This window comes from Hippoglossus hippoglossus, chromosome 9 (assembly GCF_009819705.1).
Source record: "Hippoglossus hippoglossus isolate fHipHip1 chromosome 9, fHipHip1.pri, whole genome shotgun sequence".
NCBI classification, from domain to species: Eukaryota; Metazoa; Chordata; class Actinopteri; order Pleuronectiformes; family Pleuronectidae; genus Hippoglossus; species Hippoglossus hippoglossus.
The window spans coordinates 24,008,588-24,277,139 of NC_047159.1; the positions used below are offsets into that span (position 1 = coordinate 24,008,588).

The 268,552-nt window shown below is 42.4% G+C and overlaps 7 protein-coding genes and 1 long non-coding RNA gene across 34 annotated transcripts; 3 read left to right on the forward strand and 5 right to left on the reverse strand.

Moving 5' to 3' along the window:
* The first annotated feature begins 1,199 nt into the window (after nt 1-1,199).
* cux2b (cut-like homeobox 2b) lies at nt 1,200-84,798 on the forward strand. 10 transcript variants are annotated; one of them, XM_034596689.1, is made up of 22 exons: nt 1,200-1,604; nt 35,362-35,472; nt 37,599-37,646; nt 58,125-58,203; nt 67,296-67,436; nt 68,301-68,460; nt 69,003-69,088; nt 69,326-69,392; nt 72,562-72,610; nt 73,366-73,461; nt 74,797-74,988; nt 75,103-75,161; nt 75,262-75,310; nt 75,505-75,601; nt 75,832-76,461; nt 78,203-78,304; nt 78,494-79,332; nt 80,785-80,950; nt 81,082-81,387; nt 81,483-81,671; nt 81,767-82,064; nt 82,219-83,002. In XM_034596689.1, exons 1-22 carry the CDS (start codon nt 1,542-1,544, stop codon nt 83,000-83,002), a joined length of 4,611 nt encoding a protein of 1,536 aa, XP_034452580.1. In that variant the 5' UTR covers nt 1,200-1,541. The 10 variants fall into 10 exon arrangements, with proteins under 10 accessions (XP_034452580.1, XP_034452581.1, XP_034452582.1 ...); XM_034596690.1 differs by having other exon boundaries at nt 1,542-1,604; nt 81,788-82,064; XM_034596691.1 differs by lacking the exon at nt 1,200-1,604 and adding an exon at nt 1,627-2,335 and having other exon boundaries at nt 82,219-84,798.
* On the reverse strand, nt 82,824-112,176 carry LOC117768395. Its single transcript, XR_004615061.1, has 5 exons — nt 111,892-112,176; nt 110,529-111,823; nt 103,762-103,768; nt 97,937-97,947; nt 82,824-82,835 (listed from the first exon to the last, which is right to left on the reverse strand). It is a non-coding gene; the product is annotated as an uncharacterized LOC117768395 (long non-coding RNA).
* On the forward strand, nt 86,436-111,299 carry mtmr3 (myotubularin related protein 3). 6 transcript variants are annotated; one of them, XM_034596694.1, is made up of 22 exons: nt 86,445-86,645; nt 88,562-88,637; nt 89,489-89,545; nt 90,860-90,949; nt 91,698-91,814; nt 93,807-93,827; nt 95,324-95,406; nt 95,998-96,164; nt 96,259-96,355; nt 96,667-96,780; nt 97,703-97,887; nt 98,215-98,346; nt 98,499-98,610; nt 99,661-99,856; nt 100,133-100,318; nt 100,565-100,735; nt 101,188-101,333; nt 101,793-103,320; nt 103,422-103,532; nt 103,613-103,701; nt 105,551-105,577; nt 107,641-108,916. In XM_034596694.1, exons 3-22 carry the CDS (start codon nt 89,543-89,545, stop codon nt 107,810-107,812), a joined length of 3,747 nt encoding a protein of 1,248 aa, XP_034452585.1. In that variant the 5' UTR covers nt 86,445-86,645; nt 88,562-88,637; nt 89,489-89,542; the 3' UTR covers nt 107,813-108,916. The 6 variants fall into 6 exon arrangements, with proteins under 6 accessions (XP_034452590.1, XP_034452585.1, XP_034452591.1 ...); XM_034596700.1 differs by having other exon boundaries at nt 105,551-105,572; XM_034596698.1 differs by lacking the exon at nt 105,551-105,577.
* Nucleotides 112,177-112,309: 133 nt separating the features above from the next.
* LOC117768391 (citron Rho-interacting kinase) lies at nt 112,310-160,081 on the reverse strand. Of its 8 annotated transcripts, none has more exons than XM_034596677.1 (40): nt 159,714-160,080; nt 154,832-154,937; nt 152,849-152,992; nt 152,428-152,547; nt 143,347-143,526; nt 143,088-143,141; nt 142,903-142,956; nt 141,534-141,674; nt 140,450-140,575; nt 139,154-139,249; nt 138,821-138,937; nt 138,496-138,605; nt 138,051-138,225; nt 136,903-137,100; nt 136,748-136,801; nt 131,664-131,861; nt 129,161-129,354; nt 128,542-128,677; nt 128,351-128,455; nt 126,681-126,821; nt 126,246-126,353; nt 125,674-125,899; nt 125,370-125,528; nt 125,066-125,089; nt 123,895-124,065; nt 122,296-122,476; nt 121,243-121,331; nt 121,032-121,136; nt 120,337-120,506; nt 118,562-118,642; nt 118,205-118,340; nt 117,809-117,948; nt 117,498-117,590; nt 117,037-117,145; nt 116,583-116,711; nt 116,172-116,252; nt 115,806-115,884; nt 115,546-115,719; nt 114,983-115,271; nt 112,310-113,416 (listed from the first exon to the last, which is right to left on the reverse strand). In XM_034596677.1, the coding sequence occupies exons 2-40, from the start codon at nt 154,838-154,840 to the stop codon at nt 113,393-113,395; spliced, it is 4,920 nt and encodes a 1,639-aa protein (XP_034452568.1). In that variant the 5' UTR covers nt 154,841-154,937; nt 159,714-160,080; the 3' UTR covers nt 112,310-113,392. The 8 variants fall into 8 exon arrangements, with proteins under 8 accessions (XP_034452568.1, XP_034452573.1, XP_034452569.1 ...); XM_034596682.1 differs by having other exon boundaries at nt 115,604-115,719; nt 126,246-126,365; XM_034596678.1 differs by having other exon boundaries at nt 143,356-143,526; nt 159,714-160,079.
* A 5,534-nt stretch (nt 160,082-165,615) lies between these two features.
* Nucleotides 165,616-189,349, forward strand: bicdl1 (BICD family like cargo adaptor 1). Of its 5 annotated transcripts, none has more exons than XR_004615017.1 (12): nt 165,616-166,433; nt 167,646-167,861; nt 176,565-176,681; nt 177,117-177,128; nt 178,244-178,390; nt 178,568-178,747; nt 179,254-179,472; nt 180,398-180,541; nt 181,100-181,230; nt 184,221-184,341; nt 184,720-184,841; nt 186,468-186,543. XR_004615017.1 is itself a non-coding variant. In XM_034596361.1 (12 exons), the coding sequence occupies exons 1-11, from the start codon at nt 166,044-166,046 to the stop codon at nt 184,837-184,839; spliced, it is 1,746 nt and encodes a 581-aa protein (XP_034452252.1). In that variant the 5' UTR covers nt 165,616-166,043; the 3' UTR covers nt 184,840-184,841; nt 186,468-186,616. The 5 variants fall into 5 exon arrangements, 4 of the variants coding, with proteins under 4 accessions (XP_034452252.1, XP_034452250.1, XP_034452253.1 ...); XM_034596361.1 differs by having other exon boundaries at nt 184,771-184,841; nt 186,468-186,616; XM_034596359.1 differs by lacking the exon at nt 184,720-184,841 and having other exon boundaries at nt 186,468-189,349.
* Nucleotides 189,350-191,155: 1,806 nt separating this feature from the next.
* rab35b (RAB35, member RAS oncogene family b) lies at nt 191,156-202,934 on the reverse strand. 2 transcript variants are annotated; one of them, XM_034596067.1, is made up of 6 exons: nt 202,593-202,934; nt 200,171-200,221; nt 199,954-200,077; nt 194,735-194,859; nt 194,483-194,607; nt 191,156-193,555 (listed from the first exon to the last, which is right to left on the reverse strand). In XM_034596067.1, the coding sequence occupies exons 1-6, from the start codon at nt 202,642-202,644 to the stop codon at nt 193,427-193,429; spliced, it is 606 nt and encodes a 201-aa protein (XP_034451958.1). In that variant the 5' UTR covers nt 202,645-202,934; the 3' UTR covers nt 191,156-193,426. The 2 variants fall into 2 exon arrangements, with proteins under 2 accessions (XP_034451958.1, XP_034451959.1); XM_034596068.1 differs by lacking the exon at nt 194,483-194,607 and having other exon boundaries at nt 193,449-193,555; nt 202,593-202,923.
* A 544-nt stretch (nt 202,935-203,478) lies between these two features.
* gcn1 (GCN1 activator of EIF2AK4) lies at nt 203,479-237,847 on the reverse strand. The gene is made up of 57 exons (XM_034595131.1): nt 237,777-237,847; nt 235,844-235,946; nt 235,669-235,732; nt 234,708-234,839; nt 234,242-234,350; nt 233,996-234,094; nt 231,148-231,282; nt 230,884-231,061; nt 230,716-230,790; nt 230,286-230,414; nt 230,147-230,197; nt 229,962-230,060; nt 229,621-229,794; nt 229,366-229,518; nt 229,192-229,284; nt 229,008-229,083; nt 227,592-227,751; nt 227,218-227,407; nt 226,967-227,091; nt 226,567-226,745; nt 225,293-225,386; nt 225,097-225,210; nt 224,789-224,987; nt 224,550-224,699; nt 223,699-223,880; nt 223,267-223,347; nt 222,913-223,056; nt 221,501-221,625; nt 221,178-221,367; nt 220,994-221,064; nt 219,428-219,593; nt 219,147-219,341; nt 218,191-218,437; nt 217,400-217,521; nt 217,155-217,269; nt 215,532-215,711; nt 215,011-215,231; nt 214,807-214,875; nt 213,884-214,022; nt 213,595-213,791; nt 212,218-212,360; nt 212,007-212,124; nt 211,625-211,840; nt 211,336-211,500; nt 210,940-211,101; nt 210,761-210,853; nt 210,529-210,672; nt 210,143-210,412; nt 209,861-209,974; nt 208,723-208,953; nt 208,398-208,591; nt 206,872-206,986; nt 206,435-206,531; nt 205,931-206,079; nt 205,476-205,586; nt 204,246-204,467; nt 203,479-204,144 (listed from the first exon to the last, which is right to left on the reverse strand). Exons 1-57 carry the CDS (start codon nt 237,792-237,794, stop codon nt 204,019-204,021), a joined length of 8,013 nt encoding a protein of 2,670 aa, XP_034451022.1. The 5' UTR covers nt 237,795-237,847; the 3' UTR covers nt 203,479-204,018.
* A 3,742-nt stretch (nt 237,848-241,589) lies between these two features.
* On the reverse strand, nt 241,590-250,173 carry vamp5 (vesicle-associated membrane protein 5). Its single transcript, XM_034595132.1, has 3 exons — nt 249,891-250,173; nt 245,168-245,311; nt 241,590-242,825 (listed from the first exon to the last, which is right to left on the reverse strand). Exons 1-3 carry the CDS (start codon nt 249,891-249,893, stop codon nt 242,682-242,684), a joined length of 291 nt encoding a protein of 96 aa, XP_034451023.1. The 5' UTR covers nt 249,894-250,173; the 3' UTR covers nt 241,590-242,681.
* Between the last annotated feature and the right edge of the window lie 18,379 nt (nt 250,174-268,552).

Below are 268,552 nucleotides of genomic sequence, written 5' to 3' on the forward strand. Positions count from 1 at the left end.
TGGGACTGATTTTCATGAGGGATATCAGCTCCGAGCTACTGTACGCAGTGGGGCTGGTGCGCGGTGATCAGGAGGTGGAACGTGGACTAAAAGCATTGCTTGTGATGGATACCTTCCCTCACTGATAATGGAATAATGAATGGGGGAAATCACACAATGCTCATTTGCACATAACCTTGCTTCTGTGAGCGCGTGGTGTCAGCAGGGGGAGCACCTGGCACTGTGGCGTCGTGGCAGCACAGCAGCCTGCATGGGCTCCCTGACCAGAGGAATGACTTCTTTTAAAATGGATAAAGAGTAACATCACACGATGTCAAGTTACACTCAGAAAAATGTGTGACAGATTATATCTGCTTCGGATGCTGCTGCCATCATGTTTGGCTTCATTACGTAAAAACATCTTTTGTCCCATTTAAAAGAATATATTTATGATCTTATACCGCATACATGCATGATTTTACCTTCTTGAATGCACAATTAAACAAAATGATAACTATAGTCAAACAGGCTTTGACCATAAAATAATGGAGCCACAAAAAAACATATATAGTAATACTTTTTTGTTCTTATTTAAAACCATATTTCTATTATGCTATACTGAATACATTCATAATTGTAAATTCATATATGCTATTAATATGAATGTACAGTTAAACAAATTGATTAGTATGGCCACACAGGCTTGGACCATTCATCCTAATGGATAAAAATAATCCATGTAGTAAAAAATGCATAATCAAAACATATTCAATATTACCAAATGGGGCTTAAACTTAAAGGTGTTTTAATATTTATGATAAATAGGTTTTTAAAAATAATGTAAAAACAATATAACCTACTTCAATCGTGTTAACTTGTGCATAGCACGTGCATTGAAAGAACGAACCTTGCAGAACGTTGTTTTTCCTATACATGGTATCTATGTTAAATGTGATTTGAAGATATTGACACATATGTTTGATATGTATTTTGTCTAATCTGCAGTGTGGTGATAAAACCACATGCAGATGATCCGAAAAACAATTAGACTACATGTGTCAATAAAGTAAGCTGTTTTTAATTTCACGTCCCCATGAGCCCCTGCAATAAACAGGATTTTAAAAAAAAGAGAAAGAAAAGTAGGCTTGGCTAAATTCCCTGAACTCCGCTAATCTACACATCATCATCTCCTTCCCTTTTCCAGACGCTATCGATCAACCCGGGGCTTTACGTCAGTATTGATAACTTTGCCAAAGCAAAATCAAGTGCAATTGTCCAGTTAACGTTGAGGACGGAGGCGCGGACACACTTTGCTCTTTTGACTTTTTTTCCTCAAACCCGGGCTGTTCGCCAAAAAAAATGCACCGTCTACTTTTTTTTCCCTTCTTACTGAAAAAAACATGTTGTCAGACTTGTCAAACATTTCCGTGGACTCGCGTGTCGAGTGTGTTCGTGTGTTGTTTTTTTTAAAGTGGGACCAGTGATCGCTGTTTAACGAGGGGGGAATCCAGCCCACATATTTATTGCAGCCGCTGAAAAAAATCTCCTCAATATCCCCCAAGATGGCCGCCGATGTAGGATCGATGTTTCAATATTGGAAGAAATTTGATCTACGGCGGCTCCAGGTTAGTGCTATTCTCACCTTTCTCGGCTTATTTTCGCAGCGGTACGTCTCCTCGACGTGTCCCGCTGCCTGTCGACCCGTTTTCGGGGCGAATGAGCCGCGGAAGCCGGCGTTGCTCGCATTGATAGTTATTAGAAATTGATCCTGTTCTGCCTTTGTTCAGTTCAATCATTGATCAGCGGTGGAGGGACCGCGGAGCAGCAGCAGCAGCAGCAGCAGCCTGTGTGTTAGCCTCGCCGATCTGGGATCAGCACCGCGGACAGCACTGCCGTTTACACCCGCTGGCTTTTCTCCTGCTTTTCTGCCTTTTCCTCTCCGCTGTCCTCCAGCAGCACCGCCGCTCACACGCACGGAAACTTTTTAATGCGCAGGTTCCTGGACGTAGCCCGTAACTTTTTCACGCAGCTTAATGTTTTATGCGGTTTGTGTCGACGGACGCTGCGTTCAGCCGCCGCACCTCTCAGGCAGGATATAGTCCCACTTCGGGGCATGTCATCGTTTTTTTTTTGCGTGTTTTTGCGATCAGACAAATGCGCGTGTTGTGTGAAGTGAAATGAGAGATTTGTAAAGTTTATTCAGCGGACGTTGGCCGATGCTAGGGGATGTTTCCGTGTGTGTAGGCAGCGGGCTGGTTGTTCTCAGAGCAGCGGGAGGAAGCGGTTGTGAGTTAAAAACCCAGACTGTGTTGTGTCGCTGACATGTTTGTGTCTGCTAACGTGGAGGATGTGGCAGGTGAGCGGTTTGTTTGTATCACTGCCATAACACACACACACACACACACACACACACTGACACACACAGACAGACACACTCACACACACACTGTCCGGGTACATAGCATGTCCGCTCCGTGTGAGCCTCTAGCTTAACCCCGCTGAAAGTTGAATTTATGATCGCTCGCAAGGCTCCTGAGAGCGAAACGTTGAAATGAGGGGAAAAGCTAAACGCTATCTCCGGTGTCCACCCCGACCTCTTCCCCCTCTTCTTCCCCTCTCCTTCATCCTCTCCTCCTCTCCTCCTCCTCTCCTCCTCTCCTCCTGGAGCCGCAGAGGGCTGCTCGGCCCGGGGAGCAGAGCAGCGGAGGAGGGGGGCGGCGGTGTAATTGTATTCCCCGCTAATGTTTGTAAATCAGCCTCGGCCGGCGCAAGGGCACCGTCTCTGCCGTTTGACTGATGTCCTGTAACATGAGGGATGACAGGAGCATGGCAGCCCGGGCTCCTCGGAAAAGCACCGCCGGAGAGGGGGAGAGCTCGCATCTGCTGGTGCACGCACGGCTCTCGGTTGTCTCGCTTGTTTCTGACCGAGCGCTGCTCCGGCTCCCAGCCGCCGGACACCTCTCTCTCTCAGCCGGGCAGGGATCCAGAGAGAGAGGGGGTTGAGGTTGGAGCTATTGTTGTTGTTGTTGTTGTTGTTGTTGTGGCTTCATGTAGCGTCCTCTCCGCAGGCTCCCATCCTCTTCACCCCGGCTCCACTGGACCGTGTAACATTTCTGATAGATGCATGCGTTCAAGGTTTTTCCATTAAATGTGACGGACTAACCTGGGAGCTGCATCTGAACTGGCCCTTAAGGATGCCTGAGCTATTACCCAGTGTCATGAGCAGTGATCTAGTGGTTTATAATAATAATTATTCTAATTACAATAAAGGGCAGCCTCCAGTCTGTAATCAATATAAGACGTACAACCACTGATATTAAGAAATATAAATGATACCTGCAGAAAAGTGTTAACTGATGCTTGTGTTCCATTGGATGACTTTATCCTCATATCAAATAGACATGAACGATACACTTTGAAATCCCTTGACATAGAGGAAATCATGGATTGCCGTCTTATATAAAAAGGATAAATAATTCCACCAATGAGGGTGGATGGAAATCATCTATAGATTTACCTCCATTGCATAGACTCTCATACTTCTATAGTAGTTAAACCATAAGTAAAACACTTCGTGATCACCTGTTTAATCGTGCAAACAAGTTACTTTGTATAACTGTCTACTTGTGGATAGACACGTGTATTAGTCTCGGTTTTAAACTTAAACCGTAATGCACATTTTATAAACTGCGGTAGGGAGTATGCGTTCAGTTTAACCTCAGTGATTGGTTTTGAAAGGTGCTCTGTGTTCGATACTTTCTGAACCCGTTTGTTAGGGTTGGTCAGAGTGTTGGTGCTGATCACTTCACGTGCGTTACAGATGTGTTGTAGCACGCCACACACGTGTTGAAGAAACTCTGTATGTCTCCACTGAAACTGATTACTATTTCACACAGCTAGCACGGATCTGATCACATTATCTTATTGACAGCGGCTCTGGTAAATATTCTCACAAGCCGCTTGTTGCAAACATGCCTGTAGCTTAAATGTGACACCCTCTGCTACATGTGTCTGAAATCAATTAATTCACTTATTTCTCATTCAGTCATGGTCGGAGCCAGTTTCTGCCCGTGCAAAATCATTGCAGCTGTGTCACCATATATAATAATATTTGTACTATATCTGAGGACACCCACAAGCTATATATATTAGCAGCTCACACTGGAACGTTAAGGTTCTTATTACAAGTTATTGTATCAGAAGACTTGAGTTTGCAGTTTTTCTTTTGGTGTGTGTTTGTGCTGAAGATTTGTGCCTCCGAGTTGAACAGGATGAATAATTCACCTGCAGGCTGATGAAAAGAGGGCAGGGAAAGTGCGAAGCGCTGAGGTGGAGTGACCTTGGTTCCCGCTGGCTGCAGGTCACCTGGCCGTTGCTGTGGTAATCATTCACACCAGCCAGATGGCATTTCCGTGGGCGAGCATGAAAAGGACGGGTCAGGGTTTGTCCTGCCAGGTCCTGCCGGGCCCAAAAACAACTCTGGGCCAATACGGTACCTGGAGAGAGAGAGAGAGAGAGAAAGCGAGCATTGGGCTTGTAGGAAGACTTCGCAGAGCCAGGTGATGAGAAGGTGTGGACCAGGTGGAAGTGCAGCTTGATTACAGCCATGTATGTTATTAATCCTGTCAGCAGAAGCTTTTAAATATACCATCAATATATTACACTTATCACAACCTTTTAATTGGCCTTTATATACACAGAGAAAGGATTTGCATGGATGTTATCCAAGCAGAGCAAAAAGACTTGTCTTTGGAAAACTTTGGCACCGTGCCTTTTACTACGAGCTACTTTAATCCCTGTATTGTTTTTAGGGATGTCGCAATGCTGCGCTCATATGGCGAAATAATGCCCCGCTGATTTGTTGCCATTTCGATAGCCTTGTTTCCACTCTCTCTCTCCCTCTCTCTTCCATGCATCTAAAAAGGCAGTGGGCTTTTAGATCAGGAACAAAAGCTTGTGATTGTACTACATTTAGCATGACTCAGTTGCTCTGGTGTCAGCTCTAATCCACACACAGAGACAACAGTATTGCCAAACAGTGAAATTGCTTTGCAGCCTGCGAGCCTGGCTGCCTCCACTGCCAGCCTGCTCTGTGTGCTGTTTGCCAGTAGCTCCAGACTTCCCTCCACACCCCACAATCCCACACACACACACACACACACACACACACACACACACACACACACACACACACACACACACACAAACACTAACCCTGCAATCTCAAATTGCCTGTAAAGAATCCGTTGCTGTCTCCCTTTCATTCATGCTTTCATATGTTTGTCTGTTTGCCGATGCTGTTAATGTCACATGCAGCAGTATAATCTCATTGTAGCGGCGAGTAAGTCGGTCCAGAGCGCCTCGCGTCTCTTGTTCTTTCTCATAATGATTGTGTCATTTCATTCATATGCTGTGATAGATATAAAAGGCTTTGAGATTGACCTCCGCAGTTGCTGCTGTATGTGCTCATTATCTCATTTCTCTAAGATTTGTCTTTTTGTTGTCAGGCCTTTTCAAATCATCAGCAGATTTAAGTGCTATATGTTTAAATGGAAAAGCTACATCATCGTTATCAGCATTGGTTTGAGTCACGCGTTGCCTCTCATATAAACATTTCTTAACATGCTTTCATTATTACCACTTGTGTGAATAGATGGGTGGGACGTGTCTGTCACGGTCCCATATCCTTTGGGGTACCTCTCTCTTCCTTTGACAGTGACAACAAAGCAAATAAGAAAGACGGGAGCTTTTACAAGACTATCTGGGGCAAATTGAGATGTGAAATCCAGGAGCCATAACCCCGATACGTAAAACGCAGCGAACATTAGAGAGCGAGAGGAGTGAAACAGACTTCAGCATTAAGCTGTTTAACCTCTCTGTGTAGCATTAGTGGTAGAGACTTCAAAGCAGATGCTTCAGCGTTGGAAGCAGAATGACAAATGGGTTTAGAGACAGCTACGGTGAGCATTCTCACAGGAAGACTAGGCCTGTCATTAATGTCAGCTTAATCACTTTGACCTTCCTTCAAGCAGATTTCCATACCTATCCAATCATTTTGCTTTGGTTGTGCTCCTGTTTACAGACTCCTGTATGTGCTGCAGTTTGATAAGGGCGGATGTGATGATGTTTTTTGTCTGTGTCTGCGATTGTTACTTGAAATGTTGTGAAAGCTTTCATTTTAAGAACTCATGATGGTTTGCTTCTCGCAAAAACTACAGGAAAGATATATTTCCTACTTATCCTCTTGAGGTATCCTGTCACGCAGATAGATTTATTCTTATTTTCCCTTACCTCTACATTGATACAGTACTAGTTAATACAATTTCCTTTCCCATGTTCACATGTTTCAAAAAGCTGCAGCAAGAGTCTTTCAAGAAACATAACCTGTTCCAAGACCCTCAGGTCGTCTATCTCTGTATCCCTCTGAAATTAGACATTTCAGTCACTGATTGGCTCATTCAACTCGTTACGGGAGGAATGTAAAAAATACGCAATACTGTAACGAGGAAAAAAGGACCAAACGTGTGTCCAAAACAAGAAAAAACATGATTTACTCAAGAAGGTGTGGTAGATTAGACTATGTAAAATCAAGGGTGAACGTTCTATAAATAAAAGCACCATTTCATTCACTCTTTGAGTTGTATTGATTGTAGTTGAAGTAGTTGAAAAAGCTGTTCTCCAACTTCGTAGGTTGCTAAGAAAACGTTTCATCATCTCTCGAGTTTTTTTTTAAAGATTTCTTCCCATCTCAAATCATATGAGCCTCTAAATGACCGAAATGTCTGAGTTCTAGGAGATAGCCGTGTAGGGCTTTGATAACGTACAATGGTTGTGGATCAGGGATTAAAGTTCACAGACCTCCCGGTGAATAGTTTTCATTGAATTTAGTTTCTATGAAAACAATGTCCCCTCTGAAAACTGTTGCTGATGTTACAGGGACCTTGCTTATCTAGAAAAAAGCCATTGCTATTAAATGTGACAGCTTCAGATTTATTGGGATTGAGTGGATATCTCAAAAGATAATTTCACTAAATCTGATTAAATAAAACAGAATCTATCATCATGACAAGATACAGGAAGAATTATGTGAGAAAATGCTTTTGGAATTTGGGTAAACTGAACCCGAGCAGCTGTAATTTTTTCACATTACATGGTCATATGGTTGAACAGTTTTGATCAGGATTTGTTGTGGCTAATGAATGCTAAGCTGTCATTGTCCTGCGTTGGTCTGCAGCCCTAAACCTGCCTCAGTGTTTTTTCAAAGGCTCGCTCTTTTCACGTCTCCTCTTATGTAGCGCTGTGCCAAAAAAGCAGCACCTCCACTGTTTCAGCAGAAACGCCCCCTTGGTAGTTGACAGCGCTTCATATTTTTCATAGCAGCGCGTTCTCCGATCTGCTGCCCCTAGGCTGTAGCAATTGCTTTGTAGGAGTAAATAACCAGCTTTAACAAAACTTCAGGGACACATTAGTCTGCTGGAGGATGGCTCCATGGTGGTAGGGCAGCCTCCTCTTCCCTCACAGTGAGGCAGGCGGAAGCATCAGGAGGAGAGAGGTAATGGCTCATCGGCATGGGTATAAAGCTGTGTCCTCTCTCCCTGCTGACAGCGGGTCCCCTGCCCAGCGAGTTCATATTGAGCTGCGTTTCTCTGCCGTGGCCTTGGCTTTATTTGTTTTGACTGTCTGACGCCACTGCAGACGTATTGAGAACCAGTCCTTTCTTGTTCATTTTACCAGGCTTACAGTGACTCCCACTGCCCTGCCCCTCTTAGTCTCTGTCGCGCTGTCTCGCTCTCTCTCTCTCTCTCTCTCTCTCTCTCTCTCTATGCATGCTGTAGCAGTGTCAGGCTTTCAGTGATTGGGTTTCACTTGCTCTATTTTACTTCTTTATCGTTTCCACCTCTATGACTGAAAGTATTCCCTTTCTTCCTCCCCTACTGTGCGAGTACCTGTCTTTTGTATGGGTGCTCTAATGTCGGTTGTCATGGGTTAGCATGGTGTGAAGGGTGCTCCTGGGCCCGGCACGCTCGTGAGATCAATGCTTCACTAACCTTCTCCAGGTTGTCTTCGGGGATCTCAGCCGCTCTCATTATGTGCCACTGCTCACAGTGTGTTTACCAGACTGGGGGAATAGTAGTCCTGTGCATGCCACCCATATGTAAGACCCATTTGTCCTAATTTAAGTGGGAAGACAGGAGACCCAGGAACGACGGCCTCTTGGTGGTCTTTTGAGTATTAAACCAGCATTTGTTATTACTAAGCAGATGTGCTCTTATTTGTCAAAATATTATAAAAAGGTGTGTTATAGCAAAAAGCAGATGGATCAGGCTTGTTGTGTTCGCTGGTCTTGTCTTTGTGCAGCTGCTACCCCCACACAGTTAATTACTCTCTTATTCATCCCCAACAATGGGAGGGGATAGAATAAATCTGAGCCGCGCACTCTCGCTTCTTCACCATGGAAGGTGCAGACTGGGACCCTAAAGCGAGCGAGTGGCTTCAAGAGGTACAGTTTATCATTTTTAATGGAGAGGAACAGGAAGTGGAGACATGAAGCTGGGGCTCTGTGATTTATACGCCGCCTCAGTCGGGGGGGGGGGAGAAAAGAGCAAGTCTATCTCCCTGTCCACACCTCTGGTTCGCAGCCGCTTTCGCCCAAATCATAACCTCTTCAACAACACAGAAAATACACTCCCGGGGGAACAACACCAGAGGAAAATTTGCAGATCCGGCTATAAATTTTTTTGGGGAAAAATGCCCTATTAATTAATTATCCATTATTAATGTCAGCATTTATTTATGTTAACACACTCAGTCTAATGAGTTATTGCTGGTATGTAGGGAGGTACAGTATTAACCTAAAATCAGTCTGCATCTCTCCACTGCCTCCTGCCTCTCTCTTTATCTGGTTTTGTTGTTCCCTGAAAAGCCCTGTGATGTCATGCCTCCATTGTCACCTGTTCATTTACTTTCGTAGTGGAGGGCATCGGGGTATTGATTAGGGTTTGCAACTGTGTTAGGAGCTCTGCCGGTGTGTAATATAGGCCTTGAGGCTATTCTGTCTTTCCGCTCAGTCTCACGAGTGCTTTCCAGACCTTGTAATCTTAATTAAATATGCAACTTTTGATCGCAACAGGGTCACTATTTTTGCATTTAAATGTGGTCACAGACTCCCCCCGCCGCCTCCTCAGCAGAGAGAAAAAGCAGACATTTTGAATCTTAATGCAAAAAAAAGAGAGGAAAGAACAAAGAGCTGAATAGAGTCTCTCCTTTTTCAATTCCCCTTGTTAGCCTCCTGCTGCATTCCCCCTATAGTTTTTTTTTCAATTTTTTTTCCAGATGAATTTTATGATATTTTCCTCCCCTCCCCTCTCTATCTCTCTCCCTCTTTCTCGCTCTCTCTCACTCCCCGGCAGTTTTCCCCAGACAGGTTCCACAGTGTTTTAGAAGGGATGGATTTAATTGCTCTGTGGGGATTGGTTGGCTGTGCCGGGCTCGGCTGTTTAATTAGTGTACCCTGCCGGGATTGGTTTAATGCTTCATGATCTTGAAATTGTCTGATTGTTCAGCCCTCTGGGGACTCTCCCTGCCTACGTAGGCCAGCAGGTTTAGCTAAACATTGCTCCAGGCTTCTGCTGTATGCGGCATGAGGAGGAGTGTGCCTAAGGAACTAAAATTTGTTTGGGGTGGGGGGGTGGGGGGTCAAGTTGTATGACAAACCAGGGGATGTATACGTGAAGTGGACAGTCCTCTGGGTGCTCCTGAGTGCTTGACTGCAGGATATCTGTACAGACCTCACAGGAATGTTTATCCTTGCAATATTTCATCTCAGCCTGACGCTGTATGGAAATAATCCAGTTGACTATTAATGCAGTACCAATATTTAGTCTGTGATACAGTGTTTCTTTATGATAAGCAAGCATATGATTTGTAGCTGCAGCCAAGAAAAATACTTTGCCATGCATGTGGTTCTTCGCTTGGCCCACACATTTTTCCACATATTTGCTTGGCTGTATGAATGGAGGTCTTGTAGTTTTGCAGGAGCTCCTCATTCTGCGGGCTGTTTGCTGACTTGATCTGAATGTGTGAGGATCTTTGCTGCGATGAGGCCGTCTCGATCATCTCGCAGGGATCTCTGAATTATGTGCTTGGTCACCTTGAGTGAGAGGAGCTGGGGAAATTACATTTGTGTAAATGGGTGCAGGGTGTGTCTGCCCCCCCCTCTGTAGCCTTCCACAGGATGCCCTTGGTTTGGCTCAATCATGGCAGCGATGTTGACCTCAACAGTAAATGTGCTTGGCATCAGATCCTGGATAAGGGACGAGCGTGTGCGTTGTGGTGGTGCAGTCCAACACAGATAGTACCTATCGAAGGCTAAGCTCATTCCGCTTCATCAGACTTATCAAGCCCACTCAGTCAAAGACATAAATCTCTAGTGGATGATAATAAGAACACCTTCCTCTGCCTCTCTGCCTGGACTTTATTATGGGTTTGTCCTCTCAGTGAGTGATGCCTGGGTGTTCCGATGCAACAATGATTACTTTTTGTCTGAGAGCTTTCTCCATTACCAATCCTCCAGGTAGGTGCCAGGTTCATGTATTCGGCTGTTGTTGACTGGATCATCTGCGTGCACCCAGGGGGTCATTTTTTTTGCCTGTGTTTACTTCTGTGTTTACACCCTCACTGACACCAAGGGGATGCACGTGATCACCAAGGTGATAGACCACATGGCAACTGAGCTGCTCTAAAAATGAGAGTCGCACCCTGAGCTTCTTCCCCCGTCTCTCTGGGGGAGTTGCCCTGATTACTGAGTGACTTTGTGCTGGAGTTGAGGACACTCTCCAGCTGTTGGGGTTGTTTGTGCAATGATAAGGGGTTGTGTAATCAGAGTTGGGTTGTGTAGACAATCTGTTAATCTCTCTATTATGAATGTTGCTCAGCCACTTTATGTCGGTACATTTCATCCATCTGTTTCTGCACTTCCTTTTAATTTAGCCTTAAACAAAAGGAGGACTACCAGAATATAATGTGATATCTGAGTCTGGTCACAAATGTTGTTCTGGAGATATTCTTTGTGCTCTGTTATTTTTAAACGGGGAAGCTCAGGTCAATTGCGGATCACGGCTAAAGTCAACAATGTTGCTCTTTCATAAATAAGCCCCAAGACTTAATATTGCAGGGCTGGTTCTCCTTCAAAGATAAAAATATTATTGCATCCCATCCCCCACTGCCTTTTGGGCAGGGTGTGAGTCCAGCGTCCGTCTAGACGTGCGGCATCATTAACCTGCCGCGACCTCACCCCCTGATGAATTTGCTCCCACATCCCCTGCAGCCTAGCGTTAGCAGCCCTTCTCCAGTCCACTGGGAACTGGGGCTCCTCTGGACTGGCCATTAGAGTAACTAGCCTCTACTGGTATGCTTTAATAGGCCAAGTGGCCGGAGCCTCACTCAGACTGCTGAATAATTCAAACCGTCTGGGCCGTGTCTAGTCCCGGGGCGCAGGGGGATGTGAACTGGGGAGTAGGGTGCAGGGGGTTGCATGGAGGTGCAGGGGTTAATAACAGGTCTGCCTCTATGTCAGCAGCTGCTCAGCCCTCTCCACCCCCAGAAAAACGCACCCAACTCCACCCCACATATGAAAGAATCCTATTCAGTTGATTAGATTTTTCAAAATGGATCAATTTTTAATCAGCGGAGCATCTGACTACGGTCAATACCATTGTCGCCGGGAAGACAGTTGCTGGACAGCCGTCTTTATTTACAGGAATGTTTGTTTTTTACTGTATGCAGATGGAGGGGCAGGAAACGACAAGCCCAGATCACTGCACCACTGCAGTCCTTGGCCTGTCCAGGCAGGGGTCTGGCCTGTTCATGCAACAACAACAACACGGCCAGCCTCCATCAAGGCTGCAGCAAATTCAGCGCTCACTGATGGTGCCCTGTGGATCATCAGTCAAAATTATTTATTCACATCAGTGCAGAAAGGTGGATTAGTGTAATGTATTTTCCTGTGCTAACGTAGGTCTGTCCAAAGAGACTTCTCTTACCCATTCGCATCTGCATAAGTAGTGAGTAGGAGTGAGGAGCCAACAAACTAGCTGTAATACTGCCATCAAAATTTCATTGGGCTGTAGGGAGACCCTAACATGTTAAATAATGAGGAGCCCATAAACTTAATGTTCAGAACCTCTCTGGAACTGCTGACGACGTCTAGTTATGACTTGATACGAAGGCAGAATTATGAGGAGATAATCCCTCCTCAGTGTGGTCGTCATTTTAGCACATCTGGTTCTTAAATACTCAGCCACCAAGTGTTCTTTGTGTGATCACTTTCAAGATCCTGCTGCGTGAAAAGATGGGGATGAAGAACTTGTTCACGCCGGGCTGCGTTATTAATCTTTAGTTTACAGGTACCATTTTTAAGACAAATAAACACTGCTGTCAGTGTGGGACAATATGGAGAAGTCCTGGAAACTGTAAAACTGTACTGCAAAAAGAAAACAGTGATGCAGTATATTTCAGCGTGACTGCATATACAAATCAAATGCATGCATATACAAAAACACTTTGAAAATATATATATGTTCATAAAATAGAATTGCTAACGCTGCGTCCTTTCGAAAGAATGAAATGTTTAACTTGACAAACACAAATGTTGGGATATATATACTGTTCCGCCCTGATTGGGTTGCATAGATTTATTACAATCAAAAGGATTTATCAAATAAAATAAAAATATGAACCTACTTGTAAATATATAATCACTTTCTCCATGCTGCTTGAAAAATGTTTTCATGTCACCCACGTACCATAGTTGACAGTAAAAGCTAAACTATCATCTCATTTTTGTCGGCTTTAATGGTTCCTGTCTGCACATGCATAATAAAAATAACAGCAATAATAGTAACTACAAGCAGAAGTACATATGTGCTGGAGGGGTTGATTTTAAAATAACTATTATGGAGTTATAGATATTGATTTGTAGCTGCTTACATTTTGAATTTCACAGAAAGGAATTTGATATGAGATTGGTCTTTGCCCCTAAGACGATGAGGGGTCAAGTTTTAGAAAAAAAAAAAAAAATTGTGTACCGGATGGGCAATTTTTAAATTTGTTTTTATTTATGTCAGTACTGAATTCATTAACTCACATGCCACATCCAAAATGGATTGGCTTAGAGCAGATACATTACAGGCTGTACCAAAACCCATCTATAGTCTTGAGTCAGTGGAACATAAAGAAGATGTATGCAAATGTATCAACAGTTTAGAAGAGGGCTGGTGAAAATGCTTTTTGAGGAAGCATGGTGAAATTATTAATAATTGCCACCATGTGCAAAATGGTGATATCATGAGACATTAAAAATATATACACCAGCATGATGTTGTCTTTGCCTGACTTTGGCTTCATTGCAACAACCCATTTATAGTACACTCTCATAATGTCACATACTTACATATTGGCCTATTGACATATTGGCCTATTGACATATTGGCCTATTGACATATTGGCGTATTGACATATTGACATATCGGCGTGTTGACATATTGATTTATTGGAGTATTGACATATTGGAGTATTGACATTGATTTATTGGTTATTGACGTATTGATGTATTGACGTATTGACGTATTAATGTATTGACGTATTGATGTATTGATGTATTGATGTATTGACAAATTGGCAAATTGGCGTATATGTTTTGAGCTGACATGATTTATTGCTGTCCTGGCATATTGACTGCAGTGTTTGACATAATGACATATTGAGTGACACCTTTCCACATTGACATTATGTTGGCAAATTGCATTGACATACCATAATGACATTTTGACTCTGTAATATAATGTTATGCTTGCTTGCAACATGTTGACATTATTGTGACATAATGGCATCATGTTGGCATGATGCCATACAGGCAGAATAGCATATTGATATATAGATATAAAATTATGTGTTGGCATTCTGTTCTTTGATTCCACTGTGATTACGTTCCCTGGTCTCCTCTGTTTAAGGGCAACCCGAAGCATAAATAAACTAACATTTGTATCCTTTATAAGGTACGAGTAGAACTCATAATGATAATGTCCTTATTATCAGTGAAGAAGCAAACCAACAAAATGGAACTAAAATTGATGGATGAATGAAATTATATAAATACAATAATTATAATATTTTTCACATTACGTCACTAGTCTAATCTTCGGGTTGAATTACAATCTCAGCTTAATTACATTACACTGTCAAAAGTCTAATGTGTGAGTTAAATTACATTTATTTCGTGTAGCTTTACTTTTGATTTATATTTTTGGTGCTCCAGTTTTTCCAGAGTGACAATAGATGAAACACCATAATAATAAAAAGAAGAATCAGATGGTGTAACTTGTAAGAGAGGCTTTTATAGTGATCAGACATGACATAAACCCTGTTCTCTGTCTAATCTTCCCTCTTAAACATCAAACTTATGCAAAAAGCAGCAATGCTTTCACCAAGGAGTAATAATAAGAATTTGTTGAATCTTTTTTGCTGCAGTGCCATTGGGGTTGTTTTCCTTCTTTGCTCTCTGATTATAGAACTGTACAAACTGGGCGAGATTTTGAATTCTTAGCTGATTGCGTGCCTCTAGCCATGCACATTCTCTGCTTTCCTCCCCAGACCTCCCTCTCCTGATAGCCTCCTTTTCTCTGGTACAGAGGGATGCAGTGCACTTCATATACAGTTATGCTGAATAGGTGCTGATGTATGTTGAAAACAGTTACGCAGGTGCCTTGTCAAAATGTGCAGTGGATAGGCAGTAACACAATTCTGTTTAATATGCTATCAATCAGCCAGCGAATTCCCGTTTGTACATAAAGTATTATGAGCCTGCTCCTCCCAAGACTATCATGACAGTGCCGGTGTTTAGCTGCTCTCATGTCCTCCAACACTGTGTCCCTATTGTCTGTTTGTCTGTTTAATATGCAAAGGTGGTCATTCAGGGAGTCATTTTGGACCAGTGTAAACGAATCGGCAACAATGATTAGCTGGCGCTGCAGAGGAAGTGTCCATCATTGTGTTAGTGCATTTGGAGACCATCACTCCTCCCTCAGCTCATCTCGCCGCTGCTCTCTCAGCTTTGCGGAAGATGCCCTCTGAAAAACACCCAAACAGCACCAGAGTAAATATGCTGTAAGTGGAGTTACTTAATGGGGAGATTTTGCATGCTTAATTGCGAGTATGGATCGCAGGTCCATTAAAAGACATCAGTGTCGTGGAGTCCGGCATACAGTTTGAATATACTTGAGATGGATTGATCCATTGACTTCCTGGCTTCTATCTGAGAGTAGTAATTAAAACAACGAACGCAAAAACCATTTTGAAGATGATTTGAAAAACAAGAAATAAAACACGGTATGCAGACAGTCCTGTTCCTAATGCCGGACCTTTTTGTTTGTTCAGCGTATGCAAGCATGCTTCAGGGTGGCACCGTAGACATCCTGAGGGAAATATCAGGCTTATTTATTGGAGCCTTTTTAGCCCCAGCTCAATAGCAGAAGTCTGATGGCTGGGTTACAGAGGGACTATCTGGCAGAGAGGGAGGTGGAGGAGGAGCTGGGCCTGGCGTCAGCCCCTGACAAGCTCTTATTTACCGTCCAGATCTATGACTCATTTTATGTACCTAATCGTAAAGCACTGAGATTTATCGGAGGTAACGGGACAGTGGGGAATACCCCAGGAGACTGGCAGATCAGCTCCCCCCCCCCCGTCTGCTCCCCATGACGGGCCTCAGGTTCACTGTACCTGGTTCAATACGCCATCACCTTCTGGGAAGAGGGGAGTGTTGGAGCCCAGATGATAAAGTCCATATTTCTGCCAGATATGGACAGCTGATAGCTCATCTAATAAAGAAGATGGTCATAAAAATTGGATGGGCTAATGGATGACTCTGTGCGAATTAATAAGCGCTTATTGGTCAGGTTCAGTGACCTCTTACAATGCAGTGGCTGACTGGGCTCAGAGGTAGATGACCAAACCTAAAAATTGGGGGGGGGGGGGTGGTGACATGAAATTGCTCTTGTAGCTTTTTGGTATCTAATATATCCCTCTCTTTAGCTTACCGAATCCTTGTTTTTGAAGTGCAGTTGAATGTTGTTGGTTTATAAATAATGTATTAACTTCAGGGCGAAAAAATCCAAAGGTTGACATCCTCGCTTACCATCATTTTTCCCCATGTCTGCCACTCCAGTAATGGCAAAGGGGGAAGCAAAAACAAGAAGGTATTATAATAGTGCCTTTGTTCTGACAGGAGTGCTCTCAGAGCATGTTTTATATTCCTACTGAAAATTAAAATTAAACTTTCATTGTTGGGCATGCTGTTTAATCCAATAACGATCTGATGTTACAAACTGCTGTAATATCTCTCAGCATACTTAATCGGAGCGGACTTAGCCCTGTCACTTTACATTAACCTCTGCTGCAACAGGAGAAGGGCTTCACTAATCTGCCATTGTTGCGTTTGGCAGTCTGTAGCTAGTGCAAAACAGATTTGGCAGTCAGCGAGAAAGTAAAGGCTTTATAATGACAGCGAGGCCTCTCCGCTATTTGAGCTAATAATGTCAAAATCTAATAATGCGGTGGCCCTTGGAATTAAATGAGAGGTGCATGGGTGGGAATAGCTGTGATGTGGAAAGGGATTTCTTTGTGGGGGGTGGGGATGGGTGTGGGTGTGTGTGTGTGTGTGTGGGGGGGGTCAGCCATCCCACCCTCTCTCATTATGTCACTTACTTTTTAGACTGCAAATTGGTGAACAATTTATTCCCTAGTGACCTTTTAAATTCTCTGTGTGTGGGCGTTTATGTATGCCTACACACTCATTGAATGTTTGCCTTGTGTACCATTTAAATAAAAAATGCATAGTTGTGAGGAAGTTGTGTGAAGTAGTGTACCACACTGACGTCTGGAATCATAATTGGATGCCTTTGTGTTAACAGGATATTGGGTCCGCCAGGAAGCATCTGAACAAGGGACCTAAAGAGTTTGAGCTGACCGAGTGACCTCACACTGCTCAGCGAAGCAGCATCTGCAGCATCATCAATTGACTTGACTCCTGTGCCCCCCCCCCCCCCCTCTCCCCCTCTCGTGAACGCAGCCTTGTAACTTAAAACAAAAAGCTGATTGGTCGCCCTCTCAGCTTCCCCTCATCGCCTAGCTCCGCTGTGGATGAGGTCCCAGCCTGGGAGATAAAATAGCAGTTTTTCCTCATGTGCTATGCCATTTTGTCAGTTTGACTGTTCCACTTATTCAGTGTTTTGTGACTTGCTGAGCTTGAGGGGATGTGAGTGCCATTTCGCAGCCAGATCTGAGTTGTGTTGATTGAATTAGACAAAGTCGGAAGATAATTAAGAACCGCAAGGCGCTGCAAAACTGTCTGCTTCCAAACTGGTGAAAATGAGACGCTGCCACATCAATGAGCTAGCTGGCTCTGCTTGATGTCAGTGGTGGGTTATATCACTTGACACCCTTACCTCCTGGTGCTGGAGCCAGTTTCCTCCTTTCCCTTTAATGTTTCTCCAAATATGATTAATCACAAGCCGTAAAACCGTTGCTTCTGACAGTGCACCGCGTTTGCACAGCTTTGTTTGTTTCTTTCACAGTAGAAATATGATCCTCAGCTGCCAAGTATAGTTTATGGCATAAACACATCTCCGAAAAGGTGTGTCTTGGAGTCAAATGGGAATCATAGCATGGCCCACGACATCGTCTACTTCAATTCTACTTTAACTGTTTTTGCATTTCTGTCGTGTGAGTCTTCTCTGTGTTTTCAGTGTCGACTTCCTGATATACTTGAATATCTCCTTTTTTAACATCAGAGTTTTGTCTTAATTACATTCAGTTCTGCACATACATTTAAATCCCTTCCCACTACACCCAACATTCCTGTATTATTGAGACAAAAGGTGAGCTACTGCTAAGTGCCACTACTTTCCAGCAGTTAATTAAGTTTTTTCTTCGTTTAGGAGACACATAATTTTTCAAGTAAGACATTAATGAAATGTGAGAAGTAAAGGGCTCAGACTGTCTGATAATGTGCTGGCACCTGATGTGCATTCATGCACTTCTCAACCTTTCTCTTTCTATTCCACCCATTTTATTTTCTCTCTATTTTATGGACATTGGCGATGGTGGGGCTCCTCTCTCTTTTCCATTGCTGGATAGGTAATGTAGCTGTGAGGTTAATGTTGAGAATCGTATAGCTTAGGCACAATAAAATTGACACCGTGAGACATAGAGAGGTATGTTTATGGTAGCGCCTCGCTATGTGTCTGCCTTTGTGTTTGTGTGAGCCTGAATGTGAAAGAGGGGTTGGGATTGTTCGGAAGCCCCCCAAGGGGGCTGGACTGTAGGCTAGCAGGGTGGGAGCGTAGTGGAACATGGGGTGTCAAAGGCTAATTTTCAAAGCCACTCACGGGCGCTCATCTCTCACTGTGAAGTGGCAAGCGTGGCAAGTGGCTTGCATGTTGTCATGGATACCAAAGCATGGGACCCCAGAGGATGGGGAGCGGGGGACGAATGGCTGCCCTGTCTATAGGATTCCTGTCAGCCCTTGCCTGATAGATGGCATTGACGGATCATTTGTCATACTGTAATTGTTCTCAGCAAACACAGAATACCCACTAGTATAAACAGTAGTGTGCCGCTGGGCTAATAAAGCGGGAAAATGGAAAGGGATTCACTGATCCACTGCCTCTTTCACTTAAAGAGACAATGGCTCTGTTGTCCAGGCAAGGCGGTCTGATTAGAGCTGTGAGGGCTGAGAAAAAGCCTGGCTGAGAGAATAAAACAAGGCAATCATAAAGCAAACGGCAGTCACTTCTCTGTATCGATGTGGCTAGGCGGGGGTGAAGTCTGTGAGAAGTGTTGACAGCTGAGGGAACAACAGGAGTAGGTCTAGGAGTGATTCGTTTTCTCCCCCCTCTCTATTTGGCCAGGGAAACGGTGAGGGAGAATGCTTGTCCAAGATAACAAATACAGCAAGTGCAGATGCATAGCTGGGACTAGGAGCTCTATCTGCCAGGCTCTGAGATAGCCAAGCGCCTGAGCCGGGTACAAATGACTCTGGGTACAAAGGTACTATTTGTTCACCCTTGTTTTGGTATGGGCCCTGTGTCTCTGCTATTACTATTGGGATTGACCCGGTGCCATCTCTCTGCTCGGAATGCTCTCTCTCCACCGCGACTTTGTCCGAGTAGGGGCGCTCAGACATGCGTGACTGTCAAGGTATGTACAGGACATGACCTGGGATTTCTAATGTGAACTGGAATTAGCCAAGCTCCTACTTTCCACTTTCCTCAGTTGTGTTTCTGCGAAAACCTAGAAGAAAAAACAACCTTCAGGAGTTACAGATTAATGATAATGGCAGCGAGCCAGGGCACCAGCTGGACACAACAGTTCACAAGTTTATCAGTCATCCAAATCCTGGGACGTCATCAAATTAGATCAAACTCGTCAAGTGTCCACACTCTTCCTCACTTGTTTGCTCACTTCATCCTGGGAGCATGTGTCTCTGTAGTACAGTTGTAAGTGTTTTCATGCAGGAGGTGGTCGTGAGGTGTATGATGTGCTGTTGACTAATGCGTGTGTTGGAGGGAGGCCTGGGTCCTGCAGCCTGTTAATGTTGTGTGCCGAAACGAGCGGCCGTGGCACTCTTCGTGGAGCACTTCACCCCTCTGACTGTACCCTGACACACCGTGACACCTGGAGCACTTTAGGCTGACCCGGCTACTCACCTCCTGTCTGATGGACAGATTAAAGGACCATTAAGCATAATTACTGTTTCAGTTGGAGAGGCCAACTCATCCTGTCAGAAATGGTTACAAATTGCTGCAACTCTGCCCCCCTGTATGTATGAATTTCATTACATTTCTCTACTTTCTTACTTTCAGCAACTTTGGGAGTTGACAGTAAAAATGTGTTGGGAAGGAGACGTTTTTAGTTTTTGTTCGAAAACGGTATTTTCACAATGTTAAACACTGTGTTTTAGCTCAATATCAGTTTTAATTAAATACACCTGAAAAGCCTGTCACGTGACCACTCACATACACTGGGCATACATGTGCCCCTAGAATCGGAAATTATTGCAGATTGCTTGAATAATACCTCACGTCCTACACATGTAAACAGCTGTATCGTTGCAGAACTAAACAACAGCTGTTAGCAAAGACAACAGGGTCAACAACACTTGTAATTGATTACCTCTGTTGTGTTCTACACTGGGAGCTGAGGTGAAGGGCGCGGTCACATATGCAAATGTTTCAGTGGCAAATATTCACTTCCTTTGCTGAGGCAAATTGCAGCGTGGCTTCGTGTGGAGTTCAACTTTGGTGAACTTTGACGATATTTCCTTTACATGTGCGTATGTGTGACCGCGTCCTAATGCCGGTTGTTTTCTTCCAGAAGAGGGTCATGTAAAAGGAGCCTGATGAATCAGCGAGTGCTACATTGTGACCGAAAAGACCCAATCAGCAAGCAGTTGTGTCTACGTCATTATCGATTTGTCGGTTTGCCCATCCAGACGAAAGCTCTGCCCCCGAGTTTTCAAACTAAAACAGGGCCAGCAGGGTTTCTACACAGTTCTAAAACTCAATCCGTAGCAGATATGATACGTTTTCAAACGAAAACGTGTAGCGTGGAGCATAAGACTGAATTAGAATGAAGGAAAAGTAGCTCGCTTTGTAATATTTCCAGTAGCATGAATCGGCGGTTCTAAGCCAATCAAAGTGAGCCTGATGATTGTGGAGAGGAGTGTGACAGGTAGTTGATGTGATCTGGAGTGGAGCGGTGTGAGTGTGTGGTCTGCTGCGCTGTCTGTCTGATTATGTAAAATGTGGTGAGGTGGTGTAACACTGGCTGGCTGTTGCAGTGGTTTGCCAGCTCCAGAGGGCCTGTTGCCAGTTTTACATGTGAATGTGCAGCAGTGCCTTGTAATGTTCTCCTCTCTGTATCCATAAGAAAACCCACACTGCCGCCTCAGGGAAATCGGTCGATACCATCAACCCAGCTGGAGGCCACGGCGGCAGACTGAGTTTTCCCATTTTTACATCAACGCTGATGTTTATTATGAGATCTCCCTTTACTGTAACCTGTAACCTGCGCCCCCTCTCTTCTTCATTTGGCCAATTATTACACCCATGGTGAGAACAAACAGTTTCCCTACTTAATAATTCACATCACTTTCATCTGATACTCAGTTACCATGGGCAATTTAGTAGTTGAATAATTTTGTGAAAAATTCATTTATTATCGCTGTGCGTTATGAATCTGGAGAGACGGAGAGTGGAGTGGTGGAGGATTTTAAATTGCGTCTGTGGAGCGAGGGATCCAAGGGTAGGTAATGTGTTCTAATGTTCTCAGCCATATGCATTGTTTTCAGGGCTCATCGGTTTTACATCGATTCCCACTGAAGTGTTTAATTGCATCATGAATATGATCTAATTCTGTCCTTTTCACCGAAACTGGAGCACTCTCTGCAAATGATGTACGGCCTTGACAGCACCACATCAGGATGTATTTTATATGGAATGTAAATTATAGTGTTAAATTAGCCTGGAAAGATAACTAGCTGGCACGGGGGAATGGACTCAACAGTTTAATTTAGTGTCAAAAGGCCGTGAAGGGATAAATCACCTCTCTCTCCCCTCACTACTATGCCATATTAGGCTTTAATCATTCTCCTTTTCTTGTAATATCACTTGTTTCTCATCGCTGCCTAAGGAGCTCTTGAAAACTAAACCACATTTCTTACAGCATCAGTTGACTGCTTATAGTTTGAGCATATAGAGGACAATGTTTGTATCTCACTAACTTTTCTTCATGAAATACACTTAATATAACTTTCCCCAGAGATCCATAATGGCGCCTGAAGACCTGGAAATATGGAGATCGGGAATTTTTTTTTCAACAGCAGCAGCATTTCTTTTCATAGCTCTAAGAAAGAAGAAAAAACAGGTGAAGAAGTGCAAGGCTTCGTGGTAGAGTCTTTTAGGTGGAGTCTTCATGGAACACATGAAAGCCATTAGGTAGGCTTTGGTTTATAATAAGGATCTCTCCCCGTTTCCTGTCCTCGAGGCTGGAGGGTTCGTCTGAGTGGCCTTGCCATTATCTGGGGTTACCCTCCATGACCCTGACAGTTCTCTGTGCCTGGGAGCACCACTCTTGCAGCCTGGTCTATCTAACATGATTGTGTCCTTGACAACAACTAGAAGAGACCACCACCTGGCCAAGATCTGGGTTTTAATGTGAGAACTCACTTGGCTTTGTGTTCCCAGAGTTCTCGCTGTGAATTGACAATCATTTCAATTCACCTCTCATTCCTTTGGACGGCTGGACGGATGGGGGGGGGGAAGAGAATCATGGAAGAGCTAGAGGGGCCAGAGGAAACTCTCAGGTGACTGAACTACTGTGCAGCTTCACGGAGAGTAACAATGCTGCTCACATAGAAACCAACCACTCACCTCTGCACCGCCAGGGCACCTTCTTGCTCTCTGAGTTCCTCCCACTGTTCGGCTGATTTTGACAGCTCTCAAGAGAAAAGAGTCCTTAAATTATAAAGTGGGGCTGTAGTTGTTTTCCTTGTTGTTTTCATCCCCTAGTGGGGGTTAGGGTGAGTTTTGGTGAGGAATTGGTATGTTAAATGAGCTATGGGAGGTCTGCTGAGTTTTTTTCTATCCTTTTTTTTTTTTAGTAGGGGGGAGTTCAGTCAGACGAGAATTGCTGTGTTGGGCGTTTGAGGCAGCTGTGTGAAGTCATTTTCCGGGAGTGCAAGCGGGAGAGAGGTGCGGATTAGGCAGCGCCTCTGAGCCGGAACAAGTCTGTCTGGGAAGGGATGAAGGCTACAAACCATAGATCTAATTCCCACTCACGCTGCTAGACAGCAGAGACACTCTCACACAGCCAGTGTGAATTAGGCCCATTTGCTCCCCTCAGTCTGAAGCGAGCGAACACTGGAGCAGACAGGGAGAAGTTGACAGACTCCTCACATCCTGCCCTCTCTCCCCCGACTCCCCGCGCTGTTTCCAGCCCACCTCTAAAAGCTGTCTCCAGCTCGTGCTCATTTTTATTGTTTCTTGTGCTGCAGGTCTTTATTATTGCTGACATTAACATGAACACAGTGCAAAAACAGGTTCCACTGTAATCCTGCGAAGGGGGGGGTGGGGGATATTCCATTGGCTGTGGAGAAAATGTTTGCACCTGTGGCCCCATTGATTCTGTGCATGAAACTCCAATGCTGAAGTTCATGTCTTTTTAATGTGTGTAATGCTTTGCCTCGGGTCATGCGATTGCCCTGAGGTTAAGGAAGGTTCACGAGGGGCCTGAGCAGCGGCGGATTAGCCGATTTGCCGTCCTCCATATTCTCTTTACCTTCCAAACGCGGCTTCCCTTCTCTGTCTCCTTGTGCACCGAACTAAACCTAGTGCCCTCTTGTCAGTACACAAAAACCTGACCCCAGAGCCATGCAATGCAGGGCTGAGATCAATGTGGCTGACCCAGTTACACTGCCCCCCACCCTGCCTATTTGTGATTGGACACAAATTGGTTGTGGGTCAACCACAGTTCTGGGGCGGCAGGAGGGAAAGTTGAAATTCAGCGGTGGATTAACCTCTGAATGCTATCAGTCATGTAACTAATGACGTCCAGGGGCCTGCAGGATCTGTGACACTTTCCCCTGAAACGTAAACAGGCCTTTTCCCCCTCAATTCCACCACTTTTCAAACACTTGTTCCAGAGAACCTCCAAAAATCAATCGGATTGCTTTAGTTATTAAGGCTGGTTTTAGAGCTCCGCTAGTTGTGAGGAAAAATGGAGATGTTGGTGTGAGGGGGGCCCTCTGTTCTCCCCCCGCTGTGCTTGTCTCTCCCATCACAGCCCTCTGCACTCTGCGTGCCCAGTAATGACTTGTATTACATGCTCTGTGGTGGGCAGGTCTTGTGTTAGGAGGCTGTATTAAATTTTTTTGTGCTGTGAATGGAGGGGAAGGCTCTTTGTGTGTCTTTGAGAGGCACTGAATTGAAACGGTGTGCACCGAGTGAAGCTGATGAGGAGAGAGCGAGTCCTGGGAGGAACACGTGGATGCCTGGCAGGCAGCGAGACACTGTAGTGTGTTTGTGTGCACTTGTGCGTGGACACGTATCTAACAGTGTGTCTGCAAATGCTCAATGTGTGTTCACTGCAGAAGGATCTAAAGGAAGCGGGATTCTGAGTTGAATTAGCCATAGTTATTTGGCTTACTACTTATCCCACACTTCCGAACGGCCTGCCAAGAGATAGTTTATATTATATGAATGAAAATCTACCCTGGTCTCCTCATTCATCATTGAGACTCTCATTGTGACCCTTTATAAGAAGTGGCGAGGGTCCTAGCTATGGGCTAAGTGATTTTATGAGCAGCATCATGGGGCTCAGGTCTTATTCTTTTTGTAGGAATGCATTTTCTACTTAGATGGCAACAAACTGCATTTGCACTTAAAACATATTCTGTAATCTTCTGTTATTTTACATACAAATTGCATCCTGGGCGATGCATTCATCATTGCTCATATCCAGCCCACTCTTAAATGAAAAATGTATCTGAGATGAATAATGGATCCCTCCATAGTATAATTTTGTGTTTCTTGAATATAGTCGAGCGTTTCTCCTCTGCCTTATCCTCTAAATTTCCCCCCATTGCCTGGGTGGTGTTTTAAAGGAGGGAGATATGAAGAAAAATGACTTTTTTACCACGTTTATTGTTTACCTGAGAATCTTCACAATATGAAGCCCCTTCGACACAGACAATATGTGGAATATACTGTCCAAAAAAGTAAACTGCCATTGGGAATCATGGTGTAACGACTTCAGGACACTGCACATTTGAACGACAATCAATCATGATCATGTACCGTACCTTGTAGCATCGTATAAATTTAGTCCATGGAACAGTTGGTTTGGATAGGGTTTGTAAGTAGCTAGTGTGGCAGTGGCGTCGTGGCAGTGTTGCTGGTTCCTCTGGGGTCTATGGGTGGGCAGCCTTGTGTGAAGCCAGGAGAATTGAGGTTGAGTAGCCGAGCCCTCTGTCTTTATCTCTAATTACATGGTAGGGCTCGGGGAGATTGGGCAGAACTTTAAAGCCCCCACAGTTCCGTGGCCCCCCCTGGCTGTAGCACTGCGGGGTCTGAGGGTGTGAAGCAGAACCGCGTCTGGTGGGGCTCTAATCCCACCAAAGACATTCTCCCTGGGGAGCCTCCGGTGTTCTCTACTCTCCACGGCAGCTCCGCAGTCTGCCACATTCGAACCCGCCGCTGGGGGAGAATCACGGCAAGGCTCCGGCAGCCCACTCTGTCGTGCTCTACTTGCTCCTGTCGGTTTTTTGTCGTCCCCAAAGTTTCCCAGCCCGTCCTGGGAGACTTCCTGACACCGAGTTGCAGATGGGAAGCGTTGGACCGAGGCAGCTGGTGTCACAATGTGGATTGGAATTCACAGTTGGTATAAAATATGAAACAAATATGTCATTATACATATGTTTTCAACAGTTTGTTCATCCAGCTGTTTCCTTGCTCAGCCATCCCCACCCCTCCCATTGCGCCCCCTTTCCTTGCCTTATAAACCTGGTAAGGGTTGACTGATAATAATGCATGATTTGTCCTATTCCGCCTGTTTTTCTCAGAGCGGCTCCATTCACTTTATAATCATCTGTGGCTGTCACTTCACTCACTGGATCCCTCATACTAGTTCTGTGTTTTACAATTTGATGTTTACACTTTGTTGTTTTGATGATATGAGGCAGCACTATAAAAGACGAGCACAGAACATACTCCACTACAAATGAAGAAGGCAGAATTATTCCAAGTCAGTTAAGTGTCCTTTGATTCCTTTGCAAGTTTAATCTGCAGAAATCGATAAAAGGATGCATGTTGGGCTTGGGAGTCAACAGCAGCAGTGTTTGATGGGTAAACGGACAACCAAATGGATGATGTGGGGGAGCATTCATCTTTCTTTGCTAAATTGGGCTGCTAGGTCCCGGCTAATTGATTGATTGCATGACTTGCTGATACAATCAAAGCCTGGCCTGATTTATGGCGATAAATCAATTGATTAATAAAGTTTTCTGTGCCGGGGTTGGTCCGTGACGGTGGGGAGAAGTGGTGGTGGGGGGAGACACACCTCCAAGTCACACATCCGTCTTGGTGCCATCAGCCTTGTTGGTTTAGCGGGGTAATAAGAAAGGCCTGGATCTCCCTGCTGACATTTACAAAGAGCCGGCTGGCTATGACCCGCTCCTTAGATTAACCTCCACTTGTTCTCATAAGCACCACTGATATTAAAAGATGTGCACCGGCAGCGGCCGGGGGAAAAAAATGAAGTGTGACTTTTTCCGGCTCACCGTTTGCATACATCATTAGGGGGAACAACAAAAAATCTATTGCACATTCCAGAATAAATAAAAACAAATATCTTGAGCAGCATAATGCGAGGGCCTCTTGTTGACTCTTTCCAGATTACATTTAGCCGGGTGTTTAAATGCTGATTTACAGCAAGATGGAGTCCATTCCCTGCACTCGCCTGCCTGTCTGCCTGCCTGTTCAGAATATGAAATGGAAGTTAAACACTGTGAATCTCCAGTGTGGGGAGGAGGGCTCTGGACGTGTGGGCAGTGTAGCATCAAATAGATTGTGTTTCCTCCCGTGTAAACGCCTAATGTGTGCCGAGCGCTCTGACACAGATGAATGTAAGGAATTTGCTGTAAAGACTTTACGGCCCTTTTGAGAGACATGCCTGGGAACTGGTAGTGTGGAACCTGCTCCACGCCCCCCTGACCACATGTCCACACACACATACACGTACACACACGCTTGCACAAGTGCTTACACATGCACACTTGTCAAGGCACACAGCCCTCCAAGGAGAGCAGCTACATCAAACTGGTGAGGCTGGCGCGGACATCAGGGATACTCTTTATTTGCTTTGGGTCAGAAATGGCGGCCCTGATGAGGTGATGAGAATTATCTTGCAGACCTGCTCCACACTGTGTTCTATGTTATGGCAGCAAATAATCCTGCTGGTTCTCTTGACCAGGCTCATCATTTAATATGTAAGTCCTACCTTCTTCTGCAGAACAGGACGGGGAAAAAAAACGATTCATGTATAAACTGCCCTTTCAAGTGGTTGCTCCCATTCTGCGGCAGCGGAACTCGTCTACCAGATCTTCAAGCCTTTGTGACGGTGCTCAAAGCTCTCGGCTGCTTGTTGTCAGCGCCGGTTTTATTCCCACTCTCACCGCTCTATTTAGATCCATTTATTTTTGGTTCAAATGCTGTAAAATGAAAGTGCGATGGAGAGAAGGAGGGTAAAGGAGTGTTCATTCTCTCTCAGACAGGTGGCCCTGGTTCATGTCGCCTGGCCCCAGGGGCCCCGCTAACTGAGTCTGAGCGAGAGGAGGGACCTGTCTCTCAGTGCTACACAGGTGGTGTGAAACACAGGCTTCTCTCCACACCTGAAATATTCAGATTCTTCCAGCAGCGTCGCTTTGATCTTGCTGCAATCGACATGGGAAAACGGAGAGAGTAGGGGGGAGAAAACAACAAAAACAAGAGGAAGAGCAGCACACCTGAGAGTGAACAGATTGACATTTCTTAAGAGAGAATAAACAATCGCAGGTTAGCTGTGTTGCACCGCTGCAGCTCGTCGTTTCAGGGGAAAGTGGGCCATCGTGGTGATGGCTGCATCTGTGGAGCCTTCCTCCAACTCCCACTAACTGACCTCAATGGTTGAAGCTTCACAGAAATGAGTCCCCCACAGTGCAGTCTGCTTTTCCCACTTTGAAAGAAGAAAAAAAAACCAAAACCTTGTCCCCAATTTGATTGTTCAAGTTCCACACTGTCACTGCTCTGCTAATTTGTTATGCATCCCCTTCGAAAAACTTTGAAACACCGGCAGTTGCTGAGCTCTTGGCTACTGTGAGACCTCCCTGTTGCTCCTCCATGTTCCCATCCCCGCTTGAGTTGAACATTTGGCCGACTGAAGTTATCATGGCTTCTCTCAGGTTTCAACCCACTAGTCTGCTAATGAATCATAGGACTATGTAATTAGTCACCCTGCATGTACCACACAATGACAATAGACACCCTGATTGTAACCACAGAGTTTGAAAGGAGCAGAACAATGGTTGGCCTTAATGATGATAAATAAGGTGTTGTAATTGGCCTTCGTTTGGAGCATTCAGTCATGGATTGCAATTTGAAGTTTCTAATTGGAGGACATTTAAAGTTATTCATTGGATTCGGAGTGGGAACAGGATTGTGTGAAAGGGCTGTAGTATTATGCTGAAATGACACTTCTTGATACTATTTTTGAATAAGACTTGACGATAAATAGAATTAGAGCCTCCCTGATCATACTAAGATGTGCTATCAATGTATCAGTGAGGAATAGGAAATGTGTGTGTGCCTGTGTGTCCAAGTGTGAATGTTGGAATTACAGTGAGAGAAGTGTTGACAAGTAGGCTGTGCTGTGGTGCATCAGGCGCCAAAAACTCTCTAAATGAAGCAGGGTATGACGAATAATGGCTGACAACACCAGTCACACCTTTTGCTGATGGTTGTAATGCTCACACGCTTCTCCTTCCTTTTGTAAGATTTAGCATGCTGTTTGAAGACAGCCTGACTGACTGGGGATTAATTATTTTGGATGATTTATCAGACTTACCAGTCCAGAGTTTAGAGAGGTGTCAAAATGAAATGTGATTTTCCTCGTCGGTAAGTCCTCACAATCTATACACTACCTACATATTTCTGCTCAGTGCCGTCAGTAATGCTGCTGCATAAAAATCCTTTTGCTTTTCAAGGTAATGTTCTACTTTTAATTGTTGCTTTTTGTGTTAAGAATTATGAGATAATTTTACCTCTTTGAGCCCCTAAACATTAGTAAAATAACCACTCTTCAGTTGAATTGATTACAAGCAGTAGACACATGCAACCACCGGCAGTGGGATGCAAGTGGATGTTGCTTAATAGTTTGACATTTACAGAAGCACACTCCATTGCTTTCTTCCAGGCACATGAGAAAAACAATGCTAGTCATATCTGTTATATATGACTGTACTGCCACGAGATAATTAGCTTAGCCGTAAGCATTAGCTTATCAGTCAGTGTATGTTTATAAGCTGTAGAGATGCTGCTAGGCGACCAAGTCAAAAAGGTTGGAGACCGATCCTTTTCAAGAGTCATACAAAGAGGGCGATCTGTTGTATAACGGTTAAGGCTCATGCCATCCATCCATTATCTATACTGCCTATCATTTTGAGGGTGGTGGGGGGAGCTGGAGCCAATCCCAGCTGACATTGGGTTAGAGGTGGGGTACACCCTGGACATGTCGCCAGCCTATCGCAGGGCCAACATACAGAGACAAACAACCAGTCACACTTGCACACTCTTTGCACCTATGGACAATTTGCAATCTCAAATTAATAGTACCCCGATCTGCATGTGTCTGGACTGTGGGAGGAAGCCGGAGTACCCGGACAAAACTCAGATAGACACCGACCTTCATGCCATATATCTGCAATGTTCATGGTTTGGGACTCTACTTGCCCCACCCCCTTCTCTTTCAATTTAATTGTACCTGAGTATAATGAAAATAAAAATCTTTGAATCTTTGAATCTTTGAATCTTTGAATCTTTGAATCAGTCTGCAATTGTTTTCGGTGTCTCTTTAAATTGTCGAACTGCAAAAAAGGCAAAATGCTTAAAAATTAATGACAATAAAGAAAACGGCACTTTGCAGTTATTTTAAAATTTGCACATCTATAACCATATTTTGGTTTTGGCAAACATTTAACCTAATCTGAACTGTCACCCTGAGGTTAACTCCACCCATCTGGCACTTGCAGCGGGTTAAAACAAACTCCTATATGCAAATAGTGTTTTGACCCAGGTGTGGTGTGGTCTAATAGCAGTGCGTTGGTGGTGTGAACTGCTCTAGCTGAGCTGATGGAGAGTAAAAGTGAAGGAGCATTAGTCGGCGGTAAACAGATGGAGGGAGATGCCAGGTGATAGCAGCCGCTCACCCTCCTCCCCGTCAGGGGCAGTGTGCTCAGCACACGTTCCGAGCGCCAGGTCGTGGAGGTCAGAGGCACCTCCCGCCCGACTCCCTCTTTGTGGACGGTCCAGCACGCACTCACACATGCACGCACACACACATGCACGCACACTTTCTTTGCCTGCGTGTTTGGCCCTTAACTGATGCTCAGCCCAAAGCAGGCTAGATAACAGTTAGTTTTGGATCTTTCATATGGACAGACGCCAGTGTGTGCTCTTCCCCACACCACTCCATCCCCCCACCAAACAGCTCCATCCTGCCCCAGTGGCTGAGGGGAGGGGGGGGTTTCCAGTAATAATGTTGAGGCCAGACTAGACTGCAGTGATTGGGGCCATTGATTGTGGTGATTTGATTTATTGATCAGTCCCCCCCTACTCTCAAATGTGGCGTCTGAGATGTGGGGGCTAATCTGAGTTAGCTATGGACAATCTTGTGCCTCACAGAGAATGGGAGGCGATAAGGAATGTATGAAAGGAAACTACACTTATCTTAATCACACGCCGGTCCCTGCTCTGCCTTGCTGCAGCCCCTATGCGCAGATGTCAGTGCACATGTGTCTGTGCGAGCGCGTGTGCCCGGCCGCTCTTTTGTGCGAGACCTTGCGTGCAAGTGTGTGTGGTTTTTTTCTGCGTCGGTGTGCGAATGCGGGTGGGGGTTGTGAGGCAGTACAGTCACCAGGCAGAACAGAGTGGATCTATAAATTGATGGAATTCAAAGCCTCCAGCATCGATTACCATTATAACAAACAGCAGCACACAGAATGTCTGATTATTTTTAGACAAAGATTCTGTGCTCTCAGCAGCAATTCTGCTGATGCTGTCACACTTTCAGACATCTGCCTATGATTGCAATTAGATGGGATACAAAAAGAAAAATAATACCCCATCTGCATTTTTCCCTCTCTCCTCCTCCTCCCCATTTTTTCCTCTTTAATTTGTGCCGTCCAAGCCCACTACACACACAATAGTGATTTTGACTCAGTCAACCTCATTGCAGTACCTTGCTAGTTTTTTTTCCCAGTTGTCAACATTTTCCACCATGGGTTGTCTTTGTGAAAGGCTAGAAAATAGCTTACCACTACAGATGTAATCAAGACGAGCTAGGTTTAATGAATCAATGTCAAATCTACTCCAGCACAATGCATTTTACCTACAACATTCACACTTGCACAGATTGTTACAGCACATCTTTCTGCTCCCATCTTTGTCAAGAGCCATTTTTGCTCTGCAAATCTTCTGCTGGATTTGATTATTAGACTTCATACCCTGTGTTTGCTGCCCTTACCTGAAATAGACATATCGCACCCATCATTTAAATGAAATGCAGCATGCTTGACAACCCTCAGCGCTTTGTGTTTTTCGTAGATTCTCTCCCCTCCTGGCCTCTGTTTTTCATATCCTCCTTATCCCTCACCCATCAGAGTCTGAAGGTACCACACCCTGAACTTTTGCAGCAACAAACTTGCATAAACCTGAGACCTCTTGATGATATCAATGACATAAATTACTGCCTGTCGGATCATGTGCTGGCTCCACTGATCAGGTTCATCTTCAGTCCCTCTGTGTCAGAAGCGAAGAGCCTACAATTGTGAGTCAGGTTTTTTTTTTTCGGTGTTCAGCAGTTCATTGTGCTTTAAGTCCATTTACTGGCTGCCAATAGGCTGCAGGTCTATCCTGTTAAAACCAATAAGCTTCTGGTTTCTTGGTCTTTGTTTTTGAGTCAGAAGTCCCCAAGATTGCTTTCCCTGCAGATTGACTTGATCACGTCGGGATCGGTTCCATGTATAAAATCCCTCTTCCTGCCGTTCCAGCCCCGATGACAGCTTCACCCTCCCCAGGGGAAACTCATCAATTATGGCTGGATGTTTGACTGGCAGAGACTTAATGACAGGAGCCCTGTATTGACCCGACTGCCACACACTGAAAATTTGGTCCCAATCGTCCTTTTTAAAACCTGTCAAATTATTACCGTGAAGCTCCTTTTAGAACAGCGTGTCGAACTTGCCTTTCCCCCTCTTTAAGTGTTCAAGACATCAGAAGCAACGTGTTCACGCAAAAGATTTCATGAAGGATGAAGATCAACGTAATGGAAAGTGAATTTTATCAGGGATCTTGTGGGTGCCCTGGTTATAGGTTGAAATGGATCCCATCAGATTAGGAGGCAGAGGAAAAATCTTCAGTATCTTTTCTCTCCGGAGATAACGTTGCGAAACACTACATTGTGGAGTTCCTCCCATCATCAATCTGAGCAAGACAACCAAAGTAGCAAACATTCTGTTCTGCTTCGCTTCCTTGCAGAAGACAGACAGTAGTTTTCATTTGATGGGCTGTTGCCCAGGCTTCCCTTCCTCATAATGGTCTAGAAACTGTGGGGGTGCTTTCAAAATAACCATGCCATTATGATTGCACTGTTTGGCTCTCATAGCGCATAGAGTATTCACCATTCTCATCAGCTGAGCTGCAATAAGAAGCAAACCCTGCTCTACGCTGAGGCCGCTGAAGCACTGGCGAACTTAGAATCACCACACTGTTATATCTTAAGTACTTATAAAATCCACTCAGTCACTTCTGGAGGAATTTTCTCTTGGCAAGATTAGCCGGTCTGGGGTCATTTGAATCTAGTGGAGGTTGGCCGGCTTCTGAAAGCCCTCTCTCTAATCTCCAGGAAGGCTCATCCCAGACGGACTGTAAGGCCTAACAGGAATTTATTAAGTCCTGTCGCCTTATCCTGTACTGCCGTGGCCTTTTCCAGTGACAGTACGATTTATCAGGAATGACACATTTTTCACAAACCAAATGTATCTGAAATATTTGGATACTTTCTTACTGTTGAACTTGAGATTTTTGAATGAGAGGGGCAGTGGTGGTAACCAGGTGTTTAAATGTATTTTCTTTCTTTGTTACAAATAGGGTATATGACAAGAGGACCCAACACCCTTTAGTCCTGGAGAAACAATCCTTAGCCAAAACATACTGCAGTGGTTAATGGCAAGATGTTTTTTTACACTTTTATCCAAAGCAATTTCCCTCTGATTCACCTATTCTCACTCATATACCGATCACAGCAGGGTATCATGTGAGTCACTGGCGCAATAGTAATGTAAGACTACTGGGCACAGTGTGGGGTTCAGTGTCTTCAACATGTGGTCATGATTGATGTGATTTAGTCAGTTTAAGGACAAGGTGGACAATATTCTATATTTTTTAACAAATCTCATCAATAGGCTAATATCAACAGTTAATTTATCCTACTAACAATTTGTTCCTGCTACTGACTTTGTCCATTTGTCCATGACCACCACATTTTCCTTTTGGCAGCAAAAGAGCTTGGTGACATGTAAGTGCAAATTCAACAGACAGGTGGCGCTGGTTCACTTATTGCATTTGAATATTGTAGAGCAGGCTAAGAAATGTCAAATCTGGTTTACATTTTTAAACTGGCAATTGCATTTTAAATTTAAATGTGACTTGAATGTTGCTAGCATACAAACAAAATCAGCTTACATTGTTTGAATGAGCAATTTAAATATTGCCCACAGTACAGTGCGGTATGACTTGAAATTGAAATTCCTTTTTATTTCCATGTTAATATGTTCGTAGAATTCCCATATGAGTATGTGAAAGTAAAAAAGCTAATTGAAGTAATGCATTTTCATTTACTTCCAGTCAGATATGACTGCTGTTTTGAGAATTTTTAGGCAATGTGTCTTTATGCTTTTTGGAATCTTTCGTTGCTGGTTGAAATATATTACTTGGCCAACAAAGCATCTCTCACAATGAAACGGCCACATGTCTTACAGGCAGCACAGTGTCTATGAACCTGTAGCATCAGATTGCAAACACATTTGCAAGTTGTAATGCTTTAGTGCAGCATGTCAGCTTATAGCTACAGTATGCTTCTCACGTCAAACTGTACACTCAGTCGTACTTAAGCCACTTTCTGACTCGTCAGTCCAGGGACTTGAACCAGCAGCCCTTCAATTAACATCGTGCTTCTGACCGACAGGCTGCCAACATCTCACGAGGCCACCTCTGTTGAAGTTTCACCCTTTCCATTTCCTCCCGGTTCTTTTTCGGCTTCTTTGTGTGATGATTTATTAAATTGCCTTTAAGTAAGACTGCAGATTAATTAAAACACAGTCAATTTAATTTCCCGGCGTCATATATAAATTCGCAGTGGTAATTGAATCCCCTTCTCCACTTTTATAATGTAACCCAGCAGTTACAAGAGGAGATCCTCATCAATTACTGAGAGTTTCAGTCAAAATGAAGACGAGGTGAATGTGCGGTTGTCTGTTACAGCGTTGCTCAGTACAGGGTAGGAGAGTTTGAATCTCTTTTCCTTTTTTTTTTCTTTCCTGTTTGCTGAAAGAGCCGGGAATTGGATGACGGATCGATAATATTGGATTTGCAATGGCATGTGGTGCAGCTGAGTCCAGCATGAATGCAAGGTTCTGATGAAGGGCCTGCCGCACAGACAGCTCTGAATAGTGGATCAGACATGTTGCCGGGGTGGAGCTTTCATTTCGCATAACACACACATGTAAACAACCGATGTTCTGATACATAAATGCAATAGCGATTGTGAGCTGTTGTTGTAGCAAAAAGGTAATTTGGTTAAAGCTATGGAGGCTGCTGTCCTGTATTGAAAATCTGTGTGGGATCAATATAACGATCGGTGCAGGCGATGGAAGAGAGATTGAAAAGAAGCTGAAAATAGATCTGACCTGTGGTAATTACAAAAGCAGGCGAGGTGTTTGGCCGGGCTTAAAAAACAGCCCTTCATTTCAGGAGGAAGCTCTTATTTGTTTGTAAGGGTGTTTGTCAGGTTATTGGGTCTCTACACGTGACCCAATACCCCCACCCCCACCTCTCTCTTCCTCTCACTCACTCACTCTCTCTCTCTCTCTCTCTCTCTCTCTCTCTCTCTCTCTCTCTCTCTCTCTCTCTCTACTCCCTCCCTCTTGCCCCACTCCCTCGCTGGCGCTCTATAGCCGTTGCAAGCGTATTGATTATTTCAAATACTGATTATCTAAAAGGCCTTCTGCTACTGTAGGCATTGGATTTATTTTGGCTTAATTATTTATGGGCCAGGGCTAGCTGTAAGTATTACTGCTGTGAGATCATGAAGGATTACATTGTTAATATTCAGCAGTGTATTTTTATTTATGTACACTCTAAGCTTTACTGGATGAGCGTTGGCAGGCTGGCTCCCTAAAGTGCCGTCTCCCTCCACCCGCTTCCTCTCACGCCGCTTCTCTCTCCTTTTGTGCGTTCACAGAGGGAGCTAAACTCTGTAGCATCTGAGCTGGCGGGTCGACAAGAGGAGAGCGAACATTCCCACAAGCACCTGGTAGAGCTGAGCAGGGAGTTCAAGAGAAATGTCCCTGAGGTGAGTCTAAACACCCCCCCTCCTCATACACACACACACACACACACACACACACACACACACACACACACACACACACACTGGCTTACAGCTCCATGTGTCGTTTTCCTCTTCTTCACCTCGGCAGGTACTGCCTCACTACCGTTGCTCAAGCCCCCGCATACACCTTTTGTACAGGGAATTATTTCTTTCTTTCTGTAAAATGTGCATTAGTATATATTAACTGAGCACAACACTTGAGAGGAGCCAGAGTCAGCCTCCCCCACTCCCTCCCTCCGAGCAGCTCAGTTAATATTTAAATGCAGTAACGTTAGCCTCTGCATGGCTGAGGTGAGAGTCCAGGAGGTTCATTTCCAAATGGTGAGGACCACCTTCCTCCTAACTCTAGAGCCAAAGCACCAGTTTGTGATGACGTCAACATGGTGTCTGATTTAGCAGCTGATATACTGACTTTCTCCCAAAAAATGTCTTTGATGAAAAAGTGAACAGGTGTCCACCAGGTCTCCAACATGTCTGTAACAAACACACCTTTTTTGTGCTTCAATTAAAAATGCTTTCATTGAAGGAAAATACACTGTGGAAATTTGAGCCAAAGGGGCCACACCATCACAGATCTTAGTGAAATTTGGCAATGATGTCCATTTAGTCAAAAAATATGTGCACTTAAAAAACAAGATTTCACCATGTTTTTACGATCTTTCACCAGAAGAAACCCCTGATTGAAACATCATGTTAGCAAAGTTTACAATTTCTACAGAAAAATGAAGGGGAATAGTGTTTGAAGTTCTGGAGTGTTCAAAGTGACCAATCGAAGGAGAGGAGCATCATAGCCTCAATTGGCGAGTGAGCGGGTGAGCGTCTGTCGAGCAGTGTTGAGCAGTGATGAGTTTGACAGCGATCTGTGACACATGCAAATTCGGTACCACAGGTTTCTCATGTGACATTTCATAAATATCTGTGACGTTGCAGCCAAACAGTGTGATAATTTCACACAGAATGACCCAAAGAAAAAAATTTACATTTCCCCATTTTAAAAGGATTGATTTGCTTATTTCAAGTCAAAAGGTTCAAAAAGATCACGTGTACATAAAATGAGTTTCACTTTAATTGTTCCTTGCTGTAAAAAGATTTTTTTAAATCCTTTCTGACTGATTGATTCCAGTGAAAGTTTTAAAACAGACTTGGCAAAATGTGAACCTATCCTAAACTTCTCACTACCTAATCTATGCACACCTATACTTGGTCAGCAAGATACAGGAGCTGCAAAAACATTCAATAGTTGTATCCAACATAAATGTTAGATGAAAATAATACAAGACAAATAACTAATAGTAGGAGTGTTGCAACTGAAAAATTACTTTGCTGTTTTTTATGTGTCAGTTGATTTAATGTACACAACCATTTCAAGAGAATTTAACTTCATGTTTGCCGTCCATGCATGGCCGTGTTAGAACATTCATGTTCAGAATGTGCCGAGACCTTGTTCCACCTTACTTTTGTAAGGAAAAATGGCAATTAAGGTATTGAACTGAATACATGAAAAGCAAACTCTAAGAATGATAGCGATATGATTTTGTCCTTTTCTATCATCTTCTTTGAAATGATCGTCCATTGACATCTAAGCTGAAGTCAAAGAGAATATTTTTTATATTTTATAAATGAGCCCTGAGGCTATTTGCTGTGGCTATGCTGGCTGCCTATCTCAGCCTGCTTATATGCAGTGTAGTGCTGTAATCTTGTCAGTATAATACAGGCGTTTAAGACAGGATCAGGCTGTCACCACTGGCAGCACAATCCCCTTACCTGAGGCTGTGGGAGCTCGCACAAGTCTGAATCTCTGCGCTCTAACGCAAGCTACTGGAAAGCCCCGCTTTTCAAACATGCCCACTCAAACCCTTTAGGTTTAACTACTAATACCCACACCCCATAACAACATACCTCGCTCTCACACACACACACACGCAAGGAGCTATGGAGAGAATACATTAACATTAAAAAATCCTCAGTCCTCTTTCTAGTGGTGCTGGTTGTGCCTCACTGGGGGCCAATGTGATTCTTTAAACAGGTGGAACATCTGCAAAATGAAAAATGCTGAGGCAGAGTTTGCTTTTTTTGTCTCTACATAGGAAGTGCGGGAGATGGTGGCACCTGTGCTCAAGAGTTTCCAGGCTCAGGTGAGTCACACTTCTTTGCATTTTACAGGATTATTAAACATTTACAGAGCCTGCAGAGTAAAACATAAAAAATCTGGGAATTGCTACGCTCCCTTGAAGCATTTGTTGTAGTGATTTGCAAATTATAATTTACTGGGACAAGAGACGTTCCTGCAGGATGTTCTATGCGCATTGACCAGTACAGGTCACTGTACTCCTGGAGTGAATGATCTGATGGCTGGTGCATGGAATCCCTGGCATAGCTTTCGTGTTGCTGCTCATCTGGCGCTTATTGACTGATGCCTTTTCTGTCAAAGTGAAGTAGCATCTATCTGCCATTAGATGATCAGATATCTGGCTTCTCATATTTTCTTGGCTGAGACAAGCCCTCATTTCCTGTTGTGATGGTGCATTCACCGTGCCCCCTCTGACGTCGCCATATTGAAAAAGTCATCTGATACCTACCAAGACTCTGCTCCAGCCATTAAACCAAGGTCATAAATCACATTTGTGAGCTGCGTTATGGTCCGCAAAGCAGAGGCTTATGGAAATGATACCGCAAATATGTTTCCAGTCTCACTCTCCCTTCTAAACTCCCGCTCAGCGCTAACCTGAAAGCCCTATCATCGGTAAACATGAGAACACTCAGCATGGATTGTTCAGTTCTCTTGGAAGTGATTATTGGCAGCTTCTTTTTAATGCTTTATAATTGACTATGCCCAAGCAACTGTGCTCCCTGGCAGGAGCTATCACATTCAACGCTACCCTCTGCAATACTCTGTGGTTGATTTGTGTGCTAATTCAATTACTCTGACTGTAAAGTCGCACAAATATCAGAGGCACCCTTCCATATCTTTATTGTGCAAACAGGCACCCATAGGATTAATTTAAGCACCATTGATGTCTGACAACTGGGAGTCTAGAGATGTTTCCTAGTAGATAAAATAGATGGCTGATAATGAGCGATGATTTTTTTGTCTTGTTAGCTGCAGGCCTCTCTGGGTACTTCTCGGTCTCTCTTGTGTAACTTCCACAGGCTTATGTTCTGCACATTGATAAGTAAGCCAGCTAGCAGAGGAAAAAGGCCCCAGCTATTTTTTGATGGCGAGGTACAGCGAACAACTCAACACACCATAATAATATAATCCTCTGGTGTTTTCTGATACACTCTGACCTTATTGGTAATGTCAAACAGCTTGCGGAGGCTTGTGAACTTTACCCAGCGGTAGTCTGCACGACCTCAGTGTAAGCTGTGGGACCTCGACCTGCTGCTGCAGGGGGAGAGTGTGTGGAGAAGGTGGAGTTGGATGTGCTTGTTTGTCTGTGTGGTTTGGGATAGACTAAAGCTCCCCTGCAGCTGCACTGTACAGGTGGTGAGTGATATAAACTTCCTGGTGTGTGTGTGTGTGTGTGTGTGTGTGTGTGTGTGAAGATGCATACATGTGAGAAATAACTGGGTTCTTGCCTCCACCACCCCCTCTCCAAGTTTGGAGGCCCACAGGAGCGCCTCGTGGCATTTGGACCCTCATCATGCCACTTCTAAAGGAGAAGCCGGCTCCTTTGAAGTGTTTGCGACATGACAGGTTCTCTTTCTTTTCTTTTTCATTTCAATGTTCCCCACCCACTTTCTCTCTCTTCTCCCGTCCAATCTCGCCTTCTAATTATCGCTAACCAGGCGACTGATTAGAAACACGTTGCCGACCTAGTTTTTCTGTGGAGCTGGAGGAGGAGAAAGGGTTAATCCCAGAGCTGGTGGCTGTCATTGGTCGCTTCCCTCCTTCTTCTCCTCTTTTTCGTTCTGCTCTCCTCTTTCTTTCCCTGGAAGTTTGCTAATGAGGTCCCGTCAGAGCTGAGGAGAGGTGTTAATTTGGCCTTGTGAAGTAGGAAGGAGATTAAGGACAGTGAGGAGCTGAGTTTACGGCTTAAAATACACCGCTGTCCTTATTAATCCACAGGGCCCTGGGAGACCGGCGTTTTTGGTTTTATAATGAACACTGTCTTATAATGAAGGTAATTTTAATAAAAATTTACAGCGAAGAAGAAGAGATCGTACGTGTCTCCGTGGTCTCAGGCACACCTTTGGGGCTGGGGGATATGACAGTTATTTCTCAAATAACTGATCGCTGGAGAGATGGGTCCATTGGACCACGCTGTTCACACAGCTTTCACACATGCTCTCGCTCCCATCTGAACACACCGAAAGCATTCTTCACCAAGTCTCACCAAGACTATGTGGGCTTCTCCAATGCAATTTACACCTCCCTCTCACTTTAGAGTGTAAACTCCCCTCAGGATAAACCTTTGTGAGGCAGAAAAAAAGTACAGTGACAGATTCCTTGTATGTTTGTAACCTCTCTTTTCTTCTTCAGGAGAGGATGATTCCTCTCTGCATCCGGCCTGCATCAGTCTGAATATCAGGCCTGAATTAACCAGTCTTTCTATTTTTCTCCTCTCCTCTTGATGTCGTCTGGTGCTCACAGAAAAAGAAAACAGCAGTATGGGTCCCTAATTACTGAAACTTGCTTTACAATGATAATCCGTGGAGTAATTTAGCGTGCACAATGCGCAGATGGAGATTCTGATAAATAGTTTGTAACGTGTAATTAGCAGCTCTGCCGGTTACATACCATTAACCCCTCAAGCTCAGGAATCATTATTGGCCCTCATTATCAAGCAGCAAGGTACGATTGAGCTGACTAGACATCAAAAACATCAAACAGCTATTAAGGCGCTGCGAACTGGGGGCCGGTGGACACCTGTTTATGAGTCTAACTGTGCCATTTCTTCCCCTGAGGTTGGAAGTGATGATGTGGGGGAAGACAATGTTTTTATGTATGTTGTTGTTGTTGCTTGTTTTCTGTGAGAGCACGGGAGGTATTTTTACTATGCAGCAGCTTTTCATCCCCACGAAACTGAGCAGAGATCTCAAAATGGCTGCTCCGTCTCACATATGCAACTGAAGTTCAGGAAAGGTAAAAAGATAAGCAACCTCGGTGAGGTTGTGATTTGTTCGTCTCGCCGTGGACAGAGCTGCTCATGTAGCCATTATGTATTTTCACAATCTGTCCTGTCACACAGTGCGTTTGTGAATGGCAGAAGAGGCGAGGGATAATGTGCAACAGATAACAGATGATGTGCCACAACAGTTGTTTGGACCACGATCATTTGTCTGGGAGCTGTGTTTTCAATCATGCAGTTGGTTTGACCAGAGCCGTGGAGTAAGAGAGCCGAGTGTTTCACTCTTGTCTGAGATCTTGCCCATATCGCCTCGCCCTGAGCTCACCCGCAATGCAGGGAGGTAGACAAACACCGTCTTTGATCATCCATCGAGAGTCGACCAGTTCTTCCTCCTTTTGATTAATTCCTGAAGGAAATGATAATTTCTCTTGAATGTATGAATATGTTATGAATAGTGGAATGAATCAAAGAGTAAAGGATGATAATTAATTACAGCGCTATGATAAAAGGCTGTGGGTGTTATGACGCAAGCTTCCTCCGTGTCATTATGAGAGGCTCCGTAATTACCTTTCTGCACGAGCCAGCGCTCCTGGCGGTGCTGGCGGTGAGAGTGCCGCTCGCTGAGTGAGTCTAACGGTCATAAAGCTTTTCCCTGCCTAATTGTCTGAGGGGGCTCTATGGCGCTTTCATACATGAGGGACTGCGCCGTTAGGAAAAATGCTCGGCGACACTACAGCTTTTCCAGCTCAATGAAGACATATCTTCATCATGGGCTAAACCTTGCGGTGATTAGGTACAGATTGCTTGAGTGGATGGCTAACTTGGGAAGGTGAGGTTGGAAGAAGTGTGGAGCAGCCTGATACAGTCTGACACGAAGCTGCTCCTCGACACTTTAAAAGCAAGCTGGTGTTAAATTCTATGTATTCGTAGTACATTATTGGCCCATATTATTGTGTCAATAAACCAGATCCATGCCCGTCCATTATTATTCATGCCCCACCTTATGTAAGGGGCATTTATGACACCCTGATACAACCCCCCCTCTGGCTATGACTAGACTGCTCCTCCATACTGGGCCGGCGAGGTATCTCTAATGCCCGTCTCCTGCTCGGCTGTCTCGGGCTCATTGAGCAGCAGCAGACCAGGCCCTGGATCTCCAGGCCATTACCTATTCACAGCACGTCCAGGCCTCCAGCCTATTGTGGGGAACATAATGGGCTCCAGGGCCATGTAAACCACCGGCTCTCTGCTCCTGGTTTATCACTTGTGTCCTCTTCATACTAAGGAGAGGGGAAAGAAGGTGGGAGGCAGGAAGGTAAGGACAGAGGGAGAGGGAGAGAGGCAGGCAGAGCCGAGGGGGGAGGTATGTGGGTGGGTTGGGTGTAATTGGACATTAGATAATACCTTCCTTGTGTCTTTTACGTCGTCTGCTTCTCCTGAGAGGAAACGCCAGCTCCACATGAGCACAGAGAAGGTGCTTTGACCCACTCTCAATGCACTTCTGTTCACTTACTCTTTCAGATTTTATTACTTTTAAGTTTACTTTTATTGATTATGACCAGTCCAAGACAAACAAGCTTATATGTGGATATTGGATCAAATATTATATGACTGTCCATCTTACCTCTAATACTTATGCCAAAGCTCATATATTGATAAATGAAGAAATGGCGCAGTCAAGGGCTTTTTTTTGGTCTTTTATTTTGAAGGCAGTTCTGCCTTTTTGAGAGGCAGGCTCAATTTACCTTCATTCATTTTACATCAGAGCAGCACTCAGCAGACAATCTACAATCACCCTTTTTATATTTAGTTACTTAAGTGTCGTAATAAGTGTTTATTGACCCATGTTTGTTCTAAATACTTTTGAACTGTGACAATTACACAATAATGATAAATGCTAAAACACAGTGCAGACTGAACACAAAGTCAATATGAGGTTGGCGCAATCAGATGCAAATTTCATGTCGGCAGTGGAATTTAAGACGAAGATGAATCCACAGGTGTTGAAAATATTTCAACTCGAGCAAAGAATTTGTACTTATCCCAAAGCTGTATTTCTCCGACAGTACATAACCTATAAAAGTAAGATGGGGAATAGATATCTATTATCTATTGTTGGCAAATAATAAGACTACACAACAGCATTCAAATATGTATTTCTAAAGCAAGACAGAATTGGTTTTGTGTTCAGTCTGAAGACATCTTAAAGGGATAGTTTACCGAAAAATGAAAATTAGTAAAAATTTTACTAAAAACACAGTGTAAATTACCTCATTTCGAGTCGAATATGAACGTAGGGGCTTGCGGACACTTGGATGACACCACATGAGCAGTATGGAGGCACGTTATGTTTTCTCTGTTGATTTATTACGACTCCAGAAGTGTTTTGTGGACTCAAACACTTTACTCACCCCTCCATCTGCATAGCGGTGAGTGGATAATGAGTGAATTTTCATTTTTCTGTAAACTATCCCTTTATCTGAGGAAAGTCACAATACAATAGTAATGTCAAAGTTTGGTAGCTTACGTTCGCAAACACAAGCTACTGCTCATGGCCATAGACTTTATATAAAGATAGACAACATGACGGCTCTAAAAAGAGAGGCCTGTAAAGGTCATTAACCCTACCTCATCCATGTTTGTGGATGGGACATGGATCAAACTAAAAAGTTACACGTCAAATACAATTTTCTCAAAGATTGTTTCATGTCATTTTATAGTTCATGTCATTTTAAATGTAAATTTTTTTCTGGTAAGTTTGGTTTAAATTAGTTATTTGATGCTATAAAAAGGAGGTGAAATGTCATAATTGAAAGCTGAGACTGACTCTTGATTGGTCGAGCCTGTGTATTACCGGGACCTCGCTCCATCACCAGATTGCTACTGCACAGACTCTGGCTCCAAATGCGCAAGATGGCGGTGTTCATATCTGTGGTATTTTAGGAATCATTTCTGACTAGTGGGACGAAGTGGAGAACCCTTCAGTGTGTTGAACTGAGCAAGGATACATTTTACCTCTCATTACTGTGTATTACAGATATGTTTTAATATGTTTCTTTTTTTTACGAAAGTTACATTCTTGCTTTAAAGCTTCACATGGGAAAGTAAAAAGAAAGGGCTGTGAACGAAAAGCCAAACAAAACAATAACTACTGACTTGCATATTTGAACAGACAATACAGATCATTTTTGCATGCATTCCTGTACACATCATAAATGTGAACACATTTGCACCCAAAGACAAATGTGGAACTCTGTAAATCCATTTCTCAGCAGTTCAGACAGTAACTTTTAAAGTGAAATATCATCAATTCAGTAAATGACTGCATAAACAAACGCAGTAGTTGAGTGGTGGTGTTTCACTAGCCGAGCACCATATTTCAGCTGCACACTGAGCCCGTCGAAGAAGTTTAATATATCTAGCTGCCCTTTTTTTGTTTCCTGGTTGGTGACTGACTGTTGTGATTCTGCTGGGTGTTTTTATGCTGAGACGCCTGAACCTTTCCATCAGCCTTCCCAGTGTCACTCTTATTCCTCCTCTGCTGTGCTGTGATCTGATGGTGTGTGCGTGTGTGTGTTGGCATGTTTGTTTTCCTGTCCTGACTGATGCCCTGTCGGAGCGTCCCAGTTGGGTGTATTCATCATTACGGATGCGTGTTTAGAGCCGGGGATGAACACCAGGTAAAGAAGAGAGAGGGGGGATGTTATAAATAGGCACTTGGCTCTCTAGCCATGTGGAATTGATGAGTTTCAGCACATTCTGCTTTGCAGTGCCAGGTTTAATTTCTACCGTCCTGACAGCACAAACCTCAGAGCCTGGAGACGTCACGCCTGACTGCCGCTGCTGTGCAAATGTTAGCCATGTTTGAGGATGGACGCACGCATAGCGCCGGCTGCACTGCTCCTATTGGGCCTCTGACTGGGTGTACATCCCCTCCTCTAAACCCCTGTCACCTTAAGAGACAGGCAATCACATTCCCCTCCTGACCCCGCACCAAACAGACACTCACCAGCAACACACAGTAACTAATCTAATAGGCAGTTTCCAAGACCTAGCTCGCCTCAGTCTAACATGGTCAACTACTTGTTATGAGACAGGTGAGGGCCTCCCTACCCTCGTCTGCTCCCTGCAGGCACCTCAAGTCAGAGAACAGCAACACTAGCAGCTGCAGCAGCAGCAGCAGCACCACTGTCTCTGAGATTCCCAGACTCCTGGCTTGCTCTCAGCTGCTGGCAAGAGCACAGTCAAATTAGCCAATAAAAATGTGTGAAATCGGTGGCTCGACGCCGGCGAGGACATGCCAGGAGAAATAAACATCAGTGCTATAGCACAACCAGGAAAAGCTCGTGTGAGCAGGAACAGGCGGAACGGGAGAGCTGCTCCGCCAATTCTACGGCGCAATTCTCTGATTTCAGGCGCAGAATCGGAGCTGCACAGACACAGTCAGAAAGCAAAGTTGTTTCTCCACTCCAGTGAACAGCAAGAGCCAGCCTCGGATCACGCCAGTGGCAGCACAAGTCAAGAGAACATGAGCTTTTGTCAGCGGATACGCAGACCTCATGTGCTGAAGTGATTTAATTCCATCTGTTCGTCTGCGGTGTTTCCCCCCTGCTGAAGCCTGGGAATACCAGTCTTTATTTCACATGATGCTCGGCTGTGAAGTTTAATTTCAGCAAAATCTAAACACGCTAATTAAATATCATAACTTTCTGAAGAAGGCTCGTGTAAAGGTACCTGAAATTTTAATTTAGACTTCAAAAGAGCAAAGACTTTAAAGCAAATCTATTGTTTTTCATTTAGACTTGCAATTTTCTTTTCTCTGCAGTGCTGCAGCACGTAGTTATGATTGATCTGGTAATTAAAATATGCAGAGAGGGAAAAAATATTAACTGCTCCTTTTTTCACTTTCTTTTTGTTTTAGAAAACAGCCGACACATTTTCCTCCTCTTCCCAGCACAGATAATTAAATTTTGCACATTGATGTTCTTTACACAGTATTCATCGGCCTCATTATTTTTCCATTTTCATCTTTCTGGAGGGAGATCGATAGATTGATAAAATGATGGAGCCTATCTTAAATAATGCAAGCAGAGAAAAGTTACACTTACTTTGCTGCTGGCTAAGTGTTTGAACTTTTATTCTTCTTTCAAATTGTATTTAATATCCCATGAAGGTAGATCTCACATTATTACATGCTAGTGTAAATCATTTATTTCCATTTTTGCTGTCCCTCTGCAAAAGAAAAGATGAAGCTCTTCTCTACTTTTAGTGGGCCTATGCTATATGAGATGATGCTTGTCAAGACTAATATCCTAAATGATAAAGAAACTGGCAATTCAAAGAAAGACAGCGTAAAGTAGGCCAATTAGTACCTAGGGAACATTTTGCTAGAAGAGATAGCAGCTCCAAATGTCACATGCACGAACATTAGGACTGATTGTTTATAATATGACCTGACAGTTTGGGTCTCTTTAATATAGGATTAACTACAATACTAATTAACATGTGGCTCTGTTAAAACAAGCAGCTGCAAGTGAAGTAGCCAGGGGAGGGGCAACTCTTCTGAGGTACTCCTTACATTAAAGTGTTGCTTCCATCGTCACAAATCCAATGTGTTTTTTATGCTTTTAAGAGATCTGCTTGTTTTGTCCGCACTCCACACTGGAAATTCAACGTCCTAAATCACACGGCTGCCCTTAAAAGTCTCAGCACCACAGATCAGGATGTTCTTTGCCTTTGTCACAAACAGATATATGTTTTAAAGTCCCACTGCGGGGCTCTCCGTTTCATCCGAGACATGAAGTGGCCGCGGTGGCCTGAGGAGAGTGTTAAACACATCCTCAATTAAAGCAAAGTAACTTTGCATCTTGTCATGATTTCTTCTGCAGTCCCTGTAATTGGGTCTCAGCGGATTTAGTGGGAAAGCTCCAGCTCTACTCCTGGAGTGGGGCTGAGGGGACAGCCAAAAGGGGGAGGAGGGGGGACGCTGCTGGCCCTGGATGCTAGTCGCTGGCAGGAATAAGTAAGAGTTGGCTGTTGCCAAACAGGAGGACAGGTAGAATGAGGGAGCTCAGCCATGCTGTGGTCCTCACAGAGAGGTGCCGTTACTCAGTCAGCAGGACAGATGGAGGTTTCCTGGGTGAAATGACCACCTGCAGAGTTTTGCAGTGCTGTTACATTAGTGTACATTTACCAATAATAAAATAATAATAAAAAAACAAAGGACTTAGGTTTTTCTTCACGTGTGCCTCATTAATCATCTCCCAAGCCACCACATTTATCTTGTGGCCTTTTGGACTGGGATGACCTTTAGGTTGGGAACCAGTGGAGTTTACCAAACTATAAATATAATAGTTAAAACTATCCTCACCTTGACTAAATACGACAATAAAATACTGCGCACACATTCATGCATCAGTAGTAACAACTTAACAGTATCATATAGTGTGATAATGTCTCAGTCACAGTGGCATTTTCTGCAGAAGAAATACTCTATGTACATTTAGCGGATAATACTTCTTTTACTTGTGGATTACTTTGAAACAACTTTATTTGAAATTTTCTTCTAATATGTGTTACTTTAACATGATAATTAATAATAATAAAAAAGAAATCAGAGGCTTTTTATACTTTCCTTTACAGACAGATGTTTGTATCACAAAGTTACATTGATAAAATGAGTTAATGTTAATCTATTATGCAGAAGTAGAAGTAGATAACAGTATCAGTCAAGTAAGGGACAGCTGAGACGTAAAATGTGTTAAATCCTGATGTAAATAATTTATCACTGTATGGTCTATGCAAAATTTACACTCTTCTTATACATTCAACTCTCTGTAGATATTGTAGTGTGGTGATAAATACAAATATGCATAAAATGTATGCAATAAAAAAAAAAAGAAAAGGCAATATTTGTTACATGCTTTTTTTCAAAATGGCAAACCTTGGAGGCCTCCTTGGGATGTGTGTGCACGTGTGCGTGCATGTTTGTGGGCGTGCGTCGTGTGCTGGCGAGACATGTGAAGGACAGCCGAAGGTGCGGTGAGATCCAGTGATGGGCTTGTTTTATTACATCTCATATTGAGACCAATCTCTGTCCATTCACCTGAAGGACAGCCAGCTATTCCCTAACTAAATTAGCCAGACGCTTTGGTGTGAGAGGGCCTCCACAGGCACGCGAACCACGCTCTGACAGACGCACACACACACAATCACATAGGCAGGTACAGGCAGTCACGCAATAATGTTTTTTTTTTCTCTCTCTCCCTCCTCTGTAATGCAAAAACTCACATGCATAACCTCATGTCTTGTCCCTCACTTTCCCTCTTTCTCTCACACACACACACACACACACACACACACACACACACACACACACACACACACTCTCTATCTCTCCCCTGCTGAAGGCAGTGGATGTAGGGTAATTGCAGTCATTGTGGCAGGTTGCATGTTTGTGCCCCTGTCATCCAGACCTGCAGACCTCCTCCTTTTGGGACCTTGTGACACAGATCTCCGCACTGTACAATACCTGGCAATCACACGTAAACTGTTTGCCCCTTCACAATGCATACACCTGTAATGTAGCAATTTGAGTGTTAGCCCTGAACGCACCGTGGCTGGGAGGGTGAACGTGTCTTTATGCTCTCTCTTCCCTAATGAAAAGTCTTTTGTACATTCAGTTTTTTTTGTTCACTCACGGCGGATGTTCTAATGAGGCAGAGCCTGAAATAGCAGTGGGGCTAGCACTGCAGAACGATGACATCCCATGTGAGAACTTGCCCAAATCACAGCGGCTGCAGCCGTGCGTCAGGTTTCTTTATTTATAACCCGCACGGAATTGTCCTACACCCAGAGCATATGGAGGGTTATGTAACGCAGAGCATCCAATAGATAACCACTAAAGTCAGGTCCTATATATAAAGCTTGCTGAAGAGTTGTTTCTGAGGCTGCTTCAGATTGATTTAATGTCTACATCCCAATGATGCAAGAAAAATAATGGTTATTGTGAAGCTGTTCATTCACCCAAATGAGAGCGGAGCTCTTACGCTCTTGCCTCCACCTCAGTACAGTGGGTGTAAGTGGAAATTTGTTGGTGGTCCCCAATGCATTGAAAAAAGAGAATGTAAAAAAAATTCATAAGCTGCATTGTGCTTACAGAAACAATGTCCCTGTCATTCAGGATAATCCACAGACTTTCTACTGTGCGTACGTTACACTGAGAGATAACACGATAAAAACTGATGACAGTGTGGAGCAGTGGTTTGCAGCCTGAAGGTTGAGACCCCCCACAAAGTGTCATCAGATGAATCTAGGGGTCAAGAGATGCTTACTTTAGTAGGAGACAAGAAAAAACAAAAAGAAAAATATTTCTTTTAAATCATGTATAGTTAATCCTTTTTTATCCTCTAACACATTGAAATGAAACAGTCTTGGAAGGAAAATCTGATTCCACTTGCCTAAAAAAAGTCACAAAAAGTTTTCCATTAAGGGTTTCAAAGCAAAACCATATCATTTTTTAGAAATAATTAGATTAGAAGAAATTACATTCTCCTTCCATGTATTGGGAAGGCATGGAATCTCTGATTTCTGAAAAATTAAATGTTTTATCACACACATTTTGAATGCTATCATTTGCTGGTATTTGCATTTGAAAACAACATCAGCTCTTGTTGCTACAGGCATCTCACATGATTAGCCTTCATTCACTCAAATTGAAATGCCACCTCGTGCCTGTCACATTGTATATGAGCGATCGGGCAGGGAAAGCTGGTCATTACAATCATGACATCAAATGCCTGGCAGCACAGGTCAATCAGCGTACATTAACCAAACAGAGCTCATGTGTTTTACAGCTTTTAGTGGCATGTTGGCACCGGTGTACATGAGCTTTAGGCTGGCATCCAACGGGCACCGAGGGCCTCCCAGCAGAGCGGGAGCAAGATGGGCCTTGGCCAGTCCTCTAACAGAAGAATATGAAGGAGACAGAGAGCGGGCGGTGTTAATGCGTCGCTTTCCCTCCAACGTTCAGCCACTCAGCTGATTTATGCAGCAGAAATGGACTCCTTTATCCTGGGCACTCATAAATACCTAAAAGGTTTTAAACCCACAGCCAGGTCACTTTTTTTGAGGGGGGCAAGATCATTTTGGGAGCATCCTTCCTATCCTGTCCAGTCTCTTCTCTCTTTTGGGCCACTCCACTTTTTAATCTTTGGGTGTATATTTGTCATCACACTGATGCATTAGTGGGTGAGTTCTCGCACAGACATGCACACACAGTCCAGAGATCACTCTTAACCCTCACCTGGTCCTAATTATAGCAGATGAAACCACATTTTCGGTGGCACTCTGGTGATCTGTCATTGACAGGCCCTCTCCAGTCTGACTCGGAGTGATATCTCTCGGTAAAATATGTATGACATCAAAAAGCCTTAAAGGTTATTACAAATTAATAATGAGTGGTGTGCCGAGAGCCGTAAAAAATAGCCTTCCCTTGGTGGCGTGTTTAAATGTTTAATTTAACATGCTCTGGTATAAATGTGGACTGGCTCTTAGCAATATGTGTATGGCCACGAGGCTGCAACGGTGTCAGGGGGTCTGCAACATAAAAACCCTGACCACCAGGCTCACATGTATTTAGATTGACATTCAGACAAGACAGATTCATGCAGATGTGGATGATCATCCGTCTGGATCCGTCAACTGTAATCTTGAAAAGGCACAGCGCTTCTATCCGCGCGCCTCTAACGGCATACAGAATTATAAAAACACTAAAGGAAGCAGTTTTACTCGCATCAAGCGCAAATTCTCTGAAGACTCCGAGACACAGAAAAGCTCTCTCTGAGCGTTTTTCTGAAGCAAGTCGAATCATTGGCCCTGAACCCCCCTCACAGTAATGTCTGAAGACACTGTACAAAATTGCCTTATTTATGCCTGTAATGTAAGCTGTCTGTTCTGGTGTCGCTCATTCTCTATGGAACCCGGCGACGGTGGCAGCCGAGTCTGGAGTGAATTTGCCGGGCGACTACCTGGGAAACATCAACAGTCATTAATTATGTAAAACTCTTCTCACAGTGGGAGCAGGGAGAGCTGCATACAACTGCAGCGCCGGCTCCTATTAGACTCAATGTACTCTACAATGAGCCCCCACTGCCTGGGGGCGTGGAGGGATTATCAGCCTACTGCCACGACCCCCCATAGAAAGACACACATGTCGTACTGCACACACGTAGACACACACACACACTAAACGTGACGTCCTGTTAAGTTCTGCACCAATGTGTGCTTGTGTTTAGCCGAGGAGGAGAATAACAGGAATCTTTGCGCTGTCTCTCCTCCCTAGTCACCCCATCATTCACTTCTCTCCTTCGCAGGTCCTGTTAGGCTCTTTTTTTCTCTCTCCCTAGCAATTGTCTGCTTTCCGGCTTCCTCACTACAATGAATGAAATCTGAAAATCTGACAGGACAAATGATATGCCATGTTTGTCAGCGAATGCCGGGTAAAGGGGACTGTTTTCATTGTTGATGGTGTTGCCACCAACGCTGCACTGGTCTCTGCTTCTTGGAACCAAATTACCCACAGAGCCGCTCTGTGCAGGGCCTACCTGAGATCTTCCTCCAAGCACTGCGATTGACAACAGCAGATTTATCAAGCAAATAATGGACCTAATGTTTGCAGCATGTGTTTCCAATCCGTCTTCTGTGAGTAACAGACACAGGGTTGTTTGGCAGACTTCAAATTGTCTCCACAGCGCTTGGTTCCTCCGTCAGCTGTGCTCTTCTAGCCGTGGTTCAAGGCTCGTTCATCAGCGCTGTTCTTTTTAGCGGATGCGGCTTTGGCACGATGTTCCTCCATGCTGAAACAAAGGCAGCGCTGACACCTGTAATTAATTAGGCTATTATGCATTCCGCAATGATAATTGCCTCACTGGAAAGTCACCAGCCTTCTAAGAGGGAGAGAGAGGAGAGGTGGGATGGAGAGCGCTATCCATCATAGTGGAGCGCTCTCACCCTCTCTCTCTCTCCCTCGCTCGCTCCCCTCATGTCATGCTGTCTCACCTTGACTAGTGTAGGCAGGGCTAGAGAAACACTGTCAACGTGTGTCTGAGGGCAAGATATGCAGCTGTGGTTCCCCCTTGCCAGAGCTGCTCCAACAGCGGCCTGCCAGGGTCCATCCACTCCAGGGCTTTGGCTCACATTGGCACAGTTACTCATGACACCCCATCTGTTGTAGCTTTGTTCACTAGGGCAGTACAGTGCCGGGGATAATGGGGGCACTTTATTTTTATAATTAGCCCTTACCTACACTTCTCCTCTCTTCTCTCCTCCTAACACTTCTCCCAGCACTGAAATCTAGTCCAGGTACACTCATTACTACTTTTCACAGCCCTCCCTTTCAGCACATCAACCGGCGCCTTCATCGTAGCCTCAGCACGCCCCCGCTCCCTCCCATCATGCCATGATAGATACGTTTTCAGCAGACACGCACTTTCCTCAAGGTTTAGGTCGTTCGCTGCATCAAACATTTGAAAGCGTAAGCTCAAAGAAAATGACAACTCCTGTCTTTTGAACTACAAAGACATTCAGAAAAGATTTGTTTTCTTCCCTTCTTTTGTCTTTCACCGGCTCTCGACTTTGACTTTGCAGTGACTTTGAGCTGTTAGCGCCGAGGCTGGTGCTTTTGAGTCTTTGTGGAGAGGGCGGGTAGCACAGCGCTTCTGCAGCCTGTTGATGGTGAGGGGGACCCAGAAGGCACCTGCCGTGCGGTGGAGACAGCAGGCCCTTTGATCTGGGTTTAATGTCGTGCCATGTTCTGTCTCTCATGCTGCTCCGTGTGCCGCGTCCGACGGGATTACGTCAGCTCCGCCTTGATCTGTAGAGATCTGCTCTCCTCTCAGCCTGGGTCATTATCAGAACCCTCCACTGGGGCATTGACCCGAAGTCTTGCTCCTTTTGTCTCATTTTCAAGTGAAACATCTTACATCGTACTGTATCTCTTGATGTTTTCTTTCAGTCACAGTGAGCGGCATGGCTCAGGGGAAAGCAATGTCAGGCGGCAGGTCTGTCCACTACTTTGGTCCAGACTTAAATGATATAAGCAGCTGTTCAATGGATTGTTATGAAATGTTTTAAGACATTCAAATTCCCCAGAGGACGAATCTGTATGACTTTGATGATCCTCTGACTTGTCTCAAAAACATTTGTATCACAAAACTGCAAAACTAAAGAATGACAATCCCATCAGTCACAGGTAAACTAATGTTTAATGCTAATCAGTGAATGTTAGCATGCTAACATTACAATCTAAGATTGTGAATATACCATATATTCCTTAACATTATACCTGCTAAATATTAGCGTGTTAGCATTTTCATTGTGGGCATATCATTATGCTGATTTTAGCATTCATAATACAACACAGTTCGTGAGGCTGTACACTCTTAGGACTTTTTTATCTATTGACTTTTTATGGTATAATAGCTGAAAAAAGTCAAGAAAATCATATCTTTATAGATTTATTGGGTTTTGAAAACCATCTTAAAATCATATATTTTTCTCTACATGGTCCTAGTATTGGTCCTTTCGAATGCAGGTGAGCTGCTCCTATAGAGGCCATGAATCAAGTTGGGTTTTCACTCTGAATTTGTCACTGCATCAAGGGATAAGTGGTAGTTTTGGCGTGGTCAGCTTCGGCCATTCATTTGGCTGAGACGGCAGCTCTGCAGTGGCAGAGTGGCAGTGGCGTCAGTCTGTTGCGAGCACGGCGCGCTGACTGACAGGCACCGCTGATTGGAATTGACGTGGCGACGAGATGTGTGTCAGTTCTCTGACTGCTCATCTCGCCGGGCATCCAGAGACCGCCGCGGCCACCGCAATGCTGCTACCACCGCTCTGAGATGGGTGTCACCCTGATTAAATCTGCCCTGAGACACAGTCTGTGTGTAGTGTGCATCTGCGTGACTGCGACTTGACGTGTGTGTTTGCTTGCACCCAAGTTCAAGTTTGCATGTGTGCACGTGGGTGTGCATAAGTGGGTGCACACGGGTCTCTCTTCCATCCAGACTGTATTGCAATAGGGTTTACCTCTGCCCCTCTCCTCCACACACTCATCAGTCACTCCACACCAACTCATCTCTCTCCTCCCGCCTCTCCTTTGAACCTACGCTCAACGCAAAACAAATGCCTGCAGTGACAGTGCTGGGTGGCATGGCTAAAATATGATCCTGCATCTGAGAAATTATGGTTTTGGATATGCTTTTTGGAAAATACAGATATAACTGTTGGATTGTAGATGTTGTCTTTTAAATATGTATGAAACCTTGAAGCAACAGAATCATAATGTCCTCTGTTTTGTTACAATTTTCTGTAAAAATATGTCTCTTAATTTTCTGTATAATCCGATTCAAAATCTGTTTTGAAAAATCCACCATTTTGGTGTGGTATGTTTTGGATAAATGTTGATTTGCACAGTATCAAGCAAAAACGCTAAATAATCCCTGCTTTGAGTTTAGACTGTTGATCAAACAAAACAAGCAATTTGAAGACGGAGCTCTGGGAAACTAAGGAAGTTAAATTTCACTATTCTCTGATGTTTTACGGAGTAATGATTAATCCATAAATACAAAAACAAATAGATAAGTCCATAATGAAAATGTGAAATTCTTAGTTTCAGCCATTATTTTTGTTATTATCTCTAAAGACATTTACTTTCCTGCTCTTAAGTGTTAAAACCGATACTACGATACAAACTCTCTGCTGGTTTGGTTGTTTATTCCTGTATTTTTACTACGGACCTTGTACTAGAGAGAATATTGTCGTATTTAGTATATATATGCACACTTTGCTTCTGCAAGAAACCAAGCTGAGCACTGGGCAAAAATGGGCATTACACATGGCTCAAAATGGCAACATTAAAAATGGAGGGATGTTTGACGTCAGCATCAGTACTGCATGGATGATGCAGTTAATGTTTCATGTTGAAAATGTTTTACATATACAAAAAAAAAAAAAAAAAGCACTCTATGGCTCTAGATTTCATTATATATTAAGTAGCAGAGCATTGACGATATTTTGTCTCATTTTCTCTACACTTCCATTAACACAGAGGAGTGAAAGCTTGTCAGGATCCCGCAGATCTTTCTGGAAGGTGTTGTGACAAGCGGTGTGGTGGTGGTAGTGGGCTTCCCACTGTTTTGTTCTAATAAGCAAGGAGCGGGACCCGGGTTGTTGTGACATCCTGTCAGCCTGTGGGCTGGACTGGCGCTCAGTGAGCACCACAGTAGGATGGACTCCCTATGATTGTGCACTGACCTTTGCATCATGGGGAAGATGACAGGTAATTTAGAGGCCTCAGGGACTGAGGAACCATACATTTGCTGTCCCCAAACCACCCACAGCAGCAGCCACATTCACCTTGAGATGGAGGCAGTATATTCATGAACACTGCATGTGCAGACACACATACACACAAACACAAACACACAAAGACAGAGAATTTACTCACACACTGTAAACCGAGGCACAGATGCATATGCAGACATGCAGCAAGCATTACACACTTATTTTGCACAGACACACACACACACACACACACACACACACACACACACACACACACACACACACACACCACACACACAATGCAAGATCTGCCATGACACCCGCCCAACACCCCCATCATCACACACTCTAATCACCTGCATCATCACAACCCATCCTCAAACAACCAAAACACAGGAGGTGGCAAACTAGTAAGGCAGAGGAGGGAAAAGATGATTTAGAGTGATAATTACATAATCACCAGTTGTGATAATTGTAATTGATGACTGCATAATTGCTAATTGCGCTCTGTATGGGAACCTCTCTTTTCCGTTGTCTCTCTGTTTCTCTCTGTATGTCACTCAGTAGCCCTTCACACCGCTTCCTCTTCTTCATTCTGGATTGTTCTCTTCTCCTTAATTTATCTCTCTCACCTCAACACATGGTAGCTTGTTTTCACTCACACACACACACAGCCAGATGCACACACAGAGACTCACTAGCGGCTACTGTATTCTCAAAGGCTTATCAGTAAGTATTTCCCAGCAGCCTTGTCCCAGAGGCTGTGCTCTGCCCACTCTGTTGCGGCATGAAGAGTTATGGAGGAGCGTTAACAGGTTTCCTTTGTCTTTCTCTTGCTACCCTGCCCCAGGCTTTACTTCTGCTTGTAAAATCAACCTGCGGCCAAGCCCATTCCCTCGGCAGCCATATCCTTTATCACAAAACGGGTGAAAACAAAGAATGCGCTGTGAGCCAGAGCCGGGGCCAGAGCCATATCTCGCAGCCAAAAGACGAGAAGAGATTTACCAGTTGTAGTTCTTCCTCGAGCCGTACCTCTCTGTACAACAGCCCTATCCGCTTGTGTCTTTTAGTATGAGACATGTGCTGGGCTGGAGGTGGATTAGCATGGAGATGAAGATCACTCCCTGATCAGCCCATATTATGCACGACACCTCAGTGCTTTGACGATAGCCAGGGTGGGTTATGAGGGGGGGGGGGGGGGGGGGGGGGATCTATACACGTAGCGGCCGCTAACATGAGAAGGCATCAGGCAGCCGTGTGATTGATGTCTCGGCTATCGTCTGTAGGCAGGTTAATGGTGTGATTGTGGAGGTAATCTCCGTGTTCTCTCGTTAAAGGATGATGGAGGGCCAGGAGACCCCGTGTGTCTCTGGAATATGGAGCCCAAGCTGTTGCCTTCACAGGATCCCAGCCTTTTTACATATGCAGTTGGTATCCCACGTTTGATGTATGCGCTTCAGAGGGAGCCAGGCCAGCAGAGCACACTGTCAGTGAAGAGCTGATGACTACAGCGGTGGGTTCAGCCACCCCGCTGTAGTGGCCATGTAGTTCAGGTGTAAACTCATGTTCGTAATAGTTTGTCTCGGTGCCCCAAAATGCCGTCGGAGGTTTGGTTGTTGTCACGTCGAGCAGCAGAGGTGTGGCTGGAAACGAGCACTGGGCTACCAAATTGCTGCTCTTCACAGTGAAAAGGAAGCACACATAAAAACAGTGGGTATGAAACAAACCTGAGCTGAACCAACACCAGTTGTTGATGTTCTCATAACCCACACATAGAGCTGTTTATGGGGCCAGCGTGCTTCACACGTTTTCACTATTTGTGGACCAACATGGCAACATTAACGTCATGTGCTGGAAGGAGAGGGGAGGCGTGTGGGTGGTTGGAGGTTGGCGGGCTTGGAGTGGGGGGGTTAAATTGGGGTGTATATGAGTGAAACAACAGCATAGTGTAGCAGGGAGCTGGCTGAAAGCTGCAGACTATTGCATCTGTATTGATTGGGCTCCAGCCTTTTCCATTTTCCATGAACTCCTCTGAGCTGCTCCAAGTGGGAGTGATGGGGGGATTTGCTTGATCTTTATGATATTTCTTTAAACATGATGGTGTCGTTATGCTTCCCCCGGGGAAGACGCCAGCCAGCCATTTCCAGTAAATCAAAGGCTCTCTGTCCCTCGCTGTTTTCCACACACCTTATTTATAACCCCACTGAACAGCCCCAACACACCACCTCCACAACCACCACCACCATTCACATAAGTGTTTTCTGCCTTTGCAAAATGAATGTTTTTCAAGTGTAGTCATACCGTTGAGGAGCAGCTCGGCTCAGCCGCACCACGCACTCGACCCTCCGTTGTGGAGTAAATCGAGCTGGTCCGACAGAGGCTGTAATCAACAATGACAGAAATGACATAGACAATAGATGACAATAATTTGAATTCCGTCTGCTTTTGGACCGGGAAGGGGGCATTTGAGCCTGATCTGATTTACTGTTGCGGGGCCGAGGATGTCGAGAGGCAGCCGTGGCGCGTCCTCTGACTATACAAACAGGCCCAAGGTCTTAGCAGGAGCTGGGCGCGGGATAACCCACATACCCACTAGTGCAGGTGCCCTCTCCATGGGGCCAGGTGGTGGCTAATTCGCTTTCTTTGTCCCTCCTAATGAATCGTTAATTGGTTTGCATCACCCACTGAGCTGAGGATAGCAGGTGCCGCGTGCTGCTGGTGATGGAGGCCACTGTCACTGGCGAGCCTCCCCGCGCACGCCGGTACCTACATTTAACGGGCCAAATGTCACGTCGCAACATGCAGCAGCTTGGCGCTTAAACGGGAAGGTTACCGTCATAGTTTACGTCATGTTTCTGTAGTGGTCAGTGTAAATATAAAAAAACACAGCCATTGCATTGGTTGGTCTATGCACGAGCAAGTATACTGTATGTCTCTGTTACACATACTGAAGATATAGCACAAATACAAGGCATGCAGGAGTGTTTGTTTCAATTATTGGTAGGATGCTGTGAGGTTGACCTTTGCTCTTGTTACTATTGATTCGGTGTTTGCTATTTAAGATTTTAAGAATTTTCTGCTCTGTTTAAAAGTGTCAATTTAATAACTGATGTGTAAAATATGATGTGCATTGTGAGTTATGAAAAATGTCAGCGTTATATTAGTCAATGTTTACCTTAACGTTGTCTCCTCCCCCTGCAGGTGGTTGCTCTGAACAAGCGCAGTAAGGAGGCAGAGTCTGCGTTCCTTGGAATCTACAAACAGCTTATCGAGGCCCCAGGTGAGTCTCCCACCAAGACCAGAGATGTACATCTCCACAAACAACAATAGCAACAGCATAAAGACCACGCTCACACACATTATGTGTATATTTGTATATATGAAGCAACACACACAAGTAAGCTCCTCACCATAGATGGATATGGTGCAACAGCACATGGATATAAGATACATAAAACCCTATACCCTGTGGCTCTTATCTATTTTTCAAAGTATGTGCTCTCAGAGTGGTTTCCAAAACTCTGCGTGAGGCCACTTCAAAACCCAGCACTGGTCCTTGAGTGTAGCCTGGCTGAGGAGTGAACATATCCTTGAGGAGCACTGCTGTTGATTGTGGAGGGCCAATTAAAATCCCAACTGAAGTCTGGCTTCGTGTGGAACGCAGGCCTGATGAGGCCAATGGGGGGAAAAGGGAGCGAGAGGGGGCAAAGACGGCAAGTTAGAGACATATTGTGTGTTTATTCAGTTGTTATTTCAGTGCCAGGGCAGATGTACTGTATTGCTCTTTGTTGCGGGAGACGGCAGCAAAACGCAGCCCAATCTCAGTCTAGATCAGAGAAACACTTGTGGCAGGAGTAGAGAATGCTGTTTACAGATTCAATGAATACAAGATAAAAGTCTGCATCAGAGAAACAGCGGCGGCAGCAACTGACTTTTAAAGGTCTCCATTTTTCCTTGAAGTCCCCTGCTTGATATTGCAACCCCACACATGCACACACATAGACGCACACACTTAGAATGGAGTTATTTCCGTGATACAAAATGCCCGTCTTTGAAGATGTTTTCACTTAGATTTTCTGACCTATACCTTTTATATCAAGACATTTAATTCAAGCCCCAGAGCATATTGTGGGAAATATTTTGTCAAGAACCCGTCTCAAGTAGAAGATTGAGTCAACTAAGAGCTGTTATGTTAAAGAACAAAGACCTAATAAAAAGAAAGGCCAATGTCACCAATTATCAACTCTTAAGAGAGAAAGAACTGCATTAGCTTTTGTTCTCAATGTGCTTGATATTTTCCTCCTACCTGTTTCATACAGTGAATATGAATACATACAGTCTAAGTGTGTTCAATATATTGAGTAAACAGGAGTCGACCTTCCTGTGTCAGGTTACATCAGGTGATGTAGCAATGCCAGCCTACTACCTTCATTTGACCCACCTTTACAAAGGGAGTCTGTTTCACTGTATCATACAAAGTGAAGCTGATTGTTATAAAACAGTTCTTCTTCAAGTAGCTTCAGAAATTAAGACTAATACTTTGTTACTTTCAAAAAGTAAAAAAAAAACTTTTTATTGTTAGAATAATCTAATGAAAAAGTTATAACATTACTTAACAGAAGAGGTACTTACATTAACCATAGGTACTTGTAGGTAGCTGTTTTCAGACATGCACTAAAGTCTGTTTGGATGTGTTTACTGGCCATCAACAACAAGTTTAGCCACGCCCTCTGCAGGCAGCTCTCCAGATTCTGGAGTCCAGAGCATGTGTCACAGTGAGGCTGCAGTGTTACCAGCTCTCTAACCCCCTCTTAACTAAATCAGCTGGTTCCTATATATATATATATATATATATATATATATATATATATATATATGTAAGATTACTATTTGATTAATTATTTGACGACACAACATATGGATTAGACAGTGTATTTTTCCTCTTTCTGTCTGAGGCCAGCTGCCACTTTACATCTCTAGCTGCTGCGCCAAGCCAACAGTCTGTAGGGCAAAGTGGGCAACTGCCCAGGAAAACCCCAAGAACAAAAACAAATTAACTGACAAAAAAAAGTTAATGTTGTTACAGAATTGGAGTATCAGCAGGTTTCTGGCCCTTTGGGCAAACACTCAAGTTGCTTCTGTGTGCTCTGGATTTAATGGGAACATGTAATCAAGAGAGTGGTAAGTGGGGACCCAAGAGCAACAGGTTAATCTGGGTAAGCAGTCTCTCCACTAAACAAGAGACTCTTCTAAACACCCCCAAGTATTGGAGTATACCTGGGCTAAGTAACTGAGCTGGTCCAGGCTGCTGGTGGTAGTGTAATTCTGTTGGGAATGTTTTCTTGACACACTTAATTAACACCAATCAATCATGGTTTGAAGGCCACAGTAATCTTGCTGACCATGTTCATCCCTTTATAGCCACAGTTTACCAACTTCTAATGGCTGCTTCCAGCAGGATAATGCTTCATGTCACAAAGTAAAAGTGTTGTCTCAAAATGGCTGTGACCGAGACATGCACCGCTGAACAGAGACGACTGCCAGAAGTTAGCGAGCTAGTCACAGAAAAGTTGTGTTCTAGCAGTTGCTAGGCAGTGGACAGGCATGTATGTAGTTTTGAAGAGAGGGCGGATGGGAGGGGTTAGGATGTATGGGTTGCTCTTTCTCAAAGTCTAGCCTGCTCTTGCTAGCTTTTCCACGATTACCAACCTTAGCTTTAAATAATTTCTTATTAATTCACTAGTCAGCAGTTTTTTCCAGCCAAGTCGCCTCAACAAGACTCAAATCTAACACAGTAACCATTGTACAAGACAAGTATAAACTGTAGACTCATCCCATCATTGCCAGACATCTTTCCCGACTTATCCGCCCGCGGCCAACCAGGAGTCAGAGCAATGAGAGTATTTGTATGTCAGGCCCTTGCAGAATCTGCCATCTGTGAGGTAGGGCCTACAGTATCCTGTGCCTGTTTGTCACTGTACATCTTGCTGCTAGTGTCCAAGGTCACAACTCCCCCCCACTCTCTCGCCTGCCCACCCCTTGCTAGAATGGATGACTCCAGGTATGCCGGAGGACAGTCATTTGGCTGTGGCCCCACTTCATTTCTCTCTGCCCCTCAAACACAACAGTGAGCTTTCCCACCATTCCCCCAACAAACGCTACAGCTCATGTATTTTTAATCTTTTGACAGATGCAATTATTCTTTACACGCCGTGCTCGTTAATCTTAATGCAGTTATTACTATTCATTGCAGGAAGTTTTTCCCTTCTATTATTTCATTTGAAAGTGCCTCTGTGTGAGTGAGAGTGTGTGTGTGTGTGTGTGTGTGTGTGTGTGTGTGTGTGTGTGTGTGTGTGTGTGTGTGCTCATTTGTGTGGCGACACTAAGGCTGTTGGTCCAATCAGAGCAGGCCAACGACAGAGTTAATGAATGCAAGAGGTGAAGCAGGAAAGGAGGGGGAGGCACACGCGGCGGCAGCTCAATATGTGACCTGTTGTATCTGGCTATCATTAACATCTGGTCACATATCAGTTATCCACTTTGCTCTGCCTACTATTGAATACGAATAACATATCCGTTACATTTGAGAGATTCTAGTATGATAATGTTACGCTTAAGATCATGCTCCTGCTCAATGGCAACTTGCATGCAACAGTAAACTCAGAACAGAAATAACTTCTTGATGCAAGTGATTGAAGTGTTTTTTTTCCTCTCTTCTTTTTCCCTTTTATGAGGCCCCTAAGCCAACATGTCAATCCACCAGAGTGTTTCATTAGCGTTCTTTATTTTGATTTACCTGTGACATCTCCCCATGCTGTGTACTGTAACTCCTACCCTGTCTGAATCTTGAAAGAGGTCTGTTAACAGTATTTCCCTAACAATGTTTATATCACCTCCGCACGGTTTTGATCAGTGCAGATAAACACGTCCTGATCACTGAACGCTGAAAAACAGTGGCAGCTTCTGCCCGAATTCATCGGTTTTCCCAGAGATGCACCTAACTTCCCCCCTTGTCTTTTTTCTTCCTCTCCTTCTTGCCGCCGTCTCGTTCTCGCTCTTCTCTGCTGGAGTGTGTGAGAGTGCGTGCGAGCGAGCGAGCGAGAGTGGCGTTTGAACGTCTGCGTTTGTTGCCACCTCTGTGAGAGCAGTGAGGCCCTGTCGCCAGGGGCGTAGCCCTGAGACTGATGCTCCAGGTGTTTGCTCTTCCTCGCCTCCTCTCAGTACACACACTCATCCCTCAGGATCCACCTCGCTCCCTCTCTCCTTTAGAACACAGTCCCTTTTATCTGAGCGTGGAGCTCACTGAGAGTTTGTGAAGATTCTGATCTGAATACACCTCTAAGTGCGTGTGTGTATGAGTGTGCGCGACAGGCCTAAGGCATGTCTGAGGTGTGAGTCTGTGTGTGTGTGCGTTAGCAGAAAATATTATGACAACAGTGCTTGCTTGTGGTGACCACTGGTACTGCAGAGCCGAGGACAATTACAAGCAGCTTTTTGTCACATTAAGTCACGTGTCTTCTTGTGTCATGAGATGGTTGTAAGTGCCTCACATATTCACATCAGATGTTTCCCTCGGCTATAAGATTATCTGAACAGAACACTCTGACCTTAGTAATTCAGAGTCATTCAGATGCATAAAGAATAGCTGTCCTTCTTCAACCCTCCATATACATAAGCAAGCACCATCGAGAGAGAGGCCTGCAAGGCACAGCGAGCTAGCTTTATTGTAATTGTGCAGCTAAGTACCTTCAGTCAGGATGAGAGCAAAGGAGGAGTGTTGTGTGCATTTGTGGCAGTCTGTCGGAAAATAAGGGCGTATAAAATGTGATGGAAAATGAAAGCTCTCTGGGCGGGACGAGATTATGCACAAGTGATTAATAAGAGCAGTAATAAACAAAGGCCCAGGAGATGTTTGAGGTGCTTAATAATGCATTATGTTCATAAAAGAGCCGGGCCTCTCCAACTGATCCCCGTGGAGTAGGAGACCCCAGAGGGACCATGGGAGAGTGTGCTCTTAAAAGACAGAAGCTGTGTGCGTGTGTGGAGGAATGTGTGTGTGTGTCTGTGTACACGCGTGTGTTTGAGCCATGGGATTTAAAACTAAAGAAAATAGACTGGTATTTTTGATGATGTTAATTGATAGTGATTTGTCTTACATGTGTTATACGTAAGAATGGCAGACGGGTTGTTTCATTTTTGTATAACTTCAGGTGTAGTTTTGTTTGAATGTCTTTGTCACTACTTTGTTTGCGCCAGAATCTCATGTTAATTTTAAATACTATCTATCTGCGACTCCACTCTTTGTTCCGAGCTTTAAAACGACTCGGTATTGATGTCATTCCTCCTCCGTCCTTCAGTCTGTCACACAAAGACATGGAACAGCAATGAAAAAAAACAGGTTAAGAAGTTTGTTTTGTTCGCACACAAAAGCTGCTGCTTCCCACAATCATTTCTTTTTTTCGTCATTCCACCCATCTTTTTTATTTTAGTATCTTCTCACTCCATCTGCCACATCAAAGTAAAGTGAGACTTCAGTTTGCTACCTGAATATCAAATGCGCGTTGGTTTAAAATGCACCACAAACAGAAAAGTCATGTTTATGAATTTGTTGCAAGCAGTCTCTCTGTGTTTTGTTTTTTCTAAACTAATCCTTGGCTGGTGGAAGAAAAGAGGCAGCAATTTATCCTACATACCTTATATCACTTACATTGTCTGTGAAGGTGAAAGTAAAGTGTTCTTTCAACCTAGTTTTGGTCCTTGACAACAATATTACAGCAGTGTTGCTGTTTGTTGCAGCAGCGGAGGAGCATGTTTATGGACCTTGAAGTCCACTCAGAGGAAAAAAACAAGACTGTTTTGAATGAAAAGAAAAAAACCTTGGAGCACAGCCTTGTAAATTAATTTGTTCGTGTTGTATGATGGGAACACAGCTGGCCTCATTAACATGCGCACAACAAATAATTATAGCTTTTTTTTCTCTCTTCAGCCAGCCAATGCTTGGCTAATGGGCTTGCTGGGTTAATTATGTCAGAGCGTAATTACACAGGGCCCAGGGAGACATAATGGTGCACCCTGCTGCGCCCACACCGCCTAATGATGGTGTATCGCTGACAGGGCCAAGACGGACCGCCCCGACACACCTGCTTGTCTTGGCGCGCACTGCCCTGGTCCACCCTTACCCACCTAGACACACATCCTGAACCTGTGCACCGTCCTCCACTGTGCCACCCGTGGTCCCCCGAGCCGACCCAGGCTTCTGACAGGCTTTGGCTCGGGCTCACCCAGACAGAGTAACTGCCTTGCGCTTTCAGATGTGCAACATCACAGAAACAGCAACGCAGTGACCACAAGGAAGCAGCTACAGGGTGGCAGCCTCATTATCCCTTAGCCAAAGTGATGAAACTCAATATCAATGTAGCTGAGACTCTGTGAAAACAATTAAAAGCCATGCTTAACTTTTATTAGCTATTCGCAAGTGAGGGTTCATCACAAGCTGGATCTTATTTTTTTGCAGTTTTGCAGAGAATGCTTTACCAAACATCTCCTCCACTTTAACTTCTTCCAGTTTCCATATATACAGTCTGTGATCTTGATCGGTCCATTGACTTATAGATCACAATAGATTTTAGCTATACAAAACAAATCATCTTATGTCTTTTAAATATACTTTTTTTTAAACAAAAGGAGGAGGAAATTAAAGGATCATGAATATAAAATATCAAAATTACAACAAACTAATGACAGAATTGTTTTAATTTATATTTTTCAATAAGAATTCTGCACTTATTAAATATGATTTTCATTTTTTTAAATACAGTATAATCTAGTCTCCTCCAATGATGAATAGCACTATAATTTCAAAGTCATTTGTGATCCTGGAACATGGTGACATTGCTAAAAACACATGCAATGTCACCATGGACCAAGCAACACAGACAGACACTCACCCAGGTTAGTCAAACCTGGAAGAGAAACAAAGGTGAAGAGTAAAAGTAGTCCCTAGACTGTGTCAGTCGTAAACATCCAGCACAGTTTTCAAAGTCCCTGCTTCTGTCCTGTTTTTCTGTGCAATGTGGAATTATAATAAAGACATTTCAGATATGATGATATGCTTTTCACTGTTGCTTCCACATACATTTATTGTAAAGTGAAAATAAACCTATAAAATTTGACTTTGTTGTAGCGATCGTCACACCTTCTCAGACCTCAGTACTTTGGCAATATGGTCTTATGATGGCAGAAATTATGGTAATAATCAAAATAAAAATATGACTCAGGTTGTAATAAAGCAGAATTTATCTTTAATGGCAAACAGCTTCTTATTGCGAGTGAACAGATACGTTCATGTTTTCACAACGAGAGCAGGGCCCGCGTTTCCCCGATATGATGATGATGTATTAAATGTCCTGTGATTTATTAGCTTAAACGAGCTGCTGTTGCCCAATCAGTTATCATGACCTCAGAGCAGGCATCCAATCATCCGTAATTAAGATAAGGGATGAATTAAAAACTGAAGCGTTTATTTGCACCAGGAGTGATGTGACTCACTCGACGTACATAATGCCTCGTCAGCCGTGTTATACTTCTTGATTAACAGGAGTGTGAGCGGTCGGGTCGGAGTTGAATTCCTTGTCCATTCCAGGTTTTATCTGGCGGATGCGTCATCAGAGCTGCACTAAAAAGAAGAAGACTAGGTGCTCCTTATTCGCTACATCAATTAGCTCTATTTTCCAAAGTTATCCGCAGTCTTTGTGGACTCTCCGTCAGTAACAGTAGATCCCGGGCCCTTGGAGAGCATCCCTACTGCTCTACTTTGATGGGGGTTAAATTTGTGTACTGTCTTAAGTTATATCCCTTCACTTTAAATTTGACTTGACTTTACTCCCCTGCCACTGATTGATAATCCTGGCTTGTCCATGTGTGAGAGATCCCTTACTATAATCTCTGTCCTTTGATCATTAAAAGTTGAAAGGATATATGGGAAAGAGGCTGATAAAGTGATTTCTGTGACAGTGGGTCGATGGAATAGCAGTGCTTTAAGTCATCCTGTTTGTCTTAGAAGAGCTGTGCTCTTAATAGTGATGTCCCTTGTGACTGATGCAATATCTCCGCAGTTGGTGTAACAATGAATGCCGACAATGCTCGACTGTAAACGGGCCTGGGAAAAATAGCTCAATCAATTAAATGGCCCAAAATGTTTTGTCTGATGAAAATGCAGATATGGCGAGCTGCAATGCACGGCCAGGATTTCAACAAATTGCACTTTGCAGAAGTTTTGGCTCTCTGATGAGTGTTTATTTTTGTGGCCTGTCGCCTCCGAGTTTGCATTCTCTCAGTGACATCTGGCAAAGTATAAACGTCTGTGGCTCCAACTTCTTATGAAAAGCCACTTCAGTCAGTGCCCATACTGAAGAAGGGATCCAATTGGGTTCCACACAGAAGTCTAAGATGAGTGGATGAAAGCTGTGGGAGAAAAGTTTGTGCAGCAAAGCAGCGATTTTCCTCCTCTTTAAGAGTTTTGAAGGGCTGCGTGTGTGTTAGTGAGGGTGTGTGAGTGTGTGTGCGCGTGTGGCTCTACATCTTGCCTCCCCCCTTGTCAAGGAGCTCCCCTGAGCTTCCCTCTCTGTGCTTTGGCACTAGAAGTCACCTCCTTTGGTGTTCAGCAGGCAGGTACACAACAGGAGCAGCTCTCTCTCTCTGAGCTGTTGAACTTTTCGGGAGGGGAAGAAAGGGAAGGGGAAGATTAAAAACAGCCCTGTGATGTGGAGTGCCGAGCTGCCTCCTGAGAATTCCTGGCATAATAATTTAAATGATCAAATGATACAGAGGAGACTTGTTAGCTGAGAAACAGCCTCCTAGTTGGCCCCATGGGCCCAGTGCTGCCGCGCATGCATTGCAAAACAGCTCCTCTGTTGTGTTAAAGAATCCCGCTTTTTTTTTTGCTCCCTTTTCAGGAGCAGACTTTTTCTACACTTTGCCTAGGTGTATACTCGGGACTCAAGACTATGTCACATATTCACGGAAGTCCTTTCGTCTTCGTTCTCATTCATCAGCATGTGAGCAGACTCATTAGATTAGATTTCTGTACATGTGAAGGGTCGGAACAGCTCTCGTGTCATTCGGTCCAGCCTGTGAAATTTTCAAAGGAGCCTGAGTGTGGAAAGTCTAAGAGTCACTCTTTGGAAACAAGTCTCAGCGGAATAGTCTGCCTCTGTTGAAGCTGCGATGCAGAAAACTCTGCAAAGTGCTTTACAGGCAGCGCACACAGTAAAACAGCTATTTTGCTTTTTTTGAAAAGTAGGAGTGTCTGGATATCATGTGGATCTTAGTAGTTTTTTTTCCTCAGAGATTTGTGTTTGTCTGTTTTCACAGATCCAGCTCCTGTGCTGGAGGCCTCACACACCCTGGAGGAAAGGCTGCAGCATCTTCAGAGCTTGGCCCCAGACAGTGAGGCCCTGGTACGAGAGATCAGCGGGCACTGGAAGAAACACTTGGAGTGCCTTGAAAAGACAGGTCAGGTCAACATTGGACACAATGAAGAGCAAAACTACTTACACGCTTATGCTTTTCTAATGCAGACCTATAGTTGCTGCTACTGTATATGTCTGGAAGTGCTGGGTAGTTAATATGAATCTACCTGTGTAGAAAAAAGTAACCTTATGATATATAAATTGATTATTTCTAGTGCAGTCTAGTGCAGAGGTCATTAATAGGTGGTCCGTGTTCACGCCGTCCTACCCAGACCCGTATCTATAACAGATAAATCTTTGATCGATGAATTTCTATTTTAACCGCCACAGCGTTTCCATCCTTTACGGCTCTGGTTTAAGGGCCCAGGAAACTCGCAGGCCAATGGCATCTCTTATAAATCACCCCACGTGATGCCACACAGCCAATCGAATCTGCAAATTTTAAAAGCATTCTGGAGCCAGAGCCGGTGGACAGATCTAAACTAGAGAAGTGAGTCAGTCAGAGAAAAGAATTTTTTTTTATTTAATTTATTATTTTAAACTTAAGCACTTAATTTTAAGATTCACTAATTCAAAAAAGTTTCATGTTATGCATTAAATTTTTTACTTGACACCACAATAGAGCATTTATTTTTCATTCAGGCACTTATGTATAATCCCTCCAGTTCAATGGGAAAACTGACAATAAACATAAAATATTATCTCATCATACTTTCTTTGATTTGACAGTCAGGTGTTGACGACACACAGACGATACATTTCAATATATATTGCACTGAATAATAACGCTTTTCAGACATTATGTTGTGCCGGACCTTTGCTGGAGGACCTTTCTCCATCTCTGAACTTTAATTGAACACCTCTGCTCTAGTGGTTAAGCTCATAAAAGCCTTTTCCTGCCACGCAGAGCCCACAGAGGATGATCCTGTAGTGGCAGGGGCAGCAGTGGCTGGAGAGGCCCCAGAATCCAGCTCTCCAGCCTCCCTGATGACCCCCAACAGCACAGCAGTTCCTGGGGCCCCAGGATCCCCACAGCCGAACTACCGGGACCCAGCTGAGGACCGAGGGTGAGAACTATAGCGAACGTTAGGTTTATGTTCTGTAAAGAGATGAGTAATCCTCCTTAAACACCTGTGCTACACAGTTTCTTATTTCTATTAGACATGTAAGATTATCAAGGATTCAACCTTAATATCCTAAATCATTTTCCAATACATAGTTGTTCTTATACTTATGCTAATTTAAGCAACAATATTGACATTTTTTCATATTAATATAAAACTGATCTTCTCAGTTACACGTGGCACCTATTGTACTTCTGTCCGTCTTGGGAGAGGGATCCTTCACATGTTGTCATTTTTGGACTGCAGTGACAACTTCACAAGAGCAAGTGGTTAATAGACGTTGTGGCCCCGAAAGGCCCCAACACACAATAAACATTTAGCTTATTTTATTGTATGAACTTTGCCTCACATGTTATTTCTGGGTGGGAGGAGGTTTGGATTGACAGATGTTCTAATTTCTGTTTTTAGGACATGAATCTGCATGTTGTATTATTAAAGGTATGGCCATGATGTAGTGTGGGGAACTGACTGAGTTTCTTTCTCAGGGAGGAGGAGGAGGAGGAGAGGGCTGACGTTAGTTCGGCTGACAGACTGTCAGAGGCCGACGAGAACATCAAGGTTCTGCATTCATGTGAGTGGTTTAAACACTGGCACATACCGTCGCTGTTTCATTTAATTTCAACCTATTAAAGAGCCAGCATGTGTATAATTGCAGTGTGGTGCCCCCTGCTGAAAACACTGCTGCTTTGTCTACATAAATATAAGAGCCAACACTAATTGGTTGAATTCAGAAATGTAACTTAAAGGTCAAAGTTCATGTGTGTGTTGTTTTTTAAAGTTAATATTCCCCTTGTTTGTGTCTCACCAGCTTTGAACACGGCACAGACAGAGCTGCTGGACCTGCGGTGTAAATACAATGAGGAGATGACAAAGAAGTAAGACTGTACTTCAGATTTTACATTTTGCATTTATTTTTACCACACATTCCTGTTAAACTTCTATAGTTTCATACCCCTTTAAGAGTACTTTTTATTAAGTGGTGGTGCAAGTACCCAAACATTTTACTAAAGTAAAAGTACTAATAAATAGATTCAAATGTACCCAAGTATAAGTACCACATTCACTTTTCTACTTGAGTAAATGTAAGGAAGTACAAGTATGAAAAGTACTTATTAAAGTACATTTAAGAAGTTTATTAAATGTACTTGCAGAGTGTAGCCTATTCCCTAATGCAAGGGTCTACCACATCAGTCTTGACGGTGATGTATCTGCTGCTGCAGGTGCCCTTTGTTCCCTCTCCACTCTGACTTACTTACTTTTAAATATATAAAAAGCTATGTGAACATGTGACACAATGCATTGTGAAAATGTTATGGAGCAGAAAGTACAGATATTGGATGATATGTGTAGTGGAGTAAAAGTGAGTACCTGAAAATAAATCTTCTTCAGTTAAGTACAGATACGAAAAGATGTACTATCAGTAAAGAAGTAAATGTAACAACTGGTTTTATTATACCCCTTTTAAGGTACTTTTTATACCCCTTCTATATTTTTAAACTTGTAAACCCCATAGTTTCATGTTGTTGAGCACTTGAAGTGCACATTCTAGCTCTTCAGGTGCTGAAGCCGCTCATCTTTATTTTTCCCGCATAAACTCATGTCCAGTGTAGAGCAGAGGAATGCCATTGTAAAGGCAGCTAGTGAGAGTGACTCAGCCACTAATGCAGGTCGATGAGAGAGGTCTGTGTTTGCCTTCACCGGCAGCTGGGCCTTGACAGCCCTCAAGAAGAATTGCTCCATTTAAAGATTGCTTCAGAAAACACTCTACCTTGTCCTGGTCTTTGAGCGCAATGTATCCACCGCACGCCTGAAATGAATCTGAGCTTGTATGAAGGATGTCGATAGACATTCAAAGCAAACACTCCTTTGTTTGGGTTGTGCTCCGGAGCACAGTCAGCCGCCGCTAATGGATTTTCCTCCCAGGCTTAATCCATGGCACAATTGAACTGATGTTTCTAGACCCACTGCCATTTTGTTGGGTTGGACACCTTTTTAGTTCGGTCCCACCTCTCGCGTGCGGCAGCAGCTTTGAAAGACCATCCCTGCTTCGTGGTGTGTCACATAGCGTCTGTGTGTGTGTGTGTGTGTGTGTGTGTGTGTGCCATCCTGATCACATTCCTCTGGACTGACAGTAGCACCTCTGACCCCAGAGCTCCAGCTGTCCCCGACCCTGAGCCTCTGAACACCGGGCTCACCTCTATTACTCTCACTGACTGTTTCCTCGGTGTTGATAAGAAAGACTATTTGTCTGCTTCGGCTTGAGCAGCTGAGCAGGTAATCAATACAAAACATTTTCCGTACTGCACAAGTTCATTAAACGTGGCGCTGACACCTGTTAGTGTTTGCTGTCAGCGGGGCGCCATATATCCTGGCCTTATTGATAGGACCAGGGCACGAGCAAGACCTTCTGAAACCAGGGCCTGACGCACAACACTGATGAGATGAGTCTCACTGATTCCATGTTTCACTTTAGAAATATTGGATGGCTGTACTTTGCGTTCTTGAGTACTTCACCATCCTGTTTTGAGTCGGATGTGAGACAGTGCGAGCGGTTAGGTGTAAACATGAAAGAGCCTGAATGTACTCAATTTAATGTGAATGGTGGAGAAAAGAGTAATCTATTCTTTGAAAAAAAAAATCTTTTGGTGGAAAGGACTACTGTGTCCTGGAACTTGAAAAAAACCTATGTGCATATTTAAATCAATCACAACATCCTCGTTAATTCAACCTTATCTACCTTTTGAAAATCAGGTCCCATGTGTGCAAAAGGAAACTGTTGAACTTCAAACAAACCTCATGAATAATCCCGCTGAGTTCCTGTTTAAATTAGACTACTCTGATTGTGAAATGTATGGAGGCAAGTTGGGAGTTCAACCTCAGAAGAGTTCTGAGGAGACAAATCAGTGTGTGTGAATGTTCTTCTTGGCCAATGAGTGGACGGCTGTTTGAGCAGGTGTGTAGCTAAAAGTAAAGTTGAAGAGATCATTTAATTGGTTCAGGTATCTGGGATTTTTAATGACATGCCTTTACACACACATCACATGTGGTGCGTGTTAAAGCCTGATTTCCATATTTGTTACATACTAGACTTTATCTCATACTATCTCAAATGGAAAATAAAAATTCAATGCAAAATAATTATAAATTGATAATTATATTGTTAATGTATAAAATATTGTACAAACAATTAAAAAAAAGAGAGGAAATCTGTTTTATATTTTCTAAGGATGGGTGCTTAAATGGCAAGAATGTCGACTCTTGACCTCATTTTTTCTTTTCTCTAATTTTGTGTTCATTTTCAGTTTTTGTTCAGACCTACAGAGGTGTGTATTAATTTGTGGAGTTCGTTTTTTTAACTTGTTACACTGAAAGACTTTTATAATATTCATCCTCCCATAACTGATATTAATGTGGTATAAACAGCTCACAGTATGATGTTGATGTGTGAGATTATGGATTTTCTGGCTGAGAGCAGTCTACCAGGACCTGTCTGACACATAAGGCTGTAACAATTCTGAATTCAAGACCTGCTCCCCTGTTGACCTCTCATTACTTTACCAATGTTCTTTTCACAAACAACTTGGTAATGATAATGATAAACAGTTTGCACAGCAAAATTCATTTTTTTGGGCGATTTATAAATACATTTGATTTTATTTTCCTCAAGAATTTGTCCCTTATATCCAAATTACCCTCACTGCCCTGTACTGACCAAGCACTGGTCACAGGGGGCTATGTCAACGTATTTGCATGTTTTGATGGCTGCTGTAGGGCTACAATGAGAGTTCCATTATCTAGCAAACACGTACAACACAGGTGTTACATTATTATCACATTATTTGTGTTTCCTCTCACTGCTGATTGTTTGGTTAAAATTGGCTAAATTATTATTTTGATTATTATTATTGTGTCTTGTAGAACAATTTAAGAACTTATTTTTATATAATTAACAAGATGAGTAGTAATAATTGGGCTGGTTGTTTTTTTTCAGGTGTGTTTGCTTCTCAGTAATCCTCTCTCTCTCTCTTGATGTCTGTGTTCCAGGGCAGGGGAGGTTGATGCCATCATGGCGAATCTTGAGAAAGCAAACCAGGTGAGTTCAGGCGTCTTCTGCTCCTCTCTGATTGAGATGCTCCTTCGTTGAGGTAATCACTCCTGTAATCAAGCCCTGGCTTTAATTAGACACTCTCCGTCCTGTCCCCCCCACTCCTTCCTCCCCCTTACACCTCCCCTCCCCTGAGTGTGTGTGATTAGCGAGTATAAACTTGATCCCCCGTCGGTGGGCACGCTATGGCAGCACGGCTCCACTCAGCAGAGAACAGGAGACTACCGTGCGCGATTGATGCCGGAGCGCTGAACGCCAGGGTTCTTAGTTATCTCATTGCCTTGATTGCTTCCTATCCTGGTGATAGCTCTTCTCTTCTGCTCCTTTCTTCTCCCCTCTGCTTCTCTCTCTCTCTCTCTCTCTCTCTCTCTCTCTCTCTCTCTCTCTCTCTCTCTCTCTCTCTCACACAGTCTCTTCCTCACTCTGCTGCTCTCTGCCAGCAGCTCCTAGATAAATGTTCTCAAAACGAATCATTAATTAGCGGGCCGGGTGTGACAGAGCAGGTAAACAGTTTGGGGAATAAAGTGGGCCGACTAAGCAGCACCCTCAGCAGAATAAACCGGTGGCTGCACTTGTCTGCTCGGGCCCCTGCTCTGTTTTTGCTCGGCTCTGGAAAATTTCAGAGCAAGGGCGCCCGCTTTGATTTATGTACAGGAAATGCTCTCACCTTGATCATCTCATTAGCCAATTGATGTGGCTGGTGTATGAGAACTGTAACACTGTGATTCCATGTCTGTGCACAGAGAGCAGAAAGGGCTCAGAGGGAAGTGGAGAGGCTAAAGGAGCAGTTAGCCAGTGCCACCAAGGGGAACTGCCATCCAGCAGAGGGCACTAGCAGGGTAAGGATAATGTGACACAATGTGGGAAACACTTACTTTTTAAGTAAGTGTGGTAATAAAGTTTTTTTTTTGTATAAGTTCCATCAGATCTTCCATTATTACTACTTTGTACTTCAGCTCCCCCACATTTCAGAGGTGAATACTGTACATTTTAGTCTACTTTATTAGTTTTGCAGATATTATTACTTTGCAGATTAACATATTTTAGTCACAACACATACAATCAATGTCACAACATAATCAGTTGTTAAAAATAACTCAACAGTATCTAACACAGTGAAATAGGTCCCAGGTCCAATGTTAACATTCTATTTACTTTTTTTGCATCACATTATAATGTATATATAAAACTAAAACAGGGTTTGGACAGTGCATACTTCCCCAAAGTCTAAGGAATGCCTCGCCATGTTAAGTAATGGATCTGCTCCAGAATGTAATGGTTTCTCTTTGAACCATGAACCAATATCTCCATAAAATTAATGAAAATCGGTTCAGTAGTTTTTGATTAATCCTGCTGAAAAACAAACAGACAAACCAACAAACTTTAAAGGTTTAGTTAAGTAAGAGTTTTTACTTGTAAGTAGATTTTTTTTTGTAATCCTACCTTTATTTAAGTAAAGGATCGGCATCCACTAATTATCTTTATTTTAATTTTATTATTTGTATTATTTACCATGTATTTTGTGAGGCACTTTGTAACCTTGTTTAGATAAGTGCTATATAAATAAAGTTATTATTATGAATTTATGATTTTTTTATCATGCTAAGTCAACACTGTGAGGTGATGTTGTGATGTTTCTTAGAGTGAAACTTAGAATTAAACATAATAAGATTGTTCAACTCTATGATGTTCTATTTTCCATTTTGACAGCACCTGGACTCATCCAGTCTTTGTGTTTCTGTTTTTATCAAAGCAAAGATGAGCTAATACATAAAGATGCTCATCAGCTTGATCACACGAGGCCTTCAAATATTTCCATGACGTTTTCACATTGTGACTACCACATGTAAATTAAGACAGACAGACAATTGTTCTGCACAAATCTGTGCATAGAGCTGTCAAATGGTTCTAAATTGGTTCAGAAATATTGTGTCTGATACCTCATTATCACATTCAATCGCATGAAAAAAAAAACTAGTGTTAATTGTTACCTCATCATCATTGTCTCTGCTAAAGTCGAATCCTCCCACTTTCCACCTGTCTGAATAACATGAGCACTGCAGAGGTTGTGATTCACTGCCTGTCCTCATTTTCTCTCCTCCTCACTCCCTTCATCATATTTCTTCCTTCTCCCCCTCACACCTCCCGTCACATTTCCTCTCTCGACCCGTCAGGAGAAGAACGAAAAGGGCGAGGTGTTGCCCTCGCAGCTGGAGGCCACTCTGCTGGCTAAAGACCGCGAAATCCTCTGTCTCCTTGAAAACATTCAGCGGCTGCAGTTCACGCTGCAGGAAGTTCAGGAGACATCAGCCAATCAGATCATGGAGCTGGAACGCCAGCTGGCCTATAAGAGGGAAGCTATTGAGGTGAGCGTTTTGGACACATGAGAAGTAACAGAACATGACCGATGCTTCCTCAGTGGTTCTGATAAAGCTTATTAATATAAATAAATAAATTATTTCTTCTTTTTTCCGTTTCAGAGATTAGAAGCTAAACTGCAATCCCAGATTGACTATGAAGAGATTAAAACAGAACTCAGGTGATCATTTGGTGTAGACAAACTGTGTTACTCATTCGTAATAATGTCAATTGAAATCTAAAAAACCTGAACTCTAATGGCATGTTGTGTCTGTCCATAGTATCCTTAAGGTAATGAAGATGGCTTCGGCCAACGGCGGCTCATCTCAGGTACACATCCTCCTGCACCCAGCAGTTTTAAACAGACAACAGAATACTTCACTCGTCATCCATTATCTGGATATCTAAAGCTTCTGTAATTCATTCATTGAACATTAACAGCTTTTGTGTGTGTGTGTGTGTGTGTGTGTGTGTGTGTGTGTGTGGGTGTGTGGGTGTGTGTGTCTATTTGTTTGTGTGTATAGGAGTCCGCCAAGGCTGAGGCTCTTTTGCTGGATAAAGAGGCCTTTCTTCCATCTCACAAGTATCTGGTGGACAAGGCTCGAATTTTGCACAGCAATGGTAAAATGGATGTCGCTCATGTTGAATATTCTGTCTATAACTACTTGTTTAAGTAGTTTATACCTCTTGGGGTTTCAAGAGGTAGAGAGTTAGAACTATCCATAGTTCAGTGAGTGCTTGACGCTCATTGGTCAGGCTCAATAGATTTCTGGAGTCAATGTTTTTCAGACTTATACCTCTTTGCATTAACTGAGCAGGCTAGAGAATGACAGTGTGTTTTCTGTCACCAGATGATGACCAGTCCGACGATGCAGGAAGGGAGATGGGTAGACCGCCCGGCTCCCACTCGTCCTCCTCTCAGGTGGACGGCCGTGGCTCCCCCAGCCCCGGCACCCCCACCCTGGACAGCTCCTCTTCCAGCCACGATCTCCCCCGTCCCTTCTCTGTGTCGCCGTGCTCCAGGGACAGACAGTCAGGAGACCACATCCTCCACAAGCAGCTCCTTTCCCCGCACTTTAAAAGGGAGGGCCTCATGGCTTTTCCCACGGCCCTCTACGCAGCGAAAGTCGCCCTCATGTCAGCGACTCAAGGGTCTGGAGCGGCAGGTAGTGTTGACGCCGGCCTGCCCAGCGACCATTCAGAAAGCGGCAGCTCAACGGCAGGAGATGAGGACCAACTGGACACAGCCGAGATTGCCTTCCAGGTGAAGGAGCAGCTGCTCAAGCATAACATTGGCCAGCGTGTTTTTGGCCACTATGTGCTGGGCCTCTCCCAGGGCTCGGTCAGTGAGATCCTTGCAAGACCCAAACCCTGGAGGAAGCTAACTGTGAAAGGCAAAGAACCTTTCATTAAGATGAAGCAGTTCCTCTCTGATGACCAGAACATCCTGGCACTTAGGACCATCCAGGTCCGACAGAGAGGTGAGTGGAGATGACAGTGACAGGGTGGGAAGAATTGTGAAAATGTAGTTTCTTTTATCCCATGAGTCCAACGTTTCTCCACACAAAACACAACAGTGATACTTTTTGTTGGTGTTTTAGGTATTTTGGCTTTTGATCCTTAGAAAAAGCTATCTGCATATGAATGCAGATAAATTGAAACTCGAATGCATTGTGGTCAATGTGTTACGCCTCTTTTGCTCTCCACACTAACTGTTTAACTGTGAGCAATCAAAGCCAAGCTCCTTGGCCGTGATTGGCCAAACTAGAAAGAGTAGGGTTAGGGTTAGGGTTAGGGCTTCCATCCCCAAAATCTATTCCCTCGCCTACAGTTGCTGCATATTCACATTCAGAATAAATATTTAGAAATTTTGTAACAAGTAATGTGTTGTTATGTAGTTATGGCCACTTTCAACACTTGTATACATCTTAAAATACAAATAGAAGAAGTAGCGTGGGTTATGACAGTTGCTCAGATTTTAAACAGGTCACCTTCCTCACCATATTTTCTAATCCACTGACTTGCAATTGATAGTGGGTGTGAATTAACTGTCAGAAACGTCATCCATATTGATCCACTGCATTCATCTCCAATGACTGTTAAAGAATAAAGCTGGCGATGTATTATATTTTATTTTTATATTTAATGAAAAGATCAAAACCAACCATGAGTTTATCAGCCTTTGTGGTCAAAGCCTGAACTATCTCACTCTATTATTACAGTCTGATCCACCAACAGCAGAGAACTGGTTTTAGCAGAAAAAAAGTTTTTTCTGCTAAAACTGAGAAAATATTGATCCATTGCATTTAATGGATCCAAAATGATTATATATCTGTTGGTGTAATAAGCATGACAGTGAGTGTACCACTTTCCCTTATATCATTAATTCACCTTTCCCTTTAACAGTCATAGATAATGTATCTACTGTGAATTATGTAGAGCTCAATAAAGACTTCCTGTCCATAATATATAATGTTTTTGATATAGCTGCCATTGTGTGAGGCAACAGTTTTGTTGTTTTTCTTTTTTTTATTAACATAAAAAGTATCTCTAGTGTAGTTTAATTGTTAATTCACTGTTGTTTATTTCGTTGCGTACAAATGCCCCACTAAGATAATTTAATCTTTGTTAAACATGAAACAATACATTTGTTACCCATTTAAACAAAATCCACCTTCAATAGGAATTAATGGACTTAGTTTTGGTCTTTTCATGGTTTTTGTTGACAATATGAGACAGTTAAACTAATTTTAACCAGCCAGTAGTTCGGCATTAACCAGTTGTCATCACTATAATAAACTTTACCCCTCACCCTTGTGTTGTCTGTCAAATAAAGGTTTAGATAACATGGATAATCAGCTGTCACTGTATTTGCCCAAGCTTCCTAAAAAGGAACTAGGTTGTTCTAAAAAAGGTCTTTTGAAGATGCTCTTGGACCTGTGTACGTTTAAACCTTCTAATCTACTTGGACCTCATCCTTGACTTCTTCACGGCTTCCTCTGCCATGTTACTTTTAAACTTTGTTTTCTCCCTAGATTCACAGCTTTTGAAAGTTGAGCTTCCCGTATACTGCAACCTCAGACAGCACGCGCTCAAAGGCAGCCATTGATCTACCAGTCAAAAGCAAAGCCTTGGAACTGCTCTCTGATCAACCATCCCACTCACCCCCCTCCTCTCTCCTCTCGCTCTATCTCTATTTCTTTCTGTTACCCTCTGTGGCAGGGAGCATCACTCCGCGCATCCGAACTCCTGAAACTGGGTCAGACGACGCCATTAGGAATATCCTGGAGCAGGCCAAGAAGGAGATCCAGTCCCAGAGGGGAGGTGAGGATGGAGCTGCGAGTCATAAGTCAAAGCTTAAAGCCTTATTGATTGATTTTTTTTTAATTGAGAATGATGTTGACTATTTTCATTAAACATTTGATCTATTACTCTGTTCACTTTATAATGCATATAAAGTGGAAAGATATTTTAGTGCGCGCCAATGTCAACATGTGGCTCTCTCTTGTTCAGGTGATGGCAAGTCATCTCTGAACAGCTCATCAGGCAGAAGCAGTAATGGAGCTGGCAGCGGCTCTGATGAAACCATAAAGAACATCTTAGAACAGGCCAGGAGGGAGATGGAGGCCCAGCAGCATGTGCTGATGGAGATGGAGGCCTGTGGGAGGGCCTCGACTGCCAGTTCAGGAGCACAGGTGGAACGTCTAGGGCCCCCAGAGCGCTCCAGGGGCCTGCCGTTACCCATCTCCATCAAACAAGAGGAAGGGGGCTGTGTTACCGTGTGCATGGCCAACCCCATCAGCAGCCCGCAAACCCCCCTCAGTGTGCTCTCCCCCGCCGCCTTCGTCCAGAACATCATCCGCAAAGTCAAGTCAGAGATCGGTGAAGTAGGCACCTACTTCGATCAGCACTGGTCACAAGAGCGGGGGTCGATGGGGCTAGTCGGAGGAGGTAGCTCTCTGCCCTTCAATTCCGTCTCTCCTTCCTTGTCTTCCTCCTCCTCTGGGCCCTCTGCGTTGCCTCGGCCATGGCCACGTCTGGAAAACGGCGAGTTTCTCCCCAACAGCGAGGAGGCCTCTGCTGCTGAGGACGAGCTGGGGCTCGGTCGGCCGGTGGAGGTGAAGGTGGAGTCGGATACATCGGTAAGCGGCGAATCCCCAGGACCTGGCCCTGGGCGCCTATCCTACTACCCAGCGTACATCCCTCGCGCCCTCAAGCCAACCGTGCCGCCGCTGACTCCGGAGCAGTATGAGATGTACATGTATCGAGAGGTGGACACCGTTGAGCTGACCAGGCAGGTGAAGGAGAAGCTGGCGAAGAACGGCATCTGTCAGAGGATCTTTGGTGAAAAGGTCAGATGTCGCTCCTTCATATTAACACTTGCATACTGTAAAACACACAACCTGCAAATGATAAGAGTATTTCCCCACAGTGACAAATAAGAGGGAAGAGAACACTGATGTATTTTATGTTAATAATTGTGATATGCAGTTAGGAATAAACTGAATACGGAAATATTTTAATGGGTGTTTGAATATATTATTCAGTTCTCTTGTCTCTTATAAGAAGCCACAGATGCAAAACATTTTCCACCTTTCTTTTCAAGCATTATCCTATATGTGGTTTCAGATCTTCAGACAACATGAAATACTATAAGGTAATCTAAGTAAGATTTTTTGCAGATTTACAGATTTATATCAATAAATGCAGTAAACAAAATCCTCCATATGAAAAATGTATTGGCTCTTTTGAACCTAATAACAGCCCCCCCTCCACTTCAGCAGCAATAGCAGCAGCCCAGAGCTTCTTATAATTTGATAATAATGTTCACATCTCATGTGAAAATGACTGGACCCATCTCTTTTAGAGTTGGTTGGCACTAAGCACAGGTCATGTTTCCCACACTTAGTTGCGTAATAATGGGCTGTGGCTGAGGGGTAGAGCGGTCACCCTCCAACCAGAAGGTCGGCAGTTCAATCCCCAGTCTTCCCCATCTGCATGCCGAAGTGTCATGGGCAAGATGCTGAAAACACTTATAGATTTATATAGCTTATAGCTATACTAGAAGCTGTGTCGCCGAGAAGTCCCATGTTTTACTTTTCTCTAAACAGAACATCATTCTCAAAATGTTCAGGTGTTTTTCTGTAAGTATGAATGAGCAGCTATGCTACCCTCCTTGAAAAGCCTTTTTTTCCCGTTTCTTGCACATTTCTATTGTGGTGAGCCATCAGCTGAGACGTCTGCAACTCTTTGGATGTGTTGTAATCTTTCATGACTTCCTTGATGAGTTGTCTCTGCTCACATGGAGAAAGGGTGACAACAGGTTTTAGCACAGTGTTCTCCATGTAGATATCACCGGCTGTTGTTTGGTGGTTTTGTAAAACCTGATTCTTGTGGTAAGGTTGATTTTAAGTATTCAACTGCCTTGTTCAAAAATGAAAAGGAATAGAAAATGTGTCCCTTGTTGATGGATGACCTCACATATTTTTTCAGAAAATTACATCACAATCAATCATCAGTACAGAATGTTGCAGCTAAAGATTATCCGTGGATTTACTCTTTTTAAATAAGCTACCACTTTGACTTAGATGCTGTTTTTGACAAGTTTGCATACATATATATGGTGTATTGCTTCCCTCTAGTGGTTGTCATCTGTAAGTGTATCAATGGAGCCATTAATTGAAAGTGAAAAGATTTTCTTCTTTCAGGAAAATAAATCGGAGAATCAATCAGTAACTTGTCATCTATACGTTAATTATTATATCAAAGTATTATAACTGTAAACCTGTGGTTGTATGGCGCAGGTGCTGGGGCTCTCTCAGGGCAGCGTCAGTGACATGCTGTCTCGGCCCAAACCATGGAGCAAGCTGACCCAAAAAGGCAGGGAGCCCTTCATCCGCATGCAGCTGTGGTTACTGGACCAGCTGGGCCAGAGCCTCAGCCAGCCCCCAAACCAAGGCCACGCTCAGGGTAAGGCTGCAGTTTGTAACATATACACTCATCTCCACAGGATTAAATTGTTTCAGTTTTGTAATATACTGCAATGACTGTATCTAGGCTATAGGGGTTGTTGATTTTTCTGTGATGTCACCTACCTTCAGATAAAAGCCCAGTAACGGCACAGTCCTCACCCTCCCCGCCCCCAAGCCCAGTGGAGAGCCACCCAAGTCCCCTGGTGGAGCCTGTCAGCCTCTCCCTGGAGAGCAGCAAAGAGAACCAGCAGCCTGAGAGCTTAGGCCTCGGGCTGCCCCCCCACCCAGAGGGAGGGAAATCCACCCCCAGCCTCATGGCCTTGCATCAGCCCTCAAACCCCCTTGGCATCCAGGAGCTGGTGGCCATGTCTTCCGAGCTGGACACCTATGCCATCACAAAGAAGGTCAAGGAGGTTCTAACAGACAACAACCTAGGTGTGTATGAGTTTACACTGCGGGAATAAGCTGAGGCTCCTTTATGAATGCAAACACAAGTCCTACATTCACTGTGTATTTTTCTTTCCTCACAGGTCAGCGTCTTTTTGGGGAAACCATTCTGGGTCTGACGCAAGGCTCGGTGTCAGATCTGCTCTCCAGACCCAAACCGTGGCACAAACTCAGTCTGAAAGGCAGGGAGCCATTTGTCCGCATGCAGCTGTGGCTCAATGATCCTCACAATGTAGACAAGCTGAGGGCCATGAAGAAGATGGAGAAGAAAGGTGTGTATAGTAAACAAAACTAATAATAAAGACATAATTATTACATATTTCAGTTCAGGTTTGAGAAATTCTTGGTGTTTTGTTCTTTATGCCAGAAATCACTGTCTTCCCTCCAGCCTATCTGAAAAGGCGGTACGGGCTGCTGAGCACCGGCTCGGACAGCGACTCACCCAGTACTCGCTCCGAGTGTGTGAGTCCGGCCTTGGTCTCGCTGGACCTGTGCCCCTACAGCCAGGTGAAGAAGGTCCGGGTGGTGCTGGGAGCTGAGGAGAAGGAAGCCTTGAGAAAGGCCTACCTGCTGGAGCCCTACCCCTCTCAGAACACCATCGAGATACTGGCCGCCCAGCTCAACCTCAAAACCAACACTGTCATCAACTGGTTCCACAACTACAGGCTAGTCCAATAAACGTTGCTAATGGCTACCTCGGCTGTTTTCATGACGACTATACATTTAGTTTTAACTGAATTCCTGACATGTAAAGTAGAAAAATAAATGTAAATATCCTGACATGTGATGGTTTGCCTGACAAGCAGTGTTTGTGTGCAGGTCCAGGATGCGACGGGAGGTGCTGATGGAGGGTCTGCCAGACAATGACACAGATGCCGAGCAGCACAGCTACTCCCCCTCAATGACGCGGAGCCCCCACTCTGATGGAGAGGAGAGGAGGCTGCTGAAGCCCTCAGGACACATCCACTCCAGCATTCCTCTGAGCGCCAGCACAGCACTTCCTCATGTCAAACAGGAGGCACTGGACAGGGAAGACGATGGGGAGGAGGGCTCCATGAAACAGTCGAGAGTTCAGTGTTTTTCTACAGCAGTACAATTCCCGCCGCTGAAAAACGAGCATGAGGACTCCATCGCTGGCCACCAGAGCCTGAGGCACGAAGAGGGGATGAGCAGCCAAGCTCAAGGGCTCTACCCTGTCGCAGTCTCCATAGATGGACCCCAGAGAGCCAGTCAGTCCCGGCATGATGGGGAAGACCCTGGAAAGTCACCTGTTGACCCAGTCAGCTTTAAGGCTTCGTCGGAACCCTGCCGCAGCAGCCTGGAAGTCTCCCTGAACTCCCCCTCTGCTGCATCCTCACCCGGCCTCATGATGTCAGTCTCCCCCGTCCCTTCCTCCTCTGCTCCAATATCGCCCTCGCTGCCCAACCCGCCCTCAACTAGCACCAATCACAGCCTGGAACCGAACCAGATCCCTCCATTCCAATTCCCCAAACTCAACAGAAGCACTCAGAGACGCAATGAGAAAATGGCCAACCTTAATAACATCATCCACAGGCTAGAGAGAGCAGCCAATCGAGAAGAAACACTGGAATGGGAGTTTTAAGGCCCCCCTTTTACTTGTACCTAGTCCTGATGACCCTCGCGGCACACAGGGGCGTCTCAGATAGAATCTTCCTGAAGACTTTTAACGGAGCCTGGCTCCTGAAGGCCTGTCCTCTCAGACTGAAAACTCAAAGGAAACAGGAATGCAGAGCTACACATATGGCTAACTTCCCTGCAAGAACAAAAAAAAAAAAAGATTTATATATGTGTATTTGTTTTTGTTTTTGATAATGCATACTACTTTGAAATAGATGTGACAGCATAAGCTGTTGTTTTACCTTTTGGACTTGACAAGAAGACTTTTGCAGCTATGGTGTCATAAAATGTACACTGAAGTCCTGTAGATTGCCACTGGGTGAGATTAAAAAAAGACCCCTGTCTTAAGCCATTAAAAGCACTATAACTATTTGAAAAGAGACATTGACCAAATTTGCTACTTTTTGAATAGCAATTTTTCAGATTTTGTCTGTAAGACTGGACAGTTTAAGTCAAGTAACATGAAATCCTATTACTGACTGAGGGATAGTCCTTTAAGACTCTAAATATTCAACATCTTGTATGTACTTAGTTTCTCGGTGATATGTTTTGAAATATTTGTAACTCACACGTATAAAATGTGGTTGTACATGTTGTAGAATTGTCTGCAATAGCCTTCTCTAAACCTGATGTAGCATGGTACTCACCTGACCCTGTTATCCTCTGTAGTTAGTCACCTGTGATTATACTTGAGCGAAAACAAGAGAAAAAAAAGTTGAAAACCCTGCAAAAAACAAGAAAAAAGTCAACGTTAAATCTAATAAGTAGAGTACTTTTAGTGTTTTCTTTCTTTTTTTTTTGATAATCCTTGAGGTTTACAGTTTAGGGCCCTCGTGCTCCTGCTGGCACAGTTTACACGATTTCTTTCAGACTTACCTCTCTGACCCTCTAAAGGCACTGGTTCTCAGACTGTAACGGGCCAAGACACAGGACACCTGGTTTACCTCAGATTATGTTGATGCACATCATGCTGTGACCATGCGTTTCATTCCTATACATGAACATGACCACGCTTATTTGAATCAACGGAGGGAACGTACTTGTATCATGCCTCAGACGAGTGGAGATGAAGTTCTAACAGGCAAAATCAGTCTTTTACAAAGAATATGCTGCTGTGTGAAGAGACGGGGAGCTAATGAAGCCCCTCCTCACCAGATGGAGTGCACTTTCTCAAAATGCATCTTTTACTGTATCTAGAATAATGTATACTTGATGAAACAACTCAACCTCTTTGTACTGAGATGCTGTTAAGCTGGGCAGTTTGATAAGAAAAGCTTCAGGACTCTTCAGAGCTGGAAATGAACCTCCTTTGGGGCTGACCGTATTTGAGAGCATGATGCACACAGTATGACCTCCCATCAATATGAAAACACTCAATCTGTAAGTAGACTATATTCAAGGACACAAAAGGTTACAGGTATCCCCTCATATTATCTTTAACCACTTGTGTATTGTGTCTGTAGAAGTTTCTTTGTCATGCTTGCAAAATGTTCTTTATGTATTTTGCCTCTATTTTATACTCAGAACAGTTAACTAGATATTCAATACCTCGTGTATGAACTACTTACAGCACTTAGAGTTTTGATAATTGTGAGGACTCAAGAAAAATTCAAATATCAACATTATCCTAACTTAGTGTCCACAAGTCTTTGCCTTTACTGTATCGTTGAAGTTGGTAGTAAACACTTGCACATGTCTACATAGTTCAGAGGACTTGGATTGTATTATGTAGAGATATATATTACACATTTACTAAAAAAATAATATCTTACATTCTTGGAACAAAATGTGCTGATTATATTGAAATAGAGTGTACAGATTTAATAAACCAAACCCATTCAAGCCAGTTCTGGTCTGGCAAGCTTGCCCACGTTTTAGACCTTCTCTCAGGGTAGTCTTGCTTTTTAAAGCTTTACTGAAACAGTTGCTCTCCTCAGTGGTTCTGACTATGATAAAAAACATTACGTGGTGTAGAGAATGACTTCATTATATATTAAATGGGCCTGTGGAAGCTCTAAGTATAGGGGAATTGCAACTTTTCACTGGAAGCAGTGGTTTGTCAGAGGGCTGTTGCTGTTTTGTAATTCATTACACAGATCTGTCAAAGTACAGTGCAGGTTGGAACAACCGGGATGAGGTGGATGGGTTGCATTTTTGAGATCAGTAGACTTTGTTCTCTAAAAAACTGTTCATGTTTTCTCTTGGAGCCACAGAAGATTTTTCTCTGGTTTTCGTACCACCATTTTTTGTGCATAATATACTGTATGATTAGAAGTGGCATTTCTTTCATTGAAATTTCATCATCTTTCATGGTAACATGGACATGTGATTGAAAAGGAAATGTATTTACTCAGACCATTATCTCAACATGTAAAGGCCATCTCATTGTTTTGCATGCAAATCCATTCTGGTCACTTGACAAAGGGATAGACTGTGTTTTGTGTTGTTCTTGCACAGGGACATTGAATCAGCACTTAGTCTCTTTTTTTGTTTTTACATTAGTGAAGTCCATGCATGATGCAACTGATATGTTTGGCTCTCAAAAAGCCATCATGAATCAGAACCCCAAAACGACTCAGTAAACATTACTAGCAGTTAAATTCAAGTCAAGATTGTTTTGTGCCATATCATATGCCTCATGCACTATCCTCACAGGAGAAAGGCCTTGTGGTAGCGTGTGATCTAAGAGGGGTGTAGGGCTTTTCTCACCTGATTCAGAAAAAAGCAAAGCTTTTTGATAACAGCAGCCCTACACATTAGATAGGTTTGATTTTATAATTGACATTTGTCACTAAATAATGAAGAAATTTGTCGGGGAAAATTTTGAATGATTGCATTCAGAGCTGTAAAGGAAAGGATTTACAATCTGACTCTGAGTGCTTGTCACAAAGACAACTTTTCCTTTTGAAAGTCAGCTGTGAGCCAATAAAGAGAAGTGTCCTGCAGGCTTAAATAACTGTCTAATGCCTCACATGTCAGGCTACTAAATGTTAAAGAGTGGACTAAAGTATGCCAAGCGTCTTGGAAATTGCATATGTAAGCCATCATTCAATACATAATTGTTTAAGATCCTGCTGTGTGGTGTTTTTATTTCTTGATTATGGTGAGGGATTACCCTTAGAGGTAAAGTAAAGATTAATATTGACCAACTAATGCAAACACACTCATAAACAGATGCACTGTGTGGTAAGAATCTAAAGCAGCGTGTTATCTCCTGAACTGTGAGGGACAGTACGTCATGCACACACTCGCCTTCATTAGCAGGATCAATACGATCATCCACATCCTTTATATTATTATATGACTGAGTAACATGAGCTGATCCTGCAGTCGGAGGCGCAGTGTTTACATGATGCTACCGCGTGGTACGTCCCAGCCCCTCCCCCGCCCGGAGTGTCGCTCTGACGCAATGACGCACCACGTAGGTTGTTGGGCTGGAGAATTCGCTGCGATGGCGACGACGGCTCTGCTGGAGAGGGACGCAGTGAAGCTGGCCTGGGCTCGGATATGACTCCGGTTTGTCTGCTCGAGGTTTCCTTGCTGCGCAGTAGCTGCACGGGCTGCGGGTGAATCTTCGGCTCCGCGCTCCTCATCGTCGCGTTTCTCTGGTGAGTCCGCCGGGTCGTGCTCGCTCCTCGGTGTGTTTTGACAGAGGCCTCCTTTTTGGGGTCCGCCCTCCATCTCATAACAACAAAAACACAGAGCCGCGCTAGCTCAGCCAGCTAATGTTAGCGAGCCAGCGGACTGGCCGCTCTGTGTTAGCAGCTACTGATGCCCAACACCGAGTACTGTGATATTACTACACAACAACACGCTGCTAATATAACTGCATTTACCCGCGTTACAACCTAACTACCAGCTGCCGACCGGGCGTTAGCCTGCTAGCATTACTTTTTCATACTAGATTAACTATTAACTAGCTGGCTGCAGAAAATGTAGCTTAACGTCCCCACAGAGGAATAATAGCTTGTCTAACGTGCAGCTCAATATTTACCAGCTGACGTAACTGATCTTTCTGCTGTGTTACCATCTGACAGTAGATGGTTCCTCCATGGTTGGTAACATTGTGTTCTAGAGCTCTTAGCTTGCTAGCATTCATTGGGAAGATCACGATTGTGTTTACTGTTGTTTCAGGTCACATTAGCTTCTTTTGGCTTTCCACGCCACGATTATCTTGATACATTAAAATATCACTGATGTTTTTTTGCAACCATTGAATCACAAAGTGAAGCAGTGGTGTTAACTGTCAGCTAGCCCAGTCTGTTGTTTTTAGACATCCAGTTAGCCGACATGTATGTTCCCTATGCGATCCTTAATCCTCTAGTGCTGCTGCTATGTGCAGTGTAGCCATTTGACCGACAAGCTAAAAGTCAGTCACTGCAGGTCATCGTCTCAGTCATGCTTTCTATTTGGAAATTTGCTGAAGAGAAGCAAAGCGATCGGGGCTATTGGCTCGATGATGTTTCCGCCTGTGATGCGTGGTGGCCGGTCACGGGACAGAAGTAACGTTAAGGCTCTAAGGGGCTTAGCCTTTCCTGTGTGACTCTGAACCCAGAGCCAGGCTGAGCCGCATCCACGGGTCATGAGCCCGCTGCTGTAAACAGAGTCGTGTGTGTGTGTTGGGCAGATATGCTTTATCAGGCAGAAAGAGCTGGACCTCCGTCAGTGAAACAGTGACCTCCCTCCGCTGCTTCACACCCCTTTAATCCACCAGCCTGCTGCTGAAGGCCTCACCAGCCGCCGGGGCAGTGGAGCTTTTCCTCTTCTTTCTGCCCTGCGGCATCTTAAATGCTCATGAGAAGGTGTGTTGAGGTCCTGGGCAGCTCATTCACTGACCTCCTCAGATCAGATTTCAGTCTCTGCAAGAGAAGCTGACCTTTATAACTATTTGTGGGCCTGTATGCTGAGAGATCTCTAACAGGTCGCCTGTCTGTAGGAGAGATGTTAGGCGATATCACTTTAAAGAACCACAAGATAGTGTGACATTACCTGAACAAAACGTTGGTATCTGTTGGGGAATGCCATATTGACATTTCGACTGTACACTTTTGCAAGAAGTTACTACCACCCACCAGACGAGTGCTGTGAAATGTGTGACTCTGTCACATGTGTGCCCGAGCAGCAATGAATGCAGGTAACCAGCCATTGTTAACCAAGTTTGACCACAATAATATCTGCCACACCCTCCAGCTGGGTGGTAGTCAGGGTTAAAATTGAATGTGGTGTTCAGAGTGCATTTCTGAAAGTAAACCTTAGATGATCAGCTCATGTGGCTGAACTATACCTGTTCACTGGTTAGATGGTATAGTACATCAAGATCCAGCTTTTTCTCTCCATTCCACAAATGAGTTTAAGTGGTATCTCTGAGCTCACATGCAAACCACTGTGCCCACCAGCGCAGCTATATTTGCCAGGGAATCAAAAGAGCTTCTGTAGCTCGAATGTCTCAGGGGAAAAGTCTGCTGTTTGTAAGGGGAAAGCATTTTCTTATTATTCAGTTGCATGTTTGCCTTAATTTCCACAGATTTCCATGTCTTACTTGTGAGAGTTTCCAAACAAGATCACCAGGATTGCTCATCGTCCATTACTGATTGTCTGTGGTAAGTTTTAAGGATCCGTGATGGTGCTTTTACCCCGTATTACTAAATTTAAAGGAGCTAAATGATAATTTCTTTACTCAAGGCCACATGCTGCTGTTGCTGGCTAAGCCTTCGTTTATAGTGCCATTTCATGTTGAATTGATTAGCTATTGAACATTTTGAACATGATTGCCCTACTAGGGGCTCACAGTCTCCTGGTCGATCATGATCTACAATTAGTTTGTTGCCTACACCCATTCTTTGAGAAAGTATTTATAACTGCTGATGCTTCGGTACAACATCACGGACACAGTTTGCCGCCCCAGCCTCTAATTGAATCGTTTTTCTCCATGAAAGTCTTCACATAAAATCTAAATAAAAACAACGGAATTGCATTTTGTGTTGTCACTTGACAATAAACTGTAATGAAATTACTGTTAATAAGGGGAGAGATACATGCGACCAAGGTCCTAGGCCAAAGTTGAACCGGGGACATCATAGTTTGTGGGTGCCTGGGTGGTGCTCCAACCTTATAGCCACTGGTGTGCACCGATAAACTAGTGTTTCCATTTTAGCATCATTACCATCTCCCTAAGCTAAGATTCAAAACTATAGCTAAAACTATAATTAAACTTTAGCACAATAATGTATACAGTATAGTATTTTGATAATGAATTCTGTTTCTTCAAACATTGCTCCATATTTTACAATAATGATCCTGGTGCTACTAGCTACACCTCTGGCTGGAGAAAGGAAAAAAAATTTGGTTTAATTTGGAATGTGTGGGTGACAAGTAGTATAAAGATACCGCGTATGATTTACATGCTTTCTGTCAGAATTACTTATCAACTGTCTGTGTTGTTTTTGTACAGACTGGTCCAGGCCGGAGTTCCTTGTTGGGTGACCCACTCTCCTTCACAGGGGCCATGGTAAAGTACCATCTCTTCATGTATGCTTTGCAGAGTAACAGCTGTCTGTCTGTCGGGTGGCCTGGGTGCTGACGACTGAATCGGAAACTCTCCATTGATTTTCTCTTTTATCCAGCCGTGTTTACCGGAAAGCAGACAGTTACACCATCTGGGACCGTGTCAAAGGTCATCTAAGGCTGCTGTCTAAGCAGGGCAGCTTTCACTGTATTCACTGCAGAAATGTGTGTTGTGCCGGCGCAACATGACATAACCAGTGGATGGGATGCATTCCCCGTTGAACTGTGTGTGTATGTGTGAGTGTTTTCTTTTTGTACTTGGCACGCTGCTGTGTGGCGGCTGCCCCCTGGCTGGCCTCAGCACACGGCTCCTTCAGCCACGGCGGCTGTGTCTATCAGCACAGCTCATGCTGAGCCAGCATCACACAGGATGTGCTGCCACTGTCCCTTTATCTGTCACGTTCAACCACCTTCATCTTTCTTTTCACAGTGTTCAGAATAAATGTGGCTCCTTACCAAACACAGGCCATAGAATCCTGTCGATCTGTCAGCACAAGGCCAAACATTTCTCCCCAACAGTTTTCCCTTGATCAAAAACCCCCGACTCTTGTTTGTATATCCATGTTTCACATTCCCCACACAGGCATCCTCTGTGAAATGTGTTCATCCTGGATAAGTCTAGTGTGACCTATACCTTTCATTCGAGAAGAAAGCCTACAGACTGCCAGTAACAACTTAAATACAAATATACCAAATGTGCGTATTTGATTTGAAAATTAAGGTGTAGAATCTCCTTTTAAGGTCTTGTGTAGATAAATCACCATATCTATTTCCACTTTTAAAGCACTGCATGTTGTTGGCATCTGTAATACCACGTTGCGTTGTACAAGGGGTGATTACAGTAAATTAGCCTGGGTTGCATATTTCCGTGTGGGTGGGAAGGAGAACTTGGGCCACACAAACCATTATAAATGCAGCGTTACAGCATTGGTGTGTCACTACAACGGTTGTGACACACCATTTCAAAAGAGTTTGAAACCCAATCAGATGTTGCTGTGGCAGTAGCTATATTCCCAATAACTGATTTCACTGTGGTCTTGTATAAGGCTTTTTAATGTCTGATCTGCTGTCAAAGCTTTGAATGCATGTGTCACTGTACACAGGTGTGTGACAGGAGCAGAGAGAAGTTCTCAGCCAGCCCTCCCTGGACACACACATAAAAAGCCATATTAAAATGAAAGAAAAGTATGCGAGTGAAAGAAGGTTGTGTAAGTGGATGCTCATTCTGTAAAAGCTAAAAAGGCCACTGTCTCTGCAGGGGGAGGAGGGGCAGCATAGCTTGGAGTGTATCCAGGCCAATCACATTTTCCCCAAGAAGACCCCCGTCCTGGAGGAGGAGAACATGCAGGTGAGGATGTCGCTGCTGTCGCTGCTCATCTTGTGTTTTATAAAAAAACTTTAACCTGACACTTAATGCATGACCATGAGTGTCTTCTCAGTAATGGGTTACATAACCAGTCCAACTGTTGAGACACAAACTCACTTTCTGTTTGACCAGTCTCAGAAGCAAAGTGTCAAAAGACAAGCGATCCCTTTAAAAGTAAATGTTTACCTTCTGTCTTAATAAGACAAGACTTTTATCTCCTGCTCCGAGGTCTACAAGTAAACACTTGTTATTGGTTGACTGCTCATTCCAGGCATTTATTGTTTGTCTGCACTCTCATTTCTGTTTTTCACTCAGCTTGTTGCTGCTACTTAAAGTAGAAGTGCTTTATCTTGAAAATTCACATTTCATTAATGAGTGTTGTGCTTCGGAGCAAAAGCCGTAGCTCACTGAAAGTGACTAATTTACAAGCGAGGCATGATCAAAGAATGCATCTTGAACATTAACAAAGTTCACTTGTTGGTTAATGGAAAAAGTTCTTGCTGTTTGTTCATTTTACTCAGATCACCTGTATGAGCAAAGCATTTTATTGCACCTGAGCACTGCAGCAAAAATTTTCAGCATATTGACATAAGTTGCAGTATAGACATGAAAACCATATTTAGTGAAATAACTGATCATACCACAGCCCTGTGTGCTTCACAGCATCCTTACTGCTGAGCTTTGTGGTGCTGTATGTAGTTTGAAATGTTTTATCACCTGCCGTTGCTAGGTGCCCTTTCCTGAGCTGCACGGGGAGTTCACGGAGTATGTCGGGAGAGCAGAGGATGCCATCATCGCGATATCCAACTACCGCCTGCACATCAAGTTCAAAGAATCTGTTGTCAACGTAAGTATCTCAGACTGATGATGAGCTTCAAGGTCAGATACGATTAGAGACCGTCTTTCACACAGTTAAAAAATAACTGGAGAATGAGGCACAGTGTTTCTATTAGAGGCTTTGTGAGAGTGTTAATGTTTTGTGAATGGGCAGAGCCGGGGCCATTGTGCCAGTGCTGTGGTGACCAGGCCATTCAGAGCTGATCTGAGCTGGCAGCAGTGCCACGTGACTCTTCATCACCTCCGCTTCTGCGCTCCGCTCGCCTGCTCGCGCTGCTTTCTCTCTGCACTTGCCGTCGCCATGGTTATAGTCGTTCCAGAGGGGATGCATAACAGTAGCCCTCTCTCTCTTTTCACCACGTTTCGAGAGAGACTAGCTTTGTGAGAGTGTGTGGTCACTTTCTAAAAAAAACTTCCTCATTTGTTGCTAGGATATTCGCTGTGCGTAGAGCTTTTTATACTCTTGCTGCCAGACGAGCTACTTTAAATGTAGAAAATTCTTTTTACAACCTATAGTCACACCAAATACAAACAAATATAAACATTAGTGCTGTATGTTCTATATCTTGTGGACAGGGTTGTGATACTAAAGAAACCAGAGGCTATTCTCTGTTTCATGCAGCAATAATCTACTTTCATGTTATTATTCAAATTATTATTATTCATAAATTAAATATTTTAAATGAAAATAATATGGTGTGTCAGGATCGTCAAGCTGCTCTGGTGCAGACAAGCGATAGCAGGAAAGTTGAGCAATGACGAATCATCTGCTACAGGAAAACACTTGTTGTTTCACCTCCTTCTCTTATAAACTATCATCATCTTTGTAAGTGTAATTACATTTATTCATATTATTGAAAACGATACGATTCTTATTGTCAATAAATCCCAGAAAATGTCAAGGAGAGATGATGAATTCATCCTATCTGCAAGTGTTTGTCTGTGTTGGGATTCACATCAGTGAGATGCACTATTGCACAGGATGATTTTCATCATTTTCAATAGACATTGTATCAGGCCCACATGCAGACTTGCTGCAGAAAATACTCACCATTACACAAAATGCAGAGCTGAAAATATTCCTAAACAACTTCACTATTTACTCCTGATTGGGTACCTGACAACTGTGCTGTCAGTGTGTGAGTGGGATGTATGAGTGAGACACACACTAGAAATATGATGTAACAAATATTGAAGCAATCAGTTAATGTGTCCAAATTTGATTCGTAAAGTGCTATAGTGGTCATTATGACTAGAAAAGTGTTATATAGATATATAAATGCAGGGCATTTAATTTTGATTATATTATTTTGTATGATCAGACAAATGTCTAATAGGATGAAAGTAGGACATTTTATATCCAAAAGGTCAAAGGTCACCCTCTGTGGCATCATGATGTTCTGTAGTAACACTTTACCGGCTGTTATTTCACATAACTCAGGAACAGAAGGAGTCATTGTGACCATACTTCCTGAAATGTGACAGCGAAGGCGTACGATGTCCTTGTGTGGGTGAAACTTGTTACATCTGAGAAATTTGGCTTGTTACCAAAGTTCTTGTATAAATCTGCAGTAGGTTCATTGGTTTATTCATTGATTCTGGTGAGTGTTGCCAATGGCTGCCCATCACATTTAGGTGGGTTTTATTGGAATCCATGCCTCTGGTCGCTGGCTAACAAACCACCTCTCTGTGCTCACTGTACAGAGTCGGCGTTCTGCTCACACATATTTGGACGTGTCGACGAGGCATCTGCATCACATGGGAGGGTTGTCAGAGCTCACAAATCAGAGGAGGGAGGTGCTGGAGGAGTGAGAGGCTGTTACCAAGCAGCTCAGGAATTTTGATGTTGGCCAGATTAGCGATGTAGATTAGAAGGCAGGAATTGAGTTGCGACAGCAGGATGCCCGAACATCCGGAATGTGTCCATCCCTGCAGAGAGAAAATAGTTCCAAATTAATGTGCATCCCTTTCACTAATGTTCTCTCTGTTTTGTTTTGGATAGAGTTGTTGTTGCGAGTTGTCTGTAAGTACCCAGCTGCACGGCGTGGAGTGGATGACTGTGTAATTTGTGCGTATAAATTGTTTGCCTGTCTGCTAACTCGCTGGTGCCTCGAGGACTTTAACACCAGGTGCTGGATTAAAGTAGACGTGATGAAAAAACATCCGCAGAAAAATCTATCTACACAAAACATTCAAGCCACCAGTATTTTAAGAAATCAACAAATCTCCACCAGGCTGTAACACTGTCATTACACTAATGTATTGGGAGCTTGACCTGCTGATTCCTGGCTGTGAATTGTGCATGGCTCTGGACTGTGTGTGAACAGCAGCTTGAGCCACACCTTTTTATAAAAGTGCACTGTGCTGCTGACAAGTTTTTTTTACTGTGGCTAATTAACAGAGCTGAGTCAAAAGCAGCACAGGTCTTTCCCTGCAGTGCTCAGAGTGTGCTCTGAAGTCATAAGCACATGACAGCTCTGTACTTTGGATGGTGTGTGCCTACAAAAGATAAGACTGTAGCTCTGGGCCAAAAGGGAAGTGCAGATACAAGCTCTTCATGATCTCATATTGAGTGTTTTTATGCGCCCATATGCAAACGTTAGATTATTTATTACAGAGCTCAGGCAAATGTGAAATAAAGAAATTAATGGAAATGCATGTGAACAAGTTAACTGTGGGAGTTTTTTAGCATCATGCTGAGTGGTTTTGGTTATACAATGAAATATATGAACTAAAAATGTGATGTTGCAGCACATGTATTCACATGATACTCAGCATGGAGGCATTTTACCATGTTGACCACCACTAATTTGCTAAATGGATTGTAAGTTGCAGTCTCTCACACTTTTTTTACAGACTGCATGGGTTGGTATTCCACTGAGGCTACGTCCACACTGATATGTTTTTCATTTCAAAACAAAATGTTTTTTGTTCGGAAGAGTGTTTTAGCTATGTATCTGAAATAGTCCCTGTTCGTACTAACATGCTTGAAAACACATAGCACCACATTCACACTGGACATTAGGGCTGGGAACCCGAAACCTGGTAAAAAGGTTTTTGGTTCTGCTTATCGGTTCCTAAACTGCAAAAAAGCAGACCAGGTAAAAATTAAGACCAGGGATTTCGTTTCTTGGGCTGACAACAAGATGGAACTGTTAGTGGCTGCAGGGGCTATAATACTTTTTTTCATTGTCCATGTTGCATTCGCGACTGGTATTCTAGTCGTGAATGCTTAGACCTCATCAAGAAACAAACCCGTGGGTGTCTGTTTCTGTCTTTTCAGACTAGAAAGCAGGTTCTGAGTTCTGAGTTTTCCAACTAAAACGAGGCCAGCAGTGTTTGCACAGGTCTACATTTTAGGTGCTTGAAAACTCTGCAGTAGTGAGGACAGTTGGCACATCCGTTGCAAAAGTGATGCATTTTCAAACTAAAATATCCTAAAGTGTGGATGTAGCCTTAATGTTTCTGTATGACTGTTGTTGAGTGTAGAGTTGATGTCCCCACTCTGTCACTTTGCAGGTCCCTCTTCAGCTCATAGAGAGCGTGGAGTGTCGGGATATGTTCCAGCTCCACGTGACCTGTAAGGACTGCAAAGTCGTCAGGTATGTCCTGCACTCTTAAGCCTTTCCAGCTGTTTCCTCCTGTTAAAGGTGTAAGAAACATGTAATGTTCTGTGCATTGCATGTGGTGTACAGAAAACGGCTAAGAGTAAAACTAAAGATGTTTTTCTGATTTCTCTCCTGTAGGTCCAGATGCTAGTTTTAAGGTTGCTAAAGAAACATTTAAACATGGCAACAAGGAGAGAAAAAGTCAATGATGCAGACTGTTTACCAGCTCAGTTTGTTTTACAGTTCTCCTTTTCTCAACTCAAATGACTACATTCATAATTAGTACCTCTGAGCCAAGTCCTGAACCTTTCCAGAACACATGGGTTTGGGAAAAACATGTTTGATTTGACTTTAATATCAGACTGCGCAGCTGCCATTTAGAGAGTAACACCGGTTGTTATTTACTCTGGTCAGGAAACATGCTTTCCACAAACAAGGATAATAATTTAAACAAGGTTTTACTTGATTCTTAGTGTCTGTGTCGTACATCAGAATTGAAAGCCTTTTTGAGTAGCACTTTTATAATATTTCGTATCCTGATGAAAATGTAACAGCGGCTTTTGCGTTCCCTTGTTTACTTCCTAGGTGTCAGTTCGCTGCGTTCGAGCAGTGTCAGGAATGGCTGAAACGTCTGAACGTTGTCGTGCGCCCTCCCCCTCGTCTGGAGGACCTGTTCTCCTTTGCCTTCCATGCCTGGTGCATGGACGTGTACGCCGGTGAGAAGGAGCAGCACGGCGAGCTGTGCAGACCCGGTAAACCTGACCCTCACGTGTCCTCACGTAACCCAAGCAGAAGCCCTACTCTGCACCGCTTTGTACTTATCAGACATCTCTGTTCTCTCTGTAGGTGAACATGTGACCTCCTGGTTCAAGAATGAGGTGGAGAGGATGGGCTTTGACACTCAAAACGCCTGGAGGATATCTGACATCAACAGCAAGTTCAGGTAATAGCAGCTTTCATTCAGGAAACAAAAGCTGCTGCTGTGTTGATTTCCATCTCCCTCAGCTAGAAGACAGTTCGTCCTTTACTTTCATTGGCTTACATCATAACTCAGTGTGTGTGTGTGTGTGTTATATAGTGGGTGGTTGTGTTATTGTACGCCACTGGTGCTGCACCCTGGGCAGAAGAAGGGCCCGGCCCGGGATTCAGTGTCCATAGACAGAGACTTTTGTTGAGCTATCAGAACCCTTTAGCCGCCCCGCCCCTCTCTCTCTTTGTTTAGCTGCCACTCTCTCTGTCTCTCTGCTCTGACAGACTCTGCCCCAGCTATCCTCAGCAGCTCCTGGTGCCAGCCTGGATCACCGACAAGGAGCTGGAAAATGTGGCAGCCTTCCGCTCCTGGAAGAGGTTTCCTGCTGTGGTTTATAGGTCGGTGTGTTTGTTTCTCCCTGAGCTCTTTAAACCAGAAAGCCAACATGTTTACCACTGCATAGAAATGAAAAGCGTCACTATGTGCAGATGTTCTTTTTTATTTGTGAAAGGGATTAAACCATCTTCAGGTAATATCTTTGGCTCTGTATTAGTGCCACCGTCTCCTTTGGCCAGTAAAACCCCAACACGCAGACTATAAATAACTCACCACTCCACTAAATACTAAATAAATCACTCACTCCACCATTACCAAAACTACCGACTTAACCAATGACCTGCAGTGCATCACAGCTTCAGTGAATTTTGGTCATTTTATTTACAGTCACCTGAAGCCTTTGATTTTTGTTTTTGGAAAAACTTTCAACTTTGTTTTGCGAGTTCCAGCATCTGAGGACAAATGTTTGCTTTGGTGGCTGCAGGATTACAGTAACCAGTGATTTCCAACCTCTGTGCTTTATGAAGAAAGTCTGTTTTTGCCCCTGTATAGATCCAATGAGTTGGGAGCATGTTGAGGAAAGAATCCCACTTCTGTGGCAGATATTTTACTTCTGGCTTGTAACTTATTTTCGAAAGGAATTTCTTCATTGGCAAATTTTCCTGCAACATTTTCTTTCATAAATCCAATCACATGTCAAATTAGTCCGAAAATTTGAATTGATAATTCTGAAAATAATTTATGCTTATCAGTATAAATTCTCTGTTTGTGCATAGGGAGGCATTTTTACAAGAAAACTAACAGTGATGTTAATCAGATAGTGAAGTGGTGCATTTTTTTGTAAATGTACAAGAGATAGAAGATACATGTCTCTTAACTCGGACGCAACCTACAACTCTGTATGACTGTATCGTACATACTGTGAACAGCCATAGTGTTTTCTTGGGGCAGTGGACTGACTGTTCTGGCTGACTGGTCACACAGGCACCTGAGCACGGGGGCTGTGATCGCCCGCTGTGGTCAGCCAGAGGTCAGCTGGTGGGGCTGGAGGAACGCTGATGACGAGCACCTGGTCCAGTCCATCGCCAAGGCCTGCGCCGTGGACAGCAGCTCCCGCAAACACCTCTCCAACGGCACCTACACCAATGGCTCAGACCTGCCTGACTTTGGTGAGAGCTCACACCCAGTCCGCCTCTCACAGCATCTGACAGACTGTACACACACACACACTTTCAGCTGAGCAAACACCCACCTCCACACACAGACGGGAGGATTTCCTCACTGAAGTCTTTCTATCTGCATGAATTTGCTGCAGACACTGTTGGCGTGTCGGGCCTTGTTTGAGGCTGCAGGTTCACACAGATCACAGTAACTTCTGATGAACACATTGTGATGATTTTTTTTTATAATTGTGATAATGATCTCTAACAGACCCATCTGCTCTCGTTTCATGCACCGTGAGTGAGTCTCACCTCTGTGTTTTATGTCTGCATTAGAATCCTCCATGACCAACAGCTCAGAGGTGGAGACGTTGGTAATCCAGCCCCACAAGTTACTTATCCTGGACGCCAGGTCCTACGCTGCTGCCGTAGCGAACAGGGCCAAGGGGGGAGGCTGTGAATGCCCAGGTAGGTCCCCTGAGCAACAATTACATCAGTGTGTTGTCGATTCAGCCTCTCCATTAACCATAAATATGTTTGTTCTCTGTGCTAAAATTAAAACCACAACTACCCTTTTGTCTTCTAATTCGTTTTTTACCATTGTTTACATCCTGTTCCAGAATACTATCCCAACTGTGAGGTGGTGTTTATGAGTATGGCCAACATCCACTCCATCCGCAAGAGTTTCCAAGCTCTGCGTTTCCTCTGCACTCAGATGCCTGATCCAGCCAAGTAAGTATTTTTTTTCTTCAATGCTTCCAAATTCCCCTTGTTGTTACTTCTGCAGCTCTGCAGGTTAAAACTATTAAGTCCACAGCTCTCGTGCTTTGCTGTAGTAACTGTAGGTAACTAGTAATCACAGCTGTGTTTTGGCCTTGGCCATACATCTGTGCCCGATTTAGAAGGCCTGGCCCAGCCCCAAGTGGAGGATCTCTTTCCATCTGTGCTCTCAGACTCTGTGCCACAATGATGTGTAATTGAATCACGCTGGCTTAAGAGAACGTTGTTGACATTGGTTAGAAGATCAAATCAGACAAAAACAGACTCTTAACCCTGTGTCCTTGCTTTCACACGTTTCATACAGTTCATTGCCATATGTTGTAAGATAAGAGTCCTGTGCACAAACCTTATGATGTTTATGTCGAACACAGCGGGATAAGCAGATTTCTCCAGTTTTCTCCTAATTGTCAAGCATTACACCACCATACAACTATACTGTGTATGACGTCTGCTGAGCGTGACCTCGTAAACACATCAAAATATAAAATGTTGCAAGCCTGTCTCGGTCACAGACTCTTTGTTTTTATAGACGAGACAAACGCACCAATAGTGCTCGGAACACAAACCTAGATAAGATAACACAAGTGAAACATTTACTCGTATTGAAGTGGGTCAAGGTGTATATATGTCTCACTGTGGTCACCCTTGTAATGTATTTGTATCTTACATGACCCACATCCACACAGGCAAAGTTAAGGAATCTGTTTGTGTGCAGTCATGTTTCTGGACACCTGACAAATACAGGTCTCATATCTGAGTTCTTCAGCTGCTAAATTCTCCACAGAAAAACATTAAGAGCTTACCCCACAGCTGGACTCTTATCTATACAAAGACATACAGAAGTCATTAATACGTAGTTCAAACTTGCTAAGGCTATAAATGCTGTGGTATGTGGCACTGGTCCATGCTATGTATTTGTCCATATAAAAACATGTGTGCCATCACTTTGTGTCTGAGACATATGGGGTCGTGTTCACACTGTTGCTGTGTGTGTTCCTGCAGCTGGCTTTCTGCCCTGGAGAGCACCAAGTGGCTGCAGCACCTTTCCCTGCTGCTGAAGGCGGCGCTGCTCGTGGTCAACGCCGTGGATCGCGACCACAGGCCCGTCCTGGTGCACTGCTCTGACGGCTGGGATCGCACACCTCAGATCGTTGCTTTGTCCAAACTGCTGCTGGACCCTTATTATCGTACCATTGAGGTACAGATGAAGTCTTCCATTCTTTTAGCTACAGCCCTGGTCAGGACCATTTTTAAGTGTTTTATTTCTGGGACATATTACGTATCCCCTGAAAACTCATGAAGACAAACATTGACACCACATGTTGCTGGGAAAACATGTAATACCAGAAAAGTCTTGATAAGTTGACATTTGTTTTTAGTTTTCAAAAACTTTTAGCATGATTGGCTTTAAAAGTCTGGATAACAGTGAAGCAACATTTTATTGAATGTAAGATGTTGTAACCTCTTTATGCAGGGCTTCCAGGTTTTGGTGGAGACCGATTGGCTGGACTTTGGCCATAAGTTCGCAGACCGCTGTGGCCACGGAGAAAACTCGGAGGATCAGAACGAGCGCTGCCCTGTGTTCCTGCAGTGGCTGGACTGTGTGCACCAGCTGCAGAGGCAGTTTCCATGCTCTTTTGAGTTTAACGAGGCCTTTCTGGTGTGTTGTAAAGTCTTCTTAGATACTGAGATTAGACACAGCAGAATGTTTTTAATCTGCAGAGTTTGAAATGGCATGCTTCTGAATCATGTCATCACACTGAGTTTTCGGTTGTGCGACACTGAAATGCTGTTTAGGCGTGTTAGCGACTCACACAAGGAAACTCCTGTTGTCGCTGCTCTTATTATCATACCTGAGGTTTCTGTGCAAGCCTCTACATGCCAGCTTATGTTTATGTGTACGCAGGTGAAGCTGGTGCAGCACGCCTACTCCTGTCTGTTTGGCACCTTCCTGTGCAACAGTGGCAAGGAGAGGGAGGACCGCCACGTCCAGGAGAGGACCTGCTCAGTGTGGTCGCTGCTGAGACCGGCCAACCGCACGCTGAGGAACATGCTGTACTCATCGCACTCTGAGACCGTATGTCTGTTGTTTCTCAAGCATGTTAGAAAGAGTTTTTTTTTTTATAAACAAAGCCGGCTGAAGTCCAGAAAGACAAAGGATAAGTGTAGAAAAGGTGTCAGTGGAATTAATTAAAAGTCAAACCTTCTGAGAGCTGGGGTTTCCAAAGTTTTCAGATGAATCTTATTATTTCATATTGTCCTTTTATATTTATTGTTATGGTCTTAAATTTGATTTAGAAGTCTTCCTGCCACCCCTCTGAGAGTTGCATTTTCTGGTTCCTGTTGTTGTTGTCTTTGCATTTCTGTGTGCGGGGGTGTCATGGCCTTCACATGCTCTTGTCAAATGGTTCTCATCCATCATCCTTCTAACAAAGTGCTTTGTTTCATTTCTTCACATGTTCCAGATTATATAGCTGTATTTTAGCTTCTTGTTTACATCCTCAGTTAAGTTCTCAGCTGTTGTTGCAGGTTCTCCACCCAGTGTGTCACGTGCGCAACCTGATGCTGTGGACGGCGGTCTACCTGCCCAGCTCCTCCCCCACCACACCCTCCGACGAGTCCTGCGCCCCCTACCCCGTGCCCGGTGCCAACCCGGAGGATGTACCACTGGGCAGGTGAGCCTGGCGTGTTGGTACCCGAGTCCCCCCATCTTCCTCCTCTATGTAAGATAAACACAGGTCGACGACTCCCACAGCTGGAGCGGCTCATCTTTTCAACTCGTCTGCTTAGATGCTTTGCTCTGCTCGGGCCCTTACAGTGACAGATACTTTTCTATGCTCTGTTTTTGTGCCTCGTGGAAATCGTACCATCGTGGAAGAACAACAGGATTGTTGACAGAGTTTGGCAGTTAGCTGATTCAAAGAGACAGAGTCTGACTGGTTCTCTTTTTTACGTTTGTGCTGCATTTTTCTCATTTTGTTGATGCTGACGTGTGATTTATTTGTTAGCCAAACATTTTGTAATGATTCTGTGCAGCCTCAGATTGAATCGCATTGGTGTCGAATATATTGAGCCACTTTTTTGTAATGAGATGCTGTTTCTGTGTGTAATTTTTTATCTCTGTTCACCTTCAGATGTACGAAGACTCGCTCTTTTGACAACCTGCCCAGTGCATGTGAGCTGGGAAGCTCCCTGGCTCCCAACCGGCGCTCCAGTGACCCGAGCCTCAATGAGAAGTGGCAGGACCACCGGCGATCTCTGGAGGTCAACATGGCAGTAGGACCAGAGGGAGGAGGGAACCAGGATGAGGAGGTGCTGCCCTACGGAGTGGGGCCTTACCCAGACAGAGCGGACTCTGAGCTGGACGAAGGCCCGCTGCCCCAGGGCTTGCTGGCGGAGCTTGGACAGGGATCCCCAGCTGCAACAGGAGAAGAAGCAGAGGAGGCGGAGCTCTCTGTGGCGGTGGGTGTTGCCGAAGGCCAAATGGAGAACATACTTCAGGAAGCCACAAAGGAGGAGGCGGGAGCAGATCAGAAAGAGGGAAGTGCTGCTGTCACGCAAGTTATTAACACTGTTGTCACAGAGTCGGAGAAAGAAGCACAGGTTGAGGATGAGAATAAGTGCACTGACGTTAATGGGACTGAGGTGCAAACAGAAACACTTTCTAATGGTCACCAACCAGAGCATGGTGGACTGGAGGCGGAGGAGGACGGTGAGTCTCCTCCTCCGCCTGCACAGACGGCAGAGGAGCTGGATGAACAGGCGGCTGAGGTGACTCAGACACCAGAGGATGTCGAGACGCAGGATGTTGAGAATTCTTCTTTTAAAGAAGAGGTTGCACATGGACCCAGTGAGTCTGGCTCAGATGAGCCAGAGCAGACTGCAGCACATAGAACTATAACTAACGGCTTTGTGGACAGTTCACCTGAAGATCCTGCCGTGGATGAGGAGACCTGCCCTGACTCTGAATCTGACCACGGTGTCTCTGAGCCGATGGAGCAGGTGGAGAAGAGGGCCTCTCTCATGGAAAGCTCAACAGAGACTTTAACTGAAGAGGCCTGCAGTAGGTTGGAGCTGCCCACACAGCCACCTGTGTGTCTGGGCCGTCAACCCTGCAGTGACGGCAGGAGCCAGCCCCCCTGCTCCCGGAAAGAGAAAGGGCTAGAGGCAGGCGAGCATAGCTTCATCAGAACTTTGAACGGGGCCACCAAGCGACCCTCTGTCAGTGCCTTTCAGTCTGTGAGTGCTGACCACAGCAGGGAAGGGCTTTGTAACGGCGACAGCTCCGAAGGGGAGCCCTGCGGAGTTCCCCACTGGGCCAAAGGGAACGGGGAGCGGGCCCCTCTGAGTCGACAGATGTCCCTCGCAAGCTGTAACTCCCTGATCTTCCATCCGCGGGGCAGTTGCTCTCACCACCGGTGTTGCCACTCCCTCCTGAGCCGGGCCGCCATCAGCCCAGAACAGCCGTCGCGGAATCACCTGGACGATGATGGGCTGACTCTGCACAATGATGCCATCCAGCAGAGGCTAAGGCAGATCGAGGCGGGGCACCAGATGGAGGTGGAGACTCTGAAGAAGCAGGTGCAGGAGCTGTGGAGCCGCCTGGAGAATCAGCAGCACACAGGCTCCCACAGGGTCAACGGGGACATGGGAGACGAAGTGGTAAGATGCTGACAGGTTGACGAGAAAACTGACTGTTTACCACCAGGACGTAACTTCACAATTCCTTATCATTTGTTGATTCTTTGTCTCCCCCCATGCAGACATCAATGACAGACTATGAGTACAACTTTGACCACAACTGTTTGTCGCGCTGCAGCACTGAGATCTTCTCTGAGGCCAGCTGGGAGCAGGTGGACAAGCAGGACACTGAGGTGAGTCTTGAATAAGAAAAATAATGTCTATGTGTAGTTAGAGGTTACATTTATGGACCTAATTGCTCTGTACATTAAAGGTCACTCGCTGGTACCCTGACCATTTGGCAGCCCAGTGTTACGGCTGTGAGAGCAGGTTCTGGCTCGCCACCAGGAAGCATCACTGCAGGTAAATACTGCGGACTATCGAGCTGCAGACGCTTAAAGCTTCACCATCACTGTCATCAACCACTTACCTCTGTCCTGCTGAAGCTCAAAGAGATTTCCTCTTTTTAAACTTGCTCCTCTCTTCTTCAGATACATCCAGACTGAGTCTAGATTCAGCTTTCAGTTCACACTCTGCATCAGTATGACTCTTGAATTTGTCTCTTTATGACTTTGCTTGCAGACATGAGTTTAAAACTACACCATTGATTAATTTTGGTCTCCGGCAGCTCATTCTTATTGATACAAACATATTACTATCATGGTAAGATCTCAGATTATTGTCAAGCACGACAGAAGATACATTTTTGAACAGGGCCTCCCTGTTCTCCCATCAGACCTATGATTTAGACTTGCGTTTCCAAAAGGTTTTGAGATGTGAGAGACAGACTCAGATTCCACATCTCTATTTTGTATTGCAGTCATTATTGGGTCCTTTGATTCAAAGCCTGTCATTGTGATAGGTTGTTAGACTGATTTATTTACTTCAGGGTTTGTTAGACAAGAAACAATAACTGTCTAGAATAAAGTGCCAGATGGAACAACGGTGTCCATTTTCTTTCATTATCTGGAAGCATCAGGATTTCGATTGATGCTTTTTATTGTGCAACAGACGGACAACAGATTCATTTTAATGTATTTCAGCTAGTTTTTCTTCTGGTGCTATCATTTCCTCATTTCATCATTTGGCCTTTTTGTTTCCTTCTGGTGAGTTGGATCAAGTTCATCACTGAGTGGCAGAGATTTTAGTGACATGAACCTGTGTCAGCTAGGGCTGGGCGATATGACTTAAAATCAATATCACGATTATTTCAAACTTTTCGATTAGGATTAATGAATGATTATTTTAGGCAGCCAACCCCTGACCCAGCAGGATCGTGATCTGACTCACACACACACAAGGCGCATTACTCTGCGATTCTGCTCCTCTTTTCTAATCACTCACACGAAGAAATTATCTTATAATATTCTGTTGAATTCATATTTATGTTCTTGGATAAACGAGGCATTCTTCTGCAACAATGAAGTTAAAACACTGCGTTGCATCATAATCTGGGGGAAGATCTGCTCTGCTGTCTGCAGGAGTGTGTGTGCGTCTCCTCACAAACAAAAACGATCACATTTATTTAGTTATAAATCAATCTGTCGGATCATGAATCCGGATCGTTCCAGTCACTCTAACCCTGATTTCCTGGCTGTGCGCGTCACGCTATGTCTCGTGTTGTGTGTTGCAGGTGAACTGCGTGCACAATCGGTACTTTTAAGGGTACCGACAGAATTACGTCAGCACTACCGGGTACCGATTAACGTTAAATCAATCAGTGCCAAATTTCGGTACGTGTGAGCGCATCTGGGTGACAGAGTATGTATACGCATGTGTGAGTAAGTGAGCGCAGATCAGCAGGGGATTGAGGAGGGAGGGTGTGCAGCAGGATAACATGGTACAGAACAAAGTACCTGGGCCGCAGCCACAAAATGAAAGTAGCGGAAACCCGACAGTTCATGAATGCACATATTGGGCAAAGTATGAACCAAATTAACCGTCATGAGCAAGATTAAGTCGGTTCGAGGTTATAAATGTTGGTTTCGATACATTCTTGGTTATTTGCCCAGCCCTAGATTCAGCTCTGGATTCAAAAACAAAACCGACTGGTTTTAACAGTAAAGAGTCGCAGCTCTCTCACATATATGGCTGTTTAATATTAGATATTATTTTTACACATCTTCAGCAGGAAGTGTGTTTTTAGTGCTTTAGGTTTTCTCCTCTGTCCAGTCAGTTCTTATCCATTGTCTGCCCCTCTCCTCCTCTACAGTGGCAGAGAACCTGTCCAGGAGGTCTGGTGAGATCCGGCTCCCCACCCACCTACCCACCTACCCACCCACCCTCTGCCCTTTTAACTGGACGTCAATGCACCTTCCTCTTCCCAGTCCTCACCCCACCTACCCCCTACCCGCTACCCCCTACCTGGCATTGTTGCATCTAGTTCCCCCTTACCCTAGCAAGTTCTCAGGGACAATCATTTTTGAGATGTATTGATTGGACTGTGTTTTCATTCAGAGGTTTTAGATCTGGCTGTAAGTGTGAGCAGGCTGCTGCCAGTGGAACAGCTGTGTTCGGTCGAGGGCTGATTCTTACTTCTCCTGAAAAATTAGAATTAATAAAAACAAAAAGAAACTTCTCCAACCTCAACCCTCCTCCTGCCATAGCAGCACCCCAGCACCCCATCCTCCCTCCACCCTCAGCATACACCCTGGCAGCATGCTGCCCCAAACCAACCCCCTGCATCTCACCTCCCAGCAGCACAGCATGGTACTGAAGGCTCTCAGTCAACCTGTCACAGAATCAGAGAGAATGACATGGGTTGTTTTGGTTTTTTTTAACCTTCCTGCTCAGTGTGAGTAGAGGCAGGCAGGAGGGACCACCGTGTGTAGTGTGTGTAAGAGTGTGAGCATGGCCTTACATCTAAGTGTGAGCATGGGTATCTGACACCTCCAGAGTGACCCGCCTTCCTGTCCAGTGATGGTAACTGGTGTTTTTGATAGGCTGAAAAATCACGTTAGCACTGCTGAGTGTCACAGCACCTCCGCTAACCCGACATCTAGTCGAGCATCACAGCAAAGTGCAACTGTAAACAGGGGCCATGTGTAAACAGGGGTCTTCAGGGGTCCAATGTTTTGTCTGAGGAGAACATGAACAGCGAGAGAAGAACAGAAAGAGGACAAACACTGACAGCAGTGTGATGTTAACAAGCCACTCTGGTCATTTATTTATATACTAAAAAGACAAATGAAACAACGCCTCCAACATTAATAATGAAACACACTGGGTGACTGACAAACAACAAGGCTCTGATCTGTTTCAAATCAGTGAATCAAATTCCTGACAATCTGTCATTAAGACCCGAAGAGACCACTGAGTGTGGTGCCTCTGAACAGTGGAGCCGTGAGGGCCTGTGGTGCAGTGCTCAGGAGGAACCACTCAGTTGTTTGAGTTTCACACCTGCTTGACTTCTGTTTTACTGTGTGTCACCAGAGATCACATTATTATCAGAAACAGCAAATACAAGGTTCCATTTTCATATCAGGGTCTTGTTCTTCCATTGTGAGTAAAGCCAGACTATCTATCATCCTGCTAACAGCACAGAGACTTGATTTATTCATTTTGGATGAAATAACATTGTGCTCACAAGCCCCCCACCCCCCACCCCCCCACAGAGCTCAGAATCTATGAGCAAACTAATCAATATTATTATTCCACGGCAGCGACAGTAGTCTGATATAGTGGAGTGGTATCAAGACTGATTGTTATAATATAAATCAGATCATCACTGATGTTTGCTGGGTTCATTTGTCATCATTCAATTATAGTGTCTTATTATTTATGATTATTAATATTGTAACATTATATTATTTATTATATGAATATTATATTTCCATGCATTGAGCTGTGCATGTGATGCAGTGCAGTAGTATTATTCTGGTTGTTGGTGAGAAGAGCCTGTAAATCAGAAGATCTTTGACTCTGACTCTGTGTTCAAGTATTGACTTATGATGCAGCATTTCACTTCCCACATGTTAGTGTTTAAAATGTCATATTTATCGTTTATCTTTATTGCTCCATGATTTTAATATTAGAAGATTTCTAAGAATTATAAGATTTAACATACATTTTGGAACCCAAACTAAATTGAAAAGTCTTATCAAAAACTTAATGCCATTAAATCCTGGCTTCTGTCAAATCATCATCAATCAAATGAAACTCACTCGCCCTGAAGATCCTGGTTCTAGTGTAAAGTAGCTGAGTCGCATGTAAACATGATCTAAAAGTAGACGCATAGTAACTGTAGGTGTAGACGGGCTCTGTGTGAGAGTCCAGCAGTGATCTCTCTGTCTCCCCCTGCAGGAACTGCGGTAACGTGTTCTGCGCCAGCTGCTGCGACCAGAAGATCCCAGTGCCAAGCCAGCAGCTGTTCGATCCGAGCCGCGTCTGTAAGATGTGTTACAGCAGCCTCCAGGTCAGCCCGGTTCCCCTGGACCTGGAGACGGACAAGCCCATCACAGCCAGCTCCAACTGAGGCTCAGTGGAGCGAGTGAGAAGGAGGAGTCCGGCTGAGCGTTCAGGCGCTGACACAGGCGCACTGCTGAGGAAGAGCACAGGAGCTGCACAGAATGTCCCATGTACTTTGGTGTGTGTGTGTGTGTGTGCGGAAGTTACTTAATTCTTAATGTGTATATACCGAGGACGACGTGGCAGCGGAGCTGAATGACGTGTTTTCCAGATGCCGAGCGCTCTGAACAGCGGATGTGCACAGGGGTGTGTGAGAGTGTGTGAGAGAAGTAATTGCACATTGGCCACACAGAGTGTGTGGCAGCGATGTGACTTCACTCCGAGGCCGGAGGAGTGAGAATGGACGTCCTGGTGCCTTGGACCAGGCAGGCAGAGGAAGGCAGAGGAGGTCGTCTCACTGTGATGCTGAAGTCTCCTGCAGGACTTTGGTCCACTCAATCTGTTTTCCCCACTTACCCACATTTCTCATCAGCATTAGACTTCCACCCACCATCAGGGACTTCTTCTTTTTCTACGGAGGCTGTATGATCAGCGGTGATGTGAGAAATCTCCCAGCAGTCACGAGTCCCTCAGCATCAGAAATGAATGGAGAGTGATGTTCACACATGTTGTTTAGGGGGAAGATTAAATGGTCAGTTCCCCCAAATGAACAAAAAGCACATTTGCTCACTTTGCTTATGTTAAAATAGTGACATTTAGCCTTTAATAAGTCTCAGAGCACATAAATACACAAAAGTACATATTTAAATAACTTGTTTTGTCCAACAAATAGTTCAAAATCTAGAGTTTTCTTTAATAACACGTGACACAAAAAGACTGAATTTGTTTTTGTTTGGAAAAATGATCAAATAATTTTCTCTAAACAGAATTTTCAATTGTTAATAAGTGTTTATTATTTGTGGGGCTCTAATGACATAGACAGTGACCCAGTATTGCACTAATATATAGTTTCCATCCAGTAAAAATCATTGCGACCCTGCTCGATACTTTCTCATTTTATTCCTGCGTATGGATCGAGCTCTGGTGTTCAGGTGTGTGTTTGTAGACTCAACACCCAAAGTGAGATAACACTGATGACATCACTATGACGTCATCAGGATAAAAGAAAAAACTTCTCAATCTTCTCTCAGATGTGAAACAGCTGATTTCACACAGACAGTTGTTGTCCTCATGATGTTTCCAGTAATGTGGAACTGGAACATTTATTTCCCAACAGACACTGATGGGATTATTGGGTGAACTGACCCTTTAATATTCTGATTGACTGAATCTCAACACATTTGCTTTTGTTTTTTGTTTTTTGTTTTTAACTCAGCTTTTCACACAGAATGGCACAGACGTGTGTGTGCGTGTATACAGCTTGACTTGAAAAGACGAAACACACCAAAAAAATAGTTTGTACATTGGGAGTTAGTATTTGAAGTTTGTTGAGATTCAGTCCAGACACATGTTGTGATGTGCAGGTTTTCAAAGCTTCTGAAACTTCATATTGTTTTTCCTTCTCAGACGGTCATGCGGTCAGAGTCATTATTATTATTATTAGTGTCTGTAACATAACTTCAGCCATGTGAGTCTTCATCAGTGAGCAGTAGAAAAGGCTCCTCCACACGACTGACTGTTATTACTCGTCCGCCGCCAGTCTAAACTGATGTGTTGTGGCGTTGTCGCTTTGTGTCAGGCGGCAGACGAGCTGTGGGTTGTTTGTGACCTCGACGCGGACTTACAGGCTGTGTCATCTCTCCTTCATGCCCTTCTCTCACAACAGCCCCCTCCCTGTCAGTCTTTTTTACCCAGCAGGCACTGGGAGCTGAACCTCTCCTCACTTTTCAATCCTCTGGTGGGAGTCAGAAGTGAAGGTGTGGATTTGACACATTCAAATTCCCATATTCTTCTTCTAATTCTTCCTGTTTTTGAGGCGGCAGTCAGTCGTGATATCACTTGTGATTTCCACTGTGGCTGAAAGGTGCAGGAGAGCAGCAGAAGAAAAGGGCTCTTGGCGTTTTCCTAAAACTCTGTAACCGAACATGAAGCTTCACTGAGACGCCCCCTCTGCCTAACACACGCACACATGTTTTTGTAAGATAAATGAATTAAATAATATATTCAGATACCTATATAGCATTTAAGAAAATGTATAGAATCCTTGAATAGTGGCTCACTTAATTAGTCACCAAAAAGTTTTTTTTTTTAACTTGTTTTTCTTATGTTGTCGATGACAGAAAATGACGTATATTTTACAGCCTGTTGAAGGTGACAGGCGTGTTTGTTTTTTTTAAATAGAGAAGCAGGGTGTCCTGTGTTGATGCTGCAGTGGTTTTTCCCTTTTAAAATGCGATCATTGCTTTGATTTTATTTATTGAGGTTTTGTTGTTGCTGTTTTAAAAAGAAAATAATAATCCAGACAATTCAAAATTGCCACAGGATAATCAGTGTTTATGAACTGAGGGGTGAAAGGTGGTTCTGACCTGTGGCGACGACCACACTCGTGTTCCTTCTGTGTAACGTGTGGATGACATGATTTCTCAATCCACGTAGGAGCAATGCACCCTGGGAGGAGGAGAGGGTGGAGTCAGAGGTGTCACTGAGCCTCTCGCGTGTCAACACGAGATCAAATGACGAGTGTGTGTGTGCTGCCAACGAGACGTATGTGCACTGAGAGAACCGTGGTCCAAAAAAACCCCAGCTGCCTGAACCCCCAAACCCCCCCCCCCCCCCTCAAACACACACACACACACGGAATGACTTCATTCTATCTCATCAAACAAACACTACCTCTACTTTGTACACACTCGCTCATGCGCACACACATTCACACTCGGCTTGTAGTCACTGAGTGACTCTTGTTTTCCACATTCACGTCATCGAGAATGGCCTTTGTCGTTATTTTTCAAAATGGGTGTTTTGTTTGGTTTCCCCCTGCTAGTCAGCTGGAGCGTTAAAGGTGCAGCACACTTTAATTTTCTGGTTGAGACCACAAGTCTTGTGATGCCTCGCCACACAGCAGAGGACCTGCCTGTGTCCACGTGTGTCTCCACACTGGGCGGTAGAGTTCGATCCCACCTCCTCGTAAACCTTGAAACAAAAGCGGTGTAGCTAACCGAGGGAAGTTCTACACACAGCGATCAGCCACAGCTGTAACATCAGGCAGCTGATGTAATATTGTTGTTTGTAACTGTGATGACACACGGATCTGCTGGATTGAAAGTAGTGGTAGCAGAGGGTTGAAGTGCGGAGCTGTTGAAGAGCATCAACTGAAGTGTTTTTCTCGCTGCGTCCTGTGGAAGTGGTGAATGTGTTCGATTCAACAGCTCGACCTTTACTCTTTCAAACAGAACAGAAAACAAACAAAGACTTGTTTGTCCCTCATAGATGTAAATGACTTAATTGCAAAACACTTGAACAAGCGACAGCATCGACTGACCAAATTTTCATTTCACGTCAGATTTGTTTGAGACGGTACAACTGCAGCAAATTCAAATTTTGGTTTCGACCCACGATGAGCCTCTGTTCTCTCCCCCCCTGCTGTCTGAGAGAAACTGGACATGTTAGTGTGTGCTGCTGATGTAAACACGGCCTCTAATCCGAGATCAGTGCTCCCGTTAAACAGCTGATTTATTCCGAGGCTTCACACTCCTCCCAAACTGTCTGTCTCCTACATGTAAAGGAAATGTTTGCCAACGCCGCATATTTCATCATCTCTGGAATTCTCAGATCAGACGTCGGCAGCAGAATTCCTCACTCTGTAATTTCACCACCGTCACAGGCATGTGGGGCAACGAGCTTGTTCAACAATCCATGAATGTGAATCGTCTTGATTGAAAAATAAAAAAGAGGCTATTTTTTTGCACATGATATAAAGTAGACACTGCCACAGAGTGCATCAAAAATAAAGCTGAAACAGAACGTGAGCTGTGCTTCTCAGTATTGTACGTGCATGATGGTGTGTGTGTGTGTGGTGGGGGGTGGGGGGGTTACACACATGTTGCCAGGATGATCCCTTGCTGTGTTATTTTCTTTTCTCTTGGTCTTGGTACTTTTGTTGTCTTTCTCTTCACTCACGCTGCAACGGCCCAGTTATCACCTGACGTGAGTGTGAACATGTGAATGCATCGTGCGTGTGTGTGTGCGCGCGTCTCTCTTTCGGTAGAGACTGGTGCCAAGCAGTTTTATTACGGGTCTCTCACAAAGGGATCACTCGTGCTTTTTGTTTCATTCTCCTCCCCTCGTCTGTTTGATAAGCACTTTGAACCCTCTCATGTCTGTCAGAGGAGTGTGGAGCTGTACATAGCGACTTCCTGTAACAACAAGTGCTCCTCGTTCAGTCTGAATATTTTCTTTTTTGTTGGATTTACTTTAGAGAGCATTACATTGTTGTAGAATTAAAGGAGAAATAAACTAGATAAACCTACTGTGTTGTCTGCTAGCAGCAGCTGAGACCTGCTCCCAGTGACGGGCTGGAAGATCTGCAGCTGAACACACACACACACACAGAAGAAAAGAGTCAGAACATTTCAGTCATGTTTAATGCATGTACTCGTATACATCTCTAAAAATCATACTGTCAATACTGACTAACATCAATGTCTACTTATCGAGTGACAGAAAAGAACAACCACAAGAAAGAATCGAGATCGAGAAGCGACAGGGGCTGCTGTAAGTTAGTCATGCTCACCGGTGGGATGAATGGACGGTGCTCTTACTGGCTCTAAAGAAACGATACAAGAAAGAGACGAGCCCTGAGGACTACCAGACTTCATATCACTGCACAGACACGGGACATCTGCACCATAATCAGCAGCAGCGGGGGGGCGAGCAAGCAGAGGCGGTGTTGGCCGGCAGAGCTGCAAGTTTCTTCATCTTAGGTTTGCTAAAAACAACACAAGGAACACTTGGAGCAAAACGCCGCGGAATAATAGTTTAACAAAGTATGGCCGGACGGCGACTGTCAATAAAGCAACCATATGCAGGTCTATATCAAAGGCTGTGCAGCGAGAGGACCAGACATTTGATCCAAAGAAAGACTGGTCTGGTAACAAGAACGTTTTTAACTCCTGTTCAAATCCAATCTCATGTGCAAAGTGTCGCTTCCTCTGAGTTTCTCTTCATCTTTCATCTATTTGATTCTCGGAGCTGAGAAACAACCGAATGAGATGTGTTCAGATTCGGATCAAATCTTCATACATGTCACCTCCTCTGACATTGTTCATCTCCCTGCAACATCAAACCCAGTTTTAAAAAAAATAGACATGGCTTCACCAGCCGACTATTCCCTTTATCTATAAAAACTCAGACAGCAATATGTACAACTTTGAGGATATATATATTATAAAGTAGATTCTCTTGGATGTGTAGCTCAGTGCAGGTTCGCTGACACCAAATCTACTGAAAGCACGACTCAGTAAAACAGAGGATTGTCGCAGGAGACGTCTCCCAGTGCAGGTTTATGTGTTGTTGGACGTGGAGGAGAGAGACTGCACTATGTACAGGCAATGAGGCTGCCAGTCAGCCTGAGTGATGTGTGAATGTGTGTGGAGCGAGGATTCCCAACGGTTTCTCTTCAAACCTCGAGTCACGAGCAGGTTAAGGTTCACACTGATGACTGGTCCCACACCTGCAAGACAAGAGCAGGGACAGAGAGTCACAATCGTCCTTTCAATTTCAACATGAGATACTTTGATATTACAAAAAACCATCAGTGACATCATTACTGAGGCACCTCAGCAGATGTGTGTCTGAAATGACTCAAAAAATGTTTTTGTTCAAACTGGAGTAAATGATGTATTGTTGTGGACTATTTTTAGGGTCAGATAAACACACATTTGGTAAACAGAGTGTGCTCCCTCTTTATATTATCTGTTTACACTGCATATTTTTTTATATTCTCTTTATTTATTGATTTGTTTATTTTTTGACTGTCCTCTTTGCTGATGCAACACAGCAACTTTCCCTGTTGTGGGACAAATAAAGGATTATCTTATCTTATCTTGTTCTTTCCTGCATAAACCTATATTTCATTTTCCTTGATTACTTACTGCAGTTTTGTGTTTTCCTAATTTTTTGCTTCCCTAGAGGAAAAGCTCCCAAGCCGGAGGTTGAGACTCCACCAAAGAGCCACAAGATAAAGGGGTCGAAAGTTGATGAACAAGATAGAAAAGAGGAAATGTCTTCAAATCCAAATATTTTCCTCTTGTGACATTGTGGAAAGTTGTTTTTTAAACATTAGAAATAATAGAACTTGTGATTTGTTACTGTGAGGAGCCCCTCAAGGGTTATAGCAAAACCCTTTTTATTTAACGTCAATACATACTGTGTTACCTTATAAGACTTTTTTTTCTATTCCTTATGAGCCACATGTAGCAGAGCTCGGCTCGGGCTGCATTTTTATGTCCGACTTCGTCCGAGCCCAAGAAGAAACTGAGCCTGACTCCTCCCTGACAGGCTTCCTGTTTTTTGTTGAATGAGCCTGATATTGTTCATATAAACTGCACTGACTTTGTGATGCCATGTCCCTGATGCGCATGGTTATTGATTGTTTTTCCCAATTACAGAAATGAGCAGTGTAAAGAACATCAGCCAACATGACCGACCTGAACCCGAATATCATTAAGTTTTTTGTCCCAAGCCTGTCGGGGCTCAACAGGCAGCTGACGGTCTCAGGTCGTGTCCACACTCTAATATTCGCCCATTTCCGCTCAGTATGGATCAGCTTATTGAATTTGACATTGAACTGGGCACGATGTTTGCTGAAATAGTACTACTGATCAAAAGACACGTGAAAATAAACTTAAACAAATTCTTAGATCAAAATGTCTCTCCAGAAGAACGCAGCACAGTGATCTGCAGGATGCTGTCACTCAATCATAACTAGTTACTGTACTCGGGACAACTGCATGGATACGGATGAGTGCACACTATCTGATCTTGAATCTGTCCATCCATCCATCCATCCATCCATCTATCTACTGTATCTATCACTGGTCCACTTATAGGCCTCTTGAAATGACAACGTTGCATGATAGGAACAGGAAACTTTTGTGCGATCAAATAATTGAACAATTCATGTTCGAGACAGACAAGAAACTGGGGAAGAAAGACAGGTGTGACTCTGGGTAGAACTGAACTGGGGACATTAGAAATTCCCTGTAACCATCCAGCCACCAGGACATTCCTGCAGTACCTTGTTTACAGGGGCGAGCTGTGTTCGGACCGACCCTGCATGGAGTCGAGAGCTGTCCCCGAATCTCCCAGGAGACCTCTCCCTGCGACTGTCCAGCACTCTGCCAGGCGACTTCTCTCTGTCCAGCGGTCGGGCGGGGGATTTATCCCGTCGGAATTCGGTGCGTCCCTCCCGGTAGCGATGCGGCGTGCTGGGCTCTCTGTGCAGGCCGTCATGGCTGCCGGGGCCCGAGGACAAACGCTTGGTGATGTGCTCTGTGTAGGTGGGTGGGCCTCGCTTGCTGGGACTACTGTAACAGACACAGCGGAGAGCAGCATGTCACGAGAAAGTGTGAACAAGAAGACTTTACATGTTTACAGCAGATGATGATGTTGGCCTAGTCTATAAAAAAAGCTTCTCTCTGTGAAACTGTTCAGAGTTTAATTAATGTGTTTTGATATGATGTGTTTTTGTAGGTGTTCAAGTGCTTTTAGTCTCCTACACAGTGTCACTGAACCTGTGTTCTATTGTCTCTACTTTGTTGTGTTTTTGTGAAGGGATCAAACATTACAGAGGGAGCTGACCCTCGACTGGAGCCGCTCCTCTGCAGCTCGCCAGACTCTCTGATCAGACTTCCCTTACAGCAGATGACCCGCAGTTTGTTCTGGTAGGACGAGGCCAGGTAAATGGCCCCGGAGGAGATGGCTGGGCCCAGGTATCGAGGGCTGGGGATGTCTAGGTGGGCCAGCACTGTCGGACTGTAGAAGAACAGACAGTGATGCTGTGAATACGATAAAAATAAAAAATGTTTAAAACTTGGTAAAACTTATCTGATCAGTCTCACCCCAGAGCTGCGTGTCCCTGCACCTCGATGACGTCCAGGGAGTTGAAGTAGGTGACGAACAGGTAAGGCTCTCTGTAGGCTGCACCAGACAGGAAATCAATCAATCTTATTTGTAAAGCCCAAATTCACAAACCAGAATTTGCAATCCTCTGCACTTAACCCTCAACATGAGTGAGAAAAAACAACCCAAAAAACCCTTTAACAGGAGGAAAACCTCAGAGAGAGCAGCAAGTGAGGGATCCCGCTCACAGGAGAAGTGCATAGATGTCACGTGTAACACATGAACTATAGAATTATATAAACATTAACATTTGATTCTCTGTATTAATGCAGCGTAGCACAGCAGGTGTTAGAAAGTTTACAAACCAAAAGACAGAGGCAGACGACTCCACTTAATCTCCTCAGTGCGGCTTCTTCGTCCGTACGTGTCCACAAACACTCCGAACTCTGTCACACAAACAAAGATACACTCAGTCTGCCTCTCGTTGGATCTCACTTCAGCACAGGACAGTGAGATTACAAGAGAACGTTATCACATCTAAAATCAGACACAAGTGTAATTTTATCATTCGTATTTCTAATAAAGATCAGACCCACGAGGACACGGCAGGAGATGAAAAAACTGAAAACATACTTTAGTGTTTATAATGGCGCTTGTTGTCTCACAGTGAGGTTCAGTAATGATCTAGTATTATATCTACTCCTACACTGAGTGTCACTGTCTCCACTGTGAAGAGACAACTCATGTGAGTGTGTAGAGAGGTTTGCTGAACCCACCGTGAAAACACAGCAGGTACTCCTCCTTCTGCACGCTGCTCGCCACCTGCATGATGGCGATGGGGAAACTGTGTGATGAGGCTGCGAACACCGCAGAGGCCAGAGACATGTCGTTCTTATCCAGGAACTCTGCAGTGGACAGAACACAGGACCAGTCTGTGGGTTAGACACTGAGCTGGTGACCAGTCATCATACTGTCAGATTACACACATACCTTTAAACAACACTGAAATATTATACTATTTTACACAAAGTCTGTAGTGAACAAATAATAAACACTTCTGTATATCTGTATATCACTGTAGCTGGCACTATAGCTCTCAAATACAGTAAATAAAGTCAAGTTCAACATTTGCCTTTGAACAGAATAAAAGAATAACACTAAAACCGCTGTTAAGTATTTTACATGTCATGTGTTTTGATTGAAGACATCAAACACTTGTTGTTTCCTTACCCTCGAGCACAAACTGCTTCATTTCAATCTCATAGAACTTGTTGGTGCCGATGATGATGCTGTAGCTGGTCAGATGGACGCAGCTGCACGGCTCCAGAGTTTCAATCTCCTGTCAGATGAAGGCAGGTGAGTTAAAGACAAGTTCTTAGTTCTAGCTAAGTTTGGTATGTTTGGTATAAAAAGGTTTATGATGGTAAAAGGTCTCAGAGTTGGCGGACATACAACCACAGGGGGGGGGCATTTTAGTCAGTTGACTCTTGGTGAAATTGAACTGAACTTTACAATTTAATTTGGCTTCTAATTTATTTCCTTTATATCCTATTTCTCTTTTGTTCCTATAACATTTATCTTTATATTATCTAATGCTTCTAGTTTGAGTGTTTCTTACACTCCACTGTATAATATGGTGTAACCATAACTACTGTTAAAAACTGTGCATGGCACTAACAGGTCGTACCCACCTTACGAATGCAGTATTTGTTAAGATTGTCATTGTAGCGCAGGATGGTAATCTTGTTGGGCATTGCAGCACATATACAAGGACAGTTATCGATCTGTAAGAAAGCACATGTGTCACTTTGTACTGTAAAGAGCTTTGAGTGGTCATCAAGACAAGAAAAGAGCCAAATACATACAGACCATTTACCAATTACTTTCTACAGTCAGTTTGTACAATGACATCTTTCTCTAGCGTGCAAGAAAACACATTAAAGTCTTGAAGCAGAAAATCTGCCTCATGTCAGGTTTCACAGAGAGGAAGAAGACGACTCACTCTCCCAGCAGCGAACAGATGGCAGCCCTTCACCGTCTCAAAGATGTAGGGAGCCAGATCAGACTGGCTGGGCAGGTGGGACTGGGCCAGAGACTGTTTTACTCTCTTTATCTCCACCAGACACAGCGCCCTCTCCTCACCTGCAGCACACACACACACACACGAGTCATTGTGTTGTCCTGTGTAACAAGATCATATCTACAAGTTTCACCAAAATGATCTAACGGCAATGTGGTCCTTCACAGATCTGAATGATGACTGGTAATGGTGTCGCCTCACTAACTAAACACCTTGTCAAGGCAGGAGACATTTGCTTTGAATTGAGATCAAGACTCAAATCCTGCTGCTCAGTGAACACTTATCAGCAGTTGAAAAAGACAAAGCTGGACATCTCACCAACGATCATCAGCAGTTTCTCCTGCTCTTTGATGATGTGGATCTGAAAGACTGATCCTAGACCAGGGACGTGAGTCAGGGAGTTCTTTATTACGTTCAGGGCGTACAGCCCCTCTTCAGAGCCCACCAGAACGATCTGCAGCACAGCAGCAAAACAGAACCATAATTATTCTGGTGAAAATGGTGAAACCTCACACAAATGTTGGCAGTGAGCCCTGAGCCTCTGCTTCAAGCTTCATGTTCCTCCATTTAGTTAGATCATTCTACTTTTCAACATAACTGTTACTGTCAGAAGGTGTAAAAATATTTAATATGTAAGATGAGATATGTTTTAATACACATTCTTCACAGCAGCACCTGGTCTGTGAGAGGGAGGGTGCAGTTAATGTCCAGCCTGTCATCCCCCTCCAGCTTCAGCAGAGAGTTTCCCAGCAGCTTCTGTAAGATCGGAGAGAGGTCAAAGGTCAGCTGGGTCACGACCTTGACTCAAGCACAGGGGGGGGGGGGGGGCAGCAGAGGAGCAGGACAGAGGGGGCCGGGTGGCTGTGTGCAGGTTCACAGTGTCAGAGGTGGGACCAAGTCACAGTCACACTCCTGTTTTTACTTCATGTTTCAATTTTTTTGTTACACGTGTAAACCCTGATAGAAAAACATTTAATGTATAACATGAGACTTTTCTTTTCCGAAGAGTCGGCTTAAAACCTTCCTTTTTAATAAAGCTGTCTGTCTTGGACCAGCTCTTAGTTCTGCTGCTATATCGGTCAAGATTGTCCAGGGACACATGACACATGGAGCTTCTCTGTCCCCCCCTCCTCTTCATCAAATTATGTATCATCAACACATTTTACTGACTTGACCCTACGACAGAGTCCTTGTCCACATGGTGGATCTTGAAGGCAGCTGACCATGGATTAAGATTAAAAGTAGATTGTTGACTCATTATTACCAGTATTAGCAGCATCACTCATTAGTGACTCTGTTTTCACTGAAAACATGACCATTAATAGACATGTCAACAGACTGGATTCATTTCCATTACTCCGTTCAGTAAGGCCTCTGAAACAACTATTACTTCTACTACTCTGAAACTACTATGAATATTTATTACCAATGAAAACCTGCATTATGGATTATTAAATTAGTTAGTATTAAATTAGTTTTAGGTCATTTAAGTCAGGATTGTGTCATCCAGTTTGTGACTTGTGTCTCACAAATGATGACCTAGAGTCATGTGACTTGAGTCCCAGTCTGTAAAGAGTGTGCAGAGGGTCAGCGGGGTAATAAAACAGACGAGTTCACCGGCAGGTTAAAACAAAATCACTGTGGGATCCCTGGTCCTTTGGGCAGGACGACTGAGGAGGATCAGGCCAAAGATGATCAAACATCTTGGTAAGAATTAGTGTAGGACAGCAAAGAAAGGGAAGAATATTTCAGCAGCATCCAAACTTTACATCAGGACACAAGGACAGTGAGAGTGAAGAGAGGTCACAGCAGGTGAGATGAGAGCAGGGAGAGGGGTGACCAACCAACACAATGACAGACACATGCACTACTGCGTGCCTCATGATGTGTGTGTGTGTGTGTGTGTGTGTGTGTGTGTGTGTGTGTGTGTGTGTGTGTGTGTCAGTGACTCTTGTACGTTACATGTTGGTAACTCTTTACCTGGACCAGAGGAGACAGAACCATGAGTCTTTTGGAAACAGCAGCCTATGTATCCGATGAAACCCAGTGGAATGGGTAGAACAGAGCAAATCAACAAAACATGCCCATATATGGGACATACAATGTGACATGATGACAAAGCAACAAACAGGAGTGAGAAAAGACAAAGAGAAAGAGAAAGAGACGAGAGAAAGAGAAGAGGAGAGAAGAAGGGAACAATTAACGACACATATAGAAACTGGGAGTCATCCATTGAACTCTAAACCTAAACCTGTTTCTTAAAATGACTTCAGAAGGTAAATCTGCTCCTCATGAATAACCCCATACAGTTAAACAGTGAGTTTAAGGCCGCAGCCATAGATGACACAGTTATCTGTGACAGTGGTCTCGGTTTATTTGAGTCAGCAGAAGCTGATGATGAAGAGAGGCAGTTGCCCCAGTTGACCCCCGCCTGCTCCAGAGATACTCACTGCGTCGGCCTCGGCCTTCTCCCGAGAGGCTCGTCCCCCGGCCACCACGGACTCTATGACGGCCACCCAGCGCTGTTTGTCTGGGAAACTGGGAGCCATGAAGTAAATAGACTGTCCAGGCCAGCAGGGGGCGTGACAACCAGACTCCAGCTTCAGGACATAAGGAACATCTGAAACACATGGAACAGAGGTAAGGTTTGACTTCAGAATACTTCTCTTAGTTTAATGGTTTCTTATTATTTATAGTATCTAGATTGGCACTAAGTAGAGCGCATACCTCCACTAAGGCCCAATAGTCCCATTAAATTCAATTACGGAATTATACCCTGGAAAATCAGTGAAAATGTTGAAAAACATGTTTGTCTTACAAAGTTAAGGAAAGTGATAATAAAAGTTGTTGATTCCACCACTTGATCCCGATCCACACTAAAATTCAACAAATTCTTCCCTGACCCATACCTCATCCGTCCCCCAAGTTTTGTGAAAATCCATCCAGTGGTTTTTGCATAACCTTGCTTTCAAGCAAACAAGTTGCAACATGCGTTATTTGACAGGAGGCCCTGGAACCTCGTAAATGAGTGTCAGACCCTACTTTGACAACAACAACGTCTCTGACATAATCGCTTTGAAGAGACTGAAGTCTTCAATGTGGAGTTTATATGACGTCATTCTTTAGGAGACCACTGAGTGTTTACCTGACTTGGCCGTGTTTGGCAGCTCAGATGCTCCAACAGCTCCATGAACCATCACCTCTCCATCTGACAGACACAGGTCGAACTCCTCCAGCGGCTTCACAGACTCTAAGTAACAGACACAGAACAGAACTGAAACTGGAGGAAGTATTCAGTAACTGTCGTAGGTGTATGAATTCTGATGTTCTGTTAAATATCCAGACAGGTTAACAACCTTCCCTGGGCTCTATCTCGTAGATGGACACTTTGGTCCCATCCAGGACCACATACTTCCTCTCCCAGCCTTGGCCTCGCTTCCCATTCCTGCAAACACACAGAGAAACTGCATCATGACAAAGCACAGACCATGAAGATGAACAGTTTTTGCAGGATACTTTACATAGGCCCTTTTTAAAAAACAGTTTTAAGTACCAGATAAGTGGATTCACCAGACAGAACAGAGAGTTCCTGAGAGGGTTCAGTAACATGAGGCTGCCTGATCAGTGGGAGGAGATGACACAGCCTCATCAGGAGGGGGCACACCAGAGAAACTTTATTGCTCGAAATAAACAGGTATGGAGGACATGATGGATATATAACATATACACAGAATAGACTGATGGGCATCACAAGCCTCTAGAATAGCTTCATTGCTCATTCATAGCTCAGATGTTAAAGCTTTTGGAGCATGTGACCACGAACTGGTATTCAACCTTCGTTATGCACCTACACATAGAATACAAAGAGCAACATCTTGTTGCCCATCAGGTAAATTTCTATCACAACTTAACCCTTTAAGATTGAACAGTTATTACTTCAAGGTGTTCTATTGTACTTAAGCTTTATTGTTTTAAGTTGCTTTGAATAAAGTTATCTACCAAATAATAAGAGTAAGATTCATTGTTCCACTTATGGGATGATTTGAACTTGGTTCCACCAATCAGGTGTTTCTTTTGTCTGGACCAGACTCAATCTTCATCCTATAGTTAATTACTAAAACAATAAAAGAGACAAACAACCCTACATTTCTACCATGTTTGTGTTCCTGTAACCTTAGTTCAGTATCTTCTCATTCTGACTTTGTGGTTGTAAAACTTACAGAAGAACAGCATCATTTTCATTTTCATTTTAGTGACATCATTTATGGGCTTGAGCACAAAAATAGAGGTTAATAGTAGGATTTGTGGACATCCTGATCCATTATCTGCACATTATCTGTTATATTCACTACTAATGAACAGCAAGAGAAAAGCTTCAATGATCACACCACTGTGTACGTATAGCTAACCTGGGCAGTTTCATCCAGCCTTCCAGGTGCATGTGTCCACCTGCTTCTTTGAGCTGCTGGCCTGGAGCGCTACCTTTGTCCCGACACAGCCCATCAGACAGATGCAGGGAGCAGTCGCTGGACATGCCACATGTGGCTGGAAGGCAGGGGGAGCATTTCGGGTGGCACAAAGCGTGACACTCTGAGGAGAGAGAAGAAGAAAAAACATGGTTTAAGAGAATGCAATGGCAGACAAGGCCTTTGTGCCAATGGCTGGTGTAGGGGCATCCTTACAAGGACGTGTATAAATTAAGAAATATAAAAATTCTGTTTATTGTGAACATTGTCATTTGAAGGAGCATTTATAGTTCACCCTAGTAGTCAGTTAATCTCAAACCATCATAAAAATAGATTGACCCTCACAATGCTCTCACATATTTTAATAACACTCCTATTTATAATGCACTAGTGCGGTGCCCTTTCTGAACCTGCCTGTTTGGAATAGGCTGTTTGTTTTGCAAATAAAAACCTGCTGCCGGACTCCACAGAACCCTGAAGCTGCTCCACTGCTGCTGTTTGTTATGACAGATTTGACCATTTCCTTATTGCTCGTTACTACGTTTACCAATTTGATTAAGTTGCCTCACTTTAACCAAGAGTTATGCTGCCTTAGCTAGCCTGGAAAACTGAAGAAAATAGATAATTCTGTGCAATATAAACGGTTATGTGCAATCCATTCACTGTACATATTCACATAACATATTTCTTTACATACCGGATTAATTACATTTATATATTTTTTTCTATATATTGTTGTATATTTCAATTTCTTTATATTCCTTCACCCAAGTACTGCATGCTACTTATGTGATGTCTTTCTGCTGGTTTAACATTGCAAATTTCCCCATTGTGGGACTAATAAAGGACGTGTTAATCTTAATCTTAATAAGGGAATGTGTTCACTCCCTGTGGGACTGGAACAAGCTGTCATTGTAAATGTCAGAACACAGATAACTGTATGTCAAAATAATGTATTCTCTTTCTATTCTCGGGGTTAGACCTCCTGATCCACTCTAGGTGTGAGAGCTCTGTCCTTCTCCAGCTGGGAAAAGATTTTCTCTGCAACTCCTTATTTTTCTTTAATAATAAACAAAAGATTATTTAATTTCTCAACAAATATCCACCGCACTGTTCTCCTGAAGCTCAACTCAGTCAAGAACCCTGAACTGGAGAAACAGTTGCTGTTGTCGTGATCGCCAACGTCACTGACGTTAATGAGTCTCAGCCACTACAGAGTGCTTGTTGCCTGTTTATTCTAAGTTTATTAATATTAAACATATCATGTCCAAATCGCACCAAATTCGACACTGCTCTTCCTTGTGCCCTTAACAATACACATGCGAGGACTGAAGCTGATAAGGTGAACTGCTCTTGAGACATGTGTTCCACATTGCTGGAATTAAAAGATAGATGTTACAATATCCACTATACAATGGAGAAAAAAAGAAAAGAAAAAAAGGTCATTCATTTTAGCTCCGTACAATCTATGCTAATTTTTTTCAGTTTACATGAAGTGCATCACTGTGTCCATGACTCTCTATGTGAACACACCGAACTCACCAAGACAGGTGGCGGCTTGGCGACCGAAGTGCACGGTATCCAGGCACACAGTACACTTGGCAGCTCTCATATTGAGTCCCACTGTGAAGCGATGAGGGGTGTTGTGGTGCACCACTCTCTCCCTCTCCCTCTCTCTGTCCCTCTGACTGTCCTTCATACGACGGCTATACTCTGAACACAGTCAGGGAACACAGTGAGGGCAGCAGCTCCAGGCACATCGGTCACTACAACACCTCAGTGCACCATGCTGTACCATACCAGCTATGAAGTCAGTTCAACAAAAGAAGGCTTCCAAGAACTGTAAGATGTTTGGCAAAATGCATAAGCAAGTCAACTGTGAAGAAAAAAAAAGTTTGAAAAAGAATATTGATTGAATCAATCCCTTTGCTTGTGCCCACTCACTGCTGCATTTTAAAGGCATTATCCAATCAATATCAAGTTTTCTGTTCTGTGTTGGTTCCTCTTTATTTTAACGGCCACACACCACAACACTTTCTGTAAAACATTGTGGTCGCCTGAGGTTGAAAAGTTTATCTTCACACTTCACATATTCTAGATATTTACAGAAAACAACTGAAATAGTTCATTATAATTTCTGGATTTTTACCATAATATACATTTATATATCTACAGTTTTTATGTCCATTTTACATTTTTGATATAATGGTCTCAATGTTTTCTTCTTGTGTTTTCCTTTTGTTTCTGATTCTCATTTCTATCTCATCACAATCATCAACAGTAGGTTACAATGACACAACTTTACCATAAATATCATCCAGTCTATTCTTTTGTAAGAAGAAATGCAATGACTGAATAATACCTTTAATTTTAAGTTCAGAGTGTGGGTTCAAACAGCGTTTTGTGAAGTTATCATATGGTGCATCTCTGGTAGTGTATGATGTGATGTTTAGGGTGGAGTGAAAGAACAGGGTTCTGCAAATCAGATTGACTAAGCTTCAGCAACCAAGATAAAAATGCTTCAGATTTCTAAAGCTGTGCACTGAACAGAGTAAATTTACTTGAAGGTGTCTCTGCCTCACCCGAGCAGCCTGATGGGAGGTGACATTCTATAAAAGTGCAGAGCTTTTAAAATCTGGCTTTTTAAGGATGTGAATGAGACAAAAGGAGATAAGAGACCAAACTGCAGAAACCATGGGTTTGAACAACTTACTTTCAAAAGTGACCCTCCTTCTCTCTGAAAGGTGTGTGAAGGAAAAAGGATAGTAAGAGAGTGAGATTAGATCTATGTGTGTGTGTGTGTGTGTGTGTGTGTGTGTGTGTGTGTGTGTGTGTGTGTGTGTGTGTGTGTGTGTGTGTGTGTGTGTGTGTGTGTGTGTGTGTGTGTGTGTGTGTGTGTGTGTGTGTGTGTGTGTGTACATGTAAGAGCCAGTACGTGGAAAGTATGGAGCCCAGACGTATGTTTCTATTAGAGAGGAAAAGTTGCTTTTTTCCACAAACATCATCTCTTCACTCACCCTCAGGTGTTGCAGTCTCCTTCCTACGTCCAGAGTTGGCGGGTGCCAGGCTGGTCGGGGCCTGCTGGTGTTCAGGTGACTTTACCATGGCAGACATAATCATCTGCTGCCGTGACGTGGCCGGGTTTGTAGAGTTACCATGATCTTTATACTGGAGCGCTACATCACAATAGATATATTGTTTAATCAAGATGAGTTAAGTGTTTCTATTGTTCAAAGAAGATAGTCGTAGTAGTCACAGTAATAAACTATAGTTAAAGTTGGTGTGCAGAGTTGCAAACATGAGTATAAACTGCAGTCTGACCTTCCTCTCTGAGAGACCGCAGCTCTGCTCTCATTTTCTGCAGAGCTTCTTCCAGCTCAGTGCAGCGTGTGCGTTCTTTTTCCAGAGCCACCTTCATGTCGCTGTACTGCAGAGGAACTGGCTGGATGGCCGGCACCGCGGAAACCTGGCCTTGACTCTGCCCTTGAGCCTGGGCCTGAGCAGCCATGGCAGCCAACAGGTCCTCTCGACGACGGCCAAACAGACCCTGAGACACACACAAGCACTCATGAACAAAATGGTGTAAAATGTGACCAGAGATGAGAAGCTGGAGAACCACTGAGAGACAGGATGCAAAATCTAGTTAATCTGTTTTAATCCATTACTATGCTCTGCTGATTGTGAATCACTTTCTGTGTGGTGATAATCTACAACACTTTTTGAACATGCAAAATGACGATATATAGGTGAATTTGATTTAAGGTTATAGTAATTGGGGGAAACAAAATTAACCTTCTCACTCTGCAGATAAAATTTTCACAATTGTTGTATTAAAAATAACATTTTACGGGGGTTTCCCAAAATATCCAAATGAATCGATGATTCCATCTGACCTTTTTCTTCTTGGAGCCACCGTGGGCCTGGGACTGGAGGAAGTCAATGAGCTTGGTCTGCTGGGTGATGGTCCCCTCCATTTTCACCTTCTCATGAGAGTACACGGCCTGCAGGTGGAGCTAAGTGAACATCACTACTGCCATGAATTTCTCCTCATGGACTTCACTTCACACAGAGAGGCCAACAAAGACAGAGAGGAGGGGGGGTGTATGCTGTGGGGTAATACAAAGGATGAGGGGGGGGGGTATGTATGTGCATGTAGCTTTGGGGGAAAGTGGGGGAAAAAAACAAGACAGCAAATGATAGAAAGATCTGCTCCAAGTTAAAGTATTCATGTGACTGTGGTAACTCAACTATCTAATATCCTCTGTGTTTCTTCAGTGCATATACATTACATTGATGGGTATATCATGTGCATGTCTGTGCAGCAGCACCTGGATGTTCTCCAGCTGGTATTCCAGGTCGGTCCTCTCAGTTTTCAGCAGGTCAGTCTGGTCCAGAGCGTCCTGCAGCCCCTGGGTCAGGCGGAAGATGTGGGTCTTCTGAGCGTCCATCTGCTGCTGCAGTTTCTCTTGCTGTGGAGATAAAACCGCTCTTTCGTCACCGTTTGCACTCTGTGACGTTGCCACTTTAGCTTCTTACAATTGATTATTTCCGGTGATAGCACCGGCTTAACCTTGCAGCATGGTTTGACATTTGTTACAGCTGGGACACAACGCACGCAAGAGAAACAAGTTTATATTTGGTAATGGTAATTTGATTTGCAGCAACAGCATAAATCATGGAATAAAAACATGAAGACATAAGGTAACAAGCACAAAAACAGTTGAACAACTAATATTTATACTTGTATATAAATATAAAAAAGAATATATTATGGGATGTACAGCAAAAGTTTGGTCATTAGGTACTTTGTTGATGTTTCAAGTAAAAAGAAACAATACAGCCCTTGAAGGAAAAAGACATTAAACTGAGCTTTTATTCAAATGTTGATGTGCTGTTTGTATTTCATGAACTTACCTCGAATGAACATCAAGATCCATGAATTATTCTGAGAAATCAACGAAAATGCTGAAAAATGCTCCATCTCCCAGTATTAAAGAAATGTAAAAGATTTGTGTATGCGCCCTCGATCCGGATCAGCACCACAATTTCATGGGTTCTTCCTTGGGTCATGCCTCACCTCTCCAAACAATTTCATGGAAAATGGTTGAGTAGTTTTTGGGTAATCCTGGGAAACCTAAGTCAGTTCCAGTTTGGGAGATATGACAGCTTGTTTTTTTTGCAGTTAGCTGAGAGTCTTTATTCTCAAGGATTTTCACTCTGAAGTTCTGTGATATTGTTGCACACACAGCATCTTTCCCCACAGATATCAGTGATGTCTGGGACTGTGAGGGCTGTTCCTAAGGCTTCAGCTTATGATTCTTGAATTAGATCATGGTGGATTTTGAGGTCTGCTTTGAATCATTGTCCTGTAGTAGAAGCCAGCCTCTTTTTAGTTTCACTCTCTTGACTAATTGCAGGACCTTTGCATCTTGAGTTTGTTGATATTTAGTGGAAAACATCCATCCCTCTCTGTGCAGTGTGTCCTGTGCCACTGCCACACAACCCAGACGCAGAATATTTCCACTCCCATGCCTAACAGCAAGGAATGTGTTCTGTTTGAAGACTTCAGATGCGGACTTTTGTGATGAGGTTGCATCTAAGATTTCCTTCTGGTGACTCTCATGTGTAGACCCTGTTATACGCTGCAAAGTGAACGACCCTCCTGTGTTAGCTACACTGTCTTGCGGCTCCTCTGCAGTTACATGATATCATTTGCATCCTCCCCTGTTTTATAAATGTCAGTTTCTCAGATGAGCTAATGGATGTTGAGTAATACCTCAAGGTTTAAATACTCAGAGATACTACTATCAAACTGTGGATTTATCATGAGCTGGAAAAGCATAATGAGAGCTTGTGACCTTACTATTGAGTACACATTTTAAGAAAGACCCATTAAAATGTCAGCTGTTAGCTGCAGGGGCTGTATTTACTTCTCATATACTCAGAAATCAACAAAATGTATAATACATGTCTGTCTGTGAGAAAATAGAGAATGTACCTCTTCCAGCAGTCTCTGCTTCAGATCCCTCTCACTCTCCAGCTTTTGCTGCAAACTGCGGGCGTTCATCTCCAGCATGGCATGCTTCTTCTCCAGATCATTCATCTGAGAAGAGAACGCAGGAGGAATTTGCTGCAACATCTGTTACCCACAAGCAGTACAGTACTACTTAACAGTGTGGAAATGCTCACAGTGTCTGCAAGGCTCTCAGCTTTGAGTTTCTGGTCTTTGAGGGCCTGCTGCAGGGCCAGGATCTCAGCTTTGTGTTCCTTTACTGCCTGGTCCACAGCCTGACGAGACTCTGAGTTGCGCTGCTCTGAACGAAGCCTACAACATACAGCATAACACATTTACACTGCTCATTTTCTATACTCTCTGAGTGTGACTATAATGTGCTTACTGGCTCTTTTTGACTTACAGTAATTATTTGAATATTCTATTTCTACACCCTTGCAAAGTGAGGAGCTGCTGGCTGCAGTTCTCTAAAGCAGTTACTTTACCCACTTTTCTTCACAGTGCCCTGCCTACACAAACTCAGAAAATAATTTTATATATTTCCCAGAATACCTTCTGATAAACCCTAGTGAATACGGCCAAACCTGTTGTATTCAGCGTGTAGGCAGAGGGATCCAGATCCAACAGAAATATTCAAAGCAAAAACAGTTTTCAATATAAATTATAAATAAACCGATACTGTTACCATTTATTCAAAATGTTACATGACTCTGCACAAATTAAAGGTCACTTCAGTCGATATATGTCCACATAAATGTCATGTTGATGTTGTACATATGTGTGAATGTTCATCACCTGTTCTGTTTCTCTATGTCCAGCAGTCTCTGGATGTCCCTGGTCCTCCTCTCAGCCAGGTTCTTCTCCTCCTCCAGTGTTGCCCTCCAGGCCTCCCACTGTCTCTCCTTCTCCAGCAGCTCGTCGTTCAGGGTCTCCAGCTCGAGAACCTGCTCCTCCAGCATGGTGCATGTGGTCTTCAGTGTCTCAAGGTTCTGGTGCAAAAAAGGATTTAGATGAGAAATTCTTCTCTGGTTGAAAGCAAAAGTGTGTAGAGGACACAGCTGCACAAGCTGCAGTCATCACTTCTCAGAAAAGACTGCAGCTTTATAAAGGAGAGAGAGAGAGAAGTGTAGTTCACCAGCTTAGAACTGTTGAAGAACTATTAAGAACCTCTGTTCTCAAAAGACCTACTTGGAAAGATTTAATATAAAATTTTGGGTTTATCAAGACATACAAAACACACAAAACACAGCTGCAGATCCCCTCCCTGACCCACCCACGTACAAACAAAAAAAGGGCCGTCACACAAAAGGAAGAGGTAGGAGTCAAATGAAAAAGATAAAATAAAATAATAATAATAATATATATATATATGAATGGCTCCAACATTAATAAATTAACAAGAGGCAATGTAAGCAATCCAAGTTTACTCTGAAAACCAATGATGTTTCAATTCTGGTAACATTTTTATATCAGATGAGCTGATACAGGTACATTGGCAATGTGTCAATACAGCGCTGCCACATTTACAGAAAGATATTATAGTTATTTTAAAAGTATATGTGGTTTTTCTTCAGCTATTCATTTAAAATAACATTTAGATTTGGAAAGATGGAGGTGGTTAAATTTCTCAATAAGCAGATCCATTGGAAAGTCAAATCCTGGAAAGTTTTGTCATGATGTCACTGAAGTCGTGCCACAATATATTTAGCTTTGTACACGACCATGTGCAATGTAAAAATGAGCCCTCCGTTACACCACATCTAAAACACACATTTTTAGATTTAGGTTCATATTTATGTAGTTTGTGTAGTGTGGATTTCACCTGTTGTATCAATCCAACAACCACAACACTGCAATTAAAAAAGACTTCATAACCAGTATCAGTGCTGCTGTAGGATTATTTACATGATATGTTTGGACACAATGCTTTTCCGTGTTATTCATGGGGCCTACACAAAGCCCTGTGTTTCATGTCTTACAACGCACCGCTTTAGACAAAGCACTGGGAGACAAATATAGCCCGGGCTGGTACAGCAGCCCTCTGAAGTCCAACGCTTCCACAGCTGACACGACCTGGGAGTGATGGGGATGACACATCCCTCCCACACACCACCCCATCCCTCGTCTATGACTTCCATCGGTGGTTACACAACCATCAGGACCGAGAGCGCTACTGGACACCCACACACATATCCTCCCACGGGGGCAGCGCGCACATCACACAGCCTCCTCGCTCGCACTCTCTCCCCCTGCATCCAGAATACAGCACATAACAATACCGAAATATTCCCAGGGTTTCTGCTGCCTGATTTACACTTAACACTGTCAGGGCTGGGAGAGATGTCTGGGTCACCTGTCAAACTGGTGTCTGACTGACCAACTGTGAGTGGGAAGTGGGCAGAGGGACAGAAACCAGAACAAGAGGAAGCAGTACATCTGTCTTAGAAAGAAAACTGCAACTGCTGGGTTCCTTTTTTTTCAAATGTTCAACCAATGACAGCTGATATTTTTGGCAAGTTCATACAGAAATTTGAAAACTGGTGGATATATTGGTGACATGTTTCCTGAGTTGTGACTGGGTTTGAAAGTCAGCTGTTTGATTGTTTGTGTGTTTACTTGGGAGGGGCAGTCCGTCCAAGGTGCTCAACAGAGTGAATGGATGGAGAACAGCAGGTATCACATATAAATTAGGTCAATGGATAATAAAACCAACATAAATAATAGCAGTAAGGAGCAGTAAAGAGCAATGTACGCAGAATATGGTAATAAATGTTCTTTTACAATCTCTGTAGAGGTGCCCTGTGCGGTTTTCTTGCAGACAAATATATTTTTGTTTAACAAATCGAGTCTAACAAATGTTTTGAAAGTAAAGCGCAATTTTTTTGATCATTTTGAAATGAAACTGTTTACATCTTTGTTCACTTGCTAGCAGTCTTCCTCTTCCCTGCTTTTCTTGGCTGTGTTGCTTGGCATGTTACAGCCATCAGTAAATTAATGTGGGACCCACATGCAAGAACATTGTTCTATATCACCACCAGTGATCAAACGTTATTAACTACAGTTAAAAGTAGGGTCTTTACTGGAGCCCCAGTGATACTATGAAGTAAATCAAAGAAACTGCAGTTTGTTTGTCAAATCTAGAGTTTGACCACAATATGGGCAGATATTTAAGAGGCCAGTATCAGCCTGTTCTACCAACAAATCAACATGGCATACCAATATTGGATGATTGACCTTTTGACATAAGCAGAGAAAGAACATACCATTTATCAGAACTTGACCACCAGCTGCCAGGTACCTGTTTCTGGTTGTTCAGGTGCATCTCGCGGTCGGCCACTTCCCGACGCAGTCTGTCCACGTCCTGGCTGAGCTGCAGGCGGTCTTCTCTCTCATCGGAGGCCTCATCCAGCTGCTTGGACAAGTAGAAGTTCTGACGGTTCAGCTCAGCGTTTTCCTGAGTGAGTGTGGTCAGCTGCTCCTCCAGATCTGTGATCACCTACAGAGAGCAACCAGGGCATGCAAGTTTAAAGAGAGCACGGTATACAGGGAACACATTCTGCAACAAAAATATACAGAATCAACCAGGTAACAAACAACTATTAATTGACCATAACATGAATTTTCTTAATTTTCCTCTCTATTGGCTGTAAACTAATTCAAAGCCCTGAACAAATATGACTGTTTTGATATTAATTATAATTGACTATAAAGTAGACTGTGGTTCATAAAGGTGCCTGGAAGTTGGATTAATTCCTCTGCAAATAAAAGGGTGAATAAACTCAGCTTAGGTAAAGGAAACCACCTCCACATTAGTTTTCTAAGCCTTCACCTATTTGACACATGAAGTGTTTAAAAGAATCTGGGAGAAGAATCCTACTCTACTGTAATATACACTTAGTGTAAAAAAAAAAAAGTACATTAGTTTTACAATTTACTTGCATAAAAGGTTCTCGCTAACATCTTGCATACAGGCATAGCATTGTACGTATGATTATTCATCCGCACAAAAACTTGACCCAAGTAACCCATAGTCAAACCCTTACTGCTGCATTACTTTGATTTGATACAGTGATCAGCTCTACTACTTGTTTCTAACTCCGGATTCAGGAATCGGAGGAAGGAGGAAGGAGCAAGTTAATCATTTCATCAGGACCAGTGTGTTCTGTTAATCAGCCATGGCCACTGTGCACGCTGCAGGGAGATGGGGGTCAGAGGCTGATGAGGCTGCCTGTTAAGAGCCCCTGATTCTCAGCTCTCATGAGAACATGTGTACCACGCAGAACTCAAGGTGGTGGGGAAAAGAGGCAAAGCTTTTAAGTACATAAATTAGCTGTCTGTTCTGTACTGACTCAGTGCTTCTGCTCCCCGAGGCCTGGGACTGACAGTAGCAACTAAATACTTAAGGTGGGGCGGGGCAGTCAGCGGTGGAGTGGATCAAGTGGTGATCTGGCAAGCCTCTGTATTTACTCTCCTCACCTCTCATCCTGATCTATAGAGCAACTTGCAGACTTAAAGCAAATCACTTCTCGAGCTTTGCATCCTCAAAACTGCTGAATACAAACAGCATCATACCATTTGTCAAGGCTGTGGGTGTACATCAAACATAAACTCTAGTTAGAGAGGCAGTACATCAGTCCTGCAATTCCCTTGACTAACACTAATGTAACATTTACTGTACACCGATGGCACAAAATACAGAGGAACATCTGCTCTCTCCATCAAACAGACTCAGCGGCACAAATGCAGTGGAGGGTGAAGTCACCTGATGGTGGTTTGCAAACAGTTTAAATGTAACCACTTTTAGTCCATTCTTTGTAATCTGGATACTGCATGGCTGATATGGATACGACTTCATTCTACTGTGAGTAGATGTAGTAAGTTTGCAATTATTTTATCTAATTGAAATATACAGGGATGAAATAACCATGTGGAAATGCTAGTCCAATCCAAGAGGAGTCCTTTGAATTAAATATTGCAATGGTCTAAAACAACCAGACGTATTATATATTAATGCTGGTTTTAATATCACATAAATTACCAAATTTATATAAAGATCCACATAAAAGGGTTGAACATGACTCATAACACCACTGTGTTTCAAACACTCTTGGACTTTTCAGGGCCAATGCCCACGTAGATTCAACTGTTCTACATTATGGCATTTATATTTATTTGAAAAAACACCCTCTATTCAAAATTGGGCAGCCCCCCCCCCACCACTGACTGCTTGTGAGTGGGAATCTCATTTTCAAATCTCACCCTCACACCGTCTAAACCCCAGATAGCTATCTGAGACAGCCGCCTTTGTCAACGATTCAAACCTCTCCCTGTCTCAGCCCCACCTCCCAGTACTGCATCTACAGGCATTTTTTTTAGGGAGACACACATCAACCAAAACTTAGGAGTGAAGTTACAGTTTAATGTGATAATAGGATGTTAGCAGGGAGAGTAAAAGCCCTTAGAGCATCAAGTGGCGGCATCCTTGCATTGTCAAACACATTCTTTACCAAATTTGAATAATATAAATAATAGTGATTGAAAAAAACCTTCAAAAATTACCAAGGTGAACAGTCATAATGGTAATATTCAGGGTCTCCAGCTCGAGAACCTGCTCCTCCAGCATGGTGCATGTTAATCATAATTTAAAGGGGACATAGCATGCCCATTTTACCACAAGTTGATATGGTTCCTTGGGGTCTTAATGAAATGTCTGTAACATACTTTGGTCAAAATACCACAAGGATCATTTAAAACAGCACCCTTTTTACCCTGTATAAAACAGCCCTCCACAGAGTGACCTGTTTTGAGTGCCTGTTCCTTTAAATGCTAATGAGCCAGCTCGCCCCTCCCCCTCTCCCCCCATGATTTTAAACAATATAAATTACACATTTATATGATATAAATTATCAAATATGCATCCCATACTTTGTATTCCCCTTCTGTTGTCCTGGAGTTTTAATTTTCCCAATCACATAATTAAATGTCCCCCTCTGCCCATCCAAGTACACAAGCAGATAGACAGAGAGAGAAAGAGAGGGGTGGGGGGGGCTATGAAGACCATCATTTACCCCCGAACCCCGACATTCAACGGGTACAACAACAAGCGGAGAAAGCAGAATCGCGGGCTGACCTTATATATACAGTCTATGGGGCTGACCAGCGTGGAGAAATGCACGTCCCGTGTGAACAGCCAGGTGGCTGCGCGCTGGAGAACGGCGCTGCGCTGCCTCGCAGCGGCGCTTCCGCGTCCGGTGTAAACCCGGCGTAACGAGTGGGGGGGCTCTGTGTGTGTGTGCCGGTGTTACAGTAGTGCTGAACACTGCGGAAGTCTTCCACACTGCTGGCTGTGTGGCGTTGACACAAATTCCAGCTCACGCATGGGAGAGCGAGCGGTCGCGCCCGAGCAACTGCTGCAGCCTCCCAGTCCCAACGATCCAGACAAATGCCACATGTGAGTGAATCGCGGGCTGACCAGCGGAGAAATGCTCGTCCCGTGTGAACAGCCAGGCGGCTGCGTGCTTGGGAACGGCGCTGCGCTGCCTCGCAGCCTTGCTGCGTCCGGTGTAAACCCGGCGTAACGAGTGTGGGGGGGCGGGGGGGATGAGGTGGGGGGTGGGCTAAGGCCATGTAGGGAGACTTCCAGTGTATTGTGACGACACAATACACAGGAAGCTCATTCGAGTCACTCAAGCATGACGTTTCTGACTTAGAGGAACCATAACAAAACGCGCGAGTGTTTTTTTCCCAGAGTTTTTGGGTTGGTAGACATGCCAGATACCCACATTAACGTGTAGAAGCACTAACAAAGTGGAATTTGCATGCTATGTCCCCTTTAAGTGTTTCTACTGTCTTAAGTAGTGCAGCCAAAAAAATGCAGTTCCACAAATTCCCCTGTAGTCTATTTTGATATGAGGAAAGTTTCTGCTATTTTCAAGACAGAAATAGTTGAACCTTGGAGGGGCAGGAATGTTCTCAGTATATTTTAGGGAAATTTTAGGGAAAGGTCTGTCAATACAAATTAAAATAATGTGACATTCGACAAATGATCAAGACATCTTGTTTGGTTCCACAATGTTCAACAGACAGACCAACAGAGAGACCGACATTGCAAGTCTTACAGTATCAGTGCAAAAAACTGAGTGAAATTTCAAGATCTGCTTGTTGCAGAATCTGGCTGCGTTGGCCTGGGCATTGGCCAGCTGGATCTATGGACAGTGCTCTCTCAACAGTTTGTGAGTGGGTGGATCTCGACACAGGGGCATTGGGATAAAGAAAGATCATGGTGGCTTTGGTGTTTATTAAAGATATATTCATTTTAAAGCACTCAAATGAGACAAAATCTGTTTCTCAAGGTTAATGGGACCATCAGGGCTCCACAGTGACACCATCCCATGCTGCATGACATTATATACTATTTAAAAAAGAACTGCATGTTGTTGTTTACTTGTATTGGTGACTGTACCTGTGCAAATGGCAAAAAAGATACTTGAAAAGGGTAAAGCTTTAGGATTCAAACATACTTTAACAGCTGCCCTGAATGTCTATAAAATAAATGAATAAACAACTTGTTATTCACTGTAAGATAGGACAGGAACTTAAACAGGTGGGGCTTGAAACTGAACAACATAGCTTGCTATATGAAGATGCAGCTACTTTTGATTGGTTTCTTGAAGCATTATTATTTGGTTGACCTCACATGATGCCTCATTATCAGAAGCTATGGTAACAAGAAGATGTAATCTTGTAAAAGAAAGCAAGAGCAGGAAATAAGTATAAGTAGGGAAGACAATGACAAACTAAACCACAGGGTTTCCAGGTCATGTTGAGTATGTGACACCATGAAGAGATATCCTGTTCACGAGGCCAAAATAAGCTCTGTGAAATATCCTTGAGGCGTTCCGGAGATATCATGCTCATAAGAATGGATTAGATGGACAGAAAACAAAATGCCTCTGGCTACAGAATAGTTGGCGCAGATGAATACAAAATTCTCCATGATGCCTCATCAACCATGATGCTTGGATAACAGCCGTTATCTTCCTGTTACTGTTCCAGCAGATCTGGTGAAAACAAATTGCTCATTTGAGAATTAATCTATCACTAATTTGGGAGAGTTCTAAAACATTAGTGTGGAGCCCAAAGGTGATGACAATTTAAGTAAATAATACACTTCCACAAAAGTAAATAAGGATGATGAGTGTGATAACTGGAAGTACAGGGAAACTTAACACAAGAATGACAGAAAACCCTTATGAGTGTCAACTCTTGGTTGTTAGTGAGGATGTGTGATGCTTCAGCTGACGCACAATGTCACTAGAACTATCTATTCCTGGAAAAAATGAAATAGCAAAAAAACTGTGAGCGAGTAGGTGAGCATCTTACCGCACAACTGTCTCTCAAGGTATCAAACTTGCGTTGTATCTCATCCCTGTGTGCCTAAGTGATATGACAAGACAGAGGGGGACAGATTTCAGTGAAATAAGTCAAATCTAAAGAGACATCATGTTCATCACTCCTCTACTTTCTCTGTCTCTCACTCTGAGCACAGTGATCTCCTCCTCAGCCTCTGCAGTGGTGTCCTCCAGCTCAGTCTTGGCCTGCTGCAGTTGGTTCTCCACAGCACGGCGAGCTGCCTGCAGGTTGCTGATCTGGGATTCGCGTTCTTGCAGCGACAGGGTCAGCTCCGACACTTGACGCTTTATCTCCAGCTTCTGTTCCTCGTGCTCCAGCCCGATCTACAAAGGCCGACAGAAAGGAGGCCATTTAGGATCAGGGAGCAAGAGGAGGGGATTCATCCAAAGGAGCAGTAAGAGAGACATGTTGACTCAACTGCAGGGATGAGAGGGCATTACACCTGACACCTCACTGTGTCGGACTCAACCTGGATTCATTGTGCTGTGTTCTCTGTTATTGAATTTTATATAATATGATTTTTCCCTCTACTACACAATTATAATGACAAATCTGAATGTTTTTTAACAAGTGAGTTGGTGAATACAAGAGATTCAGACATCAATGCTAGGATTAGTAACCTATGAAATTCACTGTATATACAGTGGGGTCACTTGAAGGAAATTAACTCTTTTCCCATTGCAAGTCGAGGAGTTTGCTTTTCTGTTTTTTTCCCTAGTGAGTCATCTTCAACGTCACAAACACGCCTGAAACTGAGAAGAACTCTCACCTCGCTGTCCTGCCAGTGTTGCATTTCACACGATTCAAAGAAAAAAAATTGCTGTTGCACACTGTGTCTAAGGTATAAAAAACCAATAAGTATAAGATATAAAAAAAGATATAACAAAAACACAGGAAAAGGTGCAGTGTCAACATCTAGACTGACAAAATAAAGAAGAGAAGTGTGTCATATTCCCTCACAGCTGATGGGAGCCGGAACCAATAAAACCCCTGTCTGCTGAAGAGTCAATTGACCCGGGGGGGAATGCTGACCGTATCCATTCCCGGTGCAGACAGAAGCCAGATGTTGGTGGGTGTTTTGACCCGTGGAAAACTTCAGATAAACAAAGTTTGATTGTGTAGAATTTTCAAAACAGCTGAAAAATGACTTGGTATTGAAACAGGTTTTGGCACAGAGGTGACAGCTTCACTGAAAGTTTGACTGTGTGTTACTTTGATGGTATCCCACTTCACAACCCTGCTTTCTGCCCCGACCCCTTTAAAATCTCCTCACCTCTCTGAGCCTGGTTTCCTGCTCCAGCACACGGCTCTTATTGCTTTGCTCCTGCTGACTCATTTTCTCTAGATGCTCTTCCAGTTTGGCATTCTGGGCCTCCAACTTCCCAGCCTGAGACTCCAAGTAGAATTTCTGCTGGCGAAGCTCGGATATCATCTCCTCCTGGGCTTTCCTGAAAACAACAACACACATGAACATGCAACACTTCCTGGATAACGGCAAACCTTCCAGGTATTATTTTGTACAAGCCACATTCTTGTGTGCTCCTTTTGTTCATCTTATAACAGCATTATGGTTGAAGCAGATATTCTATTTGTGACAACAATAGAAGGCCACAGCTTTTCCTTGAATTCACAATAGTTTATTTAATGAAAAGAGAGTTTTTCAATGCTTTTAATCTATTGTTGAATGGAAAAACAGTGTTTTGTGTATCAGTACTTACATGTTTTTCTGTGTGTAGATACTGCTGTTGGCTGCCAGTTTGTTTGCCTCCGACAGCTCAGCAATTCTCTGCTCCAGGCTGTTCATCTTGGAGTCCATAGCATTTATGGTCTGAATAGAAATGATAGAGACGATAACTTGTGTTTTAATTAAACATTCAGTTGGATCTTCACATCACTTGCTTGAATTAGGCTCAGGTTCAGGCTAACTACTGTGTTCTCTACAATAACCTACCCAGGTTATTCCAAACGAGAAAATCTATGTCAGTGTGATAAATGGTAAAATATGCCTGAAATAGTGTCACTGCCAAGCTGGTCAGTTCTTACCGCCTTCTGTTCACTGATGATGCTGCACTTTTCCCGCACCTCCTCCTCATAATTGCTCTGACTGGACTCCAGCATCTCCTTATCGGCCATGTCCGCCTTCATCTGGGTTTCCAGCACCTGCTCAGTGCCAGGCAGCCCACATAACCAAAACCAGAATATCACTTAACAGGACATAGGTTGGCGTGAAGAGGACAGACACAACGCAACCAGCTAAAGCATGACCACTAAACATAGCACAGTGCGCTTCCTGTTATTTCACCTGTCTGATGTTTCACATTGCACCCAACGCTCGTAACACATGTGTGAGTGAGTTTATGTGTTCTGACACGTTACCTTTATCTTGTCTTCATAGAGCTTCTCCTTCTGCTTCAGATGAGTCTCCAGCCGCTGGGCTGTGGCCTGAGTCTCTCGCAGATTCTCCTCCAGCTCCTGCACAAAAATAAAAACATTTCATTTAGTTAGACGCTGCATATTAAAGATGAGCAGTCACATGCCTAAAGGCTGAAAGTAACCCAAACAACCCCCCCTGAAAAAAAAATTGTAATCAGATAGAGGTGATTCAAACAACTCTCAAACCACTAACACGTAATCACACTCAGTGATGGTAATGTGCCTCATCATCTTTTAAAATACACTTATAATCAGATTGTATAGAGCTCAACTGAGGCTGTTTTGATTGTAGTGGAGCCAAAAAGAAATTCAAATGCCTTCCCATCACACAGGTGTTATTTCATATTAGATACAAGATATAAGTGTTTCAAAGAATTAATGAATAATTCAATAATAAATACATCTGTCCCTTGTCTTTAATACTATGGATGTATTAAGTAAGTGCATCCATCCATGACCTAGCTCTGCCCCTTATCATGTGTGTTTATTTGTCAAGAAATAATCTCAATGATACTGCCTGAAAAAACAAGATAAAAGAAAAGAAAAGAAAATACCTAAGCCCTGGAACTGACACTGAAATGTAATACAGCAATAATTGATATTATACATAACACCGATGTAATAAATAATATATTTGTATTTTAGTTTTTAGTTTCTACTATGAGGAGTCAAACTGTCTGCCATGATAAAGGCCCATTCTCAGTATCCGTATTCTTAGGAGGACATGTTACAGACCTTAAAAGCTATTAAAGATTCCTAATAGTAATATTAAAACCTTTATTGGTGCTGCATTCAAATTGCTGTTCCCTGGTCCCCAGCACACCCATCAGTTGTCAGTTATTCTGGCTAAACTGACCTCTGATCTGGTTGCAGCTGGGTGAATGGTTTGCAGTAGATTAACAACGAAAGCAACAGGGGAGTGAGAGAATGAGACATGTCAATCAAACTCAGTCTGTTTATGTCCACACTAATGAGGAAAACTAATCAAAAGCACTTGTGTGGGTATTTCATGACTATTTAGGGTTTTTTAGATTGAGAAAATATCAGATATGACTAATTATTATTATATGAGGCGCCTCTTTACAGCCTGTATGTAGAAATGCTAGTTTTCATCCCTAAATATACTAGAACTATTCAACAAAATAGCACTCCCCCTGCTATGATGACAATTAGCTGTGTTTGTATCGCACCTCTGCTGTTTATTTTAGCTCTGCACAGGAGATGAAAGGTGAGTTATACCAGAATCTTATCTGCCATCTGCTGAATCTGCTGGGCCTTGCTCTGGATTTCATCCTTCAGTTTAGTCTCTCGGCGCTCAACAATCTCCAGTCGTTTCACCTGGTTCTCAAGAGTCTTCCTGCCATCCTGCACACAATGGATAACAGTAATAAAAAGACACACACACACACAGACAGGGTTTATGTGACCTATCGGATATTTCTTTAGGTTTTTAATAAATGCAACCTCAGGTCAGAAGATCCACAGTCCTGAGAAGTGCTTTCTGCTATTTGGACATCAAACACATTTAGTAGGAATGCTAATTGGACTTAAAGCTTCTGCCTCAAGGAAGAACTGATGATACCCTGTAGCAGCCGGATCCATTTGGCTTGTTAGAGCTTGCACCTCTGCAATGTTTATATCTCATTATTCTAAATTCCTCACAATGGTTCCAAAGAGCCCATTTGCATCCATGCGTGATGGTGTGAGAGATTTTAGGAGCCGTGTAACTTTGACCACTTGCATATATTTTTCCTTTCACTCTCCTGTCTGAATTAACATTATTACCTTATTATTAACCTTATTACCACATTTCCTTATCTAGAGCTCACTGTGAAGTGAGACATTATTTAGACATTAAAACATTATTTTATAACTTCATAACTGAAATAATGTCTTATTCTGAATAAGGTCAATAGTCTGAATATTGGTGTCCTTGTAAGCATAGTCACTGTGTTTAGGTTTACCCAGTGTTCCCTTGAGGTAGTGTCACCAACCAGAACATACAAAAATCACATGAACACAAGTGGATTTGTTTTTTAAGTTATGATCCAGCCTGACAACTGGGCATCTCAGCACCAGTGCTCTATGAAAGGTGCAAAAGAAAATCATGGTTAGAAATGAACACATGGGCTCTTTGTGCTGAGCAGATACACAGGCCAGATTTATTTATGCAACAAGTTTAACAAATAATTTGTTGATGCTGCACATCAACAAATGACATGATGCAAAGAATAATGATACAAACTGGCAAGAGGCCAAAACATTCTGTATATATGCAAGGCTGTGTGTTTGTGTACTGTGTATGACTGAGGTGTGTATGTACCTCAGTCTCACGGAGGCGTCTACGCAGGCTGTCACTGGAGTCTTCCTTGTTCTGCAACCTCTCCAGATCTCGTTCCATGCGCTCTTTGGCCAGTCTCATACTCTGAAGGAGGTCTGTAGCCTCAGCACTGGCCTTCAAGGCCTAGAGGATAAGAGAAAAATCACAACGTTTGTGTCTGTGCATGTTATGTACAGAAACTTCAAGAGAAAGTTGATATCAACCTTGTGTTATTTACACTCCACTCCAGCAGCTTATTACACCTCCTAAAACTCTTCTTTCAAAAATTCCCCTCATGGCTATAAAATGGCTTAAATGTAACTCTACACATTCTTTCCTCAATTTGCAACTGAGATCTATTAATATGTTAATGTGGCCCCGTCTCCTCAAACATATCAAACTGGACCAATGACATCCTGAAATCAACTTGGAAGTGATAATTTCACAGCTCCTTGATCAGAAGATGAAATTCCGATAGTTCCTAATGGCTTCTCGGGATATGACAGACCCAATGTTTTGTTTTTTCAAGAAATGAGAAGAATATCTTTCTCACTGCAATACTCTATTTTGTTATCTCCAACTGTGAAGTTTTTGGAACGAATAGAATTCTAAAACGCAAGGTGTCAAAATGCACATGAAAAATACGGACTTGGTGTGCAAACACCTTTATGGTGCACAATACTCAGCCATTGCACTGACTGTACCAACTCACCCAAGGGAGACACATTACTGTAACATGTTTAAAAACTTGATCTTCACCAGATGGGAATATTAATTGTGCATAATAGAATTAATCAGATATACAGTATATGCAGCTACACCACTTTCATACCCCAAACAACACTGGGTAATACTATCTATTAGTTGTTGATAAAGTTAAGGAGCGTAAGAAATAACTGCTCATTCTTCTTTTGCTCATTCGGTGCTTACTAGTAAACAAAGTACTAAACACAACTATTATGAAAGTCTGATGCTTCTGAGTATTTCTGAGTTTGCATTTAGTCAAAAGAAGATCAATCCTAAATGTGGCTCAGCCAGTCTTAAATATCAGCCTCATGTGTTCTTGGCAGAATTGATGGTACTTTTAAATATTAATTTCTAGGAAAAAGAGAATTAGGCTGAAATTATCTTTATGAATGAGAAAAAAACAGCTTGACGCCAATAATTAAACAGTAAGTCTCATTTCTGAGACAGCTTGATTGTTCTTGGGCCACAGCCCAAATCAGACAGAGAGAGAAAAAAGGAGGTCAGGGAGGGTGAAGATGGAGTTGATTCGCTCATCATAAAGTGTAAAATGCTGTTTAATCTCTTGCTTTTGGGAGCACAAGCTGGTATAAATTATTCAGTAATCTTCCCAGCAAAAATATTCTACCTTGGTGAGCTTCTCTTGAAGATCGTGGATCTTTGTCTGTTGCTCAACATTGGCCTAAATGAGAAAAACACAGTCATCATGACATGTACATTTTAAAGATAAGTGACTTGTCAGTGTCCTATGTATTTGTATCATCCTCACAAATTGCAAAATCTTATTCCAATAAAATAAACGTCAGAAACAACCTTCTCCAGCTTGGTGAGCACGTCCTCTACATCAGCTCTGCCCTGCTCTTTAACCTGTAAAGATACAGGAAAACCAGTGAGACCCCTTCCTGAAATGATCATGGCAAGTAGACAGTCTATAAGTAGAAACATCATAATGACTACAGGTTAGTTGAACATTCTTATAGCATTATGTTGTATATGTAAATGTTCAGCTTATGGCAAATAAACCAGAACTTGTTCCCATATAACTGTGAGAATCATTAACAGCTTTCGTTACAGCGTAGACCTTCTGCATCCTGTGCTGGTAGTCTGCAGCCTTTCTCTTCAGCTCCTCGCTGGACTGTCGAGACTCTTTCAGCTCCGCCTCATACAGGTCGCTGCGACGACGGGCAGCCGACAGGTCCTCCTCCAGTTGTCTGATAGAAACTCTCATCTCTTCCAGCTGGGCGTGATATTCCTGTGCAAAGACCACAGATTAGAGAGGAGAGCAGAGGAGAGGAGAGGAGAGGAGAGGAGAGGAATTTCAAATCCCAGGAAAAGATGATTCCACTTTGCAGAACTCATACATACTGCCAAAAGGTACCTGCACTTGAAGCACTTTAAGGAATAGTTCACTGAACAATTTAAATTCACTCATTTTTGAGTCCACAAAACACTTCTGGAGTCTCAGGGGTAAAGAGCGTTGCAGCCAAATCCAATACAATTGAAGTCAATGGTGAGTCCTTCTACAGATGTAATAAAACAACAGAAAAAACACAACATGCCTCCATACTGCTCCTGTGGTGTCATCCAAGTGTCCGCAAGCCCCGACATTCAAATTTGACTTGAAACAGTTTCATTTTCACCATGTTTTTGGCCTAGATGTTCTCTGATAGCCTCCTCTGAGGCACGTTCACGTTCACGTACACTCGGGCACCTCGGAACACCGCACACACTCTCACCCAAGGGCATGCGCGGGGTGCTCGTTCGTGTGGCTACGTCAGCTAGCATCGCCACTTACGGTAGTGGACTTTTAGGCTTAAAACATGGTGTAAATGACGCCGTTTCAAGTCGGATAGGAATGTCGGGGCTTGCGGACACTTGGATGACACCACACGAGCAGTATGGAGGCATGTTGTGGGGTTTTTTTCTGTTGTTTTATTGCGTCTGAAGAAGAGGTCACTTTGGCTGCTACACTGTTTACCCCTGAAACTCCTAAAGTGTTTTGTGGACTCAAACACTTCCCCCACCCCTCCAGCATAGTGGGGAGTAGATAATGAGTGAATTTTCATTTTTCTGTGAACTATCCCTTTAATCCCTTCATCCATTCAACTTCACTCTATTTGTTCAGTTAGACATTCTAACAACGCTATTTTGGAAAAATTATTGGCAGAGCAATCATTATTAAGTGGAAATGGCTCTCCAGCAGCCTCGGTGTTGTTGAGCTGAACACGTTTGACGAAAATGTTCTTTTTGGAAGCCACTGCATCATTCATGAGAGCAAACCCATTCATAAGAGATGTACTTGAGATATGCGGCATTCAGACTTATCAGGATGAAAATAGTTCAGCATAGTGGAGGTAATTAAATGGCTAGAACGAGGGCCTTTATATATGTCCAATCCTTTGTCAGTCATCCGACTACACAGACACTTACAGTATATGCAAAATCGTAGCAAGTATAACCGAGAGGGGATGTAAAGAGAAATAATTTGAGTAGCCAGAGTCACTTAATGTACATGTCTGTTTAAAAGTAATTGGTCACAGCCTAATAGATCTAATTTCAACCTTCTCATCAGCGTACACTGGCCTGTCAGTCAGACTGATAAAAAGTAGCATCCTTCTGGGAGACACCAACACAGATTGGGACAAGTAAAATAGACCGCATCAGACATGGTGAAAACAAACTAAAATAGTTTTGCTGAAGAGGAATGAATGGTTGCCTATGTAACCATGGAGATAAGGGAAGAGACTGTCTCCCTGACCAGTTAGGCTCATGTTAACCTTCAATATATATGGGAATTATCTGTGTGGGTCAGATAAGAAAACCCACCGGTGCCTACAGGTGTACCTACTATGGAGAGAAAATAGAAGTTAAGAAGTAAAAAATCTGTGCTGTAATTATTCAGTTTGTGATGTGTGCATTTGTAAAACATTTTTACATGTGCACACGTTGGTTAGTATTTGTGTGTGGATTTAAACATGCATTTGTGAGTACTCACAGATCATTGTAGGCATTTTTAGGTCTTATTTTTCACTTGTAGATCATGTAATACACATTTGTAACCATTTAGAGTCTATTTTCTCTCCATAGCCTCCCCCTCAGCGAACCTTTCATCCGACTGTGACTTTCCTAGTCAGTAAAAGCTAGAATGATTTCCTGTAATTATTTGGCAAAACCATGACAACCAGGAAATTAAAGGAGAGGGAATTCAGCTTTCGATATGACAACAACAAACAACTAAAGCCTTAGAGAGCATTTAATCCCTGCATTTCCTTTATTACAGAGAAGCAGACATCTACTTCCCTATCCTGTTCTGCAAATTCAGGACTTCAATTGCAATCTTTTGCATCACATACTTGCATCACTTATGTTAGAGTCTATCCATTGTGGATCATACAGTTATGTTGAAAAAGTGGGTATTTATTCTCAATTTACAGAGTTTCACAGATTGAATCACTACCTAGAGACAGCAAAGAACTTTAATGTTTTAATGGCGTTTCTTTGTTTGTCTGTTAGGTAGCAGCATTACTAATATACTAATATATTCAGTAATGACAGTTGCATCTTTTAACTTGATCTGTGTATATGTGGATCAGTCCCAAACTGTAAGGGTGGTAAACTAGTGCACTAAATTATTCTTTGAACTACACTCAAACATTTTATTATTCCCCACCATGTTTTTCCACTAATTAAACTTTCAGCTCTCACCCAAATACCAATTATGCAATCAGAGCTTAGCAACCACAACTCGGCCTGTCAAGCTTTGGTTTTCTCCACATGCCAAAGCAGTGTGCATGGGGCTCTAATAAGGGAAACACGCTGACGCTGTTGTGTGTTTGTGAAGGGTTGTGCCTTTATATGTGGTCTTTCTGAAACAAGTGAGCTAAGCAGCCACACAGGGTTGAAAAGAGAGAAGAGAAAAGAAAATTGTTAACTTCACTCATATTAGCTCATTATACATCTGTTATACATTCATTATCTAAATCACTCATCCATTTAGGGTCACAGGGGGGCTGGATCCTTTAATGATAAACACCCTTTAAGAGAACTCCTCACACAAAGACTCAACTTTGATTTAAAGAACTATATTTTCTGTGGTGAAGAAATCCAGACACCGACGACTCACCTGCTTTTCCTCTGTTTTTACAGCAATGCATTTTGGTGTGATATTTACAATTGGCTGGGACCTAAACTCCAATCGCTTTCTCACTTGAAATAGTATTACATTTGGAATTGTAATGGAGGATAAATGTTCTTATTTTTGGAAAATTCACAAGTATAAGTGTATGAAAACCTCTATTTACAGTCCACATAATAGAGTTTGTGTTGTATTACAAATTCTCGATGTATATGAAGAAGAAAACAGTCACCTAAACTTTATTGTGTAACTTTCATTGTTTATTTTATAAAAAATGTCAATCTCATATCTTTTATCTACTTGTATAAATTTAAGTTATATACTGTAGTTGTCTACATTGTGTGCTCCATTCTATGTAGAGCCTATAAATTATAGAATTGAACTGCCATATATTGATATAAAATTTACCCTGGATATGTTGCTAGAGCATCACAGGGACAATATACAGATACAACCATTCACGCTCTCATATGTGGTCATATAGAGTCTCCAATTAGCTCCAACTTGTGTGTCTTTGGGCTGTGTGAGGAAGACAGAGTACCCGGAGGAAACCCACACAGACAACGGGAGGACATTCAAACACAGAAAGGCTCCAGCTGAACCAGGATTAGCACAGTTCTATTCATGCAATTTCCTGGAGCCTTTTAAGACTCTTTTAAGTGGTTCTCGTTTTAAAATGAGACAGCGAGAAACATTCAGCAAAGACAGCATCTTTGACCAACTCATAGAGCTCATATAGAGCTATAGCTCTATTAGCTAGCAAGCTACAGCTGATTAATTCAAACAGGTGTCATTTCAGCTGGTAAAACTGATTGTTGGCTAGAAATGAGAACCCTGCATTTGTCTTCCTTTGTTTGAAATCAAGGACCCATTGTTTTAAAAATGACTAAGAATTGTGAGTGGGAAAGATCTGCCACAGTAACCACTGTCAACAGAAAACAGTGAACGTCAGCAAACAGGTGCTCAGCGACTGTCAAGTCAATTTATCCATAGAGAATATTAAAAAACTACAAACCTGACAAAGCTTAAAGAAACAAGTCTGCAGGCAAGTTTTAAACATATTAATTAAGGGGAAAACTATTGCGCAATTTACACCTTTGGTTTAGATGTGTAAAATGGAGAGCTGAGGAGGAGGAGTTTAACTCTGACAGATCATAGAAGGAATATTTGGGTCTCCATTTTGACACACTATTGGTTTTTAACCAGACAGACAATAATTCAAGTTAGGAAATGTGTCTTCTGGAGGTTTCTGTGAGACATTGAAAAATCTAATGTTGAAATCATTAAATATGAAGGTTTAGTTGTACAGCAGGACATGTGAAATTACATTTTTGCGACAGGTGCTTGGGAGTATGCAGAATAGTCTCTGTGTGATTAGATGAAGTAAGGAATAGATTGTCAGTGTTGGAAGCACTAGTTTTGTTGTAAGAGTTAGGATACAACTTGAGTACTACCACGAGATATTTTCACTGATGTAGTGTATAGGGGGAGTGGGGCTTGTAGAACATAGCAGAGACTGACACGGAATTGACAGTGAGGAAATAAACTAATGCAATGAGTTAAAGGGCTTGGAGGCCCAAATAGTCGGTTTCTAGGAGTTGGGACTAGAAAAACAATTTGCTGTGTGCATGTATGATATAAAAAAAACTATAGCTGGAACATCTCTTTTAGAAAAGTCTTGGCATTTCCAGAATTGATTAAAAATTGTCCAGGAAAAACACTGCATGTCTCAGCTGATCATACGGAGCTCTGCTTCAATAGCTCAGACTGCTGAAGGGGCATCTTGTTTGTACAGAAATTAATAATAAAAGCTTCTGCTTAGGGATGAGAGTTATGGATAGTTGGAAGTTTTATCCGTTATATCACAAACATTTCCACCTGAGGTGCAACCAGTTTTATCAGATCTCTCTTAAACATCTCTGATGGTGGAGTCAGCTTTAATCAAAGTGGAAGGAGAAGGCAGCTTAGAAGCAGGAGCTTTAGACGGGTAAACACATGGGACAGGTGAGAGCTCCAGAAGTGAGGATATAGAGCAGGAAATTCATCCAGGAAAGTAAATCTGTTGGTTAGCTGTAGACTGCAGTGTTAAGGCAGGTGGGTGGGAAGAGCGCAGCCTGTGTCTTTTCTGAACCAGAGTCCAGTGGTCAGCAGACAAGTGTCTCATTTTCTGCCATTGCATAAATCAAGGAGCAGTTCAATATGAGCACAAGAGGGTGGAAGGACACAGGCTACAGAGATGCAGTGGTGCTTCTAGACACTCTGTCTCTGACTCTGGAGCCAGACAGAGACTGATTTTAATGAACCAATCACTCCAATGCTGTAGAGGATGCAGTATGATACGTCAACTGACTGCAGGGAGTGATCCAAGAAAAAACTATACAAGGATGTGCTCAGTAATTTAGAAAACTCACTGGTGTTAGTTCTTTGAACATGGAGGATTTGATGGCTGGTTGGCACTTTCACATCTAACTTTCATTTATCTATGTCATACTCTCATTATGAGATAATAAAGTATAGACTTTTCAAATCCATGCCATATACACCCTTTTGTTTCCTTAGATCCAGTGCACTTACAGTCAGTTGTAAAGACTTCATGTTTTGTGTTAAAACAACCGAGACTGGAACACTGTGGCTTTCTGTGGATCTTCTTTGCTCTCAAGTCTTTAGTGGAATTGTCTCTTTGCATATGTTTTCAGGTCTTACTGGCTTTGGCACAAATTGCTTTTCTCTAAAAAATTAATCAATCCCAAATCTCTACTGTTTGTTGATCCAGCACTGCATGGGTTCTGCATAAAAATGATAAACACTGCAGTCATATGACAGTGCGTGGGAGACAGATGCTTTTTGAGATGAAATACTGGATTTAGCTGGCATAAACACCCTACTGAGAGGCACCAATGCGCACATAGGCCAGATAATAGGCATCAGCTATCTTCATAAATTACAAGATACAGATGTTTTTTGCTTTAATCATTATTTATCTGTTGATTTTTTTCGTTTTAAGTCTGCCAAGTTATACACATCAAGTTACAAGTTGTTCAGTTCTGCTGACACTGAGTTCAACTTGTATTAGAAAGCCTACAGGCAAACTTTGATCTGTATTTGTACAAATTGTGGCTACTCTGTGGGGCTGCCCACAAAAGTGTAAGGCTGAATAAAAACTTATACTCAGTTTATCAGCTATAAATAGCAACATGCTCAAGTAAACATTGCACAGCAATGCCCTGATCGCTCACCTCAACATAATTTAATCCAGCAACATCCTCTAACTCATCTTTGAAGGATTACCAAGGGTCAAACAAGCATGAGCATGAACAGGCTCTCTAACCCCTTTCCCAGGTTTGCATTTCACATAGAAAGAAGAAAGTCTGACAATCACTTTCGTAAAACCTAAAAAAAAAAGCATCCATCCATCCATTAGCTATACTGCTTATACATAGCAGTATAGCTATCCTTTGAGGATCTTGGGGGCTGGAGCTAATCCCATCTGGCAATGGGGCGAGAGGTGAGGAACAACCCAAACAGTTTGTCAGTGTATCACAGGCAATTTAGAGGCTCCAATTAACCAAAGCTGCATGTCTTTGGACTGTGTGAGAAAGCCGGAGCACCCTGAGAAAACACACACAGACACGAGAACATACCAACTCCACACAGAAAGACCCCAGCCAGCCATGAGGTTAAAACCCAGAGCCTTCTTCCAGTGAGGAAACCGTGCTGCAGTGTATTTAGTGATGGTCAAAAATTCAGTTTCTCAAACAGTATAGGCCTCAGCACCTCATCACGACAGCCTGCCCACTGCATCAGTGCTCTCTTCACTCGAAGGTATATGGCTCTCGTCGCCATAGCAACCATTGCACAATGTATTCAGTGCTTGGTAACCAGCACTAGTGTAGGCTGAGGAAAATAGGTTGCTTTTCTATTACCTTTTTAAGAAAAAGTGGTGCATCATGCAAGCGAGATGATTTTTCATGCTTTTTATATGTTGTCCTAAACTGTCAGTTGTGGAACAGCTTAATTCTCACAGCTGGCAACACTGTGTCACGTGGGGCTGCCACACAGCCACTCACTCATCATATTTGTTTTTAATAATTAAGGGCTGCATGAACAGCAAAGCTCCCCCTGTCTCTTTCTACATTAATAACACTACTGATTCTGGGGACATTCACAATGAGTAGACCCGGCCAGCACCACTTAATACTGTCTTTATACTCTATGTAGAAAACTACAGGTTGCGTAATCTGCCGGAGAAATGTGGCAAACTTAGTTTTCTTGCAAATAAACACATTTATAATTTATCGCAAGTTGAGTTTCAAAGCAAACTTTTTCATTAAAACATGATATGAACTGAATGCTGATATTGCATGTCTGGGTTGTAAAAAAACGTTTAGGATAAGAAAAAATTACAATAATTTAAATAAATATAGGGCACAGCCACATTACATTACATTTCATTTAGCTGACGCTTTTATCCAAAGCGACTTACAATAAGTGCATTAAACCATGAGGGTACAAACCCACAACAACAAGAATCAAAAAAGTACAATTTCTTCAAGAAAGCCAAACTACAGAGTGCTATAAGTAAGTGCCATTTAAGTGCTACTAAATTGTTAGTTCAAACTTTTATTCAAGGTATAGTCGGAAGAGATGTGTTTTTAGTCTGTGGCGGAAGATGTTTAGACTTTCTGCTGTCCTGATGTCATTGGGGAGCAAACAGTCGTGATTTTGTTGAGTGGCTAGCTGTCCCTTGCAGTGAGGGAGCAACAAGCAGATAGGCTGATGCAGAGTGGAGTGAACAGGCTGGGGTGTAAGGTTTGACCATGACCTGGATGTAGACTGGACCCGATCCGTTCGCAGCACGGTACACAAGTACTAATGTTTTGAAACGGATGCGGGCAGCCACTGGTAACCAGTGAAGGGAGCGGAGGAGCAGAGTAGTGTGAGAGTGAATTTAGGTTAAAGACCAGTCGAGCTGCTGCATTCTGAATGAGCTGCAGAGGTCGGATAGCACTAGCAGGTAGACCTGCCAGGAGGGAGTTACAATAGTCTAGGCGTGAGATGACCAGGGCCTGGACCAGAACCTGCGCCGCCTTCTGAGTGAGAAGGGGACGTATTCTCCTGATGTTGTTCAGCATGTATCTACAGGAACGTGTTGTTGCCGTAATGTTGGCAGTAATTAGGCATTTCTGAACATGTGCTAGGTGTTTAATGATATACTGACTGCTCTGCTATAGAGTGGTGGGGTCCCCACATCACAAGCCCATCTAATTAACACTTTGCCCCCACAACCGTCAAAACACCAAGGCAGCTTGGTGATCTGACCTGCTTCCTCTGACTGCCATTATGAAATACACTTAATTTGCTTCTTTTCAAAAAGGTAATTATTTTTGACACTTCTACCTTATGCATTCATTACATACAGTACTCATTACAGCAAATATATAATTTAATAAGTGAATGAGAACTCAGCTAAAACTAAAATGGCACTCAGTAGAGTGTATTCCTCTGCAAAGGTCCAACAGTCTTCAATTCAATCAAGCTGCAGGACATTTCACACACTCATAGATATCAGTTCCCAGATTGTGCCTGATTTTTGTCATCAAGATCCATGAATTATTCCCTGAGAAATTATTATTCACCATCTCACAATGTCTAAGAAAGAGACAAAAATTCCTGGATCCACCCGATTCAGATATGTACCACAATTTAATGGGTTCTTCTCTGACCCATATTGCAACCTTTCACCAAGTTCTGTGGAAATCAGCACAGTTGTTTTTTTGTAATGTTGCTAACAAACACAAACCAACCCCCAAAACATGGACAGGGGTGAAAAACATAACCTCACTGGCAGAGGTAATTAAAAAAGAAAAATGCTGCCCTATTTACTACATTTCACATCTTTTCTGCACCACAAACAGTTTGAAAAATCATCAAATGAACACAACTTCACGACTTCAGGAGTTCATGGTATGTATCTCAGCCCACTGACCCACCAAGATAACACCTAAGATGCCGTCCTACCTGCTCTTTTATCTCTTGAAGCTTGTTGCTCTGTTCGCGGATGTCATGGAGGAGCTGCAGCGCTTTATCATCCTCCTGTGACACCTCCATTCGAGCCTGTTCCAAACTACGCTTCAGACTCTGCAACCAAGACATACACATGTTCAGTCAGTTTGTTAGATACAGATATGTTAGACACAGACAGTGGACAAAAAGAGATGCAATCTAATATACTGTAGGAGCCCTGCAATGACTCCTTAAAAAGTTGTTTGTTGAACTTGCTGAAGCTGCTGATTTTAATTTGTGTTCATTTTGGCGGACATGCTGTTGGATTGAATTATGCTGGGAGGTGTTTCTAGCAATATCTGTGCAATCAGACAAACACACTCACACACACAACAGTTTATATGGTGTCCACCGTAGTAACTCCAGGTTTACTCACACTGCATTCTGTGATATAGGTCGCCAGATCCTGTTCCAGGATAGTCCTCTGGGTCTCTGAGGCCTTCAACTCTATATCCTTCTGCTGCAGCACTGACTCAAGGTCAGACATCTTCCTCTGGACAGGTGAGATCTCCTGCTCAACCTGGAAACAAGCACGGACAAAACTTCTCTCTCTATGATGCCCATATTTTACAAAACTACAGCGTTATGTTGCTTTGGCCCAGGAGGTAGAGCGGGTCGTCCACTGAGCAGAGTGTCTGCGAATCAATCCATTTTGTGTGTCCCAAGTATCCTTGGGCAAGACACTGAACCCCAAATTGCCCCTGATGGCTGTGCTGACAGTATATGAATGATGTGTGATAGAGGAAGTGCTGCATATAGATGCACTGTATGAATGTGTGTTCCTGTACTTATATCTTTGTGAGGACCATTTTAAGCATAGACCCTACAGAGTGAGGACATTTTTGGAAAGTGAGAACATTTCGATTCTCATTTCTTCAAAGGGCTGTTCAAGAGTTAAGACTTGGTTTTAGGGTTAGGGTTAGGCATTTAGTTTGGATGGTTAGGGTTAGGGTAAGGGGCTAGGGAATGCATTATGCCTATGAGTATCCTCACCGAGATAGAAGTACAAACGTGTGTGTGTGTGTGTGTGTGTGTGTTTGTGTGTGATTGGGTGAATGGCAAAGTACTGTAAAATACTGTTATGGTAGTGCTATGGTAGTCGTGTACGCTTTGTTACTATTATACTTGTAGAAAAACATTTAGTGTGTGTGTGTGTGTGTGTGTGTGTGTGTGTGTGTGTGTGTGTGTGTGTGTGTGTGTGTGTGTGTGTGTGTGTGTGTGTGTGTGTGTGTGCGTGTGTGTGTGTGTGTGTAGAAGTTTACAAGGCTGCACTTGTCTCATGGCACATGTCATTGGCAGTGAAGACAATGTAATTAGATATGCCATTACAGCATTACGGGGCCTGAAGTGCATTGGGAACCAGAGAAGCAGCAGGGCTGGCAGCACAGTCACAGACACAGTCACAGACAGTCACAGCACTTAGTGTATGGAAGCACTAAGAAACAGTCAGAATGCAGACACATGCTCACAACAGCATGACGCCACAGCATGGGGCTGCAGCCTCTAAAACCAATGGGATTACATTGTTGAAACCTATGTTACTTCAAAGGATCACTATATACTTTTCAAAGAGACGAGTTCTTTACAAACATTTAATCAATCAATCAAATTTTATTTGTATAGCCCATATTCACAAATCACAATTTGTCTCATAGGGCCTCAACAAGAGTAAGGAAAAACTACTAAAAAACCCTTTTAACAGGGTAAAAAGAAAGTAGTTAAAGAGATTGTTTAGTAATCTGATTATAACATGAATTAACAATGTATTATACGATTTTTCCACCTATTACTGTATTATTTAATGCAGTAGTCTTGGTGTGACGGCATGCACTGCAATTAGCCCATAATTCAGTTTGTATTACTCTTGAATATGTGGAGATATTATTAAAGCTGCACAAGTTAATTTCACTTCACAAAGGAGGTAAAGTTTTGTATCATAAAGACGTTGAGGTGGTAGAAGGAAATGGTTCAGATGCTATTATGTTCAGCATTCCATCTTTTGAAAGTTGGTTCAGGTCTTTTTAAATTTACTCTTAACAAAGTAATTTAATGATATAATCACCACACAGATCAAAGATTGATAGAACACATTTTTGTAAAAAGTAAACAGTTAATAAAACATGCTGATTGTGGAAAAATAACAAAGACATTTCTCATAGCAGTGATTTAAGGTTATTTCACTTTTTCTCACGTGTCAAAAAGAAACTGTAGTAGTAACATTACTCTGTGTAATAGTCAGAGAGTGATATGGAATACATAAACGGAGTAACACACACATACCAGCTCAGCTACAGTGTGAAGGCAAACTGGCAACAGATGGCAGAATCGCTCTGGAAACACAACATGTGAAGAGTAATACCTGTGACATGTGTCCGGCAATTCCGGTGGATTTGAGTTTTTTAGATGAATGGCGTTTTTTCAAGAGGAGGTGATCGTATGCAGAGTTGATGGATGCAGTCTCTAATCTGGAGGAGAGGAGAGCGTGAAGAGGAGATGGGAATGGGGAGAGAAAAAATTACAGTAAACAGTCTTTATGCACAACCTCTCCTGAAAGCTGAAGGGCTGACTCAATACTCTTATGTAAAACACTTAGCTTTTATAATCACACTGTATAGATGGCTATTTCCAGTCTACGACATTCATTATAAAAGTTTTCTTCATGATTATTAGTTTATTATTATTCACAACAGAACACAAATGTTTAGTCACAAGGGCTTACATCAAATTGACTTGGGATCGTGAGGAAAGAAAAAACATCCAGAACCAGGTAAAAGGCAAAACATAATGACATATGCATATATACATACACATCCATACTGAGAAAAAAACAAAATAATATATACATAATATGTCCACGTGTATCTCTCAAGTAGATATATCAGGTATTATGAGCTGGAAGCACCACAAGTGAATATATCATAAAAGTTTTAGCATACTATAGGATTCATGTATATTCATGTTAACTTATTGGACAAATTGAAACCGATATCAGAGCTGTATAGATCACAGTTCATACTTCTGTTTAGTTTTATTATAAGTAGCTAATCAAGCAAATGTGCCCCAATTAAACTTAACAAAGGTGTTCTATAAATTTTCCATCAATTAGTAATCAAGCACTGAGGGCTTCGCAAAGCACATAGCAATTATTCAATGTATATTGTAACATGATCACCCACATGAGTAGCACATGCAGTATGTTGTTAGCAGTGTAGGTATGTATTGAGTGTACCACAGCAGATCTATACTATGCTGACCAAAATATGCATTCAAATCCTTGCTTTACAGAGACTATAAATAACCTGCTCGTGTTCACACAACAGCCTCTTTGACCACCCCTGGATATATTTGGCAGCTTTTGTGATCTAGAGGCAGGCACAAGAATGAGCGACGGAGGGAGAGTGTCTATTAAAAGCAGAGGCTCACCTCCCACTCCTCCCTGCAGCAACACGCTCGACTCGAGCTCAGCTAACATGTGGAGGGTGGTGGACTGCTTTCTGTTTTTACTGTTGCAGGTCTGTGTTCATGTGAAGTGTGATTGCTCAGGAGATGACATGCAGTAGCATCTGTGTCAAAAAGCAGAGCTGCAGAGACGCTGCAGATGAACAATGGATATCATGATTCTGTGGAGATGCTGCTTATTAATATTTGCCCAGAAATGTGACTAATGTAATCGTTGTGCTTCAAGGGTCATTTTGGGGGAGGGGGGTCAGTTACACAACAGGCCAGACAGAATGTGCCCGAGCTGCATCAGCCTGGTATTCAAGTCTGATTGGCATGAAATGATGCAGGAGCAGGTGGCTCGTAATGAGTGATGATAAGCGAAGCGTTTGCCGTGGTGAGCTTTCTATAGCACCTGCTGATCTTGAGCCTGTAAGCACATGACAACCACTGTTACATATTCTTGCCCTCTGGCTTAGAAGAGATGTCTAAGAGTTCTTATTTGTATTTGTTGCTCAGACAGCAGGTGCCAGGTCGAGAGAGAGAAACTATTTTGACCCTGTAGGTATGATTCCCCCAAATATTTCCACCCATGTGAAAGCGTTTTGACTTGAGAGCCACGGAAACCTTCCGTGCCATTGGTCCATGTCTCCTGGCATTTCTCAGGGTTTGAAACCTGCTAATGAATCTCATACATATACAGTTTATATTTGTGCTTATACACAATCAACACTGCGTGATATAGTGTTTAACAATATGGAAGACTTCCAAAACAGTGGTAAAGTTGGTGGTTGCAGGGAACCATAATAGCATGAGGCACCAGATGGGACTCAGTTCTGACTGTCTTCCTTTCAGACTCAAGTGCTAGCTGACTGCCCATAATGAGCTGAGCTAACATACTGTGCAGCTGAGCTCCTCCTGCAATAATCATATAACAATCACAAATAACTATACTTTCAAAAGCTCATTACAAGTACAGAAAAACAGTTTGACTACCGAGCTGGTCGATCTGTGTCTGCTAGACTTTTCCAGACTCTTGTTATAGAAACACAACATTATGCTTGTCCCTATGGCTGGTCCCTGTCCAAAAGACAGCTTTTATTTTTGCCTGTTTTACAATCAATACAAAACAATATGATTACGGTACCTGAAATCAGAAAAGGCTCTACAAACACTGCTTCTGTACAAGAGCTCACCAACAACAGACAAGTAATATTAACAGAGGAATAATGGCCTCCAACTCTGTTATGGAGGTCTTTTTCGTGGGTTGAATAATGTGTGCTGGGCTGTGAGTCAGAGATGTTGAGGAGGAGGAGAGCGGAGAGAGGTTGTATCCCAGTCATTGTGTTGCTCTACATTCAGTTTGCAGGATGACCAGGGGACAGTTTACTGTATGGCCTATAGGTAGCAGTTATTCACCGACCTGTTGCTACTCTGTAGTGGCACAGATTCTTTGTAAAAACACACACCTTCTCCCTTCTACTGCCAAAGAGTCCATCTTCTACACATATACAAGGACGAATGTATGCCTATTGTTACAACGACAACAACACATATAGGTAATTGAGTGCCTCTGGTTCTCTCATTCAAACACGGCTCTCCAGCTGCATGGCTTACTGCTAAACACAGCAGGCCATGCAGAAGAGGGAGAGTGGGGAAACCTGGACCAATAGAATCTGTGTGCATGCTTGGACACCATACACATTTTGAGGTGCATTAAAGGTCTAGTGTATCTGCGTTGGTTAACACAATTAAGGTATATTTTTTAAGTACTTGCGTGTATGCACAGTTGACACATAAGTATGACTAGAATGGCAGTCAGTTGAGTGCCTACCTCCACCAAGGCCCAACAGACCCCTTCAATTCAATCAAGCTGCACCAAATTTTGCACACTCATAGATATCAGTAGCCTCATTAGTAGATCCATGAATGATTCCCTGGGAAATCAATGAAAATCTGCTATCTGCTGAAGATCTGCCCCCTGATCTGGATCCACACCAAATGTTTTTTGGGGCGCTTCCCTGACCCATATCACATTCTTCCACCAGGTTTCATGGTAATCTGTCCAGTCGTTTTTGTGTAATCTTTCTTACAAGCAAACAAACAAACAGACAGGGGTGAAAACATAACCACCTTGGCCGAGGTAACTGGAGATCCTCATCCTTGACGCCTGATAGCTAATGCACCCGCCCACTCAAAGGAATGCAGAAACGCTGGTCAGAAATAACTTAGTTTTGTTACATGAGTTATTAAAGATAAAAATCCATCCTGAAACAATTAAAAAAGGTATCATCAAACCTTCTAAGCCTTCAGTTCTCAGTTGCTAGAAGATGTGTTGATATTTTCAAATGATTTTAGTTTCCAGCAGAATGTGTTTTGATAGACGTGGAGTGCACCCAATTAACTGAAGCCACAATTACTTTTTAATGACAAATTCTCTAATGAAAACGCTGTTGTCCTACATAACAAGCTTGATTACATATGGCAGTAAAAACACTTTCACTTATCACTGTGGCAACCAACTCTAGATACTTGTGAATGCTACAGTACGTGAATGCTCTGCCACTGTTGCATTACCCTTTCATGGTGGACGAGTTGACTGGATATCACAATCTATAAAAGTATGGTGAGCATTTGGGAGTGTGTTTAAAACACTCAGTCCATCATTATATCACAAATCCAAATGACACAGAGGATCAGTGTGGGCTTCTGAAGGGGGCTCTTGGGGGAAGTGACACTTGAGGATATGGAGCAGCAGAGCTCTTCTCATCCCATACTCTTATTAACACTGACAGATCTGCTCTGCATTCCCTCTGTACCATCCACCTTCAATGTGCTCTGCCTCCACAAAAAGGTAACGACAGATTAGAATAGACACATGATGAGACTGCACAGTCTCAAACTTTTAACCATATTTCCCATAAAATAGAGTCTATATACATGGCAACTTACAAAGCATACTTTACATGAAATTATCCATACTATTGCATTTAGTATTTATAGTATAAATCTTCTCAGTCCTTCTCCTACTTTCCTTGTCAACATAAAATGTTTTGTTTGTCGCGTCAATATGATTAAGCTGAATAGGCACCAAAACAAGCAGCAAGTTTCCTTCACCTTACCTCTACACTCAAAACCTGCTGTTACCATAGCGATCCTTTCTTCCAACCACAGCCCCCAGCTTGTCATACTTTTACCGACTGACTTTCAGCTTTGCTCCTGCACTGAATCTCACTCCCAACTACTATAGCACCTTTCTCGACTGGAACATTAAAGTGATTTTGCGATCTTCTGTGCGATCCTTACGGTTAAACTTTGTCCTTAAACTTCCTCTGTCTTGGCATAGATTAATTAGGAATCTGAATAAAAGTGTGCAGTGGTCTCACTCAAATTAAGATCATACATAAACAGTGGGGAGTTTGAACACCACCGCAGGGAGCGATAGCCATCTGTATGAGTGTATGCCACAGTAAGCATATCAACGAAGAGGAAAGGGAAAACAAAGACACAGTATTTCAGTGTCGTGACCAAGAATAGCGCTCACTCCTGTGAGACAAGATACAGCTGCTGCATACACTCATTGCTACCAATGCTATCTCATCACTCCATAAATCCTCAGTACTGTCAGTCACTCAGTTAATCAGGCAATGCTTCCAACATGCTGAGATACAGAAAATAAAAAAGCTGTGTAGCAGTTCTGAGCCTAAAAGCAGAGACTGTTTTCATTCTATCCCTGACCAAAGTCATCACCCTCAACCCCTGCCTTATTTTTGATGGACCCAGTAAAATAGTACGGCACTTACTCAGACACTGCTACAGCTGACAGGTCTTCTACCAAGCTCCTTAGATGCGGCACCTCCTCGTCCAGTAAGCCCGCTCATGTGGGGTCTCCCTCGGAAGCCACCAGCCAGAATGAGAGCTGCGCTGGTTCATCACATTCGGGGATGTCATCCTCACTGGGGAAAAAAAGTGAAGCTGAGGGGAGAGAGAGAGAGGGAGAGAGAGAGAGAGAGAGAGAGATGCGCTGTGGCAGGGCAGAGAGCTGCAAGACAGCCAGAGCAACTGGAGATTACTGCTCACAGAGAGATGGAGCGGAGGAGAGAGGGAGGGAGCGGAGGACTACACAGAAATTGCATTGTAGAGTAATGCAGCAGATCGGGGATCACATACTAGAGGAAGCTCTCACTCTCTCTCTCTATCTCTCTCTATCTCTCTCTCTCTTCTCTGTCAACCGCTCACCCTTACCACCCCCAACGATTTCTTCCTCTCCCCATACTGCAGCAGCCGCCTCTAATCGCACTAATATATGCAGTTTGACACACTGCGTTTATAGTCAGGTCCTAGTAGTTGCAAACTACTGCACGTTCATATCAGATACTAAAGAATTGTTAAATTGTGCAGCTCATGAGTAACTTCACAGAATGAACCCTCCAAAACCTCCTCTAAATCAATAGCAGCATTGCAATCTAATAACTGGCAGGACAGGGATGTGATTACAGTAAACTCTGCTTTCATCTGCAAATACACATGAAAGAAAGCAATGAAAAGGAGATGGAGGTTGTGGTTTGATAAAAGAAACCAAATGAAACATGTATAATTTGTTATTCAGAAAAGTCATGATTTTGGTTAAAAAAATGCTTGAAAAGTCAAATATAGCAGTATTTTAGAACCATTTACTTGTTAACTACATTTCACAATTTCATAGCAATGCAAAAACAACACTTGTCAGAGTTCTAATAATATAAATTCTAATAATTGTAATTTTTTCAAATTTTTTCAAATAATAAAAGTTAGATTTAGTCTGAGAAACTGAGTTTTATTTAAAATTGTTCCTTAAAAATGATTTAATGGTTATAAATGTAGTCACTTTACTCTCAGATTAAGCTTAGCAAGACTCAACAGGAGCTTTCTAACAATATATCATAAACCTGGAAAACCAAAAATTCCACATACACCCACACCTAACTAAACGTCCTCTAATATAAATTACAGAGCATTTTGAAATATTATTGTACCAGAGTAAACAGTAATGCATTAATAATATGTGTCACAAGGTCCCCAGTGTCGAACACACCCACCCACCCACCCACACACACACACACACACACACACACACACACACACACACACACACACACACACACACACACACACACACACACACACACACACACACACACACACACACACACACACACACACACACACACACACACACACAACAGATTGCAAAACCTAACCTGGCAAGCAGTACAGCAGCGGGGACAAGATGCTCAGAGGGTGAAAGCATGTTACTGTACATTCATGTACAAGTGTTAATTAGATTTTATGACTGTACTAATGAAGACATGTGAAATTCTTGCCTTAGTTGTGCAACAAACAAATATATATATATATATATATTTTATCTAAGAGCAGGTCAGCATACTCCCATATGCTGGCCTGGGGTCAATTCACACCTCCACCATCTCACCTCCGTCTCCACATGTTCCTCCCAATAGTGAGGAACTGATTTAATCCAATGACTCAGTGACATTTCTGAGCTCAGCTGCCACAGATTTCTTTGATTCAGCCAAGATGATCTGTTACTGTAATCTGTGTGTCTGGACAAACAATAACCTAATAACTTGCCTACATACTGTAGACCCAGGATGAGGTCATCACCTGCCACAAACAGTGTTGATGCAACTTCATATCTGTGCAGCAGAGAACCACAGAATTCAGAAAGAACCTTTCCTTCTGATCCTTAAATATAGTTGAGAAAAAATGTGTAATAATTTATAAATAGAACCCACTTTTAGCTTATACCATTACATAATACAAGATGCTGTTAGAGCTGAGGGACTGCTTTAAGCAGGCACTTTTTTAAACCTTTGCAGCTACTGTACAACGTGTTTACACTAAATGCAAAGGTGAAAATAGACCTGTCATATTCTCTTGTTAAATTAAGTCACAATTATTTCCGTTAAAAAAGCAGCAAACAAAAATGCTTTATGATTATGATTTATTCACATCAATATGAAAAAGGGTTGCATTTCCGCTGTGATTCAGGCAGAGGCATCATACTGATGTTACCTAGCAACAAGGTACTGTATGTCTCCAAGGCCAATCCCAGCTTAATTCTGAAGTAAAGACGGAAAATTCCAACCCTTTTAAACTGGGTGTTTCACTGGGATGTCACTGTAATGCACAGTACTCATTACTTCTGAATCACCTAAGATTCGGATGACAATTCAGATCTGCTCTGCAGTGTGCGAGCACAATATTGTTGATGTTAGAAAACTAATTCCCTGCAAAAAAATTAGCAAGTTACCTACTACACCAAACAATGGTGGCTCATAAACATAGCAATGGCAGAAACTATCAACATGGGAAAACAACATGATCAGAGGGAAACCTCTTCAGCACGTTGTCAGGAGCTTTCCTTGTCATTTACAAGTACCAGTATAAAAATACTGCCCCCTCCTGGCAAAACATTGAAAATGCTTCATGTTTATATCTTCAGTGTTTGGCTATCAGAGAGAAACGCTGCAATCTAGAGGTTTGAAAAGCCAGTTACACTTGTTACATAATAAGCATCCAAACCTTGCATCAGTTGAAAAAAAGGCAGTCAGGCCTGTATGACTAAGAGTTGATGTTACATAAGCACAGAACACGCAGTACTGGAGAGATGCTGCTCTAGATACTGACTGCAAAGTGTCACTATAATTCACTGTCTGAAGGAATTAATGGTGTTTTACTTATTTGGTAAATCACACGACTGCCACCAAATAATGTGGAAATGGGAGGAAGAAATCCTGTCACTGGGAATTTCACAAACAATGCTTTTGATGTAGTTGACAATCCATCAGAGAAAAAAGGCGATTAATGTTCTCTAGGGGAACGTTGTCCTTGTGATTGGTTGCAAACAACTGTCCTACTGCAGAAATTCAGAATCCACAGTTTCAGTTATGAATCACAACTATGATCTTGTATTAATAAAACAACGCTACACCCCCAATAATTGTCAACCAGTCATGATATAACTGAGTGGCCCTCCTATGATTGTTGACACACAGCTCAATGTTTTTTCAGCTCAGCTCTGTGCAGTCATTTAAAGCAGTGCAGTGTAAGACTGCTGATTACCAATCGTTTTGACTATGTGGCTGTAACATCCTTTTTTTTCCCACAGAGGGCGCCACAGTCTGAAATAAAGATCAATAAAGTGTAACGTTTATCTCCATCCAAACAGGAACTTCAGTGTGGGTGAAGACTGATGTGTATTTTGTTGATGTGTAGCTTCATGCAATTATCACTTTATTTTCATATATGACAAAAAAAACATTATCTGGTTAATTCTGTGGCAACACTGCTTCCACAATCACTAATATTGTTTGTAATATATGTTTTTTTAAAAGACAATGCACTGACTGGTCCGACCGTAATACAGCACGTATCTCTTTTTATAGCACAGATGTGTTTTTGATGAACCTGCCATCAACAAAACACCATCAGCATTAATAAGGATAATGTGGGTTGATTAATTCCTTTAGCTTAGCGGTGACGTTTGATGTGCACTGAGGAAATCACCCATTATTTACTGTGTGCCCCCCTCAGGAGCTAGGCAACCGTGGACCAGCATGCTGTGACCCACTTCCTTTGTCCCTTCACTTTATCAGCTCAAGAGGCTTTGTTTGTAATCATTCATCACCAATGCTCCGCCCCAATCTGATCCCTACCCCATTCACCCCCCCACCCATACACACATATGACTATATCTGAGAGGACCTTAACTGCCCTAAGCCTAATACTGATTGCGACTCTTCAGTCATGCCAACAGTTTGCCTCAGTGTGGTAAGCAGAAATATGTAAAAAGTATGATATCAATACACACATGACTTAGCAACATTTTGCCATCCACGTCAGAAGGAATTACACATCTATGCATTTAGTTCATTCTGTCCTTTCCAGTGTTTGTAAGTAAGGTTCAGATTGCAAAAGGCTCTCTATTGATCCAAGTTTTGATCATTGAATGGCTTAGCCTCTTGGGATAAGCTACTACCACTTCAATCTTTTAAAAAGCAAACTGGAAGAAAATGCCTTTAAAAGAAATGAATATAAATGCTAAGCATGGGGCAAATTAGACAGGAGCTGTAGAATTTAGGGCTGATCAACAGCAGAAAATGATGCATAAATAACAGTTCAGGCCAATGTAACATTTCACTTCATAAAGTCATGTACAGCTGCCATGGATGTGAACAACTACAGTTCAAATCTACATTACACTTGGTTAGTTATCACATACAGTATTTGGAATAATAATTCCATTCTGTCATAAAATATATACAACTAGTTGCAAAATCTCACATACAGAAAATAGAATATTAAGTATATCCAGTAAAAGTGATAAAATCACGACTCAAACACACATGTAAAGTGTCCTTGCATCACTTATTTTTTATTATTATTAACCCTATATAAGTTAATGTCAAGCATTCATATTTAACAGTAAATTCATATATATTATCAGTGAAATGTACCTGAGTATCGAGAATGCTGGGACACCTATTATCATTCTGGTTGTTATTCTTATTTCTATCATTAACATTATTATTATTATACTATAACAGGCTTTTTATGTGGGACTGATTTGAATTACTTTCTACTATCAGGTAGGTCGCTCAGTCTATCTATGAATCCTCATGTGCAAAGGAACGTTTTAAGTATAGCTCTCAGGAAAATGCAGTATCACATGTTTAAGTCTGAAATGTAGTTAATGCATCAATTTATTTAAATATAATTCAGTAAGGCACAAGTTAGCTACCTCAAAACTTTACCTTAAATAAATGCAATCAGGTGAACTCCTGTATTTGGAAGAAATAAAATTAAATATAAAATAAAACTAGACACTATACATGTTTATGCTCCATTTGCGTGAGGTCAATATATGACTTATTATGTGTAGCCTTCTAAATACTGAAATAACACTGACGGTAATTGCATTACTTTATGTAACACAATGGTTTAGCTGCGTGACTAAACTAGTACTAGCTAATTTAACGGCTCCGGGTAGGGAATGCTAATTTAGTTAGTTAAGCTAGCTACGGGTAGCAGTAAGTGCAGCCTGTAGCGAGCAATCATGGATGTTAGCTACGTGACCACTTATGTCGTGTGTGTGTGTGTGTGTGTTAACATTAGGTAAAACAAGAAGTGAATATTCTCAAAAAGTATCTTTAATATTTGAAATGATAATCTCCCTACCCCGCTGGCTCTCCCTCATGGCGATAACTGCGTTGTCCCGGAAGCTGCGCTCATTTATGGGACATATGGAAACTGATTTGTCAGTTGAAATGTGACAGTTACACTCGAGTCAAATAAAAAAGAATATACATGTCATGTTTGTGTAACTTTATAATAGAAGTAAGCTACTAGTTTTCCTAATAGGTTATTATTTAATATCAATAACATCCATCCTGGTATTTTTGTGTTGAATCCCTGCTTATTGGTGATTGTAAATTCGTCACAGGTCCATCATGGATTCTAATGGCTGCTGCCCGCGTGTTCTTATTATATCTCTTCACGTGTTCACTATGGAGGTTTTCTCACATGAGTGAGAAGCACCAAAATATGGCGCTATGTTTTTCAGCCAATGGGCGCGCGGTTTGTAACAGGTTGCAGCTTGCGTCACTACCGTGGCGGGAACGCGCACTCAAAAAGGGAAAAAGGTTGAGAAGCATCGGGATCGCGCTCATCTGTTTGACTGGCAAAAGCCTCCGGTGTAAAAGGCCAGTCATCATTATGGGGGAGCCGGGACCCCGAGACGGGGTGGACCCTGACCGACCGACCGCAGCGCGCAGCTCCTCCAGGCGCTTTATACCCGGATAATACCAGCCTGCGTGTCCGATCGTACACAGACAGTGCGCCGCAGAAGAGGCGGTGGTTGCTGGGATTCAAGCCAGAGTCGCGACTGGTGTGTGAACCAGCAGAGAGGGACGTGAGGAAACTGGGAGGAGTAGCTCTGAATTTGGAGGATGATGGATGGATGGTCGATAACGAGCCGGCCCGGCCAGCCCAGCCCAGTCAGAGCAGGGTGGGTTCATCCGGAGTGAAATCCGTCGGCTCTTATCCGTTGGCTTTTCCTCCGCCGGGTGGCGATGTCCGCTTCCTGCCTCGACCTGCAGACGTCTGCCGCGGGTTCAGCACCACTGGAGCTGGACAGCGACTGCATGGAGCCCCGGCCCGGCGCCGCTCAGGATTCCGGCGGCTTCCAGGGTCACCCGCTGCGGCACGCCGGCTCCGGAGGCCTCGGTATGGCCTTGGAGGAGGAACTTGCCATGCTCACCGGGGAGCGGGACGACGAGGAGGAGCTGCCGGACCTAGAGATGCCTGTCGTGGGGCACAACGCAGACCTTCTGTCGCTCTTCCGCCAGAAGGAGAAAGACTTGGTTTTAGCTGCTAAACTCGGCAAAGCACTGCTGGAGAGAAACCAAGACTTGAGCAAGCAATATGAGAAAATGCACAAAGATCTCAACGAGAAATTAGAGGTAAACTTAAACTGGAAAATATCACTCACTCTAGTTTTAATGCTGTCATAAGCCTCTTTCTGGTGTGGCCTCAAAATGCCATAATCCTAGAGCCAACTTTGGACCATCGCAATGTAAACAAACTCAACAGGGTCCTGACAAATGCAGAGTGTAGAGCCTCGCATTCAAAGTCATGTAGGATGATTCACCTTTTCCATGGCTGTGTATTATTGTATCTAATGTGCTATAAGCTGCAGAATTAGCCTTTTTGAACCGTGCTGGTCACGCTGATCTAAAGAAAGAAGTGGACCTCAGTGTTTGTGTATTTTTAGTCTGAGTTATTTCATACTGTGAAGCTGAGCTGTTGTTTTTAAAATCCTTCACACAAGCCCAACGCATGGCCTGAGAAACCACAAAGACTAATCCTGTCCAGGGCCTTCACTGTATCAACTGTACATCTGTTCAGCCCTTTGATCCATATTCATCCTGGTGTTGCAGCTCAGAGAAATAAGCTGCTGCTTGTTGTTATTGATGTTGTTACAGTTCCCGGTTCTAATGGCGGTTGATGTTGTTTTGTTGTCTTGTTTTGAATCCCTGTGATCCCTCCTTTTGTTTTGGTCATTCACCCATGAGATGAAATAGTGGCCACACAGATGCCAGCTGCTTCAGCCCTGGACTTAAACATAATAACAACTCACATCCAAACTGACAGCCGCTGGCCGTGCAGTGCATCTGCTCACCGTTCATTGCCATCTAGAGAGTAGAAGCATTGTATTATCATAACTGTCACTCCAGGAGACAGGGAACACAAGAGATTGGTTCAGTTTTAAAATCCCTAAACTCTATCCCAGATTGCAGATTCAATTTGTGCTTACATTTTATTATTAGAGTTGCAGTTATTGTCACTCTTTTGAACTTTTTCGTCTTTTACTAAAACTATACTTCAAACTGTCCTCACTGTCAGTATCATATGTTGTCATGTTAATGATAAATGCATAGTTCTGATGCCTCTGTACATCATCAGCAACCCCAATGGAATCAAGTCTCAAGTTTAAAGTTCTAAAGTTTTTTCCTCAACTGAATTTTTTCCAAAGGTTGAGCACGACTTTGTCTAAACCTCAATAATTCCACTCTTATATTGTTCTTATATTCTGTGAAATTAAGGCAACACCGTAAATCAAATCTGAGCAAATCACAGTTGTAACCATATCACCCTCATCCTATCACATGCAGCACTTGGAGCAGGAGAAGCACGAGTTACGTCGGCGTCTGGAGAGTCGAGAGGGGGAGTGGGAGGGTCGCGTGGCCGAGCTGGAGACGGACGTCCAGCAGCTGCAGTGCGAGCTGGAGCTCCACCAGGTCCAGCTGAGGGAGGCTGACAGGGACAAGACCAAGGCCATCAGTGAGCTCTCTGAACAGAACCACAGACTGCTGGAGCAACTCAGTAGGGTGAGCAGCGTCTGTGTGTGTGTGCTTCACATTTACTGCTTCACAAGGTCTGGGTCTATCTGCATGGAAAATCTAATTAGTTTTGGCTTTGAGTCCGTGTATCACATTGGTTAAATGTTGCTTTAAAGATCCCTGCACCCCACCAAGAAACATTTCTCAGGCAAATGTCAGCGTGTCTTTGTGTGTGTGTCTGTGTCTGTGTGTGTGTGTCTGTGTGTGTGTGGCCTGGCCTGGGGCCACTCTGTCCAGTTCACGTCTGCCTGGCTGACATTATATAAGGTGCTCAGCCAACTGAAGATTCATCAAGATTCATCGTCCGCCCCAGGGGAGACGGGGGCTCTACCTTTATTCAGCCCGTCTTTCTCTCTTTCTAACTTCACCTGAATTATGCTAACTCATCAATATAAAAGCATAGCTTCCAGGGTCTTATGTTGAATAATTTAGAATGATTGGACTGCACACTTCTGCAATAGCACTATGCACATTGACAGGTGATTTGATTGCAGGGTAACAAAGGTGTGATAGGAGATGGAGATAGGAGAGAAAATGGATCGATTTACAGATCGTCCGATATATATAAGATACATACAGATACAGACTGTACATACAGCAGTGCTCAGGGTTGGCATGACAACTTGAAGCTGTATTTTCTCGGACGTGATGTACTGAAGCTATACTCTTTCCCACTTGATATACTGGACACACACATCCGGATGAACTGAGATTGGCAGGAGATGCAGATTGATGGAGCTGAGAGTGCTAGCGTTTGTGGCTACTTTCAACCTGATTAACTCCTTGCTGAGGAGCTCAAACACATCAAACTGCTCAATCTACACCGAAACAAGGACCACTTATCAATCGATCAAATTTTCTTTGTATAGCCCATATTTACAAATCAAAATTTGCTTCATAGGGCTGAACAAGGTGCAACATCCAGTGAGGGATCCGTCCCAGGATGGACAGAAGTGCAATAAATGTCACAATGTCACAACAACAAAAAAACAATATTTACAACATTGATGAGAAAAGATCGTGTCTAACATAAATGGAGAGGTGTGTCAATGTTTAAAGTATTTGTACAAAAGAAAATGTCTGACAGAGAAGAAGGGAGTAGCATGATTGTAAGAGGTATTGATAGAGGTATTGCCAGTAATGGTAGTATATGCGAGTAGGAATATTGTATATCTAAGCAATTTAGTTGTAATTATAATCCACGACCAGCTGCCTCCAAGATCCAAAATCCACAATGTGGCTGCATCAGCAATCCTGGATTTGCAAAAAATAATCCAAACTTAATGTCATTACTAAGTAATTTCTTGACATTTAGAATGGATAGAGTGTACATTACAGTGTTTTTGTTTATTTGCACACGCTCTGTTTCCTGATTGTGGCTTCATTCCCAATCATGTCTTGTCAACGCAGAACTGAATGATAATCACATTTCCCAAAATTCTGTCTCGTGCCTAACAACTGTTATGTCACACGGGTGAGCAGGATGGCGTCATGCTACCTAGCCTGTCAGAGGGATATACAGCCTAAACTCCTTTAAGACCATTATACAGCATCAGCTCAGGGGCTGTAAACAGAGGCCTCACAGTGTTGTTTGCTGCTATAGGCTGGCAGTGGGTGCCAAAACTACATGTCAGGATGCCCAGAGCTCTATGCACAAAGGTTGACAAGCCTGTGCAGGTGCTTTGATAACCCCCTGTCATTACGGCTGTCCATGGCAACGCTCACATGTGCACGTGTGTTGTTTCTCCTGGGAGAAGCTGTGATCTGCTGCTGGGCACATGCTGCTCAGGGAGGAGACGGCTCTGTGTGGTGGTGTGTGGTTCACTGCTGTGTAGAGCAGTTCTCCTCGTTGTCTTCTGATCAGATTAAAGCAGCCTCCTGCTCGATCTTGCTCCAACACCATCATCACATTGCAATCCGGAATTTTGTGCTGGACAAGTCAGTTGACATGGATTGAAGCAGAGAGCAGACACTTAGCATAATTAAAGTGCATTTCTTTTAATTGAAACCTGGGTGTGGGAGCTATACAGACATTTCCCTGAAAGTGGTCTGTTTTGTGTTTTGGGGCGCAGAGAATATCTGGTTGCCTTTGTGACTCAGTGAAATTCATGAGACCTAATTGACTCCATCGATCCAGATCTTATGATTCAGTGCGTTGGGCAGACAGAGGGAGACCTGCTGTGTAATAAAATAAATGAGGTCAGCCACAGTGCTCTCTCTCTCTCTCTCTCTCTCTCTCTCTCTCTCTCTCTCTCTCTCTCTCTCTCTCTCTCTCTCTTTTATCCCCTTTTCTCTATGTCTAGATTGCTTTTTTATTGCTCTTACTCTCTCTCTCTCTGGGCTCATTACTAAGTGATGGGTGGTGACTGAGTAATGTTGACCATTTACAGCTCTGAGTGAAAAGAGAGAATGTGAAACGGAGTGTGCACTATTTATTTCTGGCTAATTTCTGCGTTATGGTTAGCTCTAATTGGAACCGTTAAATTCCTGTGAGTCCTGTCAAAACTATGGAATAGCACATGTTCCTCTGTCATCACATGATTATGAGCTTCTTAGGGCAGTCCCTTGTCATGCCTTCTGAAAATCACATGTCACAGAGTGGTGACTGAACAATAGACACATCTTTTGAGGACCAGGCTCCAAACTGACAGCTCAAGCACGTCCACTGCCTCTAGGTTAACAATAACACACAAAAAGTCTTATTAGCCAATAAATAATAAAAAAACATTTTAAGTATTTAAAATTATAAGAGAAACATACGATGAAGTTCGTGGAGAAATTAGTAATTTAATGTATTTATTGATACATATATATATATATATATATATAAATGTAAATAAATATTGATAATTCATTAGGATATAAATTTGCCTAATCATATTTCATAAAACATTCCCAAACATCCACATGTATCATACATTTTGTACATGCACATATGTTTGCATACAAACATGCACATATGCATGTTTGTATTTTATGTATGTGTGTAATTATTAATTTATTGATGAAAAATACATTTTCTTGTCCTTTAAGATGCAGAAATAAGTTTCTTAATTTATTTCTCAGTTAGTATTTATTTTGTATCAGTTAATTACCAATTTCTATATAATCCCATTGATTAACTGAAAAGATTGTTCTGTATTAATTTTTGATTTATTAATTTGATTTGTTCTCCATCTATAAGTACCAGCTTTTCTCAGGGTGATGTTTAAAGCAAACCGTATAAGCGTAGATATATAGAAATGCAGAAATGAAGTAAAGATTATTACTAATTTACTCCTCTGTTAATTTCAAATTTCTAGTTCATTTTAGATTTATTAATTGTATTTGTTACTCCTTATATAAATATCCGCTTTTCAGAGGATCATTTCTAAAGCAAACCTTTGAGCCAGAAATTAGATTCATAAAAACAGCCCGTGACCCTCCTAACTTATTAACAGATCCTTCTATTGGCTGCAGTGGGACGACCTTGACAAGGCAGGGCGCTCCATAGGAAGTGATGTAAGTCATGGGCTAAAATGCAGCGCTGAGGGGATTAGGCTATAATCCGTGCTAATAGCCTTGTCATATGCATTCAGCCCCGGACCAAAACAACTCCAGAGCATACTTTACTTAATTAATAACAGCAGGTAACTTAGATATTTGGGTAAAGAGGATCTAAAAAAATGTAATCTTCAGCTATTGAATCTTTCCCTCAGCAGACATGTACACCTCCTGTGGTTATTCCTCTGAGGAGGGTGTGTGTGTGTGTGTGTGTGTGTGTGTGTGTGTGTGTGTGTGTGTGTGTGTGTGTGTGTGTGTGTGTGTGTGTGTGTGTGTGTGTACACTGGTCATCAAACTACATATGATATTCAGGTTCCATTGATATTGTAGTTGAGCCTCGGAGGTGTGTGCTGTGTGTATGGATCTCCAGTGTGAGGCCAGTCTCCTCAGGTCTAACCTGGTCAGAGTGAAGCAGCAGGAGAAGGACCTTTCTTTAATTACATCACCACACATGGTCACAGAGGGCTGAAGATGCACTGACTCTGTGTGTCTGCATGCTTTATGGTCATGGTCAATTCTACCGCTCTCAACCTCCACGTGATTCGAATGTGACAGCAGCCTCAAGGGACTCATCAAAGTGGTTCAATTCAATAAATCAAACCAATTTTATTTGTATAGTCCATATGCACAAATCACAATTTGCCTCATAGCCCTTAACAAGGTGCGCCATCCTCTGCCCATAAACCTCCACTTTATTCAAGGCTGTAGAGGAGCAATCATTTGTTGTTGACGTGTCATTAGCAATAATATAACAAACAAGGTGTATTGTGAATATTTTTGAATGACGAAAGTAGAAATGTGGCTTCCTAGTGAACATGAGGATCTGCCCAGCTATCATCCTCTGCCTCCCATCAGCCCCAGGTAACGGTTGCTGTCAGGATCAGCTCCGGGACAGGTGCGCATTGTCGCTCGCAGGATTGGTTACGCAACCGCTTGAAAGCAGGGTTGCCCATCCTCCGTAGGTCTAGACAAGGCAGCGCTCTGTGAAAGCGACAAAGGAAAATACCAGAAGCATCGAGATTACAAGTCGCAGCTCGGCCAATCCCACTCCTTCCTGGTTGCTATGACAGCCAGAGTGACATGCAAATCGGAACTGCCACGTGTTGTTACCATGGGAATGTGCTGTACAGGGGATCCAGATAGTGTGATGCCAGGTTGCGCCACCAAAGACCCATAAAGCACCTTCAGTCATATCTGATGGATAATGTTCCACAGCCACAGGTCGCCTGTTACTGAATCAACAGGAGTGAAATCTACTTTTCAAGTGTCGGCTCTCCTCTTATTCCTCCTGCAAAGTGAATGTATTTACTCAGGTCAGAGTAGAGAGGCTGTAAAGGAAAGCGTCTCTGCTGAAGTCGTGCTGATAATACTTGATCTGGGATATCTGAGGAATTTACATGCAGATTAAGTGATTGCAAATCAGGCAGTCTGCGGTCAACTCTTTTTTTTATAGGATCTCAGTCTGCCAGCTTGTTGGGCCAGTGGGTCACATGTCATGTGAGCGCTGTGAACTGTCTGAGCTGCACAGGCCTCCACTGACTGTACATCTGTTTAGCAGACGCAGAATTGTGCAGCTGTCACATAGAAACCCACATCTGGACACTGTAGGTGAACACCCACTGACTCATACATGAGCTCACAGTAATACAACAAGGTGATTTAAGCCTGAGACAAACTAGAGCTGAAAATAATTCTTAAAATGTGTTTAATAATTTTATATGAGGGTGGGGGTAGAAACAGCATGTGGTGGTAGCACAAAACAACATAAAGAAGTTGTCATAGGGCACTCAGGCATATTTTATATTTAAAAATCCATCAATTCACTTATCCTTTGAGGGATCACAGAACACTGCTGTAGTGTTTAAACAATTAAATCAAATTATCTTTGACAACATATTTCAACTCTCAAACGATATGATCAACTTTTTAATCAAACAAGTTTCCTGGAGGATCAGCTTGTGTCTGTTTCTCCCTTATCTCCTCAGGTATATCACAGCTCAGTTGTTTGAAATATCCCATAATGCATTTTATGGTTACATTGTGTGACACACATTTTTTTACTTTACTTTATCGAAAATGTCAATGTTTTGACTCAGATTCTCCTTTATGTATAACATGGAGCTTCCATTGTGTTTAAATAAGACTTGGGTATAAGGCTGAGGTGACCTTATGGTTATATGCATCTGGTTACACTCACTGATTATTACGATTTCACCAGATGCTGCACCAAAGTGCAACACACCAAACACAGGAGCAGGTTTAAAGGGTTTTACTGTCCCGAAAAAGGCAGTTAGGTAAAGTGGGGAGGGAGGTGGCAGGTCCAGTGAAGTTGGTGTATGTTGAGTTGGTAGTGGGGGTGCAGGGGGTCAGGCTGGTTGGTTTGGCCATCCTGTCACTAGGCTAAAAAAGGTCAGAGTATAAGGATTACAAAAAAAAAACTCACTGAAAACATGACTTTACAATTCAATTGGCAGACTTTAACTACAGCTGTTGGTGAGCAGAGGATGAAAGGCACGCGTTCATATACACTGCAGGGTAGATTGTAGATGGGAACTAGGTGTGCAGCAAGGATGAGGAGGGGGAGATCGCTCGAGCAGGTAACGTGGAGGCAGGACTGGAGAATGATGAGCCACGTCTGGCACACATACACAACACAGAGAGACACACAAGGAGGAACACACAGACACAAGGAGGAATCACAGGAAACCCAGGGAAAGCTGAGGCTGCGGCCATGACTGTAACACTGACTCAACTCTTCTACTCAGAGTTGTCCAGGGTACCAGATACTTTCAGCAGTGATTGTTTAACCTGCTTCGAGTGTCAGGTGTACACCTGGATTTGCCACATGATAATGAAACCCCCAAAACCCATTCAGCAGGATATGTCAGGCTCATTAGTTGATTAGTTATCCATCCATGAAACCGAACCAGTAAACCATATACTCATTATGTTTGACAACTTATCTTACACTTATTCTGATTTTGTAAACTTTGTGTTGTTGAAAACACAATAATTACTACAAATTATTTGCAGTCAGGTTTCATGGGTTATAATTTTGCAGCAAGGTGGGAAAAAATTTACCTTGAGTTTAAAAAGAAAAATATGTAACTTCTTTACTTTCCTCTGCCAGATGATCTGAGTACAGCCAGAAGTGTTGAAATCTTTAAAATGAAATGTCAAACCTACCTTTTCAGTCTTGCTTTTGACTCAGAATCGTCTTTCAGAAATTTTTTGTTCTATGTATTTATTTTTCAAATAGATTACTCTCTTTTATCATTAGTAACAACTTTTACTTATTCTTATTATATATCAGTCTTTTCTGGACTAGCATTGAACTGGCAGAAGGATGATGAATGGGTTCAAGGTGGCTGCGGCTCAGGAAACCTTCTGGTTAGTTGTCCACTAACCAGAAGGTTGGTGGTTCTATACCCAGCTCCTCCAGCTCACATACCAAAGTGTCTTTGGGCAACAAACTGAGCCCTAAATTGCTCAAATGTGCTCCAGTGTTTGAATGGTGTGCAATAGAAAAAGCGCAGCATATATATATATATATTAGACAGATTTCATATGAGGAGGACCACTGGCATTTTACCTTTCCTTACAGGTAGTTCAGTCATCTTGTTACAACCCCTCAGGGTCACAAGTTATAGTTCAGAGCGGAGCCCCACAATGATGGAGCTGAGGCAGAGTCATCCTGGCAGCTTGTCCTCCCAGCAGAACACTGACACACACTCACACCAGAGTTACCTGAGGACTGGAGTGAACTGAAGTAAACTCATGCACATGACCAGCTGTTGAGCCTCTACAAATCTCTGTGAGCCTGTTGGAAGGCTGCTGCAGTGTGTAGTGCCACCTAGAGGCTGCATTTCATATTGATGCACACTAGTGTTAAAAAGACATAATTGAAAAATGAAAAATAATTCAAACTGAACAGCTCCTTGCTTTAAGTTTTGTTTTTGGCTCTATATAAGCCATGTTTAGTCTCCTCAGTGAGCTGTAAAAAGTGAGTCATTTTTAGGATTTTGCTGTTGCCATGGCAGTGATGATAATGCGAGCGGGAGCTTCCTGAGTGCAGCTCTATGCTAATGAAGCCCAGCCTGGCACTGAATAGTCTGTTCCCACCGGGCCAATATAAGCTCATCTCTGAGTGTGCTGCGGAGAGCACAAACACTGAGCTGTGGACTATTGAAGGCTTCTGAAAAGGGCCGCGACATTTGCAGGAAATGCGCTTTAAGAGGAACAGTTATCAAATGTATCATATAAGAGTGTGGGGAGGGATGGTTTAAAACAAAACTACGTCAGTAATACATGTCCTGAATACCAGCGTGTTAATGCGTGTGTGTGTGTGTGTGTGCGTGTGCGTGTGTGTGTGTTTGTGTGTGTGTGTGTGTGTGTCTCAAGCTCTAATGAGTACCTTTCTAAGTCTAAGTAAACACAAACTAAAGATTGCTGTGTAGTCTTTCTGATTGAACTGAGCAGTTAATGTAACTTTAACAACATGTTGTTGTTACCAAGAACAGCAATTATACTCCACTGTTTCATCACAATAAAGTTTACAGGTCTGCTGCATCATATTGTAGGTGAAGTAAGTGGTGAAAAAAGTCTGAAGTAATGTGTTGTTAATCACATTCTAATAAAGTCTTATAAGGATGTAACAGTGGGATATAATGCAGTGTCCTGGCAGCGGCTAAGGTAGCTACTGGGTTTGAATAGTGACACAGCATTAAATGGTCTGATGGCAGTCCTTACAAGGGACAACCTTGTTTGTTTAATATATAGCGAAGAAGATATTATTTCTTGTTACGTCTTATTAGGATACAACTGTGTATATTTACTGTCTAATGAAGAACTTATAGTTTTGTGTAATTTCATATAAAGTTTGGCTTGTTACATCTTAGGAGTGTTTTGCCTGCTTCTCTTTGCATTGTGGGTAATGTAGGCAACAGGCTTTGTCAAATGATAATGGCATGAGAGTGTGAAGAATAAAAAAAGATGTTTGTCTCTGCTGCAGCGATTGTGATCCTTATTTAAACTTTCCTCTGAGTCTGACTGTGTTTTAGGAGTGGACAGTCAATCAGTGGAGTAAAGTGAAAGCAGACTGATCAAAGGTAAATGTTCTGTGTTGTGTGTGTGTGTGTGTGTGTCCAGGCTGCAGAGGTGGAGAAGCAGCTGTCCACTCAGGTCCATTCATTACGTGGCGACTTCAGGGAGAAGAGCATGTCTACGAGACAACACATGACAGGACTGGAGACTCTACAGGCTGAGGTGAGCCACCATCTGTAGCATTTTGCCATTGTACCTTTCAGAGTGCACATCATCCAAGAGCTAAACAGAACAGAATAGTTCAGCTATACTCTAGAAATGATCCGAAATGAAGTTGCATGCTTGCAGTTACTGGCTCTCAGCAAGAAGCCTGGGTGTTTCATTTGACAGCAGATCACTGGGGATTTAACTTCTGTGTCATTAGTTCTTTGTCAAAAGTGACATAGTTTAAAGTTGCAGTTTTTGATAACAAGTTAACAAAAACCCACTAAACACTTTCAGGAAAGAGAGGTAGTGTACACCTTTCTCCTGTCATGCTACTGGAATTGCTTCTGGGCACTTTCTCTTAAACTTGTTGTTTTCCTCTCCCTGTAATCTGTATCTCTCTCCTCACTCGTTCCTCCTTCCCTCACGCTCCTCCCCACTTGGTCGGAGCAGCAAGGGCTAGAAGTGAGTGGTTACCGAGCGCTGTCTGTCAGCCCGACTGCATGCTGCATGCAGCGTCTTGTGAAATAACACAAACATGAAATGCACCAATTATTATTTTCGTTCAGAAACTACCATTGCTTCTAATCTCTTATTAGATGAGTTGATCCAATTAGGATCTTGTGTTGTCACAGATATTTTATGTATAGATGGAAAACCTTTAAATGGCATTTCCACATCCTTACAGCAATCCCTGTTTCCATGAAAAACAGTTTGAGCATGAAAAACATGATGCTAATCAGAGCATGAGATGTGTTGTGATGTCAGCCGTGCTCATGTATCAGCCGGTCGTGTTATAAACATTGATACTGTTAGAGAATAAAAACGGCGGAGAGTTCCTCCGTAGCTTCTCTTCAAAGACAGGCAGAAAACACCCAGACTGCAGAGCCTGTGCTATAATTGGAAGGAGAGGCTACTGCTCTATATTTGGCTGAGATACTGCAATGTCTGGGTGCTCCCACATCTCCATCGCTTTGCCTTTATACCACATATGCTGATGACTAATGGCTTTTCCCCCCCACATTTCTGAAAAGACGGAGACTATAGCAGCCTAAAAATATCCAGAAGCTGGAAATGTGGGTACTCATTTGGTGGTGAAAAAAACAACTGATCCGTGAAGTAGGTTACCAGATGTAGGTCAAAAGCAGGAGGGATAGAAATGAGCAAGAACTGACGTTTGTTTAATGGGGAAAGCTACTCGGGCTGCTAAAGAGAGAAACAATTCATGTGGAAGAAGTTGTGCTGTTGCGAGGTTAGCCTAGAAGGCTGTTATATTATATAGCCATGGTGAATAGTAAGCTGATATATCACCAAAACATTCCTGAAGATGAGGGTGGTAACTAGCACCTACGCCATGCTAGGCAACAAACATTCTTTAGACCAGTGGGAGTACTTTTTAATCTCGTGTAAGAGCCCTGCTTCCCTCAGAGTCAGAACAACAACAAAATGCAGCTTTCAATCAGGCCTGCAGCCGCCCCATCTGCTGCTATCAACCAGGAAACCTGAACAATCCTCCATTTCACCAGGTAATACCTTTTACCTGGGGCATAGTAACTGAGAGGTGCTGTCTGACATGTTAGATTAAGATGCTGTCCGAGAGGAAGATGGAGCTGGAGCGCAGGGTGCACATCATGCTGGAGGAGAACGAGCTGCTGCAGAGCACAGTGGACGACTTCAGAGAGAGGACGCTGGTGTTGGAGAAGCAGTGTCAGGAGAAGGACCTACAGGTACGGAGACATGAAGGACTGTTAGATCTTTGACAGCAGCTAATAAAATGTACTTGGACAAAGCAATATTTGTGTTCAACCACAGTTTGTCCTAAAGATTAGTCAGCTCTGCTGTCAGACCTCGGCAGATATTCACACTTCGTTCTGTTAAATGTTTGCCTTCTTGGTTGTGTCCAGTTGCGGCAGAGCCAGCTGGAGCTCCAGGAGGTTCAGGTGTCCCACAGGCAGCTGACCTCTCGGCTGGAGGAGCTGTCAGAGGAGCACAGCCTCCACAGCCTCACCCCACACCCATCCAGTCTGCTGTGTGAGATAGAACAGAGCATGGAGCAGGAGGAGCAGGAGCAGGAGAGGGAGCAGGTAGTTACCACCATGACTCTTGGATGATGTTTTGTTGAGTCCACTCTTTATTTGTTGCTTGAAATCTCTGCGTATTGTTCGACTGTAACCTATCCTTTGAGCACCATATCACAATCTCAGAGATATTGCCAAAAAACTTATTTTTTTTATGGGGGGTGCAGAGTGTTTTCCGTCAGGGCTCCAAGGTTCTGGATAAATTGCCTGAGGAAATAAGGCTGTCTTTTAAGTCTCGGCTAAAAACCATACTTTTTCAGATGGCATATTTTTCCAGCATTTACTTGGGCTGCCAGGCTATTAATGTTCTTCTATCATTATTATTATTATTACCGTTACTATTTATCTACTTCCCTCTGTATTTTAACCGTTTGTTTTCTTGTTGTGCAGCACTTTGTTCTTTGTGTTGAAAAATGCTCTATACAAAGTTATTTTAATTTATTCCATCCTGCTGTCAGCACCAGGCGGTTGGGAAACTAATATCTAAATATCCCCTCCCCCAACTTGTCCAGTTGCGTCTCCAGCTGTGGGAGGCCTACTGCGAGGTCCGCTCACTCTGCTCCCATCTCCGGGGAAACGACATCACCGACTCGGCGCTGTCCACCGATTCTTCCATGGACGATTACTCGGAGACGTCCTCTGCCAAGGATGTGCCTACTGGCAGCCTCCACACCGGCCTTCTGGAGCTGCGGAGGCTGACACAGAACCTGCTGGATGGCAACGAGTCCACGGTAATGAACAACTCACTGGCAGCTCAGCAGCTCTGGAGAAATGACATCTCACAAAATAAGGGGTTTCCAATTCATTTTTTTGGAAGAACTATGTAGTTTGGTATTACTAGTGCAAACAGAATCAATGGTACGAGACAGTGTAGTAAGCACCCGCTCATGTAATTTAGTGTTTGAGAAAGAGCCAGAAAATGATATAGAAGTTAATAGTACGATCATTTTGTAAATGAAATGAAGCGGTGGACTGACTGACCAGGTTTTGTTATGGTTGTATCTGTTTGCCTTCTTGCTTCCTGCAGCTAATTAAATGTTTTATACTGGAGACACTGTTGAGCCCCTAACAAAATTAAAGAATGTCAATAACTTACACACTTTTATTTTTCACTGACCTGAGATCTTTTGGCTTCACCTGCCCTTCCTGCTGCATCTCTATTGGTGTTGCTATTCACCCATTTGTCTCTGGATACATTTATGTTCATGTTTACACCACGACAAATAGCCGCTGTAAACTTTAATATCGCACTTTTCTTAACCCATCTGATAATAATAAAACAAACCCTGCCTCCTTGAAAAGCAATGATGGCCTTAGAGGTTACATGACTAGGTTGAGTTTACAAAACTGGCAGTGAAGAATATTAACCAAATTAAATATGAATTAATTAGTGGAAGATGTAAGGTATAATGAGTCTTTTTAGACTAGACAGTCTAGTCTTGGTGACTACTTTACAGTACTCACAGATTCATACAGTGCATCTATGTGCAGCACTTGTCATATAGCACGTCCGTCAGGGGCAACTTGGGGTTGAGTATCTGCTAATAATGGACTAATAATGCTTCAACAGGATACTGCCTATTTTAGAGACAGAATAATGAACCACAGAATGGCCATTAGCAGTACATTGACAGTGAGTGTGTGTCGTGTTGAAAGGGCTCGCGGCGCAGCGATGAGGAGGCTCTGGAGGAGCAGGTGAGGAAGCTGGGAGAAGAGCTGAGGGAGGTCAGAGAGCTGCACGAGGCGGAGCAGGACAAAACACGCAGCAGCCAAGGGGAGCTGCTGCAGCTGCACAATCAGGTACGAGCGTCTATAACATCTGTACACATGTGTACACTCATATACATCATATACTGTACATGGACATGTTGATATACATGTTCGGCTTTCCCTTTTTTAAAGGGACACACCAAGGCTCTGCTTCTCATCCTATGGAAGTGTCAGACAGGCCTCATTAATTCTACGTCACATCCGATCTTTCTTTGTGGAATAACAATGAATTAACAAATACTCATGTCTAAGAATAACATGACCCAGTGGTGCAGATGTGGTTCTCACCAGTTCCTTAGCTGGTGTGAATTTGATGTATTTTGTTTGTAATGTAGGACATTGTTTCAACCTCGTCTCCTTTCTGCAAGGAGAGCTCACTCACAATGGGTTGCAATGGGTTTGAAATGCCATCTTACACACACACACAAACACACACACACACACACACAGTTCACTTATCCTCCCATTGAAGTGGGTCAACTCAACATCTCACACATGAGCAGCCCACTGTATAAATTTGCCATTAAAGCCTTTATCCTGCCTGTGTCTCACAGCTCTGTCTGATGCTCTCTTCCATGTGACCTGCAGATGGCGCTTCTCTCTGTAGAGATGTGCTCTCTCAGTGAGGACAACCAGCGGATGAGGGTGATGGCTGAAATACGAGAACCCAGCGAGCAGCTCCAGAGTGCTATCAGAGACAGAGACGACGCCATAGCCAAGTAGGATCACATCACTGATTATTATAATGATGAATAATAAAATAGAATAGATTTCTATTGTAAATATATACAGCCTATATAATATAATATAATATAATAAAACTACTTCATAAACTATTCAAGAAATCGATTAAAGAAATGTTTATAGGACAATTGCAGTTTATTACATAATCTTTATGCATTTTAGGAAGTAATGACACTGCATTCACCAAGTGAAGTGCTGACGTCACATCCCTAAAAAATGTACGACAGGAAGGGAAGTCAAATGAATCCCCTTATTTGGAATAGAAAATTAAACTGAATGACCTCCTACACTTTAGTTGTGTAGTTGTGTGCACCCAATCTCCAACAAATTCAGATCGCTCTGACTTCCTCAAACTGAATGTGTTTCTTGCCCTGTCACGCAATATCTCTGTGCCCAGGTCACAGCAATGACTTTTCAAGTCTTAGGTTTCCATATCCATATGTAAGGGATAAATTAAAAAAGAAATCAATGTTTCAAAAGCAAATAGGAAACATATTGAAAGAAGGTGCGGCTTAGGAGGTAGACTGTGTGATTGATGTGTGATAGAGAAAGGGCTGCATATAGATGCAATGTATGAATGTGTGTGTGGGTGGGTGTAAAGCACTTTGAGTTGTCATCAATGTTAGAAAAGCTACTATATATATACACTACCGTTCAAAAGTTTGGGGTCACCCAGACAATTTCGTGTTTTCCATGAAAACTCACACTTTTATTTATCAAATGAGTTGCAAAATGAATAGAAAATATAGTCAAGACATTGACAAGGTTAGAAATAATGATTTTTATTTGAAATATAAATTTTGTTCTTCAAACTTTGCTTTCGTCAAAGAATGCTCCATTTGCAGCAATTACAGCATTGCAGACCTTTGGCATTCTAGCTGTTAATTTGTTGAGGTAATCTGTAGAAATGTCACCCCACGCTTCCTGAAGCCCCTCCCACAAGTTGGATTGGCTTGATGGGCACTTCTTGCGTACCATACGGTCAAGCTGCTCCCACAACAGCTCAATGGGGTTGAGATCTGGTGACTGCGCTGGCCACTCCATTCCAGACAGCATACCAGCTGCCTGCTTCTTCCCTAAATAGTCCGTGCATAATTTGGAGGTGTGCTTTGGGTCATTGTCCTGTTGTAGGAGGAAATTGGCTCCAATCAAGCGCTGTCCACAGGGTATGGCATGGCGTTGCAAAATGGAGTGATAGCCTTCCTTATTTAAAATCCCTTTTACCTTGTACAAATCTCCCACTTTACCAGCACCAAAGCAGCCCCAGACCATCACATTACCTCCACCATGCTTGACAGATGGCGTCAGGCACTCTTCCAGCATCTTTTCACCTGTTCTGCGTCTCACAAATGTTCTTCTGTGTGATCCAAACACCTCAAACTTTGATTTGTCTGTCCATAACACTTTTTTCCAATCTTCCTCTGTCCAATGTCTGTGTTCTTTTGCCCATATCAATCTTTTCTTTTTATTGGCCGGTCTCAGATATGGCTTTTTCTTTGCCACTCTGCCTAGAAGGCCAGCATCCCGGAGTCGCCTCTTCACTGTAGACGTTGACACTGGCGTTTTGCGGGTACCATTTAAAGAAGCTGCCAGTTGAGGACCTGTGAGGCGTCTATTTCTCAAACTAGAGACTCTAATATACTTGTCTTCTTGCTGAGTTGTGCACCGGGGCCTCCCACTTCTCTTTCTACTCTGGTTAGAGCCTGTTTGTGCTGTTCTCTGAAGGGAGTAGTACACACCGTTGTAGGAAATTTTCAGTTTCTTCGCAATTTCTCGCATGGAATAGCCTTCATTTCTAAGAACAAGAATAGACTGGCGAGTTTCACATGAAAGTTCTCTTTTTCTGGCCATTTTGAGAGTATAATCGAACCCACAAATGTGATGCTCCAGATACTCAACTAGCTCAAAGGAAGGCCAGTTTTATAGCTTCTCTCACCAGCAAAACAGTTTTCAGCTGTGCTAACATAATTGCACAAGGGTTTTCTAATCATCCATTAGTCTTCTAAGGCGATTAGCAAACACAATGTACCATTAGAACACTGGAGTGATAGTTGCTGGAAATGGGCCTCTATACACCTATGTAGATATTTCATTAAAAACCAGACGTTTCCACCTAGAATAGTCATTTACCACATTAACAATGTATAGAGTGTATTTCTGATTAATTTAATGTTATCTTCATTGAAAAAAACAGTGCTTTTCTTTGAAAAATAAGGACATTTCTAAGTGACCCCAAACTTTTGAACGGTAGTGTACATATACAGACCATTTACCATTCACCATATTTAGGGAGGATGCCAAGCACAATAAGTTTTTATTCATAAGAAAATTGTATTTATTTGGTTTCAATATATAGGTCTTATGTTTTTATTTGTACATCTGTGAAAACTGCAATATTTATGCTCATTTGTATAGACTGAAAAGTTTCAAAAATGTCTTTAGATATAAATGTATAAGTTATGTTTAAATGTATATATATTTTTAATTGTGAACAACAGGAAAACTAGCTCTGCTTTAGTGCACAGCTAATGGGGATCCTAACAAATACACTAATAACTAAATAGCCAAAGTTCAAAAACAAGACCCATAATGTAATGAAGTGCAGTTACTCTTTAAACCTTCTGCACATCACTTATTCACTCACATTAAATAGATACAGATTAAGGACACTTTGGAAAATGAGCTTATTCGAGTTCTTTCTGAGGGTTTTTAATATTAAGCCAGAGCCATAATAAGTAATAATGTTAATCAGTATTAGAGGCACTGATAGGTGGATCTCTGGTCTTATATTAAGTTTATATTAACATAAACACATGTAAGTGGATGAATATTGAATAAAAGAGTCAATCCACTCTTTATTAGAGTCGTTCTAAATTCATCTCTATGTGAAGGAGTTCCTCACATGCAGCCTCTCATGCTTGTAAGATACCTCTAGCGTCTGCGTGCGTGTGTGTGTGTCTTGCAGAAAGAAAGCGGTGGAGATGGAGCTGGCCAAATGTAAAATAGACATCATGTCTCTGAATAGCCAACTCCTGGACGCCATCCAGCAGAAGCTCAACCTGTCGCAGCAGCTGGAGGCCTGGCAGGTGGGTCAGAGGTCACGAGCGAGTTTATCAGTAAAAGCCTATAACAGCCCTGACGTTCTTACGTACAGATATTTTTAGGTAGTGACATAAAGAAACTGCTCTGTAAATGTAGTTCCTGGATGGATTATGTTAGTCTACTTGTAAAAAATATAAACTGGAACAGTTTCTCTCCATTTTTCCTTCTCTTCCCTGTCACTTGTGTTTAGTGTCATTGTATTTTAACACAATCTGTGCACATACACTAAACCTCTCAATTAACCTCTGAGTGTATGTCAGTGGGTTGGCTGTGAGGGTGTGTGTGTGTGTGTGCCCTCCCTCCCCCTCCTCGTCCCTAACTGGCAGCTCTTTCCTCTCTCTCTCTCTTCTCCCTGCCCACAGTTTGCCTCCTCAGGGCTCTTTACTGTTTGGCTCTTGTGGTTTCTGATCTAGTGGCCTTTCTCAGCTTCCGTACCACCCTCTCTCCTCTGTGGTACCCCCCACCCCCTCCTCCTGCCTTAGAGGTGAGCCCGAGCTGCGCCATCTCGCCGTTTCACCCTCGCCGCGCTGAGCCATTCCATGCCACGGTTAACTGACTCCGACTGGAGAAATGCTCATCCCAGCTTCCCTGTCTCTCTGAAACCATTAACCATCACACAGAGAACCATCCTAACCCACCACCCTCTCTCTCCACCGGCCTGTCTCCACTCACCTGTATCCCACTGTTCACGCTAAGAGGTGTCAACACAGACACCAAATACTTTCCTGTACCACCAGCAAATGTGAATGTGAGGGTGATGCATGGCTGTATTTGACTAAGATTAGGTAACATCCGAAGACGACTAATAGTTTACTAATAAAATGTATTAACTCATATAGTGAGCCCCAGGCAGCTGGTCAGAAACCCCTGGTTGTGTTGTCGCTGTCTTTATCCTTTAAGTCAAAGTATTTGGTGCAGATCAGTGTTTCTCAGGGATCATCATCGGGACAGGAAAACAGAAAAACACTGATTCATGCAACACTAAATTTACTTTTTATTCAGACTCTAATTACCAAATAGTTTCTCCCCTCAGCCCCCTAGAAGCTATTCAGGTGTTTAATTACTCGTACGAAGAATCCCACATATAGTCACAGTTCAGACCTGGTATAAATATCCGTCCTGAGATCCGATCATTCAGACCACAATCCAAGGAGGTCGGGGACCCACGTGGCCTCATTCGTGGTAAAAACAACATCATTTTAACAGAAATGACGTACGTAATTATTTGCATACAGAGTGGAGAATGAGGATGCGATCACAAGTGGTCACATTCAGGACACATCCTAATTCCCGGTGTGAACAGACGTACTTAAAGCTGACCACTTGTGATCGGATCTCTAAGGACAGATGCTAGAACCAGGTCTGAACAGTGCCCTGGATTTTGAAGGGTCACAAGATGAATAGTTTGGGAATGACATTGTCATCTGGGACCTTTTGAGGAGCAAGAAGACATTTTCCCCAAAAGAGAGTTGACTGCATCGGCTGCTCTCTCTCCTTATTGAAAGCTGATCATTTAAAATGGGAATTTTCATCAAGTTTAGTAAACTCTGAGCTGAATGTGCTTCAACTGGATTATGTATGATGTCATTGAACATCTCTTGAAATGTGCATTTGTGCAGGACAGCTGTAAAGAAGAGCAAAATCACAGTGTTGACTTCACTGAACCCCAAACTGCTCCGGTCACAGCACCTTACACGATACAGTTCACTGCCATCACTGTGTAATTGTGACTGACTGGGTGAATGAACTTTACAAATTACAGTGCTGTATACATGTTTTCTATTTGATTCTATGGTATAATGTGATACGATGGCCGGTCAGAATCCTATTTTCATAGTTTTAGCTTTAAGCTTCTTTTGCACAATTTACTAAATTAAGGTTTTTAATTAAATTCCCACACAGCAAATCTGAGGCCACGTATAAGGACATTATTGTCACATATACTGTAAAACTGAGGCAGGAAGCTGTCTCATGTTTGAGAGATATAGTGACGTAATGATCATTTATCCAGTGTCTTCAACCCTTTCTGTAACTCCGCCACCACATGTCCTCTCTGTGTGACATTTCTCTGCTGTCTTTCTCTCACTCACATCTCCGTCCTTGTCTCCAGGATGATATGCACAGAGTGATTGACCAGCAGCTGATGGACAAGCACCAGGACGAGTGGCGCTCGGCCCCATCCTCCCTGCCTCGGGCCCACGGCGGTCAGTCCTCCAGACGGGCTAACCGCATTTCAGACGAGGACAAGAGACTTTTCTCTTTTTTCAAAAAGAACTGAGAACCTGTTGGACTGTCCCTGGGCGCAGCAGAAAGACAGAGAGGGACGACGGCGAGGGAAGAGGAGGGAGAGACATCATAGAGCAGGGGTAACGACACAGCCAAAGACGGGCCGTGGCACACGTTGAGGTTTGGGAGGGGGGTCATTTTGCACTTTATCTGTCCCATTACTCTTCTCCTGACTGATTAACTGGCGACTGCTGACAGTGAGAGATGGAAATATGAGATCAGGACTTCCCCAGAGGCTTTGGCTTAAGCCCCTCTGGTAGAAAGAAATCAGTCCCAACAGGACGTGAACAGGGTCACAAAGTTTACCTCCAAACAGGAAGGTTTCCTTGTAGTGCCTATGACCATCTCTACTAGCCCACTGCCAACTCTGTAGAGAGGGGAACACATGTACTCACTCTCATCGTATGCATCCCAGTAATCAGGCCAAGGTGTCTGGGGGAAGACGGGTGGATTCCTGGGACAGTGTGGGTTTATGGGAAAAGATGGGGACGACGATCAGAGCGGTGAAGCTGCAGCCAATCAACCCAATCGCTCAGGTTTATTCATTTGTCCAGGGGATGATCAGAACATGAAGCAACAGCTTTACATATCAGGACCATCGCATAGTGTATATTTGATAAGACATAAATGACATTATTTTCTTCAAAGACAGCCATGCACAGAGTTTTACCATGTTTCAATGTCCCAGACCCAAACTTTAAAGATAAAGAAAGACTTTAAAGGGACACTACAGAAATGTACTTCTACAAAGAGATATTTAAACTGCACTAAACAATATTTTTATATCAGCAAGAGATCAAATAGCTATGTATAATGTAAATGTGAAAGGGGCCACCGAATTTTTTTTATCCATACATCATCTTTACCCCTTAACCTTTGTGGGCAGTGGGGAGACTGGAGCCAGTCACTGGTGAACTGGGGCGAGAGGGGGGGTACATCCTGGACAGGCCCTCAGTGTAATGCAGAGCTGACTCAGGGCTATTTATTTAATTTGTTTACAGCTACATGTTTTCACCACTCTCTTTAACCCAGGTTTCATTAGGCAGCTCCAATTAACCCACTGTATGTTCGATTCCCAGCTCTAAACAGAAGTGAGCGACCCGCGGGTGAACAGAGTGAAGTGTTTGATGGAGCTCCAAAACTAAACTAGAGGGAGAGTTAGTATTGATTTTAAAACTTGTTGGGCGGCTCAGAAACACGACTCCAACTTATTGCTTCCGCCGCCTGCTGAGATGTGTGAACAACTGTTTGTTTAACAACTTTAAAAGTTGAAATTTGACTATGCTGTGTTTACGGCTAGTTCAATTAGACAATAAAAAAATCACTGCAGCTTTTAAATCAGCACCAGAGGCTGAGATATCCTCTATATTAGTCCTCAATATCAGGTTCTATGGGAAACATCAGATCCTACATATCCCATAATGCAACCAATAATGCACCTCATGTTACGAAAACCCAATTTTGTCATCAAAAGCCTATCACCATTATCAAGTTTCATGTATAATTCAAGTAAAACACAATCTAGTGTGAGCAGGGAAACAGGATCCTTGAACTAAGTGAATGTACGAAAACCAGCACTTTTATTTGAATCCGTCGCACACGAGGCCTTCATGTTCATCTCTGACATCTGAATAAACCTGCGGGGGGGCTCAGCTGGTACGTTCTTCTACAGTTCACATCGGATCGAATTCACATTTAAACATTAATGCTTTTTCAAAGAAAAGTCTGGCATTGTCCTCATGATGTCAATCATCTTCCTAGTTGACCAAATTTTTTAAAATGTTTACACATCAGCTTGAGATGGAGGCAGAACTACAGCTCATGAATTCTCAATCAAGTCGATCAATCGGGCTCAACAATAACCTGTCGAACTTCATGTCAGTGAACAGAAACTTCCTCTGCATTGCTCAACGTCCGAGCTGCGTTGGTTCACCTCAAATAGAGAAGCTCTACCTCCATTCTCATTGCTTCAATACTTCATGAGCACTTTGGTTTCTTAGCTGCCGGGCTTCCATTTTACGTGACATATCTGTTCCTCCATTGGTTAAACATCTATGTTTTGACCTGAGATCTCTATCGAGCGTGAGCGACTCACAGCATGGCACAGTGTCTGTCTGCGTCTGGACTCGTGTCTGATGCAGCTGTGCAAACCTATGCAGATGTCTTCTCTTCATTTCAGCTGGTTGTTGGAAGGATCAACCCAAAGAATGATTTTTTTTATAATAAGTCGAATAGGTTTGGATGAAATCGATATATTTATAAAAAAAATGCGTACATTTTGAATGAAATTCTTTTTTTAGAGAGAAATATACCTGTACATTGTTGTTTGTAAAGGCTCCTTATTCATGTGTGTTCCAACAGTGAGCAGGGGTTCCACTGGTGATCACTCATACATGTGTTTATGTGTGTGTGTGTGTGTGTGTGTGTGTGTGGCATGCAGCTGAAGTGGTGGGAGATATTCATGAGTCCTTATGTGAGAAGACTCATCAGTGTCGTTTTTTTTAATTCCAACAGAACCTAGGAATCCAGATCCACATGATAGCCTCTGGTGCCACTTTTAAATAAGCCAACTCTATAAACAGTTTTTAAGTTGTAAATAATGGTTTTATTAATAGTTTATACATATGGATTAATGAGAAAAATCTGATGGATTGGAAAAATGAGTTATTGATAAAGTAAATTAACTAAACGTCAGGTTAAGGAATTTGGCTGCAGCCTTGTATTCAACATACAGACATGAGAGTTTCTATGTCAGAAAGTAAACATACTACCCAAAATATCTAACCATTCCTTTATTAGTAAATGTGAATAAATCATAGACAATGGCAAAAAAAGTCATTGTAAACGCTAATATTTTATTAACTAAGGGTTATTAAAATAGGCTAGATTAGCAATTTGGCATCTGTAAAATAAATTGTCTAAGGCTTTGCTGTCATTTAACAACAGGTCAAAATTAGGTCAAATATTTCACTGGATGAGTCTTGCTGATGAATTAAAAAGCTAAAAAGTCAAACTGGGTATCCAGAGGAAGTTAAACTGAAACCCTGAAGATATTTCAGAACATAAAAAGACACATTTTCTTCATATTATTATCCAACCATCCATCATCGATACCACTTATCCTCTTAAGGCTGTGGGGGAGCACAAAAACATAAGATTCTAAAATACCTAAAAAATATCATAAACTTCTTTTTAGCTCTAATTACAGAAGGACTAAGGATTAGTGAAGGATTTATTAAACATTAATAAAACCATTAACTCTGTAGGAAGTCTGCCTTATTAGAATGTTTTTTCACTGCTCCTGTCTGAATGGATGTGATCAGAAATTTGAAAGAAAGATAGAAACATGATTTTTCCCTCATAGGTCGGAACATGTTTCTGAAAAGTGTGAAAATGGGTCGAATAAGAAAGTGTGTGTGTGTTTGTAGTTTGAGACTTCTGATAGTTCCTCTTCCCCAGAGAAAGAGCCGCCTCTTCCTCCTGCAAGCTTGGATCAAACACCAGCCGCTGCTGCCACCACCACCACACTGTAATTAGTCTCTTTTCATTTCACGTTTTTTGTTAGAAAAACAACACACTGTAAACATGTTTGGTTTTTGTCCACATTACGTCCTAACTGCTGTTTCTGTTCCTTGTTTGTTTGAGACTGTTGCTGGGACACTGTAGACCGTACCAACAGCATTTTAAAACAACGTCTGCTACAACATCGTGATGCTGCCACTGAGGGTGGAGTGTGTGTGTGTGTGTGTGTGTGTGTGTGTCGCAGCATAGACACACAAAATCAATGACACACACTGAGTGTGTACACTTTCTGTTGCTTGTCTCCACTCAGTCGGATGTTATTTTGGAATGTTAGTGCTTCGGCTGGGCTCATTGTGCTCTGTGTGAGCGCTTTCATTCACCTCTGACTAACGGCACTGTTTCAGTTACAGAATGCTTCAAACTATTCAAAATATTTACCATGCAATTTTCTGAGCATTTTTTTCTACAAATAAACACTTTACAATCTACTTGTCTCCCCTGACCTGGTTTCCTCTATTCTGTTGTCATAGTCGGACTCGGGGAAAATAAGCTGATGATGCTCTTGAACAGCTTCGTCGGCAAAGAATAAATTCACATAAGAGATGTTGGTAAGTACGGTGGCCCGAAGAGCTCAAACCCACTACAGCTTAAGAAAACACTCAAGCAGTAGTAGTAGTCTTAAGGTGTGGTTTTAGTGTGGGAGCTGTTTTCAAACATTTTCTCAGTGAGCCTGATAATAAAAAATCCACGAGCCCTTGCCATCATCAAAAATCTATATTTGAAAAATATTGATTTCAGTTGCATTTGCTTGACTGATTATTAATAACTCGATAGTGAGTGATTACCATGAACAACCCTGTCATTACTTTGTCTTATTGCATCTTTACTTCCTCTCTGAATTCAACATGACTGACTTCCTGTTTGAAACTGAAAAAAGAAAGTTGTCTTTTTGCAGTTTATTAGAGGGTTCCCAATGACCAATGCACACTTCCTCCCATAAAACTTTATTCACAGAAAAGATCAAAATAAAAAGACACAGGTTTAAAAAGAAGAGTTAAGACCAAGCCTCAAATCACCGACACATGAGATCAGTCATTATGCATCAAATATTTATTCTTTTAAAACGTTTATTACTGATTAAATTCATGTCGGGAAAAATGATAGTACATCTCTTTTTCTCCAGTGTACAGCAAACCACAGCTGACAAGTGTGTTTCAACATAGAACACGGGGCATGTTCACACATGCACAGTTTGGTGTGCTAATTATGTGTGTATGTTCTATATTGAATATAAACACACAAATATATTTATATATACACATACTCGTAATGAATAGAAATCATAAAGTGTGAGATTTGACACCATCTCTGGGCCACGGAGGTCACAGTGACCTCTCGCCGCTTATCAGGCTCCCACACCGCCTGCCAGAGTCTGCCGAGACAATGACAACTAGACATATCCAACAGATTCTTAGCCAGTGTGTGCAGCTCTTTTCATTTGTTACTCTCCCAATTCAAAATAGAAAAATATGTCAGTTTGTATGATGCCTCTGCGACAAACCCTGGTGGTGCACGTGGAGAGGGAGAGAAGCTCAGGGCCCAACGCACTGAGATCCAGTGCTGCAGTTCATCCCCATTTGTTCTTACAACAACAGGCCCACTGTCTGTCACACTCTCAACATGGATGCAGAAAACCCTGTCTGCTGGAACAGGTAGCAGGGGGTTGTGACAGAAGAGCAGAACAAATATAACATGACATCAGACTTTTAACATCAGTTAACTGTTAAGAAAATTCTGCAAGCTGAGGAAACAAAGTAAATCCTTCACAGTCTAAATGTATTTCAGGCTTTAAATACCTCTTCAAACAAAGTGTTACATGCTCAAAAATCAAGGCCCAAAAAGTTTGATGTGGATCAAAGGTCACCGGCGTGACTCCCAGAGGCCGGTTTCCAGAGTAAGAGCCTCCTCGTGCCCCGTCAGTGACCAGATACAGGCGAGAGTCCATCGCTGTGAGAGGTGCTGATATGTGGGTGTCGGGGGAAGAAGGCTGGTGGCTGCAGACATATATAACTAGAGAGGTGGAGGGTGGGAGGGGGCTTAGCCCTGAGCGCTTCCTGAGGACTCAACACGGCCCAATCAGACCCTGATTCACCCTGCCTCTTGGGTGACCAGGGGCCACTATGGCAACAGTCCTATGAGAGGCGCCACTGAGCTCCCGATATATTTTTTTTTTTACTATATTGGCAGTATCATTCTTTAAAAAAAAAAAAAAAAAAAAAAAAAAAAAGATGAAGGAAAGGGTTTAAAAGCAAACATTGAAAGCGAAGTAAGACTGCAGTGACCGCTGCTGTCAGAGCTGAACATCTGAGAGCTCAGCCAGCGGATCATCTGCTCTGATGCACTTTAACAAAAAGACAAACAAGAATGAAATTAAAATCAATTATTCTTGGCTCAGCACTACTAGAGGTTAGAGGGGAGAGGGCGGGAAGCTTGGCAAAACAGAGACAAAGAAAAATAAAAGACGAGAAGTCCCCAGGTCTGTCCATCAGATTAGTTGCTAAAGGTTGTCTACCAATCATCATCATCCATGTTATTTTCTTTTTCCCCGTCAGGTCAAATAAAACAAAATCTAGCAGTTCGTGATCAGTCAGCGTGAGCCGAGGTAACACAGGTGTCTGAATTGCAGAAACTGTGGAGAGGTGTTGAGGGCTCCCCTTTAACTCAGACGCTTGATCCAAAGACCATCTCCTGACCAATCAGACAGCCCCCTGCCCTGTCCCTCCCCCCAAAAAATAAAACTAGAAAGAAACAAATAAATCCAAACGAGGTGAGCCCTCCTTCTCCTCTGGCACAGAGTCTGAGCCGACTCTGAATGTCCCATGTGCAGTGGAATGAGAAGGAGAGATGAGATACTGATGGAGGAATATGCAGATTATGTGGATATAAATCTGGGAGTTATGGCAGTCAGTTGTCAGCTTGCAGATCCTTTAAGAAAGGAGGACCTCAGGTCAATAGTGCCCATCTGCTGAATTCCAAATAAAACTTGATCTGACATCTGATAAAATCTGTACATTATTTTAAAGTCTTCATGATTAGTCTGTCCAAAGGGGACATGTTTTCCATTTATTTTTTTAATTCTTTCACTGTATATTTATTAAATCTTAATCTGCTCTTTAATTTAGATGCTCTGAGTCCCATTGTGTATGCATGTGTGTGTGTGAAGAAGATGCCGCCGGCCTTTTGAGGATGGCTTCGAGTTTGCTAGCAGCACTTTTTCTTTCGTTTACTGTTCCGGGTGAGTTTGACCACGTCGTTCTGTTGCTGTTGCTGCTGCTTGGCCATCACCTCCTTTTTGGCTCTTAGCACTAGCTCTGTGATGCAGTTGAACATCTGCAGGAGAAGCACAAATGTGAGTGCAGCAGTCAGTCAGATCAGCCACATCACACACAGCAGTTTGCGAAAAACAGATATTGAAAGTTTTCTTCACTAGTAATAATATAATGTATCTCATCTACAACTCCAAAGTCAGAGTCGGAAAATGGAGTATGTGAGAATGTAATTTAAAATGTTTTGATAGATCAGAAAATTTGGGTTAATTGATAATGAAAATTATTGTTAGTTGCAAAGTGTATTTCCTATTTCCCCAAAACTTGTTTTGACCCTCTGAACCCCAAAGGTTCTTACAGCGTCCTGCAACTCTATTGAAACTGCAAAATCCTGTCAACAACTCAAAAAGCATAAATAAATAAATAACAGTTATAATGCCATAAATTATTATTTTTTATTATATATGTATATGAAAAAATATCAGTATATCAATATAAGTGCCCTCAAGAGTTACCCATATTCAAATTTTCACTTGACTGTCACATGACTGGTTTTGTTTTTATGTTTTTACAGAATCTGGTTGGTGCAGAGAGTCCATATTTTGGAGAAATATTAAATGAGGGATCTAAAATTAAGGGATTCTGAAATGTCACAATCTCTATCTTGGATTTCATTATTTGTTCAAGGACTGTTGGAAATTTGAAAGTCCAACGATATTTTCTGTTTTCACAGAATCCGACTATGATAAACCTTATCATAAGCCTGTTAAACCCTCCATTGGGTTTAGGGGTTCAGAGGGTTAAAGAAATGATTTGTACAATAAACCACTGCACGTTTAGAAAACTGAGACAAACTACTGATCAGCAGGAATCTGGGGATGCAGACACACTGCTGAACTCAAGCCTTCATCTGAGCTGCTCTACACATCAGAGAAACCATTCCACACAAACACTGCAGTCTGAGCCAGTGACAACACAAACAGTGAGTTACCTCTTCAACGTTGATGTTCTCTTTTGCACTCGTCTCAAACAGGTTGATTCCCATCTGCTCAGCAAACTTCTGCGCGTCAGTCGTCTCAACCACCTTCGAGTTAGGGTCGTCGTTCTTGTTTCCCACTGAAAACAGAAAATATTGCCAGGATGACACAGCAGGAAAACTCTTGAGTCAACACAAAAAGAGAGTCTATTTTTAAGCTGAGAAAGTCAAGGTGATTTTGAAAACACTAAATAAGAGCACACTCACCTAATATTCGACACACGTCGTCACAGTTCTGGTTGATTTCATGTAACCATCGTTTGACGTTGACAAAGGACTCGGCACTCGTGACGTCGTATACCACTATGACCCCATGTGTTCCCCTGTAGTATCTGAACACAGCAGAGAGAGACACAGTCAGCCGTTAACATCAAGTATTATACAGCCGGAGTAAAAATATATATCCACGTACTGTGTCACATCATTATGAGTGAATGAAAACTAGTGAGCAAATTAGCAGAGATGTGAAAACTGTAGCTACAAGTAATAGTTATATATAGTTATATTTTTGAAATAGATTAAAGTAATAACAGACTGCAAAAACCAAATGTAATAGATGAATGGTTAAGGCAGTTAGATAAAAGTTGAAATACAATAAATAACTGGAAAACAAATAGTAGGAAATAACTCAAAGTAATGGATAAATTAATAGGGTGAACGTAACAAAGAGCAAATGGCAGATAGTTAGCGAAAGTCAATGGATAAGAAGTTGATAACAGGTAATATAATTAACAGACTTAACAACTGAACAAATCATTAACAGCTCAACTGCATGAAAAAAATACTGTATGATAATCCATATATATACACTTTTGTATCATCAGTTGTTAAATGACAGCAACTTCAAGATCTATTCCAGTGGACACATTTGGAACATGAGTCCTGGACTGGATGGGGGGTACTTGAGTTGATGTGTCGGGTCTGTGGGGTTTTTAATCTGACATAAAGGTTGGCTACCACTGAGGTGACGCATGTTGACGTCCAGCAGGAGGAGACAAAACTCAGTTAGGATGACACATCATCTTAAAACTGTAATAAAAATACCCGACAACGCAAACTAATGATGCCGTTACTTAAAACGACCTGAGTCTGAAGCAAGTGCAGCAGATTAACAGAAATGTCTTATTGTCCAGACTGAGTCAATGGACTGTGCTCTCAGAGTAAGTCAATTGAAATGATAGCTTCAATAATGCAACACTGAAGTACACAATACAGAGTGTGTGGCTGCTTGACAAACACAACAAGTAAACCAGAGAAAGACAACCAGACAGTTGAACTGTAAACCTGTGGCCAGGTCCTGTGAGCATCTCTAACATAGCTGCACCGAGACTGAGCAAACACAAAGAACCTTTCGTCAGGCTAACAGAGTGTGTGTGTGTGTGTGTGTGTGTGTGTGTGTGTGTGTGTGTGTGTGTGTGTGTGTGTGTGTGTGTGTGTGTGTGTGTGTGTGTGTGTGTGTGTGTGTGTGTGTGTGTGTGTGTGTGTGTGTGTGTGTGTGTGTGGCTGCCTGACGAGACAGCATGGGGATATGGTGTTGTCCCCAATGTCCAGCAGTAATGAGCAACCAGACAGCCGGGACGGCTGGTTGTCTGTGTGTGTAAAGTGCAAATGAATAGAGACCCATAAACACACACCACAGGCACATGGGCCCCAAGCAGTCACCATTTCTGTAGTAAAACAGCACAAACAGGGTAATAAAATGTTAATAAACCAGACTTCTCACTCAGAAATCATCCATCAACAGAGCACCATGACGCCCTATGGGTTTAATACTCTGACCTGAGCCCTGTTTCAGAAAGCGGGTTGAGTGAAGTGGACTCGGAGTTGAAGGAATCTCTGGATTCACAGCTGGGATTAGAATGCTCCCCCACTTGCATCTCCTGGGACCACTTTTGGTCAGATCTCACCTCCCAGCTCTACATGCAAATTAACACAAGTCATTTCTGTTTAGACTAAATTATGTTTTTATTCCGGCTGACTGACAAGCAGGTCATGTTGTCAATGTGTATGTATGCGAGTGAGAGAGAGAGTGAGTGAGTGAGTGAGATTGAGACAGAGAAAGAGGGAGTGGGGCAAACAGTGGTTGAGGGAATCAATGTTCTGCTCACAGCTGTGCAATGGGATACGATTTTACTTATTTAAAATAGTAAAAAAAAAAAAATCTCTATCTGGTGTTCACAGTGCTGATATTATAAAGGTGGCTGCAAATAAATGTACACGCGGAGACGTGTAAAAATTGTAATTCGTTGTGAAACTGTGGCGGGGTCAGAGGACATCAGCAGAGAAGACAGTCTTTCATATGTGGCCCACGATGTACTTGTGGTCACACAGCGAAAATAATAAGACCCCCAGACCACCTCCAAGCGCGGTCTGTCTGAGTGACTGGATGTCAAATGATTCCTCTATGTGTCCCTGGTGTGTTCACATCTGTACTTACAGCTGACCACTTGTGAAAGCAGCTCCTAAACACACAACCAGAAGCACAACTGAATAAAGTGCAGAGGAGAGACAAACAATCCAGCTAACGGCTGTGCAGACTGCTCAAATGAATCTGTCACGTCCCATTCACATATTGGTTCTCCTGTCAGTGTTTGAGCATATATGTATGAGATGCATCAGCCAGTAAATATCCTTTTTATTATTTTTTAAAAACACACTGGCCCGCATGGCAGCTAGCAGCTAGTTAGCAAGGTAGTACTGTTAGCATAGCTGTGCTGTGTGTAGCCCACAGACATTATAGGGGTACCCACATTGTTTGTGGTTCAACAGCACTGTAGTGAGCAAGTGACAGGAGTGTAAACAGTGTTTGTGTCTCTGAAACAACATCACAGCCAGAAGAGGGGTGAAAATTAGAATATCAACCTGAGTGTTAATTTACATCGTGCTGATCAGAGCTGGAGCAAACTCGCTTAATAAGCATGAGGAACCGTTTCACAGAGAGGGAGTCGTGCACTAACATGCACATGAATGCAGGATTGGCCAGTGAGTTAATAGACAGACAAGCTCAGATCACAACACACACAGAGAGGGAGTCGAACAGAGCCCCATTACTCCATTATATTTTTACACAGAAAATATTTGGTTACTACATTAATGTTTATAGGTCACTCCAGGCCACCTGAGTGGATTGAGCAGGTCTCAGCCCACGACCCAGCTCCAGTGAAATTCATTAAGGACCTAATGAGGCACCATGCCACTCTACTTCAGCAGCCTACCAGTCTTCTATCAGTCTAAGTCAGCCGCCTGGTTGGTGGAGGGATTCCTACAGAACAACTGACAGGAGAGTCGTACTCCCCAGGGGCTGAAGCATCAGCACTGCAGACGTTCGAGCTCTCTGGGTGACTCTGGTGCCCTGATCGTCCTCACTGCAGCAGTGTACGTCATAGAAACTCTCAAACATGTGTCTCGGTCTTGTTCAGAACAAACCTCGCAAGGTTTGGACAATGATGGCTTTATATGTCTGTCTGCTCCAGTCAAAGTCAAACAGTGTTTTGTTTTGATTCGACAGTCGACAACTTTGCGCTTTGATTCACTCACATTACTCTCACGGCTGTCATTTTCATATACAGCGGTTTCAGTGAAAAAGTCCTAAAAAAAACATTACTATGATTACTTTCATAACTAGGAGTCATGACAGCGTGAAAATGTGTCAATCATAAAGCAGTAGGACAGAGATGTTCCCCTGAAAAAATATTTGTAATATTTAAAAACCTCATTCATTTTGCACTGACTGCCTTTTCTTGGCCAGAGATCTAGACCCAGTCAGCAGGAAGCTAATTGCTTCTGCATCTTCCAGTGACCCATTAGAACCTTACACGAATGGGATGTAATCCAATTTCATTCATTAGCATCATGCTGTGAACTGCAGGAGACGAGGCGAACGATGTAGTGTATGTTTTCAAATCTTGCCCAACAGCGAAAGTGTTTCCTTTAAAGTGAAGCAGGCGGGCGACCATGCGTTTGAGTTGTGTTGTGACTCAGCAAAGTGAACAGATAGTGAATTAAATATAACAACCCTCTGCGGTCACAGGCCTCATGTTTTACATGTGTGGGATGAGTGGGAACTTTTGTGTAGCAACATGAAACAAGAATAATGGGAGTTGATTAAATCTGAAATCTAGCATTAGAAACCCACCAAGTCTGAGTGCTGCACTTAAAGGTGTAGAGACCAAAACACGACATTGTATCTACCTACTAATAACACCAACGTTTGTCTGTCTGTATATGTAATGCACATCTCATGAACCGTCCATCTTATCGACTTCACACTTGGCATGTTTACTGTAAATTGTCCAGAGAAGTGCTGTGCAAGGTTTGGTGCAATTTACACATGCAATACATTCACTATTAATACAATTCAAATCAACAGGTTACCAGCATTCTGTAGCTGTCAATGGAGGCCAGGCAGTGTGCTAACAGTCAGAAGAAGAACTCGGCCCACAGACTATGTCCTCTGGTATACTACTGCAACGGCTGGTAACTGGGTCAAACCACAGGTCAAAATCAATGCCAAACTGACACAGACATTGTCGTGAGTTTCCAGTGTTAATTTCCATCATGTCTGCAAAATTCATAAAATCAGTTCCCCTTTAGCAATCTATCTACAAAGTAAAAGCACAACATTCGTTTGTTTTTTATGTAAGGCTTTGCATTGAGCAGTTTACAGAGCGTGTATTTTGAAAAGTTGTGAACTTGGGTCTGGCGATATTGTAAAAAGTCCAACATGTTGCGTTCACCTGCCACAGACGACACGAAACGAGATGCGCACAGCCAGAACATCAGGGTTAAAGTGACCGGAACGACCAGGATTCATGATCCGACAACATCGATTAATAACTAAATACATCTGATGGTTCAGCAGGTTATTATAAAGATCAGTTCTACATGTGAACAATAATAAAAGAGCAGAGGAGCAGGGTGTCTTGTTGACTGGCACTGATAGTGTAAAAATGAATTGTTCATTATCGTAATTGAGGTCAAAATAGTCAGTAACCGTAATATTGATATGAAGTCATATCGCCCAGCCCTAGTCTATATATGTGAATCATTGATAGTAAAAAAGGAGAATTTGCCTGACATCAGTGTGAACGCTGAGCCACATGGCTACGATTCAACACTGGACAAAAGTGTGACACATACTTCAAGCATTAGAGGGTAAATCCACCCAGCCGTTGCTGTCATGTAGCACTACAGCCTGAGACCAGGAGCCTCCTTCTCACATCTGTAATTAGGATCTGCGGGGAATTCCACCCAGTTTCACAGAGCAGCACCGATTTATCCTAGTTGTCGACAAACTGCTTCCTCAAATATAATACCTTATCTGAGGACCACAAAGACGTAGTTTCAGATTCAGTTGTTGAAAAGAAAACGAACAGCTTCACCTGAAAGGTCTGTGTGTTTGTAGGTTTGAGTATGAATTTACTTACGTGGATGTGATGGTGCGAAAGCGCTCCTGCCCTGCTGTATCCCAGATCTGTAGCTTCACCTTCTCCCCGTTGATCTCCACTGTTCGGATCTTAAAATCCACCCCAATCGTGGTGATATAGCTACCTGTAAACAGGCATACAAACACAAAATCAAGTTAATGAACCCACAAATTTAGAGCAAGAAGTCTTTAAAATATGGTGAGGCAGAACCACACACCTGAAAATGTGTTGTCTGCAAATCGCAGGAGGAGACTGCTCTTCCCCACGCCTGAGGAGGAAACACAAGCACAGGATGAGGTTAAGAGAACCACAGATTTCCAAAAAAACAAGGGTGCATTCTTTACAATATTTCAATTCTGACTAAAACAAAATATTGCAATTGTATAATAACACATTTATTGAGTGTTTGGAAGGTTTTATGCCCACACAAGAGAAAATTCCCATATGGCTTAAGTTTAGTTTCTAATTATATCCTAGTTACCAGAGATTACCACCATGTGATGACTGTAAACCAAAACAAGATGTCAACCTGAACATTTGCTGTAATCCTCGTGTACCCACAGATTTTGTGCTTTATAAAGACAAAATTGTTCAGGATGATGGATTTAAGGTTAACAAGGCAGCACCTTTAGTGTTCATTTAAAGCATCTTGACTGTGCTGACATAAGCTTAATCATTGCTATTACAGATGTAACAACAGCAACATGAAAGGCTCAAGTCGAAGTCCACACAGGCATGACAACTAAATGGAACAAGTAATAGAGAGTCCCTAAAATTATCGAGCATGATAAATAGGTTTTAGGTAGGAGGAAAGCAGAGGGGTAAAGGGAGTGGGAGTTAAAAGAAGACAGATGAGAAGGAGTGCTGTGTCTTCGACAGATCAGTTGTCAGGTAACAACTGGAAGTTAGGAAGTGACTCTGCTGCCCAGCCGGGGGAGCGACTCACCCTGCAGCCCTGTTTCTTCGCCTACCTATTGTGTTATTGTCATCTCATGTTTGATTGGTCGCAACATAAAAAGCTCTCAGGTTCCTGTGGGCTCCATGCTGCAGTGTTTTGTTCAAACAAACAATAACGAAAGCTTCAAAGCAGGAGAGAGAGAGAGATCATATTTTTGTACTTGAGAAGCTTGCGTTCATTCTATCTCTCCAAAAACTATCCCGAAAATAAAACCTCCAGCTTGACAGTGAAAGAACTATTCATTTCCATTTTCAAGCCCTGTGGCCTGGAACTTGTGCATCTTCATGGTACTCCATAGGTTTTGCAGAGGAGTGGCATCTTATGTGTTCGATTAGGTGCTTGACGAAATATCATTACATAACTGATCTAGTGTCAGACTGCTCTCTGTGAGCAGATGTGTCATGTGCATGTCCTACTGTGACAGGCCAGAGGCTAAGTGATAAAAACCCAGCCTCAGTGCAGTGTGGGTAATCCAGAGTGTGGAATGTCTTGATTCTCAGCAGCACTTCTGTTTACAGGGTCGAGAACATCTTTCCTAAATGAACTTGGTGCATCACAGCAGACAGTTGTATTTCCACGCTGCAGCTGGGCGGGACACTGGCCTCTGTGTGCGAGTGGCAGTGAAGGACTTGCTGTGCAGCCTGACCCTCTACTGTGAGCAGCCAGCTGATGGGGTAGTGCCAGGATCAGGGCTGTCAATGAATGCAAAGATCATTTCCCCACAAAGAGGTCCTGCAGGAGGAGGATCCACTTCTACTGAGGGTGGAGCCGTGTTAAAAAGGCATGTTAATGGGGGAGATGGAAGAAGAGCAGTCCTTATCAGGAGTAGAGAGATCTTAAATATGCATCTACCTGGGACACCAGGCTTTAACATGATAACACAGCTAAGGTAAACACAGAGCAGGTCGTCTCTCAGCAGGCCAGCACACATATGCATTTACCTTCATGATATTACAGTTGTGAATGAGCATTTGATTAGTGTCACTTCACCACACTTTAACAGACTGGATGCAAAGATGCAAACCAGAGGCTGCAGTGCAGCACTCCTCCACTGTGAAGCAGCTAGCACTAGCATGCTAAATAACAAAACGTATCTTGCTAACCTAATCTCATTGAATTTACTTAACTACTGTGCAGTAGAAATATAAATAAAGACATTCTAGCTGATGTACGTAGAGCTCAAATTTATTAAAACACCAGCTTCTGAGTGCAGCTACCGTGAGTTCACATTAGCCCTATAACCAGTGTACTGTTAGCGCACCTTCCAGCTAGCTAGCTAGGCTAGCAGGGGTTACAAACAAGAGGCCACATTAAAGAGTGTGAGACCCCCATACAGTGGTTTATTTCCCAGTGCGTCTTCGTTGTGTAACAATAATAACTGTCTGAGTCGATATGAGCACAGGAAGAGAAATTCTTCGAGTCAAACGCTGGTGATCTGGAGGCGATATCCGGCCTGATCGCTGCCATGCCCGGACACACAACCTCCGCCCTGTCACCGCCACAGAAATATGGCGGATGTGTACATTTCACATATAAATTCCATTCATCAAACTAACATACGATAAGTAGTAAATGTGTCAGACAGATAGACACGGGGCTTCAAATTGCATTTCTGCTTCCCCCCCTGTACAAAAACAGGACGAGGCCCACTTCCCGTCCCGCATCCTCGGCGTCGGCTTACCGCTGTCACCGATGATGAGCAGCTTGAAGAGGTAATCGTAGTCCCTTGCCATGCCGGTAGCTAGTGGCTCACTCCCGCCGTGTGCCGCTTCGTAGCTCGGTTCTCTGCCCGACCCCCTCGGCCCGTGGAAATAAAAACTCACCAGCCCCCCAGAATCCCACGATACGAGAGAAAACGACCACTAGAAATGCCACAAACTCTTAACCCCCGAGCCGGCGGCGTTTTTTATCGGGGTTTCACGGCGTCAGCAATCCTCTCCCTCCGCTGCAAACAGCCGGAAACTCCGCTTCCTTCTCTGTTGGAGCTGCACCCAACTCTGACCCGGCGTCACTGCGCAGGCTCCGGCTGCAGCCCGGCCGTGCCGTCCCATTGATGAAGCACACCCATGCTGCTGGAGGGCAGGGTCCTCCCATTGATTCCCAACTACACGATACACATGTCTTTATAATAACATGTACTAATAGAAATACTTTGTTTGGTCTTAGGTGACGTTTTCTTCACTTAAGTTAAGCTGTAGTAGTCATTTTTAAGTTAAGTATTCTTGCACTAATTCTCATTTTGCACTATATCCATGCATCCATCTATCACACATTGATGACCATCATCTCTATTATAAGTTAAGTTCACTTCATCCTCATCACATTAAGGGTACATGAGAGGATATGGTTAATATGTCCAAGGAATGTGACAATTTGAAAAACCTTTTCCTACAGATGTTAATGTTTACTTCTCGTGGTGATGATGCTTTTAGAGCCAAAAACAAGATCATGTCAAAATGACACTCAAGTGCCAAACTTCCTTACATCCCCCCTCCCCCCGTTTTTATTCTGAATCCTCAATTGCACACACACTGTATAAAATTGAGTGAAAATACAATGACACACTACATTGTGAAATCAAGATCTCTTTATTTTGTATTGCCTTTTTACAACCGTATCACTGACGTAAGCATGTATTTTTGTACTCTTACAAGAGGCTGCTTTTGACCCTGAACAACTCTCACACAAAATCCAAATAAAAGCTAAAGATAGGGGTGTCACTTCATTACAGTGATGTCTTGACTGCTTGAAATCATTTTTGGTAAAATAAGTAGCAAAATACAAACGTCAAAAAAAGAATTTGGCCTTGTGTCTTCCTAATTTCATTAATTACAGGGGAGTAACCTGCACAGTGTGAGATAAAAGAACAAAGTTATAAATCGGGCTTAAATGCCACTAAAACAATGATGTGAGGAAGAAAAAAAAAAGAAATTTGTTGGGGGAAGCCAGTCAAAAAGCAACCCATCTCAGCCTTTGTCCATGAAAGGCAACATGGGCACGTGTGGCGAGTGTGTCTGGGGCTCTTAAACAGTGGAGACTTGTTTTACATGTTAGTCAAGCTTCTGTTGATTTCTCCAGATGTCACTTCATGGTTCAGTCCTGCTCCATCATGTTAGGATGGTGTCATCTATCTCTTCGTTAGAGTCTGGCATGCTGGCGATTTTCTTCAAAGACCGGCGGTGACACTCAGACAGTAGGTCGTTACTTGCAGAGTCCAGAATGGCAGTAATACTCTGAAGTGAAGGAAGAGAACAAGTTAAAAGAGAACAACAGTCTTTTCTAATGTACATCATCTCCATTTGTAAATTATACTAGAGATGGTCTGCAGTCTGACCTGCATGGTTTCCTCTCCCTGGCGAAGTCGTAGCAGGTTGACAATGGTGTGTTCGCTCTGGGCTCTGACGCTGGTGTTCTTGTCCTTGGTGTTGTCCAGCAGACTCTTCAGCACAGGCTTGATGAGACTGGCCTCCACTGAGGGCGTAGCCGGGTCTTTGAATACCCACCACAGCACCCGCTCTGACACCAGTCTGATGTCACTGGACTGATTCTGAAGACACTGTGTGGCCATAAAGACAGCAGACGTCATATTACAAAACCTCCATAGATTACACACTGTGAAAGCAGGTACTCGTCCCTGTATTTATTCATTCAAACTCTTATAGCTTCATGTCTTAAATGAAATCTACTTGGTCAATCCGTCTAATAAGATACAAGATGGCGCTGCAGGAGTTGCAGCTAGTTGCACCTGCTATTGCACAGTTTCTCAATATCACAACACACACTACCCACCATTACATGCACTATTTTCATTATCTGTATAACGTATACCAAATATATATTATTCCGGAAGTATGCCACTTATTGTGAAATTCACCCACAATAAGTGCGCACGTACACCCACACACACACCCACACCCACACACAATTTCAAAATCTCATTATACTAACGCACAAATACAGTATACATCCTCGTGCAATCATTTTAGTAGTACATTTCTCTATAAACAATGTTCACGTCCGTAGTGATTTGTACATATTCTCTGCATTTTTATTCGATTTTTTATTTTCATTTTATTGCCTTTTTTATTCTCTTATCTACATCATTCTGACTATCTGCTGCTGTAACAAGTGAATTTCCCTGGGGTGGGATCAAAAAGCTTTATCTTATTTTATCTTACTATTAAGATTTACTTAACAACTAAACACTCTGTGTAATTAATAAATTATGACTGATATCTGACTCAAGTTCACAAGGCTTCAAAGAAAGAATACATGGATTTCAGTGGACTGGTATTTTCTTTGGCAGAATAGGTTAAATACCATCATGTTACTTTTAAATCTATGAATTAAAACTTCATGATACTATTAACATATGAGCAATCCTAACCTGGTAAAAGACGAGTAAAGAGAAAAACAACTGACAAAGGAGAATATTATTCAAATAACCCCTCGTATCGTAGTATGAAGGGTGCAGCAAATAGTTTATCAATGACACTCACTTCCTAGCATGTAGAAGTAAGGGAAGCCTGTGATTATCAGCTGAATGAAACGGTTCTTGCTTTACCTTGACTAACTGTGTGATGATGCGTTGGGAAATATTACTGCCTCCCTCTGTCCTGAGATGATGCCTCATCAGATATCCCATCGCTCTGATTCCACTGGTGGCAATGGGGATCTGGAAGAGCAGAGAACAACATGTTTTGAAAGAGAAAAGAGCTAGGTTGATGTACAATTTATTTAGGAAAAATGATTACCAGCGTTATTACTCATTTGATTAATGGATTAGGTTTGATTATGGATTATGGGCTAGGACAGCTATTGGATGGAAGGGACTTTCTTGACTCTGCTGGTTGCCTAGTAACCTGTGGTAACAAGGCTCCCGCCAATAAATTGTTGAGCACATCTCTTGTAATAAAACAACATATAAATAACCATATTCCTAAAAATATAAAACAATTTCTTTAATGTGAGAAATGTGTTGTCAAAGAACGGAGGACCAGACTCAAACTTCCTCCTCACCCTGTCAGCGGTGGCGTTGGTCAAAATGGTTTCAGATACAGTGTCAAAGTATTCCGTCCCACACAGCTTCTCAGGAGCAGACTTGACAGCTATGGCCAGAGCCATGCTCCGACCATGACGCACCATCCAGTCCACACCAGACAAGTCCGCTACAGATAGAAATAAAAATAAATGTATTTATTAATTTACACAACTCAATGTTTAACTGATGAATAGAGAGGAGCAGAAAAAGAGGTAAAACACACACAGGACTTGTTAAGCTTTATTGATAGAGTTGTATTAGACAAAAATATATCCTGTTAAATAAAGATATTTAAAATAATAGATGAACAATACTTTTTGAAACTAAGCAGGTTCAGTCTATGCAACATGTCATTGGTAATAAAAAGCTGTCAGTGTTACTGAGAACAATATTAACAATTAACAAATCATCACTATACACACATACAAGACATTATTGGTTAAACTGGACGACTGAAGGTGATGTGGCATATAGATACCAACCTAAGATGTGCTGAAGTAACACACTCCGCAGCTCCTCCTCTGACAGGAAAGCACACAGTTCACCAACACAGCCCGCTGACGCCATTCGAGTTGCATCCTACACACGCACACCAGACAGAACAAGGTTCAGTGTCATTTATTCTCAAACTGACATGTAGGCTCAAAACCGCCTTTTAGAAAACCACATCCTCTCTGTCTGACTTCCGTTTTTCTACTTTGATCAAAGAGAAAAGGACAGCACTGAACATCTCTCTGTGAAATTTCTTCCGTGTTTATACATTTATACTTTATTTAACTGATAATTACTTATTCCGTATTAAGTATTCAATAACCATTACTGGCCCTGAGGTAAAAAAAACAGGCACGTTGCAACAGATGTAAAAAAAAAAGTCTTAGCTCGACTCTATGCTGCAAGACATCTGCTCCTCCTGTCATACCTCATCATGTCCCAGCATGCCTAGCAATGTGGTGGTAATGTTCTTGCGGATGGTTGGGTCCACCTTTGACCCGGCCCCCTGGATGACAAACCTCAAGGCTTGGAGCATAGTCTCCCTGTTACGGGGCAAAGAGCACAACAAAGGAATTAGCATGACAACAGCTATAATTAAGAATAGGGGCCCCGACAGTAACGGATTTTTTAAACGTAGATAATCATTTTAATGTTTGAAAACACACACATACATACATACATATATATATATATATATATATATATGGTCAGGTTGTATTCTAACATAAACAAACAAATACAGTCCTTTAGATATATATATATATATATGGTCAGGTTGTATTCTAACATAAACAAACAAATACAGTCCTTTAGATTTAGTTATTAAAGAAGGCTCAAGTTCACTGACTGAGGAGAGCTGAAAAATGAATTTGTCAGTTCCCTCTGGTGGACAAATTATGTAATGGAGATACTATTATTAAATAAACCCAAACATGTATTTATCATTTCTGTATTGACATTTCTTATTATTTATTGATGATAAGCTGATGTCAGACAATATTATTGGCATCTGTTAAAGAAATATCACTACCCACATTAACATTAGCCTTTCTGTTTCATATTTGGAACTTTTTTCCACCAGTGGTTTGACACATCGGGGCGTTCATACACACATCCTGCAGAGCACCGTTTCCTTCTTGAAGCCTTAAACTGAAGCAGTGTGTGTATGCCAAGTTCACACAACACGACTTTCAAAGTTATTGGATCACTGTACGGTTCACACTTCAAGACTTGCGGTCTTGTGATCAGGAGTCTTGCAGTCATTGTGAGTTCACACTACATTATGGACAGGCGATGGGGGGCGGGGGTTCACACACTACACATCCTTCACCAGGAGAAACCCTCGACTAGTATATCTGGTTTCCAAACATTAGATCATGAAACCACATGTCAAGAGACACAGTTATCCGACTGATCCTCCTGCTACAGAATTACATCAAGCTGGAGGAGGTGAGCTTCACATCACAGTTTTAACGAAATAACAAATCCTGGTATTTATTCTCAGCTTTGCTAATAACAATGTATTAACTCATTTTTATAACTTCATAACTTAATATTTGATAATGACACACGTTTTAATGGTGGGTGTTTCATACTCGAACTCAGCCTACGACTTAATTAATTTCTTTGGTACTTCTCATAAAAGCAATATGCATACAAAGGGTGTAGTGTGAACTAGGCATTACAATTCCTCTTCACAGGATATCTCATCAGATTTGAGGCATTTGAGGTTTAAAGAGGTAATAGTGGAAACGATACAATCTCACGACTGTCACATTCTCATGTATGCATTTGTTATCCAACATCAAATTAAACTTCAATATTAAATAAGTAAAAACCACCATCCTCAACAGGAATCAATAGTGTGATTAGATATGCACAGTAATTTTCAGCTAAATCATTTACTTTCCAAAAATAGAGAATCTTTTCCAACCTAAGTTCTCAGAATCTCACCTGACTCCAGGGTCCTCTGCATTACGGATGGCCGACAGCTGCTCGGTGAAGAGTGGGTCCACCTTGGCGTGGATGGAAACCAGCTGGCCCAGAGCCTCGGCAGCCCTCAGCCTCACCGCGCGGCTTGAGTCCAGCAGGGCCTTCAGGAAGGTGGTCTGCAGCTGAGGGAGGAAGGGCTTCAGGGCGATGCCCACCTGGAGGAGGAATACAAAGGTTTGAGCCAAGAGATGGGAATCAAGACAAAATCAAACTCCCTTATGAAGAAAGATATGGATGTATATTCAACAGTATTTTTGATGTCCTATTGGGAGATGTAGGCACAGACCTTCGCCAGCAGCAGGGTGAGAGTCTCTAGCAGAGCGGTCTTCACTGTTGAGGCAAACCGGTCTCCCAAGATACGAATGAGAGGTCCAGTTATGTTGACAACAGAGGGCCTCAGTGCCTCAGGAGACGTCAGTTTGATGATCCCTCCCAATGCTTTAGCTGCCTCTTCTTTCTGCTCAGGGCTGCCGGTGAGGACACCTTCTCTGAGGACAGGCAGGATACAGGTCACGCCCTGTGGACACAAACAGGATGAGGAACATAATAGTGAACAACATTTTCATTGATTAATCGGTCAGTTTATATTTTGATTAACTGCTTAATTACTCTGTAACATGTCTTAAAAGCTTAATCTGACAACATCAAATTGCATTTCCAAAGTTGCTATAACAGTGCTTTCCATTAATTATCTAGACTGTGGTGACCCGCCATATTGTCCCACCAGTTTCATAACGAACCCAAAAAAGCTTTAACAATAACTCATAATAACATAAGACATCTCTTATTTGATGTTTTGCTGCATTCTACTGTATAGCTGTGTGCAGTGCTATTTGCTGCATGCTCACTCATGCACTCGCGCCATCATCATAAAGTTATTACTGTTCTTGCAGACAATTAGACCAAATAGTTTCAGCTTCGCACAGTTTTCTCTGTCACGATAAAACCAGTTTTTCACTCTTTAGTATTTGTACCAATCACAGCCCCAATACCGCCATAGATTGAATGAATTTTGTGGGAAATGCTGTGTAAAATATTGAAACCAGAGAGCCAAAAAACTGCTCATATTTGTGAAAATGGAACCACTGAATTTTTGGAATTTTAAATGATTAATAGTCAAAAACTGTTGTTGATCAAGTGTGTTATTGATCATGGCTCCTGAGAATTCTTAGTATGGTCGAATTGATGGTAAAGAATTAAACAGATGAATTAAAACATAAGTGGAGACATCTCTATTGTGAGAATTATAATCGCATATGTGATATAACTGAACCAGAATTGTGTCAACCACAGCAAGGTTGTAGTAATCTTCCAACACAGGAGCTTTAGTAGACAAAAGGATGTGGGTAAAAAATAGAACTACCAACAATGAAGTCACCATGCTGTTAATGTATTGTTGAATGTGTCAGGAGGAGCAGTCTTACCTTCTTGGGCAGACAGAAACCAGCCAGGTGCTGACCCCTCACATCTGCAGCTACTGATCTAATGTCTCGGTGCAGGTCATCGATTAGAGCCAGCTGGCTGCTCGCGTCCAGTTTCTGTGAGACAAAAAGTAACAACACAGTGTCCACATTTACCCTTTGACTATACAGGACTAAACTCTTTGCTTTATTTCCACCATGTAGTATAAATATGAATATGGTATCTCTGCATCAATGCAAAGATGAAGTTGTGTACAAGTACTATTCATTTCCACTTCAACACACCTTGGTGATGGAGTTGATGGTGTCCCAGCTCTGAGTCAGGACCTCTGGGTTGGAGTCATTGAGAAGGCGGATGAGGCCGGACAGTAAATTGCGTGTGTGGGAACTGTAGTCCAGGCGGGTACGAGCAAAGTAGGCATTGAGGACGGTGACGGCAGCCTGTCTGTGGCCGGGGTCGGCACCTCGTGTGGCCTCCAGCAGGTCATCTATGATGATGCGCTGGCCCACATCATCTTCCACTGAGAGGATCACTGTTTGGCAATTGCACAGCTCCTGAGGCAAACATAATTCATCAGGGTGATCGTTAGTTCTTTATGAGCATGAGGACAGAACGAAAAGGCTGTGTAACAGGAGCGGTGGATGTAATAATTTGCGGGTGCTGGGGTTACCTGTGCTTCATCCTCGGTTCCCAGCTTCCCTTTGAGGGAGGAGAGCAGAGCAGGCAGAATGACACCCAAGTGGCGTGTCAGAGCATCGCCAGCCACAGCAGACAGGAAGGCCAGCACACGGGTGTTCACAGGAGGAGCAGTGAGCTAGTGAGGTTAGGGAGGACATCGGCCTTAGTCAGTCATCTGGACACAATAATATGGACTAACACAAGAAAACCAGACTGAACATTACCTTTGGAACCAAGTAAGGCAGAACAGAGCGACTCTTCACCGCCATGACCTGCTTAAGACCATCCAGAGCAAAGCCAGCCGTCTTCTCATCATCCTGGGAAAACACATTCAATGTATTATAGACCAGATTTTTTTTGATGCTATCTAAATTTGAGACTTTTGGTGTCCTTGTTCACTCACCAGCTGTCTGAGCAGGTTAGGCAGGATGTCATCCAGCGCCTGGTGACCAATGGTTGCATGGAGCTGCTCGAAGGTTTTGGCTGCAGCCTCTCGAACCTCCTCCAGTGGGTCACATAAAGCTTTCCTGACTGTTGGGACCAGTGATTCAGAGAAGACAAGTACCTGCAGTGGAAATACCACCAGGTTAATAATTCATGTCTGTTTCAGTTCTCAGATTCTTGGGTTAAGTTTCCATTTTTTCTGTGATTTTTTTGATTTAGATTCTGAACTAAAAAGGAATTGACTTTAATAGTAAAATGACGACAATAAATGGTACATAAAAATGGGTACTTATTTCTCTTTGAAAGACTGTACTTAGCACTTTGCCTTTGTTGAAGAGAAATGTGTGTGACTCACCGCATCTCTGCTGGTGGACTTCATGATCTCACTGAGGCCGATGCAGACGCCCTGCCTCTCATCGCTCTTGTCAGAGCGCAGCCCCTCCTCTAGGATGGGAATGATCTCAGGGAGAATCTTCTCTCCCAGCTTCCTCACCAGGTCACCCAATGTCCGAGCAGCAATCTATAACCACATGGACACACAATCAGTGGGGGGTAATTTCACGGCCACAACATAGCAAATACGGACAATTATCAACCAGGGAGCATAAAAGCAAAGGACTATGAAGTGAAAAGGAGTAAAATACCGTTCTCTTGTCGGGGCAGGTGGAGGCAAGGAAACCCAGCAGGAGAGAGAAGAGGGTTGGGAGGATCTCTCGAAGAGTTCTGGGGGTGTTGGACACCACGATCTTCCACACGTGGAGGGAAGCCTGTCGAACCACCAGCTGGGTGTCTGAACGACCCATATAGAGGCCAGAGAGGACGCGGTTACGCCGCTCGGCGCCAAGAGCACCAATGATGGCCTGTGGGGGAAGTTCAAAGGTCAGCAATGCTTGACAAATCAATGTTGAATATGTTTGAAAAACAGCAGAACAAAACCCTCATTTGAAGGTAAGTATCAGTATGTTGTGTTTTTTTTTTATTAACTGGATAAATACGTATTGGATTTGTTGTTGAAAATCTATTCACTTTATTTGATGCTGCTGTCCCAAAGTTGTCATCCTCGGAGGCCGTCTCTGTGGTCATCTTTCCTGTTACTCCAGAGATATGGAACAGTAGATCTCCAAGCAGCTGTACAGAGCTGAACCTGCACACCAACAACAGCATGGACGCACATTTAGTCAGTATATAGGGGACATTTATTCAATCAACAATGTGTGACCGCGTTTTCAAATCTAACCTGATTCTCCACAGGTCATCAAACAGGCCCTGTTCCAGCTCAGGAAGCAGCAGTGCGATGGCGGTCTCGGCATACATGCTGACGATTCGCTGGCCCGCTCGCAGTGCTGTGTCTCTCACATATTCGTTCTCATCAGCCAGGGCCTGGCAGTGAACAGAGAGAGAGAAAGAGATACTGAGCTGCAGTGAAGTGTGATCTGCAGAATGATACACAGCTAAATGATTGAGGTACTTGAGTCAGTGACAAGGCAGTTTCCTGATAGATACATTTAACACAAAATCTCAACTCCAGAGTTTCAGCAAGTTCAATTTAAGACCTTTTTTAAGTCCATAGAATGAAATTTAGGACTTATCAAATCGTTAGATATGATGGAATATGAATATGACGAGTATTAGGGCTATATTGGGATTTCGAGATTTTATTCTCCAAATCTCAAGATGTTTTTACCCTTTAAATGCCATAATACTCTGTCGTACATGATCCTGTGTGTACGTTATCCTGCGTTGACATCCAGACTGGTGCAAATTTGTTTTCAGTTATGCTGATGGTAAACAGCAGGATGATTGTGTGTGCAAGCATTAACAATGGTCAGAATGAGAGGGATTCAGGGCAGCAGGCAAACCGCAGGAGATTTTTTCACATCTGCCATTTCTCACTACTGGCCAGAGCTAAATCTATGAAATCTTGGGAAGTATTCTCACTGCCATTTACTCTTTCTTTTTTTTTCTTAGGCTCACTCCGTTAGTAAGCTTGAGCTGTGTGGTATAAAAAAGTATTGACAATACAGGGATGAGAGCCACATACAAATTAACCTCTAAAGTAGCAATTTTACTGGCTCATATTTCTGAATAGTGAAAATACCTATATATTAGCTCCCCATACATTTGAGTACTCTGTCAATAATTACATTTTACCACACAAATCTTAGATTTTTTGTCAAAGGGAAATCAATCTATAGCCTGTCTTCAGCATTTCCTTCCATAAAATGACAAAAGAATGGCGATGGGGCGGCTGTAGCTGAGGGGTAGAGCAGTCGTCCTCCAACCAGAAGGTCAGCAGTTCAATACCAGTCTTCCCCATCTGCTTTTCGAAGTGTCCTTGGTCAAGATGCTAAACCCTGAATTTCCCCTCATAGAAAGAAAAAGTGCTGCTAATAGATGCACTGTATGAATGTGTGTGTGAATGGGTGAATGGCAAACTGTACTGTAAAGCGCTTTGAGTGGTCATCAATACTAGAAAAGCGCTATATAAATACAAACCATTTAATATGTATACCTATAGTTTAGTTGCACCCATACAAAAAATAAAATCAAAACTCGGGGCTAAATTGGAAAAAACATACGAACAGATTCTTTCCCACAATTGAGTGGCCACTACCTTGAGAACGCAAGGGAGGATGGGCCCAATGTAAGGAGTGAACTTGTCTCCAAAGGTCAGGGGCAGGTAGATAAACAACATGATGTAGCCGTCTCTGACGTGGGAAGCGATGTCGACCTTGCTGGCTGTCGCCACCACATCTGGCATCAGCTTGTCCAGCTTCTCCACTCCCAGTCCAGCCATCACCTCAGCCAGACCTGAACACACCAACACACAAAGCATTCAGTGAGGCACATGATATTGGGCACAAATCTCCAGCAACACAACAAGAGGGTGAAGAAGAACTGACCTTGTGCAGCTCCCGACCGATCTACAGAGCTCTGTTCAGAGGCCAGGGTTTCCATGAGCCACGGCAGCAGGTCATCAAAGCAGGACTCACCCATCCCCTTTACCATTGCACCCAAGGCCTTGGCTGAGACGGTACGAACCTGGAGAGGAGAAGAAGAGCGACTCTGGCTTCAACTTTATACAACAGAACACATAGTGGTGGGGCATATTCCAGATAGTGGGTGAGGTGAAAACCCAGTTTCACCTTCTGCTGAGTCTGAAGAAGATGACACTGTGCTTCATTTCCTCATTCATATAATTGATCTCAAAGCATTACTTTGCAGACATTCATGACGATCAAAAGATGATCAGACCCCCAGCTGCAGAGTTTGCTATACAACACCTATATTTATTAATGTTACCATTTAGTCATCAGCGTAAGGAGAGAGAAAAGCTCAGTGCAAGTGCAAATTCGTAAAATCTTTATACGGTTCTGGCTCCTTTAACTGAATCATTAACTGTATATTACTGAAGTTCTCACTGTAAATAATGAAAAATATCTCTGTTAAAGCCAAACAACACTGATCAATGAATAATCATTTTGATTGGTCAGACGTACACACATATGATAGACTTAAAACTGGACTAAATGAAGTTCAAAATAGAGATGTGAATATAGGCTGCATAAAGTCTTAAAAATAATTCAGTTACTATGTTTAGTACATGTTAAAAATACGATACATATTTTAACAGCATAAATTACATATATGATACATATGTAAAATAAAAAGTTTAGTTATAATCTAGTCATTTTCCCTTTGCAAATCACAAAAAGTAATACATTATTACTGACAGGTGAGGTCTTAAGTATGAATAAAAAAGTGTTTTGCTACCATCAGGTTACAGGTGAATAAATATAGTGTATTTAATTATTAATTAACACACCTCAGGCACTGGGTCCAACAGAGAAGCCTTCAGTCCAGGAATGACACTCGGCAGGTAGGGTGACAGATCCTACAAACAATGACACATATCACACCATTAACAAAATGCCTCAAAAAGTCTTCAGAATACAAAGGTTTGAAGGACAAGTTAAGATGTCATTTTTGTTTTATAGTTCATTGTAATATTTCTTCACAGCTTGCTTACCTTCTGGTCAGTGAGGGAGTACATGTTGCCAATGATCTGAGCGGCCATCTTGCGTGTGTCGGTGGAGCGGTCCTGGAAGGCTCTCTGGACGATGGGCATGATGAGGGCGAGTGAGGCAGCGTCGATGAAGTGAACGAACTTGGTGTCCAGCAGTGTCTGCAGGCACGTCTGTGTCTTTTGGGATGGATCCGTGAGGGCGTCCAGCAGGATGGGGGTTATGGCTGAGAGAACAATGACATCGCTGTTAAAACACTAGCAGACTAAACCTCAGCGGTAAACAAAAAAAATCCTTAAAATAATTCTCTGAATGCAAGCCTCATGATTTTTTGATTTAATTAATTCATGCCCGGTTTTGTATACATTGTTCATCATTTGTTTGTATGACCTTTACAACTGGAGTCTATGCTTAAGATGTTAAAAACTAGAAACAAACTGGAAAAATGAGTATTTCTCAGGCTGAATGTGCTCTGTCATGCTCAGCATGCTATGATCATATAAAATAGTATTGTCTGCTCCCTCACCCAGGATTTCGGGGTTCCGGATGACAGAGCCGATCTGTCTGAGGGCCTGCTGGCCGGCCTTCTGCACCTTCACGTGGGAGTCGGTCAGCACCTCGGTCAGTTTGGGAACGATGCTGGGCAGGCAAGAGGACAACTGCTTGGGAGCACAGTAAGCCATGGCACCCAGCAACTCCACCGAGCCTGGAGGAGAGAAGGGGGTTATTCACAAGAAGTTTATAAATGAAAAAGAAAAAGACTCAGTTACCCTGCTCTTCACAACAATAGATATAATTGCTCAGAAAACTATTTTTTCAATACACGTTGGTATAAATATCCTACAATCAGTGTTGTGCCAGTTCACACTTAAAAATAACTAGTTCAAAGTTCAGTTCATACAGATGAAAATGAACAGGTCTCGTGTTCTACTCAGCGCACACAAAATGTTGACTCAAACTCTGGAGCGAATCAAACAAACACTAAGTTACTTCATGTACTGATCAGGTCCTTATAACTTGTGATGTGTGTTGGTGTTTATTAGTTTAAGTGAGAGCAGGTCAGCAGGAGTGTGGAGGGAGGACACAGGAAACGCCAGCACGGTACAAACCAACCTTCTGATCATTGAGCAGCTGTGGACCTCAGTTAAAACTCTGTTTTCACTGTTTTTTCCCACTGTTATTCAACAAAGTCACTTACCGGCTGCTTCACATTAACTCTCCTCTTATCTCACTGTGTGTGTCACTCTGAGCAAATGAGAGGGGGCGGGACCCCGGGGCTGATGTGTGCTCCCAGTCTGAAGAGTCTGGGAGCACACACACACAAAGTTTTCGCTCGCTGCTCATGTTCACGCAGCTCATGTTCATCATATGTAAACTGATTCGTTCAGTTCAGCGTATACAAAAAATATGAATATTTACATTATATTCATTGAATGCGTTCACGCACAACACTGCCTACAATAAATTTACAGTAGTATGTATGCTGGGACACAACTTTCTTCAGCTTTCTAAAGCCGTTTTCAGACATGAATGCACAATGGAGTCCAGACTTTCTCTGGAGTTTGCCTTTCAAACATGAACAGCAGCAGGAGATTCTCCACTTAGATGTATTCACAACAAAACTAAATATCTCGATTTACGTAATCGATGACCTCGATTACGTCGACGAGTCGCCCCGGCCCTATAATGTATAAGTTCCATTGTAGAGATGGAGGTGGTGGCCCATATCAACAATAGCTCTTGAATCCCGTTGTCTCTTTATCGGAATGTTCTACTTGTATGGCTTCTATTTTTCATCCAGAGATATTTGAACTATTTTTGTGTGTGTTAGAAACATCATCAATGCGTCAATTTGCTCACAGTGATCTCCTGCTGTATCGTCACATAGGTTCAATCAGAGATTATCCTGAGTGTTTACTAGGAGGCTGGCAGGAGAAAAACTCTGGGGAATGTCCGCAGCAACTGACTGACATTTTGGTTCTCACATTCAGCCACTCCAGACAATTACATTTTCTAGAGTTCAGTGCACGTCTGAAAGCAGCTTAAGCAAGACTCAGACAAATCAAAGAACCTGGAGACGACCAAATAATCTTGCATCCTAAATATATTCCAGACCTCTCGAGTAACTCTGTATGCATGAGCACCTCACCTGCTTTAGTTCTCCAAGACTCTTCCTCTAGGGCCACCAACAAGGAAGGGAGGACCAGTTTCACGCCGTGGGCACTAAGGTTCCTCATCACAGCCTTGGCACAGTCATCTGCAGCCTGGGGGAGGAGGAGACAGGGAGTGGGGTAATAACTTAAGTCAGGGAGCACCATTCAAGTATATTTGAGCAGAAAGCGAGATGTGAATGGAGAAGAGGCAATGGCCTCAGGATATGATCAACCCACTCACCTCTCTGACATACTGGTTTCCATCGCCAAAGCAGAGCAGTAGGTGTGGCAGGACATGGACCACATATGGCTCAAACAGCTTCCCCAACATGTTACATAGCATCTCAAAGGCAAACAGTGATCCTGCAAGAGACAAACAGCTGGTCAGCAGTTTCTTTTGGAAAGAAAAAAAAAGCTGTACCAAGCTTCTGGCAGTTGTGTGCTAGACACAATAGCTGTTCAGGGGCTGCATCCTTCAGAGGCTACATTTGAAGACCAATAGCACCACAGCGGCTGTCCTTTTTCAAATGCGGCCGACGAAGGCTCCAGAAGAGGATCCTTCCCCAGCCCAACCTATCCCAGGATTCATTGCGCTTCGGTGACGAACCATATTAAAAATAGATAATGGTGCTGGCAAGCGACAAGATGTCCAATGCTTGAGTATCACGCTTCAACTCAACAGCTTATGGTACAAATGTTAAATAAACCAAGAGGCGTGCAAACTTTCTCATAATGTCTAACTTCAGCTCTGTTGCTAGGCAACAGCAATAAGAGCAGCGCGAGCTGGTGATGCAGATCGCAGAAAAGCGTCTGCAGACCAGAACGGCTATTTCAGTTCGACCTTTGCGGCCTACCCAGCCCACGGAGATTGCCTCCTTCGTGGGCCGGAAAGACCACTACTCCAAAGGATGCAGCCCCTGAATTGAGTCAAAGCTAATGAGGATGATGTAGCAAGACACACTGTTATCTGTATATATAGGTGTAAATTTATCTAAAGCATGACAGTGGAGCGGATGGATGATCCTCACTAACCTTCTCTCCGCCTGAAGTTTTTCTTGTCCTGGATGGCGTCAGTCAGCGTGGACATGATTTCCTGCTGCTTGAGCGCCAGGATCCCGAGACCTTTGACCAGGCCGGCCAGTCCGTACGCTGCTCCCTTTCTTTCTGCGTACTTGTCGCTCTCCAGCAGCAGCTGCAGCAGATTTCTTACAATGCCTGCAGAATCCTCTTTAATGGCAGGGACTAAAGGAGGTAAACAGCCTGCCACAGACTCTTGGACCTGATGAGGGATTTGACAGACCTCATGAGATTATGTGGTGAATTTTTTCATTTCGGTCCAGACAAAAGGGTTGAATTGGCAGTAATGTGGGAGGCAGGAAAATGAGATGTGCATTTAAATTCAAATCTTGAATGCTGAACATTGAACAATGGAGGGTAAGTAAGTACAGCGAAACCTTTTATAGTGATCACGTTTATCCCAGGCCAAATTGATCACTATAAGCTGTTGATTACTATAACCAAATTGCTAGCTTCTGTATGATAGTCCCAGAACTTGAGAGAAAGATAACATTGCTCACTCACGTATGAACATGCAGGCATGCACGCAGTAAAATCTTTTTTCATAGCTACACATTCATCAGCCTGTCCCGCTCGCGTTAAAAACAGAATTTGTAAACTTAGATAATGTATGGAGCCGGACAAGATGGCGGGGCACTTTGGGTTTGGCTAGATTTGGTGCATGTCATAGTGTGAATGATAGAGACACAGAGAGGAGCAGTAAAAAAAATTACGTTTTTATGGTCCAAACATGTATGAAGAGACCCAAAATGACAAAAGTAAGCGGACTGTTTGATCACTATAACCAAATTATTTAAACAGCATTTGTATAGGAACGATTCTGTCTCAAGTGTTTTGATCCATATAAACCGTTGATCACTATATCTGATCACTTTAAGCAGTTTCCACTGTAGATGGGATGAGTTGCTTACCTGCTGTGATGGTGTAGAGAGTGCAGTGATGAGCTTTGCCACAATGGGTTTAACTTTGGGATCATTCTTGTCCAGATGTTTGGCTAAAGAGCCCATCAGAATAACTACACTCTGACGGACAGAGTCATAGCTGGCGTCCTGGGGGGCGTTCTTCAGGAACTCCTCAAACACTGGCAGCAGGCAGCTCACGTTGTCCTGTTACAAAGAGCAGGGACATGACGTACAGTGCATGACAAAAATGGTGGTATCCAAGTGTGTGTTTAAACCAATGTGAGCCGTACCTTTCCATGTGTGTTGAGTGCAGAGAGGGCAGCGTCCAGCATGCAGCGCCGCACATCAGGGTGGCGGTCGTTCAGCGCATCAGGAACGAAGAAAAGGAAGAGAGGGGTGACCTGGGATTCACCCAGGTACTGGGACAGCTTGTTCAGAGACAGAGCGATGCCACACCTGACAAACAAGTGCGTATGACAAAAGAGCTCAGTGCAAAAGAAGGAATACTTTACACTCTATGTCTTCTAGTACTCTGTTATAACAATATCATTGCTTTTATGATATTATCTGATAATATCTGATACCTGCTAATACAAGACAGATAAAAATAGGGTCCTCATGCTCGTTGCTGTCTCTGGCCCTATCTTCTGTGCCTGGCTCTCTCCCAGGATCTGACCCTTTCAACACTCAATAACTACACAGTTCAACACAACAACAGGCCTAATGTCTTTACTTTTACACGTCTAAGTTGAGAGGGCTTTTACATCATAACTTGGAGACAAACACTAACTTACTTGAGAGTCTATGCCTCTGTCTGACTGTCCCTGCCTGTCTGCCTCTCCAGCCCTTCTCTCTAAGATGCCTTTGGCTGATGACACATTTGTGAAACATTTCCATAAGCACTTCATTACTTTCTTATATCAACTTGCATTTGATATCCCTGGTGCACTGAATGCAAGATTGGACATCTTTTCTTCACAGGTTTTTTTTACAGTAGCAGTAGAGAAGCAACACCCATTACCTGCCTATTAGATTTAGTTTTCCTGAAGAAGCCGATCTCTAATGTTTTGCTGTCAATGTGTATAGCCTAGAGACACTAAACATAAATAGGGTTTGTGTAATTTGGTCTTTTTTCAATGAATTAAGACTTTAGTTATGAAGAGAAATGATACAGAAAATGCACCATGGCAGTCATTTTACATGGAGTAAGAAAAAATAATGCTCATTGAACCTAATTGTTTTGGGTAAGTTAATCTTAAATATTATCAAAATATTACTTCATTACCATCTAGAAAAGATCACATATTTATGTTTAAAAACCTTCATTCTTCGCATCGAGAGAGGGAGGTAGGGAGGAAGGGAGAGAGGAAGCGTGTATATGTGTGTGCGTGTTTGTGTGTCTGAGAGAGATATGGGAGGGGGAGCTGTAAGCAGTGGACCAAACCACTGTGAGGCTATAATTAATGAACATGCGCTCAGTGCATATTGTTTTACTATTTAAAATCAATTGTTTATGTTTGCAATGATATTGATGGGGGCAACTCTCTGGATGGGCGGGGGGGGGGGGGGGGCAGGACCCCCCTTTCCACCCTGGGAAATCTGCCCATTTGTCATCAATATTAATCAATCTATTAATCAATACTATTTTGTGGCTTCATATTTCTCTGTTGAAACTAATCCCGACTTGTAATGTAAAGTATATATTATGCTGGTTCATTTTATATAAATGAATTTAGGTTCCTGAGACATAAAGATTTTCTTTTTGGCTTCCAATAAAACATATCTTAAACTTAATCTCATCATCTAGCTCATCTTAAAAGCTTCTGGTATGTCTTGACAAACAAACTGAGATCTACCTGGCCTCCCATTGGTCAGGTGGAGATTCAGAGATGACTCTGCCCAGGGCATCCAGCACTGGAGGAGGTCGCTTTAAAAATAAAAAATACAAACATCATAGATTTATGATATGAAATTCATTCAGTAGTAGTAGCTAGAGCAGTAAGAGTAATAGTGTGATTTGGAAATGTCTCAGGGTCTCACATAAAGTCTCTTTTGATAGAGCTCAGTGAGCTGGCCAAGCACAGTAGCAGACTGGTCTTTGTACTCGGACACAGCACTGGACAGAGCATCGGCCGCGGCAGAACGGATAGCTTCCTCGTGGTGGGTGACATCTCCAATCAGCAGGCAGCAGAGCTCAGGGACCAGCTCCAGGGCCAGAGACTCCAAGAGCCTGAGGAGGAAATACCAAGCAAACAAATTAGTTCAACTGTTGATTATATAATAAGTGTCTATGCTCCTTCACCGTGCTGAAGCACATTTTGTAGGATATAGCATTTTTGAAATCAGAATCCAAGAATACATACTTCTCCGCCAAAGCTCGCCCCTCCTCCTCAACGTCAAACTTGGCAACCCAAAGTCTGCGCAGCAAACTGAGCCCAGTGGCCTCCGTGCTGTCAGTGGGCAGGGCAAACTCCATCTCCAACAATCCCTATGCACAAAGACTGGGAGTTAATGTATGCATACACAGCCAGTGGGTCATGTACTATATATACACTGCTCAAAACAATTAAGGGAAGGCAACAGTAAGACAACCCCAAAAAGGTGGAATGGTTTTGCATGTGGTGGCCACAGGAAATTGCTCTCTCCTTATCCTTCATGACTGATTCTTCTCTATTTGTGTGTTTGGTAGTGTCCTTGTCACTACTGGTAGCATGAGGTGGTACCTGCAGCCCAGGTAGCACAGGTAGCCCAGCTATTACAGGAAGGCACATCCATACGTGTGGTCACAAGAAGGTTTGCTGTGTCTCCCAGCACAGTCTACAGAGCATGGAGGAGATACCAGGTGACCGGCCATTACACAAGGAGAGCTGCACAGGGCTGTAGAAGGGCATGAACCCAGCAGCAGGACGGGTATCTGCTCCTTTGTGTGAGGAAGAACAGGAGGAGCACTGCCAGAGCCAAACAAAATGACCTCCAGCAGGCTACTGGTGTGCATGTTTCTGACCAAACTGTTAGAAACAGACCCCTTGTAGGGTGGACTGAGGGGCCGACAACCTTTAGTGGGCCCTGTGCTCACAGCCCAGCATCGTGCAGCTCAATTGGCATTCGCCAGAGAAGACCAGAATTGGCAGTTATGCCACTGGCACCCCGTTCTCTTCACAGATGAGAGCAGGTTCACACTGAGCAAATGTGACAGGCGTGAAATAGTCTGGAGAAGCCGTGGTGAACATTATGCTGCCTGTAATTTCAATTTTTTTTACTTTGATTTTCGGTGTGGTTTTGAATGCAGCCCTCAATGGGTTGATGATTTAGGTTTCCATTGACCATTGTAGCGTCATTTTGTTCTCAACAAATTACAATGTACATCAGTAAAGATTTTTTTACTTAATTAATTTGTTCATCAAGATCTGATGTGTAATTTAAGTGTTCCCTTAATTTTTTTGAGCAGTGTGTGTGTGTATATATATATATATATATATATATATATATATATATATATATATATATATATATATATATATATATATAGTTACATAGTAGCCAGGTATCTTCAAAATAAGTGGCTCCATTATGATCTAAAAATATGATTTTGGATACAAATTCTTGAGTTATGGCTCGAGTCATGTTTTGTGACATCACAGTGACTTTGACCACCAAAATTGAAACAGTTTGTGAAATTCCTTTGTGGTATTTCTTAGACATTGCATGAGAATGTGTCAGAAGGATGGAGATCCTAAAAACACAAGGCCTGAAATGAAAGTTGTCCAAAGCTCACCCTGAGGGCGGAGTCTCGGACAGAGAAGCACGGTGACAGCAGGGCGCTGAGCAGCACATCTATCTCTTGCTGCTCTGCCACAGTGCAGCCTTCTTCTCCTCCAGCACTGGCACACAGAGCGGTCAGGCACTGAGACGCTAACACCTGCAACACATATCTCACAATTCATACATCTCTCAGAACTAAAACAAGATCTAAAACAGCAAATGCCTTGCATACAATAAATAGAAACTAACTGACAAATTCACACTCTAGAAAATGTATATACTTTATATAATAATAAATAATAATTCACTCCAAAAACTATGAGTAGATTTGAGAGTTTAAATTCTGTTTGTAAAATTGCTTGTTTACCTGGAGTCTTGGGGCGGCTGTGGAAATGATTCTGGTGAGCAGCTGCAACATGTTGACACGTGGAAGCAGCTCAGGCCCGTTCTGAGACAAGAAGACCAAACAGTTAGTATATAAATCCATTCAAATACAAAATAAATGATAATATTGTCACGTAAAGCTCTCTCAATTTGTTTTGCATATTATTGTTATACATAAAGGACTTTGCTTAATAGATATTGCCAAGACATGCAAACATTGACTGCTAGGTGGATGATTTGTGAGTATATAAATGTGAACACAAAAGGACAGCATGAAAACTATTATACTCTTGTTAATTACTCATTTCTGGTGGCCTGCACAAATGGGTTATTGTTTCCAATGAATATTGTTTTTCCCACTCATCCTCCTGCACAAGTCACAGACAGAAAATAAAGTCAAAGCAATTGACTTTACCTCATCTATGACAATGGCATCAATGTTTGTCTCTGCCCGAAGCTCGCAGTGTTCGTTGAGGACTTGCAACTCTTTGGTCATCATGTTCTCTGTCTCCTCGGTGCTGCCCGAGGACTCCCTCAGCATGGCATTGAGGAGAGGGAAGCAGAAGGAGAACGCTGGTGCAGACAGGGGAGCCACGTCTAAGGAAGAAAACAACATTTTCAGGAAATACTGTAATAATATATATATGTATATATATATATATATATACACTTTTATATTAATATATAACCTGAAATTGCAGATTTTGCATGTTTTGTATTTTCATATAACCCATTCCTGGTTTCAGATTTATTTTACATTTCATTCGAGTAATTTGTATTTATGTTGTGTGAATTAACTTCTGCATATTTTTATACCTATTTGAATGTATTAATTGTAAAATTAAACTGTGTATTTTGATGAATATTGTCTGTTGCTTTATAGAAAATATATGTTGTTTCACACTGTTAATTTGATGGCTGATGAAGGTCTATGGCCAAAACATATTTAAATAAACTCAGGAGTGAATGCTGATTGTATCCATCACATTACAGAAAAAAACTGGATGTAAGTGTTTTCTTTGACCTGGGGAATAGGGGCAATAGTTAGGGTGAATTTCCTTACATCAAATGGGAAACAACACTTAAATGAGAGTTCCAACAGTTCTGAAGATAACCTGGACATATTCAAAGAATGTAAAACATCTTTGTTAGCATTAAAATTGATACATGTATGTATATATATGTATTCTATATATATATATATATAGATCTATTTTTAGAAAAAAGTGTGGTGCCTGTGAGGATGTTTTAAGTGTCTGTGCTCACCATTCTTGCTCTCTCTCTGCAGGACAGTCTGGTCGTGCAGCAGTACGACAGTACGGTTGGCTGCTGTGTCCAGGTCCTCTTCTTCCCAGGCCGAGTCCAGATCACACTCCGGCTTCAGCAGCCGTAAAGTCACATGACCCACAAGCACAGCTGGAAGGGGAAATAAAGACGATTAAAATTGACTTGAGATACTAAGACAGTTCTGTGTTTATCAATACAATCAAAAACAGGCTGTGTACCTATATGGTGAAGGTGCTTGGGCATAAGGCACACTCCGATATCCAAAAAGGGCAGCTCGACGCGTGGAGCAGCCAAAGGGGACTGTAGCAGGGGCAGGAGGCCCTGGAGGACAGCAGGGAGCTCTTTGGTGATCTGTGCTGGTCTCTCTATCAAAACAGCTTCCAGCAGACCCATCACACTCTGCAGCTCCACATCCAGCTGGTGACAGAAAGGTGAGCCACGGGCCAACAAGAAGACACAGTTAGAAAGCCGTGCTCCAGGCATTAAAGACATCATTTCAATCTTTACTTCAGATTTGGTTGCGTACCCCTTGAAGTCTCTTGCGAATAGAGCTCTCCTTGTCAAGCTGGATTTGCATCATTTCCTTCTGTTTGCTGGAAAGCTGCACCTCCTCTTTGATGCCCTTTTTCTTCTTTATCTCCTGTAAAAATGATGACAAATCAAAAGGATGTTCCAGCCGCCATCACCTCCAAAGAATATTGATGGTGGTTTGTGAACGTTACCTCCTTTAACTCCAGTTCAAAGATCTGATCCTTGTAGGAGTAGGCCTTGTTCTCTCGCTTTATGTTTGTTTTCTTGGTGCTTTCCTTCTGGGCGCTGCAACGAGTGTAGAGGTGGAAGACAGGAGTAAATAAAGGACAAAAGGGTTGAATCATAGGGCCAAAAAGTATATCAAGAAAGAAGTATTAATCCCAGTCTATATCAATAATAACCACAATACATGTCACACTGTTTCTTTTAAGTTTTTCAAAACAGATTTTTGCTACACAGCAGTGGTGACCTGCACATTTCCCGATGGCCTGATGGTCGTTCGGGCCAGCCTTGAACCGTCAACTTGACCAGCGATAATATAACAAGCAGGAATGAGGAACGAGACGCACATAGCAGCCAAAGACATTACAGCTCCGCTACTTAAAAATCTTTGTAGCAGCCTTGTGACGTCATTGACAAGATGGCAGAGAGCAGTGAGTTACTGCGCCGCCTACTGGTTTACTAGTGATAATTTCTTACTGACTACTCTGACTGGTCTGCTTTATGGACAACAGTGAGTAAACATTGTAACATAAAACTTTTTACTTACTTACATTGTTGAAGCTTATGTTAAATTTCTGTTAGTGTGTGTGAAGATTTTGATACTTTTGATATGCCTGATGCTTGAAAATAAGGTTAATCATTTGAACATTTGAGCTAGTACATATCATTCTCTTTTTAAAAGCGTAGGCTAACTGTTTTGTGTGTCTAGCCTTGAACATTTGTGTGTCATATGATTGCGGTACTCCTAGTGATTCAACTAATTCAACCATAGCCTTAGCATACCTTGAAAACTCAGTATTCAAATAGAGTACTTGTTGATCAGTCCCAAGTTTATGTCATAACCTTTACATCAACAAATGGGGATAGCCTAAAAATTAGAGGACTGGTGCTTTGCGTGAAAAGGGTGGCCTGGAATGAAGTCAAATTCCCGGCCTGAATTATTGTCCCAGTCCGCCCCTGCTCCGAGTCAAGGTTGTTGTTTTAAACTCATTTTTATGAGCAAATAATGACAAACAAGACATTTTAGATATTTGGGGTAGATCAATTGTATTATACCTCCTCACTGTGCTTTAACAATGCATAAGCATTACATCAATATGTATTTGACTTTTGTCATATTGCTATTGATGAAAATCATATCGTGATATTTTATTGCGTTGCCCTAAACAGTAAAATAAACTGAAGAAAACTTTGGAGATTGTTGAGGTCAAAGTCATCAGTGGTTTTAGAGACTGTGTGTTACCTCTGGATGATGCTGTTGTCATACAGTTCTCCCTCTGGTGTGAGCATGATGGCGTACTCCTCTCTGGTGACGTGAAGCAGAGCAGGTCGGGAAAGTCCCTCTGTGATATGACTCATCACTCGCGGTAACAGGTTGTCCGGGGAGAGGCCGGAGAGAGCCCCGACCGCATTTTTTGTTGCCTGGGAAAAAAAGAAACATGAGCTGTAAACATCCTGGTATCATGTAACATAAATCAGTATGTTTCAATGATAAATGTGTTGCAAGATTCTTCAGCAAATGATTACATCCTGTATGCAGGATGTAGAAAAAAAGGTAACTAGTTTCGCCGCAGCAGTCAAGTACACTTAAGTATTCTTATTGTGTATAAATCTCATGTGAAAGCTGTGTGTTATCGTCACACCTGGTTGTCAGCATTGACATCTAGTAGACGAGGCAGGATCTTCTCCAGATTCTGTTCTATAAATTCCTCTGCTTTTATGTTCATGGAGGAGAGCAGAACAGGCCAGAGGCCTTGACGAGCTTCAACTGAAGGAGACACATGGAGTAGATAAGATGTCAAGTACAGGACAGAGCACTGATGCAATATCCCAGAGTCATTAAACTACAAAAACCTAGCGGGATGAAATTAGTTAATAAGACTCATTCTCATACCTATGGATGGATGATGAGAGACTATCATGGTCTCCATGGCCAAATTCTCTGCTTCGGTAGGGTCCCCCCATTGGCTGGTAGCAGAGCAAACAACATACAAAGCCTCCAGCAGAACACGAGGGGGGATGTAGCTGCGACCCAACTCAGTCAGCTCTCCTGAGTCTGACACCAGGACGTCTTGGGGTAAAACCTGACAAATTACAACAGTCAGTCAGGAGAAAAAATAAACTCACTTTGTCTCAAACTGTAGTGGTTGTAAGTAATTATAAAACAGAATATGTACTAAAGTACAATCTGATTTTCTCTTTTGGTAGATGTGGCGTAACTACTGTAAATATATTTTTGAGGACTAAATCTGAATAATCAGTGTGTACTTTGTGCTTGTTGATGACCACACAGAGTTCTCCCAGAAGGCCGTGGGCTAAACTCGATCCACCCAAAGAGGAGAGCAGCTTCCTGACCGTCTGTTGTGCCCTCTTCCTTACACGCCAGCTCAGAGACAGCAGAATTGCGACAGTGGTGTGATGATACATCCTACAAAACACAGTAACATGCAGGAAACATCAATTAGTGATTAAAGTGTGACAGGAAAGTAAATTAGACAAATGTGTAATAAATCTATATTCTGTATATTCCCTGCAATAAAACTACATTAGATCTCATTTGGACAGAACCTTTCAGAATGGAAGTTTACAATAATCACAACCAACAGGAGCTCACTGAAAATGCATAATTTACAATCATGTGACAGTCATTGTATGGCAACTATATTGAAGGAACTTAATATGGGTTTAAAGTATGTTGATATTCTTGATAATATGAGTACTTGGGTCTATACACAGTAAAAAAGTAAAATTTGTGTGTGATACATTTTAATGCATTCTAATGGACACATCTTATCTAATAGGTGTCCTATGTTATAATATAATGCAATAAGAAATTGTTGTTTTAAAAGCAGCATCCAGCAGAGGAGGAGTTAAAGTGGCTGTCAACTCTATAAATAAATAAATAACTTAGTATCTGCTTACAACATTTGATGTGTTATAAACCATTACAATTTGTATTCAATGTTTATGAATGCTAAATGAGGAGGATTCAAATAGTATATCAATTTGCACCAATGCTAATGACAGCTATCTACTTGAAATATGGGTTTGATTGAACACCATAATCCAACATGTCCTGCGTTCCTCCAAAACATTGGTCATTTCTAAAAATGTCACTATGCATCCAGATGATGCAGTTCAGCACATTATTGGTGAGAGTAGTGTATGACGATATTAAGAAAGGTTAACAAGCAACGACAGCGAGAGAAGAACGTTTTTGAAGATTAATAGCACCACACTACTGCTGCTTTTCATGTTGTGTTGACAATGTTAACTAGTCTCATACAGGAAGTACATACCTCCATTAACACCCAACATTCCCCTTATGAAACAGCATTTAAACTCACTAGATCTGGATTTGAATTTGGAATCAAGGAAAATTTCAAAAAGACGCAATGTTTAAGAAAGTGAAAAACAAATCCGGGATCCTTCTGCCCCTAGATCCAGATCGAAAATTTGATGGGTTCTTCCCTGATCCATACCACATCCTTTTACCAAGTTCTGTGGTGATTGCAAATCAAAACAGAACCTAATTGGCGGAGGTGACAGTACGGACAGCTGCCGTGTCAGCATTTAGTTACACGTAAGTTAAAGGAAATATTCCATTTTCCAGCAATACTTAAGTAATAATAACACATTTGTTGGGAAAAAGTTATGTCCAGGTTAATCAGAGTACAGACTCACGTTGATTTACTGCTGTTGAGTCTGTGGGCGTGGTCCAAGAAGAGCCTTTCACAGAGCAGCAGTACTGTGAGTAGAGCTACACAACAGTGACAAAGACAGAAATAATCCATCATTTTGAGTCTTGACATTTCACATCACTCATGATCTTCTGCAATGCTGATATTAAGAAAAGATATTTCCATACTTTCCTCACTGGCCTGGGAGAGGAACTTCTCTGTGGTGAATAGTGGCTTCTTCTCATCTAAGATCACGTTCCAGAAGCTGGTGAATTTAGCTTCTGTAGAGACAAATAATCTGCATCACTTACCATCCTCCTTCTCCAACAGCGATTGATAAAATGTAAAAATGAGAGCCTCACCTGTCTGTGTCTCCAGCAGAGCCAGTCGACTCAAAAGAACAGAAGCTGCCACACCCTCTGCAAGCAAAGCATGCTGGGAGTTTTGGGCCACTGCCTTGTCCACCGTTTGGAGGAGCAAAGGCAAGAGGTCCGAGGCCTGTGCCAGAGTGTCACCTAGTCATCGGGGAAAAGAAATGTGGTAAGTAGTTTGACCTAAACTAATGCATCTGGAGCTGGACATTTGACATGTAGCCTAATGTCTCTCATGTGACTGACCTTTAAAGACCCCCAACATGGCCTGAAGGTAGGTGTGTCGAACCAGTGAGGTGGAGGTCTTGAGGGTAAAAGCTTTCTTCATCCAATCCAAGAGAGCAGATGGTACTTCTACTGTAAGGCGACTACTCCACTGGGAGAGCACGGACACGGCATGCACCAAGGTGCCCTCATGAACTAAATGAAACAAAGTAAAGTTAGTGCTAGACTGAAACAGTGACTTTGCAAACAATTTCCAGACTCATGGCATAAAATTGCATTTTGGGTTCTGATTGTCTTGTTTTCATGGAGTTAGTAAGTCTGTAGAGGATTCTGGCAGGGAAGAGAAAACAGAGCAGTGATACCTTCTTGCTGTAAATAAGGGATGAACATCACAGCGACTGCAGCGCTCAATGTCTGGCTGGAGGTTCCTGACACAGCATGATGGCTGCAGCTGGCAATCCCTACAACAAGAACAAAATTCTTAAGTTGAAATATGTCTGTGTCCTTACTATCTCATGCTTACATCATACCTGAAAGTACCCCTTACCTGACAACACACTCATCTTCTGGGCAACAACTGTGAGCTTTCCCTCAGACCCTGCAAATGCAAGAATTGTGCTTCAGCTGAGCAAAACTAAACATGAATGAGACAATATTTCATTCTACAGGGTAATTAAGTTGCTCACCTCCGAGGATCTTGAAGAGGTGTGTGACAATCTCCTGCACTGCCGTGGGGTCACTGCACTGCTTAGCCAGGTTGTGCATGGCCTGGACCGCCTCCTCCATCAGTTGGGCGTTATTGGCTTTAAGCTGACCTGAAACACAAAACGACCATATTTATATACTCTAACCAGAAGGTTGGTGGTTCGACTCCAGTCTTTCTACTCCAGACTGTATTCCAAAGTGTCCTTGGGCAAGATACTTTGATGCTACACTTGGAGCGGTCTTCAAGACGAGAAAAGCTCTATATAAATACAAACCCTTTAAATACAGACCACTTGAGTTGTCATTAGGACTGTAAAAATGCGATATAAATACTTGCACGAAGACACATTTTTTGGCGCTCTACTAAACATATACATAACTAAATTGGTCTAAAATCCATAAAGGCCTTACTTGCTATTGCCTTCCCGATATCCATGGCATACTGACTGAGGTCAAGAGTCACACTGGACAGCAGGCAGGAAATGGCTGGAAAGAGACCAAACAATGTTTTAATCCACTATCTGAGAGGTGGCTGAGCATTAAGTATTAAACAGTCATCAGAAACAGAAAGAGCCTCACTCTCAATGGCGTTCTCTGGACTACGCAGCATTGTCTTCTGCAGGATAGGGAGTAGCTGCTCCTTGAACTCAGAGTGGGACACATGACGCAGAAAGGAGCCACATTTGTCCAAAATGTGCTGTTGTGGTTTTGTCTTGCTCATAAGGACTGATTTAACATACAGGTCCAACAGGGCACTCTGAAAAACAGCACACACAAGTTTAAATGTTGTTGCTACTCTTGCAGCACATGGAAGGTTACAAATCAGGATATAAAAAAAGTTACCTTATGCTTCTCTATTGTAGCTTTGTCTTTTTGAGCAGTGCAGAACTCTACACACACCCCCAGCATGGCCAGAGTTGTAGGGCTTTGGTCCAGACTCAGCAGTGTGCTGATGTACTGATCAACCAATCCAGGGTTCTGTTAAACAAATCACAGGTCAGACTTACTGAGCACACGATTAAGGATTCATGACTGTTGCTATGATTTGAAAGGCCCACAGAAAATCATTTGTCCTTCAACCAGCATTAGTACTACTATTTAACTGTCATTGTTAGCTGTAATTTTATTCCTAACATAGAAAGTAAAATCTTCTTAAGGGCCTCTTTGTAAATGTGGATTCAATATCACAAACATGTAGCTTATTACATATAAACTCATTTAAAGTTTACAAAATTGAACCAACAAAGACAGAAATCCGAACATGGCATGACATTAGCCTTTTTGATAAGCTTGAGGGGATTCAACCCCCTTATCCACTGGTCAAAAACATCGGGCTTTGTCTGCAATAAATGGAAACATACACCATTCACTCCCAGGTCAAATGACTCTGCAGAAAACACAGATTATATTTAGCTCCTGCTCCGATCAGCAGTGATGGACATGTGACACCCGGGTGAACGCACTAATCTGGCAAGGCAGCGAGGTGAGAGAGCACCTCAGTACCTACAATAGTAAGTAATTTGGGCTCCCCCCCAAGTAAAAGGTTTGAATTTTGAAATGTAGTTTTTCCTCATTGTAGTTGAGGATCAAGGGCTGACCTTGAGGATCAAGGGCAGAGGATGTCGAACCTTGTTATTATATATATATATATATATATATATATATATATATTTATTTTTATTTTTTATTAACACACGTACCTATATTTGTTCAGTGGTTTTTTATTAGTATCTAAATTATAAATATATATTTTAAATTTTCTGTTGTTTAAAGTAACTACCCCTGTTTCTTAAAATATATATACACACACACTACCGTTCAAAAGTTTGGGGTCACCCAGACAATTTCGTGTTTTCCATGAAAACTCACTTTTATTTATCAAATGAGTTGCAAAATGAATAGAAAATATAGTCAAGACATTGACAAGGTTAGAAAAAATGATTTTTATTTGAAATATAAATTTTGTTCTTCAAACTTTGCTTTCGTCAAAGAATGCTCCATTTGCAGCAATTACAGCATTGCAGACCTTTGGCATTCTAGCTGTTAATTTGTTGAGGTAATCTGTAGAAATTTCACCCCCACGCTTCCTGAAGCACCTCCCACAAATTGGATTGGCTTGATGGGCACTTCTTGCATACCATACGGTCAAGCTGCTCCCACAACAGCTCAATGGGGTTGAGATCTGGTGACTGCGCTGGCCACTCCATTACAGACAGCATACCAGCTGCCTGCTTCTTCCCTAAATAGTTCTTGCATAATTTGGAGGTGTGCTTTGGGTCATTGTCCTGTTGTAGGAGGAAATTGGCTCCAATCAAGCGCTGTCCACAGGGTATGGCATGGCGTTGCAAAATGGAGTGATAGCCTTCCTTATTTAAAATCCCTTTTACCTTGTACAAATCTCCCACTTTACCAGCACCAAAGCAGCCCCAGACCATCACATTACCTCCACCATGCTTGACAGATGGCGTCAGGCACTCTTCCAGCATCTTTTCACCTGTTCTGCGTCTCACAAATGTTCTTCTGTGTGATCCAAACACCTCAAACTTTGATTCGTCTGTCCATAACACTTTTTTCCAATCTTCCTCTGTCCAATGTCTGTGTTCTTTTGCCCATATCAATCTTTTCTTTTTATTGGCCAGTCTCAGATATGGCTTTTTCTTTGCCACTCTGCCTAGAAGGCCAGCATCCCGGAGTCGCCTCTTCACTGTAGACGTTGACACTGGCGTTTTGCGGGTACCATTTAAAGAAGCTGCCAGTTGAGGACCTGTGAGGCGTCTATTTCTCAAACTAGAGACTCTAATATACTTGTCTTCTTGCTGAGTTGTGCACCGGGGCCTCCCACTTCTCTTTCTACTCTGGTCAGAGCCCGTTTGTGCTGTTCTCTGAAGGGAGTAGTACACACCGTTGTAGGACATTTTCAGTTTCTTCGCAATTTCTCACATGGAATAGCCTTCATTTCTAAGAACAAGAATAGACTGGCGAGTGTCACATGAAAGTTCTCTTTTTCTGGCCATTTTGAGAGTATAATCGAACCCACAAATGTGATGCTCCAGATACTCAACTAGCTCAAAGGAAGGCCAGTTTTATAGCTTCTCTCACCAGCAAAACCTTTTTCAGCTGTGCTAACTTAATTGCACAAGGGTTTTCAAGGGTTTTCTAATCATCCATTAGTCTTCTAAGGCGATTAGCAAACACAATGTACCATTAGAACACTGGAGTGATAGTTGCTGGAAATGGGCCTCTATACACCTATGTAGATATTTCATTAAAAACCAGACGTTTCCACCTAGAATAGTCATTTACCACATTAACAATGTATAGAGTGTATTTCTGATTAATTTAATGTTATCTTCATTGAAAAAAACAGTGCTTTTCTTTGAAAAATAAGGAAATTTCTAAGTGACCCCAAACTTTTGAACGGTAGTGTATATATATATGGAAATATGAGCTATACAAATAAAAATCTCTCGGTTGATTATTACTTGGTGAGGGGTTAAAAATGCACTTCAGATGGGAGCAAAAAAATCACTGGGTTGTAGACCTCTGCATCACACTCACATCTCTGATTTGCTTGGAGAAAAAGTAAATGACAGAACTGAAAATGTCAATTCAGGGTGATCATAAGCTTAGATCCTCCCTTCTGACCAGATCAACTTGTGTGTCTTTGATTTCCAGTGTGTATGGCACTCACTTCCTTCCAGAGCTGACTGAGATGTTTCAGACTTGATTTCTGAGCGATGGTCTTGGCTCCACCCACAACCTCGGCTACAAGAAGGCTCTGAACTTCCACCTTAAAGAGAGGGCAACCGGCCATACTGTCAGTGACATTTAACACCTCTGTGAAAACTGTATGACCCTAAACTTCGAATATTTCTTTCAGAAAATAATAACATCAATGGTGTTATTTATGTACAAAAATTAAGAAACATTCACTGACCATTTTCTTCCAGATGGGTCCCTCTCTTTTCTCTGGGGCAGAAAACACAGTGGGGACTAAAAGGATTGTCCAAGACAGGCCGATGAAGGCAGCAGAGCCTGAGCTTTTACTAAAAATATAATAAGGAAAACATAAGAAAGGGAAAAAAACAGGGTCATGGGAAACAAATAGATTCCTTAACACACGTATCTATATTTGTTTAGTGGTTTGTTTTTAATGTTTGTTTTTTATTAGTATCTAAATTATAAATATATATTTTTAATCGTCTGTTGTTTAAAGTGACTAATCCTGTTTCTTAAAATAAAAAATAGTGGATTATTTTGGTCCTTGTTTCTGCTTCCTGCACTCACATCATTATAATTATGTACATTGCTTATCCTGTTTATCAAACACAGAGTGAAAATGACAGATTGATGCTGACAATGCAACTATAAAGTAAACTACAGTAGTTCAGACAGAGCAGTACCTGGGCTCTCCACTTTTGCTGATGACTCCACTGTTGAGCAGGCAGTGGAGGAGGCTGGTGACCAGGATGTCGGGCTGACTGTCAGCCAGCTGGCCAATGATGGAGAGCAGCTCTCTGCGTGATGCAGCATCCCTGTCAAGCACACACATCAATTATGCCAAAGGTGTTTGTGTTAGTTTGTCTAACCCATTTATATCAATGAGAGTAGGTTAAATAGCACAAAACACTTCCTAATGCAATATACTGCGACAGCACAACCAACTGTAAATACAGATTTACAGTCCAATTATTGCAGGACTGTTGGACTGGTGATATGAGCTGCTTCCAGACATGCACTGAACTCTGGATATCTCTTGAAATTATCCAGAGGGGCTGTGCGTTTGAACGCAAATCTCAGCTATTGTTGCTGCGGACATAAACTCCTGTTAATGTCTGAGTGAGGCCATGTGAGAATATAGCAGGAGATTGTCTGGAGGATTCACTTCAAGCCAGTGGGTGCGTTGATGGTGTTTGTTACGCACGAAAGAATCCATTTCTCTCAAAAACGAAAAATTTAATTTGAGATCTTTTGGTGATAAGGACCGATGCTGGTGTCAATGTGCTCGAAACGAAAACACGTGATCTCTGCAGAAGAATTTATACATCGCCACACAGGTGCCAAACTGCACCTGAACACTCTGGACATTTTTGTGTTGTTGTGAATGTGTCTCTCTCCTACTATATTCTTTATATGTCAAAGGCAAACTCCGGAGAAAGTCCGGATCCCATTGTGCAGTCATTGTCATGTCTGAAAATGGCCATACAGTCCACTGTAAAGTCCTTTGAGTGGCAGCTAGAGTGTAAATAATCATTTACCTTAAATTTTAAATAAGGGTTCTGAATAAACTGAAACCTTTAATGGGAGCATTATACAGTGTCAAATATAGTTTTATAGCATGTGAAAGTTACTACATGAACCTACCGGTATCTGTGTGGCGTGAGACAGAAGAGCTTGCATAGTCCCTTGATGGCAGGCTCTGGTAACTCTAAAAAATGCATTTTGAAGATCCATCAGTGGTAATTACAGCACCATTTTTATCATCATCATCATCATCATCATCATAGTGTAGAAAATTCAACAACACAAAATCCCTCACCTTTGCCCTGTATACACCGTTTCAGCTCTCCAAATATCTCCTTGCGCTCTTTCAGGCTGGCTGTGGTCACTTTTACAGCAAATCTTTTCAGCGCATCTGAAACCTGAAGCAACAAGTCACAGTTAATATGAGAACTGGTGTGATGACTTCAGTGAAGCAGATGGTAGCAGTGATCAGACTCAAAGTCAAGGACCAAAAGAGACTCAGTTCATGCTGCTTTCTGGAACCTGGGGGAAAATTGACAATTTTACTTGAGGGATGCCTTCAATGATTGGCTGGTTTTCTGTCTATCTATATATATGAATAAGTCACATTTATCATGAGATGAACTGCTTCTTACAGCCAATTATGAAAGTAACTCAAGCCATTGCATATATGGTCATAGAGGAAATAGTCAATCAGAGGATAAGATTGAGCCTAAATCTTACTTACATTACATTTTTTGCTCAGAGGTATGTTATTCTGCCGGAACAGACAATGTACAACTATCATTTTGTGTGTTCCTGTTTCTTGTGAAAAATATTTACATCTCATAAATGACCAATATATATATACATATAAATATATGAGTACGGATGAAATCATAGGAAACTGCCTGAAATGGGAACGTAATTCTGCTTTAAGACCTCCGGCTGTTTGACGACAAGGTGCATCAGAGAAATCATCTGATAAGGAATATTCAGTTACAAAGTGATTGGTACAGACAACTAAAAAACATCCCTATCCTGTGTAACACTTCCTTTAAATCAAAGCTTAAAATGTACTTTAAAACGTACTGCATTCACTGATTTTAAGTCATTTATGCCACACACGTTTTTATTCTTGAATTCGTTCTTTTATCACTGTGTTTTTATATTATTTGTATGTAATTAAAAAAAAAAATTTGTGGAGCACTTTGTAACTTTATTTGAGAAGTGCTGTGTAGTTAGAAGACAGCCATTAGAATTTAAGGTTGATGCACAAATTATCCCTACTGTTGTAGTACCCCCTGATAAATGTCAAATAAAATCTTATCAAAAACAAAAAAAAGCAGAATACGACCCTATTCTTAATTGTACTGAGTCAGTGAATATATTATTATTATCATCAGACAGAAACTCAATGTGCCATGTGTGTCATTTATGAAGAGTTTGCGGGAATGACAAATAGTGAATTTTATTTCAAATGTTCACACTTAGCAGTTTAATAAAATCCAATCCCAGGAGTGTAACCCGATTAGGATGAAATGATTTTGAATGTGTTCGTTTTAAGTCTGTGAGTGGGAAAGATGTTGCTTCAGAGGGAGAGAAATGAGAGAAAGGATGAAACTGTCTCTTTGTGGAGAGACTGTGTATTTACATTTCTTTCAATAAAAATATAATGTGTACAGTCAACAATAAGGGCCTTGGTTTATTTTAATCAACCGGTGGTCGACAAAGGAATCTTCAACAGACTCAATACACTCTGTGCCTGTGTTCCTGTTGCCACCCTGGGTTTAATATATGGTATATTTAATGTTAGTTCATCTATTATGATTCACTACTTGTGGAGGAGCGAGGACGTAGCTTAATTGACTCATCGTCGTTGAAGATGCTTGTTTGATGGACTTGGTAGAATGTATACCAACTCCAGTCGATGGCAGTGAGTTAAAGCCCCTGACTAGTTCGTCCACAGCCCAGTAAACCCACAGCTTCAGCTCAGACACAGTCCTCTGTCTGCTGCAGCTCAGTCTCATCCACACACCCAGGCTGCGTAGCACTGAGCTAACAGCCTGCTAGCTAGCCGTTTGCTAGCTGTTGGTGAAGTTTCCCCACTCCGGTTTCTCGACGAACAAAAAACACACACCAGCGAGTTTACGAAGTGGAACTCGATAAACCTCCGCTTCGATTCCCTTCGTACATGATACTCATTAAGTTAGATGATAGCACACTACTGAAAAAACAGCCACACAAACCTGCGTGTCCGCTGCCATCTTGCCGGTCTTGATGCAGGAAGAACTTGGTGAGGTCACTTCCGGGTTACAAAAGCTACGTAACCTTTTTTTTTTACCCTTAATATAATCACAATACTATTATCTGTTTATGTTGTCTAAATGATATATCATCTGTTTGTATTATCCATATTATATATCATCTGGTTATATTATCTATATTATATATCACCACTTTATGTTCCCCATATGATATAGTATCTGTTTATATTACCTGTATTATATTTGATCTGTTTATATTATCTAAATTAAATATAGCATCACTTTATGTTACCTATATAATATATAGTCTGTTTATATGACCTGTATTATATATCACCTGTTTATTTTATCTAAATTATGTATCATCACTTTATCAGAATCAGAAATACTTTATTGATCCAAGGGGGAAATTGTGTTTGTTACAATAGCTCCATGCAAGAGTATAAATATAAGCTTATAAAGATGTAAAGAATATATATATATAAAATATTATAAAATAAAATAAAATATGAAATATATGTTGCCCCTTAAATATATTATCTGTTTATATTACCTGTATTATTTATCATCTGTTTATATTGTTTAAATTATATATTATCACTTTATATTACTCATATAATATATTGCATGTATTATATATATAAGCTGTTTTTTATTATCTATATCATACATTATATGTTAACTTTATCAATGTCAGTTTGTTGATTTGAAAGTGTTTATTTATATTTGCTGGGTTAGTTTATGTGTTCTTTATGTTGTTTTGCTGATGTGATAATTAATAAAGTTTATTTAATACACACAAAAGGGAGAGAAACAGAGGAGTGAGACGGAGAAAGTTGAGAAACAGAGGAGTGAGATGGAGAAAGGGTGAGAAACAGAGGAGTGAGACGGAGAAAGGGAGAGAAACAGGAGTGAGACGGAGAAAGGGAGAGAAACAGAGGAGCGAGACGGAGAAAGGGAGAGAAACAGAGGAGTGAGACGGAGAAAGTTGAGAAACAGAGGAGTGAGATGGAGAAAGGGTGAGAAACAGAGGAGTGAGACGGAGAAAGGGAGAGAAACAGGAGTGAGACGGAGAAAGGGAGAGAAACAGAGGAGCGAGACGGAGAAAGGGAGAGAAACAGAGGAGTGAGACGGAGAAAGGGAGAGAAACAGGAGTGAGACGGAGAAAGGGAGAGAAACAGGAGTGAGACGGAGAAAGTGGAGAAACAGGAGTGAGACGGAGAAAGTGGAGAAACGAGTGAGACGGAGAAAGTGGAGAAACAGGAGTGAGACGGAGAAAGGGAGAGAAACAGGAGTGAGACGGAGAAAGTGGAGAAACAGGAGTGAGACAGAGAAAGGGAGAGAAAAAGAGGAGTGAGACGGAGAAAGGGAGAGAAACAGAGGAGTGAGACGGAGAAAGTTGAGAAACAGAGGAGTGAGACGGAGAAAGGGAGAGAAACAGGAGTGAGACGGAGAAAGGGAGAGAAACAGAGGAGTGAGACGGAGAAAGGGAGAGAAACAGAGGAGCGAGACGGAGAAAGGGAGAGAAACAGAGGAGCGAGACGGAGAAAGGGAGAGAAACAGGAGTGAGACGGAGAAAGGGAGAGAAACAGAGGAGTGAGACGGAGAAAGGGAGAGAAACAGGAGTGAGACGGAAAAAGGGAGAGAAACAGAGAAGTGAGACGGAGAAAGTTGAGAAACAGAGGAGTGAGACGGAGAAAGGGAGAGAAACAGAGGAGTGAGACGGAGAAAGGGAGAGAAACAGGAGTGAGATGGAGAAAGGGAGAGAAACAGGAGTGAGACGGAGAAAGTGGAGAAACAGGAGTGAGACGGAGAAAGTGGAGAAACAGGAGTGAGACGGAGAAAGTGGAGGAATGAGTGAGACGGAGAAAGTGGAGAAACAGGAGTGAGACGGAGAAAGTTGAGAAACAGAGGAGTGAGACGGAGAAAGGGAGAGAAACAGAGGAGTGAGACGGAGAAAGTTGAGAAACAGAGGAGTGAGACGGAGAAAGGGAGAGAAACAGAGGAGCGAGACGGAGAAAGGGAGAGAAACATGAGTGAGACGGAGAAAGGGAGAGAAACAGAGGAGTGAGACGGAGAAAGGGAGAGAAACAGGAGTGAGATGGAGAAAGGGAGAGAAACAGGAGTGAGATGGAGAAAGGGAGAGAAACAGAGAAGTGAGACGGAGAAAGTTGAGAAACAGGAGTGAAACGGAGAAAGTGGAGAAACAGGAGTGAGACGGAGAAAGTGGAGAAACAGGAGTGAGACGGAGAAAGGGAGAGAAACAGAGGAGTGAGACGGAGAAAGGGAGAGAAACAGGAGTGAGACGGAGAAAGGGAGAGAAACAGAGGAGCGAGACGGAGAAAGTGGAGGAATGAGTGAGACGGAGAAAGTGGAGAAACAGGAGTGAGACGGAAAAAGTGGAGAAACAGGAGTGAGACGGAGAAAGGGAGAGAAACAGAGGAGTGAGACGGAGAAAGGGAGAGAAACAGGAGTGAGACGGAGAAAGGGAGAGAAACAGAGGAGCGAGACGGAGAAAGTGGAGAAACAGGAGTGAGATGGAGAAAGTGGAGAAACGAGTGAGACGGAGAAAGTGGAGAAACAGGAGTGAGACGGAGAAAGGGAGAGAAACAGGAGTGAGACGGAGAAAGTGGAGAAACAGGAGTGAGACGGAGAAAGTGGAGAAACAGGAGTGAGACGGAGAAAGTGGAGAAACAGGAGTGAGACGGAGAAAGGGAGAGAAACAGAGGAGTGAGACGGAGAAAGTGGAGAAACAGAGGAGTGAGACGGAGAAAGTGGAGAAACAGAGGAGTGAGACGGAGAAAGGGAGAGAAACAGAGGAGTGAGACGGAGAAAGGGAGAGAAACAGACGAACAAAGTGGGGGAGTGGGATATAAGAGGGGAAGAAAGTGATTCTAAAACTGTTCAATTGTTAAGATGTGTTGAGATTTATTATCTGTAAAATTGGTTGAGACTTTTGAGTCAAGATGTGAAACACAAAAAGGGAAATTCAAGCTTTTGCTCCCTTTATTTTTCTGAAGTTAAGCCCTTTATTTGAACATGCACAATTTTCACATTTTATTTATTTTCTCTTATTTTGAAATGCAGCCCTACTTTTATTTAGTTAATGAGAGAACATTATACATATCTGCAATCATACATATATGTTCAGTTCTATGTTACGTGACAATAAATATTGTCAAACAGTTTTTGAATCGTACTGAATTCATTTGATTTGACAGTCAGGTATTTAGTACATGCAGATGTTGATACAACTACTAGGCTACTTAAATATATATCACACTAAATAGTTAGACATTATGATCTTCCGGACCTTTGCTTCAAGAAATTTTCTCTAACTGGACCTCTTTAAATTTTAGTTGAATACCCCTGACCTATAGTAACATATATAGCACATATTGATACAATAATTGCAAAGAAAAAAAGTATTTAGTTGTCTCCAAACTTAAAGAATCTTTGTTCTGCCTTATTCTGGCAGGATAGTCTTAAAACCTATCGGAAGGCCCTCTGTGATGCCAGATCAGCCCATTATTCCTCATCAATATAAGCAAATAACAGTAACCAAAGGGTTATTTTCAGTACGATAGCCTTAACATAGAGTCACAGCTCCATTTATCCACATATTCCTATAGGCCCCAGTAGTAATGACTTCATAAGATTCTTCAATAATAACATTCTAACTATGAGAGTCAGAATTCATCACCTCCTGCCCTTAATAGGCACAAATATACCCTCAAACACATACTCTGTTGAAACAGCTGTAAAACCTTTATACAGTATATAAATACTGAACAATTTCAATCCCTTCCCAACCAGGCTGCTTAACATATCTACAACAGTCTGTCTTTAACAGTAGTTGCACTAGAGTCTTTTAAAGTACCTCTGATCAAATGTGTTCTTAAATCCTGTATGTCACCTTCGCTTTGACTCCCTTGAGAGATCAGTCCCCAGTCACGTGTGTGACTTTCTACGTAAACATTGGTTTATTTAACGTCATAGCACAGGGACAGCACATCCTGTTAGACATTGCCCACAAGGGGTCAGTGTCACACTCTTTGTTGAAACTGCAGATTAAATGCAATATAATAGATTTATCAGAATTGTCTACTGTCAGTTTCAGGCCCAAACGTTCTTCTAATGCTTTCTCCTATACTGGTAAAACAATTGGAAGATATTTTTTTCCAAAAACGGAAACATTTGTCAAGTTACATGAAACAACTTTCTTAGTGGTTTGGATATTGACCCAACGATTGTGTGTAGTGTGTTGGATTTGATTTTAGACTGGTATTCTGGCAAAAAAAACATTTATATAATTTTAAAATATGTTTTTAACAAAAAACTGGAATAATTGAAACTCACTCAAGGTGTAAAAAAACCACACATTTTAATGATGCAGGCAAGTTTGAGAACATTTGATTTTAAACAGCTGAAAATATAAATAAAAAAATATCAGTAATTCATAGTGGGGTGATGCCAGAGCACTTTATTTATATCTAACTGTAACAAGTCTTTATGATAGTGAGTTCTATAAGGGAGAGAAGTTGACTGGTTTCACTTATTTCAATGGACTTTGAAAGACTTCCAATACATGTGTGAACCGGTGTCTCCTTCCAATGTGGTCCAGACAGAGGCACGACTTTGTGAAAGTTATAATAAAGAAAAGAAGCAGCCAAGCAATCAGTGGTACCATTTAGATTGAAAACAATTAAGCATACTCCCATAAATATCTCTAAACAGAGAAATATCACCAAATGAGCAGTTGAGGCAAGAAGCTTGAGTCCAAGAGGTCGGACTCCTTTTTTCCTGAATGTTTTATCTTTACCCTTCGTCCCAATATCTTATTTTCCTTTGATCAGGAGAGCATCAAGCAGCAACTGTAATCATGTGCTATCCAGCAATAGCAAAGATTATAAGTCCGATAATGACAAGTCCTGCTACCACTCCTATGCCAATAAACACAAATTTCATCTTCTTGTTCTGCCATCTTTCCTTTTGCTTCACCTGATGGCTGGTCTTTTCAAACTTTTTACTCTGTGAAAAAATAAAACACAATGAGGAGATTACATTACGTTGTGTAAATGCTTACATGACTGATATTCATACACATATGCCAGGATACAACAGTATAGGCCCAAAGTCAACAAACTAACTTGTATAAGAATTCATAAGACAACTTACTAAACATATCTAGTGCATGAAAGACATTTTTCTATGGATCTTTTCTGATACTTACTACTTACCCATTTATAATGAACTATAAACTGAACTTCAAAGGCAATTCTGTAGTTTTCATGCATATTATTTAGAGTATACTACTATCAAGAGTACATATAGGGTATACATTTTCAGACATTTCTCTACTTTGCCTTTCTTTAAGCAATTCTATACATTTTTTGTATATTAACAATGGATGACCCGACTACTTTAGTCTGCCCACAGATCAACTAAAAAAGGTCAGATAATTTTCGCATTGCCCCGTTAACCTGTGTTACGCTGTTCTTATAGTTCAGAGAAAACTAAATAAAAAAGCTGCTGTTTGATGCTCACGGAACTTCAACAATGGACCATATCACATGTGATGTGAAGTGAGCTGTTTGTAATGATGAACCCACAGAAAATGATCACCCAACTCTGCAGTTTCTTGTGTTTTTCAGTTTCTTGTTGTTGTTTTTTTGGTCCTCACCTTTTTCATACACAACCTGCTCAGTACCAAAAGGCAGTCAGACAAAGTGGGGAATGGGGGGGAATTAGCAACTGAAGAGTGAGTTATTACCCTCTGGAATTGTAGGAGAGGAAAACAGCGCTAAAGGAAGTGTGTCGAGTGCTACTTACTAATTCCACAGATGTCTGTCTGTCTTTCTGTCTGTCTGTATGTGGAATGCATATTTCACAAACTTGTTGATCATAGACAACAGTTTAACTGCAAGTAAACCAGCTAGAATGAGTGCAAACCATAGAGTGTCCAGCACACAAACAATAAAAAAGTGACAGTAAATTGTCAACTGTTTGAAAAGGACTCACTAATGACAATTCTAAAGTAGACTCAAGAGTATATCAAAGAAGCAGTCTTTTTTTAAATTATAATATATTTATATATTACTTACTATACGGAAAGGGAAGATAAAACATAAATTGTTAAGAGCATTATATTTGAAAATAATTCAAGAAGTCTCTGTCTGTCAGAGATCTTTGTGGCAAAGCTTTAGGGTTCTGTGGACTGAGCAGCTCTTTACTTTCAGCGGCTCAATTACTGCAGGTCACTTTTACAGTTTCAGAAAGAAAAGGTGCAGCATTAACAAAGGCAAATTAAACAATCCACTCCAAACAGGCAGGTTTAGAACAGACACTGCACTAGTTAGACTTAAATAATACATTTCTACATAATGACTCCTGTATTTAGAGCTGGTTCTTGCTGCCTCCAACAAAAGTTTACACAATCTTGACACATTACTACTGAATGAACTTGTTATAAACTGTTGCAATATTTGAAAACAATATTCAACCAGCATTCATAACATTAGCGTTTATTTGCAGCCATGGTTCTAAACATTGTAAGTGGGTCATTCCGTGCTTTGTGGGTAGCAAACTTTGCTTTTATCAGAGTCCTCTGCTGGTGGAAAACCTCTTACATAAGAGTCAGAAAAAAATAATAAAAAGGTGGAGATGCACCACAGTGAGCTAAAAGATTCTGTGGGGAGCTGCAGCGTCTGATAATAATTATCTGTGGGTTTGTCAATGCAAGGGACCCACTCAGATCCCATGTAGTCAATTGATCCATTGTAATGAAAGCAAAATGTTGATTGGTACATCATGGGGCCACATTTCTATGGTCTCATTAAAAACTTCCTTGAGTGAGACTGAGCTGAACATTAGCTTGAGAGCTGCGTTCCCAGTTTGACTGTTTCTTACCCATGTTATCTGAAAGTGTAACAAGGTCGTTCTTAAAATTAAGAGTTGCTGTTTTGGAGAACTGCTCAACAATGTGATATAACACAGGCTGAATGGGCAATGTGGGAATGATGTGACCTGCTTTCTGACCCCCGGACGGACATTTGTCTCGTGGCATGTCCTGGACTCACTCTGTCATACCCAGGGAGACCAGCTCACTTCATTCATCTTAGGCAACAATAGGAAATACCTTTCTAAAAATAGCACCATAAAACACAATCAGGATGTAAATTGTACATTTGTTTTCCTCTCCAGCTCCACCTAAAGTGTATTTATAGACATCAATATGATATTTCCTGGTTTCAATCCCTATACCCTATAGAAATGGCGTGTTTGTGCAATTTGCTCCACTTATTCACCTTATCCATCCAACACAGAGACTTCCACTTAGTTTAAATAATGTTGTTTTAATCCTCCCTGCATACCCCTTCCAGCAGCACATCAGCCCTATCCTCCAGTTCACCCAGTTTGTCAGATCGCTCTTCAGCCTTGTTCAGGTTATCCAGCATGATGACCTTCACCTCCTCCACCTCGTCCTGGGCCTGCTGCAGCTGGTTCGTCCCATTTGCCTGTCCAATCAACACACGCAGAGTAAATTCATCTGGCAGCCTTTTCACATTAATTTACATTGTCACATTGTTTGGGCTTTAGTGAAAATAACACACATATTGGTCATTTCTTCCGTTAACACCCAGTGCCAGCTATGTGTTTCATGAGAGAATTTCCCAGCCGCCCGGACGTGACATATTTTATGCTATAGTATAAACAGAGGAAGTAATTTAACAATGACTGCCTGAATAGTCATTAGTACCTAAAGTCAGGAGAGTTATATTGATTTTAACAGTTGTTTTTCTAAATCTGTCTCTTGTAAGCCCGTCAAAGTTCTTTTTTCATGTCATCTGTACCATACAGAACAAGTAGCTCTGGATAAAATAATAAAATACGTGCATTTTTTTGTGCTACATAGGACATAGATTTCAACTATATAATAGTGTGGTTTGGATATTGACCCAATGTTTGTGTGCAGTGCGTTGGATTTGATTTTAGACTGGTATTTTGGCAAAAAAACATTTATATAATTTTAAAATATGTTTTTAAGGAAACAATATGGACAAAAATAGAATGTATGAGAAAAAAATTGAATAATTGAAACTCACTCAAAGATTTAAAAAAAACACATTTTAATGATGCAACTGCAAGTTTGTGTTACATTACTCTTTCCCATCTGAAGCTAATGATTGTTCATATTTACCAAATCCATCAAATTTGTGTTCTTTTCTGTCCTCTTGTACAAACACTTGTCTTTCCTCAAATCCTAGTTTAACTCATCAGGTAACATGGATTCTGTCTTCATGAAGTCAGCTTGCTGCTCCTCTAAAGGGCGCTGCACTGGAATGTGAACAAGTATGTACAAGCAAATACGACAACAGTAGCAGCATAATGATGTCTGGTAAAAACATCAGTAATTCATAGTGGGGTGATGCCAGAGAACTTTATTTATATGTAACTGTAACAAATCGTTATGATAGTGAGTTCTATAAGGGAGAGAAGTTGACTGGTTTCACTTATTTCAATGGACTTTGAAAGACTTCCAATACATGTGTGAACTGGTGTATCCTTCCAAAGTGGTCCAGATGAAGGCATGACTTTGGGGAAATTATAATAAAGAAAAGAAGCAGCCAAGCAATCAGTGGTACCATATAGATTGAAAATACTTAAGCATACTCCCATAAATATCTCTAAACAGAGAAATATCACAAAATGAGCAGTTCAGGCAAGAAGCTTGAGTCCAAGAGGTCTGACTTTTTTCCTGAATGTTTTATCTTTACCCTTCGTCCCAATATATTATTTTCCTTTGATCAGGAGAGCATCAAGGAGCAATTGTCCTCATGTGCTATCCAGCAATAGAAAAGATTATAAGTCCGATATTGACATAATTCCTTTTTCCTTTCTTACTTTATAAACAAACGTAAATTTTGTACATATTTTGCTGCTTTTTGGACAATGCACAGTGGAGTTAAAAAATAATTCCTGTTTCATGACAAATCAGTAGATGGTGCTATGACCCTGAGTTAATATTGACATATGGAGCTGTTCAGGCCGGGACACTGATCATGTGACAGAATTTTGGTGCTGATTGGACAATGCACAGTGGAGTTATGAGAACTTCGTCTCCTATGGGGAAGGATCAACCTTCACCGCACATCAATGTTTACACGTTTTGAGGAAATGTCATAATTCTGACCATGGTCCTATGACTTGTCTGAGCTAATTTGGGCTGTATATTGTAAAGCAGCCAGGAGCAGTGCATCAAAGTATAAAACATGTAACTTCCTGTCGCCAGCAGGTGGCGCTGTGACGATGAGTCAATATTGACATATGGATCTGATCAGGGCGGGACTGTGATCGTATTAAAGAGGTTTGATGCTATGACAATGCATAGAGAAGTTATAATAAATCCATCTTTTTTTGCAATCACCAAACTTTGACGCCATACCATGGTCACACCGTGTGACGAAAACTCACAATTTGAGTTAGTTTTATCTCCAAGGAGTCAAGATGACACTCACCGAATTTGAGGTTGATCTGATGAAAGCTCTAGGAGGAGTTTGTTAAAATACACAATGTGTAAAACAAAATCCAAAATGGCTGACTGTTGCCTTAATCAAATTGGTGCCGGGCACTTTTTTTCAGTTCGGTCAACGAATTTCATGAAGATCGGTCAAACCAGACGGAATTCCTGTGTTTTAGGGGTGTCACTTTTGAGCCATTTTGCCGCGCCCGTTTCGAATTACTCCAGAATACACACGTCTTCATCAGGCCTGAAACACCCGCGAAGTTTGGTGACTTTTCGAGTATGTTCAAGCCTTACTAAAAAAGCGATTCATTTTCCTAACTAATCAAACTAAAAGCAATAGGGCCTTCGCACTGCCGGTGCTCGGGCCCTAATTAGTGTTATTAGCTCTTTTTGGAAATGATGTATTATATCTGTATTTCGTTCATGTTTTCTGTTAGCAAAATATTTTTAAAAAATTGTTAAATTCAAAAACAGACAACTGAAAAAAGCTACCTGTACTGACATGTCTTCCTGAAGAACGTCAGACTGACATGCTGTTTTATAAACACAGCAATAATCTTGCAGTGCATTTTGAAGTCGTAGCACTGTGGCCTGTTTCTCAAGTAGATGGAAGCAAGAGTCCATTCATATGTTACTGTATGACTCAAATAAGAATTATTGAAGCATTCCTAAAGAAAATAGAATAACAGCCAAACCGGTTATGAGACATGAAAATAATAAAGTGAAGTAGGACATGTTTTCCTACAGTTATAAAGATTACGATCTCGCAGCTGTTGACAAAAACCTCTCAGTCTGCTGTGACGATAAAGCAGCACAAGAGGACAACTGTGCACGTAAGCTCAGCAGCAACTGTGTAGGTTTGACCTTGGAGTAATTAATAACCTGACAGTTCTCCGTCACCTTTGCTCATGAGCTAAGTGAGGAAACCTGCATCTCAGAGGTTAACAGGAAGAGGAGAGCAACAGATAGAGAAAAAAACACAAGAACTCTCTCAGCATCTTGATTTGGTTAATAATTCACTGTCATTTCCTGTGAAGGAAAGGTCTTTACATACAGGATGAGCGACATCCTGTATGTAAAGGATGAGCGACATCCTGTATGTACAGGTTCACAGTCAGATTGTGAAGCAGGCTGAGAATTGTCTTGTGGACGACTGTTGAAACATGATTGACAGATGCCCTGAAGGCCCATTTATCTCATTCTGGACACAGCAAGTCGTCAGACTGAACAATGGTCAGTGTTTAAAAATCCGCCGACTTTGTATTAACACAGGGACTGCTGCCCCTTCCAGTTCCCCACCGTCCTTCCTTCCTTCCCTCCCTCACTCCCTCCATCCTGCCAGCGTTAATGTAGGTACCTGGCATTAGCCAGGGAAACCCCACCTACACCACATAATAGCTTGGTCATTATGGTGTAGTATGTGTGGTACTTCATCTGATTTGAACAACATTGTTAATTCATTGTGCCACCATCCTTCATTGGTAACTTCATAAAGCCATAATAAAAATGGTTTCACTGTGAAAGGATAACAACTGTGAGAGATGATGCAGAGGAGACAATAGTTATTATGTTATTAAAATTAGTTATAATAATTTATCTACCTTCTAATTCCACAAACGTCTGTCTGTATACTGAATGCATATTTCGCAAACTGTTCATCTTATCAACTTCATACTTGGCATGTGTAATGTAAATTATATGAGAAAGTGCAGTGGCGAGTTTGGTACGATTTGGACATGTGATAATTTACATATTAATAAACGTTGGCTAAACAAGCAACTGCCGCTCTGTAGCAGTCAGTGGGGCGTGACAATGACAACAGGCAGTCTGTGGACCGAGTTGAATCTTCTTCCACATCCTCGAGTAAACTACAGCAGTGGTCAGCACCTGGCAGCCTGCGGTCTAACAATATCGGTCCCGTCGGATCTTTTTGAAAGTCAGCTTCAGTCTAAGAAAAACATTGGCAGTAAAATGTTCATCGCAAATAAACCGGGTAGGATGAACACAAAGTTTTCCAACGTCACTTTGCGCCAAAGACACAAAAGTGACAGTATACTGTAGAAGTGTTCTAGTGTTGTAGGAGGACTCACTATACGCGTTAAGACAGCACAAGCAAACAGCCCATCCAAACAGACACCTGCACAATGTTTATTCAACTTATTTGCATGTGTTTGATCCATCACTTAAATACTAGTCTTGCTACTTCCTGATTTAGATCACACTCTATTTAAGTAGTCAATATGATCACACAGCCAATAATACCTTTGTCTGATTAGAACTTTTTTGTGTGTTGCTTTATACTGAAGTTATGTGTTCTATATTACTCTTATTCCTCAGGGGGATTTCCACCTGTCACAAAGCCCTCTCTCACAAACAGTCTTCATTAACTGAAGGAGTTGACAGCAGCTACAGTGTCTCCTGCCCCATGTGTGCAGTAATATTACCTTACACGACTTTTCCCCACTGACTGGGCTCAAGTCGTACTTTGTACCGGAGCAGACTTTCCCCTCTCCTCTAATATAAACTCATTCATGTGTAGATTAACCCGGAGCAGACTCATGTTTACTCACCATGTCTGTGGAGTCTGTCGCTGTGCCTGTGTTCGAAGATGTCACCGGATCCAATGCATTTAAAAGTGCGACCCCGGTCAACTTTAGAAACAGGAAACGCAGTGAAGCAGCTCTGCGCGTCTGCACCTTCAAGCGAGCCTGTGCCCCGTCCTGCGCCTATTCTCCAATGTGCTCTTCTTAGAGTCCTCTTCTCTGTGTCCTTGTCTCTGCGGCCCTGTCTCTGCGTCCTTGTCTCTTACTGTGAACTCACTTTCACTTTCCAGAGCTCCCTCTCTCTCCTTCTCTTTTATGGACGGGGCCGTCTGGAGCCGACGCGTTCACGGTATTCCCGGAAATTGTACAGTTACCAAAAGTGATTACGTGACTCACGCTGGAGTTGTCCTGGCCGCTGGAGCTGCTTTCAGACAGGGACTTAACAAACTGCTGCTTCCACTCTGTTCACTAATAAGTGATAGTAAGAACCAGCTTATAATACATTATTAGGTGTTTGGTGTTAGCATGCTCCTGTCTGTTTTCTGGTTGCTGTACAATAACTATATGAGTACCTCTGTTTTATATAAGTAATATACAGGTTTATATATATATTTAATGTTCAGATGATAGAAAATCATTATAGCTGGTTAACAGTAATGTGTTTAAATACAGGCCAACTGACTTGCTGAGGTCTACAGTATTATCCAGTGAATGCTTTGTCAGGGATTTCTGTAAATTGCCATGAGCACAGGAGGTTTGAAGATCTGTTTGTGAATCCACTGGTGACACATTCTCTTAAAGCTCCAAATGCAGAATAAGGATAATATGTGATTAGAGAAAATTTGTAAAAACACATAAGAGAAGCCATAGGTGGAGGTGTACACAATACAAAAAGTACACAGATACTACTGGCAACTTTCGATGTTGGAAGCTAAAAGTGAACTGGGCACATACTTGCACGGGATCTGGGAGTGTTCCTTGGTTCACCCATTCTGGTGCGAAATATCTGAAATATTTGAATTGGCCAGGTTCAGCTTCACCATTAAACCCACATTTCTGTCCCCTCAGTGACAGAGTAATAATATCCAATACAATGAATATCAAACTCAGTATTTTAAAAGTTGGTCTTATCACGGCTGTAAGACTATTAAAAAACTGGCAAATGGCAAAAGAATGGATAATGAAAAAATTAAGATTTCATCATATTAACAAATACTGTGTAGAATTAATAATGGAGGGACATGGGAACACGTCTGGCTTCATGTCAAGCTGAGCCTAAAACTAAATGTATATGTAAATTTATGGCTATACAGTATGCATAGTTTATTATTTTCTATGGTGGGTTTTCCCCTCTTGGATAAATCTCTAATGTTTCTGCTATTTGGCATGCTGCACTCTTTTGTTGTGCAAAAAAGACATTTGAATTCCAAGAAAAAAGGAAATTGGGTTGTGAAATTATTATTTTGTGGTTTTGTATGTGCAGTATTCTGGATCTGGTTGGTTTGTAAACCATCATTTTTTAAAATCATAACTACAGCAAATGCCAAGCGTGAAATTCATAAATGTCTAGAAGTTCATGATAGTCTATGATGGGGTAACAACAACCATTCAATAAGTCATTATACTGCTTGCGATAGGGGATCAAGCTATTTCATCATGTTTCAATTCACCTACAGTAGTAAAAGTCAAATGAAGCTCCTTTTTCATATTGATGTAGGCGACCTGGAGAGCATGAACTCTGCATCAACATCTGTTGTTAATAACATGCTTTGATGTCAATAAGGATTTCCCTCTCATGCAATTTCCTTTTTTCACATGCATTTCCATTTTGTCCCCTGGAAATTACGAGGGGTACCTGAATGCAGCACTGATTTTCAGTGCTCTCCTTATCTCCTGCATGCAGTAGGGAAAGTGGACGAAGTGCACAGCAGCCACATTATAAACATACATATACATATATATCTTTGTTTGTGGTCTGTTCTGGTAGACTGGTAGTAGCCGACTCTTCCTCTCGGTAAAGTTCATGTCATGAGCATAGTGTACGTTCAGCAGGCCTCTACAGACTTCACTGTGTAGACCATTGTGTGCTGTGCATGAGCACTTAAGGGTGTTGCCCCCTTATGGGCTGTGCACAATGTTAAGAGGGTGACAGCTGGTCCACCCTTGTGAGAAATATGTGCAATATTCATACAATATCCCCAAAGGGACTTCCAGTTTGTGGTACTCAACTTATATTGTAGCGACTGGCTTTTATTGTACTTTTTTATTTCCTTCAGAGAATTCTCTCATGCACTGTTTGACCTATTGTTTTAATAACTTTATAATATCTGTTTAAAAAAATACAATGGTGCTTCTATAATGCAGTTCTTACACATACAATAAGTCTCTGCTATGACGTGTGTTGGGTGACATGGGCAACAAAGTGTCACTGAGTTTTCTGAGGGTGGATGTTTGGTCATAAGTTATTAAAAGCAACTGCACTGCACAGAAAACTAAAGACTCTTGCTGTTGTGCGTGTATCGCTGCCACACTTATGATAAGGGGCTGACAGGCCGACAATACCACTCCATTGTACCTTAACTACATCACTCACCCAATTCAAATTCTTTCCGACAGTCTTCTATTCATTCACCGTGGATTAACATGGCAAACAAGACAACCTCAGACAAACGTCATCCATTTATGGAGAAGGCACATACATAATTGTGAAAGTCAAAAAGTATCAAAAACAGGAAATATGGTAATTCACACGTTTCACCCTGAGACCAAAAGGAGGAAATCACTTTGTTTATGCAAAGTTTGTGAAACATCGAAATCCACCAAGTTTGGTTAAGGTGGCTGAATGAAACACTGACTTAGATTCAATAAAATTGTATTAATATGCTGCCAAATTACACCTTACATTATCTAAAGGCACTTTACACAGTTAGGTCGAGCCCTCACTATGGGGAAGAGAGACCAGGAACAGCTGTGTAACTGTCATATTCAAGCTCTGTCAGACAGGTTGTTATAATGAGTGATATTTATAGAAGTAATGATGATGTTAATACTAGCAGCACCAGGTAATAATACAATAATAACAGAGAAAGAGAAAGAGAAAGAGAAAGGGAAAGGGAACAAGAAAATAAATAAACTTATAGGTGAAGGCCATTACTTTAAATAGAATTAAACTCTGAAAAGCCTCAGTTTACAAACAAAATTAACTTAGCTAGGGCGGCGTGTAGCTCGGCTGGTAGAGCTGCCGCCCCAACGAGGCAAAGCCACAACCCGCAGACGCCCATGTTCGATTTGTCATCCATGACCATTTATGCATGTCCTCCCCCACTCTCTCTCTGTTCCCTTTTCACAGCTTACTCTCCATCCTATCCATTAAATGCAATAAAGGCCAAAACATATAAAAAACATATTTTTTTAACTTAACTCGAAAGGTTTTGTGTATTTTTTCAAAGGTTAAATGTCATCCCCTATGAAGCAGTGTGATTCTGAGTAGCAGGTAGACTGAGAGTAGAGCCTATCAGGGATATGAAAGTACAGAATTAGTGCTTTGATAGGGAAAAGGTGTTTAAAATGCAAAGTGAATTTCTCCCACGGCCTTCAGATAATCAGATGGAATTGTTTGTTTTATTACAAAACCCTGTAAATATCACACTAAAAGAAAAATAATATAATTATGTGATTATATTCTTTGCTGCGGGCATGGAGCTGCTCTTTATAGCTGTGTACTTCATGATGTTGATTGCAGTGTTGGGGAAGTACTGGTGAAATTCCCCTTAAATAACTGCGGTAGAGACACTGTAAAGAGATCGAGCACAGAGATTCAAGCCTTGTGTCAACACAGACTAACAAATGAGTAAACACTTAATCCTAAGAATTCCCTTCTGTTTATCTTCTGTTATCAGCCTGGTCCTGTGACAGCTTCTATTTACCATTTCACATTTACTGCCAAACCCCAGGTAATGCTGTTGATCAAAGAAAGTCATGTTCAAATCAGTAGTTTGAAGTGGTGCCGGTCGTTTTCTGTTGCAGATTAACAGGAAAATCAACACTGTCACACATTGTTGTAGATCATAACATAATATAGCAGTATAGGGTTTTATTGTGAAAGAATACATTTTACCATATAGTATACCTTAATATACAATATAATTATATGTGATAACAGATATAGATATATAGATAGATGTTTTGAATACTGTTAGGATTTATGAATGTGGCACTAAGTGCACTAAGTTGACCCCAAGCACAGGTAAAAGACAGCAGAGGTTAGTTCCATATGGACAAGCAGGGTAACAATATTTTCTAAAAACGAAAAGACAAGAGGTTGGCCCTTGGGAAGCAATTGCACGACAAAGGTGAACAGCTTTCTTGCTCAGTCTTGGTTGTTGAACCTGTTCTACTGCAAAGTCTTGCAGCTGGTGTGTGGGAGAACTGAACCCAGTGATGCAACCAGCCAGCAGCACACGCAGTCAGGTGTAGGAACCACAAACCCCCCCCTAAAACTCACAGCAGGAAAACCACAAAGAACAACAAAATATTGAGACAAGGATGATACTGTGTAAGACTGCAGAGTAGTGTGGCAGAATATTACATGTATTCAAGGTTAGTCTGGTATATTAGAATATATTACATAGTGATGTATTGTAATAGTATATAAATATAGTGGTAAAAGAAGATGAAATTGGAATATCAGCAACTTTAGTTCAAAATCTATCAGCGCTGACCTTGTTAACCTGCATTAGCCACAATATATACCTTCAATTCCTTTGACATGCAGATCTAGTATTTTTCTAAATCAGGGGCCACAAGGGCCAATTATGTATCCAACATCTATGCTCAATTCCTGATTCAGTAAGGTGGACATTTAAGTCATTACTTGTTTAACTCTATAGCTTTGAGCAAAGCCACACATCACTGAATACGTGAAGCACATTATGTACTTCAAAAAACATAACAAATAATAAAAAATGAAAACTCTTAACAAATTGCCATACATTTTTGTTAGTACTGTTAGTAAGTGACTAGATTTATTAAATCTACTGACAGGTCAGGGGCACCTCAGGGGCCAATCAGGTTTCAGCTGGGGTGAGGGTCCCCCTGGCACTGCTCCTGGATCTGCCCCTGTGCTGAGTCACTCTTTCTTCATTTTCTTCTTCCTCATCTGTACACGCTTCGGAAAAAGTCGACCAAATGATGAATGTACTTACTCACAAATGAAATCGCATGATCAGAGTGATATCACCATAACACAGTGAAGATAAAAGATTGTAAACTATTCTAATGAAGGCAGCACATGAGATTCTGTCAGTGCAGAGCTGCAGGGGTCAAAGACCTGGTCAACAATGGCTGCCTTCTGGGAAAAGCTTTGCTGATACAAAGGCCACATTCAGCACCCTGACCACCCTCCCTTCTCATCATTGTCTACTACCCGTCCATGGACTCACATCCGCATGACCACAGCGGGCTGAGTCCAGGCTGATTTCCCATCAGTGACAAATAGGCTTTCAGAGGATTGTCTTTGTGTTTGTGTTTGTCTCAGATGCTGCTGTTCCAAAAAATCACCAGACCTTTTCTCACGGGGGTAAACCCCTGAAAGTTGAGTCAACACTTGTTGACAAAACAGCACATTCATGCTGATTAGATGCAGAGGTTCACCGACGTTGAGTCAACAAGGGAGGTGAGCCTGTTACCACCAGTCTACCTTAATTCTTGTTTTGCCTTGCTAAGTTTTTCTAAAGGTTGTCTTGTCTGAACACAGTTTGATATGTTTCATATGTTTAGTAGGCATATTTCAGGTTTTGATCTGGAAAAGTATATGAAACACTGAATCCTAAACAGACCACAGTGAGTGACTATTATATGCTGTGGTCTTGCCCAAAACTTTTTCCTTTCTGGGTCTCACTTTTTGACACCATTTCCAAGGCACATGGCTCCAATATTATACCTTCTCCAATTATTCGTGATTTTGATGTACTCTCAGCTCAGTGGGATTCCATCTACTCCACTCGGTAACAGAAGGTCATTGCATTCTCCTCGTTATTAGCTAGGCTCTCGGATCTTGGAATGGAAAGATGTGAGCGCTCCAACAACCAGCCAATGGATCAGAGATGTGATGCAGAACGTCAAGCTGGAGGAAATCAGATACACCCTCAATAGCTCTATTAAGAAATTCCACAAAACCTGGGACCCCCTGATCAAATGTGTTAATAGTCCACCTAGCATGGAACTATGACCTCACACCTCCACATTTAATCGGCCTTATCAAACCTTAAACACACTGTGACGCACTTGGTTTTCTATGTATTTTGTAATGGTTTTCCCCTTTTGTTTCTGTGTGTCTTTTGTGTTTTCCTTGTACATTATCTGGTTGTGATCTTGTAAGTTAGAATGTGAGTTAATGCTGTTTTAAAAATCTCAAAAAATTAAGTTAAAAAAATATATCCTTAAAGGCGCTAAAGTCCGGACTTAATATAAAAAGGAATGTTTGGATCAAAGTGTAACAGTCTACATTTATCTGAAAACGTGTGTGCAGTGAAGGCATGTTGGCACCTCGACTCAGCAGCTGGGTCTTATTTGTAGTGAATCCCTTTTCTCATACTAGATTCTTCACTCAGACTAACGTGACCCACTTTTGGTTTCGTGTTTGCAAATGTTAAATGAGCAGTTTTTTGAGCTGATAGCAGTATTTCAAATATTTGTTGAACATGCCTGCTATTGCCATTAGTGTTAGTATCACTAAAGCCTGGAAATAAACTGAACAAAAATGTACCATCTTTACCTCCAGCTGATCTGAAGCTGCAGGAGAATCCCCCCCATTCTCTCCAGCGCCTCCCTGAGGATGTTCAGGAAACAGCTTAAAGTAATTACTTATTACAGTGGCTCCAGAGAGTATCTTACCTTATCTTATCTTATCTATTCTTATCTTACGAGATAAAAGATGTGCTTTGGGTTTCCGGGGATATTTAGCCCGACCTCACACTTGTGGGGCAGTACTGGTGACTCTCCTCTATTGAAAGTAGCTAAAGTTTTTCCAAAATGTGCTTAATTCATCCCCCCGGTACTAAAGGGTGTAACAAGTCAGTAAATCCCCTGATGATGTCACAAAGCAGTTTTTGAAAGCAGCAGCCAACAAGGAAATGGCATCACTGGGCACGCCGAAAAAACGGTGTCAGTCAGTTACTAACATTTGTGTTTAGTGCTGGCTCTCCTATTGTGGTCCAACCAAAGAAGAAAGAACATAATTGCTATACAGTGCTCAAGCAATAGGTTCTTTAGAAGAGATACTTTCAATAATGCGCTAAATGGTGTACATTGACACTGAGATAAATAAAACCACACCATGTGAAATATTACTACATTTGATGTGCTATATAGTTATTCATGAGGGATATTACTACTCATGTGCAATATTACTATTCATGTGCAATATTATTATTCATGTACAATATTATTATTTCATGTACAATATTACAATCCATGTGTAATATTAATTTGTATGTACAATATTACTGTTAATGTGCAATATTACTACGCATGTTAAATATTACTATTTCATGAACAATATTAGAATTAATGTGTAATATAACTATTTATGTGTAATATTACAATCTGTGTATAGTTGTATATTGTTTTATTCTATTTGACTCTATTGTATATTATATACAATTCTTGCCTCAAACTTGAAAATAATTATATTATTGAATACTATTGTACATAATACTCTCACTGTAATCTTAGAGCACGCTGGCACAATAATTACCTTTTCAATCAATAAAGTTTTATCGTATCTTATCTTATCTAATTATGAGTTAAAGCTAAAAGATGTGCTTTGTGTTTCGGGGATATTTTCATGATCACACAGAGAATACAGAGAATATTGCCACCGTTGACATCTTGTGCAAGATGAAAATGAGTATGTATTTTGGAATAATATTTTATATATTTTTTTAGTATACTTTTTTTTCCCCGTAGTTATAAAATGTGTTTGTGGAAACCTATTGGTTGTCATGGGCCCAGCAGGGGGAATCTTGGGTTTTGTAAATGATCTTTCTCAGATGGCTGAAAGAGCCTGACCCTCCAACAGTGTGGGAACAGACCATTCACAGCTGATCCCTGGTGATGTGTTTATTATACCAAAGCAAAGTGCCTCCAAGAGCTGTGCTTGTTTTCTCAATCCACTCTCCAGTGACCTCTGTGGAGTCCCTTTCTTATCTGTATTCATGAGGGTGCTCCCTCATTTTGAGAGCTTTGTTTCTTCATTTCATGGCAAGATTTCGTAATGTCCCTCAGAACTCTGCCCTCTCTCTAAAGTAGTCCCTGCCCCAGTGGAAATATGTTCAGATATACTGTTGCTGAACAACTGTCCTGAACTTCAGTTTAAGTCTTTCTCCTTCTTCTGCTCAGGCTGTGTCTCTGTGCTTGCCAAATTTCTGCTCTCAGGTTTCCGCTCTTGCCCAGATTTTTGTGAAATGACCCAGTCTGAAGGGTTTGTCGCTGACAAATGTAACAGTCATGTCCTCATCACAGGCGTGTTCGCTTCTTACAGTGTCCCTCACAGGCAATCACCATTTAACTCCTTTATGTGTCTGAACAGGTCAGAAAAAAAGTTACTCCAGTTCTGTTTGCGTCTCATTGCCTTCACCAACGATGTTATGTTTTTGCTCCTGTCTGTTTGTCCATTGTTTCACTGCCAGCTGCATTACGCAAAACTACAAAAGGGATTTGTATGACATGTTTTCAAAGGATGCAGCATTGGCCAAGAAAAAGCCTATAAAGTTTTGGAGCGGATCTGGATTTGGATCAACATTGCAAGATTGGGCGTTTTTGCCAGTTTCTTGATGGATCTTAATGAAAAGAATCTGTCATTTTCAGCAACTGCAATTTGGTGTGGCTTGATTGAATTTACTGTTGGGTCTTGGCTGAGTTATGAGCTCTACTGAGTAGTTTTTCAATACTGCTGTATACTATTGACTGATTATGAACCTCCCATCAGGCATGAATAGACACAAATAGCATAAGTAGCTCATAACATGATTTTTTTTAACTATTTACTTTTTATATCAAATCAATTGAATGTTACTGATTCCCTTTTTCTAAATTTTCTGATTTAGTTTGGATTATTGCATTGATGGCAGCATGTGCAGAAGGCTCCATTCATTTCAGACCATTTACACTTGATCTGTACTGATGGTCTCAAATGAATCTCCCTATTAATAGCACAATAATCTGTGTGGTTCTTTTTTTAGAGGGGACTTTGAGGTGTCATATCGGCATACGACATTTGGACAAAATGTCAGTAAAGGGAGGTAGATATTGGAATGGGAGTGCTCTTATGTATCTCACCTTAAGGATCCATCTTAAATGATGGGTTAAGGCAAACCAGAATTGTGATCAATTCTGATTGGATACACTGCAGGCTGTGTATGTTGTTGCTTGTGATGTGTCTGTTTTTGTTTGTTACCTGCCTAGGGACGACACATGTGAATTAGCATTCGGGTATGTTTGCATGTTGTGTTTTTAATTCTGATGTTCATTAACATGCTCTGTCCCTATCAAATAAATAAATAAATAAATAGAATTATAATTACCTACTCCAAGGAGCTTATGGTTTCACCTGTGTCTGTCTGTTTGTTAGTTCATTTGTCAGCAGGTTTACAAAATACATACAAAAGCGATTCACAGCAATCTTGATGGAGGGATGAGGCCTGGACCAAGGAAGAACCATTTCAATTCTGGTGAGGCTCCTCAGGGGAGAAACTGATCTGAAGCTTATTTAATCACTTTGCTTTTCAGTTTTTGTCAGCAAACAATGTTTGGATCTTGATAAAGAAATCTGATATATATGACCTAGGCGAAGGTTTGCTCTCTAACGAGTGTCCGATTGATCTATGACTCCAGTGGCCAGCAGGTTGATGAGGAGGACGAACACCATGTTGACCATGATCAGCTTGATGTCCTTCCTCCAGTTGGAGTGACCCACTTTCAGAGACATCAACAAGTATCTCAGAGGAGAGAAATATGAGATGATCCACTGACGCAACACAGTGTGTATTCCTGTCACACTGTTTCAGACACTGAGATCACAAACCATGAAAAAGTCCCAGAGAGTTGATCAGCCCCATCCTCTGTCCCTGTGGTTCAGAGAGCATCAAGCCACATTCACCTCCTCTGCATCTGAGGAAGGTAACAATGACACAATCAACAATAATTCAGCAACCAGTTTATGCCGAAAGACCAAGTTGGCTTGTTCAAAACAGATGTAACTTGTAACAAGTGGCTGACACACTTGCAAAGCTAAATGGAATGGAGCCATAATTAATTAATCTATTTATTTTTGTATTTATTTATTATAATGAATGTATTAATTACAATAATTAATATATATGGCTGTGCTTTATGATATTTGAATTAAAATGTCTGTGGCTGTTAGTGTCCAACAGCTTACATACTGTACCTACTGTAATGATAAGAGTCATTACTGAAAGTCACCCATTTCCTGGAATGAGAAGACAAGAATAACAGGTTATACACTTTACAGAGGGTGGTAACTTTATTCCTGATAATGAGCACGACAGCCTGTAGTATGCGATTAAACCTCAGACAAAACAAAAGGTTGTTGGATTGACAAACTGAATTACAGTGTTACATATTATGAGTTGGTTTCACTCAAACTCAGTATAAGGTAATACTGTATTACAGTAAAGTCGCGTAAACTACAGTAAGTAAAAGAAGTCGAGTTAATATAACTATCATTAATATCATTATTTTGAAGTTTGAGGCAATGTATTTCCATGGGCCCACTTTTTCATTTGTTTTCTCCTACTGTAATTAAAATCTTTTAAATGTTATTTGTATAGTTCCAAAACACAACATACATGATCTCAAGGCATTTATTGAGGTTGAGGTCTCACAGTATCATAAAGAAATCCAACAATTCCCACAACAAGCAAGAAACTGGCGATGATGTCTTGACTATGGGCTGGTGATGCTTTTTTTTTGTTTGGATTAATACTCGATGTAAGTGTTGTGATAGTGTTTGGAAGAAAATGTATCTCTTCATGAATTGTTCACCTGAGGTAATAGCATGCTCTACATTCGTCTCCATCAGGGTTTTTTTTTTTTATATAATTGTGAAATGTAAGTGCAACTGCTGACAAAACATAAACTAATTCAGGCAAACCAGCAACAGCATATTAATATACTGTGTTGCTGATATGTTGTGCGCTCCTCTCCCCTTATAGTGAGGAAAAAATACATTATGTCCTATAAAAATAAAACAGACAATGATGGGGCAGACATTGAGACAGAGCCAGATGATCTGGGTGTTGAGAGTGCTGAATAAAAACAGCAGGAAGTGGAGAGCACGCCAGAAGACTTCTGAGTTGGAGAGACTATTTTTCAAAGTGAGGGCACAGAGCAGGAAGGAGAGACGATCCTGAGAGTGAGGCTGAGGGTGACATTCAAGAAGAGTGTGAGACACACACAGATGATACAAGCACTGGACAATCAGGTTTGTGATGTTGAAAAAATATTTTCCTTCTTGTAAAGCAGTGTCATTAGAGTTCATATGGTGTGTAAACCATGGCATAGGGGATGAAGACGTAAAGAGAGTTTGTTGTGAGGATAGGAAGTTTATTAAAAAATAAATCACAACAGTCACAAAAACTGCTCTTCAATCGGCCTTTGAATAAACATGTGTGTAGCTGATAAGAAGAACAGTTCTTGAGATATACAAGTCACATACTGACAGAGCTTTCTGGAATCACTAGACAGAGGAAAGGTCACTGTTATTGATAGATCATTCTTTTTCATTTTCTAACACATACAGGTAGATGGAGGGTGAGGAGGGGAGGGAAGAGGGTAAGAAGGGTAGGGGGTTAAGGTGTAAATTAATGAGGGGAGCTGGGATGAGGGGATGATTGACAGGGCAGAGGGAGAGAAAGGATGGGAGAGGAGATTAGGAGGATTTGAAGTTGAAGAGAAAACAGGGGAACCTCCTCCTCGTCGTCCCCTCATTCTCCTCCTTCTCTCTCTTCTTCCTTTCTTTCTTTTTCATCTTCTTCTCCTCCTTCTTCCTTTCTTTCTTCTCCATCTTCTCCTCCTTCTCGCTCTTCTTCCTTTCTTTCTTCTCCTCTTTCTCCTTCTTGACCCTCTCCTTGTAGCTGTCAGTCTTCAAGGCCTGTTCCTGAAAACACAGAGACAACATAAGTTTCACTCTTTTCTTTTTCAAAGTCTGAATCGGAAACAAATCAACAATCCAATATTATTCAATCAGAATGAGTTGGTGTAACGTACCTGAAGCACAATGTTCTGCTGGATCGGGAGTTTTATGGCGTCCTCCAGCTTGATTTCCTTTTCTAGGGACTCCTCGTGCTCAGTGGACCTCCTTTCATCTAAGTCTCTAATTTCTTTTTGCAGCTCCTCTATTTCCTCGGACCTGCCCTCATTTTTGAGGATGTAGTGCTGCAGCTTGTCCTGCTGGAGCTTCAGGTCTGCATTCGGGGAGACGACCTCTTCCTCTTTTACTTTAAAGCTCATGTTCATGTTTCTGAGCTCCTTCTCCAGCTCCTTCTTTTTGGCTTTTTCAGACTCCACGAGCTGAATCAAGCTGGTCAGATCGTCTTTGGACTTCAACAGAAGTGAGGCAGAATACTCCAACTTCTCGACCATCTTCTTCCTCTCTTCTCCCCAGGAAATATTTTCCATGGTGATCTGCTTTTTGGGAGCAGCGTTTTCAGCCCTCAGCTTCTCCAGCCGTTGGTTTTCAGCCTCCAGGTCTTTCACCCGGGCGTTTTTAGCCTTCAGCAAGGCATTTTCAGCCTTCAGCAAGGCATTTTCAGCCTTCAGCAAGGCATTTTCAGCCTCCAGTCGGCCGTTTAGTACCTCCATCTCCTTCAGCCAGGCGTTTTCAGCCTCTAGCTCCTCCAGACGGGCGTTTTCAGCCTTCAGCAAGGCATTTTCAGCCTTCAGCAAGGCATTTTCAGCCTCCAGTCGGCCGTTTAGTACCTCCATCTCCTTCAGCCAGGCGTTTTCAGCCTCTAGCTCCTCCAGACGGGCGCTTTCAGCCTCCAGCTCCTTCAGACGGGCGTTTTCAGCCGCCAGCTCCTGGTTCTCCCTCTGCGAGTCCTGGAGGGCTCGGCGGAGCCTTTTCTTCATGCCGCACTTGTGTTGCTCATCTCCTGAGCTTTTGATCCTCTCCATGTCGATTAACAGGTGCTGCAGTGTAGCAAGAAGGTTTTTGTAGAGTACTTTCTTCTGTAGCTGTGTACAAAAGTTTTTGTAGAGTATTCTCTTGTCTTGTGATGGTCGAAAGTCACTGGAGAGAAGTTTCTCATGTGTCTGACGTTGGCTCACGGTCGTCGTGTCTGGTTCCACTGACAAATGTTTCTCTTAAATAGGTGAGCTAATTTGCTATGATATGTTTCATTCTACAACACTAGTATGACTTTGAAGTTGATCAAAGGAGGATTCCTATCAAAGGATGATTCCTTTGATCAACTTCAAAGTCATACTTTAATCACAGATGAAGACCATAGATTGTATATATAGATGGACGTAGGGTCCGTGACGTCACCCGTTGGTTTCTGAAGAGTGAAAATGAGGCTAGTAGTAGGCGTTCACCCGGCGCCATCTTGCCGGTGCTGACTCCTCCTAGTTCCTATATGTAGTAACTATATGTTTCACAAATGTCCTAATACGGGCTGGTATAACCACCATTACTATTGCCACCTTGTTTATTTAGCCTGTTATGGAATTTACAGTGAATTAGACAGTTTAGATAAGATTATAATCTCCACACACCACTGTTGGTTCTCATATTTATTATATAATTATGTTTTCACACTGAGAGAAGTGGAGAGACTTGATGTGGACTGTTATCAACAGCTCTGTGGGAGATTATCACCTTGAATATAACAGATGAGGTAGAAAGACATTTTATCTATTTGTACAATGTTTTATTTCTTTCAGTACATTACATTTCATTTAGCTGATGCTTTTATCCAAAGCGACTTACAATATGTGCATTTAACCATGAGGGTACAAACCCAGAGCCCAGTACATCGGTTCTGTCTGAAATCTGTGGTGCTTCCACCTGCTTAACACAGAATAAACTGTAAGAACCAGTCTTTGCTGGAACATACACAACATAAAACATCCTTTTATAGTGAGTTTCTTCTTTTCATTAGATGAAGCACTGCAGCACCTGATGTCCTCAGCATCCACTGTGGCAGCAACATGGTGGAGATCGGCAGCTTCAGGCTGGTCAACATGAGGACGACCTGCACCAGCTTCATCTGCACAACACTTCATGTTTTCCTCCCTTAACTAAAGATGGCCTGCAACTGTTTAGAGTTGGCAGTCATTGCTAAGTGTCATGGATAATATAGTTAATTTCTATATTCATTATGGTTGGTTAAAAAAATGAACACTTATCAGAACAATGTTTATCTTTTACTTTCTGATTTGATACACTTTAGATAAAAACCCAGTGTTTTATTTTTCTTCTTTGCCATAAGAGACAGAACACAGTCAGCACAGCTGTGTCCTTCAGGCTTGTCCGTCCCTAATAAAATGACAGGAAACATAAAAGTATGGCATTATTGTAGAGGAAGTGTTACTTATGAACAAAGTTTGTATCCTTATTTACTGTGGATATTCAACTATGTATTTGAATATGGTTTTGGATTAAACATTGCACTACCAAGACAATGAATGTACAGTATGGAGTTCTTCCACATTAATAGTATTGCATATATAATTTAGTACATTATGTATTATGTGCAATAATTTGCTTTGATTGTTTGTAAGTTATGAAAACAGGTCTGTACCTGGAGTCAGTGTTGAAGTGATGACTGTCAGTGTTCAGTCTGGTTGGATTCCAGTTGTATCTCATGTTGGACAGGTGCAGGCTGTCTGAGTCACCTAGAGGAACATTCAACACAAATACACAGATATGTAAAGTCATACATGTGCCAGGTTAACTCCTTAACAGACTTTTACATGGTAAAAATAAAAGTTTATTACTTCAAAGTTCATCAGATCATAATCACTTCAGCTTAGGAAATAGGTGGTGGACATCAGCCTCAGGTTCTCTATGTGACTGTCTATTCTAGTAAAGTTACACTTCCTATAATTTATTTATGTGACAAAAAAATACATTATTCTGCATGTCCACTTATTTAACACAATAATTCAGTAAAGTCTGCCTCAGATTAACGATGTAAAAACTGAATGTAGCCGACAAGTTTAGTTTTCACTAACACGTTACAACACATCAACACCAATACTCTGAATAAAGAGCTTTAGGAGACGTAATGCTACTTTAAACAGCTGCTCTTAAAATGCAGATGTGACTTTAAATACTCACGTTTCAGTTGATCACAGTAAATCTGTTTCTGCAGAATAATAATCTGTGTAACGTAGTCAAGTCAAATGGGTTGGCGAGTGAAACAACTTTACATAACATTAGATATCTTACGTGGTGGAGCTTATTCTCCAAACACACACAGTCGCCTGTCTCAGTTTAAACGATTCATAACGCTTCTCTCTGCTGTGTGGACCGGTTCATGTCAGTTCAATAACTCCCGTACGGTCCCGTTAGCATCGCCATTACTGCTGGTATCTTGCCTGCAGGCTAGCGGAGCTAAACTAACAAGCCAGGTACAGAGACACCGATACCTGCTCATCACTACTAACACATAAATAACATACTATACTTTACTTACCACTGAAACGGGAGCGCAGACGTCTTTAACTTCATGTGATAATTATTCATAATATCAAACCTCTATATAATTTAAACGAGTGAGTTAGAAAAAAATTCACCCCCCTCAGAGTTGTCATGAAGGAAGAACTTAGTGATTGAGACTAAAACCGTTTTTTGAACCAGGCTGTTGTTAAGACTAAAATCTATGTTTTTCTTTGTGTGTGTGTCTGTGAAGATGGCAATGAAACTAAACTCTAAACAAATGCAGTAGGTTAGACAGGGGTGGGGGCAGGGGCAGTTTGGGCTGAATATGTGGGAGAATGTGTGGCCTTCACATAGTGACTGATAGTAGCCGTTGCTGGCTGGTTTTAATCTTGAAGTTGGTTGGTGTGTGTGTGTGTGTGCGTCACATCGCAGTTCAGTCTCGCACCTGTCTGATAATGCCTGTTTGAGAAGACTGTACATCTGTGGCATACAATACACTATACTTTAACTTGTTCTCATACCTAACTTACTATATTACAGCCTAAACTCCATTAGCTTTATTCAAACATCACACATACATGAATGCACTGTTTTCTTAAGAAACTGTGACATACCCTTAGAAAGAATTCAAGCAGCTGCCACTAGGGTCTGAAGGACAGATAGGAAAGGCGCATGCCATACTGAAGACTCACAAGCCGTCAGCCGATTCAAGGCTTGTTTTAAAACACCAAACCAAACTGTCAGAAAAAGATTTGCCCAGCAACGGTCAGAGGAGGGGCGAAACTGGGAGCGGCTCCTCATCATTGCCGGATTCCAGTGCCAAGAGGCTGGGACCAGGCCTGTGCACTAGCCACGGTGACTCCCCCTCGTTATTGACCAATGAAGTTCTACCTACTATTATAAATATTGCACCCGCCGTCCGTTCGGCGCGACTCTAGACTACCCCGCGCTATTAGGTGGCCGGGGCTGTACGTTGAGTGCCCATAGCTATGTTGTAGCTTTTCATTGCTCCTAAATAAATACCTTTTGAACCAAACCAAGATGGACTCTTCTCATATCTCGGGATAAAAGAACACAACACTGTAAACAGGTTTAATTCTGCTCTAAAGTCGGGCTTTTTAACATGGGAGTCAATGGTAATTGACTCCTTCTTGGAGCCAGCCTCAAGTGGCCACCCAGTGAACTGCATCTTTTTGCACTTCCGTATTGGCCTCATCGCTCAGCCCGGGATGTTGCCCCTTGGGTGTAAACGTAGAAGTATGTAGTACTTGTGTAGTTGTATTTATGATTGAATTAATAAAATGCCAATCAATATCCCATTGGTGTTTTTTGATTGCTCTATGTGCCTTATATATTTTTGGCTTGTCTTTCTCCACAGATATCAGCAAATGTAAAGAAAACCCATCAATGCAGCCTAACTTGAACTTGTTTCCAAGAACCTTGATGGGGGACAGGAGAAGGAGCTTCAAGGCGGCCTGGTATAACCTCCATCCCTGGCTTGAGTATTCTAAACTATCGGACTCTGCATATTGTTAAGCCTGCAGACATTTGAGCCCTCCTAATAGTACAGAGACAGTATATGACTCACCATCAGGATTCAGCTGAAGCTAACAGGAAAGTGTTTTATTTTGTTTTTAATATTGTAATTTGATGAAATTGTAACTCTTACAAATACCAATCCAAGTATTATATGTTAGTTATTTTTTTAGTGCACTATTACTTTATAAACGGTACTGAACGAAAAATGTTGAAAGCTTGAACACTGTCTTTGTCTCTTTTGTCCTGGGTTGAATGCGCCCCTCTGACAAAACAACTGGCCCCAGCCTGCCCCCTCAGTAAAATAGGTCTAGAACCAAGATCCAGATCCATTGGTCCAGATCCAGTGGCGGTGATCCAGAATGCGTCCAATCCCGTCCTCGTCGCCAGGTTTGTGGTGGAAATTCTTGGTGAGAGAAGTTAAATAAGGATTCTCAGATCGAACTATCTTTTGTACATTTATTATAGCAGGAATTACAACAGAGAATATAAAAAAAATACCAAAAGAGTATGTCTAGGAATATAATCGAGAATCTTATCAGAATATATTAGAGTCTATATTTAGCTGCATAGGACAGAGTTCTCAACACCACAATGTGATGCAGAAGTCTGACCAAGAGGAGTTCACTCCTTTGGATATTTATGATATTCTGGTCATACCATCATCTTCAGAAAAGGAAAAAACCTTTCATCCAGGATCCCTCTGCCAGCTCCCACACTACGCAATCAGCCGCAGTGCTTTTGGGCACAGATATCTTGTTTCTTACAAGGTCAAGGGAGGTTCATGCACAAAAGGTAAAATAAAGTTCATGGAGTAGAAAAACATTACATACAAGGTATAGCAGACAGTTAAAATTTCCATTACAGTCTATATCATCCCAATAAAAAACAGAACAAATGAACGTGAACTAGTTCTTTTTCATCTGTATGAATTGAACTTTGAACTGGTTCTTTTTAAGTGTGAACTGGCTCAACACTGAGAATAACAGTTGTTGTTGTCTGGATCCTGCAGCTCAAATACCTGCAGAATATTAAACAGACAGAACCTGTGTTTTGGGAGTGAAGTGATCTATTGCGTCAATATGGTGTTATGAGCTCTTTGATATATCAATCGATCAATCAATCAATTAATCAATCAAATTTTATTTGCATAGGCCATATTCACAAATCACAATTTGTCTTATAGGGTTTAACAAGGTGTGAAATACTCTGTTCTTAACACTCAACAAGAGTAAAACTACCAAAAAAATCTTATTAACAGGGAAAAAATCCGTAGAAACCTCTGTGAGAGCCAGATGTGAGGGATCCCTCTCCCAGGAGGGACAGAAGTGCAATAGATGCCACGTGTAATGGAGAAAATGGAGGACGGTTTAAAGCCTACTCTTAACTTGTAGAAAGGGTGTCTGCCTCCCGAACAGAAACTAGAAGATGAGTGCACAGGAGAGGAGCTTGATAGCTGAAATCT

Coding starts and splice junctions, on each gene's coding strand:
- cux2b (XM_034596684.1), top strand. CDS start 19,063: ATGACTCTGGGTACAAAGGTACTATTTGTTCACCCTTGTTTTGGTATG. Junction 69,089..69,325: donor CATCAAGGTTCTGCATTCAT/GTGAGTGGTTTA, acceptor GTGTCTCACCAG/CTTTGAACACGGCACAGACA. Junction 81,672..81,766: donor GAAGAAGATGGAGAAGAAAG/GTGTGTATAGTA, acceptor TCTTTATGCCAG/AAATCACTGTCTTCCCTCCA.
- mtmr3 (XM_034596694.1), top strand. Junction 96,781..97,702: donor TTTCCTGCTGTGGTTTATAG/GTCGGTGTGTTT, acceptor CTGGTCACACAG/GCACCTGAGCACGGGGGCTG. Junction 103,702..105,550: donor ACCAGGAAGCATCACTGCAG/GTAAATACTGCG, acceptor CCTCCTCTACAG/TGGCAGAGAACCTGTCCAGG.
- LOC117768391 (XM_034596675.1), bottom strand. Junction 129,355..131,663: donor ACCTGAACAACCAGAAACAG/GTACCTGGCAGC, acceptor TTTTTGCACCAG/AACCTTGAGACACTGAAGAC. Junction 117,949..118,204: donor GAAACTGCTGATGATCGTTG/GTGAGATGTCCA, acceptor TGTGTGCTGCAG/GTGAGGAGAGGGCGCTGTGT.
- bicdl1 (XM_034596359.1), top strand. CDS start 166,044: ATGTCCGCTTCCTGCCTCGACCTGCAGACGTCTGCCGCGGGTTCAGCA. Junction 178,391..178,567: donor GTCAGGAGAAGGACCTACAG/GTACGGAGACAT, acceptor GGTTGTGTCCAG/TTGCGGCAGAGCCAGCTGGA. Junction 181,231..184,220: donor AGAGACGACGCCATAGCCAA/GTAGGATCACAT, acceptor TGTGTCTTGCAG/AAAGAAAGCGGTGGAGATGG.
- rab35b (XM_034596067.1), bottom strand. CDS start 202,644: ATGGCAAGGGACTACGATTACCTCTTCAAGCTGCTCATCATCGGTGAC. Junction 200,222..202,592: donor GCTCATCATCGGTGACAGCG/GTAAGCCGACGC, acceptor TTTCCTCCTCAG/GCGTGGGGAAGAGCAGTCTC. Junction 194,860..199,953: donor TTTCGCACCATCACATCCAC/GTAAGTAAATTC, acceptor TGCTGTGTTCAG/ATACTACAGGGGAACACATG.
- gcn1 (XM_034595131.1), bottom strand. Junction 212,125..212,217: donor GATGACCTGTGGAGAATCAG/GTTAGATTTGAA, acceptor GTTGGTGTGCAG/GTTCAGCTCTGTACAGCTGC. Junction 204,145..204,245: donor AGGGAGAGGAAACCATGCAG/GTCAGACTGCAG, acceptor CCTTCACTTCAG/AGTATTACTGCCATTCTGGA.
- vamp5 (XM_034595132.1), bottom strand. Junction 242,826..245,167: donor CTGATGTGCTGCTGGAAGGG/GTATGCAGGGAG, acceptor ATTTTTTCACAG/AGTAAAAAGTTTGAAAAGAC.